Source organism: Panthera tigris, chromosome A3, assembly GCF_018350195.1.
Source record: "Panthera tigris isolate Pti1 chromosome A3, P.tigris_Pti1_mat1.1, whole genome shotgun sequence".
Lineage (NCBI taxonomy): Eukaryota > Metazoa > Chordata > Mammalia > Carnivora > Felidae > Panthera > Panthera tigris.
Genome location: NC_056662.1, coordinates 89,758,102 through 90,039,020, shown reverse-complemented (window position 1 = coordinate 90,039,020; position 280,919 = coordinate 89,758,102). Strand labels below are relative to the sequence as shown.

General features: G+C 45.5%; 12 protein-coding genes, 1 non-coding gene and 1 pseudogene across 49 annotated transcripts in view; 9 read left to right on the top strand and 5 right to left on the bottom strand.

Moving 5' to 3' along the window:
• MOGS (mannosyl-oligosaccharide glucosidase) overlaps positions 1-2,517 on the top strand; it is a 7,076-nt gene extending 4,559 nt beyond the window's left edge. The window contains exons 4-5 of the mRNA XM_007083471.2: positions 28-224; positions 462-2,517. Of these exons, the coding sequence (XP_007083533.2) occupies positions 28-224; positions 462-2,205 (1,941 nt within the window). The 3' untranslated portion in view covers positions 2,206-2,517. The remainder of the gene's footprint in view (positions 1-27; positions 225-461) is intronic.
• Positions 2,518-2,588: 71 nt separating this feature from the next.
• Positions 2,589-5,425, bottom strand: WBP1 (WW domain binding protein 1). Of its 2 annotated transcripts, XM_042981787.1 has the most exons (5): positions 4,790-5,425; positions 4,362-4,463; positions 3,729-3,831; positions 3,428-3,604; positions 2,589-3,254 (listed from the first exon to the last, which is right to left on the bottom strand). In XM_042981787.1, the coding sequence occupies exons 1-5, from the start codon at positions 4,856-4,858 to the stop codon at positions 2,800-2,802; spliced, it is 906 nt and encodes a 301-aa protein (XP_042837721.1). In that variant the 5' UTR covers positions 4,859-5,425; the 3' UTR covers positions 2,589-2,799. The 2 variants fall into 2 exon arrangements, with proteins under 2 accessions (XP_042837721.1, XP_007083534.1); XM_007083472.3 differs by lacking the exon at positions 4,362-4,463.
• A 95-nt stretch (positions 5,426-5,520) lies between these two features.
• Positions 5,521-8,391, bottom strand: INO80B (INO80 complex subunit B). The gene is made up of 5 exons (XM_007083473.3): positions 8,232-8,391; positions 7,808-8,000; positions 7,473-7,591; positions 7,133-7,302; positions 5,521-6,141 (listed from the first exon to the last, which is right to left on the bottom strand). The coding sequence occupies exons 1-5, from the start codon at positions 8,287-8,289 to the stop codon at positions 5,611-5,613; spliced, it is 1,071 nt and encodes a 356-aa protein (XP_007083535.3). The 5' UTR covers positions 8,290-8,391; the 3' UTR covers positions 5,521-5,610.
• Positions 8,392-17,262: 8,871 nt separating this feature from the next.
• RTKN (rhotekin) lies at positions 17,263-32,301 on the top strand. 13 transcript variants are annotated; one of them, XM_042981785.1, is made up of 13 exons: positions 17,657-17,862; positions 21,756-21,824; positions 25,687-25,886; positions 27,630-27,691; positions 27,789-27,842; positions 27,938-28,055; positions 28,276-28,485; positions 29,236-29,330; positions 29,437-29,543; positions 29,777-29,905; positions 30,578-30,746; positions 30,910-31,014; positions 31,599-32,026. In XM_042981785.1, exons 3-13 carry the CDS (start codon positions 25,726-25,728, stop codon positions 31,931-31,933), a joined length of 1,545 nt encoding a protein of 514 aa, XP_042837719.1. In that variant the 5' UTR covers positions 17,657-17,862; positions 21,756-21,824; positions 25,687-25,725; the 3' UTR covers positions 31,934-32,026. The 13 variants fall into 13 exon arrangements, with proteins under 13 accessions (XP_042837713.1, XP_042837719.1, XP_007083526.1 ...); XM_007083464.3 differs by lacking the exon at positions 21,756-21,824 and adding an exon at positions 19,453-19,627; XM_007083463.3 differs by lacking the exon at positions 21,756-21,824 and adding an exon at positions 19,344-19,627.
• Positions 32,302-32,425: 124 nt separating this feature from the next.
• Positions 32,426-36,137, bottom strand: WDR54 (WD repeat domain 54). 4 transcript variants are annotated; one of them, XM_007083459.3, is made up of 10 exons: positions 36,047-36,137; positions 35,446-35,668; positions 35,231-35,293; positions 34,772-34,838; positions 34,628-34,681; positions 34,173-34,300; positions 33,187-33,287; positions 32,950-33,112; positions 32,690-32,764; positions 32,426-32,612 (listed from the first exon to the last, which is right to left on the bottom strand). In XM_007083459.3, the coding sequence occupies exons 1-10, from the start codon at positions 36,088-36,090 to the stop codon at positions 32,481-32,483; spliced, it is 1,050 nt and encodes a 349-aa protein (XP_007083521.1). In that variant the 5' UTR covers positions 36,091-36,137; the 3' UTR covers positions 32,426-32,480. The 4 variants fall into 4 exon arrangements, with proteins under 4 accessions (XP_007083521.1, XP_015393558.1, XP_007083522.1 ...); XM_015538072.2 differs by having other exon boundaries at positions 36,031-36,095; XM_007083460.3 differs by having other exon boundaries at positions 35,998-36,073.
• Positions 36,138-36,221: 84 nt separating this feature from the next.
• CA3H2orf81 (chromosome A3 C2orf81 homolog) lies at positions 36,222-41,176 on the top strand. 2 transcript variants are annotated; one of them, XM_042981776.1, is made up of 4 exons: positions 36,222-36,330; positions 39,068-39,289; positions 39,370-39,591; positions 39,769-41,176. In XM_042981776.1, exons 1-4 carry the CDS (start codon positions 36,313-36,315, stop codon positions 41,113-41,115), a joined length of 1,809 nt encoding a protein of 602 aa, XP_042837710.1. In that variant the 5' UTR covers positions 36,222-36,312; the 3' UTR covers positions 41,116-41,176. The 2 variants fall into 2 exon arrangements, with proteins under 2 accessions (XP_042837710.1, XP_042837711.1); XM_042981777.1 differs by having other exon boundaries at positions 36,326-36,408.
• Positions 41,177-41,261: 85 nt separating this feature from the next.
• Positions 41,262-49,106, top strand: LOC102961397 (retinol dehydrogenase 12). Of its 2 annotated transcripts, XM_007083523.3 has the most exons (6): positions 41,262-42,008; positions 42,148-42,387; positions 42,651-42,740; positions 45,725-45,913; positions 46,382-46,488; positions 46,608-49,106. In XM_007083523.3, exons 1-6 carry the CDS (start codon positions 41,831-41,833, stop codon positions 46,794-46,796), a joined length of 993 nt encoding a protein of 330 aa, XP_007083585.2. In that variant the 5' UTR covers positions 41,262-41,830; the 3' UTR covers positions 46,797-49,106. The 2 variants fall into 2 exon arrangements, with proteins under 2 accessions (XP_007083585.2, XP_042837720.1); XM_042981786.1 differs by lacking the exon at positions 42,651-42,740.
• Positions 49,107-53,074: 3,968 nt separating this feature from the next.
• Positions 53,075-84,041, top strand: DCTN1 (dynactin subunit 1). Of its 7 annotated transcripts, none has more exons than XM_042981770.1 (30): positions 53,075-53,153; positions 67,229-67,474; positions 67,730-67,808; positions 68,009-68,043; positions 72,503-72,523; positions 73,771-73,962; positions 74,311-74,508; positions 74,658-74,862; positions 74,939-75,017; positions 75,139-75,298; positions 75,408-75,512; positions 75,687-75,878; positions 75,967-76,083; positions 76,313-76,465; positions 77,062-77,222; positions 77,326-77,494; positions 77,772-77,840; positions 78,081-78,143; positions 78,259-78,408; positions 78,572-78,733; positions 78,817-78,948; positions 79,169-79,294; positions 79,549-79,691; positions 79,980-80,146; positions 81,549-81,563; positions 81,773-81,906; positions 82,022-82,208; positions 82,466-82,545; positions 83,055-83,144; positions 83,542-84,041. In XM_042981770.1, the coding sequence occupies exons 2-30, from the start codon at positions 67,247-67,249 to the stop codon at positions 83,677-83,679; spliced, it is 3,750 nt and encodes a 1,249-aa protein (XP_042837704.1). In that variant the 5' UTR covers positions 53,075-53,153; positions 67,229-67,246; the 3' UTR covers positions 83,680-84,041. The 7 variants fall into 7 exon arrangements, with proteins under 7 accessions (XP_042837704.1, XP_042837706.1, XP_042837705.1 ...); XM_042981774.1 differs by lacking the exon at positions 53,075-53,153 and adding an exon at positions 53,211-53,285; XM_042981772.1 differs by lacking the exon at positions 72,503-72,523.
• Positions 84,042-91,819: 7,778 nt separating this feature from the next.
• On the top strand, positions 91,820-91,926 carry LOC122237571. The gene has a single exon (XR_006216157.1). It is a non-coding gene; the product is annotated as a U6 spliceosomal RNA (small nuclear RNA).
• Positions 91,927-92,286: 360 nt separating this feature from the next.
• LOC122237113 lies at positions 92,287-98,604 on the bottom strand (annotated as a pseudogene).
• Positions 97,600-214,206, top strand: SLC4A5 (solute carrier family 4 member 5). 12 transcript variants are annotated; one of them, XM_042981763.1, is made up of 28 exons: positions 102,070-102,150; positions 113,165-113,346; positions 114,833-114,899; positions 132,489-132,569; positions 138,956-139,147; positions 152,086-152,215; positions 170,689-170,849; positions 171,582-171,737; positions 173,018-173,113; positions 175,660-175,715; positions 178,943-179,100; positions 179,553-179,640; positions 180,583-180,737; positions 181,104-181,289; positions 182,962-183,136; positions 185,382-185,515; positions 186,200-186,471; positions 190,200-190,258; positions 191,549-191,749; positions 196,415-196,528; positions 197,950-198,111; positions 198,866-199,044; positions 200,295-200,367; positions 204,197-204,265; positions 204,880-205,053; positions 207,274-207,429; positions 210,182-210,249; positions 212,281-214,206. In XM_042981763.1, exons 4-28 carry the CDS (start codon positions 132,491-132,493, stop codon positions 212,444-212,446), a joined length of 3,459 nt encoding a protein of 1,152 aa, XP_042837697.1. In that variant the 5' UTR covers positions 102,070-102,150; positions 113,165-113,346; positions 114,833-114,899; positions 132,489-132,490; the 3' UTR covers positions 212,447-214,206. The 12 variants fall into 12 exon arrangements, with proteins under 12 accessions (XP_042837695.1, XP_042837700.1, XP_042837692.1 ...); XM_042981761.1 differs by lacking the exons at positions 102,070-102,150; positions 114,833-114,899 and adding an exon at positions 97,600-97,762; XM_042981766.1 differs by lacking the exons at positions 113,165-113,346; positions 114,833-114,899 and adding an exon at positions 209,029-209,113 and having other exon boundaries at positions 102,044-102,150; positions 212,299-212,383.
• Positions 214,207-214,377: 171 nt separating this feature from the next.
• Positions 214,378-227,411, bottom strand: MTHFD2 (methylenetetrahydrofolate dehydrogenase (NADP+ dependent) 2, methenyltetrahydrofolate cyclohydrolase). The gene is made up of 8 exons (XM_042981755.1): positions 227,297-227,411; positions 222,461-222,645; positions 220,545-220,667; positions 219,512-219,664; positions 218,930-219,037; positions 217,978-218,070; positions 217,474-217,599; positions 214,378-216,243 (listed from the first exon to the last, which is right to left on the bottom strand). Exons 1-8 carry the CDS (start codon positions 227,395-227,397, stop codon positions 216,080-216,082), a joined length of 1,053 nt encoding a protein of 350 aa, XP_042837689.1. The 5' UTR covers positions 227,398-227,411; the 3' UTR covers positions 214,378-216,079.
• A 13,956-nt stretch (positions 227,412-241,367) lies between these two features.
• MOB1A (MOB kinase activator 1A) lies at positions 241,368-260,248 on the top strand. The gene is made up of 6 exons (XM_007083449.3): positions 241,368-241,591; positions 245,392-245,558; positions 250,726-250,819; positions 252,199-252,332; positions 256,756-256,919; positions 258,514-260,248. The coding sequence occupies exons 1-6, from the start codon at positions 241,578-241,580 to the stop codon at positions 258,589-258,591; spliced, it is 651 nt and encodes a 216-aa protein (XP_007083511.1). The 5' UTR covers positions 241,368-241,577; the 3' UTR covers positions 258,592-260,248.
• A 6,276-nt stretch (positions 260,249-266,524) lies between these two features.
• BOLA3 (bolA family member 3) lies at positions 266,525-274,798 on the top strand. 2 transcript variants are annotated; one of them, XM_042981754.1, is made up of 4 exons: positions 266,525-266,638; positions 268,831-268,954; positions 271,117-271,205; positions 274,553-274,798. In XM_042981754.1, the coding sequence occupies exons 1-4, from the start codon at positions 266,585-266,587 to the stop codon at positions 274,616-274,618; spliced, it is 333 nt and encodes a 110-aa protein (XP_042837688.1). In that variant the 5' UTR covers positions 266,525-266,584; the 3' UTR covers positions 274,619-274,798. The 2 variants fall into 2 exon arrangements, with proteins under 2 accessions (XP_042837688.1, XP_007083510.1); XM_007083448.3 differs by lacking the exon at positions 266,525-266,638 and adding an exon at positions 266,829-266,916.
• The last annotated feature ends 6,121 nt before the right edge of the window (positions 274,799-280,919 follow it).

Below are 280,919 nucleotides of genomic sequence, written 5' to 3'. Positions count from 1 at the left end.
GTTTTTCTGTCCTCCTTGGTCACACAGGCCTCGGATACCTCTGCCCTGCCTTTGGTGTCCCTGTTCTTCTATGTGGTGACAGATGGCAAGGAAGTCCTAGTACCAGAGGTTGGGGCCAAAGGGCAGTTGAAGTTCATCAGTGGACGCTCCGGTGAACTTGGTGACTTCCGCTTTACACTTATGCCACCAACCCATCCAGGGGATACTGCCCCCAAGTATAGCAGGTAACGGGCAAGAGAGTGTGGGGTGATGGTAGGGATGGTATGGTTGCTGACTTAGCCTGATATCTATCTCCCCCATTCTACCTTCTTTCCACCAGTTAGTTCCCTTCTCATCAGACTCCAAGTCCCCTGCATTGCCAAGACCCTCCCATCTTGACTCTCCTGATCACCTCTTATTTCTTTATAATCCCCACCATTTTCTCCTGAGTAATATTTCCAATTTATCTTCTTCCCTTCAAGCTACAATGTCTTCTGGTCCTCCAACCCAGGACTTCCCTTGCTAACAGAGATGGTGAAGAGTCGCCTAAGAAGCTGGTTTCAGTATCGGCCCCCAGGGGCTTCCCCTGAACGCTACCTCGGCTTGCCAGGATCTCTAAAGTGGGAGGACAGAGGCCCAAGTGGGCAAGGACAGGGACAAGGGCAATTCTTGATACAACAGGTGACACTCAAAGTCCCCTTTTCTGTGGAGTTGGTGTTTGAATCGGGCAGTGCCCGGGCAGGAGAAAGACAAGCCCTGGCACAGTTGGCAGGCAGCCTGCTCACCCAGGCCCTGGAGAGCCATGCTGAAGCCTTTAGAGAGCGCTTTGAGAAGACCTTTCAGCTGAAGAAGAAGGGGCTGAGCTCTGAGGAGCAGGTTTTGGGTCAGGCTGCCCTCAGTGGCCTCCTTGGTGGAATTGGCTACTTCTATGGACAGGGTCTGGTGTTGGCAGACATGGGGGTTGAGGGGTCTGAGCAGAAGGTGGACCCAGCTCTCTTTCCACCTGTCCCTCTTTTCACAGCAGTGCCCTCCCGATCATTCTTCCCACGAGGTTTCCTCTGGGATGAGGGCTTTCACCAGCTGGTGATACAGCGGTGGGATCCCCGCCTTACCCGGGAGGCCCTAGGCCACTGGTTGGGGCTGCTCAATGCTGATGGCTGGATTGGACGAGAGCAGGTACTGGGAGATGAAGCCCGAGCCCGGGTGCCCCCAGAATTCCTGGTGCAACGGGCAGCCCATGCCAACCCCCCAACCCTGCTTTTGCCTGTAGCCCACATGCTAGAGGGTGGTGACCCTGCTGACTTTGCCTTCCTCCGCAGGGCCTTCCCCCGTCTGCATGCCTGGTTCTCCTGGCTCTACAAGAGCCAGGCAGGGCCAGTGCCACTATCTTACCGCTGGCGGGGCCGGGACCCTGCTTTGCCAACCCTGTTGAACCCTAAGACACTGCCTTCAGGGCTGGATGACTATCCCCGAGCTTCACACCCCTCAGCCAGTGAGCGGCACCTTGACCTGCGGTGCTGGGTGGCACTGGGTGCCCGTGTGCTGGTGCAGCTGGCAGAACAGCTGGGAGAGGCTGAGGCAGCTGCAGAGCTGGGCCCACTGGCTGCCTCACTGGAGGCAGAGGAGAGCCTGGATGAGCTGCACTGGGCCCCAGAGCTAGGAGTCTTTGCAGACTTTGGGAACCACACAAAAGCAGTGCAGCTGAAGCCTCGGCCCCCCCAGGGGCTGGTGCGGGTAGTGGGCCGGCCCCACCCTCGCTTACAGTATGTGGATGCCTTGGGCTACGTCAGTCTTTTTCCCATGCTGCTGCGGCTGCTGGACCCCAATTCATCCCGCCTTGGGCCCCTGCTGGATGTTCTAGCCGACAGCCGCCATCTCTGGAGCCCCTTTGGTTTGCGCTCCCTCGCAGCCTCCAGCCCCTTTTATGGCCAGCGCAATTCAGAGCATGATCCTCCCTACTGGCGGGGTGCTGTGTGGCTCAATGTTAACTACCTAGCCTTAGGGGCTCTCTACCACTATGGTCATCTGGAGGGTCCCCACCGGGCCCGGGCTGCCAAGCTCCACAGTGAGCTCCGTGCCAATGTGGTAGGCAATGTGTGGCGGCAGTACCAGGCCACAGGTTTCCTTTGGGAGCAGTATAGTGACCGGGATGGGAGGGGTATGGGCTGCCGCCCTTTCCAAGGCTGGACCAGCCTTGTCCTACTGGCCATGGCTGAAGACTACTGAAGGGGGAGGGTGAGAGGGGAGCCAGACCCCCACTCTGGGCTAAAGGGACCAGGTCCCTAGCTTCTGCCCCCAGCCCTCAGATACTAGCGCTTCAAACTTTCCTCAGCTCATCTCAGGTGTCTCCTTACTGTCATCCCACATAGCCCCGGGGTGAATGTGAATTCAGAGTCTATTTTTCTAAATAAATTGGAAAACCATGCCAAACTCCATTGCTTTTGCCAATTTTGCCTCACCAAGAAGTCTTAGCTCAGTCCAGACCTTAGAGCTGCCTGCTTTACTTCAGAGGAGGTTGGGAAATGTGGCTATTACCTGTCCCCTCAAATCCAGTCAGGTCAAGTGTGATGCAGAAGTTCAGCACCAGTCCACCCAAATTCACAAGCAGCTGGTTCACATCTCTTTAATGAGATCAAGGCTTCTGTGTTATGTTTTAGGGGGTAGAGCTAGCACAGTCCCCCAAACACAGCCACTCTCCCCAGGATTCCACCCCTTTCAGGCAGATTCGAGGAGGCAGGGAAAGGCCAAGGAGAACTCAGAGGAATTGGGGCCAGGGCTGTTTCTGGTGGGCAAGTAATCCACCCACCCTCCCCAAACTGATTATGGGATGTCCCCTTCACTGGAAGCTAGTCCCACAGGAGAGACCTGGGGTACAGGATCAAGGGGCAACACACAAGGGTCCTCCAAATCTGGTGGAGTGGCACTAGCCCTAGCTTCCTTGATTGGCTCGCCCTCACTGGAGTCAGGACAAGGGCAGAGCTCAATACCTGAGTCACCAGTCAGGCGGCGATAACGGCAGGATGGGGGCGTGGGGGCGGGGCTCACCCCTGCCCCAGGCTCATCCTCTTGATGAGGGGGGGCACTCTGGTGGGAGGAAACACCTTCCACATTTGTTCCCTCGCAGTGGGTAGGGCAGCTAGAAGCAGAGGAGCAGCAGGTACGTTCACTGGAAGCAGTCAAGGGGCAGCCTGAGGCTGCAGTGTAAGGAGGCGGTGGTGTGCCAGGGCGGTGAACCACATCCTCGTAGGCAGGGGGTTTGAAGGCGCTGAGAAGGCCTGCAGGAAAGAATGGTATGGTCGGTGGGGCAACCAGCAGTGGGGTAGTAGTAGTATCTTTGCTATTAGGTAAAGTGTGCTTTGAAATGTCTGAAAAGGGAATGTGGGGATGATTCAGGGTTCTGGGTTGGGAGGGGCCACTGGTAGTGAGCCCAGAGCCTCAAGCCACTCACGAAGGTCAAGCAGTGAACCGGAAGGGACAGGGCCAGCCCCATGGCATGCCCCATGGTAGGCCAACAAGTTGATCTCACGCTGCCGCTGCTGTTGCTGCAGCCGGAGTTTAGCTCGTCGATGACGGAAGGCGCAACAGCAGCTAAAGAGGATGAGGACAGTCCAGAGCAGCCAGAACCCTGCAAGGGGTGAGGGAGGGTCTTAGATACCTCCCATGCAGAGAAAGGTCCATGAAGACTGGAATTTTGAGGCCCAAGGGCAGGTGGGCAGAAGGACCCGAGAATAGCCCCCTTGGAGACTCACACCAGAGCTCATAGTAGTAGGTGCAGCAACCTGTCTCCCCGCAGCAGTGACCACTCTCACAGAGGTAGGGCTGGTTGTTCACTCCTGGGCACAGCTCTCGAAGCTGGGAGCAAGGAGGCACTTAGAACCAAGGGAGATTCCAGCCCCAGACACTGTCCACCCCCACCCCGCTGCATGCACGGACACAGTCCCACCCTGTGAACCAAGCTGAGCTCAGAGAGACCTATGGGGAGGGGAAGAGTGATGGAGAGAGGAGTGTTCAAACGTCAGAAGGGCTGTCGACGTGAAGGCATTTGGAATAGCAAGTATCTATCTACAGAACTAAATGCACAGTGTGGACATACAAAGAGGCAGATTTCAGTTCTGCATATAGGAGACCTCTCACACTCAGGCTGGCTCCCCAGGGTGTTTTCTGTTAACAGAATGTCTGGGCAGAAGCCAGAGGGCAGTCTGAGCCATCTCAAAGTCTCAGACAATAGGTAAGGGGTTTAAGGTAATTTCCAATGTTAAGATGCTTTCATTATCCTCCCGGGGCCTGCCTCCCCACCCCCAAGCTGGGTCTTTCCACCCTTGGGTCTCAGGCTTCCTAGGGTATAGGAAGGGCCATATGAGACCCAGAGCAATGCTCCCAACCAGATGGGACTGCTGTGGACGATAAACGATGGCATCCAGGGCGTGAGTCTGGGTTCCAGCTCTTCTCCAAATTGGTCCCTCAAGAGAAGACGCTGCCCGACTCTGTTGTGACAACAGGCACACAGAAAAACATCACAAATAACTGTTCCAAGACAGAGGGAGCTTCCCTGGGCCTCACTATGCCTCTGGTCACTGGAGAGCCACTGCAAGCTTCCACTGCAGCCATGGGATGGGGTCTAAGAAGCTGCAGGCAAAGTCAACTGCATCTACGTTACAAAGTTTAGACAAAGAGTAGAAGGGACATATTTAGGAACTTCACAGTACCTTTGGCTACGTGAGTTCCTCCCCAACCCCACAAAAGGAAGGGACAAGGAAAGGGAAAAGAAATAAATGGCTGTCGTGATAGGCTTTTGGAGCAGTTGGGATACCTGCTGTTGCGGCACCCGAAGTGCCCCCCAGGCTTCCTCGCTGCCGTTCCCGCTGCTGGCCTGAGCCATGCCTCCACCTACAGCCCCCTGTAGACCACAGCCTCCTCTATTGCCAGGCGCCCCGCCCCTGCCACCTCTGCCATGGTCCCTGACCGGCCCATCTTCTCTGCCGCCACCATCACTCCGCGGCCGGAGCTTCCATCCGGGGAGAGCGCTGCCAACTAGAACCCAGATTGCTCGGTCCTACCAATCAGCAACGCCCGCCGGCGGGCGAGCCAATAGCAACGGACCAGAGGTTTCTCCCAGTGACCAATCTACAGCAGTGCCTCTGCCACTCTCCCAGACAACAAGAGCTTACACAGACAAAGAGTGGGGTAAGGTTCGACCCACGGCCCTGACTGACAGCGACAATAGCCAATATGGACAACAGAACGGGCTCTGCGTTATCAACCAATGAACGGCCGTCCAGAAAAGCAAAGTTTATGCTGATTGGCTTGAGCGCTATTTTCGGGATGACGCCGAAGGCCCCGACCAAGCCAGGTAACTCTGATGGAAGAGGCGGAGGAGGGGAGGGGGGGGTCCCAAAAGTCCGCCCAAGTTTGGGGGGCCGATCGGTCAGTCTTCTTTAGGCCTAGTGATCGTTTCCCGGGGCTTGATGCAAGCTCCCGTGAGGGCATCGTGTGTGCGGGGAATTGACCTGCCCATACCCCATTCCCCCAATTCTGTACAAGTTGAGGCACCGGATGAAATTTAATAGGGTGGGGAAAATAATGAAAATGGGGGCAGGGGAGAGGGCGCAGAGTCCGGGTTAAGTAAGGACCTTAAGTAGCCAAAAGGGGAGATCCGGGGCCCTCGGGCCCTCCAAGCCGCATCTGCAGGTTGATACGGTAGCACTGAAGGCTGCAGAGCGCCTGGCCCGTGCGGGAGCAGGCGTAACGGCGCGGGTGCGGGCAGCCCGGGACAGAGCATCGAGGAGGAGGGCCAGATGGGGATGGCCGCTGAGACACTGGCGCGGGGGCGGGAACGCCGGGTGGGAAGGAAAGGGTGGAACCCTGTGCCCCGCTGCTGTAGCGCACCATGGGGGCTGGGGCCACGGCCCGCCCGCCCCGCCGCTCGCCCCTCGCTGCCCCTCGGCCTCCCCGTCCGCTGGGCGCCGCAGTCTTAGTGAGGCGCTCAATAGTCTGGTTCTTGTGCTCCTCCGCCCGCCGAGCCGCCTGCAGCCGTCTCTTCCTCGCCCTCTCCTCGCGCTTCAGCAGCATCTCCTCGGTGAGTGCCGGGGCAGGGCAGCCCCCAGCCACGGGCAGTGGCAGCATCGGAGAAGGCTGACTCCGCGCCTTCTGGAGCAGAGCTCGCTGGGGAGAGACAGACCGAGGGGTGTCAGAGAGAGGAGTTCTGAACAAACGAAGGAAGGGGACAGCAGGGTCTTTGAGGAGTGCTGGACTTGAGAGAAGAAGTGGAATGAGCACCTCTCCAGGTGCCTTTTAGTACTGCCTCCTCCCAGATCCCAGACTTTCGTCTTTCGACCCTTGACTCTCAAGAAGAAAAGCATTAGTAGTATTTCCTGCCTGGCCCCAAACTTTATTTACCACCTCTCCAGGGTGTTTTTGTTTTGTTTTGTTTTGTTGCTGTTTTAAATCTTTTCATCGCAGTGGAGAGCATCAATTGGATAACTGCTCAAGCCCAAAACTCAGGGTTACCCTTGACTCCTTTGCTACCCCTTCCCTGACTCCTAACAGGTGTCTATTTCCAAAATAGATCCAGAATCTATCTGATTTTCTCCTTCTCCACAATTTCGCCTTGGTTCAAGCCACCACCCCATCTTTCACCTGATTCCTACAGCTTCCTGGCAGATGTTGCTTCTACTCCTTACCTCCACGAAGAAGCCAAAGTAATCTACCAAAATATAAATCAAATGTATCACTTTCCTGCAAACAATACTTTCATGGCTTAGTCACACTTATTTTTCTCCTTGACCAGTACTAGGCATGTTCCACTCTCAGGGTCTTTGCACCTGCTGGTCTCTGCCTGAAAAGCTCCCCTGGTATTGGAAATGTAATTTCTTCAGAGAGGTCTTCCCTGACTACACTATCTAACATTTCTTTTCCACCACTTTCTATTTCATCACCCTATCTTTGTTATAAACCGTGCTCTTCAAAATTATTTATTTACTTACCCCTCTCCCCCCAACACACACACACACGCACACACACGAATACCACTCCATGAGAACAGAAACCTTTTCTTTTTTTCACCATCGATATCCCCACTGCCTAGTAACATTCTTGGGACATGAGAAATTCTCAATATATGTTTAGCAAGTGAATAAAGAATGAACTGACTTACCTGTCGAGCAGTGAGCAGCCTTTCGTTGATCTCCTTCTTGAGATCTCCATTGTCATCCAGCTCTCCCTTTTCCAGGGCATCCAGCCACCTCTGTTCCTCCTCTTCCTCTTGACCCCCTAAGCCCCCCGACAGGTCCCGAAGTGGGGAGGGGGATAGATTACTGTCTTCATCTGGAAAGCAAAGTTGGAAAGCTAAAAGTAAAATTGTTCAGATGGGGAACCCTAATTTAGCCAAGTTAATACTGGGACACTCAAAATTCTCACCATCCTCAGAACCAACCCTCCTCCTTTAATCAGGTATAATGAGAAACCCAGTTTTCCCACCTCCAGATCCTTCTCACCCAGCCAGGCACGGTACTGCTCAAGGGGGACTCCTTCCATAGGTTCCTCTTCATTGTCCACAACCATAAGGGGAGAGGGTGATCGAGGACCTTCAGGTATCACAGTGAAAGTAGGAACACTGCAGAAAAGCAACCACTGTGTAAGCTGAGCAGTTGTCTCCTCCTGCTTGGTAGCTTTTTCCAGTCCTCCCCTGCACCCTCTTGGGTTCTCGCTACCTTAACCTCAGCCGTGAAATCAGTGTCCATTCTCTTCTATTGGAAAGCCCAGAGAGCTTCTTCTACCTCTGCTTGCTCCTAAAGTTCCTCAAGTAAAACCTTGGCTTTCTTGGCCTCACCTCTTGGTGCCCAGGACCTGCCCACCCAGCTTGATTTTGAGTTTAAGCTGGGGCTTGGCAGGTGACGGCTGCGTCGGCCCAGCCTCCTCTTCCTGATGGTGTTTCTTCTTGTGTTTTTTCTTGTGCTTCTTGTGCTTTTTCTTGTGCACTCCATGGCCGTGGGCACCCGCCAGACTCAATTCCAGTGCTTCCCCTGCGTAAGGAAAGCCTGTCAACAGTGGGCCACAACAGCCGGGCAGGGAAAGCCTTGAAGAACCCAATACCCCCGAAGGGGCCCACTCTGCCGCGGTACACGCTGTTACCATAACAACACCTCCGCCTTTCTCCTTCCCACCTGTGGCTAAGTACCCCGAAGGCTCAGAAGAGCAAAAAAAGGGACTCCTTTTCTGAGAACGCCTAACTTGCTTTACCGACCCGCGCCTACCCGGTTCAGGGGCTTCCATAGCCCCAGAGGTGCTCCCGCGCCGCCACAGCTTGCTCATAGGGTCCTGCAAGGAAAGGGGACTGGAAAAGATAGGAACACATGCTTAATTGCCTTTTCCGCCCCGCGGAAGAACTGACTCCCGCAAAATAACAAGCTACTTCCGGTGCGTAACAACCATGCTTGTGCGGGGCACGCTCGGAGGCTAAAATCCTCCCTGAGAAACAATGAAACGTCTAACGAAAGTTCCGGACCTCTGAGGCTGGGACAGCTTAAAAGGGCACGGCTTTGCCTTCGCTTCGCCTCCTCACACTCGGTTCCAGAACTCAGGGCGGGCGATGCAATTATTATTGTACCTAAACGTGGAAAGCGCGTACGCTGGACCAAATTCGGGGCTTAGGCTATGAGGATACAAAGATGAACATGAACAATTTCCCCTGCTTTTGAGGAGCTCACAGCGCACTGGAGGAATACGTAAGAAACTATACTGCCGGTAAATGGCAGAAGTATTTAATAGGACAGGTACCCTAGGAACAGAGCAAACTGTATTTAAGCCTACATTCTCATCAGTAGAGAAATGATGAATGAATTATGGTGCACCTATACAATCTGGAACACTTTATTGCCAACAAAAGTTAAGAGTGATAAGTAACTGATAACATTGACATGGAATTTAGATCCTAATGGGTAATAGCACTGGAGACGATCTAAGTGTCCCTCTAACGAAACACCAAAGTAATTTGGTGTATGGACTTGGCACATCCATACAATGGACAGCTATGCTGCTATTCAAAGGAATGAGGCCTCCGAATGCTCCCAAGAAACTAGTGACATCAATTCTGATAGGTGACTAAGAGGAACAAGGGTGAAGGGAGACTTATTTTTCAAAATATACACTTTTGTGCCTTTTTAACTTTGTATAAAATATGTGTCTATTTTACCTAATAAAAAAAGAAGAACATGGGGTGCCTGGCTGGCTCAGTCGGTTAAGCGACAGACTTCAGCTAACTAAGGTCATGATTGTATGGTTCATGAGTTTGAGCCTCATATCAGGCTCTCTGCTGTCAGTGCAGAGTCTGCTTCAGATCCTCTGTCTCCCTCTCTCTGCCCCTTCCTCCCCCCTCTCAAAAATAAGTAAACATTAATTTTTTTAAATAAAAAATAGTTTTTAAAAAGAACAACAAAGTAGATCTGTATGTGCTGATATATGAAATAAGAAAGGTGAGTTTCAATATGATGTGATTGCATTTAAAAACTGTAATATGCTTTTATATACATAGAAAAAAAATGAGGAATGCATACTACACCTTAATTGTGGTTATCTTTAGAAGTTGGGGTTGGGGAACTTCTACTACCTAGATCTGTGATGAATTTTCTTACAGCCAGTACATATCATATTTATAAATAGAAAAATGTACCACCTATATACAAATGTTTAAGTATGTACAAGATGTGTGTCTGAACTGGATAGCACCAGGGAACAAAGAAAGAACTGATTCAAGAGACATTTCAGTGACAAAATTAAAAGGAATCAATGAAATTATATATGAGAATTCAGGAAGAAGTCAATGTATAATGATTAAGATTAACAGAATGGACTTTGGAGTCAGACTATCCTATTATAAAAAAAATAGTTCCACTATTTATTAGCTGTATAATCTTGAACTAAAAAGTTATTTAAGCTTTCTGAACCCTAGATTTCAGCTTTGTAAGATGGAATGAAGTAGGATTTACTTTAGAGGGCTCTTTCAAGGAAAAAAAGTGAATCAAGAATGCAAAGTACTTTGTACCTGGAAAATAGTAGATGTTCAATAAGCAAATGACAACAACAATACTTGACTTCTGCATTTCTGGCCCAAGTATTTAGAGGGAGCGTAGTGTTTTAAATAAGAAAGTGAACATAGGAAGAGAAGAAAGTATGAGAATCAGTTAGTGTTGCCCAAGGTGAATTTGAAATGCCTGAGTGAATGCCCAGATAGAGATGGAATACTGACAGGAGAAGCCAGTGCAAAAGGTGTGAGTATGGGTGTCATCAGCATAGAAACAGAGGTGCCCCCAAAAGCATGGGAATAGATGAGACATTCCAGAATGAACAAGCAGATGAAGAGGAAAAGACCAGGAACAGATTTGAGTGATCACCTGTCCTGGATAGGCAGGCAGAGTGGCCAGGCAGAGTTGAGAAGAAGAGGTCAAAAGAGGGCAAGAAAGTCATACTTCAACAGACAAAGGCTGTGATCAGTTATGTGTAGTCCTGCAGAGGGCAGGCTGAGCTCCTAGAAGGAGATGCATTCTAGCAGGTGTGAAGGCAATAGTCCTGTATCACCAGGGGTTAAAGTGAGGGACCACCTACAGTTAGTATTTGTCAAACACAGTATAGTTTATAACCTGCTTTCATATCCCTTCTCTCCCTTGATCTCCATGGCAGCTCTGTAAGAGCTACTATTGTTACCTCATGAAGAAACTGAGGCTCAGAGAGGTTAAATGATTTAGTCAAAGTCACATAGTTAGGGAGTGTTGAGCCAGCCTCCAACAGAGGCTTCCTGACACCAGGCTCAGTGGTGTTTCCTCAACATCCTGATGCCCAGCAGGGAGCAGTGGCAACAGCAAGTAGCTGCTAGCTTCGTTATTTTGTTTTGGTTTGGTTTTGCTTTGTTCAGAAGAGATTTAAGCATGTTTGTAGGCTAAAAGGAAGAACTTTGTTCTTCTGAAAGAGTTCTTGGCCTTATTTTAAAAATATAATTTATTTTGTAATAATCGCAAACATACAGAAAAGTTGCAGGAAGAGTACAAAGGACTCTCTTACTTCCTAAAATCAGATTCTGCAATTGTTAACATTTGTCATTACCCCTCCCCCTCATTATCATTACTTGTTTTCTGATCTCAGACAAAGTTGCAGACATGATGCCATTTCCCCCTTAAATATATCACCAAACAAGTACTCTGTTCTATAACCTTTATGCAACCCTCCCAATCAGGAAATTAACATTGATAGAACGTAACCATCCAATCCACAGAGGGCATTCAAGTTTGACCAGCTGCCCAATGTTTTCTTTTCCTTTCTAGCCCAGAATCCAAATCTGGAATCATGCATTACATTTTCTTATTGTATCTCTTTGATTTACTTTAATCTGGAACATTTCTGCACTCTTTCCATATATTTCATGACCTTGACAATTTTAAAGAGTACAGACCTGGGACACTTGGGTGGCTCAGTCAGGTAAACTTCCGACTTCAGCTCAGGTCATGATCTCATGGTTCGTGGGTTCAAGCCCCACGTGAGGCTCTGTGCTGACAGCTCAGAGCCTGGAGCCTGTTTCAGATTCTGTGTCTCCCTCTCTCTGCCCCTCCCCAGCTTGCACTCTGTCTCTCTCAAAAATAAATAAACATTAAATAAATAAAAAATAGATAAAGAGTACAGACCTTTGGGGGCTCTTGACTGGCTCAGGCTCATTTGGTAGAGCATGCAACTCTTGACCTCAGGGTTGTAAATTTGAGCCCCACATTGAGTGTAGAGATTACTTAAAAACAAAATTTTTAAAAATGCTTATTTATTTATTTACTTTAAGAAAGAGAGAGTAGGAGAGGGGCAGAGAGAGAAAATCCCAAGCATGCTCCGTGCCATTAGCATGGAGACCACCGTGGGGCTCAAACTCATGAACCACAAGATCATGACCTGAGCTAAAATCAAGAGTTAGTTGCTTAACCAACTGAGCCACCAGGTGCCACAAGTGTATTTATTTTTGAGAAAGAGAGAGCACGCATGTGCAAGTGGGGGAAGGTCAGAGAGAGAGGTAGGGGAGGGAAAGAGAGAATCCCAAGAAGGCTCCGGCATTGTCAGTATGGAGACTAACGCAGGGGTTGAACCCACAAACCATGAGATCATGACCTGAGCCAAAACCAAGAGTCAGATGCTTAACCAACTGAGTCACTCGGGCACCCCCAAAATGAAATCTTTAAAAAAGGGGGGAACAGGCCTTTGGTTCCTTAGGATGCCCCTCAACCTGGATGCGTCTGGTGTTTCCTCATGTCTCGATTCATAATTGTTGGCCGGAATACTACACAAAGAAGACTGTGCTGTGTTCTTCTCAGTGTATCACATCAGGAGGCACATGGTATCAGCCTGTCTCACTATTGATGACGCTAACCTTGATCACCTGGTCACAGTGTCTGATCACCTGGTCAGACAGTGGTGTCTGTCAGTGTTCTCCACTGTAAAGTCTCCATTGTTCACTTTTGTAATTAATGAGTTATTTTCTGGGGATATACTTTGAAACTACTCTGATAATCCTGTTCCCCATCAAACCTCCATCTACCAGGCTTAGTATCCATTGACAAATACTCTATGAATCAACAATACTGTAATAATTGCCAACGTAATCTTTCTACTTCCATTATTGCATCTACATGTATTATTAGTGAGCATGCTACTGTGAAGGGGTGCTTTCTTTTCTTACATTCCTTTACATATGAATTATTTATATCATTTTCTGTTTCAGTCAGTGGGTTGTAATCCATTAGTATCATTATTCATTTTTTTTTAAGAGTATCAAGATTTTATTTTTTTATTTATTTTTATTTTTTTAAACAATTTTTTTTAACGTTTATTTATTTTGAGACAGGGAGAGACAGCATGAACGGGGGAGGGTCAGAGAGAGAGGGAGACACAGAATTTGAAACAGGCTCCAGGCTCTGAGCTGTCAGCACAGAGCCCGATGTGGGGCTTGAACTCACAGACTGCGAGATCATGACCTGAGCCGAAGTCGGCCACTTAACCGACTGAGCCACCCAGGCGCCCCTCATTATTCATTTTGATGCTGAAACATGTCCCAGGTTTGGTCAGTGGGCATTTCTTTAAGATGATTTCAGGGTCCTTTTGACATGTCTCCATCGTTCTTTGAGCACTTTTTTACTTCCTAACACTACAAAATGTTTTGGGCTCATCTTGTCCTTTCCTTTGAAAAGGGTGGGAACCAAGAGAGGCCAGGAAGTAGGAACATGTGGCTGAGGTGGCACTGAGCTACACCAATGACACCACTGGAACCTGCTGATGAGGATTTCCCTGTTGGCACAGCCACCTGCTCCCCATGGGCTGCAGGTGCAATGATTATATCATGAACTCTCCCTGGGTCTTGTTTTCACTTGTTCAAGATTCAAAGTCCAGTTGGGAGCATTCCAGTTGGTTGGCTTAGGCCAAGCGCTTATCCCTGAGCTGTGAAGAAGTGTGAGAGAGGATGAATAACCTTCTCCAGATGCCATAATGAGGGTAGAGCCTCAGCCTACCAATATTGTCCACAGTAGGGGACCATGCAGAAATAGGAGGATGATTTGAACACCAGGTGACTGACAACCCCTTCTCCAGATATCTACTTCATAGTTGGAGAGACAGAGACACAGACATAAGTAAAGTAAAAAGTTGGAAAGATTATGCACCCAACCAGTAGTACACTGGTAAATTTTTAACAAAAGCTCCCCGAGAGAAAAGAAAAAAAACCAGCCCTGATTTATGGTGTTCACCTGTTTCTGTTGTGTAACTACTCTCACCATGCCTAATTTCAAATGTGACATGATGGAACACAGGAATTTAGGAAGAGACATAGCATTTCCACTGTGTGTGTGTGTGTGTGTGTGTGTGTGTGTGTATTATTGATACAAATAACCTCAACAGATAATAGAAAAATAGTGAAATGAGGAAGTGATGAATTTTGAGTATTTGTCACCTTTGCTTTAATAGAATTTATTTGTGAGGTTTTAGATTTAATTTTTAATCAAAGCTGTGTTTAACACCTGAAATGCACAATTCTAGGCAATTTAGCAGTTGTCTCTTATGAGCTAGTGTGAGGCCTCAGTACGCCATGGCACTAAATGTCTCAATGTTTTTCTCTGATGCTGAGATGCTTTTATTCATTTATTTTTTACTTTATATTATTTTTATTTTATATTTTATTCTATTGTATTCTATTCTATTTTACTTTATTTTATTTTATTTTTAAGTAGGCCTCACACCCAATGGGGAGCCGAATTCAGGGCTTCAACTCACGGCTATGAGATCAAGACCTGAGCTGAGATCAAGAGTCAGACCCTTAACCAACTGGAACATCCAGGCACCCCATATTTTGTATTATTTTTAAATGTCAAATTAGGAGTACATTAGTTTTTTTTTTCTAACTGTATGTGTGTTTTCAAATAAGAATTTAATTTAAAAAATAAATCAATCCACAAAACTGTTGGCCCTTGTTTCTCCACTCCTATTCACGCACAGTGTCAACTGGCTTCCCTGACCTGTCACAACCTCCTCCAACTGATTTATGAAAGAGGCTGCCGGATTATGATCTCTAAAATACAACTCTAGCTATCCCACTCCTTTTATAAAATCTTCAGTCACATGGAATTCAGATTCTCAGGCAGGATGTGAGCTCCACTTCCTTTCCAGACGTCTTCCATTCCTCCACCTCTTGCAGGGGTTTTCAAACCCTTCCAGAGAGGGAGAGCACAAGCTCCCCGGGGTGGGGTACAGGGCAGCTGAGGGCCTGTGGAGAGGACAGTGCTTGAGGCTCCAGCCCTGCTTCCATCACAGCAGCTGCTTGCTTCTATTTCACATATTCCAGGTAAGATTTCATTCTGTTGCTAAAAAAAAACCAAAAACCAGTGTTTGAAATGAACCCTTTTAGTCCAACAGCATGGCTCATCCCAGTCAGGTACTCTCAAATCTGCATGTTGACTTGAGGCATTTCCTGTATTCATTTACTTCAATGATGGTTGATTGAGTACTTCCTTTGTGCCAGGCACAGGGCATAAAGCAGTTGACAAGACAGATTGTTCCTCCCTGGGGAACTTACAGTTAAGGAGAATGACAATACAGGGGCGCCTGGGTGGCTCAGTCTATTAAGCATCTGACTTCAGCTCAGGTTATGATCTCATTGTTCATGAGTTCAAGCCCCACATTGGGCTCACTGCTGTCAGCGCAGAGCCTGCTTCCGATCCTCTGTCTCCCTCTCTCTCTGTGCCTCCCCTGCCGGCACTCTTCCCCTGTTTCTCAAAAATAAATAAACATTTAAAAATTAAAAAAAAAAAAGAATGACAATAGATATTTGAAGAAATAAACAATTCTGGGGTGCCTGGCTGGTTCAGTCAGTAGAGCATATGATGGTGACTCTTAATCATGAGGTCGTGAGTTTCAGCCCCACATTGGGGGTAGATTTTACTAAAAAAACAAAAATGAAATAACAACACTAGAAAAACAAAACAAAAAACCCAAAGCCTTTCCCCTTCCCTCTCTTCACCCACCCTTTGAGGTTTATCTCAGAAGCCATGGATTTTATAAAATCTTTTGATCGGACTTTCCTACTGACCAGAAGAATTCCCTTCTCCATGTAACTGTATATCAAGGCTGTTTGCTGCTTTCCTCTCCAGCATCCATTCCCTCACCTTCTGGTGGTAGTACTGAAACAGTCTTTGGGAAACCACCTCTCCCTTCCCTCCTTTCCTTGGTCAATAGGTTCCAATTGGTCTCTGGGAGTGGGCAAGTGACCCAGGCCTGGTTGACTGGCGTGTAGAATCCCCCCTTAGCCACAGTGATTGGTTCAGGTCGGTCGACCCCTCTGGCTACAGAGGTTGGACAAATGATCCCAGATGGCCCATAGTGAATCCAAGACACGGGTAGGATGTTCAGGAAATAGATGCTGTCTTTTTCCCTGAATTTAAGCCTGAAAAGTTATAGACCCAGAATTTTTGGAAACAATCTCATGCTGTGGAGGGTGAAGCCAATGTGGAGCAAAGTAGAGGTAGATGATGGGAAGAGGCAGGATCCTTGGGACACTGGATGCCGGGTCAAGCCACATCTAAAGCCTGGCCTCTGGATATTTTAGTTCCTTAAGACAATAAATTTCCCCTTTTGCTGAAGTAATCTTAAGTCAGGTTTTCTAGAAGAACATTTGAGTAATTTGCCATAGCACAGCAATTCTGTCCTCTCTAAAGTTAAAGGCTACTATTTCTCCGACTCCAGCCCATCTGCTATGAAGGAGATTTACTCTCAAGATTTATTCACTTATTTATTTAATTTTATTAATCTATCAAGTTCTCTCCAGTAAGTTCTAGAATCCCCAAAAGGCTAATCAGTGTGGTCAGCAAGCTAATACTCTGCCATTTCTTTCTCTCTCACTAGGCTCTGTGGGGTGAGGAGGGCCCCCTCTTCTGCACAGACTGAGAGTGTTAATCCTGTCTTGCCCATCCAGCAAAGCAGCTGAAAAATAGTCAACATTGAGGTCAATGATCAACTCACCCTCGTAAGGCACTTATGATCTGGGTCCAGAGCGCTGAGGTCACCTGTGCCCCATCCAGGGACACAAGAGTGCTGCACCTGCTCCTTTGTCTTCATAGCTCCACTTTTGGGGCAATTGCTTTATGTCAGACACTATGCTGGGCATCTTACACCCATTCTCATATGGAATCCTCATAGCAACCGGAGGAATGGAGATAATTACTATACCCCCATTGAACAGATGAGAAAACTGAAGCTCAGTTCAAGACTGAGTCAAGGCTCCACAGTTAGTAATTGACAGAACAGGATTCCAAAGCATGCTTAAGCATGGCCCCCGGATTGGGTGGATGGGCAGGTAGCGAATGGAGGACCTAAAGCGGGAGGGGGACGAAGAGACATTGGGACAGTAGGAAGTTGAAACGATCACTTCAGAAGCTGCTTGGTGTGGAATTGGGGACGGTCCCGGGGCCCGGCTAGAACCGCAGTATGCCACGCAGTGACCCCAGGTGGCCACGGGATTTTCCGCGCGCAGGGAGTGGGGCTTGCCAGGTGGGGGAGGCGGGCGGGGCGGGGCTTCCCTGGGTCCGCCCCTTTCCCAGGTGAGGCACCTGAGACCTGGGCGCGACCGGATGACGCGCCCCCGCAGTGTTTGAGCAGTGTAGGGTGCCTGGCTGTGGGGTTGTCGGGCCAGGACTGCTTGGTGCCTCGGGACTGGCTCGGCCGGCCGGGCCTTTGGCGGGGGTGGAGAAGGAGGGTGGGTGCCGCGCCCTGCCCAGCCCAGGTGTCGTCTCCGGGGGCGGAGTTTGGGAACCCGGCTGCGGGAGATTCCCAGCCGGACTGGCGGGCGGACGTCGAGGAACAGAAGCGGACGAGATCGGACACAGCTGGCGGCTCCGGGAACTCACAGAGCAGGTAAAGGCGCGGGGTCGCCAGCATGTTCTCCCGAAACCACCGGAGTCGGGTCACCGTGGCCAGGGGCTCCGCCCTGGAGATGGAGTTCAAACGCGGCCGCTTCCGACTCAGCCTCTTCAGCGACCCGCCCGAGGTGAGACCCGCGTCCCGGCCTCCCCCTTCCCCCGGCTCGGGCAGCCCCGGCTGCCCTCGGCCCCCCGCCCCCGGCCGCGCGCACGCCGAGGGGCGGAGACGCCGCGGTCTGGGTTCTAACCGGTTGTTGTTGACTTCAGAAGTGAGGCGCGCACCGTCTGAAAGTTAATCGAACCCGTGCCACCCCCGACACTCCCTGGCCAGTTGGGATGACTTGTCTCTGCCTGGAAAAACTCCGGGTTGGCTTGAGTTTAAGGGTCCGCAGGCTCGATTCCCAAAGTGTGCCTGGACCCGGCCTATCCTGCGCATCCCGCGGCGAAGGGCGGTGAGCAGGTAGGCGGGCCCCAAACAGCTCGGATTCGTTTGGGCTCTCTCTTCTTCCTCGGCCGCCAGCCCTATCTCACAACCTGTCTCAACCATCTGGGACAACCTTCATCACCAACTCGACTTCTAGGCCAGGTCTGACCACTTAGTCGCTGAAGCCCTCCCCAACTGCTCCTCTGTGCCCCTGAAGGGCTGGGAGTGTGTGTGGTGGGGCGGGGGAGTCCCTTTTAATGATGTAGGCGTTTACCACCAAACTTTGCAGCCCAGTCTCTACTCACAATTTCCTCCCCGGCCCACGGCTCTACCCCATTACCTTCCTAGTCTGAGCCCTACCTGTAACTCCCCATAGAGGCTTGGGAGCGGCTGAACGTTGTGGGCCTGAGTTAGGACCGAGGGCAGTAGCGACAGCAAAGAGGCTGTCCCCAAGGTCACCTCTCCTTCCCTGCAGGACCTGTAAAGGGTTAAGTGAGGGGGCCTTCCTCCCGCCCCCCTCTCCCTCCGGGCCGAGATTCCAGGCCTGGCTTCTGCCCTTTCCCCCCAGCCTGCCCAGAACAAAGGCCCTTTCACATCCACGTCCTGGTATCCCGGGCCTTCTCTGACTCAGAAGCCAGTGGACCTGGGGGAGAGGGGCTTTGTCGGGTTCCTCACGAGCAACCCAGCGTGTGACCAGCGTGGGGGAGGGAGAGGCGAGGCCTGGGGACCAAGAGGAGGGGCCTGTGGGCTGGGGCCGCCCCTGGGATAAGCTGGGCCTAAGGGGCCAGAGCAGAGGAGCCAGAGGAGCCGGGGCGGAGTCGCAGGGCCCGCCGGCCGCTGAGGGGAGTGTGACTCCGTGGGCCGGGTTGGAGGTGGTGGGGCGGGGGGGCAAAGCTGCAGCTGGCTGGGAATCGGGGCTGGTTTCCTGTCTGGAAGGGAAGGGGCCCGCAGAGGGGAGCAGGGGCAGCAGCAGACAGGCACACCCCTGCCTTTCTCCCGCCCTCTCCTCCCTTCTTCTGGAAAAGCGAGGTAATTGTGAGCCCAGGGTGGGGCGGGCTGGATAAGGGCCCCAAGTTGGAAGAGGTGGCCCTGGGGGTTGGGCCCAGTGTACCCCTTTGTCCCGCTCCCTGGGCTCACCAGTCAAGTCCTCACCTCCATCCCTCTTCTTTCTGAGAGTGAGAACCCCTCTCAGAAAGCTCTGACCTCCTGCCAAAACCCACAACTCTGTAAAACCTGCGTGAGCGTCCCCTCCCTGCCCCCTTCCAGCTGTGCCTGCCCCTCACGCCCTACCGGCACACAGACTCTCTGTCCACCAGGCCAGGGATGTGGGCGGGGGCTGGGGAGGGGCCAGAGTCGGAATGAAAGGGCCTTTTTCTTCCACAGCTGGGAGAACAGCTGCCACCAAAGCAAGACTGGACACTCTGTGCCCAGAGCCCCCTCTGCAGCTGGCCTCCCTTCCTGGGACCTTCCTCGTTCTCACCTCGCTTTCCTTTCTTCCCATGCCTGGCTCCCACCAGGACTCTGGAACAGTGGTAGGCAAGGGAAGTTTGTCACAGCTGCCAGAGGGGTGTAACAGGAGTGCAGAGGGACGAGGGCAGCTTCTGCCCTCTGCCCACTTCTTTCAAGACCAGGGAAGCAGCGGGAGGAGGAATTGTGGAGCAGCGTGGTGCCTGTCCAGCACCCCCCCTCTGGAGGGGTCCACAAGGGAAGGGGAAGTGGGGGCACAAAGATGCAGGACAGATTGCACATCCTGGAGGACCTGAATATGCTCTACATTCGACAGATGGCGCTCAGCCTGGAGGTAACGCCCCCACCCCCGGAGTACACCTCCTGTGCATGCACCCCAGCCTCAGTTTGCCCCCACGCATCCCTGCTGGGGCTGAGGAGGGAGGGTGGGACCTGCTCAAAGTGGGGAGAGGGCCAGGTGGTTCTGTATGCCTTGTATTAGATGCTGTGTGTGGACCTACGCTCAGTTCTGTTGAGCAGAGCATTATGTTGGCAGAAGGGTCTTTACACCTGTTTCTGAAAGCTCTGTGAGTGGGTGTGGATGTGTGTTTTGGAGGGGGTCATTTAAGTGTGGAAAGAAGAGAGGACTTTGATGTAAGAGAAGTTTGCAGGAAGGCTGTGGCCTTGCTAGAGAAGGGGAAGGGGGTTCTGAATCAGGATGTAAGAATTCTGTTGGCCCTGGAGATGGCAGGGAGCTGTTTGTTCATTTATTCTTAAACACCTTTATTGAATACCTCTATATGTCAGGCTCCTTTCTAGACCATGGGATACCTCAGTGAACCAGACAGGAAAGGCCCATTCACCTGGGGGAACATATAAACATGCAAACACATAAATCATCTCACACAGTGAAGTGATAGTGAAAATGGGATGTAATACACATCAGGTAGGGAAGGCAGCATTCAGTGTGGAGGTCAGAGAAAGTCTTTGCAATGAGATCATGAACTGAGACCTGAAGGATATGAAGGTATGTAAAGACTGGACAAAGGGCTTTCCTGACAGGGCATAGCAGGGGCAAAGCTCTCAGATGAGGATGTGTTCCAGTTCCAGTGTGGCTATACCTGGGGCTGAGGTCATGGACAGGGTCCAGATTATGCAGGGCCTTGAAGGCCCTAACAAGGCATGTAGATTTTACTCTAGGTATGCTGTTGGCCCATGCAAAGTTTTGTTGGTTTGTTGGTTTGTTTAATTTTTAATATTTATTTATTTTAAGAGAGAGAGAGAGAGACAGAGCATAAGTGGGGGAGGCTCAGAGAGAGAGGGAGACACAGAATCCGCAGCAGGCTCCAGGCTCTGAGCTGTCAGCGCAGAGCCTGATGCGGGGCTTGAACTCCTGAATCACAAGATCATGACCTGAGCCAGAGTCAGCGCTTAACTGACTGGGCCACCCAGGCACCCCTACCCATGCAAGGTTTTTAACCAGGAACAGTACTTGTCTAATGTTTTAAAATAATGACTTCTGTGGACAATAGGCTAGGCAGGGGTTGGGGGTGAGAGAAAGAGTTGGCAAGAGTGGCAGCAGAAGACCACTGGACAGCAAGTTGTTACAGCCTTAGGGGAGTGAACATGGTGGTGTGGAAGAAAGTGCTGGTGGTGGAGACAGAGTAGGGGCTGGATTTCAAATGACAGTGGTAGATCTGACAGGGCTGGTTGATGGATTGGACATGAGGACTGGACACTGATGGATTTGCCTCACAGCAAAGAGCGTTCCAGGTGTGTGGCTAAGCAGCTGAGTGGTGTGGCCATTTACTGAGATGGGGAAGGAGAAGGAAACCACAGAGGTGACCTCCTGGACAAGGCAGGAGATTGCTGTGGGGGAAGGTCGGAGGTGGGATTGTAAAGAGAGCACATCCTTGGCACAAATTGTGCAGGTTGTTTCCTTCACAAGGGTGCCACGCAGAGGCAGGAGTCCTGGCCTGCTTTGGGGCTACAAACCTTTGGAGGGGACACCTTTATCTAACTTGTTTGCCTGGAGAGGGTCACCTATTTCTAAAATGCAGAAAGATGCTCGGGGTGCCTGGGTGGCTCAGTCAGTTGGGTGGCTGACTTCAGCTCAGGTCATGATCTCACAGGTCATGAGTTTGAGCCCTGCATCAGGCTCTGTGCTGACAGCTCAGAGCCTGGAGCCTGCTTCAGATTCTGTGTCTCCCTCTCTCTCTGCCCCTCCTCCACTCACATTCTCTCTCTCTCTCTCTCTCTCTCTCTCTCTCTCTCTCTCTCTCTCAAAAATAAATAAACATTAAAAAAAAAAAGATGCTCAGTGAGCCCATTGGGACTCTGATACCACCTATTGTCCTGTGTTGGCACATGGGATAAAACCTAGTCCTTTGCACTGTCCATGTTACTAGTTACATGTGGCTATTTAAATGTATAATTTAGTTAATTAAAATGAAATAAACAATTTATTTCCTTGGTTGCTCTAGCCACATTTCAAGATGGCTGCTAAACGTGTCCATCATTACAGGAGATACTGTTGAACAGAGCTGGTCTAGGTATTTAAATGTTTAAATTCTGCACCTTCTCCACTGTCTTGTGCTCCCTTCTCCCATGTAATTTTTCTTCATGGTAAGTCTGTTCAAGTTCTGGGGCAGAGGAGGGGGCTTAGATTTCACTTTGGTCATCTCTCCTTCAGCTACAGGCTGAGGGTGCTGTGTTCTTTCTCCACCAAACTCAGCAGTCTCCTCCCCCCAGCCCCCACCCCCAACTCAAGAGAGAGATCCACTGATATTTCAGAGATTGCTAAGACAGGTACTCATGGAAGAATAAATCCAAGAAGACTTTCTGGAGGAAGCAACTTAAGCTGCAAGTAAAGGGGAGGTGGGAGTGAGAGAAAGGCTGTTTTTAAATATGTGCTGGGCCAAGGAAACAATTAGACTTTCCCACTTAATTCTCAAACAATACTATGAAGGAGATAGAACACTCCCCAGTTTATAGTTTCCAGAGGCTAAGTTCTCACAGCTAGTCAAATTCCCAAGCCAGGATTTGGATTTAGCCCCAGTGGAGATTCTGAAGGGAACAGAGGTGATGAGAAGCAGAGCAGTAAGTCAGGGACAGAAGAGAATGGGAGGGAGGGACAGGAAGATGTCCACGGAGAGCTTAATGTGTGCTGGGCTTCTGCCCATGACTCATCCTCCTTCAGCCCCTTGGGCCTTGACCCAGGTCCGGCTGACAACCAATTCTGGGCTCTTTCCCAGGAGAGTCTGGAGAAAATGCCTGCTTGGGGAGAAAGGGGTGTGTGGGTGGGGAGGGGGAGACAAGAAGCTATCCTTGGGGTGGGGAGATGGGGGCTAAACACAGGGATCTAGAAACAGTGCCAGGATTCCTGAGATGCTCTGCCCAAAGGGAGGAAGCAGGATTTCTAGAGTCCTCTCCTCCCTGGAGCTGTGGGAGAGTGGGTTTGGGGTCAGAGTAGGGGGGGATGATAGCAGGCTCATTCATTTAGGCTGAGCCCAGAAACTTTTCTATGGCCCCAGTTATTCCAATTTACACACTATCTTCTTCCCCCATGCTTTTGGGCAAGGGGTCACCTTGGAGGGTAACCGCAAAGCAGGAGGGGCCTCTGGCCTCCTGCAGCTCTAGCCGCACCAAGGCCAAAAAGCCCTTTCCAATGCGACGTGGGAGCTCTGGGAGGCAGCCTTGCGCACGACTGGGTCTCCTGGCTGCGCAGCTAGAGCCCGGAGCCTAACCCTGCCGGGAGCTGGGAGGGACCGCCTGCGCCCAGGAACCCCTCGACTGCTCTCGCGGCAGTTGGGAGCTGATGTCACCATCGCCCCAAGCGCCACGGGAGGGAGCGTGCTTGCGAGTCCCCGGAACCAGCGCGTTGCCTGCGTTGGTGCCACAAGCGCAATGGACAGGGCTAGGGAAGGATCTGTGAGTGCTGGGGCCCGGACAAAGAGACTAGCCAGGAGCGGGCTTGAGGACGCCTCTCTGTGCCCTCCCTTCTCTCATCCGTTTGTGGTGTTTGTGACAGAAGCTGGATGCAGAATGGGATGGGGGTTGGCAAGCAAGAAAGCTTAGCAGAGGTGGGACCCTGGTGCAGACAGACATAGAGGGGCTGAGGGGTGGGGGTGGGGCAGGAGCTGTGTAGTCTGGGAGGGCTTCCTGGTGGAGGGGGCATTGTGAGCTGGTTGGCCTATTTCTGAAGTGTCAGGAAGAGAAACAATGCTGGGAGAGGGGTCATGAGAGTCAGGCCTAGCTCATTGGTGGCCCAGGAAATAAATAGTGGAGGAAGAATGTTTTCAGGGAGGCTGGACAAGGCTTTTGAAAACAGGAATTTAGGGTGTTCAGGTCTTGGAGATGTGGAGGCTGGAGCCACCGGGGACAGAAGAAAGTGCCCAGTGTGATAATTGGTGTGAGGGAGAAGACAGGTTTTGGGTGATCACATTCACCCCCCTCTTCCAGCCTGGTGTCTCCACTTGGCTTCCTCTTAAACTAATCTTGTACTGTAATGGGGTTAGTTTTCTACCTCCTTTCTGAAGACTTCCCCATCACTTCAACCAGAAGCAGACATGGTCTCTGTCCTGTGAGTGTGTTTATACCATGACATGGCACTTATGGTGCAGCCATTAATGTCTGCATCTGTCACCTCCCAGCTGGATTTTAAATGTGGGCCTTGGACAGCACAGGGATGCTCCAGGTTTGTTGGATGAATGCTACTGCTGTCAAAATAGCAGACTTTAAAAAAGCATCCTCACCATTCATGTATACTATGTGCTGGGCATTGTGCTAAGTGCTTTGCATTCCTGGCTTACTGAATTTTCACAAGTCTGGGATGTGGGGACTATTTCCATCCTCATTTTACAGATGGAGAAACCAAGTCTTAGGGAGTTTGAGTAAACTGTCGAGTGTATTTTAAATAAGTTTTTTTCTCAGCTTATCAAGACTGGCAGGAATGTCACAGACCCAGGTTTGTCTCATGTCAGACTGGTGCTCTCACCCTCTGCTCTCTGCCAAGACCTCCAAGGCTCTTTCTGAGTGAATGTTCCTGAGAATCCTGGTGCCTCTCTCATTGCCTACCCACCCCCATCCTTATGCACAGCCTGTTTAGCCCCTCACTCCTGACCCCCTGCCTTGCTTGCCTTCCCATCCCCAATCCTTGCCTCTGTCCTTAACCTCCCAAGCTCAGATCTCCTTAGGCAGGTCCCCTAATTTGGAGTGCATACAGGGTTCTGTGCAGCATGGGTGAACTCTATACATGGTATGTTCCTTCTCCACCGATCCCTTACTAACTAGATGCCCCCATCCCCGAAATCATCACTAGAGTCTTTGGGGTAATCCAGGATGGTCTTTAGCATCTTGTCCATTTTCTTTAGTTGGTGGTTCTCAGCCCTGGCTACACCTCAGAATCACTCGAGGAATTTTCAAAAAAACTCACACACTCCACTCTTAGAGATTCTTGTTCTGCACATCTGAGGCAGAGCATGGTAATGTGTTTTTTGTTTGTTTTTAAATGAGAAGATTAAAAATTTTTAAGAAGGTAACAATTTCCAAAAGTACAGTAGTAAAGAAGGGTGTATATATTTTTAAAGGTAGCATAAATCTGTTTTCCATTCCTGGCACCCAGGCCCACAAACTCATATAGTACACTAATGGTAGAATTGTGTAATACTGTTTTCTTTTCTCACTTAATATATTTTGAAGATTTTTTTCATATCTACGCACAAACATTTACCTCACTCTTTAATGTCTGCAGCCTTCCATATTCCATGATATAGAAATGTTGTGATTTATTTAACCAATGCCTGAGTGAAGGACTTTTAAACTTGGTGCTTTAAAACAATGTTATAATGAGTGGCGTCTGGGTGGCTCAGTCAGTTAAGCGCCCAACTTCAGCTCAGGTCATGATCTCATGGTTTGTGAGTTCGAGCCCCGCATCGGACTCTGAGCTGACAGCTCAGAGCCTGGAGTCTGCTTCGGATTCTGTGTCTCCCTTTCTCTCTGCCCTTGCCCTGCTCATGCTCTCTCTCTCTCTCTCTAAATAAAAACATTTAAATTTTTTTTTAAATGTTGCAATGAATATGGCTTTGCCAATAGGTATAATTGTATTTGTAGGATAAACTCCTAGATATTGAATAGCTTGATCAGAGAATACGTGAATTTCTAGTTTTCATAGATTTTTCCAAACTGTGCTCAACAGAGGCTGAAGGAATTTATGCTCCTACCATCAAATGCATGAGTGCATCTGTATTTTTACAAAGCTTTTCTGGTTATTCTTGGGTAGCTGAGGTTGAGTTGCCTAAAACATAAGTTTCTTATCTGTTTCTCCTGGGCCACAGCCCACTTGGGGACTGGAGGGTGCTTCAGCCTGCCCCCAACTGACATTTCCTTCTCATCCTTTCCTCCAACTCTGGCTAGGACACAGAGTTGCAGAGAAAGCTAGACCATGAGATCCGGATGAGGGAAGGGGCCTGCAAGCTGCTGGCGGCCTGCTCCCAGCGAGAGCAAGCTTTGGAGGCCACCAAGAGCCTGTTGGTGTGCAACAGTCGCATCCTCAGCTACATGGGTGAGCTGCAGCGGCGTAAGGAGGCGCAGGTGCTGGGCAAGACAGGCCGGAGGTGAGCAAGGGGGAGGCAAGGCCGTATGGGGGGTAGTCGTGTACTGTGTGTATGTACGGAGTGTGGATCACCCTGAAGATGACTTCTCCTTGAAGCCTTGTCAGAGGCCTGGGAGATGCCTTGGTGTTTTATCACCACAGTGTGCTGCCCAAGGTGCACTAAGGAGTAGCTAGGGCTAGACTCAGGAAAGCCAGTGTATCTGGTGAAAGGCTGTCAGTCTGAGGGGTTATAATGTAAAAGGGCTAATTTGCTAAGCCCTGCCTGTGATCCGATGAAGCTGGCTGGCTGGCTGGCTGGCTGGCTTCTGGAAAGATAATTTTCTCAAAGTGGGTTCACCAGATGGCCAATTTACCACAAACTGACAATAGTGTACCTAAGGTTCACCATCACAGGCAGTGCTCGAGAAAGGAAATAATAAAAAAACATTTAAGGGAAAGCCTATCTGCTCCCCTAAATTAGATTGTGTATTCTAAAAGGGGTCAGCTTCTGGATGTGAAACACCAGCTTCATGACATTAGATGTTGCTCATCTGACAAATCCACGGTGAATTGGTTGAGGTGATGCTCTGGTACAACTAAAGTGTTTGGAGAAAATACCTGGCAAATGGTGGTTCTGAGCATTGGCCACTTTTGGTAGCCTGGTCATTTGGAAAACTGGCTCTGGCAAAATAAGCCTGTTTGTCCCCACTGCTGAGTAGGGAGAAGGCTCCAGCTGCCCACTGGCAGGGTGCCCATCCCAGCTTGGCCATGAAGGCTGACACAGGAGAGGTTGCCAGGAGCCCTCCACCTGTGAAGCCCCTGGGGGAAGGCAGATAACCAGCTCTGGCTTCCCCATAAAGCTAAAGGGCAAGCAGGCTGGGAGGTGGGGGGCAGTTTCCAATGTGAGCTTGCTATCTTCTGAAAGGCAGCTGTCAACAGGCTCTGCCCTGGCCATAAAACCTAGGCAGTGTGATTTGAAGTACATCCCAAATTGCTGACAGCTAAACACACTGTCATCAGTGCTACATCATTTAGCTTAAGGCCTTACTAAGTTGATAATTAGTGGAGCTATGAATTTGTATGGATAAACTCACTGTCACTTTAGGAGAGACACATGCTTGGTGACTCCTGCTGACGGGTGGGGAGGGGAGTAAGGCCAGGTGTCTGGGGCCCTGCAGTGGGGTACTGGGAAGGCCCAGCCTACCTGGAGATGGTAAAGGAGAAATCAAAGCTGAGGGGGAGGGAAGAGAGGTTTATCGCAAATGGAACACAGATATTCTTTACTTGAGTTCTTGATTTTCCAACCCACCCAGTATCCTCCTATATCAAAGAAGTGATGAATGAGATGGTGGAGAAGAACAGCCTCCCCCATTGTTAAAAAGAAAGCCTGCAAACTCCTCCAAGTTGGGTTTAATGGAGAAGAACTCTTGAAAAGGAGTCTCTGCGGGCACCTGTTCCCTCAAGCCCCACTCATCCCTGGCAGGGGTCTGGGGAGGTGGTCAGAGAGGATGCTTGGAGGGGGAGGAGCCTGGAGCTTATACTGCATGTGAGCTGATATTCCTCCAGTGTCCCCAAGCCCAGTGACTCCCTGGGTTCAACTGACAGCTCTTACAGTCCCTCAGTCCTGCTAGGTCAGGCTGGTGGGGGACCTGGGGTTGGGCCCTGGGCTGGAGGCAACAAAGAACCCTTGGGAACCAGAACCGGGGGGTGGGGGGGTGGGCATAGTGTCTAGAGGCCAGGTGGCGATGTTGTGATTTGCCCACAGGCCTTCTGACAGCGGGCCGCCTGCTGAGCGCTCCCCCTGCCGTGGCCGGGTCTGCATCTCTGGTAAGAAGCACAACTCCCCTAGTCACTGGCACTCTTTGCCCAACCACAAGATCTGCTGCCCTGTCTCAACATCTCTTCCTGCCCCTCTGCCCCTCAGACCTCCGGATTCCACTCATGTGGAAGGACACAGAATATTTCAAGAACAAAGGTGGTGAGTTGCACACATGCTGGGACAAATGGAGGGAGTGACCTGAGGTTGGGTGTTCTTGTGGGCACATCTTTACCAGTTTTGGCCTCTGTCCCCAGACCTGCACCGCTGGGCTGTGTTCCTGCTGCTGCAGCTAGGGGAACACATTCAGGACACAGAGATGATCCTGGTGGACAGGACCCTCACAGACATCTCCTTTCAGAGCAACGTGCTCTTGTGAGCACCTGGTCCCTGTGACGCCCTCCTTTCTCCACTCTGCTCCAATCCCTGGATGCCATAGCTGCAGGGGGAGAGGAGAGGGAGGAAGGGAGATGGGCCTCACCTGGGGAGTTGTCCTGTACTTGCACCACATCTGTCCTTCACCCCTGCCCGCCCCCTCATGCCTCCCTGGACTTCCCCAGGAGCATCCTCCTCTCTTCCTCCCATACTCCTATAGCACTGAGGCAGGGCCAGACTTTGAACTGCGACTGGAGCTGTATGGGGCCAGCGTGGAAGAGGAGGGGGCCCTGGCTGGAGCCCCCAAGAGGCTTGCCACCAAACTCAGCAGCTCCCTAGGCCGCTCCTCAGGGAGGCGTGTCCGGGCATCGCTGGAGAGTGCTGGGGGTTCGGGGAGCAGTCCCATTTTGCTTCCGACCCCAGCTGTGGGGTAAGGCTCTATATTCCTCCACTGCCCTCAGTTGCCTCTGCCCTGGCCACGGGTGACCTCAGAGCTGTGTTGAGTATGCAGAAACTATTTTGTGCTGCTGCCACAGCGTGCAGACCTACATGAAGTAGCAGCAGCCACACAGCTGGGGGGCACTCTGGCCTACACCCCAGAGCAGGCCCATGTCAACTGAGAAGACCAGTAAGAATGCAGGGAGAGCTAAGCTCTGGGGTCTTCAAGTTTTTGCAGCAGCAAATCCATCTTATATGGATAGAACAGAGTGCTCTGGTTGGAGCAAAGTAGCCTGGGTCCTGAGGGGTTGCCTGCTGATGCCTAGAGGCACCCAACAGAAACATGGGGCCTCTGAGAAGCAGTTTGAAAGCTCTAGGGCAGTGAACAGAATGCTGACTTTGGAGACACACATGAGTTCAAATTCCAACTCCACCACCTACCAGCTATAAATTTGGGGCAAATTTCTCAACTTCTCTAAGCCTCAAGCTGTCTCATCTATTAACAGAACAATGCCACCAACCTTCCAAGGCTGTTGTGGGAATACAGTGGAATAACATAATTAAACCACAGGACCCAGCACTCAGCAGGAGCTCAGTAAATGTTCTAAGCCCTGTGGAGGAGGCAAGCTAGTTTTCTGTGGGGCCGCCTGAATGACGGGGCAGATCTGCTTAGCCCTCAGATCTCCTGCTATTTAATACGCCAATCATGGGGCTGAAGCCCACTTCTCTGTCTGTCCTGCAGGGGTCCTCGTTACCACCTCCTGGCTCACACCACGCTCACCCTGGCAGCAGTGCAAGATGGGTTCCGCACACACGACCTCACCCTCACCAGCCATGGTGAGTATGTGCTGTGGGGTGGGGGGGATGCTGGACAGTGAGAAGAGGGGCTGTTGAATGGTCCATTTTCATTCCCTATCCTTACCCTGCACTTCCTGTCCCCCAGAGGAGAACCCCGCCTGGCTTCCCCTTTATGGTAGCGTGTGTTGCCGCCTGGTGGCTCAGCCTCTTTGTATGACTCAGCCTACCGCAAGTGGTACCCTCAGGGTGCAGGTGAGGAGGGCGCCCTGACGTATAGAAGGGAACCTGGAGAAGGAAAGCTGGATCACCTAGGCACCAAAGGACTACTGAAAAATCAAGATCTGGGTGGAGGAAGGAGGGATAGGGCAAGAAGAGAGTTGGATCAGACAAGAGCATGGGCAGAGAGGAGCAGATTCTCACTGGGGGAAAGGGAAGAAGGGTGTTGGTGGTGTGATTCCCCCAGGTAACCTGAGTCATTTACACAGCAAGCTGGGGAGCTGCAGGACTGGGCACGAGTGCATGGAGTCCTGAAAGGCACAAACCTCTTCTGTTACCGGCAACCTGAAGACGCAGACACTGGGGAAGAACCGTTGTTTACTATCGCCATCAACAAGGTGATGGGTCCCTTGGTGAAGCTACCAGGTGCCAGGGCCCAGGAGTGTCTCCTTCAGGTCCCAGGAGGGTGGGTGCAGAGAGATGGAAACTCACCTGCTGCTCCTAACAGCACCACACCTGGCTTCAGGGCCAGGAATGTTCTCCCTCACCAGCATCACTGGAAAACTCTTCTACTCACCAGCTTCAGCCCCTGCCAAGTCTCAGAGGGTCCCATGGCCAGTTTAGGATTTTCATCCTCTTTCTGCCTTTTCCCTCAGATTCCAATCTGCCCCTACTTCACCCTTTCCTGGATTTCTCTCCCAAACCCAAGTCCAATGACTTCTCTTGGTTTCCGAGCCCTTTTGGTGGCTTTCCTGCCAACTTTTATGAAAGTACTGAGGGACATTAGGCCTCAGCATTCCTGCATGCCTCTGTGCCTTCCCTGCCTCACTCAATCCCTCCTTCCCTGTCTCCATCTGCTCCACGTTCCTGACCGAGGACGATCTGTCTCATCTCCAGTCCTTTCCTGCCATTCCCTCCTGCTCTGCTCAATAGGAGGCAAATAAGAGGGCTTGAGGAGAGACCCAACAAGTTCCTCCTTCTAAGGCAGGGATGACCAAACCTGCCTGATGTCACTGCTGACTTCTGTGACCAACGTGAAGGTGGCAGCAGACCCCTTCCTTCTCCTGCAGGAGACTCGAGTCCGGGCAGGGGAGCTGGACCACGCTGCGGGCCGGCCCTTCACCCTGAGCATCAGTAACCGGTATGGGGAGGACGAGGTGACACACACCCTTCAGACAGAGAGTCGAGGAGCCCTGCACAGCTGGATGGAGGCTCTGTGGCAGCTTTTCTTTGACATGAGTAAGAGGAGGAGGCTGGTTTGAATCTTGGGAGGGATTAAGGTTTGATGTTTTTACCCAAGGCCTCTATTTCCAAAAAGTGTGGAAGGGAACGTGGCAGGGGAGAGGATGGCCTGGCCCTCTCAGTCTTCCTCCTCCCACCCCAGTCACTGCCCTCCTTCCAGGCCAATGGAAGCAGTGCTGTGATGAAATCATGAAAATTGAAACCCCTGCTCCCCGGAAACCACCCCAAGTACTGGCCAAGCAGGGGTCCTTGTACCATGAGATGGGTGAGTGAAAGTGCACTCAGGGAACCTGATGGGCAGTGGGGTTGGGGGCTTCAAGGGAGCCTAGATAATGGCAACAGAGAGAAAGCACTAGACTGAGGCAGAGCTCTGGGGACCCAAGGCCCACTCGGTCTTCTTGTATTTGTTTCTCTTCTCCAGCTCTTCTTAGAGCCACCTCCACCAAAGTTCCAAACAAACCCCCAAAGAGCCAGATTCATTTCATGGACTTCTGTCCTAATTTCTTCTTCTCTGTTTCCCTTTCTGCATGTGGATTCCTGTCTCCTCCTCTGACCCTCCACTTGCCTGGCACTGCTTTCATTTTCCTCCTCTTTCCTTGATTTTTTCACCCACTTCTGCCCACCCCCTCGTCTCCATCCCCCCTGCTCCTCATATCCCATAGTTGTATCAGAGCCAGTGGCTCCAGGGGGCCCAGGTGAGGGGCTTCTCCTGCAGGATAACACAGTCTCGGCTGAGATCCGGGCTTTGCTTTCCTCCTATTACAGTGACAGGTGATGGTCAGGGCTGGGTAGGCCTGGGGCCTAAGCTCTGACTAGCCCCCTCCCCTCAACCCCTTCCTGATGCCACAGCTATTGAGCCGCTGGATGACATCGCAGCGGTGACAGACATCCTGGCCCAGCGGGAGGGCACAAGGCTGGAGACACCCCCACCCTGGCTAGCAATGTTTACAGAACAGCCTGCCCTGCCTACCCCCTGCTCACCTGCCTCAGTGGCCCCAGCCCCAGCTCGGACCCACCCCATGCCCTGGGGGCGACCCCGAACATTCTCCCTGGATGCTGTCCCCCCAGACCACTCCCCTGGGGCTTCCCGCTCGGTTGCCCCTCTCCCCCAGCAGCCATCCCCACGGTCCAGAGGCCTCTTCAGCAAAGGCCCGTCCCGCACTTGGCTCCAGTCACCAGTGTGAGAGAGAAAGGTGCTGGCAACAGGATCTGGCCAGAGGAAGAGAAGACCCATGAGCAGTCGGGCTCTGGATGCGGTGCTGTCAGTAGAAGGTTGGCCAGCTTGGCCTCACCTTCCTCTGCTGGACTTGGGGTAGGCTGGGGAGGAGGAGCAGAAGCCCCTCTTAAGCTGTGGTTGCCAAGGTGTTGAGGGGCTCGTTCCTGGGACTGGCTGGTACCCCCGAAACCCTTCCTGGGAGAAAACTGGAACCAACCCTGCCCTACCTCCCTGCACTAACCAGCTTTGAGGATGGCACTGAAGAGCCTTGGGAGGGAGTGCACCTCCCTTGTGACTCTCACATCAACCATTAAAGTTATTTAACGGCGGCCTTCCCCTGGTTCTTGAGGACAGGTTGCCTTGCTCCTTGGTCTGGACCTGCCCCATCCCCTCATCCCTGGAGCTTAGTTGACCAGGAGTTGTGAAGTATAACTGTGATACTGAGTAATCAGACAAGGGCTGGGAGGAGGGGTACTTTATAAACACCACAGGGAGAAAGGAGGACTGCTCTTCTCTCACACGCTGCTGAATCTCAGGATCTCAGCGAGGTCATAGCCAGTCACAGCAAAGGAGCTCCCCGAGGGGTCACAGAATCGGGCACCACACACCTGGGTGTCAGGCACACACTCACCATGACAGTGTTCCACCTGGGGGAGAAGAGGGCTGCTCAGGGCCTGCTGCCTCAGTCTTGGGCCCCCCTCTCCACTCCTGCCACCACACACACCTCAGTGTAGCCACTCTCTGGGCTCCTGCTCAGTTTCCAGATGTGTACAAAGGTGTCTTCGGCTGCAGAGAGAAGCTATAGAAAAGGTGGGGGGCTGAGTGGGCATTGGCACATGCCGACAGGGGACCAGGATAGGCTGGGGTGCCTGGTCCAGATACCCAGGGAGAGGGCTACACTGAGCAGCAGACGAGTCTGTGGACTTTCTCTCAACATCCCCAGCACCAGGAACAGGGTATGGAGGGATGAAGAAGGAGACTGACCTTGCCCACCTCGGGAGCCAGGTCCAGGGCACAGATGGCCCGGGCATGGGCGCTGATCTGGACATGCAGAGTTCCTGTGCCGGCCTCATACAGACGCACCTGCCCATCCCCGTAGCCTGCTGCTACTGTCCCATGCCACAGCTGCACGGAAGGGCATGGGACCCTGCAAAGGTGATAACCCACTTTAATTTCCTTGGACCCCTCAGGAAGGCATCAGTCTCCTTCCACCTCACCTACCCAAATCCTGGAATTCGGGTCAATAATTTGAATTCGGGCCCTGACCGCCAGACACACAGCAAGCCTGAGTCATCTGCCGTCACCATGTCAGCCACACAGTCCTAAGGAGAAAAGCAGGATCAGTCCTTCCCTTTCCCCCTGCTGGGTCCTGTATACAGAGCAGGAGGGGAGGGGACACAGCATTTGCATCTTTGTCTCTCTAGGGAAAGGGCAAGACATGCAGCTCTCCTGGGCTGAATGGAGGGTTCCCCCAGGATGCATAAAAAGCTTTCTTTGCTTTCCTTAGAGCCTCACTCCCCCTGACCCCACAAACCATGTGTTAGAAGAGGGATATAACTGTCTTCACTGGAAGGATAGTAAAACTGAGCCCAGTGTTACAACCTTCTGGAGGTCCTGCAGGGAGCCAGTCACAGTCACTAGAGTCCAAACCCCTTGAGAACCCCCAACTCCAGGCAGCCAACATAGCCCATGGGCCCAGCTGTGGGTCAGGTGCGGTGGAGCATATGAATTAGAAGATACATCCCCTGCTCTCAGGAGGTTTGCAATCCAATTAGGGAGACAAGCGTTGTCTTTGAGAGTAGTGCTGATTCAGGGTTCTGCCAAGGGAGATCAGTGGGAGCGGAAATAGGGGGATGGCTTCCCAGAGAGAGTGGCACTGGGGGTGGGCCTGAATAGGTAGGACTTGCCCAAGTCCAGAAAAGGAAGCTGCACGTGTCAGACTTGGAAAGCATCTTAGAAAACATCTGTCCCAACTCCTCAATCCACACTAGTATTGAAAAGTGTTCATGAACTACTAAATGCCACGTAAATGGAAAGTCGGGCTTCGTCACTGGACTTAAGGTTGCTGAAGCCTAGGAAAGTGCAGCAATTTGCCCAAAGCCATCCAGCTGCTTAGTGACAGAGTCAAGACTTAAACCCGGGTGTCCTGCCTCCCAAAGTGGGAAGGCTCCCAAGCTCCCTGGAATTGGTAGGGGGAATCCACTCACCTGTCCCTGGGCAGGTTCAGTGGCAATGTCTGTGACTGGTGTCTGGTGCCCAGCCAGCTCTTCACTCAGTACAATGTTGGGACCCTTGGCTGGGATGTCAAACACCAGTATCCGGCCCGACCATGTTCCTGCGGAACCAGTGCCCCACTGATGGCTTCCTAATCCTCCCCAGTGTCCAACCACCACACGTAGCACTCCTGTCATCCCATAAACCTTCATAACAACCCCCCGACATGGTGCCCCAACAGCTCTGCTCCTCCAGTGACCACCATTATTCTATCCTACCCTGCCCCTCTGAAGCCCTCCATGCTTTTCTGGAGTCTCTAAGGGCTTCCTTCGATCCCATCCTTCCCTCTAACCCTCAAAAATTCCCTCAAACCTTCAACATCTTCCTGGCCAAAGCCCACACCTCTATACTCCAGCACCCCCCAATTCCCTGCCTTTGGCCCCCTCACCCACACAGATGAAGTGGCCACTGGCAGCAATCCCTCGGGCAAACACAGCCTGTACTGAGTATGAAAGGGGAAAACAATTAGAAATACCACCTCCAGCCCCACCCAACACTCCCTACCCTGACGGCACTCAAGTCCTGCAGGTACCTGGAGATGCATCTCCAGAGTCCAGTGCGTGCCAATAGACCATGACAGAGCCATCTGACTCGTACATCTGCAAGACAAGAAGCAAGGATGGGGGCACAATCCAGCTGACCTTTGCTGAGCTGTGTACTTCACATATTCATGTCAGGCCTTAGCCCATTTAATCCTCAAAACAACTCTGGAAGGCAGGCAGTTTTTATTCCCATTTTACAGAGGAGGACACTGAGGCTCTGATAAGCTAACTAAATTGTCGGAGGTCATACAGCTAGTAAAGGGGCAGGTATTGGAGATGGCACTTGGGAACTGGAAAAGATGGGAGAAAGGAAGATGAGAACTGAGGAAGAATGAGCTAAACATGTGAAAAGTTTGTAAGATTTAGAGACAAGCAGGGAAGGGTCTAGGGGCTTTGGGGAGGAGTTGAGAAAACTCTACTGGGGGAGGGTAGGAAGCGCCTCTTCTTACCTGTATTCCTCGATGTGAGGTGAGTACCAGCAACACTCGGAAGGGGAGGACACACCAATGGACCTAGAGGGAAGTGGCCCAGTCGGAAGAAGTGGTCAGAACAGAGGACAGGAGGACTCAGAAGAGCGTTAAATCAGAGGGTTAGGGAAGGCCTACTCCTTGAGGTTTGGAGAGGAAGGACAGAGCTTAGGACCGGGTTCAGCAACACCACTCACCTGGGTGATAAGCGGAGGGCTCACTCCGGCTCCCTCCTTAGCGTGGAGCTGGCGCTGGGCCAAGGGCACACCTTCAGGGGCAGCGCTGACAAGCTGGGCGCTGGGTCCATGGACTACCCCAAAATGTGTGAGGTTGCGGGAGGGCAACTGCAGCACACTGAGGTTGTTGCACAGTGCAGCGGCCGAACCTCGAAGGGGAATGGAGCGCTCCCGGCGGAACATCCTAGTGGAGAGAGGCTCGAATCACGGGCGCGCTGCGAACAGTAGACAGCGGTGATTACAGCGGGAGGAATGGCGGGTGCTGTCATGAGGCACTAAAGACCACTGGGAGTGGGTAAGGATGTGATGGGGAACCCGAGGATGGCGATAGGAGAGTCCGGAGTGGGGAGGTCTTGGGGAGCGGGAAAAGGGAACCCTAGGGCTGAGTCATGGGGCGATGGGGAAATCCCAGAGGAGGAATGGTGATGGCACAGGACCCGATGGCCCCAACCGCCCGAGCGAAGGCGGGGTGAGGCAGGGTAGCCACCGCACCCCTCTTCCCTCAGCTGGCACCCTGAAGCTCCCGGCGAGGGTCAGAGTTCACACCCGCAGATCCGCTTGCCTGACTGCGGAATCTTGAGGTCCCTGCGAATCCACCGCCACCATAGAGACGACGCACGTACGCACGGCCAATAGGCGGGGCCGAGCAACCCAAACGTACTGAGCGCGGCGCGGTTGCCAGGGCAACTGTGGGCGGGGCGAGTCTGCCTGCGAGGGGTGAGCCTCTCCGTGCTAGGCGCCGTTGCTAGGGCGACGGTTAGGCAAGAGCCGCGGCAGCAAGGCAGGGAAGCTGCTTGAAACCCCGGAGTTGGAGCGACCGCTGCGGCGATGGCTCACGAAGGCTCGGTGAGCTTCAGCTCGTCTGGGGGTGCGCTGGAGCACCGGAATCGGCCTTTAAGTTCGGTGGCAGGAACCATGCATGGGGTAGGCTCCGCGCTAGTCGGCGCCGGCCCACCATGGGAGCGTTCGTGGTGACCAAGGAAGCCACATCAGTCTCGGGCAGAAAAATCTACATCTCCACCACGCACGCTAACACGCTCTGCCACAGTCGGAACCTGAAGGAAAAAGTCAAATGGGTGGTGCAGAGCCCAAGAATAGGGCTTTTTGGAAGCAGCTAATGCATGTAATAAGTCTCTTATACTGAGGTACCCATTCAAATGGATAAACCAGAATTGGTCAGGCATTGGGGAGAGGTGTTGCTAAATAAACTCCCTTTCAAGGATTTTTAAGAGAAAGAAATGGATTAAACAACTCTGAGGCTGCACTTAAAAGTCAAATTGTTTATGGGGCGCCTGGGTGGCTCAGTCAGTTGAGCGTCCGGCTTTGGCTCAGGTCATGATCTCAGGGTTTGTGAGTTTGAGCCCCGCGTTGTGCTCTGTGCTGACAGCTCAGAGCCTGGAGCCTGTTTCAGATTGTGTCTCCCTCCCTCTCTCTGCTCCTTCCCCGCTCATGCTCTGTCTCTCTCTCTCTCAAAAACAAATAAAACATTAAAAAAAATTTTTAAGTCAAATTGTTTAAAAGCCAAGGAAACTTTAAATAAAACAGATTTGAGGAGGTTTTGTGCTATAATATTTCTAGCCCCTCTGGTCAGGCCATGTCTAGGCACGGTCACTATCACCGGTGCCACCCATGAAACACTGGGAGGGTAAATACAAGAAACAGACACTCCTCTCCGGATCCTACGTGCCCTGCTCTGGCCAAGCCTGGTCTGGGCTGTGGGTTATTCCCTGGGTTTGCCACCAGGGCTGTTTTCACCAGCAGAGAAGGGAAATGACAAGGGATTTTGAGGTTCAGTGTAAGGTTTAGGAAACACCAGATTTGGGGGAGAATGAATTTGGGAGGATATCTGGTATGAAGCAATAAGGTTGGGGTGAGGAGGCAAAGATTTGGGAAGATTACATTTAGAGGTAAATTTTGGAAAGAACCAAGTTCAGAGAGACTTGAAGGAAAGTGAGAAGGTTCCCAAGAATCTCCTCATAAATTTCTTATGTCCCTAAAATGAATTTATGGAACCAATCTTTTTCTTTTTACGTGGCGTTTTCTTGATTATAAAAGGATAAAGACTCATTATAGTACAGAGAACTTATAAAATAGAGAAGAGCACAAGAAATAAACATATCCACTGTTACAGTTTTGGTGTTTTCCTTTTCTTTCACACATAATGGTTTATACAACTGAGATGATATTGATATGTCATTTTATATCCTGTTTCTATCATGTATCATTACATCATAAGTATTTTCATGTGCCATTGTAAATTCTTCCTAAAGATTATCTTTAATCATTGCATAATATTCCATAATAAAGAGGGCACACAATTAACCATATATTCTTTTTGTTACACATATGTTTTAAATATGTTTAAATATGTTTTAAATATTATGCTATTGTAAATGACAGCTCAGAGAGTACTGAAGGATATATTGTGATTTTCACTTCAGAATATGCCTTAAAGGAAGGAAGATTGGACACCTTTTCAAATGTTTGTTAGTCATTTGCAGTTCCACTTTTGTGAAATGTTATGTCCTTTGCTTATCCTTTGGGTCTTAGGCTTTTTATTATTTTTATATGAGTTTTTAGTATACTTGGGAATATTTATCCTTTCTTATATTTATTGCAATTTTTTGAAAGCAGGATAAAGTCAGGCTCTAGGGGCAGACAAACCTGCATATGAATTATGACTCCACTACTTCCTTGCTGTGTAATGTGGGCAAATTCTGTAAAATGAGGATAAAAATAGCAAGTAGTCTAAAAATGTAAGACTTGAGTCGATTGTACGTAAATGAAACATTTAAGTGCCAGTAAATGGTAACTACTGTCAGCTTGTACTTAGGAGTGTTTTTAAAATATGTATAGGAAAAAATTTGCATATATATACATATATATGTGTGTGTGTATATATATCTATATCTATATCTATATCTATCTATATCTATATATATATATATATATATATATATATATATATATATAGCTATTTCTTTATTATTTCTTACATAGCTTTTATGCTTCGGTAGGTCTTTCTCGCCCGGAAATTGTATGACAATTTAACCTATTTTTTCCTACATTTAATTTTTTGCTTATATTTTTATTTCATTTGCATGTGTGTATCCTTTAATTCATCTGGAGTTTATTTAGTGTATATTGTGAAATGAGGATCTAAGTTGATTTAGGGGAGGGAGGAGGCTCTAAAGAGCACTAACCATTTATTGACTCCTTAAGTTCTTTGAACTCTCAAGAACTTTGAACCTTTTGAACTAGTGCCAATAGCAGGGACTGTGTCCTTAGAGCTATATATAGTTTGGGTATACTCTGTAATCTCAAGCAAGTGATGGTTAATTTGTGTTGTTTCAGTTTCTTTGTAAAACGGATTTAGTGAGCTGTTAAGAAAATTAAATTAGCTAGGTCAAACATCTAAAAACGCATCTGACACATCGTAGGCTCTTAGTGGACTGACTGTTTCTTTCAAAAGGCTTTTCCTTCCTACTGGACAACTTGAGAAAGCTTCTTCCTAGCCTATAGCTGTGTCTCCATTCCACTTTTCCAGGTTTCCTGCCCTGATTGCCCCGTTCTTTCCTCACAGAGGCAGATCCGGGACCGCGGGGTGACCCGATCCAAGGCGGAAAAGGCGCGACCGCCTACGGTTCAGGTACCACAGGTGGACATCGTGCCTGGGCGGCTCACGGAAGCGGAATGGATGGCGCTCACGGCCCTCGAGGAGGGAGAGGATGTTGTGGGGGACATCTTGGCTGATCTGATGACGCGAGTCATGGACTCTGCTTTCAAAGTCTACCTGACCCAGCAGGTGGGTCTGGATGGGGGTTCTCCAGACCATCTCCACCCCGCCCCCCCAAACTGGGCTAAGACCCTCTCTCGCCTCCGTAGTGCATTCCATTCACCATCAGTCAGGCCCGGGAGGCGATGCTGCAGATCACCGAGTGGCGCTTCCTGGCCAGGGACGAGGGAGAATCTGCGGTGGCCGAGGACCCCACGTGGGGCGAGGACGAGGAACCTTTGGCATGCACGACGGATGCTTGGGCTCAGGGATCAGTGCCCGTGCTACAAGCGCCCGCCTCTGTGGGGCTGGAGGAGATCTTCCAAGGCGAAGTAAGCCCAGCCCCCAGCTCCCTCCGCCCTTCATCCCCCTACTCTGCGCCTCGCCGCCGCCGCTGCGTCTTCGTTCTCCTCACGGCCTCTCTGGACTCCCCCACCCTTAGTTCCTCTCTCCCCTTTCCGATGTGTCACTATCCACCCTCCACCCCTAACCTCGGTGTATATCCCTAGGACCGAGGGAGCGTGGACCAGATCTCTTTAGGAAGATCGTGGACGGCGAAAGGCTCTCAGGAGCAGATGGAATCTTGGGAGCCTTCTCCAGAGCTGCGAGTCACTCCGGGCCCCCCACCTACCCCAGAGCTGTTTCAGGAGACAGGGACCGAGGGCCTTTTAGAGGAACTGGACGTCCAGGCCGGAGACCACCAGTCCTCGGCTGGATCCTTGAACTCGAGCAGCCAGCTGTCGGTGGAGATGGCGCTCGACGGCAGTCCCCCACCTTTTCCGGATCTGTCCCAGGTAGCCAGCACCCAGGCCTCGGCCCAGAGGGTACCGCCCCGCAGCTCCCAGTTCTCGCTGGAGGACCTCTATCATTGCACCGCCCAGCCGCACGCGGCTGGGGACTGGCTGAAGCTCAAGAAGGAGAAAGTGCCCCGCATGGACTCGGGCATGTCGGTGGCCCGCCCCTCCTCCTCATTCGAGCCACAGCAGCCTAGGTGCGCGGACGCGCTGCGGGGCGCGCATCACTACAGGGTGGGACGCATGGCCCGGGCGCGCCTGGACCCCGCGCGGCTGCCGCGCCACTGGGTGCGCCCTCTGGCTGAGGTTCTGGTTCCAGACTTCGAGGCGCGCCCGCTGGAAGCCTACCGCGGGAGCAAGAGGGGCAGGAAGACCGAGGCTCGGGCCAGACCCCTAGCACCGGGTCCCGGTGTCCGCGTCTCCCCGACAGTTTTCTTTTCTCTCTCGCCTAGTGCTCCTTTCCATGTCTTGGGCCCGGGCCCTGCTCTCCAATCCCCCTCTTTGAGCTTAGGCCCACCGCCGCCAGGCTTTGGGTCAAAGTTGGCCTTTCCCAGCCCTGGGCTTCGCTTTCTTGCCACCCACCCAACCCTCCAGGATCTGGCCCGGAACCCCAGCCCTAAACAGTGGCCAGGTGCCAAGTGGCCCAGTGGCTGGGAGGGGGCGGCTGAGTTGCTGGGCGAGATGTGGGTAGGCCGCTGCCACGTACCTCTGCATGGCCTTCATCCCAGGGACCTGGAGGGTCAGGATCCACACAGGTGGCCTCAGACGGCGTCCCGAGTCCTCGAGGCCACCTCCCAGGTGATGTGGAAGCCCATGTTGCTGCCTGAGGCAGTGAAGCTGGCTCCTGGTGTGAGCTTGTGGAACCCAACCACCCAGGTGCTGCTCAGATCTGCAGTACCCCAGCAGGCAGACACAGAAGGCAGCATCTCTCTTCCCATCCAGCAGCACCCCATCCAGACTGGTGCCCCAAAGCCTCAGGTGACCATGAGACAGCTAACGAAGAATTCAACACCCAAAGTGTGGCCACTCCTCTCCAGGGACCTGACCCATTCTGGGTCCTGAAGCTCAGCCAGTACTTTCCTTCTTTCTACTTGCCAGAATAAACACCTCAGTTGCTTTAAGAGTTGGCCTGATGTCTGTCAGTTTCTTCCAAGGGTGCTTACTCAGGAGCAGTTGTCCTGCCGGCCTGGAAGGATATGGAACACTGGGTCCAGGGAATAACCCCATTTCCACCCTTAGGAGACTCTGCATTAGGGCCAAGGTTGCTCCCCAGCAGAGGCATTCTGGAGAACCATCTCCCTCTCTACAAAGGAATAGACATAAGGGCTACAGGTGGGGTCTGCTTCAACTGGACGAACTTAGAGTCTCTTTGCAGCAGGGGACTGAGGGGACAGCCCTGCTTAAGCACACCGTGATTAAAGACAGGAGAAATTTGATATTTTGCTTCTCCAGTTCTGGAGCTCATAAATTCACCTTAGGATGGAAGTCCAAGTTTCACTTGTAGACAACTATGAGCCTACACAGGAGAACACTGACTCTAGGCCAAGGATAGCAGCGAGGCAATCAAGTGACTAAGGCACTCAGCTGAAGGTGGAGTTCACTCTCAGTTTCAAACAGGACGCTTGAACAAATCAGAGAGTGACTGCCTCTTTAAATTTTGTGTCCTGGACAGCACACCAGCCTGACTGCTCAACGCCACTCAGCTTTGACTAGCTCCTCCCCAACTTACCCTCACTTCGGCACAACACTTCTGGTAGCAGGTCAGCAAGTTTTTGCAATGTTGCAGTGGTCTCTACTCAGCACCCTTGTCGGGAGCCCTGGCTCTGTCCTGCTCATTCTGGTCCTCCTGCATAGACTATGTATGTGGCCTTGGCATAAGTCTCATCTTTGGGACCTCCAGCACTGCTCCACAGACTTGACTGGGAAGACAGCGGTGGTGACTGGAGCCAACAGTGGTGAGTGCCCTTCTCATCCTGCCACCTCATTTGGCGTCTCAGTCCAGTCCCCCAGTAGCCCCAGTGAGGCTGGCCAGAGAGCCAGCACGCACTTCAGTCACACCCCAGACTAGCCTATTCTGAAACTGCCCTTCTACAGGTATTGGGAAGGCCGTGTCCCAGGAGCTGGCCCGCCGTGGGGCCCGGGTGATCCTTGCCTGCCGTAACTGGGAGTATGGACAGCAAGCCCTGGCTGAGATCCAAGTAGCCTCGAAGAGCAACTGCCTCCTGCTTGGCCAGGTGGACTTGAGCTCTATGGCCTCCATCCGTAGCTTTTCCCGGTGGCTTCTGCAGGAGTGTCCTGAGATACATCTGCTGGTTAACAATGCTGGAACCTGCGGTACATGCCTTGAACTGCTGCCCCCAGACACATTGCAGGAGCCTCCTTTCCAGTTCAGGGACCCTAAAACAGGCACCCCCAAACCTAACTGGTGCACCCTGCTGAATAACTTTAATTCGCACGTGATCCTAAAAAGCCTACCTTGAGTAATAGCCTCCATCCTTGCACGTACATGTTCCTATGGAGTTTCTACTGAATGCCAATATATGCCCTAGGTCTGTATCCCTCTATCACCCACTACCTATGTTCTCATTTCCTCCCAGGATTTCCCAAGACACTTACCCAAGAGGGCCTTGATCTCACCTTTGCCACCAACTATGTTGGGCCCTTTCTGCTTACAAATCTACTCCGAGGTAAGGAAGGATGGCTGCCTACCTTCTGTGCTGCCCTCACTTCTCATTCCCCTGGCATTTTCGTAGCTTACTGTTTCCAATGGCTACTTCCCTTCCCTTGGCCTCAGCTGCTCACTGAGTGATGACACAGTAAACTTTTTGATGCACACAGCAGGGCAACCCGCCTGACCTAAGTCAGGACTGGGAGGCTGGTACTGAAATCGGTCAGGCCAAAATATAACCAGCAAGGGGATATAAGATCCACCTCTCTTTCCCCCAGCTCTGAGTTCTAGGTAAACCAGTAGAGTCAGTCATCTCGACAAGAGCTTCTTAAGGGTGGCACTAGACCACTAGGAATATAGACACCAGGAATGCCTACTTCCTGCTCTCAAATAGCTCAATATCCCCCAGGAATCTAGACAGAACACATCACTGTCTTGGACCCAAGTCCTTTGACTTTCCGATTTTTTAATCTTTTCTAATTAAGGAGGTTTGGGTTCTTGCTGGGGAAGCTGGGGCAGAGTGAGTGGTGGGCACTTTCTTCCTAACATTTTCTCCTGGATTGCACCCTCTTTAAAATAAAATCAATTTGGGGGGTTAGGTAATATGTGTCCAAAACATAAAACTGAAAGTGTACAAAAGGGATGACATTTCAAAAACTCTCCTCTCGGGCGCCTGGGTGGCTTGGTTGGTTAAGTGTCCGACTTCGGCTCAGGTCATGATCTCATGGTCCGTGAGTTCGAGCCCCGCGTCGGGCTCTGTGCTGACAGCTCAGAGCCTGGAGCCTGTTTCAGATTCTGTGTCTCCCTCTCTCTGACCCTCCCCGTTCATGCTCTGTCTCTCTCTGTCTCAAAAATAAATAAACGTTAAAAAGAAATTAAAAAAAAAAAAACCTCTCCTCTCAGGGGCGCCTGGGTGGCTCAGTCGGTTAAGCAGCCAACTTTGGGCTCAGGTCTTGATCACTCTGTTTGTGAGTTCAAGACTTGCTTTGGGCTCTGTGCTGACAGCTGGGAGTTCAGAGCCTGGACCCTGCTTTGGATTCTGTGTCTCCCTCTCTCTCTGCCCTCCCCCACTCACTCTCTGTCTCTCTCTCTCTCAAAAACTGAATAAACGTTAAAAAAAATTTTAAAAAAAACCCCAAAAAACAAAAAAACCCTCTCCTCTTCTGCTTGAAAATCAGCTACGCGTTTGCCTCTTGGGAGGCAATTTGTGTTGCCAGGATCTCATGGGCTCTTTAGTGGCTGATTAAATTAGCCACAAATGGAAAGTGAACAAGCGCAAGGCAAAACTGCATGGGTTTGCAAGTAGGAATGTTTTGTCTCCTTTGCAAAAATTCTAACACCCTGGCTGCACCTTGCTTAGTAGTAGGTTCTTAAACTGTCTTTTCTCTTCTTCTTCTCTTATCTATTCTTCTTCTTGCCACTTCTAGAAATCACTTTTCACCATATTACTTGCTTAAAATCCTTGGAAGGAAGGTGCTCTATCCTTTACAGGAGAGACTCTAAACCCCTTATCTCCACTTACAGACCCCCTGCAGACTGAGAGCCTCGCCTTTTGCCCCTCCTTAATCCATACTTTTCTCTCTAGCAGACAATCTGTAGCTCTTGGTCCGCACTTTTTTCCCCCCTCCAGCTGTGCTTTTTGCACGTGTAGTTGCCTCTATCTGCACTGTCCTCTCCCACTCTTTTACCCTGACTAACTTTATTTAGTTCATCCACCAAGACTGAGCACAGATACTGCCTGTGCTGTGAATCTTTTCCTTCACCTCCCCCAGCAGCCTCCCATTTATGGGGCTCCCTTAGCCTTTGTACACATCTCTGTTCCTGCATTGACATTGTTCCAGGATGATCGGTCTCCAGTTAGGCTGTGAGCCCCTTTAGTCTTTATGTCACTATGCCTAAAAGTTTGGGGTCTGTTCTCTTTAAGAATAATTCTGTTTCCAGCAAAATTTTGGCTAAATACCACCTGCTCAATTTTTCATTTGTGATTCTTAATTTAAATGTAGGGCTCAAAATAGTTTTAGCATTTTGAACACTGTAAACTCATATGTGACAACTACTATTTTTAGTATTTTATAGAATCCAGACTATATATATATATATATATATATATATACATATATATATATATATATATATATATATAAAATGTTAAGTGCCTTACTATGTGTATATATATATATATATATATATATATATATATAGTAAGGCACTTAACATTTTTTTTAATGTTTATGTATTTATTTTGAAAGGGGGAGGGGCAGAGAGAGAGGGAGAGAGAGAATCCCAAGCAGACTCCGTTCTGTCAGTGCAGAGCCTGATGTGGGGCTCCATCTCATGAACCATGAGATCATGACCTGAGCTGAAATCAAGAGTGGGACACTCAACTGACTGAGCCACTCAGGTGCCCCCCACCCACTTTTTTTTTTTTTTTAAGATTTAACTTGTACTATTTATTGTATTTATTATTATTTTTTTTACTTTGGAAGATAGTGGTTTGTTTTTTTTAACACTTTCCCAAGTGTCTCTATACACATTTCTTTCCCCACTCAACATAGCACCCTTATGTCCTTAGCACCTATCTAGGTGTCTGCCACAATCCAGAGACCTAACGAACATTTGGGTGACAAATATGTGAAAGACAGGTGACATGATGTCTCCAGTCTCTCCTTTGCCCTCTTGGCCACCAATGAGGTAAAACATAAATAAGGATCCATTAAATTAGCTCCAGCTGGCAAGTGGAAGAAAAACAAGGCAAAAGTCCAAACTCTACAATGAAAGAGGAGGAAAAACATTAGGAAAGTAGCTAATGAAAATGAGTCTCAGTTCACATTAAGCTGTCCTGTGCCTAGCCTGGGGAATGTGGGGGGTGGGCAGTGACCCTATCCTGAAAATCCTGGATGGTCCCTGCTCTCTTGGAGTCACCTGGAGAGGTAGGTTGGGGAGTGGGCATGGGAGTTCACTCCAGAACTTGGATCGAATGAGTGTGGTTCTCTTTCTACCCAGGGGCCCTACAGCGGGCAGGGTCAGCCCGGGTGGTGAATGTGTCTTCCTTTCGGCATGCACATGGGTATGTTGATGAGGAACATCTGACAGGGGCTGGTAAACCCTTGATCCTTAACCAGAATTATGACTGCAGCAAACTGCTCTTGACCTCCTTCACTGGGGAGCTTGCCCGGAGACTTCAAGGGACAGGTAATTGCCTATGAAACCCCATTATTCCTCCATTCCCAACACCACCTCCCAACAGTCCACATCTCATCCCAATATGTTCTGGCTAGTGTCCCCCAACCCAGCTGTTAATCTCTGCCATTTTTCATCTATGCAGCCTGTATTTCACTCAAGTCTGTCTTCACATCTCCCTTTCAATCTTTCCAACTCTCTTATCACTCCTAACATCCCTTTCCTCTCAGTATTTTCCAATACCAACACCATCCGTTATGTTCCTCCTAAAGTTCACCCAATGCTTTCAAATACTTATGTCTCCTTACTGGCTTGAACACTACCATTCGTGTAAGTTCCAGAGGACCGACTTCCTGGACACCACCCCAAGCCTCTGGTTACGTCTGCCCACAGACCTGGTAGGATCTTTGCATTATTGCATACTGGAGAACCGCACTTAACTCTTTCTTCCCATGCTCTACTTGTGTCTCATCCTTTCAGGTGTGACTGTGAACTCTGTGGACCCGGGTATAGTGTACACAAATATCATGAAGCATTTTTCTTGGTCATACCGCTTCCTCTTTTGGCTCTTCAGCTTCTTCTGTAAGGTGGGTAGGGGAGGAGCTGGCTAGCCTGAAGAGGGTGGGGCAGGGCTCTGCTTCTGTGCGTCCCCAGTAGGCTAAAGTCAGCTTGGCATGACTCCTTCTCTTCTCCCGTGTCTCTACAGGATGTCAGACAAGGTGCAGTCCCAGTCCTCTACCTGAGCTTGGCAAAGGAGTTGGATGGCATTTCTGGAAAATATTTTAGCAGTTCCTGTAGGATAACTCTTCCCGCGAAAGCTGCTCAGGATCCTCAAGTGGCCCAAAGGCTCTGGAATGCCACGGTCCAGCTAACAAACCTGGACAAGATGGACTGATCCCCCGTGCCCCCAGCCCTAACTTTGCCATCCTCCCTGATTCCCAGCCCCTACTCTGATCATGCCTTTTGTTTGTTGGCTCCAAGCATCAATCGCCTTGTCTAGTATAGCGATCACGTCCTTTTCCTGTTGCCTCAGTGGCATGAGAGCTCAGATTAGCCAGGGGACAGTTTTAGCTTCTACTTTACTGCCAGTTCTCTAATGGAAGTGTTCATTCCTTGGATGCTGGGATGTCCAAATCTACAGAGTCCCACGTTGTGGTGACCGGGGGGTAAAACTCCTTCCAGTGGAGATTAGGGGTGCTGGAAGAAGGGAAACTTCCACCTGTACCTCTTAGTTTCTACCCATGTACTTATTGACTCTGGGTGAGACAGCACCACACAATGCCATCTTGATTAAAGCATATACCACATCCTGTAGGATAGCAGTCTGACTTCACAGAGTGTTGTCTCTCAACTGGTACTGTAACTGAGCCTGCAGATGATCATTCCACATTTCCGTTAAACCAGCTGCTCCTGGGTGATGAGCCAAGCATTCAGATCAGTGAATTCTGGTGGTGGGAGCCAATTGTTTTTTCCCTCAGGTCTTGGTTCATCTGTATAAATTTGGGGATCGGCTCTTCAAATTTCACACACATACATGAATACTTTTTGTGGTTGCATTCCATCTATGATGTGCAGTTTTCCTAACCTTGGACAAGTATACTCCTATCTGTTTAACTCTCTTTAATATCTTTACCAAATTTTCAATAATTTTATCCATAAAGATCTTGCACCAGTTTTACTATATTTAATTCAGGTACCTTGATTTTGACACGATTGTAAATGGGGCTCTTTAACATTTGTGTGCTGATTGTCTATCAAACAACTTGGAAAAGTTGTCTAATTTTAATGAGTTCTCTGTAGGTGCTTTTGGTTTTCCTACATAGAAAATCACCCCATCAAGGAAAAATAAGTTTTACTTCTTCCCTTTCACGTATTCTAATTTTTGTTTCTTTTTCTAGGAGACCCTCATAGATATTCTGGTGTTAAACCAACCCTGTATTTCTGAAGTAAACCCAGAAGCCACCTAGCATTTCTGGTCGCAGTGTTGCATAGACATTGCTAAATTGAACATGCTCATTATTGTTTAGCACTTTGTACTGTGTTCATAAATGAGATTGACCTATACTTTTCTTCTTAAACTTTTATTTAAGCAATCGCTGCACTCAACGTTGGGCTTGAACTCACTGCTCCAAGAGGAAGAGTTGCACGCTCTTCCAGCTCAGCCAGCCAGGTGCCCCTGGCCTGTACTTTTCTTTGCCTATATTGCCATTGTCTGGTTTTGCTGTCATGGATCTATTCATTTTATACAATGAATTGGGGATTTGTGTTAATCCATGGACGTCATCTGAGAAGCAGTTGCCAAGTTAGGATTGAATGTTCAAGAAAGCTATTATGGGAAATGGCTGCAAGAGAAAATGGGGAGGAAGCTGGGAGAAGCTGAGAGGGCCACCAGACTGTGATCTAAGTATGACCCTGAGTGAGGGAGGGAAAGAAGGCTGGTTGGAGCCTCTTAGAGTACAGTGCAATGATTTTTCCATTTGTGGATTCCCTCTCTTGTTTTGAAAGTATGCAATCTATTTATGTCCTTTAGTGGTTAGTCAAAAAATTTCAACCTGCCTATTTGAAATTGGGTGGGCCTGTCCTAATCAGGTGAGCCCTTTAAAAGTGTTTAGGTTTTCCCAGAAGCCAGAAAGACTCTCCTGTTTACCATGAAGAAATAAATCGCCACATTGTGGAGAGGGCCATTCCTCGGGAACTGAATTCTGCCAATACCCAGTGAGTCTGGAAGAGCACCCGGAGCCCAGATGAGATTGCACCCCTGCAGTACATGGTGATTTCCGCCTGGTGAGACCCTGAATAAAGGATCCAGCTAATCTGTACCCAGACTCCACATCCACAGAAACAGACAGCACCCGTGTTCTTTCAAGCCGCTGAGTAGTAATTGGTTATGCAGCAAGAAAAAGCTCATATGGGATCCAAAGAACCGTCTCAGTTTTATTTGCTTGAAAATGTCTTTATTTCACCATTTTTGAGGGATCATTTTGCTGGCTAAGGAATTATAAGCCGACAAGTATTGTCTTTTATCTCGCTGAGCATAATTTCTTTGTCTCCTGGCTTTCATTGCTGCTATGAGAAATCAGATGTTAATCTAACAGTACTTTGTAGGAAATGCCTTTTCTGTGTTGCTCCTTTTATGGTTTTATTATTGTCATTGCTTTTCTACAGTTTCACTACTTTTAATCCAGACGTGTATTTCTTTTTGTTTGTTCTGGTGGGAATCCCTTGGGTTTCCTGAATCTGAGGATATAGATGTCTCCTGTATTTCTATTTATTTATTTATTTGATAAATCTGACACGTTAAATTTTATAAGTTTAACGTGTACAGTGTGTTACTTTGATATATTTATATATGTAATATGACTGCCATTGAAGCAATATTTATCACATCATTACAGTACAATATTATTGTCTATGTCCATCACACCATGCATCAGACTTCTATGACTTGTTTTCTACTCGTTACAAGTTTATATCCTTAAACACCATTGATCTTATCCTTCCTATCCTCCGTCTTGTAGTAACCACCATTTTACTTTGTTTTTTTCACAAGTTTGACTTTTTTAGATTGCCCATATAAATGATATCATACTATATTTGTCTTTCTTCATCTGACTTATCTCACTTAGCATAATGTACTTAAGGTCCATCCGTGTTGCCACAAATGGCAAGAGATCCCTTTTTTCTCATGGCTCAATAATATTTAATTATCTATCTATCTATCTAGATATATACCTACACATATCTGTATATGTATAATACATATATATATACATATATATATATATATATATATACACACATACATACATACGTATAGTAATCCATTCATCCATTGATGGATGTTTGGGTGTTTCCATATTATTTTGGCTATTGTGAGTAATGTTGGGATAAACATGGGTGTACATATATCTTGTTGAAAACCTGTTTTCATTTTCTTTGGGTATATACTCAGAAGTAGAATTGCTGGACCATACAGTAGATCTGTTTTTAATTTTTTAAGGAAACTCCATATTGTTTTCACCGTGGTTAGACTAATTTACATTCCCCCCAACAGGTTTTATAAGGCTTCCATTTTCACCTCATCCTCACCAGCACCTATTGTCTCTTGTCTTCTTAATGATAGCATTTTCTTTAACAGATAAGAAGTGATACCTCATTGTGGTTTTTATTTTTATTTCCCTGGTGATTAGTGATTTGGAACAACTTTTCATGTGCCTGTTGGTCATTTTTATTGCCCTCTCTGGAAAATTTTCTATTTAGTTCTTCTGGAAATTCTTTAATCATATTGTTTTTGTTGTTGTGTTAGTTCTTTGTATATTTTGGATATTAACCCTTTATTCGATATATGGTTTGCAAAACTTTTCTCCCATTCTGTAGGCTGCCATTTCATTTTGTTAATTATTTCTTTTGTTGTGCAGAAGCTTTTGAGTTTGATGTAGTCCTGTTTCTTCATTTTTACTTCTGAGTTTGGATAGTGGTGATGGTTGTGCTGGTTTTCCTTTACACTTCAAAAGTATTCTAGCTGATCTAAGAATTAAATTGACGTGGGACAGATTAATAGGAGAAAATCAAATTCTGAGTCTCCCTCTCTCTCTGCCCCCCCCCATACTCACACTCTGCATCTCTCCCTCAAAATAAATAAACATTAAAAAAAAAAGAGAGAGATAAGGGACATAGAAGAGACTTTGATCAAACAGGCAGTGCCAGGTTCCTCCCTATTTACCACCCCTAGTTAATATTATAATGTAGTTATCTATGGTGAGAGCTCTCTTCCTGAAGAGGGTCCTCTATTTAAGTTCTTTTAAGCAGTTAGATGGGAGGTCAAAGTTTCTTCCTCTTTTGGGCCTTGATTATTTTTAGCTTGAAATAAGCTGCATGCCAAAGTGACACATTTTGGGGTAGACTGCCATTGGCTCCTACAGTTGCAGAATAATGTAAGTGTACTTAGTTCCATTGAACTGTATGCTTAAAAATGGCTAAAATGAGCATCTGACTCTTCATTTCAGCTCAGGTCATGATCTCATGGTTGTGAGATCCAGCTCCTCATCAGGCTCCACGAGGAGCACAGAGTCTGCTTAAGATTCTGTCTCCCTCTGCCCTTCCTCCACTTGCACTCTCTCAAAAAAAAAAAAAAAAAAAGGTTAAAAGGGTTAAATTTATGTATGTGTTACCACAAGAAAAAGTATGTGCATACAGTGCCTTTTAAATTTATTTTCATATGCCATTTCTCTTTAATTGAAGGGAATGGAGGCCATTTCTACTAAAATTACAGATGCACTTACTATTTGATACAGATTTATCCTATCTGTATATACCTACTCACATACGGAGTGTCATGTGTACAAGGTGATTCACTGTAGCCTTGTTTGCAACTGGCAAAAGATTGGAAATAAAGTATCCCCCCCAGAAGAGGCTGGTTCATACATTATGTATATCCAGGCAATAGAGTACTATGCAGCTGAAAAAAATGAATAAGGAAGATCTCTATTTACTGATTTAGAAAGATCTCCAGGATATATTAGGTAAAGAAACCAAGGTACAAGTATATATAGCATGCTACCTTTTGCATAAGAAATGGGAGGAGTAAGACTATGTATTCTAATTTTTTTGTATTTGCATAAAACATTTAATGGATAAGCAAGAAACTATAAAAACAAGGGTTACCTGTAGTGGGCAGGGGGAAGGAGTGGATGGGAACTAAGTTTGAAGGGAGGTTTTTCAGTGCATACTGTTTATATTGATTTGATCTTTACACCCCAATGTGGGGTGTAAACACATGACCCTGAGACCACAAATCAAGTGCTCTACTAAGACAGCCAGGCACCCAGGTTGTTTTCACTCTTAGATTAACTGAGATAAACAAAACAATAGTTATCATTCAGGCTTTTTACATGGATTCATTTAATCTAACAACCTAATAATATAGATACTATTATTAACATTCTCATTTTACAAGTGAGGAAACAGGGACATGGAAGGAATTAAGTAACTCACCTAAGATCTCACACAGCCCACAAATTGCAGTTAGAATTCAAACCCTCCATCTATCAAATCCTGGCTCTCCCAACATCCTTGCACAAGTATCTTTGAACACTTGTCCTATTATTTCATTTCTTTGGCTACACTATTAGAAGCGGTTACATTGGAGGCACCTGGGTGGTTCAGTCGGTTAAGCTTCTGACTTCGCTCAGGTCATGATCTCCCGGTTTGTGGGTTCCATCCCCTCTTAGGGCTCTGTGCTGACAGCTCAGACTCTGCTTCGGATTCTGTGTCTCCCTCTCTATCTGCCCCTCTCCGTCTTGCGCTCTCTCTTTCTCTCAAAAATAAACATTAACAACAACAAATTTTTTTTTTAAGTAATGCTTTAAAAAAAAAAAGTGGCTACATTGGGTCAAGGAGTTTGTCCTTTTAATTTTTTTTTCTTTCTAAATTAAAAGAACCAAAATGCCATTATGTACATTGGCATTATTTTACATTCCCATCATAAGGGCATGAGGGGGGTGCCTGGTTGGCTCAGTTGAGCGTCTGATTCTTCGCTTCGGCTCAGGTCGTGGTCTCGAGGTTCGTTTCATGAACCTGCTTGTTATCTTCTCCCTCTCTCTCTGCCCCTTCCTCAGCTCGAGATTTCTCTCTCTCTCTCTCTCTCTCAGAATAAATGAATAAACTTGTGGGGGAAAAAAACAAGGGCATGAGAATGCCTGTATCCCCATATGGATAACACTGAGTAGCAGCAAAATTTATTTTTTTCCTCAAGCTAACTGATGAGATATGGCTTGCCACTAATGTTTTAATTAGCAGTTTAGCACTCAAAAGCTTAGCGAATGACCCCTGGGGAGCCATTTGCCTAGGGCAACGAGTCCTTCAGTCCCGGTGCGCTGTCTCCCCTCGGCCGGCAGAGGGCACAGGCTTAGAGGCTCCTCTCTCCTGTGGTCCTCGTTGGCTTCCCAGGCACAGTGCGCACGCGCGTATTTCGCTCCAGGTGTCCAGCTTTGTGCCTGACCGAGGTCTCCTCGGCTGCGCTCAGCGCGCAGTTTTTAACCCTGGCTGGTTTTCGGGGAAGAGTAGCGTGTTCCCTGAACCCCGAGCGACTCTGGGCCTCTGGGGCGAGAGGGTGTGGGGCGGGCCTCGAGGGGTCGGGCGGCGCGTCGGGCAGCCCACGCGGGCGGGGCGGGCGGGGCGCGCCCGGCAAGGACTTGGGCGTCGGTCGCCGGTGGTGGGGCCGGAGCCGGGCGCGGAGCCCCTGACAGGACAGGTACGGAGGCGGCCACCCTGCCAACCGTCTCCGCCGCAGTCCCCCGCGTGTTCGCTAGGTTCCCGGCGGTGGACTGGGGGCCGGGTGCTGGACTGGGGCGCGGCATGGAACCCGGTGTGCGGAGCGGGGACGGTAGGGATGGGCCGCGGCGGGGTGGGCGCCTGCCTGAGTCTGGGCCTGTCCGACCCACCTGCACTCTTCAGTCTGGTGGTGTTCTCCCGGGGTCGGAGTGGTGGCGCCTCCTAATTCCTCCGCAACGGCGAGGGCCCCCCTCCTTTCCTGGGAGTGTCTGAGGCACCTCTGAACCCATTCCGAGCTACAGGTTTCCTTGTGGGCACATGGTTGAGAAGTTTGTGTCAAAAGAAAAACAAAAAAACCGTAGAGGACTGAAACGTGGGGGCGTGGATATGGGTTTGTTGTGTCTGTGCCTCCCACTGCTGGGGTCCGCCTTAACTGGCTGCATGACTCTTGAGAAGTCATCTTGCACATTCCTCTTGTCTTTAGGCAGAACTACAGGTAAATCACACACACAGGAACTCCGCCGTTTTTAAAGAGGCAATGATTTAGAAGCTTCCCCTCATCTATTGCAGTGATGAGAACAGCAAGCCCATGTTGACCACTTACTAATCCAGTATGCTTAAGGTACTGAGAGTCAAAGAGCGATGAAGTCAAGATAGACATTCTTTACCCGGTGTACTGCCAAAGCCTCAGCCACTGGGATGTTAAAGGAAATTACTATAACGTTTTTCTTTTAAGGCATTATGTGCTCAAATATGTTTTGAAACTTCATGGTTAAAGTTTCCTCGAATATTTCAGAGCCTTCAGTATGCTAACAAGATCACTGAAAGTATGGTATGGAGACTTTCCCAGATTTGAATGGGAAATGCTGTTTTTTCTTGGGTGCTGACTCTGTTTAACATCTGAGATAGTTTAGGAAGTGCAGTTCCAGAATTAGAAAATCAGGGTTTGGAAGGGACTGTGTAGGTCAGTGCTTTTCAAACTTTAATGGCTCATAGACTTGCAGGTCTTGTTAAAAACAGATTCCGGGGGGCTCTCCATTTCTTTCTTTTCTTTCTATTATTATTATTATTATTATTATTATTATTATTATTAAGCACGCACAAGCAGGGGAGGAACAAGGAGAGAGGGAGAGAGAATCTCGAGCGGGTTCCACACTGTCAGCACAGAGCCTGACTTGGGGCTGGATCTCACAGACTGAACCATGAGATCATGACTTGAGTCATGATTGAAGGTCCCACACTTAACCGACTGAGCCACCCAGGTGCCCCTGTTTCTGCATTTCTAACAAGTTCCCAGGTGATGCTGCTGCTGCTGCTCTATGGACCACACTTTCAATAGCAAGGGTGTTGATCACTGGATTGAAATTTAGAGACCATGTTCTGCTTCCTGCTTTGTAACATAAATTTTGCTGCCTTGAATGAGCCCCTTCACCTGTTCAGGTCTGTAAAATAGGAGGAGGCTGGACTAGAAGAGTACTAAGGTTCCTTTCAGATCTAAAATGCTTGTGATTCAAGTTCAGTAACCCTTGTGATAGTTGAAGTCCATCTAAAATATCCTTCCCAAATGGCCAGTTTGGACTTGAACATTTTCTAATAATGGGGAATTTACTACATTTCATCCTGAGATAGCTTAATAAGGAACTTTTTCAACTTACTGAAATACATCTCTGCAACTTCCATCCTGTTGGTACTAGGTTATTTTTTAGAATTGAACAGAAAAAAAGTGTACAGTCCCCCTTTAAAAAGGTTACTCTTAAAGTATTAGATGATGGTTGTCCTCCCAAATTTTCTCTGCTGAATTATTCTTAATTCTTCCATGTCATTGTTTCAAATCCCTCTTTTAGTATTTTTTTTTAACATTTATTTATTTTTGAGAGACAGAGAGAGACAGCATGAGTAGGGGAGGGGGAGAGAGAGAGAGGGAGACCCAGAATCCAAAGCAGGCTCCAGGCTCTGAGCTGTTTGGTAGCACAGAGCCCGATGCGGGGCTCGAGCTCACGAACTGCGAGATCATGACCTGAGCCGAAGTCGGACGCTCAACCGACTGAGCCACCCAGGTGCCCCTCAAATCCCTCTTTTAAATTTAGTCTTTCTGCATGGAGTCTAGTGGGGTTTTGGCTAGCCTTTGAAGGCTGGGTGGGGCTTGCAAGACTAGGGAAAGCATCCTAAGCAGCTGCCAGTGGTGCAGAGATGACGCTGCATATGTCAGAGCCAGGATTGTTTGGTTAAGTAAGAAATGGTATGTCAGTGAAAGATTTGGGGCAGGTGAGTATATGGACAAAATATTTTAGAGTGCATCATCGTGTTACTGTGATATATAATGTGGTTGGAAATGGAGAAGGAGAGAGGCAGGGAGCCAAATATACTTCACATCCTAGTAGTAGAGGACTTATGTTGATGATAGAGGAATGCCTTATATTTGTGTATAAGATTTTACAGATTACAGAACCTTCCACCGGCATGATCTCATTTTATTTAATAGTCCTGTGAGGTGGGCAGAGCAGCTGTTATCCTGCTTTACAGATGAGGCGCCAAAGGGGGAAAATGCCTTGCCTTAATTCTCAAAGCTATTAAATGGTGACCAAAGCGGTGACAATGGTAATGGAGGAGAAAAGAAGGATGCAGGAGGCAATACTAAGGAAGAATTGGTTAAGTTGGGCCTGACTGACATGAGGATACAAAGGAGAAGAAGTTGTTACAGAGAATTCAAAAGACTCAGGAGACTCATACTACCATTGACAACTGCCACTCTATGTTTTACTCTACCTTCTCTGTCATTGCTAGTGGCTGCCTGGAGTTATGGGTTGAGAGGGATTGTAGTAGAGGATTCCCAGGTTGCTTGGCCTGTCTACAGCTACTGGTGGTACTGTGGGGACTTGGGTGTCTGTCCCATACCAAGGGAAATGAGAACTGGATCCACATCCCTGAGGAGGTAAGTGCTGAGCAGTTGACTGATTGAAATCTACCTTAGGGTCCTTGCCATCCTGGAGACTCTGGATTTGGCTTTATATCATTTTTTTTTTTTTTTTTTTTTGAAGTTCAGGCTAGTACCAGTAGCACTTGGCTGATGGCCAAATTGAGTGTCCATTCTGACCTCTTGAAGCTCCTACATATCCCCTGAGGGTTTCTCTTAAGCAAATACTAGACCTTTGTCACCCGCAGAGCCTCACTCAAGCTGTTTTCCCAGATCTGCACTTGCGCTAGAGCCTAGAGGTCTCTCTGTGGTCCTCCTACTGTGGAAGCATGTGAGATTGAGAATTAGTGTCATTGCCAAATTTCATAGGACCTGGGGCTGTCCCTACATTTTTAGTTTCTTAGGCTCCTATCTGGAGAGGAAAGAGTACATCTGCTGGGGTTCGTGTGTGCATGACTGTTAATTTCCTCCATGGTGGGGGTCTTTTTAGGGTAAGCTACTCTGGGAAAGTTGACAGAGCCAGCTTATATCCCTAGAGCCTGGTGTTGGTACAGGCTTGTATTTAACATTAAATGTCTTCTGTGCTCAGTGCTTAGGATACTGAGATGAATAAAAACTCCCTTCCCTGGAGGAATTCATGATGGGATAAGAGAGACAATATTTTGATAAAAATGTGGTGTTGTGATAGAGATCTGTCCAAAGTGCTGTGTGAGGGCACAGGGGGGAATGGCTAGCTCTACATGGAGACATTGGGAATCTTCAGGAAAGAGATGATAATAGAGCTGAGCCTTAATGATGAGAAAAGAGAATGGCCTTGGTGACATTTGCAGCATTTATAGAGGCAAAGGGGGGAAGGTAAGTAGATCCATGTAGCTGGAATATACAAACTTTGGGATCAAAGGAGAGGTTATTGATGAGACTAGATGTAATGAGGCCAGGTTTTTAATGGTCTATAGTGCTGTGCTCAGAAGATTCAGTTTTGTGGGCAGGGAGATGATGTGATTCTATTTTGGGAAGCTAACTGAGGAAGTAGACCGAAAGGGGAGAATCTGGATCAGGGACATTAGTAGGAGACTCTTGTAATAACATAGGCATGGCTTAAGACTGAAGTAAGGATTAGGTTAGTGGGGATGGTAAGGGGATGGATCTGAGAGAAACGGTGGAGACAGTCAACCTAACATAATGATTAACTGGTTGTTGAGAACAAAAGAGGGAGTTGTTAAGGATGACTTGGTCTTCTGTTTTGGGTGAGTGGTGGTGCCAGTAGTAAAGAGGGAATATAGGGGTGCCTGGGTTAAGCATCTGACTCTTGATTTTGGCTCAAGTCATGATCTCACGATCAAGCCCTGAGTCAAGAGTCCTGTGTTGAGTCCTGCCTCAGGCTCTGCACTGGGCATGGAGCCTGCTTAAGAGTCTGCCTCTGTCCCTGCTCATTCATTCTCTCTCTCTCTCTCTCTCTCTCTCTCTGTCTCTCAAAAAAAAAAAAAAAAAAAAAGAAAGAAAATCCTTTTTTTTTTTTTTAAAAGGGAATATAGAAAAAGAATATTTTTTGAGGGGGAAATTACCAACTGTGGTTTTTTTTTTTTTTCCAACGTTTTTTTATTTATTTTTGGGACAGAGAGAGACAAAGCATGAACGGGGGAGGGGCAGAGAGAGAGGGAGACACAGAATCGGAAACAGGCTCCAGGGAAACAGGCTCCAGGCTCCAGGCTCCAGGCTCCAGGCTCCGAGCCGTCAGCCCAGAGCCTGACGCGGGGCTCGAACTCACGGACCGCGAGATCGTGACCTGGCTGAAGTCGGATGCTTAACCGACTGCGCCACCCAGGCGCCCCACCAACTGTGTTTTAAGTTATGTTGAACTTGGGTCTGTGGCACTTAGCAAACAGGTGGAAGTGTGGGTCTGAGGTTCTGAAGAGAATCTGTGCCTGAGGCAGTAGGTGTAAGTGGGAGTTGATGCTGCGGGAATGGATGAGCCTGGCTATGCTTATAGGAGGCTGAAGGTGACAGAGGAGTCAAGAAGGATTGGTGTGCAAGGTAAGAGAATGTTGTCCAGGGAGCTTGGAGAGGAAAATGTTCCAGGAAGATCAGCAGCTTCAGTTGCTACAGGGAAGTCAAAGTAAGACGAGCTTGGAAAATGTGCCTTGAGACTGGATTGTTGGATCACCAAGGCTCTTCTACTTATGGAGTGTGAGCAGCTTCCGAGAAGTGGTAGGGACAGGAGCCAGGTTGAGCCAGATTGAGGAGTGGATGGGAAGGGAGGACAGGGAGGGTGTACTCACTTTGAGTAGTTTGGCAGGGAAGGAAGGGAGAGAGATGGTGGCATCTCATGGAAGAGGTAGCAGTAACTAGAGACAGTTTTTCCTAGAAGAGTCTTGAGCATAGGTTACCTGATCCTGTATAAGAGCTAGTAGATAGGGTGCAGTTGAAGGTAGGAGAAAAAAATATGATTGCTAAATCAGGTCCTCAGAGGAGGGTGGAAGGGTTGGCTCTGAAAAGAATGGGACATCATTTTCTTTGAAAGAGGAACGACAGAAGAAGGAATGTAGGAAGAAAGAGGCAATGATGGTTGCAGATGTATCTAAATTTGCAAAGGAATTCTTATCTAACAGGTTCAGTTTTCTTTTTCAGCAGAATTATTTGCTGAGGAGAGTGGGTGCTGGTGTGGGCTCAAATAGGAATAGGACTTGAAATTAGTAAGGGAAGCTTGAAATAACTGTGCAGAGGCAGGGAAAGAGAGTAGACCTGATATTCTCTTCAAAAGAATCTGAACTTGAATCTTGCATTGTAGGCCTCTCCTTCCTCTTTCTCATAATAATAATAATAATGGCTGACATTTATTGATGCTCCATACCAGGTGCTCTTCTAAATGCTTTAAAGACATCCTCGTGTAATTTTCACAACTTTGTTAGAAAGGTATTGTTGTTGTCTCTATTTTACACAAGGGGAAATCAAGGCATGGAGGATTACTTAGGCCTAGTAGTGTTTATATTTGATGAGTCTCTTACCTCTGCTGAAATGGCATTCCTTCCTCTTAGGCACCAGAGAAGGCAGAAATTTAATCCCAGCCCCCAGTTTTCTGGACCTAGAGGGGCTAGAGTCTCGGGCTGCTAAGAGCAAGTCTTACCTGGCCAGTGTTTGAGCACGACTGTGGCATGGGTGGGCAGGGAAGTGGGGTCAGTGTTGCCACTGGCCTTTTACAAATAGGTGGGAAACTCTGAAATCCTGGAATGAGAGTAGCATCCTGACTAGAAAGACAAGTAACTGATAGTGATTTGACAGGTATTGCAGGCAGAGATTCTGTCACCTGAGACAGTGAATATGTAAAAGAGAATTGTCTCCATCAACCAGAAAAAGAGACTTTTTTTTCTGCCACATATGGGAGTAGACAGACCTATATAACCTTACATAATAGCATAGATTATTAACACTCGCCTTTTATGTTATCCCCTTTAGTGTGATAGAATTTGCAGGTAAGATGCGCTTGAGTGAAGGGGGAGAATGGTGGGATAGCACGAATGGAAGAGAAACAGGCTTACCTTTTTCTGCTGCAGCCACTGGAGCATCATTTCCGTGTCCTTCCTCTTGTGGTTGCTATGGATACGCCTTTGCGTGGTGACTTGAGGAGATTGATTTCCATTATGATCAAATGATGACGTGGATTTAAAAAGAAAGGACAGAATGCTCTGCTTCTGGGGAGTGGCTGGTGAGCTGCCCAAAAGGCAGAGTCCAAGCACAGCCAAGGTGGCTGTGGCTTTGTTGGCTGCCTTGGCTTTTGCTGAAGTTGTGAAATGGTGCATCTCTCTCTTTAGAGCGCAGGCTCAGGGTTCCCTGTCTGCAGGGTCCTAGTGCCAGAGATTTGCAGTTGATTCATGGGGAGGAACCGGCAGGAACTTCAAACAGGCTGTTAAGTAGGACTCCTGCTAGCACTGGGAAGGTTGTAGTTCTTGAGTATGGGGCTGGGGGCTGCACTCAAGTACCTGTTACCTTCCTGCAAAAGTTCCTTTATTGAGGATAAGTGAGGCATATTGTATAGCTTTCCTCCCTGACTCTTCAGGGTCTGAACCCTCTGGAGGCGGGCCTGGTAGTCTTTGGGTATTCTTGGAGGAAGGGGATACTTTGGGAAGAAGTCAAGCTGCATTCAGATTGGGAGTGGGCTGTAGACATTTCTGGGATAATAAGGAGCTGGAGAGGTAAAGAAAGTCATTTAGGCGGTGCCTGGATGGCTCAGTTGGTTGAGTGTCCAGTGCTTGTTTTCGGCTCAAGTCATAATCTCGTGGTTTGTGAGTTTGAGCTCCACATCGGGCTCTGTGCTGACAGCGTGGAGCCTGCTTGGGATTCTCTTTTTCCCTCTCTCTCTGTCCCTCCTCTGCTCGCTTTCTCCCTCTCCCTGTCCCTCTCTCCCTCCCAAAATAAATAAATAAAAGTTTAAAAAGTCCATTTAGGGTTTAAGTCCTATCTGTATGAGATCTGTAAAGCAGATACGAGTCAGACCGAAGAGCAATGGGCTTTGTGTGTGTCTAATTTCTGGGTTCCTGTGTGTGTCTGGAATCCAGCCTTCCACCCTCCTAGTCCCATCCTTCCATACCCCCTGACACTCAGTGAGCAGACAGCTCTTTTTTTCCTGATTCCTGAGGGACTTACATCAGTACTTATCCCTTCCTTACTAGTGCTTTCAGAGATATACAGTTTTATCCTAGTCTGAAGAAAATCTGAATCTTGTTGGTTACCATTGTGTTAATCTTTGTTGTTTTTTTTTTTAATGTTTTTTATTTATTTTTGAGACAGAGAGCATGAGCAGGGGAGGGGCAGAGAGAGAGGGAGACACAGAATCCAAAGCAGGCTCCAAGCTCTGAGCTGTTAGCACAGAGCCCGACGCGGGGCTCAAACTCATGGACTGTGAGATCATGACCTGAGCCAAAGTCAGACGCTTAACCAACTGAGCCACCCAGGCACCCCAATTTGTGTTTATCTTTGTAACCAAACTTACAAACTGCCCAGTGCCTGATACAATTCAGTTCAGGTGTGTGAACCTTGCTCTCAGACTGCCTGGGACTCAGACCACTTCCTCTATGAGTGGGATGAGGGAAATGAGACAGTTCAGTTAGTTCAAGATCAAGGTTAATTGAGATGAGACAAGAGGAGGTCAAGGGCTCAAAGGATGCTGGGGTGCTAGTAAAAGCGAGGTAGAAATGGTGCAGGCTGGGCGCCAAAAAGGCTTTTCCTTCTTACTTGTTCCTTCTTAATTCTTAACAGTCTACTCATTTTCCTGTCATTTTCTGAAATAATCTCTAAGATCATTGGTTATCTATTTATCAGACATAGATTTTCCCCTCCTCTCTTCCCATTTTCCTAGATATTTTAACAGTATATAATATCACTGGGGAGAAAAATGGATTAGAAATCCAGGGTGTATCTGTCTCATCTCTGGCTGAGGGAACACGTAACTCAGAATTATTCTGTGTGACATGGGATGGAGCCCAGTGGTGCTATGAAAGGATCACCTGTCCGTACAGCTAGTCAAGTGTGCCGCCCTGTCATTTTCTGGCCATGAGACTCAGGAGAGTCCTTTGACTTCTGAGACTCAGTTCCATCACCTGTAGGATATAGAGATACTGGAATCTGTTTTGTTGGCATCACAAGTTCATTTTGGAAGGAGATAGTGAAATAACGTGTCTGCGTGCAGTTACGTTTGTTCCAGAGAAGGCCCTAAGAAAAGACTTATCTTCTCTCCCCTAACATGTTCCATTTCCCTTCCCGGTTCCTCCCAATTCTCTTACTGTTTTCGATTATCATTCTTCTAGTACTCATGCTTGAAAGCTCCTGGGTTCATTCATTTTCATTTTTGTGCATTCATTCATCCATCCATTCATTTATTCATGCAGCATTTAAGTTCTTACTGTGTGTAAGTCATTATTGATGTATCTTCTCACTAATGATGAAGACAACATCTGCATTTTGTTGAGCATCTAATCTGTGCCAGGCACTGTGCTAAATGCTTTACTTCAATCTTTAATCCTCACAACATCTCTGTGAGGTAGGTATCATTTCCCCCTTTTTTCAGATGAGGTAACTGGGGCTCAGAAAGTTCAATATCTTGACCAGAGTCGTACAGATGAGGAAATAGGAGAACCAAAGCTGTGTGCAGGTCTGTCTGTCTCTCGAGCTGTGCAGGCCCTCCGCCTCTTTCCCCATGTGTGATCTATCCCAGGACCTTCTCAGGGCGTCTTTGTACATCCTCTGAATTGGTTTCTGTCCTCTCCTGCTTGAGTTCAGACCCTCCTCACCCATTGCTCATTATGCAGCAACCTCCTTGCTGTTATCCTGTCTTTACCAAGTTGCTCCTGCCTCCACTCCAGCCTGTTCTGCTTCCAGTTTGATCTTTGTAAAATAGTTTTCATTATGCCAGTCTCCTGCTCAGGAAGAAGACACACTTGTTGTTATTAGATCATGGAGATGGAGTTATCTTTCTCTACCTGAATGTTAAGCTCCCTGACTATCCATACTTAACCTACTAGTATATCTCAACATTGATGTGTTTATTTATTCAATAAACATTTGGCTCCATGAGCTAATGGTGATGGGATCACAGAGACAAAAAGTTGTGGGCTATGCTTTTTTTATTATTTTTTTTAAGTTTATTTATTTAGAGAGAGAAAACACCAGCGGGTGAGGGGCAGAGAGAAGGAGAGACAATCCCAAGCAGGCTCCGTGCCATCAGCACAGAGCCCGATGTGAGGCTCGAACTCACAAACTGAGATCATTACCTGAGTCAAGATCAGGATACACTGACTGTGCCATCCAGGGCCCCTGTGGGCTATGCTTTAAAAGGCTTATAGTTTGATAGAGGAACTCATCTAGAATTCTTTACTTCAGCCAAACTAGTCTACTTTAATATTTCCTAGTCAAGCAAAGCTATTCTGTCCCTACTCAAAGTGTGTTTACAACTTACAGTGTTTGTAGGCCTTTCCACATATCCAGAACAAAACAAAACAAGGCATAGTCAGGTACCCCTTTTCTTTTTAATTCACCTATTGTTTGTCTGTAATTCCTATAATTATAACATTGCCTAGATATTTTATTTTTAGATTTATATACTACATTATGTCAGCTGATTTTTTTTGCATTTCTACAGCTTCTGTACTTTTTACAAAGCACTTTTATGTGCTGTCCCTTATTTGAGCCTCATAACATTAATGTAGAGATGGCAGCTGATATTCCCATTTTATAGAAGAAACAGCCTCCAAGAAGTTAGGTGACTATATATACACTTGTATGGTTGGTGAGTTATGAGGTCATTTTTAGATATGAGTTCTCCTGTATTTTGGAAGACAGTATGGTCTAGAGGAGGAGCACGCCCTTGGAAGAAGCCTAGAGATACATGTGGTAAACAGTGAGGCTAGTGGAAAGTGCAGAGGGTTCCAGTTCAGGCTTTGGTTCCAGTTTTGGCTCCATTCCTCACCTTGTGTGTAACTTTAGGGAAGTTACTTAGCTCTCTAAGCCTCAGTTTCCTTGTTAGCACTGTCCCAGGCCTGCCTTTCTGTGGAGTTACTGTGATTTACAAATATGAGGATAACAACATTGTTATTAGCTGACTTTTGTTGAGTACTTACTAAATGCCAGGCAATGCCTTAAATGTTTTACATGGATTATCTTGGCTAATCCTCACAACAGCTCTCTGAGATATGTTCTTTGCTCCCAAATGACAGATAAGGAAATTGAAACACAGAGATGTTAAGTAACTGGACCAAGTTTACGCAGTTCCCAGGGGGTAAAGCCAAGAATTGGACATAAGCAGCTTGAGTCTAGAAAAGTACTCTTAACCATGGTACTAAAACTTGTGTTTTTTACGGTGCTCTGTAGGCTGTAAAGTGCTCTGAACATGCGAAGTCCAGGCTGCAAGGAGCTGCATGGCTCTGCCTACCTGGGTAAATGTGACTAGGGAAGAAGAGGGCAAACATGGAAATTTTGCAGGGGAGGAAAGAAATGGTTTCCTATGGGGGTCTGGCCAGGATTGAAGATGTGAAGAGGTGTTTTGGGGCCATATATCTAACTGTTGACTGTCATTCTACTGTTGGGCTTTTTGGCCTGCCTTAGAAAGAGGGTGGAGTGGAGGAAGATTCTGTTCGGCCTGTGAAGACCAGTGCAGAGAAGACAAGTATCCCTAGGCCCAGGGAATCTAGATCCACTCTGCACATAGTGGAGCTATATAGGGCAGACCCCAGACCAGCCTTGAGTGCTTAGGGGCGGAGACTCTGGTTTGTCGGTTCCTAGGCCATGTTAGATGGGTAAATGAATGAAGTGGTATTATGACATAGCCCTCTGGAGACTTCTCACTGGAATACTTAATCTTGTTAAATTAAACATTTTCAATTATAAAAGTAATACATGCTTATTAAAGAAATTTTGTGAACTATAGAAAATAAACATCTCATTTTTTTCTGTTAAGGAGATGCCTAGAAAGCAAGGCCAAGAGTGTAAGGGGCAGGTAGTTGAGGTAGATTGGGCCTTGTGCTGTAGGGGGCATGTGGAGCTCTCTGCTCTTACTCATCCAGTTGAACCTGATAGTCTTAGAGTTCAAGCGTGTCCCTTTATAATGACCAGAAGGGAGGGAGGGTATGGTAACCTTTTTCAGTGTGGGGAGGACTGAGGTACTTGACTTGCTTTTCTGTGTGTATGAAATTATCTCCATTACTGCCCTTCCTTTGCTGGGTGGTGGGCAGGGCCTGGCTCCTTTGGCCCAGTGTGAGATTGAAATCCAGACTCTATAATTATATGGGTTTGGGTCCTGAGTTCAGAGTTTAGAAAAAGGAGGGAGAGAGAAGAGCTCCAGATAGGGAGTAAGAGACCCTTATTTTGGCTGTGTGGAGGCCTGCTGGTAGCTGATCTTTTTGAAGTGTCACTTGATGCTTGTGGTCCTGCTGAGGCACATTGTAGGGGGAGGTGTTGGGGGGGGGTGTCAGTGATGCTGAGGGGTGAAGACTAGGAGGACCCACCAGGGCTGTGCTCCCAGTTTACTCTAGAGGTGACTGCTGAGGTTCCGTGGTGGGGGCCTAGCCCCTTAGTCCCTGCCCTGCTTGTCTGGGCCAGGTGAAGCAGGGGGGCACTAGGACCCAGATGCAAGCACGGTTCCTGACAAGTCTAGAGCAGCACTAGCGCAGAGTGAGACTCATCAGCTGGCAAGCAGGATTCGGTGTCTCTGGGTTCAGGAATCATCAGGCAGCAGAGAGGACTTGCTCCTCAACCCCCATCTCTGCCCCCACCCCTACCCCGGTAGGCCACCGAGTGAGGTCCATGGACTGGGGAGGGCCGTGCCTGACGGCTTCTGTGTCTGTCCATGAGGGCCTGGAGCCCTGACCCTCCTGTCTAGGTTTCTGCCTTTTCTCTCTGTCTTTGGCCCACTGGGGGAGGGGGTAGAGGCCGGGTGAGCAGCATGGCCCAGAGCAAGAGGCATATGTACAGCCGGGTAAGTGGTCCTTATTGGGATGGCCCTGGGAGGGCTGCTGGAGAAGGCCTGGGTGCCTGTGGACACAGCTGTGGGGGCTGGGGAGACAGGCTGGAGCTAGACTGGGGCCACTCGCAGCAGGGAGTGATGGTGCTAGGCTGGACAGGCCTCCCCTCCCAGAGTTGGGCCCTCAGTGGGGAGTGGCAAGGCCTGACCTTTGACTCTTAATTGGACCTCTAGCCAGAGGTTCCTGAGGGGATTGGACTATCTTGGGGCTCTGAATGGGGTTGGTGGGTTGGAATGGCCTTACAGTGACGCCTTTCTTTAGAACTGCTTTGTTGTTTGTCACTTGCTTTTTCTTTCTTCTGGTTGAGATTGAATCTGTACCCACTATTGTGTCCACCTGGATCTGAGAGGCTTGTTAGGATTGGGAGGTTGGGGGAGTCTCTTGAGTGTGGGGCTAGCCCTGATGTCACTGTCAGTTCTTTTTATCGTCAGATCCATGAGAGCCACTCTGCTGTGCTAGGTGTGATTTGGGGTCCTAAAGCCCCTGGGAACTATATCCTTATCTTCCTAGATGAGCTCTTTGGGGAAGGGATTCAGGGAGTGACAGACTCTGGCAGAGCTCCCTTCTGAAGCCAAGTGGGAGCATCAAGGGGAGCCCTGTGGAATCTTTAGGACCAGGGAGTCACTTTCTCATGCCTCATTCATCTGTTTGCTGCAAGGCCCTTGGTTCATGGAGCTGCTGTTGCTAAAAATGGCTTAGGTGTGATTTTCTTCTAAACCATGGGCCTCTTTGGGACCTAATTTCATGTTGTGTCCTGTCATCACGGGTGTGTCAGAAGCTGAGAACTTCTGAAGGACAATGTTTAGTCTATTCCTTTGCCTTGTCCATCCACGGGATAATAAGCTATCCATTTGGACCACTGGCAGAGTCTGGGAGACAGTGCAGGTCAGATCTAAGATATCTGATTTACCTGGCCTTTGTTTTTCTTTTTGTAGCAACATAGCTGGGGGAAGGATCTCCTGAGCTTGGGGTAGAGTTGATAGGGCATGGCTTGGGCCAGGGAGAAGGGAATTAAAAGGTTGAATGGGCTGTGGTGAAGTATCTAGGAATGTCATGGTGGGTGTGTGGATGGGGTGGGGGCTGGGAGTCAGGGCTGGAGGGAGGCACAGTTGTGTGCCTTTGAGAGTGAGAGACCTAAGAGCTGTTTGACCACAGGGAACACAGACAACAGTGGGGAGTGGAACAGGATTCTGTGTGGGAGTAACCCATGAATCACCTGTCTTCCCAACTTAGGCACCTGAGTCAGGGTATTGGGCTTGGAGAGCCTGGTCTAAACTGAGTTATTCGCTTGAGCTTTACTCTCCTGCTTGGGGGCAGTGCTCCTGAGAAAGAAGCCATGTGGTGACATTCACAGATCTGTCATTGAGTTCTGATTTGTTATAAAATTTAAATATAAACTCCTAAAAATTCTGGCAGATTCCAGAGGAGTTTGGAGAAGCCTTAGAACATATCACTGGTATTTTTCAAAAGGGAATTTGGGGTCCACTTCACCCTGAGAATGGGGTTCAGGAAAGTGACTTCTTGTCCTTTTTCAGTCCAGGATCTTGTCCAGACCTTACTTAGGATGCATTAGGATGATATCCTTGATGTGAGGCCTTTAACTGCATATATTTGCATGTGTCTTTCTTTCAGACGCCCAGTGGCAGCAGAATGAGTGCCGAGGCAAGCGCCCGACCTTTGCGAGTGGGCTCCCGTGTAGAGGTGATTGGAAAAGGCCATCGAGGCACTGTGGCCTATGTTGGAGCCACACTCTTTGCCACTGGCAAATGGGTAGGCGTGATCCTGGACGAAGCAAAGGGCAAGAATGATGGAACTGTCCAAGGCAGGAAGTACTTCACTTGTGATGAAGGGCATGGTATCTTTGTGCGCCAATCCCAGGTACTTACACCCTGCTCTGGGTGTATGCATGTGTACATACTCTGTTGCTTGGGTGGCTTTTGTGTTGGTGCTCCCTTTTTCTGGGCATGAGTGTAAGTCTCTGGTTGAGAGAATGGGAGGTAGTGGGGGAGGGAAAATTAGAGATCCATCCTTATGGAAGTTGCCCTGTACCCCAGGCTCACTTGGGGTCGGGAGAGGGGCCCATATTGCAGCCATCGCTGATCTGGCTATATTGAGTTTGTTCTGTGGCCTCAGATCCAGGTATTTGAAGATGGAGCAGATACTACTTCCCCAGAGACACCTGATTCTTCTGCCTCAAAGGTCCTCAAAAGAGGTAACAGCCACCCAGTTAAATTGCTTTTTCACATCCAGGAGTCCTCAGGACTTCTTCCCAGAATACAGGGCCACAGTGGATCCTGAGATTTCTCCATCCCCACCATACTCCCTTGTTACATCTCTTCTACCCCACCACAATGATCTCTGCCCCTACCCCCATATACAAACACATGCTTTGTTTCTGTTTGCTTCCTACAGAGGGAACTGACTCAGCTGCGAAGACCAGCAAACTGGTGAGTGGTTGGGGGTAGGAGTGGGGAGTAATAGAAAGAGGGGAAGGAGAAAGAGAGGAGGGAGACTAATGCTAGATAGATAGAAATAGTAGGTGAGTAAACGGAGTTAGCCTTCCAGTCTCCAACCTCCCTGGAAGCTTTCTGGGTATGAGCTGCTGCTTTAGGGGTAAAGGTGGTAGCATGGAAAAACTGTTAGGGCCCAGATGTTTAGAGTCAAAAGGGGCCGAGGCTAGGAGTGATAGGGAAGATAGGTCTGACCCTAGTAGTGTTGTTGCCAACTTCCTGTCTTATGGTACCCAAGGCTGCCAGGCTCTAAAAGGACAGAGGGTAGGGGTAAGGTGAGAACTAGAGGAAGAAGGAGTCCTCCTGTTTGCAAACGAATGGTAAGGAGCTGTGCCTACTGCTGCCTATTTTAGGCTGTATGCAGAGGGCCTGTTCTAATTCTCCTGCACTGCTCTGCGCAGGGTATATGAGGGTGGGGATTCAGATTCTCCACTTTCTCTGGGCCAGGGTGTGGACAGCCTGGAATCTGATCCTTGAGGGACCCCTCATCTCACTTACCAGGACTTGGCAGTGACCTGACTTCCCCCTTTACCTGTGTGTACCTGAGTTGGTCTTAACACCTACACCCAGGATGTCTGGCCAGCTAGTCACACTGTGGCGTTTGTTCTCTAACTCTGCCCTTTCCTACTCCTCATGCAGCGGGGACTGAAGCCTAAGAAGGTGGTGTGTTTACTATTTGTGACTGGGTGGGTGAGGGCCATGAGCCTCCTCCCCAGCTGTCCTGCATGTCCTTGGGCTGCTGCATGCATGTGTGTGTGACCTTGGGGCTGGGATGGCCAGAGGAAATGGCAGCCTTGGCTTTCAGAGTTCCTTTGAGGGATGCAGGGACATCAGGCTCAGTACCAGGCTCAGATGGCACTCATTAGAGATGATTTCTGCACCTATTTGCCCCTCTCCCCACTGCCTTAGGACTTCTCATCAGACACTCCAAACATTTGACTGTGAATGTAAAGCAGCAGCATGGAGTACAGCATTTACTGGACTACATTACTGGGTTTTCAGCTCAAGTTTGGGGGCAGTGGGAGGAAACACTGGGAGGCTAGGTGAAAGTACCAGGTGAGATGATTGGGCAAGGAGGCAGGAGGCCAGGGAGAACAGTCCTGAGTTGGAAAGCCTGATAGTCCATGTGCCTCCCTCTGGGTGGGCACTGCCGTGGATGCCCACCCTCACACTGCTCCACTAGTCTTTCCCTGCCTCTTCCTTCCTCTGGTGGTGTGCTTGAGGCCCAGCCCTTGCAGACTTTCATCAGCCATCACTGAATGGGGCTCAACTGTGCCACCCCCAGACTCTTTTGAACTCCTAAGTCGCTGCCATGACCACTTCCTCACACCAGCCCCTGCCTTGGGCTTGTGCCCGGGCTATCTCTGACGTGCTTGTGCCTGTCTGACCTGTATGTACTGTGCTGTATGTATGGTTCTGTGATTTCCTTGTCGCCAATGGTCTCAGGCCCTTATGACCTGCATGGAGAGCTACTGGATCGGGGCAGTGGGTGGGGAGAGGAAAACATCTTTTCAATTCCTGGTTGTTAGTGGGTCCTCATTTTGGAGTCTTGCCACGGAAGAGACCACATACTGGTACTTGCTCTGAGGTCCTGGCTCAGGTGGGAGTGGAGATGTGAGAAGGAAAATCATGCTGTAAAGGATGCTGGACCAGTTACAAGGTCATAGAACAGTGGCTTCTTCCCTTGGTTTTTGTCTCCTGTTGGGGCTCCCATCTTGCTTCAGGCCCCTGAATAGAGAAGAGCATGGACCTGCAGTCTGATATCGTTGGAGGAGTTCTCATCACAGGCTGACCTGACCTGGGCGGGGCCTGAGTCATGTCTGAATGCTGGGGTTTTGGCAGCTGCCTGGGGAAATGTGGCAAAGCCCAGCATAGACTGCCTGTGCTGGGATGCGGGGCCTTCTTTGCTCCTGGTGCGACGTGCCAGTCAAATAGTCAAGTCCGTAGCCAGATCTTCCTCTCCAGTGGTCCTCTCATAGCAGACCACTTAGCCCAGGGCCCTGCTCTCACCCTGTGGGGAATGGAGAGCTAGCACTAGAACCAAAAACAAAGGAACTTTGAAGGGGAGGGCAGAAGAGAACCCAGATGTCTCTAAAAGGTGTCCACTCCCTTCTGGAAGGCCTTTAGAGACAGGCTTTAATCCCCCTTCAACCAGGGGAGGGTTGGGATAGGAGCCAAACTGTCATTAGAGCTACTGCTGAATATTCCCCAGGGTTTCTTAGTGTCATTGTTGCCCCTCAGAGCGGATGCTGTCACAGGAGGGGTGTTCTGGGTAAGGGCGTTGTCTTGTGTGTGTAAAAGACAAGTGGAGTTGATGGGCTGTGGGCAGAGGGAAGTATATGAAAGAGGCTGAGGGAGCAATGAGGCTCCATGTCCCTGCCCAGTCATGCCCTGGCCCCAGAGAGTACCATTTCTGGGATGGCCCCTAGCCCAGTTTCTTGGAGCAGACTCTTGGGGATGGGGTGGGGGAGGGATGGGGAGGGAAGAATCAGAACCTGTTCTTTGGAAGAAGAAGCAGGGCGGGTTCTGCGCAGGACTTTATCCAGTCATGTGGGGGAGGAGGAGCCAGCAGAGCCTGGCGGTTGCTAGGTGACCGTGGAGCAGTGGCTCCACCCCCACGGATCAGAGGAGGGTGGGTGCATGACGTCAGGTGGAGCCGGTGCTGCGGCCACTGAGGCTGCCATCAGCCTTAGCTGGTGAACTGGGCCTGGCGCCTCTCCGGTGCCTGCCGGAGCCAGGCTGACCCACTGCGCACCTGCGGGGGCTTCTGCGTCTGAGCCACAGCCATTTGCAGGCTGGGAAGCAGTCCGGCAGAGAAGCTGAGGCTGCATTGTTGGGATTTGATGCACTAATCTCCTGTCTCCGCCGCCTTTCCCTCTGTTCGGTCTTTTTCCCTCCCTCCCTTCGTCTGTCCTTCCTCTGTGTGTTTGTCCATCCTCCTCTGTCCCTCCTTCTCTTTCCTCTCCTGGCTTTCTTTGGTTTTCTGCAATGATGAGACAGGCACCGACAGCCCGAAAGGTACTCTTGCTTGCTCTGGTCCTGCTGCCGGGTTGCCAGGGCGATGGTGGCAGCAGGCTGCTGGGGTGGGGGTGGGGGCTGATTGACTTCATCTGTCTACCTGGTTGGGGGAGGAGGGTGGGGTTGAAGGTGGGGGGCAGGGAGAGGTGTGTGTCACTGCCATGCCCCACACGCTGGAAATTTGCTCCCTGCTCTGCCTGATTTGGCCTCTGACTGAGTGTGTTCTGGGCCTTGTACCCAGTAGCCTCACAACCGTGGGGTTCAGGCAGCTTTTGCTGCAAACTGCCTCTGGGAGTTTCCTGCGAGAGGATTTGGGAAGCAGGTCCCTATGTCTTCATGTCTTTAGCAGGACTACCTCACCCTTATCCTTTGCTAGGATGCCTCTTGGTTGTACTCCCAGCATCCCTCCCCCACCAGGGTGTGTATTAAGGGGCTTTCCCAGGGTGGGATGGGGACCCTGGAGGTTTTTGACCCTCAGCTATGGAGGCTAAACTCAGGGTAGGAGGGGTGGGCGTTGGCCTCCTTGGACTCAACGTCTCCTAGAAGCAGGGTCTAGGCCAAATCTATCTTTGCTGGAGCTATGAGACTCTGGGTAGCAAGAACATAATTTGGGAGTCAAGATTAATCATGTGTTTTAGTTTAGGGCAGTAGTTTATTTATGCTGCTGCCCACCTCCATGTCCTTTCTTGCAGCTGGGTGGGGTTACTTTGCTGAGCTCTGGGCTTCTGGTTAATGCAGTATTCATGGTTCTGTCACCTGAGCCCTCTGCCCTAGGGATGGAGACTGCTGCAGGATCTGGCCCTGGGGAATGGGGTAGGGTAGAGAGGATGGCTGCCTTAGGGGCCTGATCCCCTCTGCTGGGGTCGTATCCCTCACTTCTGGACTTCTAGCATCACTCTGGTCACACAGTATTTCTAGGGAGTCTTCTGTAGAGTCTAGCACTTAAAGGAAAGGGCTGACCTGGGAAAGTCCTTGGGAGTGGTGGGTGGGTGGGGCCTCTGGCTCTGGGCTGGAGTGCCAGAAGGACTAATCTCTGGGGACCTCTACCAGCTGCTGCCTTTGGTCTCCTGTGGCTTAGCCTAGGAGACGGGGATTTCTGGGATATCCAGGATGTTCAAAGGGGTGAGGTCTGCAAGGGTTGGGCATAAGTGGGACAAGGAGCCAATGGGGGAACAGGAGTTCCGAGTTCTTGGCGTGGGAACAAGGTAATTCACTGGAGGGGAAAAAAGGACGGGGTGGGGATGGGAGTGGGTAAGCAGCTAACTGTAGCCCCATTCCTGGTACTTCTTCTGCTCTCATTGCTGTCCCTTCTGCTGTCTTTCTGCCATTATCCTTTCTTTCCTGACTACTTCTCCTCTGGCTCCTGTTGCCTGTCCAGACCACAACTCGGCGGCCCAAGGTGAGAGAAAAAAAAAAAAGCCTCTGTACAAGCCACTGCTGAGTGTAGACACACATTTCAGGCATGTGCATGTGTGTGGGCATGTGTATGAGCAAGTAGAAGTTGGTCACGGTGCATCCTGGGTTCTCTTTTTCAGAGGAGTGAGGGGACTGAGGGTAGTGACAGGCCTCTCCTGCAAAAATGACTTCTCAGGAGAGTGTATGGGCCAGTAGCCTGAATGCAAAAGAGATATGAGAGTGGTTGTGGTTAATCAGGGCTGGCTTTCTTCAAAAAGGGCATTTTGACCAGTTTTGATGCATGAATGGGGGTAGAAGTTGGAAAAAAGGTAAAGAACTTGGCAGTGTCAACGTCAGGGGATAAAGAGCTGGGGGTGTCTGTGGGTAGCATGTGGTCTCTGAATGTCAGCCCACCAGGAATGCTTCAGGGCTCAGTACTTCAAGGGAGAGCACTGGACAGGCCTGTCTGCTCCAGGGCCTGGGGCTTCAGAGAGCTCCTCTGCCTCAGCCCCACAGGGCCTGGGTAGATACTGCCTGATTAGAGCCCCTCTGTCTTGGGGGGAGGGAGATGACAGAAGGTTGGCTGTACTGACCGTGTTTCAAGGGGGAGCCTAGGAGTACAACTTTCAGTCTGGCCCTTTTACCTGCAGGGTCCCCTAAAGTAGACCAAGGGAGGGAGAATCAGCTCAACTTCCAAAGAGTGGGATACAGAGCTTGGTACCTGCACTCCTAGCCCAGAATTCTCTGGGAACATGGAAGTTAGAGAACAAACTCCAGTTTGTTCTTTTGCTCTGGGAATGACATTGGGGTACTTTTTCTTCCTGGGGGAAGAGGGTACAGGCCCAGAGCAATGATAGGACTGGGAGTATTTGGAAATTGCCAGAATGATCACAACTGGGTCATAGAGGGGAGGTCTGGGGAGTAAGGGATTCTGCTGTAAGTGGGTAGTGCCAGAGCTGGGAGGAATGTGGGGTCAGTGCCAAGGGAGGAGCATTATAATCTTATGTCTTCTTCTATCACTTCCTCCCTCTCCCCTCTGCCTGCCTCCTGTGCCTCCCCCGTCCTTTGTCACCATTTCTGACTTTGTCATTTTTCCTCTCTCCTTCACTTTCCTTCTCTGTTCTCACTGTGCTTTGATATTCTCTCTCACTGTCTTTTTCCTTCTCTGTCTCCTTTCCTTAACATATTCTCATATTGTGTCTCTCACCACCCCTGTTCTTTTTCTGGTCTGCCCCTGCCCTCTCTGAATAGCCCACCCGCCCAGCCAGTACTGGGGTGGCTGGGGCCAGTAGCTCCCTGGGCCCCTCTGGCTCAGCATCAGCAGGTGAGCTGAGCAGCAGTGAGCCCAGCACCCCAGCTCAGACTCCCCTGGCAGCACCCATCATCCCCACACCGGCTCTCACCTCTCCTGGAGCAGCACCCCCATTGCCTTCCCCCTCCAAGGTAAGGACTGGGGTTGGAGTGAACAAAACCAAGATACAGAGGGGGCCTATGACCCTGGGAAGGATCTTGGAAATTTTCCAGGGTTGGGGGAGACCCAGAATTTGGATCAGCAGGGTGGGGACATAGCATATGGTTAGCCTGTCATTGATTTGGCTACCCTTTCTTTCTCTCCTTCTTCCACACTTGCCCCTTATGCATTGGTCTTTTCTCAGATGTTTATATGCCACTTGCTTTTGACCCTGGGGCTCTAGAATGGTGTTTGCATACAGTCTTGTCCCTTTGCTCCAGCTCAACCTTGGTGGGAGGAGGGGGAGGCTGTGCACTCACTGAGGGGTTTCTCCTTTGTAGGAGGAGGAGGGGCTGAGGGCCCAGGTACGGGATCTGGAGGAGAAACTGGAGACCCTGCGGTTGAAACGGGCAGAAGACAAGGCAAAGCTAAAAGAGCTGGAGAAACATAAGATCCAGCTGGAGCAGGTGCAGGAATGGAAGAGCAAAATGCAGGAGCAGCAGGCGGACCTGCAACGACGCCTCAAGGAGGCGCGGAAGGTGGGACTTGGGGTGAAAGGGGCTGGCTGGGGAGCTTGGAACCCAAGCCACTGTACCAGTAACTGGGCCAGAGCCTAGAACATCCAGTGAGAAGGGGCACATGAGGCATCTCTCTGCTTGCACTCCCACCAACCTCCACTCCTCCTTAGGAAGCCAAAGAGGCACTGGAGGCGAAGGAACGTTACATGGAGGAGATGGCTGACACTGCTGATGCCATCGAGATGGCCACTCTGGACAAGGAGATGGCTGAAGAGCGGGCTGAGTCCCTGCAGCAGGAGGTGGAAGCATTGAAAGAACGTGTGGATGAGCTCACCACTGACTTAGAGATCCTCAAGGCTGAGATTGAAGAGAAGGGTAAGGGGCCAGGAGCTGCTGGGGGCCAAATGGTGGGGTTAGAACTATGTCTGAAAGTGTTAATGGTCTTCCCCAGGCTCAGATGGGGCAGCGTCCAGTTATCAGCTCAAGCAGCTCGAGGAGCAGAATGCCCGCCTAAAGGATGCCCTGGTGAGGTAGGATCCCCTCCCTGCTTGGCTCCGGAGCTCACTCTCCTGTCCCCAAACGTATCATAGCGCCCATTGCCAGTGATGTGGACACACACTTTCTCCCTTCTCCCTCCCTGCTTCCCCATAGGATGCGGGATCTTTCTTCCTCGGAGAAGCAGGAGCATGTGAAACTCCAGAAGCTCATGGAAAAGAAGAACCAAGAGCTGGAAGTTGTGAGGCAACAGCGGGAGCGTCTGCAGGAAGAGCTGAGCCAGGCGGAGAGCACCATCGATGAGCTCAAGGAGCAGGTCTGGGGACCCCAGCCTCTGGCCCAGAGGACCCCTCTCCAAGGTTGGTGCCTCTTTTTTCTAGGCACCTTTCAGCAGCCCTTTTCTCTGTTCCCTCCATGTAACACAGGTGGATGCTGCTCTGGGTGCTGAGGAGATGGTGGAGATGCTAACAGACCGGAACTTGAATCTAGAAGAGAAAGTGCGAGAGTTGAGAGAGACCGTGGGGGACTTGGTAAGAGAACAGACCCCAGATTTCCCACCCCGATGGAGGGTGTTTGGAAGACGCTTGCTGAAAGAGGGACTGACACATGACCCCTTTGAGCAGGGTGTGCGGTGAGTGGCCCCACCCTGACCTTCTACTCTGACTCTGCTTTTCCTTTGCCTCTACTGCCTTGGCATCTTCCAGGAAGCGATGAATGAGATGAACGATGAGCTGCAGGAGAATGCGCGCGAGACAGAACTGGAGCTGCGGGAGCAGCTGGACATGGCGGGCGCGAGGGTTCGGGAGGCCCAGAAGCGTGTAGAAGCAGCCCAGGAGACTGTTGCAGACTACCAGCAAACCATCAAGAAGTACCGCCAGCTGACCGCCCACCTTCAGGTGCCTCCGTACCCCCTGCTGTCCACTCATGATTGCCCAGGGCTCCCTCCTGCCCCAGCTGTGCCTCATTGTCTGTCTCTGCCCCCAGGATGTGAATCGGGAACTGACAAACCAGCAAGAAGCATCTGTGGAGAGGCAGCAGCAGCCACCCCCGGAGACTTTTGACTTTAAAATCAAGTTTGCTGAGACTAAGGCTCATGCCAAGGTCAAGAAAATGGATAGACCAGAGAGTGGGGAGTGTTGGGGCATCCAGCCTGGGTGTGGCCGTAGGCTGATCTGGAGTGGGGTTCTGGACTTCAGGTTGCTGGAGGAGGGGGTGCTTTGTGTGGTGGTTTGGAAGACTCCTGAAGCAGGGGACCTGGTGGAGCAAAGCATGGTGGCTCTGAGACTCTTTCCAGCCTGGCTGAGAGCCTGCTTCCCTGTCCACCTCACAGGCAATTGAGATGGAATTGAGGCAGATGGAGGTGGCCCAGGCCAACCGTCACATGTCCCTGCTTACAGCCTTCATGCCAGACAGCTTCCTTCGGCCAGGTGGGGACCATGACTGTGTCCTGGTGCTGCTGCTCATGCCTCGTCTCATTTGCAAGGTATGGCCAATCAATCTAATCACATGTTCAACAGGAATCTGTTGAACTTGCTGTGTGACGGGCATTGAGGATGCTGAGCGAAGATAGCAGCCAGCATCCCTGCTCATAAAGAGTTTATGATGTAGTGGAGGAATATAGTCAACAAAGTCGCAGAGGAATGTGTATTACAGATGGTGGGTTTTGATGAGGAGGTAGCTTCTTTGAGAGAGCATGGTCTGGGCTCTGATTTAGATGGGGTGGTGTCACTGAAGGAGTAACATTTGAGCTGAGACCCAGAAGATGACTAGGAACTAGTGGGGGAATAATTGTCAGGATAGAATTCAGGTAAAAGGGTAGCAGGAGCAGCAGTAGCTTTAAGGCAGGAAAGAGCTTGGGCCCACTGGCTCCACATTCCAAATCCTCATAACCACCGGTAATCACATCATTATCTTTTCCCTGTGTGAGACTCCCTGACTATCTAAGAGCCGTTTCTGCTTTTCTCCTCCACGTGTGTCCATGCTCCCGACGTAGTTGCTCAGTTTTGTGTCCTGTATTCCCGAGTCTGTGTTCTCTATCCTCTTCTCTGAGCCCCAGGTCCCTGGTGCTTCTTCCCACAGGCAGAGCTGATCCGGAAGCAGGCCCAGGAGAAGTTTGAACTAAGCGAAAACTGTTCAGAGAGGCCTGGGCTCCGAGGAGCTGCAGGGGAGCAGCTCAGCTTTGCTGCTGGGCTGGTGTACTCACTGAGTCTATTGCAGGCCACACTCCACCGCTATGAGCAGTAAGTGATCCCTGGCCCCACTCTAGGGCCGCAGGCTGAGATTGGATAGAACCGACATTGCCTGGCAGGCCTTGGCCTCAGAGGACCCTTCTCTGGTCTCTAGCGCCCTCTCTCAGTGCAATGTGGACGTGTATAAGAAGGTTGGCAGCCTCTACCCTGAGATGAGTGCCCACGAGCGCTCCTTGGATTTCCTCATTGAGCTGCTACACAAGGATCAGCTGGATGAGACTGTCAACGTAGAGCCTCTCACTAAGGCCATCAAGTACTACCAGGTCTGGGGCAAGAGTTCAGGCTTGGCATAGGAGGGAGGGAAGGTTTTTCCTGGTAGGGCTGTTGGCAGCATAGCCAAGGTTGTCTGTCCCCAGCTGGCTGCCTATGGCTTGACTTGCTCTTAGAGGAGCTTGCCTGAGGATCCAGTTCCCTGGGGGTTTCAGATTCTCCTGTACCTCTGGAGTCCCATGATGACTGGGGCTCCATTTACAGTTTGGGAAGAATTCTCCGTCCTTCCAAGACCTAAAGATTGCCTGTTGCTCTGTCATTTCCCCTCAGCATCTGTACAGTATCCATCTTGCTGAACAGCCCGAGGACAGTACCATGCAGCTGGCTGACCACATTAAGGTAAAGGTTCTGGGCCAGTGGTTGAGCCCCCTGTAGATATCAGAAATGGAGGACATCAGATCAAGAGATCTGGCCCTCAAGAGGTGTCACATAAGACTGGAACAAGGTCAGATCAGGGAAGCCAGAGAACGAACATCTTTATGGGGGTCAGTGGAGGGTGGGGACTTCTTAGAGATGGATGGTGATGGTGCAGAAGGGCTCCTGTTGGGGGCTGACAACCACATGCATCTATCCTTACAGTTCACCCAGAGTGCCCTTGACTGCATGAGCGTAGAGGTGGGACGGCTGCGTGCCTTCTTGCAGGTGAGAGCACAGTTTGATCTCTTGGACCTCCTCCTCCTCCTTGTTAACCCCTGCCTCCTCACCTCCAGCCCTAATGCTGACTTGGTTCCCCGTCCGTTTCATATTCTCTGAGTAGGGTGGACAGGAGGCTTCAGATATTGCCCTCCTGCTCCGGGACCTGGAAACATCATGTAGTGACATCCGCCAGTTCTGCAAGAAGATCCGAAGGCGAATGCCAGGGACAGATGCTCCTGGGATCCCAGCTGCACTGGCCTTTGGACCACAGGTTTAGGGCAGCGATGGGGGGAAGGAAAGGAAGCTGAGTAGAACCAGGAAGGGCTTAGAGTGTCAAGATCTGGATCTGGTCAGGGAACAAGAATGGTTTTAAGGTAACTGGGAACTGTGGTGCTGGACTCCGGGTGGGCTCCTGACTCTGGGCTGTTGCACAGGTGTCCGACACACTCCTAGACTGCAGGAAACACTTGACGTGGGTGGTGGCTGTGCTGCAGGAGGTGGCAGCTGCTGCCGCCCAGCTCATTGCCCCACTGGCAGAGAACGAGGGACTGCCTGTGGCTGCCCTGGAGGAGCTGGCTTTCAAAGCAAGCGAGCAGGTAGGCCTGGACGGCAGGGCAGACATGGTGGGGGAGTGATATGGCCAGTGTGAGATTTTCACTACTGCCCTCGGCTCCTGTAGATCTACGGTACCCCCTCCAGCAGCCCCTATGAGTGTCTGCGCCAGTCGAGCAACATCCTCATCAGTACCATGAACAAACTGGCCACGGCCATGCAGGAGGGAGAGTATGATGCAGAGCGGCCCCCCAGCAAGGTGGGTGGGGAGCTCTGTGGAGGGGCTTCGGGGGCTCAGGGGAACAGGACTTGGCAGAGCTGCTGCTGGTTGTGGAAGGACTGGGAGGCGGGAGCGGGGAATCCAGAGGGCACCGCCCTGCTTAGAAGGCAAGGTTTTCCCTGTGCCCAGCTCTCTCTGGAAGGAGAATGTTGGTGACCTCCTCTCACTACCCCTGCCTCTGCTCTCGCTTGACCCCTAGCCTCCCCCAGTTGAGCTGCGGGCTGCAGCCCTTCGTGCAGAGATCACTGATGCTGAAGGCCTGGGCTTGAAGCTTGAAGATAGAGAGACAGTTATCAAGGAGTTGAAGAAGTCACTCAAAATCAAGGTGAGGGTGTAGGGTAGGCTCAGGAGCTAGGGGACTGGGAAGTATGCTGAGGTACAGGTCAGCACTGAGTGTTGGGGATCTCCTGGGGCTGAGACCGGTTGAGGGTTGAGGGGAGAAGTGGCGCCTGTATCAGTGTGGGGAACAGCTGTGGGCCTTTAGGAGCTTTCTGGTTCGTGCTCTGTCACAGGTCCCTGGGGGCCCTGGGAGGATGTAAAGGAGGGTGTAAGGGAACTGGACACTCTGACCTTCGCCAGGGGGAGGAACTAAGTGAGGCCAACGTGCGCCTAAGCCTCTTGGAGAAGAAGCTGGACAGTGCTGCCAAGGATGCAGATGAGCGCATCGAGAAAGTCCAGACTCGCCTGGAGGAGACCCAGGCACTGCTGCGGAAGAAGGAGAAGTCAGGCACCTTCCCTGGGCCCTTGCTTATTCCACCCCTCCACTCTGCCAGCCAGTCTCCCTCCTAACTCATCCCCCTATCCAGGCCCTATCAGAGTGAGACTCTCCCCAGGGGAGCGGATGCCATCTCCTTTCCCCACTGCCAACACCATTGTGTCACCCCAGTCATATCATGTGCTGCTCCTGGCTCCTCACCAGCAGGGCTACTCCAAGGACCTGTCTGGACTGAGAAATGGGGACGGGGCTCTGGGGAAAGGGCATTGCCTAAGCCCGGATTTCTTTTTCACAGAGAGTTTGAGGAGACGATGGATGCACTCCAGGCTGACATTGACCAGCTAGAGGCAGAGAAGGCAGAGCTAAAGCAGCGGCTGAACAGCCAGTCGAAGCGCACGATTGAGGGGCTCCGGGGGCCCCCTCCCTCGGGTATTGCTACCCTGGTCTCTGGCATTGCTGGTGGTGAGTGCAGTGGGACAGGCACCATTGGTGCAGAGGAGATTGAATGGCCTCCCTCCTGTCCTTGGCCTCAGTTTGACTTCTACCCGTCTCTTACTGGACGTTCAGCCAGGAATGTGCTCGCCCAGTTTCACTCTGGCAGTTTTTCACCAAGTTTTTACTTCTCCTGAAGATATGTGCAGAGGTTTCCACCCCCCGCCGCTCCCCCAGCCCTGATCAAGGTGGGCCATTACCAACTTGTCAGTGGACCTCAGAATTACCATAACAGTTAGACTGTAGCATATGTCCCTTTTGGACCTGCAGTCTGGCCTTTCTGTCCCAGCCCTATATCCCAGAGGGTCATCAGCCTGCAGCAGATTGGGCTGACTCTGCTGCCGTATCCAGCCATGCCTGGTTCCTGCACTCGATTGCTCCTCTGCTTACACTTTGCATTTCCCCCTACTGAATTCACATGGCTTTACTCCATGGTGTGGTTGTCTGTCCCCTTGCTGACTTCTCCCACTTGGGGCTTGTGTACTGACCTCTGCCTGGTCTCCAGTGTGGTCAGGGCTCCTTACCTGGAGTTTTTCTGGTTATTGGGCCCAGGCTCCCCAGTTTTCCTGGATCATGGAGGTGGCTACTGCCATGTTAGTTCTCATCTGCTCTATAGTTTTTCAGTTTCTTACCTCCAGAAGACAGACTTCTTGCCCTAAAGCCCTCAAGATCTCTAGCGCTCCCCTGCTATGCCTGTCTTGTCACCTGGCCTCACCCAGGGTCTTGTTCTCATCAAAGCCCCCCTCACTGGTGCCTCTTGATCTTGGGAGGTGACCAAGTACCTTGTTGACTTTGGACTCCTGTGGTACAGTGGGCTCTTGTTCTTTGGGGAAGGGGTCTCCAGAAGTTACCAAGTTGTGTTGTTTTGGCACAGGCTTTTTAAACATACCGGTTCAGACTTACAAAATTTCCCACCAAAAAGAGTGTCTTTTGCCTCAGAACAGTGGGGAACCCAAGGAGCAGGAATGTGGCTGCTTCTTCAACTTCAGCTTTGCTGCTGTGGGAAACTAGGGTGCAGACATCTCAGGGTCTTGGGAGCATCCCCTCTGCCCTTCTTGGAGATGGAATATGAGGCAGGGAGGCTGGAACGCCACATGCCCCAAGTGCTTCCTCCACGCACACCCCCACTGCTGTTCTTCCTTATGCTCTGCACCCCGTCTCATGGCCTTATTCCTCTTTCTTATCTTTCCTTCACACGTATTTGCTCATACCCCAGATGCAGAGGGCAGAGGCAGGGTCTTATTAGAGGAGGAGTGATTAGGGTTTCCCTGTAGGTTGTGACCAGCATTCCTCTGGTGTGACCCCTTAGCCCCAAATTGTCTAACTCCTCTCTCCTCTCTTCCTGCTCCCCCATGGGCTATTCCGATCACAGAAGAACAGCAGCGAGGTAGAGACCCGCCCTGGTGGGGGGTTACCGGGGCTGTGGGAACCCACCCTGGTGGGGGTTACCAGCCTGGGGGAGCAGGATAAGGCTCCCCCCTTGGGAGCAAGCAGGACTGGAGGTGGGAGTGGATAAGGAGAGGGGTTGAGTGGAGATGGGGCCCATCTTCAGCCCTCTCCACTTGGAGCTGATGGCATTTGTCTTGGTACACACAGGAGGCACCCCTGGGCAGGCTCCAGGGTCTGTTGCAGGCCCTGGGCTGGTGAAGGATTCACCCCTGCTGCTGCAGCAGATCTCTGCCATGAGGCTACATATCTCCCAGTTACAGCATGAGAATAGCATCCTCAAGGTGAGTTGTTCACAAGGAGGACTGGGGTGCAGGTGGAGCCCCCCCTGCCCCATTGATGATAGATGGCAGGGCCTTCTGTCACCTCTCACTGCCATTCCTCTTCTTTCCTTCACAGGGAGCCCAGATGAAGGCGTCCTTAGCAGCCCTGCGCCCCCTGCATGTGGCAAAGCTCTCACCCCATGAGGGCCCTGATAGTGAGCTAACAGCTGGAGCGCTGTATCGTAAGACCAGCCAGCTGTTGGAGACGTTGAATCAACTGAGCACGCACACCCACGTAGTAGATATCACTCGTACCAGCCCTGGTATGGAGCCACCAACCCCTGAGATTAATAATATACCCCCTCCCTTTGCCCCAGGGCTGTAACCCCTACCCAGGCAGCTGCCATACTGTAGAGGCTCTTCCTGGCATTGCTTTTTGGCCTCAGTGTTCAATTTGCTTGATTCACCCATTACGTACCTGCTCCATGAGAAGGTCTAGTATCTTCACTTTCTGACTCTTAATCCAGTACAGCTGCCTGCTTGGGCCTTGGTGGGCCTCACTAGCCTTCCCTCCCCACAGCTGCCAAGAGCCCGTCGGCCCAGCTCCTGGAGCAGGTGGCTCAGCTCAAGTCCTTAAGTGACACCATCGAGAAACTCAAGGTTAGCTCAGACCCTGCCCTTCCTCAGTCTACAGAGTTTGCTTCATAGTGTTCCCTGGTGGAATCCTTAGCACATTTGTTTCCACAGGCACTCCCATATTTCCTCTGAGCCCAGCCCTGTGATAAGAGGTAGAGGGCAAGGTGGGGTTCCTGCTTTGGAAGCTCACTGTCTCGGTGCAGACAGAAGACAGATTCTCATCAACAAAATGGGTTGAGCTAGGATCATCTTAAGAGTGTGTGGTTTGGGTGCAGCTTCTTCAGTGCTGAGATCACTGTGGGGTAGAATGGTTGCGGATGGCTTCCCAGGGGCTGTAGAATCTGAGTTGGACCTTAAAGGATAAGGATCTGTAAAGTAAGGATATTGGATGGGGTTGGCGGTGAGAGCAAAAGTATGATGACAGAGAGGACCAGGTCCCTGCCCCCTGATATTAGTGTCCCTGTGAAGCCAGGGAGATACTGGGCTAGCCTGTGGGGGTCCCCTCAATGAACCCTTGTTCCACTCCTTGCCAGGATGAGGTCCTTAAGGAGACCGTATCTCAGCGCCCTGGAGCCACAGTCCCCACTGACTTTGCCACTTTCCCTTCATCAGCCTTCCTCAGGGTAAGAGGGAGCATCGGGGGGAGGATGGGCAGTATTGAGGGTTCACGCGGGTCCTTCCCCTCTCCTCCAGAATATGAAGAGGGCTTTGGGGTCTCAGGTCCAACAACTACACAACATGAGTTGCCTGGCCAAGTCTTACTTATAAGGGACTCAAGAGTGCTTGCAGTGCTTCCAGAAATTCAGTATTTTAGCAGTTAAACATCTATGATTTTTGACACCAGGAGAGACTCAAAACTCCCTTGTCAGACTATGTACCTCAATTCTGATTTGAAATATGTGGTCACCATAGTTTAGGATCCTCAAAGCCTATCTCACAGGGACTGCCTTAGTCTCCATGCTCAGAGGCCTTGTGAGTGGCACACAGCTCAGGTGACCTCTTCCCCTTGCCAACTCCCAGGCCAAGGAGGAGCAGCAGGACGACACTGTCTACATGGGCAAAGTGACCTTCTCGTGCGCAGCTGGCCTTGGACAGCGACACCGGCTGGTGCTGACCCAGGAGCAGCTGCACCAGCTTCATGGTCGCCTCATCTCCTAAGTGCTCCTTCTCCTCTCCCACACCCACCCCTTGCCCCATCCACTTCTACCCTCAGCCCTCCTGGTGCCACTCTGCCTGATGCACAGCCACCTCAGTTAGTCCGCATTGTAGAACCGTGTGTGTACAGCTGTTCCTGCCCTACTCAGCTTCACTTCTGCCAGTCAGTGCCCTGCTCCTGCCCCTCGACTTGGGTTCCCCTATTTCCATTCCCTGGCCTCTGCCAGAATTTGCTGTTCAGCTGCTCCCTCCTTCCTGAGGGGCCTCAGGGCATGTGGGGGGTAGGCTGAGACCCCACCACCAAAGGTTCAGTGAGGTCCCCCGATAGAGGACTTCACCCCTTGATTAAAGCAACTTCTGCTTCAGTGCTTTCTGTGTGTTGTTGGGAGTGGGACTTGGGCCTTTCAGCTCAGAGTGGGAGTGGAGAAGAAGGGATGCTGAGGAGGCTTTGGCTGTGCCAAATTTGAGAGGCACAGCCTCTCAAACGATAGAATGTTCACGTGCAATAAGTTACTGTGAACAAGGGGGAAAGGGCTGGACCAAGGGTTTGGCACCTAAGTTCATCTTCAGTTAGGAGAGCTGGGACTTAGGCTCAGCTACCCAACCTCCATGTGTCTCTCAACCAGTTCCTGTTGACGGCAGAGGGACCTTTCCAGATGCAAACTGGGCCATGTTATTCCTTGCTTTAAATCGTGAAATGATTCTTCCAACTAAAATGCAAAATTTAGATAAAACCCTGAAACAGTTTCTCTAAGTACCTAGAGTATAAAATTTGAATTCACTAGAATAGCACACCTACTAGAATAGGCTGTCTGTGATTTGGGTCCTGCCCACCTCTCCATCCTCTTGTGGGGGTACTTGTCCACATGTGCCTTGTGGTCTAGCCTTAGTGAATCCCTACAGTTTCTTTGCCACCCTGTGCTCTCTCAGACTCCTTTCCACTGCTCAGAATGCTAGCCCCCCTCCTGCCCTCTGCTCCACCTCCCTGCCCCCATCCTGCCTCAGCTGACATCCTGTTCATGTATTAAGACCACTCTGACATTGCCACCTTAGGGAATCTCCCAATTCCTGTTGCTTGTTAGGTGCTCCTCTTCTGGACGGAGCAGAGACTATGAACCTTTTTTCCAGGTGTGCTTGGATTTAGTTGTTTTGTTACTTGGCAAGGTTTCTAATCTTTAGTCTGTTTCTGAATCACAGCATGGAAAGAATGATACCTTACAGGGTTGCTGTGAAGGCTAAATGAGATACTGCACATGGGCTTCTAGCACCGTGCCTGGTGCATGGCAGGCTTTCTTCTCTTCCCCAGTACACGCACCTGCAACAGTGCTTTATGCCAGGAAGCCTCTCTTTCCATTGTAATCGTTAGTTAACCCATCTGTCACTCACTTTAGACAAACAGAGTTCCAACAAGATGTCTTTTATTTCTTCATCCCCCCAAACACAGGAGAAGAGTACACATTTGGGGAAGAGAACTGTGAGTTTCATTTCGAAAATGAGTTTGAGGTGCTTGTGAGAATGCCCGAGTGCAGATGGCCATTGGCAGTTGGAGCCAGCTGGGTCTGGAGCTTAGGGAAGTCTAGGTTGGAGATACAGATAGGGGAACGAGCTGTGTCAGTGGTGGTTGGAGATTTGGATGAGGTGTAGTGTCTTAGTTCAGGTTCCTCAGAAAATCGAGGCGGAGGCAAAGCTGAAGTGCTAGTGCTTAAGGCAGCTGCAATCCCCAAGCACTGAGATGGAGGAAGAGGATTGAGGGAAGCTAGGCAGGGAAGAAAAAGAAATGAGGTATGTTTTTAGGAGTTGGCCGCTGCTTCACAAAGACACAGCTAACCCCTTGCCTGTGTGTACCGTCTCTGGATAGACTGTTGAGAAACACTGTGCCCAGCTGGAACATTCCATTGGGATTGATGTAAGGATGGAGAGCAGATTCACCTCCTCTTCCTCCTGTCTTCTTTTGTTGCTCCAAGTTTTCCCTCCCTCACTTGCTGGGATTGCATTACTTGGCCACCAGGAAAGCCGGATACCATGCCCTGCAGCCATCCAAGTCCTGAAGTAGTGAGGTGAGCAGAAAGGCACTGGCCCAAAGGACTTGGTCAAGGCAGAGCAAGCAACTGAAGGCCTGGAAATGAGGTGAGGCCTCAAGTCACCCGAGGAGAGTGTCCAGGGCAGGGGGAGGCAAGAGCCCGGGGCAGTCCTGAGTGTTACAGAGCCTGCAGTGGAGCTCAAGGGAGCATCCATTGGAGAAAGGTCCCCAGAGGAAGTGTCACAAGGCCAAGGAGGAGAGGTAGTCAGCAGGCTCTGATACAGCTCAGAGGTCCTGTGGGCTGCATTCTGGAAAGTAGCACCTGATTCTTAGATGCCTGATGAACTGACCAGAGCAGTCTTGGTGGGATAGAGGGAGCAGAAACTGGGGCATGGTGGCAAGAAAGGGGAGAGAGCAGCATGTGTGCACTGTGTCCCAGTGTTCAATCGTGGAAGCTGATGCAAGCATCACTACAGATGGTAATGGGAGCTCCTCATGGGGCCCAAGAGGTTTCTGGAAACTGGGATGTGATGATGGGATAGAGAAGCCTAGTGAGGCACCCTGTACCAAGGATGGAGCACAGCATGGGAAGAACCTCCTTTGATGCATCCACTCAACTCCCAGTTGTGCCATGAGAACCAGGCAGACTGGCTGGCGATTGGCAGGGGCAGGGTATAAACAGTCTCAATTTTGTCACCTAGGAACCCCTCTCTTTTTGGGGCTCTTGGGCAGATTCCTAGGGTCAACATCAATTTCCCCAACATAGCAGCTTTGTGAAGTAAGAATAAGGCTCATATTCCAGCTCTTCCTCTTATAAGCTGTGTGAATTTGGGCAAGTTGCTTAAGCTCTTGTTTCCAGTTTCTGTATCTGTACTGAGGCTAATAGCACCTTCCTCAGGTGGTGTTCCTTCCACAGGTAATTTCTAGGGGAAGATTAAATGAGATACCATGCTTGACACAGGTACTCAATAAAAAAGGATATTTGGGAGAGGCTGAAACTGAATAAATGAAATACAAGTAGCCATGTTCCTCAGACATACATATGACACAAATAATCATATTTTGGGTCCCAAGGGATAGGCAGTCCTTGGCGCTCAGCTTTTAGCTTGTTTTCATGGTCTGTTACCATCTTACTTTCTGCCGTCCAGGTACTGTTTCCTCCTACTCTTAGCAGGCCAAGACTGAAGGAGAATCAAAGGTTTGTGGCATTCTCCCTCCCCACCCCAATTTGAATTTGCTCGCTTGGTTCCCATTTTCTGTGCTACCCCACAGTGGGGAGCAGGAATGGAGGCAGTACGGAGACTTGAGTCTCTGCTGGCTAATCCTAGGAAACGTGCAAGGCCCCAGAGCTGACTGTGCCCTACCCAGCCTTGGAGCTGAAAGTGAACCAAGAGCACGTGTGCTCCACAGCTCCAGGTGCCCAACTGGGGCAGCTTCAGAGGATGGAATACCTTTACCCCTGTCAAGTAGGCCCAGGGCACCTGGAGAACATGGGACCTGAGGGTGAGGGTTCCTCCTACCTTCCTGTGGGTGTTGTGATCCATGTAGTTCTCTCCAATATGTATGTTGAGAAACATGTCGTTCATCCAGGCTTCTTTCATCTTTACCACATGTGCAAGCTGAGACTGGTACTGCTGCTCCCAGGGACAGATGGCCGTTACTGCTGAGGTGCTCAAAGGGGTGGCCTGGGACATTTGGCTTCCATTCCTCTCCGGAAGCCTGGGGAGTTTGGGAGTGAGACCTGGACTCGTCTTGTTTAAATAACTGGTGTCGGAGTAAATATATGCCTGTCACTCTGTGTTTTGTTTTGTTACTTTTTATTATGGGAAATTTTAACGTTCAGTGAAGAGCGTAGGGTATAATGAATCTCCATTTGCCTGTATTCACCATTTCATGACCATTCTTATTTCCTCGACACTCCTTCACTCTTCTTTCCCCCCAGATTGTTTTGAAGCAAACCCCGGGCATCATCTTACCATTTCATTTCAAAGTATTTTAGTATCCCTAAAAGACAGTTCTTTTAAAAAAAAACTACAATACCATTATTGTGCCCCAAAACTGTACTTCATCAAATATCCAGTGTTCAAATTTCCCTGATTGTATCATAAATGTTTTGTTTTACAGCATGTGTATTTGGGTAAGGTTCAAGGGAAAGACAGCACACTACAAATAGTTGTCTCTTGAGTCCCTTGTTCTAAATTACCATTATTGCACCAATATATGCTTTATATGTATATACTTTAAACTTTATTTTTAATGTGTCAGCAATTTATACACGTATTATCATCTTGAGAACACAAACAACATAACATGGAGGAAGATTGAGAACATAGGTTCCCAGTACTTAGTCACTAATAATTGTGGAGAGTTTCCTTTTAGGGTTTTTTCTCTTTTTTTTCTTTTGAGAGAGTGAGAGAGCGAGCGTGCATGTGTGAGTGGGGGAGGGGCAGGAAGAGAGAGGAAGAGAGGGACAGAATCCCAAGCAGGCTCCGCACTGTTAGCACAGAGCCCAGCATGGGGCTCCATCTCATGAACCGCAAGATCATGACCTGAGACGAAATCAAAAACCGAATGCCCAACTGACTTAGCGAACTAGGTGCCCCTGTTTTCTATTTAAAATGTTAATTTAAAGATGTCCTGCCATGGCTCTGCAAGCATAGAGCTGCCGGAAGGGGAGTACAATGAAAACAAAATGGACCCAAAGTTAGGAAGAGATAAAGAAGCAGAGTCAAGAGAGAATAGACGTTGAAGCTAAATATAAGGATTTCCTCCATTCAGATTGCTAGCCTCAGTCTTCCCCTGGGCTGCTGGAGCAAAATACCATGGATGGGATGGTTTATTGGCAACAAACATTGATCTCTCTCAGTTCTGGAGGCTGGGAGTCTGAGATCAGGGTGCCAGCAGAATGAGGTTCTGGAGAAGGTGCTCTTCTGGTTGCAGGCAGCTGACTTCTCAGACCCTTACATGGCAGAAAGTAAGTAAACTCTGTGGCCTCTTAGGAGGGCACTAGTCCTATTCATGATGCTCCACACTCATGACCTAATCACCTCCCACAGACCCTACCTCCAAATACTGTCACATTAAGGATTAGATATCAGCATGGATTTTGAGGAACACATTTAGTCCATAAGGGCATCCAAGTAAGTGCTAAGAAATTATATCTTCCAACCCCACCCTCACCCTAACAGACAATCTTCAGATTGTCCTTTAATTAACCAAACTGATGGGCCCCATTCATCTGAGAAGGAACAACCTCCTCACAGCACTGTACACGGAAAGGGGCAGAGGGAAGGAAAAGTGGTGGGACGGTAACCGCTTTTGAGGTTCTCTAGGTGTTGGGTAGTAGAGCCTTCGCTTTGGGAAGCCTGTCAATTAGCTGGAGCTATGGCCCTTCAACTTTATAAATGATGCTGTAACATATTTCTACTGAAGAACTGCAAGATTGACCAAAAAATGTTTACAGAAAGGGACCAGATACCCAGGCAGTATGGCAACGTGGGTATTGATCATGAGCTGAGTGCTTTCGAACTCTCTGCTCCACAGGTTAGGTTAGAAACTCCAAACCCATGACTTTTGATTGAACAATGGGGCCAATACCAAGTGAAGCTTTGCTTCACGTGTGACAACAGGATGGAGCTACAAGAAAACAAACACTTCCGTAGAATATAACTGAGAAGCCCCTTGAACTTCCTTCAACCAAGCCATACCTACTGGCCAAAGATGATGTGCTTTTCAACCGACAGAGGATAGTGGAGATGCCATTGATGCCACCTTTTACCATAGGAAGGGACATGTGAATGTACAAGAAGGTGATGGAGCTCCGGTCAGCACTGGATGCAGCGGATGCAGCAGGATAAAGAAGGATACAGAGCAGCGCCAAGAAAGGTTAACTTTCTCCATCCCTATCCCTGCCCAAATTCTGGATTTATAAGCACTCAGGTCATTCTGTCCACTTTCAGAGAATTGGCTTAGGGGAGAAAGAAATGCAGAGATTTTTTGTCTCCTGAAATTGCTAAATAGGACTTCACAAAGAGGTATGTGAGGGTCTGAGATGACTGAAAAAATTTGAATTTAGAAGGTGGAGAATTTTATAGGCATTCGAGTCACTTCTCCCTGGGCTGCTGAGCCGTTCACAGTAAGCCACAGGTATGGTAAGTCCCACTATTCTCGCCTTGTTAGTGAGCAGGAGACAGCAGATACATAGCAAGTAACATAACAAGTATGATACCAAATTACATAAACCAGCTTGCAATGGTAAAGTTAAGAAAAAGACTGTCCACTAGTTTTAGTTCTGGGACAGAGAAGGGTTTCCAATTTAAAGATTTGTGTCCCCAGAGTCATGAGTCCTTTTTTTGTTTGTTTAATTTTTCATATTTTTTCCTAGTATTAATAGGTTAAGAAAGTAGAATTTCCCAATTATTGATTTATACTGTTTATAAACGCACAAAATGCTCAATTTCACAAATAGTGATATTCACTGATCTCTTTAAATGTAATTTCAATCCTTATTTTGAGTGTAATAATAATTTAATACCTAAACACACACAAAATATGTATATCCTGAACTACAGGAAGTTGAGGAAGTGGTTTCCATAAACCATATTTGATTTTAATCGAGTACACATTTTCACAATCAACAAGTGCTAACAAATATGTTAATAAAACACTACCCCAAATGCTTATTCTGGCATCAGCGTTTTAAGCAATTCCATTCCAACTACTGCTAAAAACATGTATTTTAGAAGCTTTAATCTGATCCAGGAAAATGAGTTCTACAACTTGACAAATATTATTGTCTAAGCCCCAGAGCTTTTAAGTCAAAAAAGCCTTCCAACACAAGCATTCACGTGAAATTTAGTTTCTCCCCAAAATCACTTGCTATCTAAAGAAAAGGACATGGAAGGCAATTATCTTTTTTTTTTTTAAGTTTATTTTGAGAGAGAGAGAGAGAGAGAGTGAGCGAGCATGTGTGTGAGTCAGGGAGGGGGAGAGAGAATCCCAAGCAGGCTCCACACCCAGTGCATTAGATGCTCAACCAACTGAGCCACCCAGGTGTCCCTGAAGAAAATTATCTTTTAAGGCAGATAAACAGTAGTACAAAAGACTATATTCCCATATCATCTACTTAAGAGAAACACAAACCAGTTTACTATCTTTTGTTAAATTTTTTATTTAAATCCCAGTTAGATATTAGTTGCAGGTGTACATTATAGTGATTAAACCATTTAGTATCCTTAATAATCTGTTAGATTACTGTTGTCTAGGAACTTGGGTTCAGGTATCACAGGGTAAAGGTGACATTTAGATTTCACATATTAAATAGCTATAGTAGGGGCAGCTGGTTAAATAGTTACATATTTATATATAATATATGATAACATTAAATAGTTATAGTAGGGGCTCAGTCAGTTAAGTGTCTGATTTCAGCTCAGGTCATGATCTCAAGGTTTGTGAGTTTGAGCCCCAAGTGGGGTCTCTGCTGTCAGCACAGAGCCTGCTTCAGATCCTCTGTCCCCCTCATTCTCTGTCCCTCCCCTGCTCGTGCTTCCTCTATCAAAAATAAATCACTTAAAAAATAAAAATAAATAGCTATAGTATAGCTTACAATGGCACAAAGTCATCTAATATAAGTACTACTTCATCATTTAGATAGTCAAAAGTCAGAAGGAACTGTGTGGTTTGCAAGATAATTTAACTTTTGTGTGGTCATTAAAACCCAATGAGTAATTCAAATATGGTATTATCAAAGCAGGCAATTAAAATCTCAAATATCACTCTAAAATTGAAGACACGAAAATTTTGTGTTTCTCCATCTTTCAATTACACGGACCTTACTGTAGAAAATATTCAGTTATTATATATGGTTTCCACACAAGATACTGAAGCTTCATAAATTACAAAAAGTGTCAAGATCCATAGTAGGCTTCGTCAAATTATTTTCCGGCTCGTTTCAAATTTTCATTCACAGTAATCACGAGTAACCTTAGCAAACTTCCCTGGGTCCTTTCATATCAAAAAGATGAATCCTCAACTTGTACTTACCTTGTCTTTCATTTGACATTCCCTTGTGCGTCGTTTCAGAATGAACTCTATGGCAATGTCTTCAAGAATATGCACTGTCTTGTGCTCGCTTCGGCAGCACATATACTAAAATTGGAACGATACAGAGAAGATTAGCATGGCCCCTGCGCAAGGATGACACGCAAATTCGTGAAGCGTTCCATATAAAAAAAAAGAAAAAAGAAAAAAGAAAAAAGAATATGCACTTACTTAGTAAGTATTCCGATCATCCAGGGTACCTGGGTGGCTCAGTTGGTTGAGTGTCTGACTCTTGACTTTGGCTCTGGTCGTGATCTCACAGTTTGTGAGATGGAGCACTGTATGGGTCTTGGCACTGACAGTGTGGAACCTGCTTGAGATTCTCTCTCTCTCAGAAATAAATAAACATTAAAAAAAAGTATTCTGATCATCCACCAAACAAATGCATTATATATTGCAATTCTTTAGAAAAAGTCTTCTCTGTACCTCCGCCATTTTCTTCATCAAACACGGGGTTTTCTATCCTATCTTCTCAAGGTCATTTTTATTCTTCAAGTTTGTTCTTGGTGTTCTGCCAAGGCTATTCCGTCCTGGACTTAGTTGGATGGCTGTGGTGCCAGGTTTGGAACAGAGCTGGAAGCAGTGCCAAAGTCTCCCCAAGTCATTTCTCAGAGACTGGAGCTGGTGTTATGACAAGAATGGGAGAAGCCTAGGATATCTATGTTACTGCCTCCATGGTTAGATTTGGAATGGGTGGTGGGGGCAACATGACTGCTCGTGGCAACCTCTGAGGATGGAGGGGGAAATAGTGACTTTGCCTCCAGGTGGGGCTAGGAGTAAACTTAAACTCCCAGTGCCTAAGTTTAGTAGTCCTGGGCTTAGAAACATATCATCTCTTGGTTGCAATGTTACTATTACTCAACTTGGTGATCTGTCCTTCCTTGAAGCCCAGATCCAATTTGGGATGAATGTCTAGTTCTTGAGATTCTTTGGACATCTTAGATACTTGCTTTACCTACTTGAGGTGATTTTGCAGAAGGATGTTAAAGTCAAAGGCATCACCCTGACCTATGAAGTAAATGTCAATGAAAGCACTATGCCCAGTGTAGTCCCGGAACACAGTAGAAGCTGGAATCTGCCCCTACCTCCTCATCAATGGTAAGATATTGTTTTCTGTTGGTGCCCAAGCAAGGAGCTCCTGTGATATTTTATACTTGAGTTGATAGGCAACCTTTCATTTTGAAGTGATTTGGAGGTGCCCAGTCTAAGCAGGCTGGCCCAAATTCCAGGCTGTACCTGCTGTAGGAGGCCCTGGGCAAAATCTGGTAGATGTTGACATCTAGCTTCATACACAGGTCAAGTCTTGTATTTCCACCTTGCTGCTATATTGGCCCTGCTCTCCATGCCTGTTAAATCTCTTTTAATCTCTAGGTTCTTAATTTCTTTTTTTTTTTTTAAGTTTGTTTATTTATTTTGAGAGAGACAGAGTGTGAGCAGGGGAGGGGCAGAGAGAGAGAGACAGAGAGAGAGAGAGGGAGAGAGGGAGAGAGGGAATCTCAAGCAGGCTCCACACTGTGAGTGCAGAGCCTGACACCGGGCTCCAACCCACAAAACCGTGAGATCATGACCTGAGCTGAAATCAAGAGTCAGATGCTCAACTGACTGAGCCACCCAGGTGCCTCTCTAGGTTCTTTATTACTTGATTTTTCCATATAATTTATTTGTCAAAGGAACTATTTCTCAGAGTCTGAATTTAAAATACATTCTCATGGTGTTAATAGGATCCTCTGCCTTTCACATTTCCTGTAAATTGTTAGCTTTTCCTATAAATCACAGCTGTGATTCTCAAAGTATGATTCTCTGGCCACCAGCACCAGCACCACCTGGAAACTTGTAAGATATGTTAATTCCTACCCCACCAGAGGGGCTGGCCATCAAAGCCAGCATCCCATGGCCTTGGGAGGCTTAGCATCCCATTTTTGAAGTCATCAGTTGAAGAAACAATGTCAAAACAACTGGGGTAGGGAGGGGTAAAATATTGGTGAGGTAGTAGCTGGTCTCTTGATGGGATGCCATGCAGGTATTTCTAGATTTCAATCAATGAAAAATTTAAAAACTTTTTTTTTTGCATCATATCAAAACAAATGAAATGGTAGACTTATGGTTAAACAGTTAGCTTAGTTGATTTAATGTACTGTGAAAACTGTATGACTACTGAGGTTCCAAGTTTCCCTGCCTTTCTTGGAGAAGTGAGAGGACAAGTGTTCACTAGGTTATCAAATCTTGACACTTTCTAGATGACAAGGTAGCTCAGATATGGAAGACCCTCTCCTGGAGTCTTAGGTCACCTAGGTACTTAGCAGCTGAGAACACCTGGTTTAGAAGACCCTTGGCTGGGTCCTTCACCTGCAGCAATGGCTTGTCAAGGTTCTGTAGACAGTTGAAAGCCAGGCCTGTTTTCCCTTCTAATCTTAATGGAAAGAGCTAGCCCAGGACTGGCTGTTCTAGAAGACAGTGAGAACCTATGCAAACAATTGAGCAAGGACCAATAGGTGAAATTCAAGTTTTGTGAACTTGTGGAGTAAATACAGCTTGCCTACCAAATTGTGAAATCAAACTTTGTTTTCCAAAGTCTCAGTGGACAAAATCTAAGATAAATTACTTTAGACCCATATGGACACTCCTTTGTTAAAAAAAAAATGCTGTAAATATTTGTTAACACTCATGGAACTGACTGCCAGAAGAGAATGGATTTTACTGTACATTAACTTTTAAAATGGATTAAAAAAGAAAAAGAGCACTTAGACGCTTAACACAATGATAAAACACAAGTAGTTGACCACAACTTGTTAGAGTTTTCCTATATATTTACACAATGATATAGGAAATTCACTTTTCAGTGGGAAAAAATCCTAACTATTTTATAAAGTAGGTAGTTGGACTCCTGTTTTTTTTTTTTTTTTTTTTATGTAGTTTTGAGAGAACCTGAGTGGGGTAGGGGCAGAGAGAAAGGGGGACAGAGGATTTGAAGCAGGCTGTACGATGACATCAGTGAGCCAGATGCAGGGCTCGAACTCATGAATGTGGGATTATGACCTGAGCCAAAGTTGGACACTCAACTGACTGAGTTACCCAAGTGCCCTTGGGCTCCTGTTTTAAATGAAGACATGTTTTCTGAAAAAGAAACATCCCCCCTGACACTAGGTCAGTGGGGATATAGAATGACGAGGGGTGCAGAGGCTGGAACTTACTTATCCGTTCTACTCTTGATGGACATCTGGGTTGATTCCAAGTTTGAGCACCTATAAACTACGCGATGTAAATATCCTTGTTTACTTGGCCTGGTACACATGTACAAAAGTGAAATTGCTTAGTCATTTTGATGAGGGAGTGTAGGGCAAGCGGAGGGCAAAATACAGGCTAACAGCACCCCCCACCCCAGGAAAATATGTGTGATATTGCTCGGACACTCCTGGCTACCCAAGAACAAAGCAAAGGGGTTTAAGTGCTTGCCATGGTAATGTGGGAAACTAAGGCAAATGAAAAATTGAATTTCTTTACTGCCTACAGCCCACTGACAGGTCCTTGAAACCTGCAGAGTGACCTCCCTCTAGGAGCTCAGCTACCTCAGGATGACACTTTGCTAGGGGCAAAAGAGAATCTTAGCTTTACATTATCCCAACCTCAGGGATCCTGTAAATCTACTTCCTTTATCTCAACTGCCCCAAAATATATGCTGGCAATCATACTCCAAGCTTATAGCCTCCTGATATGCATATGAAGGGCCTCATGACTGAGGTTTTATTAAACAGTAATAAGTGGTGTTTCCCTGGCAACAGCTAGCCCCTCAAGGTCCTGGAAATCTTGTTCTCAAAATACCTTAGAGACTTCATCCCTCACCCCCTCCCAACCTGAGGGTATATAATGAGTTACCCATCACACCCCCAGTGCAGCCCTTTCTGCCCATGGGTCTGTCCCCATGCCTTAATAAAATCACCATTTTTGCACCAAAGACATCTTCAAGAATTCTTTCTTGGCTGTTGGCTACAGACCCCATGAACCCCCCTATCACCCCAAAACTTCATTAATTTGGTATGTGTATTTTCATCCTTATTAACTATCTCCACATTGTTCTTGCAGAGTGGCTGTCCTGGTTTACAATCCCAGATCAGGATGGATCTCCTTGCCTGGATTCAAGTGCTCCCCTGTAGAGAGTGGGGGAAAATAAGTGTTAGGAAGAACAAGGAAGTTTGGCAAGGGAAGGCCTTGGGTGCCAATCCAAGGAGCTCAGACTTCATTTGACTGCCCTGGAAATCCTCTGGTGATTTGGGAACAGAGAACAAAATGCAAAAATGCGGTTTTAGGAAGGTGACCCTTTAAAGCTGACAGTTGGTTTGTGTTGTGGGGAGAGTGGGGATGGTCATGGGGCTGGCTTAGGCCAGCAGCAGGATTCAAGTTCACAAGACAGAGATTTGTGGGGTGAATGTGCAAAGGGGGAACTGAGCAAATGCCATGGGACAAGAGATCTGGACCATACCAGCTCTACCAATGCTTGTCCTTGAATAATCCCATTAGGCCATTGCACACTGCTGGTGGGGGTATGCATACCACATTCCTTCTGGAAAACACTGTGTCATTATTTAGCAAAGATGAAGATGCAGATACCTAATGATCAGAAGTCCCAAAATATACCAAAACAAACAGGCAAACAAAACCACTTCGAAACGAGGGACTTCAGGAAGGAAGGAATTTTCAACAATGTCGAAGGTAACAGAGAGGCCCGTCAAGAAAAGCCTTGAAAAGCATCCACAGACTTGGGCTATTAGGAGTCTGATGATGAGTTTTGCCAGAGAAATGTTTGTGACATGGTAGGAACAAAATGCAGAGCAGAGTGGTTTGAGGGCAGAGCAGATGGTAGCAAAAGGTAACTGCGTGTGTCACGTGCTGTCAGGATGGTTGGCTGAGCACAGACTCAGCACACGGAACATTTGGGATGTGATAAAAGCAGCATTTCAAACTAGTGGATAGAGGATACATAATTTGACAAATGGTGATGTAACACAGGGGAACAATCATAAAGTTAAATCCTTGTCTTACACCATATACTAAATTCAAGTCAGACGGCTTTTAGAACTAGACGGAAGCATAGGTGTACATAAACCTGGTGGTGGTTAAAGTGTTTCTGAGACTGGCAACAAAACTAAAACCTTAAAGGAAAATATGGATAAATTTGACCTCATTAAAACATGCACGCACACACGTGCACTGGACCTCCTGGAAAAGAAGGAAAGGTCATTGACAAAATTGAATAACAAATGACAAATACAGAAAAATATTTACAATAGATGATAAATAATTCTTATGCATAAATAAGAAAAAAGAGAAACACACTGATATAAGCATAACTATGAATAGCAATTCACAAAAACTCCAATTGTTTCATATTAGCTGCAAAAAAGTCAACCTCAGCAGGAATCAAAAACTCTAGTTCGAGATGAACTGAACTCTTACATTTACTTCTCTTCCCTCCCTAAGTTCATCTGAAATTACTTTTTTTTTCAATGAAAGAAAGGAAAGAAAAGGGAAAAAATTCCAAAGCAGTGCTGGAAAACAAGTAGAGTAGTTATCCCTTACCCATGGGGTACATATTCCAAGACCCCCAGTGGAGGCCTGAACTGCAGATAGTACCAGGCCCTGTATATACTGTTTTTTCCTATATATAACATACCTATGATAAAGTTTAATTTATCAGTTAAGCACAGTAGGATATTAATAACAACAATAATAAAATAAGACAACTATAGTAATATACTATAAAGAAAGTCATATGAATGTGGTCTTTCTCTCTCTCAAAATAGCTTATGGTATGGTACTCATGCTTCTTCTTGTCATGCTGTGAGATGATAACAGACCCACGTGATGAGATGAAGTGAAGTGAATGACGTAGGCACTGTGACATACCGTTAGGCTACTTCTGACCTGCTGATAAAGGAGGATCACCTGCTTCTGGACCACGGATGACTGCAGGTAATTGAAACTGCAGAAAGTGAAACCGTGGGTAAGGAGGACTCCTATACAATAGATTCTTTGGGATCTGACACCCAGCACCTGTCCCTTTGGCAGGAAAGTCCTCCAGCCCCACTCTGTTCATGTGGTTCATGAGAGACTGCCATGTTCTTGCAGAGTCAGCTTCCTAGCCGTGGCTGAATGACCCAGGCTTGGGCACAGTTAGGGGAGGGGATGCCTCTCACTCACACCTCCCTTACCTTGCGTTCTATTTTATGGCACAAACACATCATAGTCAATTGGAAGACCAAATATAGCTTTACCAGTTGGTAAAGACTTAGAAACCTTGTGGTACATTCTTGGATAGGCTCTCTTAAGATCCCTTTTGCCCTCCTTTTTATTTATTTAATTTTTTTCTCACGTTTATATTTATTTTGAGAGAGACAGAGAAAGAGAGCAAGCAGGGGAGGGGCAGAGAGAAAGGGAAAGAGAGAATCCCAAGCAGGCCCTGTGCTGTCAGCACAGAGGCTGTCTTGGGGCTCTATCTCACCAACTGTGAGATCATGACCTAAGCCAAAATCAAGTAGGATGTTTAACCGACTGAGCCACTCAGGCGCCCCTCCTTTTCACCCTCCTAATTGCACAGATTGGAAAGCCCCAAACCTTATTTCTCAGTAGCCATTGCTATTAGAGTTCTGGATATAAACTGGGTTCTACCAATTAACTATGCTTGCATCACATTTGCTGAGGAATCTGCCTCCTAACATGGAGAAAAGAGGGAGTCACCTGAGAATTAGGTAGAGTAGGAAACCCTGCAGCTCTGAGACAGTGGGCATCGTGGCAGCCAGTGGCAGTGGGGACATTTTGGGCATGTGCCCCACAGTCCACCCTGCCTGTCCCTTTGTTCACACACAGCAATCGAATGGCTGTTTTTCTACAACAAGGCAGAAAGGCTCTCAAAGTAAATAAGAACTCTTGGAATAACGTTTTTTTGTTTTAAGCCAAAAAAATGTAAATAAGAATGTGCATTGGTTGACAGCGAAGGTGGCATTAGAGCTGGACAGAGGAACAGTCAAGTGCTCCAGGGAACTCTCGGTGGACACTGGATACAAGCAGGACAGCACTCTGCTGCCAGGGCAGTTCCCTCCCCATTTCTTTTATCTGGAAGGATCCTCAGCCTGCAAACCTGTCCCCTTTGTGCATCCTGGAGGGAAAGCTATCTGCCCATACCTTCCTGTCCCCTCACTAACCCAGGGTGAACCTCACCCTCTAATTCCTGCATGAAGTGAAAAACAAAAACTAAAATATCTGAACTAAATATCCAAATGATTTAAACAAAACCTGGGTGGGTGGAAACCAAAGGGTTTCAGTAGAATGCTTGGTGGTAACAGCCCAACGGGCCTTAGCCCCTCTGCTACCATCCACTCTGAGTCCGATCACTCCATTCTTGCACAAAGTCCCATTTCCCATTCCTTTGAGCTCAGACACATTTGCTGATATTTATGTCTCTCCCTAGAATGGCCCAAACCTTTTCCTCCCCAAACTTACTGTGTACGAGGGAAACTGCATTCTTCTACCAGTTAGGTCTTTATTTTTACAGCTTCTTCCCTCTGCCTCATATACACCTTTGTTCTGCTGTTCCAAATCCCACCCCTACCCTTTCCCCTCACTGTCCTTCTGAGGCCATTTTCTCCATGAAGTGTTTCTTTAACACACAGGGCCTAAGCTAGGGCCTGGGCCCTCCGAGACAAGCAACGATCATTTGTGAAATGAGTCAGTCCTCCAAACACATATGATTTTTTTCTTACTGAAACCCTCCTTCCCTTTGTGCTTTTTTTATGGGGCCTTGCACTTTTCTGCTTGTGCTTTTGTCTAATTTCTGATGTGCTAGAGACTCCATGAGGCTGGAGACCGTACCTTCTGGGCCAGGGTATCCTGATGGCCCCAAGATGGAGGGGTCCCCTGGCTTGTTGTCCTTTCAGAGCTAAAACCAGGAAAGTGTCAGACAAAACAAGCTGAATATGTTATCCTAGTCTTGCTAGTCTTTGATTCCATGGATTGTGGAAAGAAACTAGGATGTAGGGTTAATATTATGGCTCAGACATGGTCTCCAAAACATATGCCCATATGTCTGCTACATGTGTGGCTTTTCCATTGGGGGAAACCTCAGTGAGCTGGGAATAGAGGGAGGACTTTATACCAGAAGATAAAATTCCTATCTGAAAGAGAAGGTAAACCCTGAAATACGGGTCTGAAGACCTTCAGTAAATCTACAATAGGGCCTGAGTAAGAAGAGGGGTGGAGTTCATTTTTTAATGGAGCTTCCAACCCCGGCTCTTCCTCCTATATCTATGATTCCATGGGCTACTATTACACTCTCTGAGGCTCAGTTTCCATATCTGCAAGATTTCATCTGGGGATGAAAATCCTTACCTGGCAGGACTATTGAGAGTTAAATAAGGGAAGGGTGTATGTGTCACCAGGCCCAACACTTGGTGTCTAGAGATGCCTAAGCACTGGAGATTTCAGCATGCTCCTCTTCCTCGCCCCTCCTGTGTGCTAACCCTCCAACCCTGTGTGCCCCCACCCAAACCCTGTGTACCCACACCCCCACCCTATGTACCCACACCCAACCCTATGTGCCCACATCCCAACCCTGTGTACTCATACCCCAATCCTGTGTACACACACCCCCAACCCACACCCCCAACACTGTGTGCTCACTGCCCAACCCTGTGTGCCCACACCACAACCCTGTATTCACCCCCCACACTGTGTGCCCATACCCCCCAACCCTGTGTGCTCATACCCCCCAACCCTGGGTGTCTACACCTCAACCCTATGTACATACACCCCCTAATGCTGTGTGCTCACTGCCCAACCCTGTGCCCACACCCTAACCCTGTGTACACACCCCGATACCATATGTTCACCCCCCCCGACCCTGTGTGCCCACACCCCTTGACCCTGTGTGCCCATCCCCAACCCTGTGTGCCCACACCCCCAACCCTGTGTACACGCCCCCAACGCTGTGTGCCCACACTCTAACTCTGTGTACACACCCCAATACCATATGCTCACACCCCCCGACCCTGTGTGCCCACCCCCAACCCTGTGTGCCAGCACCCCAACCCTGTGTATACCCCTAACACTATGTGCCTGCACCCCCAACCTTGTGTACACACCCACCAACCCTGTGTGCCTGCACCCCAACCATGTGTACACAAACCACCAACTCTGTGTGCCTGCACCCCCCCAATACTGTATGCCCACATCCCCATTGCTGTGTGCCCACACCCAACAACCCTGTGTACACACCCCCAAGCCCTGTGTTCACACCCCCAACCCTGGATGCCCACACCCCCAACCTGCTGTGTCTGTATCTGAACCCTGTGTGCCCACACCCCAACCATGTGTACACACCCCCAACCCTGTGTTCACACCCCTCGACCCTGTGTACACCCCCCCAATCCTCTGTGTCCACACTCCCAACCCTGTGTGCCCACCCCCAACCTTGTGTGCACACCCGCCCAACCCTGTGTGTCCACACCCTGAACCCTGTATACACACCCCAACCTTGTGTGCCTGCATCCCCCCAACACTGTGTGCCCACCTCCAACCCTGTGTGCCCACATCCCCCAACACTGTGTCCCCATACCCCCCAACCCTGTGTGTCCACCCCTCAACACCATGTGCCCTCACTCCAACACTGTGTCCCTCTCCCACACCATGTGCATGCCCCCACTACCGCTTCTTTTCCCTCACTTCCCACTCACTGTCTTGTCCTCTTCCCACCGATTGCTCCCTCAGTATATCTTTCCTACTTAAAATGAGGGCAAAAATCAGCACAAAACAGAAAATCACAAAGTACACCTTTTTCTTGTAAGGTTTGATTTGCTCAAATGCCTTCTTCATTTCTCTTGTTCATATCTTTCTCTGAAGAGTCAGGAATTGTGGTTTGCAGAGCTGGAGGGGCTGTGGGATATGGAACGTTCTCCTTAGCTTCAGGCCTCTGAAGAGAAGAGGCAAAAGATCTGCCATTTTCCCAGAGGATTATCTCTTTTAGAGGAGCTGATTCTCTTGGGGTAAATGCCTGAGCAGGCTCATTGTGCTTGGGCAAGCTAAACTGTCAACAATAAACCTCCCTAGGACACGCTGATTAGATAAACCAATAAGAATTACAGAAAACACAGACATTAGATTAAAAAACTTAAAATGAGTGTTACTTTTACAGTGTCTGTGAATAGACAAAGACTTTTGTTCTAAAATAGTTAGCTTGTGAGGCAATAGAGGAGGGACTATGTTAGTAGCAGAGGCAGAAAGAAGGAGAGGTGGGTGGGTTCCAACTGCAAGGCCAACCCTAAAGGATTGGATTCAAGGGCCCCAGAGCAACAGGCCAGTGCACCTGGGTGAGTAGAGTGGATTTTAAATATATGAAGTTACCAGCTTGACTGTAGGTTCTGTTTTTAGGACGTGAATGAATGAACCCAGTAGAATAGGCAGGAATCTCCAAGCCCACAGAAGGTCAAGTGAGAATTTTGCTGCTTTTTGCTAAAGGCCTGTGCAAGATTTAGAGAGCAAAGATAAGGAACAGCCTGATGTTCAAGTTAATTTTTAACTATTTCAACATAGCGAAAGACAAGTCAGATAATGACCAGGTTGTCCTGTGGTAGTGCTGCTATTCTGTGTTCCCCTGTCCCCACCTTTGGAGAGGGGAGTATCCATGCGCGTGTGCATCTGTGTGAGGTCAGACCTGCACTGAGGGGCTGAGATCTAGATCTAGTCATATCCTTTGCATGGAGCTCCAACTACCCTTCTCAAATCCATGCTTTTCAGCCATGGAAGTCACAATGGTTGGTCCTGTGTTTACTTCAAGCTTCTTCCAATTCAATAAGAGTTATTTTCAGCATCTTCTTGGAGGTTCCTAAGAGTCCAGGAAACATGAGACTTGTATAAAAATCCCCACATCAACTAAGCGTTCCCACCCGAAGGAGGCATCCTTTGCCAAGGATCTGCTTCTTGGGCTCTAGGGAATCAGAGGCAGGTGATAAATGAGAAACAAGGGAGCCGGTCCTCATCTGTCTTCCTAGATGTAACAGACTGTGCAGTCTTGCAGGACTCCTGGGGATCCATGTGTATCCAAGAAAGGGTCACCCAGCCCTTGATGAAATCCTAACTTAGAAATCTTGAGCCCTTAGCTTTGTGGGCTTCTGTCCCTGAGAAAGGGTATTTTTATTCTACTGGGATTTGGGACTGAGCTGTGAGTTAATGAGCTGAGGAATGTTCTCAGGAACATCCTAAAACCCCCACCAACTATGCTCTTTCTTCCCCTAAACTCCCTAGCTTATTTTGGGTTGCTCAGTCTGAGGAGAGCCATCTTTCCCCATCCACTGAGGGTGTTCTGTAACTGGCTGTTGCTTGACTGAATGCCTGACCATCCTCCCTTCAGCCAGGTTCATCTCAGGGAGGCAGTAATCAGGCACTTAGACCTCTTAATGGAAATACTCAAATATCTTCTCTTTTACCTCCCTGCTCTGTGACCATTGATGGAGGCCATGCCAACAAAAGAGATAACTCAGGATGAGTGAGGTGGTCACATGAAATGGATGGCAGAGTGTATTCTCCAATGTTACCATCCCCAAACCAGAATCAGCTGGTCTTTGGTTTCCTTTTCATAACCTTCATCTGTAGAAAATTTTGTTTCTTGAGCTACTTGAGATCTACTACTTCCTTATTTAAAGAGTTGGGCTCTGTGCTTCTTCAGCTAATTTATTATCTCAGAAGTACATAACTTGGATCATTTTATATAATCTTGAAGACAGGAGCCCTTTAGGATTCCTTACTCAAAAATGAGTTCAGCTCAGTTCCAGGCCTAATGGGGCACTTGCATTGTTCACTCATGGTATCACAGGGCATGCGCTGGGTCTGATCACACCTTCCTCTTGTGTCTTAGCCTTCTCCTTAATTCAGAACAAGAGCAGCCTGAACAGAGAAACAGAACATGATCATCCACACCGACTTCATCTCTGTGCCTTGTACTCTAAGTCTGGGTAACCCGCAACATCATTTTATATCAGAATTCCTTGAACACAGGCTCTGTCTTTAAGAAGAGTCAGTTCAACTCAGCCAGGACTTGTTATTCACCTGCTCTGTGCCAGGCTTGGTGTAAGTACACTAATGGCCTGGTGTGGACTCACTGGGAATAATCCCTCTTGGTCAGCAGTGCAGTCAACAGCCATTTCAGTGCCTACTGTGTACACACAAGGCACTTTGCTGGGTTGTGGTGGCAATATAAGGATAAATAGCACAGGGGCCCTGCCCTCTGAGAGCTTATGATCTAGTGGCAGATGCAAGATCTATGCATGTTAAGTAACAGTTGAAGATAACATTGTGTAACTGTTCCCTTAAATAAGCATGTCTCATGGGGTAAAATCAGAAAGTAACCTAGTTTTCACCTCTTATTGCTCCTTTAATTTATTCTGGTTGGCTAGATCTTGCTCTGCCCCTGGATGAAATTTAGACAAGTCACATGATTGTTCTGGTCACACTTGGTCTCAGTCTCATTTCAGAAATTATAATGTTGATCCCAATGATAATCCACACTTCAATCTCAATTCAAAACTGAGGCCTCCATTTGCAGCAATGTGGATGGAACTGGAGGGTAATGCTAAGTGAAATAAGTCAGTCAGAGAAAGATACCATATGTTTTCACTCATATGTGGATCTTGAGAAGCTTAACAGAAGACCATGGGGGAGGGGAAGGGAAAAAAAGAATTACAGAGAGGGAGGGAGGGAAACCATAAGAGACTCTTGGATACTGAGAACAAACTGAGGGTTGATGGGGGTGGGGGCGAGGGGAGAGTGGGTGATGGGCATTGAGGAGGGCGCTTGTTGGGATGAGCACTGGGTGTTTTTGGAAACCAATTTGACAATAAATATATTAAAAATAAATACATACATATACACATACATACCGAGGCCTCTTCCCATCCCAACCTGGTGCTGCTGAAGAAGAGAAGCTTATAGTGGTTGGTGGTCTGGATGGAAAGTCCTGGTTTCTACTTTCCTCACTTATTTAACTATGAGGGTCTGCAAATGCTTGAGGGTTGTTTCCCAGGGAGGGAGAAAAGATGAGAGGAGTAAGAAAATTCTCTCTACTCATGTCTGATATCCAGCCTCACCAGGGTCCTCAGCGGGGATGTGGCAATTCTTTTACACATCCCTGGTCTGACCCCTTGAAGGTCAACCTTTCTACTAACCTCAAAATCCACCCACAAGCTACATACTCCTGCCTCTCACCTCCTTCCTCATGGAGAAAGTCTGTGTGGTCAGGTGGGAATTACCTCTTCTTCTGCTCTTGCCCTTCATCTCTTCCCTTCCTGTCTCTTCCCTATCTTGGATGAAGTTGCCCTCTTCCCCTGATCCTACTTCAGCCTTTCACCTCTGCTCTGTATCAGGGATCCCCCAGAAGCCAGTCAGCATGGCAGGTTCACCTGGCATGGTGAAAGACAGGGTTTGGAGACCTGGGTCATTTTCCAGATAGGGCTTATTCTTTGTGGTGGCCCATACAGTACAACGCCTTCTAATCCATTTCTATATCTAACAGAACTCTAATCAAAGTAAAAAAAGGACTATTTAATTTTTTAGTGTTTGTTTATTTTTGAGAGAGAGTGAGAGAGAGCACGAGCCAGGGAAGGGCAGAGAGAGAGGGGGGACAGAAGATGTGAAGCAGGCTCTGTGCTGACAGCAGAGAGCATGATGAGGGGCTCAAACCCATGAACCATGAGATCATGACCTGAGCCAAAGTCAGATGCTTAACCGACTACTGAGCCACCCGGGTACCCCTAAAAAGGGACTATTTTTAAAAAGTGTTTAAGGGGCGCCTGGGTGGCTCGGTCGGTTAAGCGTCCGACTTCCGCTCAGGTCACGATCTCGCGGTCCGTGAGTTCGAGCCCCGCGTCGGGCTCTGGGCTGATGGCTCAGAGCCTGGAGCCTGCTTCTGATTCTGTATCCCTCTCTCTCTGCCCTTCCCCCGTTCATGCTCTGTCTCTCTCTGTCTCAAAAATAAATGTTAAAAAAAAATTAAAAAATGTAAAAAGTGTTTAAAATTATATTTTATTTAAAATTATATTAAAACTATTTAATTTTTTTGTGGTAAAGTATATATAACATAAAATTACCATTTTAACCATTTTTGAGTATACACATTTAATAGCTTAAAGTATATTCACATTATTGTAAAATCACCATCACCACCATCTGAATCAAGAACTTTTTCATTTTCCCTAACTGAAACTCTATACCCATTACACAGTGACTCCCCAATCCCTGTTTCCCCAGCCCCAGATCTACTATTCTGCTTTCTGTCTCTGTGAATTTGGCTGTTCTAGGTACCTCATATAGGTGTAATCATACAGTATTTATCTTTTTGTGTCTGGCTTATTTCACTTAGCAAAATGTTCTCAAGTTTCAGCCATGTTGTAGCATGTGTCAGAATTTCCTTCCTTTTATTTTTAAAAATTTTTTTGAAGATTTTATTTTTACATAATTTCAACACCCAACATGAGGCACGAACTTACAACCCTGAGATCAAGAGTCACATGCTCCACCAACTAAGCCAGCCAGGCACCCCTCCTTCCTTTTAAAGGCTAAATAATATTATATTGTATGGATATGCCACATTTTATTTTTCTATTCATCTATAGATGAACATTTGGGTTGTTTCCACCTTTTGCCTATTGTGAGTAATGAATGTTAGAGTAGAGTACTAGCACCTGTTTGAGTCCCTGCTTTCAACTCTTTATCCAGAAATGGAATTTATTTGTTTTTTAATAGAAAATACATCCCTATGGTGGACAATATAAAAGGTACAAGTGGTTGTACAGTGGCCCCTGAGCACCTGCCTCCCGGTTCTGCTCCCAGGAATCTTCACTGAACCCAGGTTCTTGTGAATTCTTCCCTGGAGAGACTTTTGCAGCCATAGGCATGCCTGCCCCACACAAAAATGGTGGTAAACCATAAGCACCCTTCTAAACCTTGCTTTATTCTCCCCACCTAACAATAATATTTCTAAAAGATCATTTCATAGCAATGTTTAAAGAGTATTCACTGTATTTTTTTAAGAGAGAGAGAGCGCACACAACGAAGGGAGAGGGGCAGAGGGATAGAGAGAGAATCTTAAGCAGGCAGCGCACACAAAGTGGGGCTTGATGCAGGGCTCAACATGGGGCTCAATCTCACAACTGTGAGATCATGACCTGAGTCAAAATCAAGAGTCTGACCCTTAATCAACTGAGCCACCCAGGTGCTCCATTAGTATGCACTCTATTTAAAAGCTTCGTGGTTTTCCATGTACAAAACTTTTTTTTTAAATCAGTCTCCTATTGATGTATATTTAGGTTGTTTCCAGTGCTTTGCTGCCACAAACAATGCTGTAATAATAACAGCCAGAATTTACTGAGCATTTACTATGTACCAGGCCCTCTTTAAAATCCTTTCCATATATTATATCATTTAATCCCCATGGTAATCCTCTGACATAAATGCAGAAAGGTGGGTAACTGCTCCAAAGTACACATATGTCTTTACCCACTGGTGAGACTATATCCGTAAGATAAATTTCTAGACAAAGAGTTGCTGCTACCCAAAGGTATGTACATTTTAAAGTTTTATAAATATTGCCAAAGTGGCTTCAGAGAGCCTGTGCCTAACTGCAGAATCACCAGCCATTGTGTGGAAGAGGGCCCATCTCCTTCCACTATTGCAGTTGTGAAACCTTTTAATATTTGCAGATCCGAAAGGTAAAAAAATGGTATTTCACTGTGACTGCCACTCTAGTTTGCTTCTTTTTTAAAAAATAAGGTTGAGCATCCTTTCAAATGTTTAAAGACCACTTGTTTTACAAATGAGGTTTTAAAAACTTGACAAAATGGAGCCACTTGGGTGGTTCAGTCAGTTAAGCACTGGACTTTGGCTCAGGTCATGATCTCACAGCTAATTCATGAGTTTGAGCCCCACATCAGACTCTGTGCTGTCAGTGCAGAGCCTTCTTGGGATTCTCCCTCTCTTCTCCCTCTCTCTCTCTCTCTCTCTAAGTAAATAGACTTAAAAAAATCTTGACAAGTGATTCCACAGTTTATCTAGAAGAATCTGTGGGCAAGGTAGCCTGGGTTCCTTAAAATTTCCATTTCCCTCTATATTTTTCTGAATAGGTATAATCACAATATTATAATATAATGTAATCACAAGATTATATTATATAATCACAATGATTATTATATAATCACAAGAATATATTATAATCACAATATTATAATATAATATAATCACAAGGTTCAAAATTTAATAGGAGTAAAATGGTATAGAGTAGACAACCCTCCTTACAAGTCTCTTACTAGCTGCCCAGTTCCTATCCCTAAATGCAATCTGGGTTCTATTTCTTGTCTCCTCCTATGGACATAACGTGGGCCATGCTGTTACCCTGAGCTGTTTCGTGTCTGAAATACTAAGTTCCAACATCCACTCCAATCCTACCAGTGTCCTCTTAACTCCACACAGTACCTGACCTACAACCTCACCAAGACTCCTCTTGTGAGGCATCATCTGCCCCTTCCATTCGCATCCAGGCGAGATTCTCTGCCCCTCTGGAGCTTCACTTTATTGCCCACTGGCCTCTAGTCCCCCCAGCCTGGAAGTCTTTTCTGTTTCACATCACCTAGCTGACAGTTGCTCATCCACAGGATTGCTTGAATTTTAAAATCTTAACAGAGTAACCACGTAACTGATTGCCCAAACCGGAATCCTTTTTGAGAATGAAAAGGGGGCACTACTAACAGTGAAGCCAAGATAAGTGGGCAGATGGTGACTGTCCAAGGCAAATTGGGATGCAAGTTTCAACCCTAGTTTTAAGGACAATCACATTTAATTTCAGGGCAGAGATGAATGTGCTGAGTCCAACAAATGAATACATTGCTGGCTTTGTCCACTGCCCAAGATTCTCCTCCAAATTGAAAACATTTTTAATAGCACATTTCTCCAAATCTATCCTTTGTAATATCAGTTTCAGCCCCTAAAATGAAGTGTATTAGACACAGTTTATTTTCTAACATTCTTCGCATATATCTTGAGCCCCCATTTAAAAAAAGGTGCTGACACTTAAATTTCTGTTGGTTCCAGTTTCCCTTTTGGGGTTGGAATGGGGTGGGGTGCTGGACTCTGAGGGAACTACTTAGGCCCCTGCAATTGATGTCATCTGTCCTTGTCCCATCTAGTCCTAAGCCCGTCCCCCAGGCCAGTTTAGCCATTTACCGGCTGTGTAAACTCAGACAAATTACTTTATCCTCTCAGAGCTTAAATTTCCTTATCTGTAAATGAGGGTAACAGTAGTTCATGTTAATTAAATGCTTAGCACTTGACAGGTGCTGTTCCAAATTACCTCATTTGATCCTAAGCCTAAATTCATGAGATACATACTGTTATTCCCATTTTACAGATGAGAAAACCAAATCTCAGGGTTATAACTATCCTGCCCAAAGTCATGTGATCTCCTGCTGTTAACCACTGCCCAACCCTTTCTTTCATAAACAGTAATGATCACATAGGGTTATTGGAGGATTAACTGAGGTAATTTTGTAAAGTTCTCAGCCCAAATCCTGGCACATAGTAAAAGCTTAATAAATTCTAAGCTAATGTTTTAACCATGATTTTTTGGTTGTTTTCATCCAAAATGCCATTGGAATTGTATTTAAAAGATATATAAATTTGGAGCGCCTGGGTGGCTCAGTTGGTTAAGGGTCTGACTTCTGATTTTGGCTCAGGTCATAATTTCACAGTTCGGTTCATGAGATTGAGTCTCACATCAGGCTCTGCACTGACAGCATGGAACCTGCTTAGGATTCTCTCTCTCTCTCTCTCTCTCTCTCTGCCCCTCCCTTGCTTGCATTCACTCACTCTCTCAAAAGAAATAAACATTTTTTTTAAATGTATATAAATTTATGAATATTTAACATGTTTGCTCTATTCGGCTTTCCCATTCTGAAATATGTTACCTTATTTTATGTTTCTTAGCAAAATTTTATCATGCATTCTCCTATAAGACATGCATTTCTAGGCAAGTTTATTTCTAGATGTTTTAGGAGTTTTGTCACTATTGAAAATGAAATCTTTCCATCAGACAGTATGGGTGTGCCCAGATTCTTGTTAATGAATCACCCCCCAGGGGCCCTGAGAGGAGTGGCTTTCCCTCTCATTTTAGGCTGACAACGTGAAGGCCACTTGACCCACATGGTGACACACAGTCCGACAGGGAATGAGGCACAGGCTGAGGAACGGCTTTCCATGGGGGCTTAGGTTGGCTGACAGATCACTGTCCTCTGTCTCCAGAAGTACAGCCCGGGGGAAGGGAGAAGTGGTTTTGCTCTGGGTCTCTCCTGGAGTCTGAGGGATGAATTCCCAGGTACCTGCCTTTCCTCTGTGGCCTCAGTGATTCCTAACTGAGTTTGTCAAATGATGGCTCCCACGGCAGCTTTGTCAAGGGCCAAGCTTGCCACCTTGGGAGTGTGGCTTGCTTAAGAAAAGGGATTGCTCATTTTTCTATGGTGAGTAAGTCATCTGTGGAGTCCCTAACAGTCCTCTTTGGCCAGCCTTCACCCAGAGCCTTCAGAGAGCAGCAGAGAGCAGATGCAGAGGTTCCTGGCCTGCAGAGGGATTTTGGTTCCCAGGGAAGTAACAATGACTGCTCCGTTCCTGCAAATGGCCAGGAATACCACTCCCCACCTCCTCAGAATAGGCATATTGTGAACTTCCTGGGAATGTGCTAATTATTACTGGTTGATACTAAGTGTGTTCTGTGGGCCAGACACTGACCTAAGATTTTATATATATATATATATATATATATATATATATATATATATATATATATATATTCAGTCAGTTCTCATAACAACCACTGGGGTAGATACAATTAATATTTCCATTTTTCAGTTGAGGAAATTGAAGGGAAAAAAAGATAGGCAACTTGCTCAACATCCCATAGTTTGTGGAGCCAGGATTCGAACCAACCATCTATAAGCTATTATGGGTGTCAGGGATGCCTCAGTGAACAAGACAAAGTCCCTGCCATGTTAGAGGATAGACAATAATGAATGAATAAACAAACATCTAATGTGGTTTTGGATAGAAATTCCATATGGACCAATAAGACAGAGTTAAAGAAAGGGGTATTTTAGATAGGCTGGTCAGGAAGGACCTTCCTGGGTAGATGACATTTGACCAGAAAGCTGAATACACGAGAGAGCTGAAGGTTGGGGAAACAGTAAATGCAAAGGTCCTGAGGTGGGAATGAGCTTAGGATGTTAGAGGAACAGCAGGATGTGCAGTGTGTTTGGTGCAGAGTGAGCTGAGGTCTGTGCTGTTGCTGGCCAAGGCCACAGCAGTGATTGGAGGTAGATGGAGATGAAGTAGGGAGAGAACCCATCCATTGTATAACCTGAGCCTGGCTTCCTCAGGCTTCTCAGCTTCCCTGTAAGCTATCTCTCATCTTTTTTTTTTTTTTTTGCCTTCCTGACTACAGTATTGACATCCCACAGTATGTTCCCTCCTCACCCTGGATACAGTTCAAAAGCAGCTAAAGTGGACAAGAATCTGGGGCAGCCAGTCTTGTACCACCCACCAAAGCTTCACACAAACAATCTGAGAGAAAAAATCTCACATACTAGCATGAGGCTTGCCCAGCTTGTGGAAAGCCTCTTGTGGGTCCCCAAATAACTCCTTACTCCCACCAACACAAGGGTAGGAAGCTCGCTTTTCCTTCATGAGACTTCACTCCCTATGCCAGCACCCTATGTCAAACCTGCCTACACCCTACTATATGTGAAACCCAGGTGGGGTTCAGATGGCATATAGCCAGAAGATGGAAGGGAATCTTTCCCTCTAAATTAACCACCCCTGTCTGCTGGGTTTCTAAAGGAAAGGGAGACCCAGAGGTCAAAAGCTGCAAATTACTAAGAATCTTTGCCCCTCCTCCCTCCCTCATAAGCATCCTGGTGATTGAGGTGGGCCCATGTGAAGTGTTCTTTTGGCCTGGGTCACAGGCATCCTGGTTTCTAGAACCAGAGGGGGCTGAACAGTCTAATCCAGGATTTCTCAACCTTGGCACTATTGACAGTTTGGGCCAGCTCATTGTTTGTTGTGGAGGTGTCTTGTACATTGTAGGATGTTAGCAGCATCCCTTGCCTGTACCCACTAGAGGCCAGTAGAGCTCTCATCCCAGTGTTATGTTACAACCAGAAATGTCTCCAGACATTGCCAAATGTTCCCAGGGGTGACGGGACACCTCTGACTAAGAACCCACTGGGTCCAATCTCTTCCCTTTCTCCTAAGCCAATGCATGGGTCTCAGCTGTTACCTCTCTGGTGGTGAGGGAGGACTGAAAACCCTCAAGCATTTGTCTCAATGCATAATGCCAGCTGGGAAAACCAGTCCTCTTGGCAGAGGCCAGAGGTAAGGAAGAGGAGAGAAATGGGATGGGCAGATCTTCTTTCAACATTTTTCACTCACAAAACTGAACCATGGGGAAGGGCAGGGGTCCAGTTGGCTATAGGTACCACTGGACTAGGTCCTCTCTCTCTCTCTCTCTCCATTTGGTCTCCTTAGTGTCTCTCTCTCTCTCTCTCTCTCTGTCTCTCTCTGTCTCTTTCTCTGTCTCTGTCTCTCTCTCTCTCTCTGTCACACACACACACACACACACACACACACACACACACACACACTCTTCTACCACTCTGTGTCTTGGCTCTGTTCTCTCTCCCTGAAGACAGGCTTTCTCCAGAGATAAAAGAGAGCTCAGTGCAGGAGAAGAAGGGTAGCAGGTGGGTTGACAAAGACCAAAAGATTGGCAGGACAGGAACAAGAGATTTTGGGTATCAATGAGGTAAGAGTGAAGTCATTCATCATGGGGTCCAGGTCAGAGTGGGGGTAAATGAAGCCATGCACAGCTGGTGGAAGGGGAGAAGAGGAAGATGTGTGGATACTAGAGGTCTTCATCAGGTTGAAAAGCAGAAAGGAAGAGAGGCGGAGATTGGAGCTGTCCGCTAGAGTCTCAATCTTCCGCCCAGCCTCACAAATATTTGTTCTGCTTCAGAGACAGGCTTGTAGAATCACAGGATGATAGAGCTTGAAGGAAATTTAGGGACCCTTTAGTCCAATCAACTCCATGGAGGCTCTTTCATTAGTTCATCAGCATTGGAATTTGAGAATGATACTTGTTTACAATCTTTCCCTCTATGCTTGGCATCAAATGAGAAATAAGATATAGAAGTCACATAGGTACAAATCAAAATAACTTTGTAACAAGTAAAGCTGATTAGAGAATTTGGTTTAGAATGTACAACCACAGTCACACTTCCCATTTTCCCCCCCCAGAATTAAACCTGTGTACCCAGCACTGGAAGACTCCCTACCTACACAGTGAGAATCTGCACTGGAGGTTTCCTGTGAAGAGAGGAGGAGAGGAGCACAGCCTGGACTTGCTCTGAAGCAGGCAGTTCTCAGAAGGATCTGAGTCATGGCACAAACCCATTCATTCTCCCAATCACCTCCTCTAGGTAAGAGTGAGTAGGAGGCAGAGAGGTAAGTGAAAAGGACCCTTAGCAAAACTTCGGAAAGGACAGAAGCTACTACTTTATAAGGAAGGGTACGGGGCTTAGAGGGAGATGGAGGGGTTCCCCTAACAAGATATCATGTCTTAAGTGCAAACTCAGCTTTGAGAAAACTGGAGCCCAGAGAGATGAGGTGATTATCTTAAGACTACACAGCTTTGGGGACAGAAGGAGGTTCTTCAGACTTCTCATGCCAAGGCCTTACCGTCTCACGCTTGTAATTGCAGCAGGTCCGCTTCATCCAGCGTCCTCCACGTAATAGTCAGTAACAAGAATCTCCTGCTCTATCATTCAGAAGCTTTCTTGCCCCTTTCTCCATCACCACCACTCCCTCCACCACCTCCATCTACCCCTCATCACCTCCATCTACCCCTCTACGACCTCCATGGGCATCTCATCACCTCCATCCTTGCCTCCACCACCTCCATTCATGCCCAACTACCATACTGCCAATTCTACCATTCCACCTACCACTTCTCTCTTTACCATTTCCACCATCATTACTACCATCCCCTTTTTGGTTAGCAGGAAGCCAGCACAGACCACTTGGGTGGAGAGGCAGAGGTGAGCTAGAAGGCTACTCACATGGCTGTGGTCTTGAGATGTCTTCGGGGTCTTTGAGATCGAATATCTCTTCAGCTTTTGATGTCCCCAGTCCCTCCAAAAATATCATCTTGGAGTGTTTTAAGAAGATTGTGATAGAGATACATAAACATAACTGCACACATTTAAACTCTTTGACCACAAGTATAAACTGCCACAGTTTCTTGTCATGCCCTAATCTGATAGCTACAGATTTAGGCACCTGCAATGTGATAAGATTCATTACTGGCATCTCAGTAGTCCTCAAAGCTCTAATGACCTAAAGGCTGAAGATATTCAAGTAAGCTGTAATTTGGTGCCAGCCAGCCGGGGTCCCCCCAGTATATAATACAAAACCAGTATGTAATAAAAACCCAGGCCTCTGCAGGCTCCAGGAAGGGCTGCCACCGATCTGTGCAATGGGTGGCCCTGGGCAGGGGTGGGGGTGGGGTGGGGGTGGCTAGATCACCTGTAAAGTCTCTTCCAGCTCTAACATCCCTCTGAGACAGAATCCAAAAAGGACATGTGTATAGAAATCATGTAGGGAGATAAACAAGTATTTAAAAACCAGCGCTGAAACACAACACTGCCTTAAGAGGATCACTAAGTTAAAATCCAAGAAGAAATTTAGAGCAAAGTTGTCCGCCTATGATTATGGCCAGCTCTGTTTAGACTCTGCACGACCCTGGTATGTCAGCTAAGCAGGCATCAGTCCCTTCCCCTGCAGGAGTGTCCCTTCCCCCACCCTGGTCACATGGCTGACCGCCACTGAGCCCCACAAGTCAATCTCCAATGCCCCAAATACTGTTCAGCCTGGAAATCACAGAGCGTCCCTCTTGCCACCTAACAGCAACAGAGCAAGTGACTCTGGTCTTCCTGAGATTTGGATCCTGGTTTCCAGTGCTAAGATCGTGAAGGTAAGTTTGCAGCTTGGAGTTTCAGAGATAGTAGACAAGACTATGCAGATAAGGGAAAATATGCTTTATAATATGAACATAGAGTATTTGAGAGTGAGCTTCACACACACTGAGACAGAGAATACCATGAAAGCTGAATAAATCATCCAAATGAGCATTGTATATTTGCCTTTTCTTTAAAAAATTATACTGTATTAGTCACCCTGGTGCCTTGATTTCACTCCAAATTAACCAAAATGACATGAAGAGTCACTCTCTCTTCACACCATGGTGACTTAGTTCATTGTTGTTCTCATCTGATGGAACTGGGAATCTTTTTCTTCTAGGCAATGCAAATTTCTGTTGCCTTTGCCAAATTTACAAGGTTGGCTGAAATTTTTATGAAGTAAGCAAAAAGCCTGAGACCCACTTCTTCCCCAGAAAGCTATGGGAAAATAGATTATATCTGTTGATATAACCTCTCAGGATAGAAAGTAAATAATGGCTAGCCTCTTTCATTACACATTTCTGTTGTTTGGTTTGGAAACTGTACCTGGTCTTGTTGCTAGTGGTTAGCTTGGGGATACTTTGCTTATTTTCCCTTCCTCTTCTGGGGCATTCATGGGTGAGGTCTGCAGGGCCCAGAGGCAACGAATAAGCTACCGGTTGGGAGGGTGGCCTTTCTCTAGCTTCTGAGCTTAGTTTTTAAAGCCCAGCATGACCCTGTGTCATTCTTGTCAATTCAGTTCACAAAATAATCTCAGATGAGCCCTCGGGGAGGTCCTTTTTTTTGCAATTCTTTGGACTATCAGAAGAGTTCACTGGATATGGATGTTGGACTGGCCCCTGTTCTTAGATATAATTAGGTCAAATGGTTTAAAAGATGGGATGGTAGGAAAAACTCCCAAAAGACTGACTGGTAAGTGTGACACAGTCCTTTTTCTAATTAGTTCCTCCCACCCCGAGATATGGATGTATAATCTTGAGGATTTATTGCTATATTTTGCCCCTCTTCCCTAAGAAACTATTTTGTTCTGTTTGTTTTCAGTGTCTAGAACAAATACCTGGAACAAAGAGGATTTGTTGAGTTGAATTGATGTGCCTCTGTGGACAGGGTTAGGGGGTTCGGAGAGGTGGCAGTGTTAAATGTCAGGTGATTCAATTACCAGAGTTTTGATAGTCAAAATGTATTGCATACCCATGAGGTTGGCTGTATCACCACCTCCTTGCTGCTCTGGATAAGGCTGCTTGGGGAGGGACTCTGATTTCTGTTTCCTGGTGTTGCACTCTGGTGCTTAGCCTTGCAGGCTTAGGACATTGATTTTGTCAGTAGGGTTTGCATTCTCAGGGATCCAATATGGGATTCCAGGCTGGTGGCAGGGGCAGTAAAGTGGGAAAGAGAATTTGGTCTGATTCCTCACTGTAAAGTCATACTCACCCCAGGCTCTAAAGATGGATGGGAGAATAATGATGAGTGAGTCATGTTACCCAGTGGAGGGGCTGGTGTAGGAAAAACTGCTGCTGCAAGTTCTTTCATTTGCAACATGCCAGGGGCTGGTGTGTAACTAACACAATTCCTTTGGCAACATATTGCAGTGGCCGGTTGTACTCGTTAATATTCTAGGGATGTAAATAACTCAAATGGACTGAAGCTAGCTGAAGAGAAAAGAAGGGTTTATTATAAGGCCTTTGGGAGGTCTTGCAGATGGGAATTCAGCTAGACATCTGGATAGGCCTAGAACTCAGAAGTTGATGGCCTCTTCCAGACTCCCCTATCTCTCATGTCTTGACTTCTTTCTTTCCTCTCCTATCCCCTCTCTCCCTCCATTTTCTCCCTCCCTTTCTCTTTCCCTGCCTTCCTTCCTTCCTTGGGTTGGGGAATCAAAGAGAAGCGAATTTCAATTATAGCTCCACCATGCCTGGCCCTGTGACACAGGAAAAAACTTAACTTAATTCTCTGAATCTCCATTTCTTTATCTGTAAAATGAGGGTGAAAATTATGCACTTCACTGAATTTTAGTCTGGATTAAATGAGATTATGAAAGCATTCAATTAATATGGATTATATAAAATGTGGAGATAGAAATTCTGTTTCAAGGGTTAGGTCACTTTTGGAAATTTTTCTGGTGAGCCATTGCTGCTGCTGATTAGAGTAGTAGTTTATTTAAACACTTTGCAAATGGCCAACATGCTGCTTGATTTGTTTCAAATGAATGGTTTCCTTTGAAGATGATCAGGGGCAGCCTGGATTCTTCTCCTACTTCTGCATACTCCTGGAAGGGAGCTTCTCTCAAGTTGTGAGGAGGTAGGAACCAGCACAGAGGAGGTGGGGAAAGAATGGTCTCAACTAGTGCAGAGCTGGGAGACGTGCATCTACTTGAATATGAACTACATTACATCTCCATGCTTCCATAGTTGTGTAAAGTTTTCACCTGCTCACATCCGTATTGCCATTTTGCATTCACTTTTGTTTGGTTTCCAATCTGAGAATCTATAGTACTTCAAATATGAAAGAATATGTTTTTAAACCATGCTGGAAAAGCCTCTTTCATTTGTATTAGTCAGGCCGGTTCAAAATCCACTGACTCCGGGAGTTACAAGTTATCAGTACTTCTGATACTGTTTCTCCACTTTTCTTGGATGCTTTCCTCCATGTGGCAAGCAAGATAGTAGCACCCAAGCTTGTCAGCTTCACAACACCAGCTCCAGAGCCAGAGCCAGAGCCAGAGCCAGAACAGTTAGTTTTTGGATGGACCAAGTGGAAATGTCCTGGGAAGAATTATGATTGGCCCAGCATTGGGCATGGGATCAGCATGCAACCAATCTCTGTGATGGGGGAAAGGGGATTATTTGATTGGCCAGGCTGGGTCACATGGCCTTTCCTGTTTGTGGTTAGGGAAAGGTGGAATCTTCTCCACCTAAAAGATTTGGAGGCAGGTTCTATTTGTTAAAGAGAGAGGATCTGTTACTCATCTTCTCTACTCCTCATGCTATGAGGGTGGAGGAAGATATAAATTCTCAAAAAATCACCAACCAATCGGAGCTACCAGTGCGTCCATGCTAAGCTTACCAGTACACAATACCCGGCTTGAATGCAAAGATGTAATCTTGTTATGTATGTGAGGCTCATGTGAAGCAAACTCCGTGTACGGTGATTCAGTTTAATAGACACTATAAATGGGAGTTGTTGTCTTTTTAAACAGTGGTTCTCAAAGTGTGGCCCCTGGATCAGCAGCTTCAGCATCAACTTGTTGGAAATGCAAACCTTTAGTCTACACGCCAGATCCACTGAATCAGTAACAGTGGGGTGGAGCCCAGAAATCTAGGTTTTAATCAGCCTTCCAGGTGACCAATACATGCTTAAGTTTGAGAACTACTGTGAACCACTTTCTTAAAGATTCTTTGTTTTATAGTTCTCCTGAATATTTTAAACACGATTCACTTTGAGCCAACGGATTTAACCATGGATTTTCAGGGGGATACAATTATGGCATGAAGGGGGAGTACACATGCCATATTAAGTTATTTGCCTTAAAATATTTAAAATAAAAATAATATATACCCATATTTAAAAAATCAAGTAACACATGTAAGAGATTATAATAAAAAGCAAGAAAAACTCCATTCCAGCTTCCTACACTCTCCACTGTTCCACTTCCCAAAGATGATCACTTGGAATTCTTTTAGCTTTTTCTGTTGACTACACCCGCCAATAATTATACATATGGTTTATATAAATGTATCTCCTGCAATTTTTCAGAGTTGCATAGTAGCCATCCACAGGTGAATATTTAATTATCTTATACCACACCCATCTCTTCTTCATTCTCTCAATGTACATATATCATCATTGTTTTTAGTTAATTAAAAAATCAGTGTTTATACTCCTATGACCATGTACCATAATCACATTTTATTTCTTGCAGTTTTAATTTTTTCCTGGTGTTTCCAGTTGCCTTTCTTGGCATTTTCTGTCTTTGTTGCTGTCTTAAATTGTTCCAGATTCTCAAGGAGTGTATCAAATCTCTGGCATTTCATCTTTTCCTTGAGTGGCTCCTTCTGAAACCTCATTTTTAGCTCTTCTGAGGACTGACTGGGGCTGTGGCGCAGCTGTCATTATTCTTCTGGTTGGACCCCTCTCCTGGATCCCATTGTCTTCCCCTTCTTGGTTCCTGGTGGTAACATACTTAAATAACTTCCCAGGAAGTTATGAGACTGAAGTAAAATGTAAAATGATTTCTTTTTTTTTTTTTTAATTTTTTAAACGTTTTATTTATTTTTGAGACAGAGAGAGAGAGAGAGAGAGAGAGAGAGCATGAACGGGGGAGGGGCAGAGAGAGAGGGAGACACAGAATCTGAAACAGGCTCCAGGCTCTGAGCCATCAGCCCAGAGCCCCACGCGGGGCTCAAACTCACGGACCGCGAGATGGTGACCTGAGCTGAAGTTGGACACTTAACCGACTGAGCCACCCAGGCGCCCCAAAGTAAAATGATTTCTTGCTGAAATCATTGCTGAGTCTGAAAATGTCTTCTACACTCTGTCTTGACTGGCTGAGTAGAGAATGCTAGGTTTGGAAACCATTCTCCTTCAGAATTTTGGATGCGTTGCTCCATCATCTTCAGTTATCCAAGTTGCTGATAAGAAATCTTCTGCTAGTCTGATTTTTATTCATTTATAGGTGACCTGTTCCTGTTTCTTTCACTCTAGAAGTTTTTAGGATTTCTTTTTTCTTCACATTCATCTAGTGTTCTAAAATTTCATAATAACATATCAAGGTGTGATATTCTTTAGTCATTCTTTTTGCAAGGTTCTCAGTTGGCCCATTTTATTTGAGACTGTTATGTCATAGTGTTGGGGATTTCTCTTATTTCTTTTTTTTTTTTTTTTTTTTTTTTATTTTATTTTTTTTTTTTATTTTTATTTTTTTTATTTTTTTTATTTTTTAATATATGAAATTTACTGTCAAATTGGTTTCCATACAACACCCAGTGCTCATCCCAAAAGGTGCCCTCCTCAATACCCATCACCCACCCTGCCCTCCCTCCCACCCTGCCCTCCCTCCCACCCCCCATCAACCCTCAGTTTGTTCTCAGTTTTTAACAGTCTCTAATGCTTTGGCTCTCTCCCACTCTAACCTCTTTTTTTTTTTTTTTTTCCTTCCCCTCCCCCATGGGTTTCTGTTATGTTTCTCAGGATCCACATAAGAGTGAAACCATATGGTATCTGTCTTTCTCTGTATGGCTTATTTCACTTAGCATCACACTCTCCAGTTCCATCCATGTTGCTACAAAAGGCCGTATTTCATTTTTTCTCATTGCCACGTAGTATTCCATTGTGTATATAAACCACAATTTCTTTATCCATTCATCAGTTGATGGACATTTAGGCTCTTTCCATAATTTGGCTATTGTTGAGAGTGCCGCTATAAACATTGGGGTACAGGTGCCCCTATGCATCAGTACTCCTGTATCCCTTGGATAAATTCCTAGCAGTGCTATTGCTGGGTCATAGGGTAGGTCTATTTTTAATTTTCTGAGGAACCTCCATACTGTTTTCCAGAGCGGCTGCACCAATTTGCATTCCCACCAACAGTGCAAGAGGGTTCCTGTTTCTCCACATCCTCTCCAGCATCTATAGTCTCCTGATTTCTTCATTTTGGCCACTCTGACTGGCGTGAGGTGGTATCTGAGTGTGGTTTTGATTTGTATTTCCCTGATAAGGAGCGACGTTGAACATCTTTTCATGTGCCTGTTGGCCATCCGGATGTCTTCTTTAGAGAAGTGTCTATTCATGTCTTCTGCCCATTTCTTCACTGGGTTCTTTGTTTTTCGGGTGTGGAGTTTGATGAGCTCTTTATAGATTTTGGATACTAGCCCTTTGTCCGATGTGTCATTTGCAAATATCTTTTCCCATTCCGTTGGTTGCCTTTTAGTTTTGTTGGTTGTTTCCTTTGCTGTGCAGAAGCTTTTTATCTTCATAAGGTCCCAGTAATTCACTTTTGCTTTTAATTCCCTTGCCTTTGGGGATGTGCCGAGTAAGAGATTGCTACGGCTGAGGTCAGAGAGGTCTTTTCCTGCTTTCTCCTCTAAGGTTTTGATGGTTTCCTGTCTCACATTCAGGTCCTTTATCCATTTTGAGTTTATTTTTGTGAATGGTGTGAGAAAGTGGTCTAGTTTCAACCTTCTGCATGTTGCTGTCCAGTTCTCCCAGCACCATTTGTTAAAGAGACTCTCTTTTTTCCATTGGATGTTCTTTCCTGCTTTGTCAAAGATGAGTTGGCCATACGTTTGTGGGTCTAGTTCTGGGGTTTCTATTCTATTCCATTGGTCTATGTGTCTGTTTTTATGCCAATACCATGCTGTCTTGATGATGACAGCTTTGTAGTAGAGGCTAAAGTCTGGGATTGTGATGCCTCCTGCTTTGGTCTTCTTCTTCAGAAGTACTTTGGCTATTCGGGGCCTTTTGTGGTTCCATATGAATTTTAGGATTGCTTGTTCTAGTTTCGAGAAGAATGCTGGTGCAATTTTGATTGGGATTGCATTGAATGTGTAGATAGCTTTGGGTAGTATTGACATTTTGACAATATTTATTCTTCCAATCCATGAGCAGGGAATGTCTTTCCATTTCTTTATATCTTCTTCAATTACCTGCATAAGCTTTCTATAGTTTTCAGCATACAGATCTTTTACATCTTTGGTTAGATTTATTCCTAGGTATTTTATGCTTCTTGGTGCAATTGTGAATGGGATCAGTTTCTTCATTTGTCTTTCTGTTGCTTCATTGTTAGTGTATAAGAATGCAACTGATTTCTGCACATTGATTTTGTATCCTGCAACTTTGCTGAATTCATGTATCAGTTCTAGCAGACTTTTGGTGGAGTCTATCGGATTTTCCATGTATAATATCATGTCATCTGCAAAAAGCGAAAGCTTGACTTCATCTTTGCCAATTTTGATGCCTTTGATTTCCTTTTGTTGTCTGATTGCTGATGCTAGAACTTCCAGCACTATATTAAACAGCAGCGGTGACAGTGGGCATCCCTGTCGTGTTCCTGATCTCAGGGAAAAAGCTCTCAGTTTTTCCCCGTTGAGGATGATGTTAGCTGTGGGCTTTTCATAAATGGCTTTTATGATCTTTAAGTATGTTCCTTCTATCCCGACTTTCTCAAGGGTTTTTATTAAGAAAGGGTGCTGGATTTTGTCAAAGGCCTTTTCTGCATCGATTGACAGGATCATATGGTTCTTCTCTTTTTTTTTGTTAATGTGATGTATCACGTTGATCGATTTGCGAATGTTGAACCAGCCCTGCATCCCAGGAATGAATCCCACTTGATCATGGTGAATAATTCTTTTTATATGCTGTTGAATTCGATTTGCTAGTATCTTATTAAGAATTTTTGCATCCATATTCATCAGGGATATTGGCCTGTAGTTCTCTTTTTTTACTGGGTCTCTGTCTGGTTTAGGAATCAAAGTAATACTGGCTTCAAAGAATGAGTCTGGAAGTTTTCCTTCCCTTTCTATTTCTTGGAATAGCTTGAGAAGGATAGGTATTATCTCTGCTTTAAATGTCTGGTAGAACTCCCCTGGGAAGCCATCTGGTCCTGGACTCTTATTTGTTGGGAGATTTTTGATAACCGATTCAATTTCTTCGCTGGTTATGGGTCTGTTCAAGCTTTCTATTTCCTCCTGATTGAGTTTTGGAAGAGTGTGGGTGTTTAGAAATTTGTCCATTTCTTCCAGGTTGTCCAATTTGCTGGCATATAATTTTTCATAGTATTCCCTGATAATTGTTTGTATCTCTGAGGGATTGGTTGTAATCATTCCATTTTCATTCATGATTTTATCTATTTGGGTCATCTCCCTTTTCTTTTTGAGAAGCCTGGCTAGAGGTTTGTCAATTTTGTTTATTTTTTCAAAAAACCAACTCTTGGTTTCGTTGATCTGCTCTACAGTTTTTTTAGATTCTATATTGTTTATTTCTGCTCTGATCTTTATTATTTCTCTTCTTCTGCTGGGTTTAGGCTGCCTTTGCTGTTCTGCTTCTATTTCCTTTAGGTGTGCTGTTAGATTTTGTATTTGGGATTTTTCTTGTTTCTTGAGATAGGCCTGGATTGCAATGTATTTTCCTCTCAGGACTGCCTTCGCTGCATCCCAAAGCGTTTGGATTGTTGTATTTTCATTTTCGTTTGTTTCCATATATGTTTTAATTTCTTCTCTAATTGCCTGGTTGACCCACTCATTCGTTAGTAGGGTGTTCTTTAACCTCCATGCTTTTGGAGGTTTTCCAGACTTTTTCCTGTGGTTGATTTCAAGCTTCATAGCATTGTGGTCTGAAAGTATGCATGGTATAATTTCAATTCTTGTAAACTTATGAAGGGCTGTTTTGTGACCCAGTATATGATCTATCTTGGAGAATGTTCCATGTGCACTCGAGAAGAAAGTATATTCTGTTGCTTTGGGATGCAGAGTTCTAAATATATCTGTCAAGTCCATCTGATCCAATGTATCATTCAGGGCCCTGGTTTCTTTATTGACTGTGTGTCTAGATGATCTATCCATTTCTGTAAGTGGGGTGTTAAAGTCCCCTGCAATGACCACATTCTTATCAATAAGGTTGCTTATGTTTATGAGTAATTGTTTTATATATCTGGGGGCTTGGGTATTTGGCGCATAGACATTTATAATAGTTAGCTCTTCCTGGTGGATAGACCCTGTGATTATTATATAATGCCCTTCTTCATCTCTTGTTACAGCCTTTAATTTAAAGTCTAGTTTGTCTGATATAAGTATGGCTACTCCAGCTTTCTTTTGGCTTCCAGGAGCATGATAAATAGTTCTCCATCCCCTCACTCTCAATCTAAAGGTGTCCTCAGATCTAAAATGAGTCTCTTGTAGACAGCAAATAGATGGGTCTTGTTTTTTTATCCATTCTGATACCCTATGTCTTTTAGTTGGCGCATTTAATCCATTTACATTCAGTGTTATTATAGAAAGATATGGGTTTAGAGTCATTGTGATGTCTGTATGTTTTATGCTTGTAGTGATGTCTCTGGTACTTTGTCTCACAGGATCCCCCTTAGGATCTCTTGTAGGGCTGGTTTCGTGGTGACAAATTCCTTCAGTTTTTGTTTGTTTGGGAAGACCTTTATCTCTCCTTCTATTCTAAATGACAGACTTGCTGGATAAAGGATTCTCGGCTGCATATTTTTTCTGTTTAGCACACTGTAGATATCGTGCCAAGCCTTTCTGGCCTGCCAAGTTTCAAAGGAGAGATCAGTCACGAGTCTTATAGGTCTCCCTTTATATGTGAGGGCACGTTTATCCCTTGCTGCTTTCAGAATTTTCTCTTTATCCTTGTATTTTGCCAGTTTCACTATGATATGTCGTGCAGAAGATCGATTCAAGTTACGTCTGAAGGGAGTTCTCTGTGCCTCTTGGATTTCAATGCCTTTTTCCTTCCCCAGTTCAGGGAAGTTCTCAGCTATAATTTGTTCAAGTACCCCTTCAGCACCCTTCCCTCTCTCTTCCTCCTCTGGGATACCAATTATGCGTATATTATTTTTTTTTAGTGTATCACTTAGTTCTCTAATTTTCCCCTCATACTCCTGGATTTTTTTATCTCTCTTTCTTTCAGCTTCCTCTTTCTCCATAACTTTATCTTCTAGTTCACCTATTCTCTCCTCTGCCTCTTCAAGCCGAGCCATCGTGGATTCCATTTTGTTTTGCAATTCGTTTAAAGCGTTTTTCAACTCCTCGTGACTGTTCCTTAGTCCCTCGATCTTTGTGGCAAGAGATTCTCTGCTGTCCTGTATACTGTTTTCAAGCCCAGCGATTAATTTTATGACTATTATTCTAAATTCACTTTCTGTTATATTATTTAAATCCTTTTTGATCAGTTCATTAGCTGTTGTTATTTCCTGGAGATTCTTCTGAGGGGAATTCTTCCGTTTGGTCATTTTGGAGAGTCCCTGGCGTGGTGAGGACCTGCAGGGCACTTCCCCTGTGCTGTGGTGTATAACTGGAGTTAGTGGGCGGGGCCGCAGTCCGACCCGATGTCTGCCCCCAGCCCACTGCTGGGGCCACAGTCAGACTGGTGTGTGCCTTCTCTTCCCCTCTCCTAGGGGCGGGATTCACTGTGGGGTGGCGTGTCCCGTCTGGGCTACTTGCACACTGCCAGGCTTGTGTTGCTGGGGATCTGGCGTATTAGCTGGGGTGGGTAGGCAAGGTGCACGGGGGCTGGAGGGGCAGGCTTAGCTCGCTTCTCCTTAGGTGATCCACTTCAGGAGGGGCCCTGTGGCAGCGGGAGGGAGTCAGATCCGCTGCCGGAGGTTTGGCTCCGCAGAAGCACAGAGTTGGGTGTTTGCGCGGAGCGAGCAAGTTCCCTGGCAGGAACTGGTTCCCTTTGGGATTTTGGCTGGGGGATGGGCGGGGGAGATGGCGCTGGTGCCTTTGTTCCCCGCCAAGCTGAGCTCTGCCGTCCGGGGGCTCAGCAGCTCTCCCTCCCTTTGTCCTCCAGCCTTCCCGCTTTCCGCGCAGAGCTGTTAACTTATGACCTCCCAGACGCTAAGTCGCGCTTGCTGTCGGAACACAGTCTGTCCGGCCCCTCCGCTTTTGCCAGCCCGACTCGGGGGCTCTGCTTGGCCGGCGAGCCGCCCCTCTGCCCCGGCTCCCTCCCGCCAGTCCATGGAGCGCGCACCGCCTCGCCGCCCTTCCTACCCTCTTCCGTGGGCCTCTGGTCTGCGCTTGACTCCGGAGACTCCCTTCTGCTAATCCTCTGGCGGTTTTCTGGGTTCTTTAGGCAGGTGTAGGTGGAATCTAAGTGATCGGCAGGACGCGCTGTGAGCCCCGCGTCCTCCTACGCCGCCATCTTCCCTCTTATTTCTTTAAAAAAACCCTCATTTAATATTTTTAAATAAAATACTTCAAACCTGTAAACATAAGACATTCACATATCACTGTCCAGAATTAACAGATGTTCACATTTTATCATATTTGCCTTATATCTCTCTATAGCTATCCAAAATATCAAAGATACAGCTAAAACATCAATATTAAATCTTACCTCTCCCCAGAAGTAACCGGAAGTTAGTGTGTCTCATTCCTCTGCATGATTTTATGCTTTTACTTACAGTGTAGCAATGAACAGTAAAATGTAAAACAATGTTTTCAAGTTTTATATAAATAATGTCATTTTGTTTATATCTCTTTACAACTTCTTTTTAAAAAAATTCCTTATGTTTTTGAGATTTATGAATGTTAATACACAGGATCTAGTTAATTCATTTGATCTCCCCATAGTATTCCATTATGTATCAGTTAGGAAGTTCTTTAGCTAAAAGTAACATAAAATTTGGCTAGCAATTTAAATATACAAAGTAGATTTTTTTTTTTCATGTAATAGGAAGCCCAGAGATAAGTGGTCTGGAGCTCAGTGACATTATCAGGAAGGAAGATTTGCTCTAGCTTTCTGCTTTGTCCTCAGCCTGATCCGTTGCTCTCATACCCATCACATCATTGGTGCAAGAGGGCTCCTTCATGTAGAAGTCTCATGTCTGAGGTCTATGCAGGAAAATGGGGGAGGTAATTGGCCAAATGTGCATTCCAGAGGTGTTTGTTACTTTTTATTAGGAGAATAAAAGCTTTTCTGCAAGCTCTACCCAGAGGATTTCCATTTAAATCTCACTCACTTGATAGGATTACATGACTACTCCTAAGATCAGTTACTGGTCAAAGGCCATATGATCACCATGAGTAATTTAGATAGATCACAATTCATGCCTGGAGTTGGGGAAGGTGTCTACAGCCATGAAGAGCCCTGTGTGTCTACCTGAAAAAAAAATAGGCAAGACAAGGAGAGGATGGATGTTAGAAAGTGTAGCAGACACTGTTACACAACCACTCAGTGCCCATTCTCTCTGTTTTCCTTACTAATAGAACCCAATCTTATATGCCCAGTAAATACTGTCCCAGAGTCTTTTGTCCTATGACCCAGGTGTGGTTTTGAGAAACAGAAAAGTATAGTATTTAAACAGGAAGTGGTTTAATTGTTTCCCATATCAAGAAGCCCAAGTGTGGGCTGTCCAGTGCTATAGAATGGCTCAGCGAAGACATTAAGGATTCAAGATCCTTCTTCTCCTTGTATCCGTAATTAGCATGTGGCCTTCATTCTCATGATGACAAGATGGCTACTGCACTTCCAGGCATCATGTCTATGCTCCAGGAATAGAGGGAAATGGTTTGCCAGATAAAATAGTTTGCCCAAATATTGCTTGGGACATACTTATATTAAAAATTATTGACTGTGTATACAAAATTCATATTTAACTGGGAAAAACTCTATTTGTTAAATCTGACAACCCTCTCCAGGAAGGAAGAAGAAGGAAAAATGAAGGGGCTTTCTTCTGCAGAGGCTTCATCCAGTAAGGGAATCTTCCTAGGTTCTTTCTCCTAAATCTCTTTAGATAGAGATTGCTGAGGGGCATCTGGGGGAAGTGAGTGTTTTTAGTCAGCTGCACTGCTGCCCTGAATAAAATCAGAGAAGAAAGGGGGATGGACATCAGGCAGAAGGCTAGCAATGTCCTCTATGTCTTACAACCTCTCTTCACCCTGAAATCTCCTCATCTCTTCAAATAGTTACTTCCAATGTAGGTATTAAAAATATTTAACAACTCATATGATGTTGACACTAACCAATCAGAATGGATACATGACTACTAAGAATGAACACCAGCCACAAACAGCAAGCAGTGTAATACTGCACATTGGTGGAATACCTATCATAGTTTTTGCTTAAATTAATATTCGTTTTAAAAAAAAATTTTTTTTAATGTTTATTTTTGAGAGAGAGAGCGAGAGTGCATGAGCAGGGGAGGGACATAGAGGGAGACACAGAATCCGAAGCAGGCTCCAGGCTCTGAGCTGTCAGCACAGAGCCCGATGTGGGGCTCAAACTCACAAACCGTGAGATCGTGACCCCGGCCGAAGTCGGACGCTTAACCGACTGAGCCACCCAGGCGCCCCAATATTCATTTTTTTTATGACTGTATAAATATTCTGACATTTGAGTTACATAGTGTTTAGTGATCATTTTTCCTTTCATAACTCTTTATTCATTTAAAAAAATTTTTTTTCAACGTTTTTAATTTATTTTTGGGACAGAGAGAGACAGAGCATGAACGGGAGAGGGTCAGAGAGAGAGGGAGACACAGAATCGGAAACAGGCTCCAGGCTCCGAGCCATCAGCCCAGAGCCTGACGCGGGGCTCGAACTCACGGACCGCAAGATCGTGACCTGGCTGAAGTCGGACGCTTAACCAACTGCGCCACCCAGGCGCCCCTCTTTATTCATTTTTTAAATGTTTATTTATTTATTTTGAGAGAGAGAGGGAGGGAGGGGCAGAGAGAGAGAGAGGGAGAGAGAGAGAATCTCAAGTAGGCTCCACACTATCAATGTGTAGCCCAAGGCAGGGCTTGAACTCATGAATGGTTCGTGAGATCATGACCTGAGCCAAAATCAAGTCAGATGCTTACATGACTGAGCCACCCAGTCACCCCATTGACTCTTTTTTTCTTTTATTTTAAAGTTTATTTGCTTATTTTGAGAGAGGTGGGGGGCGGAGGGGGAGGGGGTGTGCACATGCATGCAGGGGAGGGGTAGAGAGAGGAGAGTGAGAGTCCTAAGCAGTATTCCAGCTGTCAGTGTGGAGCCTGAGGCAGGCTTGAGTTTACAAACCATGAGATCATGACCTGAGCCGAAATCCAGAGTCCAATGCTTAACTGACTGAGCCACCCAGTTGCCCCTTGACTCTTTATTCTTGATAGAATCTCAGTACCCTCTCAAAACAGTGAAACACACCCAGATGATTGTTCCAGGCTTTTCTTGCACAGCCTGTGCAGAGCCTGGTCTAAGATGAACCCATTGCTCTCTGGACTGCTACACAGCTTCTTCCTGGGGCCTCCTGTGCCCATCTTTTGCGGTGGATCCCATTTTCTATATGCCATACTCCTTCCCTAGGTGCTCCTCCATCTTGCTGGAGTTCTTCCTTCAATTGCTTCCTGAAAAGAAGTGCATAAGAAGTAAAATTTTAAGACATTTCTTGTCTAAACATGCCCTTTTCTACCTTCACATTGGATATTTTGGTTAGGACTGGAATACTACTAACAATTTTTTTCTCACTTTTGGAGGCATAAGTCCATTGTCTAATAGCTTCCACCATGTCTGATGCCAGTTCTCATGTCTAATTCTTTGTAGGTGGCTTATTTTCTTCTTCCAGAAGGTTTTAAAGGTCTTCTTTTTATATGTGATATTCTTACACTTCACAGTGATGTGACTTGGAGTCGATTTTGTTTTAAATTCCTTTTTCTGGGCTCTCAGCAATTTCTTTCAGCCAGGAAATTCAAATCTCATGTCATTTCCTTGATAATTTCCCCTCTATTATTTTTTCTTACCTCTCTTTTGAGAACTTGATGTTAGATACCTGGACTGATCCTCTGATTTCCTTGTCTTTTTCCTATTATTTAAAAAATTATTTGTATTTGTGCTCTATTATCTCACACATTTTTTCAACTTTATGTTCCAACTCTTTTACTGAAAATTTTCTTCTAACGTATCTTTAATTTCGAAGAGTTCTTTCTTATTCTTGAAAAGTTCCAGATTTATAGCATTCTACTTTTCTTTTTGTCATGGACACAGTGTCTTTTCTAGTCTACTTGAAGATGTGAATTGTATGCTTTTTAAATACTTCTTTGGCTGTCTACTTTGCTCCTGTTTCCTTGGACTTCCTCTTTTTCTGTTTGTTTTGGTCTCTGTCATTCTGGTGATTCTTGGCTGGCCATCATTCTGGAGTGGAGCTACGAAGCAGCTGTTTGACAAGCTGGAATTATTGAATGACAAACCCAAGATGGTGAGCCCTCACCATTTGTTAGAGATCCCCAAAATGTCAGGATCTGTAAGTCCTCCAGTCTCCCACCTGGAGGGTGTAAGTTTCATTAGTGTTCTAGGAGCCAACTAGGCAGAGGACTGAGTGGCTAACTGCCTTTGCTTAAATCGTGTCCCCATGCCTCAATGCCCTTAGTTATCCAAAGGCCTTCAGGTTTAACCCTTCCATATTCTGGAACGGGGTAGGGGGTGGTGAGGGGGAGATATCTAGGAAACTCCTAGGAGAGAGAGATCTGAGTGTTTAATTGACTCCTTATGAAGATTTACAACCAACTCTCCTGCTTTTAGTCCTACCTTGTATCCTGGTCTTCAGATGTTTATACTGCCTCTGATTTCCTTTTTTTCTACTTTTGAGAACCATTTTGTATCAGTTAGAGACTATCTAATCCTTGAAGGTTCAGATAAAACATTTTTTAAAAACTATCTGATCCTGGGGCGCCTGGGTGGCGCAGTCGGTTAAGCGTCCGACTTCAGCCAGGTCACGATCTCGCGGTCCGTGAGTTCGAGCCCCGCGTCAGGCTCTGGGCTGATGGCTCGGAGCCTGGAGCCTGTTTCCGATTCTGTGTCTCCCTCTCTCTCTGCCCCTCCCCCGTTCATGCTCTGTCTCTCTCTGTCCCAAAAATAAAAAAAAAAAAAACAAAAAAAAAAAAACCAAAAAACTATCTGATCCTGGTATTTATTTTTCTTTTCACTATAGAGAAAATTTCAGACATAACAAAAATAGAAAAAAATGATGATCCTTTTGTACCTATAATCCAGCTTCAACAATTATTCATGGGATATGGGAAAGGCTGTCTGTAATGCCTTTCCCATAAACATTTCGGTTAATGGTTTTTGGTTAATCAAGGTTTTCTAATTATTTTAAAGTCAATTTTGATCATTTCTATTATTTTTCTAGTAAAATATCCATTTATCAGCCTTGTGGCTAAGAGCTTATTTTTTTAAGTTTATTTATTTTGAGAAAGAGAGAGGGAGCACACACATGAGCAGGGGAGGGGCAGAGAGTGAGAGAGGAAAATCTCAAAAAGGCTCCTTGCTGTCAGCACAGACCTCCATATGCGGCTTGAACTCATGAACTGTGAGTTCATGACTTGAGCCAAAATCAAGATTTGGTCACTTAACCAACTGAGCCGCCTAGGAACCCCATGGCTAAGAGATTTAATTCCAGAAAAAAGATTGTCTGGGTTTGAATAGCTGTTCCTCCGTTTCGGCAGTCAATTAAGCTCTCTGTGCCTCAGTTTTCTCATCTGTAAAATGGGAATAATAATGTTACTTATCTCCGGGGTGCCTGGGTGGCTCAGTTGTTCAAGCGTCTTGATTTCAAGTGACTCTTGATTTCAGCTCAGGTCATGATCTCATGGTTTGTGAGATCTAGCCCCACGTTGGGCTCTGCACTGACAGTGCCCAGCCTGCTTGGGATTCTCTCTCTCTCTCAAAATAAATAAATAAACTTTAAAAAATAATGTTACTTATAAGATTGTTGAGAAGACTCAGTGAAGTCATGCATGCAGTCATAAATGCAAAGCATTTAAAATAGTTCCTGACTGGGGCGCCTGGGTGGCGCAGTCGGTTAAGTGTCCGACTTCAGCTCAGGTCACGATCTCGCCGTCCGTGAGTTCGAGCCCCGCGTCAGGCTCTGGGCTGATGGCTCAGAGCCTGGAGCCTGCTTCCAATTCTGTGTCTCCTTCTCTCTCTGCCCCTCTCCCCTTCATGCTCTGTCTCTCTCTGTCTCAAAAATAAATAAAAACGTCAAAAAAAAATTTAATAAAAAAAAATAGTTCCTGACACACTGAAATGTTAATTATTATTATTATCAAAGTTAAAATGTATCGGCATAAAGTTTTTCGTGACATCCACTTTTAATTTTTAAATTCTGCACTATATTTCTAGTTATATCTCTTTTTCATTCCTAATATTGTTTACTTACGAATTTATCTTCATGATTAGTTTTATATAATTTGCCTATTTTAATAGTCTTTTGAAATAATTGCCTTTGGACTTATTAGCCATCTCTAATATTGTTTTCTATTTCATTATTTTTTTGGTTTTATATTTATATTTTTCTACTTTCTTTGGGTTTTCTCTTTATTTTGCCCTAGGTTCTTTAGTTGAATGCTTATCACATTTCTTTTCCTTGTTTTTTCCTCCCTGCCTCCATCACTCCTTTTTCTTTCTCTTCTCTCCTTCCTTCTTTGTTTCCTCTAAGTATGTTGCACCCCGTAAGTTTTAATATTTAGTAGTTGTAATTGTGAGTTCTAAATATCTAATAATTTCCATTGTGGTTTCCTATTAAACCCATGATTATAAATTACTTTTAGTTTCCAAGCTTAGATGTGTATATATATGTATGTATGTGTGTGTGTGTGTGTATACATATACATATATATATATATATGTATATATATATATGTATATGTATATGTATATATCCTTACTACAGAAGTATGATACAGATTCTTTGAAATTTACTAAGGCTTTTCCTGTGACCTAGCATATGTGCTCTCTTTAAATGTTCCATTTGTACTTGAAAAAGAGGTGTGTTCTCTATTTGTTAGAGATAGATATTTGAGCTTTTTCACTTTGTTTATGAATGGACTTGACCATTTCTCCTTGAAATCCTACCTTTTTGTGTCATACATTTTGAGGCTGTGTTCATCTTTTACTTTATAGTTATGAAGGTGGAAGAAGAGAAGGCTGGGGTAGGGAAGCTGGACCCTACTAACTACAGGAGGAGATGTCAGGATCAGGAAGGTAAGGTCACCTTGAGAACTTGATGCAAATCCTAGGAGGTCTGACAATTTCTTTAATATCCTTATAACACCCCTCCAGCAGGGGAATCTAGAGAGCTGGTCCCTTTCCCTTACCCACCCATGGTGTCTTCTCTGGATCTAATGGGACCAGCCTTCACTGTGTCTTAAAGGGACCATATGGTCAGACTGAACACTGGAGACTGGCACTTTGTTTCTATGGATTAGGGCACAGCACCCCTGACACAGAATTAAACTTACCTAATTTTACAAGATGTACAAACCATACAAGATGCCAGTATTTCATAGATTCTAAAAATGGCAGCTCAGTTAAAACCAGTGCAAGAGGATGTTGAGTGGGGATATCTGTTGTTCTAAAATGCTGACTCAAAGACCCTTACTTCCTACACTCTACAGAAAAGCAACCACAGGGCTTATGAAGAGGCAACTAGACAGGCTACTGCCCCACCATTGTTCCGGCCCCACTTGGAGGGAAACGCTAATCTCACTGTCTAGCTGGATGTTTTGTTGAGCTTCAGAATGTGTAGAGCGATTCTGGGGCTGTAGATAGAGAAGAATGCAGCTGAAGAGTTCCTAGGAGAACTTGGCATTGTCCTGAGCCAAACTGCAAGGTGTTCACAGTCAGTGGAGAGGTTCTCCATTGTGAAGGAGGGAACTTGGGGGAGGGCTAACTATTCTCCACAGTTCACCAGCTACACAGCCACACTCTGACGATTATGATAGGAGCCAGGAAGAAATGGGACAAGTTAGATCCAGGACAGAAAGTAAAATATCTTCCTGACAGCCATCTCCCTGATTTCTTTAATAAGTATATTCTTCATGTGTATAGCCCTAACCATTTTCATAATCATTTTCCCATGTCATCCCATTCTATCTTCTCAAAAACCTTGCCCAGACACTAGAGAAAGGATTTTATTCCCACATTACAGGTGAGGATAATGAGTCCTAGAGAGGCAGATATCTATGGTCATAGAGCAAGTATAGAACAAGCCAGGGAACACCCAGGGAAGCTGACTCTTGGGCAGAGGCCTTTCTGGTATACCAGCTGTTCCTGGTCTCAAGGATGGAGAATAGGAACTCATCTGCTAAGCCCTTAGAGTAAAACTACTTACCTCTAAATTTTGGTGTCTATGGCTTACTCAAATTACAGATTGCTTAAGAAATGTAGAATAGAGCAAGAGAAATCACACCATGCTGGAGGGAGGAGAGAGAAGAAAGGAGGAGCACCATTCATTCTGATACTGATCCACTAGAAAGCAAGGCTATACTTCATAAAAATCTCCACCTCACATTTCTGGGTACAGCCAAGAAAGCTGGAGGTTCAGAAGAGTGAGCAGTGAGGTGAGCTGGGGCAGGAGTCGGGCTCTAAATAGATTTAGACACTGAAATCCAGTTAACCTCATTTTCCTGTGCCTAGCAATGACTCATAGAGTCTTTTCACCAGGGTAGACACTCAACATATCTCTAAAAGGCTTAGATATACTTCTCCAAGATTCAGCTTGATGTGGTTTCTATGTGATAGCTGCAGCCATTGAATACCCAGACCTTAGTATCTGCATTTCAGGAGTTTGAGCCAAGAGACAGGCCTCCCTTCCAAGGAAAATAAAATCAAGTTAATGCAAATCTTGATGTAAGAACACGGATTCTAATTTCCTATTCTGAAGTAGCTTTCAACTCTCAGTTGCCATCCTTGGGCTTCAAAAATATAGTAGTCCCCTTATCTGTGATTTCACTTTCTTCAGTTTCAGTTATCAGTAGTCAACCATGGTCTGGAAGCAGATGATTCTCTTTTTGGCACATCATCAGGTCAGTAGTAGCCCAATGCTATATCACAATGCCTATGTCATTCATCGCACTTCATCTCATCATGTAAGCATTTTATCACCTCACATCATCACAAGAAGAAAGGTGAATATGTACAATAAGATATCTTGAGAGAGAGAGAGAGACCATATTCACAACACTTTAATTATAAAATTTTGTTACAATTATTCTATTCTATAATTTATTTGTTAATTTCTTACTGTGTCTAATTTATAAATTAAACTTTATCATAGGTATGTATGTGTAGGAAAAAACATGGTATATATATATAGAGTTCAGTGCTATCTGCAGTTTCAGGCATCCACTGGGGATCTTAGAACATATCCCCTGTGGATAAGGTGGAACCACTGTAATTATAATAATTTTTTTTTTTTGGCCAGCCTGCTCTTTGGAAAATTGTCACCAGGGAATTCCAGACTCAAACTTGTCCTAAATCAGTGGTTCTCGAACATTTTTGCTGCAGTTCACATAAGAAGAGAAAAAGATCTTCCCACTCATTTACCCCACCCATTCTCATTTCTCTTCAAAAAGAAGAAAAAAGAGAACAAAATGTAAAGGCCCAAAAGAGAAAAGTAGCTTTAGAACTCAGGGAGGGGAGAGATGAATAAGTGAAGTACAGGGAATTTTTAGGATGGTGAAACTATGCTGTATGATACTGTAATGGTAGATGCCCATCATTATGCATTTCTCAAAACTCATAAAACTATATAACACTAAGAGTGAACCTTAATGTAAACTATAGACTATAGTTAATCATAGTGTATTAATATTGGTTTATTAATTGTAACAAATGTACCACACTAATGCAAATTGTTCATAATAGGGGAATCTATTCATAGCAATAAATGCCTACATTAAGAAAAAAGAAAGAGCCCAAGTAAACAACCTAACTTTATACCTTAAGGAACTAGAAAAAGAAAAACAAACTAAGCCCAAAGTTAGTGGAGGGAGGACATAACAAAGATCAGAACAGAAATAGGTAAAATAGAGACTAAAAAGACAATAGAAATGATCAATGAAACTAAGAACTGGTGTTTGAAATGATAAAATAAGCAAATCTTTAGCTAAACTTACTAAGGGAGGAAAAAAAGAGAAAACTCTAATAAATGAAATTAGAAATGAAAGAAAACACATTACAACTGAAAACAGATATAAAAAAATCAGAAGAGACTGCTATGAACAATTATATGCCAATAATTTGGACAACTTAGAAGAAATAGATAAATCCCTAAAGATACAACTTACCAAAACTGAATAATGAAGAAACAGAAAACCTGAATAGACCAATTACTAGCAAGGAGTTTGAATCCGTAATCAAAAACCTCCCAACAAACAAAAATTCAGGAACAGATGGCTTCACTGATGAATTGTGTCAAACATTTAAATAAGAATTAATACTAATCCTTCTCAAACTCTTCCAAAAAATAGAAGAGAGGAGAACACTCTTTTTTTGCAATGTTTGTTTTTGAGAGAGAGAGAGAGAAAGAGAGCGCGTGAGCAGGGAAGGGGCAAAGAGAAAGGGAGACACAGAACCTGAAATAGGCTCCAGGCTCTGAGCTGTCAGCACACAGCCTGATACAGGGCTCGAACCCATGAACCACAAGATCATGACCTGAGCTGATTTTGGATGCTTAACTGACTGAGCCACCCAGGCACCCCCAGAAGGGAACACTTTCAAATTCATTTTATGATGCTAGCATTACCCTAATACCAAAACTACGACACTACAAGAAAAGAAAATTACATGCCAATATCTCTGATGAACATAGGTGCAAAAATCCTCAACAAAATATTGGGAAACCAAATTCAACAATACATTAAAAGGATCCTACACCATGATCAAGTAGGATTTATTTCAGGAATACAAGGATGGTTCAACATCTACAGATCAATCAATGTGATATACCCCACTAACAAAATGAAGGATAAAAATCGTAAGATTATCTCAATAAATGTAGAAAATATATTTAACAAAATCCAACATCCATTCATTATCAAAAATCTCAACAAACTGAGTATAGAGGGAATGTACCTCAACATAACAAAGTCCATATATGACAAGCCTACAGCTATCATACTCAATGATGAAAAGCTGAAAGCTTTTCCTCTAAGATCAGGGACAAGGTCAAGATGCCCACCCTTGCACTTTTATTCAATATTGTACTGGAAGTCTTAGCCAGAGCAATTAGTCAAGAAAAAGAAATAAAAGGCATTCAAATCAGAAAGGAAGAAGTAAAACCATCTCTACTTGCAGATGACATGATATTATATATGGAAAACCCAAAAGACTCCACCAAAAAACTGTTAGAACTAAAAAACAATTTCAGTAAATTTGCAGGATACAAAACCAATATACAAAAATAAATACATATATATTTCTATATATGAATAATGAACTATCAAAAAGAGAAATTAAGAAAACAATTCTATTTACATTTGCAACAAAAAGAATAAAATACATAGGAATAAATAAACTTAAGGGAGGGAAAAGACTTGTACATTGAAAATTTTAATACCTTTGTCAAAGAAATTGAAGAAGACACAAATAAATGGAAAGATATTCCATGCTCATGGATTGTACAAATTAATATTGTTAAAGTGTCTGTGTTACCCAAAGCAGTCTACAGATTCAATGCGATCCCTATCAAAATTCCAATGGTATTTTACACAGAAATAGAATAAATAGTTCTAAAATTTGTATGGAACCATGAAAGACCCTGAATAGCCAACAGTGACCTTGCAAAAGAACAAAGCTGGAGGCATCATGCTTCCTGATTCAAAAGATATTACAAAGCTATAGTAATCAAGACAGTATAGTATTGGCATAAAAGCAGACACATAGATCAATGGAAAAGAATAGAAAACCCAGATATACACACACAGACACTCGTAAGTTCAATTAATTTATGACAAAGGAGCCCAGAATATACAATGGGGAAAGGATAGTGTTTCTGATAAGAAAACGGGACAGCCACATGCATAAGAATAAAACTGGATCTGGGCGCCTGGGTGGCTCAGTTGGTTAAGTGTCCGACTCTTGATTTTGGCTCAGGTCATGATCTCACGGTTCATGAGTTTGAGCCCCACATCAGGCTCTGCGCTGATGGTGTGGAGCCTGCTTCGGATTCTCTCTCTCCCTCTCTCTTTTTCTCTGCCCCTCTCCTGCTCACATGTTCTCTCTCTCTCTCTCTCTCTCAAAATAAATAAAGCTTTAAAAAAAAGAATAAAACTGGATCTCTATTTTACATCACATACATACACACACACCTTAAAATGGATAAAAGACTGATGTAAGACCTGAAACCATAGAACTCCTAGAAGAACACATAGGGGGTTAGCGTTTTGGCATCAGTCTTGGCAGTGACAGAGAAAGACAAATACTATACAATCTCATTCCTATGTGAGAACCAAACTCATAGAAACAGAGAACAGATTAGTGGTTGCCAGAGGCAGGAGTTTGGGAGTGGACAAAATGGGTGAAAGTGGTCAAAGGGACAAACTTCCACCATAGGATAAACAAGTTCTGGAGATGGAATGTACAGCATGGTAACTATAGTTAACAATCTGTTTGTATATTTGGAAGTTGCCAAGAGAGTGATTCTAAAATTTTTCATCATAAGAAAAAGAATGAAACTATATAAGATGATGGATGTTAACTAGACTTATTGTGGTAGTAATTTTGCAATATATACATGTACCAAATCAGTATGTTGTACACTTTACACTTGAACAATGTTATAGGTCAGTTATACCTTCATAAAAAAATAATAGGGGAAACTGTTGTGGAGTGGGGTAGGGCAGAGATAAGATGGAAGTCTAAATACTTATGTATTATCTGCTCAATTATTCTGTAACTATACAACTACATCTATTGATTATTTTAAAAGCTGTTGACCAATTCAACAACACTGATGAAAAAATGATAACAGAATATCCATCCTGAGAGCTGAGAGAATTCCAACTGCTCTTGTGTGAACAGACCTAGTGGGGGCTTTACACAGCAAACAGCCTTCTTAGTGGAATTCCAAATTAAAGTTCTTGGTAATTCTAGTTTTTGAAAATTCTGGTATATAAAACCAGCTTTGAGAAATCCATAATAACTCACTTTTCTGATAAGCAGTTTATGTAGTTTTTGATTATTAGTAATAAATCGTCCTTGATGGAAATATATACAGCTTTCCCAAAGAGGGGATCGGTATTTTGGACTAAATCTGTGGCTCACTGAGGGACTGTCTCCTGGGCCATGTGTCATAAGGCCTATGTGGTTACTGCCATTCTGGACAAGCAAGAACAGAGTGATGGGATTTCTGCTCATTCTAACAGAGTTCCAACTATAGCACCAAGGGTCTTGTTTCCAGCAACTGCTGAGTTGTTCAGAAATGGGATTCTGTCAAACCCAAGACTCAGGGCAGGGGCCCTGTCCAGGAATCCCATGTCTTCCATTTTGCTTTGGTGGCCCTAGCTCTTTGTAACTAGAGGCTGTTAAAGGGAAATGCCCATTTTCAGTAACTCTTGCCTCCCCTGTCTTTTGTGCTTTGCCCACAGACTGCCGTTCCATCCACATTGGGCTTTCGGTCCCCAGTTACCCTCAAAGGAAAAGAGATCAGCAAGGACGTCTTTCAGGACTGCAGAAGGTCTGCTGGGGCCTGCAGCCAGACAAGCCACAGCAGGAACTGACTGGCACGGGGAGCAGGGGAAGCAGCCGGGATGGCAATGTGGATCGTGTCAGTAGGACCCGTGAGTTCTTGAGGGGCGTGTTCAGGGGAGCCATCTGGTGAGTGCAGCAGCTTGGGTGGCGGGATGGATAAAGTCGGAAGATTCTCTGCAGACTAATGATGCCCCAGACTAATGATGCCCCAAGGCTGTTAGCACCTGCTGCCCTGCTGCCACTGCAGACCAACCTCCCTGCTCAGAGACACCTTTAGTCAGGCTGAGCTCCATCTCTCTCTGGTGACTCTGAGACTTCTGCTCTGATCCACCCCAAGTTGGTTTCATGGGTTAATTCTCAGAATTATTTTCCTCAATTCCAAATTCCTGGAGGCCACACAGCTATGGCATGACTAACCTAACCGCAAACATGACTGTTTGGCATGAAGCATTGTGCTCAGTAAACTGAATTACCTCTTCCCTTTCCTCACCTGAGCTTGATGGAATGGTCGAGAATTGTCTAGGCACCTGCACGGTAGCTTGCAAACCCCTGGGAAGCTGTCTCCCAGGTCAGCAAATCCCCTGAGGCCTTCCTCTGCTGCTGCAGAAATCAGCTCTGGACTGATTAAAAATCAGTATTTTGTTCCTCCCCATGGAAAGAAAAATATCAATCTTAAGAGGAGTGAAGAGTCTGGAATCCTTAGAGCACAGCTGTGATGTTTTATTCTTTTGAGACTTTACTGTTTCTAGGGACATGATTTCACCCCAGCGTATCCTAAATCTGCCCAACAAAAAGCATCTCATTGGGCTCTATTATATATTTCCACTGTCTTGAGCAAGGCAAAATGAGTTATTTTACTATCTAAACCTTCAAAGGAATGTCAGAGGCAGTAATAGTGTTTCAGCGTCCCTGTAGGAAAAGATCTGACATTCATGCTCCCAAAGGCCAACTGAGCCACCCCCAACCTTGCAGCTGCCCTGAACAACTGCTCTCATTGCACCAAGTCTACTAAGGCCCATGGCTTTTCCAGATTAAATGTGTCTATGTGGCAGATGGGTTAATGGAAGTCCTTTGGGGCTGTCTAGCATAAGAGATGAGCTCTGATTAAAACATGCATGTGCACACATACACACAATACACATGCACATGCGTGTGCACATGTATCTGCCCAGAGGGTAGGGACATCAGGGACCCAGAGGAGAGCAAGCCTGTTGGGAAGATCTCCCACTCCCCATGTTGGATCTAGATGGGGCATTCTCCTCTAACCCTACCACCTTCCCCACATTTAGGGATGAGGTTCCCCTTTGAAAATCAAATTTTCTGGGTCTCTCCTGAGTTATGGAAGAAATATATAACATGGTAGGTTATTGTGGTGGGTAAGTAAATGTGGTAGGCATTTAATATATATTAGTTTAGTTAATACACATTAACCCAATTTAAGAGCAAGGAACCGAAGTCTTTTTCCTCTACTAGTGGATATTGGTTTGGTTTTGCTGTCCTCACTGGTACCAAGAACTTCTGAAATTCTTCTGGTGGGAGGGGTGTGAAAAGTTATTCTTACACTTGCCTGATACAAGTTCTTATACTTGCCTGATATTAAACAACTTTGGGGCCACTAAAAGATCAAAACCACCCCAGATGATCAGGAAAGGAGAGCTAGGCTGTTTTCCAGTGAGGCATTTGAGCCTTATATTGTTCCAAAGCCTTAGGACCAAGGACATATTTCATTTGGTCTTCTATTCTCATTTCCAGTGAGGAAGGAACAAGGGTTGGGACAGAACACATATTTGTCTCTAAAGCATCTTCTCCATGAACACTTCATGAGACAGCTATTTCCAACATAGGTGCAAAGACAGTTGGGGTTCTTTTAGAGTTTGCAGCTTTAAAATGGGCTAGCGTCCTTGCTTTGGGTACTTACAAATTTGTGTCTTGGAAGGATACATCTTGGAAAGAGGTGGGGGAAAGGAAGAAGGAAAAAGAAAGAAAGATGATCATTCTAACCCTTAAATGCCCCATTTGGGGTGGGGAGCAGGTAGGAAAGCAAGTTAAAATTTATTTCCCTGGGCGCCTGGGTGGCTCAGTCAGTTAAGCGGCCGACTTCGGCTCAGGTCACGATCTCGCGGTCCGTGAGTTCGAGCCCCGCGTCGGGCTCTGTGCTGACAGCTCAGAGCCTGGAGCCTGTTTCAGATTCTGTGTCTCCCTCCCTCTCTCTGACCCTCCCCCGTTCATGCTCTGTCTCTGTCTCAAAAATAAATAAATGTTAAAAAAAAATTAAAAAAAAAAATTTATTTCCCAAAGGAAGTCTGGGGCACCTGGCTGGCTCAGTCAGTATGAGGAATGCTTGATCTTGGGGTTGTGAGTTCAAGCCCCATATTGGGTGGCACAGAGATTACTTTAAAAAAAAAAAAAAAAGGGCACCTGGGTGGCTCAGTCGGTTGAGTATCCAACTTTGGCTCAGGTCATGATCTCACAGCTGTGAGTTCGAGCCCCGCATCAGGCTCTGTGCTGATAGCTCAGAGCCTGGAGCCTGCTCCAAATTCTGGGTCTCCCTCTCTCTCTGCTCCTCCCCCACTCATGCTCGCTCTCTCTCTCTCTCTCACTCTCTCTCTCAAAAATAAATAAACATTAAAAAAAAAAAACTCCTCCCAAAAGAAGCCTATATTTTCTCTCTCTTCTTGTCCTTTGGCACCTTAAAACCTGGATCTCCTAGAATTATCAACATATGCAGCATTCCCTCCCCAGCCATGAGAGCTATTCTAAAAACAAACAAAAAAATCCTATTAGAAGAGAATCCTTAGTTATTGGCATTAGGACGTTGAGGGGAAATTAGGATTGAGCATCCAAGTTTGCAAGTGAACCAGTGAAAGTCTTAATAAATGGAAAGTGTCACCTTTTGGGATGAGCACTGGGTGTTGTATGGAAACCAATTTGACAATAAACTTCATATAGTGAAAAAAAATAAATCCAAGTTAATTAAAAATAAATAAATAAATAAATAAATAAATGGAAAGTGTTCATAAACTATACATTAACCAGATTTACCCTATTCTTTGAGAATTAGCTAAAATGGAATCTAGCCTCCCTGGCCTCATCCAGGGGAATGTCCATGTCTTTCCCCAAATTTCTGTGCCTTCCCAGGGGCTGCCAGTCTCACTGTCTGGTTCCAAGTCCCTCCATAGTGGGCTCATCTCACTATGTTTCACTGCCTGTACCTGTTCTCTGCCTTCACCTCTAGGCCTTCTCAGGCATGGAGTTCAGACCTTCTTTGGTTTTCCCCAAATTGGTTATGCATGGCATATATGTGAGTAGAAGGCTTTGCTGAAGGTTCAGAACCAAGTTTAACATTGCAGAGATACATACTAGATATCTGTGTTCCTCTGGCGACTGGAAGTTTTCCACTGCACATTTTTCTGTGCAGTTCCAGCCTCCTGTCACATATTTTGGGGGCTCCTGCCCACCCTTGTCCCCTCCTGAGTCCCCTCATATGTTCTTGCTTTCAGTGTTGAGCCCCGTCCTCACATACATGCTCAGTCCCCTCCTTTTAGTGACGTCAATTTTTCTTCCTGCCCCTCCTTGGCTCAGGGCCCATTTTTGCACAGCCGAGGCCACATAATGGGTTGAACTAAACACAAAGACCATCTCCTCTAAGTCTAGCCCTTCAACATCCTTGAAAACCTGAAGGAGGCTTTGACATTTCCTTCTCCCCCTACTCCCACCCAGGGTCCTCTGCAGGCCATGTCAAGACTCTGTGTGAATCAGGCCCCCACACCCCTGTTGGCTTAGACAGGAGAAGCAGTAACTGTCTAATTTGATTTTAAATAAGTTTCCTCACTTTACTGCATTTATAGTCACCAAAACAAAACAATAAAAACCATATGCTAATTGAAGACTACTGGGGACATTTCATATACCTTACATTATAAATCATGGATATGGTACAATCAATTGCCTTTTACTATTTTGGCTCCCCTTAAATGTCAGAATCTCTTCCTCTGGGGCTCCAGTGAGGTAAGTGTCATTGTTCTCTTTTCTCTGCAGCATATTGAGGATGACGCCCTTCCTGGAGAAGGTGGAGGGATCTCTTATTTGGAATTGGTTGAATCTCCCCCTTGCCCAACACACCAAGATCTGCCAAACCTTGGTTCCACCCACTAGCATGTAGGGGAGCCAGCAGTGCCCTGGCCAGGCTCTGCCAGTCCTCTGACAGCTCCTCACTTGGCCAGGGCCAGGGCCAAGGTTTCTTTTCCTTGGCCTTCCTTCTTTTCTTGCCTTTGGCCTGCTCTGCCATTGCTTTACTCCCCTCTTTTACTGATTCCTGTTCTCTCTTATTCTAACTATTCTTACTACAGTGACCCAACATTCTTTATAACTCTTACACTTGGAGTTTTTAAGAAGGTACAAAGAAGAAAATCTCCAACCCTAGAATTCCCTATAAGGGGCACTCATGGTTAAGAAGGTAATTTGATCATATGTATTAGAAACCTACTTGAGCTGGCTTGGGCAAGGAGGCAGTGTGTGTGTGTGTGTGTGTGTGTGTGTGTACGTACGCACACGTGTTATTACAAAACCAAAGAAGTTTTTCACAGTCCCAAAGCAGAATAAACAGCCAGGCTCAATGGGTAGACATAGCACCTCTCAGTCCCCTCTCTGGGACTGATGGCCCCTGCCCCTGCTTCTTCTGTGGGTCTGCTCCATTCCCTTCTCTCTGTAGCCCTTTCTGCATCTCTGTGCCCTTTTATCTTAGTTTACATGCTCTCTTTTCCAGAGACCATCAGGAAAGGCCCCAGATATCTTAGAGACCCAATTCAAAATTTCCAGGCTTGGCTTAGATGTCCAATGATTAACTGTAGCCAAGGGGCACAGGTCATACATTCCATAAACACAGCTGCCAGAGGACATCCTTTTGGGTATGGACTGGGCTGACATCCCTAACATTACCATGATAAGAGGAATCCCTATAAACACTAAAGGGGGCAGATTCGCTTCCTCTTCTTAGAGAACACATTTGGAGTTTTAGGACAGCTTCCTAGAAAAAGAATTTTGCTGTCTGTGAAGTTAGGATTGGGGGGCTTTTATATCACCTCTCAAGACCCACCTCACACAATTGCAGGGATGACTTTAGAACCCTAGATCAGTCTCCCAGTCCCCAATATTCAGTTGCCTTGAGCTATCCAAAGTCTCCACCCAGCTCCACCCCTAACAGCATTTCCTTGTCCTTGGCTCCTTTCTTGCCAAGCCTAATCCCAGATGATACGCTCATGAGTGCTAATTAGTGAATTCATTCACCCAGCAAATATTTATTGAGTGCCCATGCTGTGTGAGCCCTGTACTGGGGACCAGCAGCATGATGCAAGCAAGGTAGACTCCGATCTTGCAAAGTTGGCCATCTAGAGATTCATGTGGAACTCAAGACAGAGGGAGAGAATCTCTGAAAGGGCTCATCCAGGGCCCCAGCCCCTGGACGAAATCCTCATCCTGACTTCCTGACTGCCTAATTGCCTTCCGGGTCTTTACTAGTTGTTGAAGACTGGCTTGTTTGTAGTATACTAGATCATTTTGTGCTTTAGTCATCCAATAACTGGACAGTCCCCACCCAGTAAAAACACAATTCTGCTTGCTTCTTTTCGTGTGCTTCCTGAAGCTTGTTCCTGCTGGGTTTTGTTTCTCCCAGCAACTGCTGGGGGAGTCATATCGTGGGCCGTCGCTATGTGACTCTCCCTGTGTGCTATCAACCACAGGGGCTATTACCTGTGGCATTTCTCATTATGTGGATTAACTTCTGATGTGCTGCACGCACGTGGGGCCCACAGTGCATTAGAGCCACCCTGATCCAGGAGCCCAGCGTGTGGTGGGCTAAACCTTCTGTGGGCAGGAGGGAGGGGCAGCGAGAGTGGAAGGCCCTCAGGGCAGAGGGCAGGGAGGCAGCATGGGAGCAGCATGAGCATTTAGAGGCTGAAAAGGATTGAGCCCTTGGAATGTTTAAAAGGGCCAGGCTGATGACTGGTAACAAGGGAGAAATGTGTCAGACCTGCTGGCAACAACAAAATAGCAATATCATTTATTGGGTGACTGGTGTATACCAAGCACTGTGCCAACCACATCACATGTATTATCTTCCTGAATGGCTATCACAATCTAGTGAGGTAGGCTTGATTATTCCCACTTAATAGATGGGGAAACTAAGGCTCAGAGAACTTAAATGCTTTGCCAAAATCCTACTGCTAGTAATCAGCAGAGTCAGGTGTTAAACCCAGGTCTGGGCTCTTAAAGCACCACATGGATAAAGAGAATCTTCTGGCATCCTTGACAATCTCTCTTTGGGTGCTTTGGGGTCACCCAAAGCCCCTGACCCAGTGTGGCATGGAGTAGCTACCTAGTGGTGCTCAAGAGGAGATGGGCCAACATCAGCCACAGTGGCTTGTGAGCTGTAGAGCCTGGGACCCTGGGGAGGGGCCCATCTACTCACTGTCTTGTCCTGCTGAGAAGCCCAGCATTGCAGAAACTTCTGGATGGTGGTGTTTGCTTGGAGCCCAGTACCTAAACAGACACCCTGACCTTCTGCTGCTGTTTCCTCAGCTTTATTTTTTTTAAGTTATTTATTTATTTATTTATGAGAGAGAGAGAGAGAGAGAGAGAGAGAGAGAGAGCAAGAGTAGAGGAGGGGCAGAGTGAGAGGGAGACACAGAACCCGAAGGAGGCTCCAGGCTCTGAGCTGTCAGCACAGAGCCCGATGCAGGGCTTGAACTCACAAACCATGAGATCATGACCTGAGCCAAAGTCGGATGCTTAACCGACTGAGCCACCCAGGCACCCCTGTTTCCTCAGCTTTAAAGTGGGCACCCTCGATCATTGAGCCCCAAGTATGAAAATGTGAGTGGGGCCAGCCATAGGCGGGTGGGCAGTGTAGGGTGGAGGATGTCAGTGGACTTTACTCTCCTCCAGGTTCCCCTAATTTGGGGCCTGATGGGGCCTTTCTGTGGTGTAAACTGGGTCTCAAATTTCTCATCTGTGAAGTGAAGGGCTTAGATTCTTCGACAACAGCTAAGCTCCCTCCTAGCCCTGAGACTTAGAGAATCCAGGGCTCAGTACCCCTTGGAGCAGTAGCCGCCCAGTGACCTCTAATCAACCTTGGCACATTCTAAGTACTCAGTAAGAACTTGTTGAACCGAACCCAGGAGATTAGGAGTTTCTCGGCAGAGCAAAATAATTCCCCGGTGGGGTTCTCCCCACAGCCTCAAGTGACCAGTTCCCACTGTCCATGGGGTCCCAGGAAACATCCACTGAGTGATGGTATTTAGCACTTTGTCCTAGAAGTAGATAAAGAAAGAGCTAGAGGATCAGGAGTCTGGGTTAACAGTTGGGGACAGAGGGGGCTCGTGGGTGGCTCAGTCAGTTAAGCATCTGACTCTTGGTTTTGTATCAGGTCATGATCTCACAGTTCTTGGGATTGAGCCCTGCATTGCACTCTGCACTGACAGCTCAGAGCCTGCTTGGGATTCTCTCTCTCTCTCTCTCTCTCTCTCTCTCTCTGCCCCTCCCCTGCTCATGTGAGCTCATCCTCACCCTCTCTCTCTCTCTGAAAATAAATAAATAAACTTAAAAAAAATAATAGCAAAAAAAAAGTTGGGGACAGAGAAAAACCATCTGCGTGGAACATTACTGACCAAGCATGGTGGCTTTGAAACCCGAGACCCCACAACAACCCTCCCTAACCATCCCACCTCCCCGGGACGCTGCGCAGCTGAGAGAACTCTGTCTTGGCAGCCACTCTCCAGCCGCTCACCTGCAGCCAAGGCTCTTAAGGAGGCCCCGGGGAGTCTGAGGGCAAATCCTACCTCTGCCTTTATAAAGGGGCCTAAAGAGAGGTGCTGGGGCTCTCCTGGAGCCCTCATGGGGGAGGCGGGACAGAGGCAGTTCCTCCAGTGTTCTCACAGACCCGCAGCTGTTCCGCCCTGCCCCTGCCACCGTGAAGACCCAGCTGCCTGTTCCAGCCTCTGCGCTGCTGAGCCCCTCTCTCTCTCCAGTGCACTTGAGGACCCCCACCCCTCACACTGCTCTCTCACATTCTTTCCTCTCATTCTCTCTCTCTCTTACACACACTTCTCTCACACTGTATCTTTAATTCACCCTCAATATAGTCTTTCTCTCACACTACATCTCTTTTCTCTCCCACATATAGCCTTCTCTCTCTTCCACCAGTCTTTCACACATTCCTTCCCTCTGTCTGTCTCTCTCTCTCTCTCCCTCTTCTCTCCCTACACCTCCCCTGGTGCATAACTGGAAACAAAGTGAGTTTGTTGTGACCGGTTGGGAAGAGGACGTTTGGAGGCAGTGGCCAGGGCAGCAGCAGCAGAGACAGGCTGGGGCCAGAAGCCGTGCCGACAGCCGGAGACCTCAGTGCTCAGCTCTTCCAGGGAGCAGGTAATGCCCCAGACAGGGCTGGTTCAGGCGTCCTGCTCTCTGCCCTGTCTCATCTCCCTATTGGTTGTTCCATCTCTTTGTCTTCCTATCTGGCCTTTAAGGGGAAGGGGATTTCAAACTTAGGGAAGAGTAGGCACAAGAATCCAAGGAGTAAGGTGCCCTCCTCGTCAGAGAACTGTGTGTGGTGGTTAGGGTCCAGGATATCTGGGATTGGAGGGGGCGTGCTGGGGTATCTGGGGTCAAGGGTAACTGGGTTCCAGGGCATCTGGCTGAGAAACATGATAGAACCTAAAAAGACAGGTAAGGGCCAGATCACAAGGGATGTTTTGGGCCAGGTCAGTGACCCTAGGCTCTAGGTAATACAGAGCAATTGAAGGCTTTTCACCCGGAGAGTAACCTGATCAAACCTACATTTTAAAAGAGTTGTTCTAGAACTCTGATTGCTGTGTCCTCTCAGAATCATAGGCTTCTCCCAGTGTAAAGAAAAAATAAGGTTATTTGTTCAATTGTTAGTTTTCTATAAAACTTTAACCTTTGATGCCTGCTAGCAAGTGTCAGCAATCCATAACCCAATGAAAAGATGGTGTTTAAAGTAATAGAAAAGTTCAGAAATAAAATTCATTTAAATGAGGCAGATTGAGCTATATACAGATAAATTAATAATTTCTGCTAAGTAAAATTATTTCTAACTCAAATGCAAAATATTTTATGGTGCTGCTCAAAGAGCACCAAGACTCCCAGGAGTGTATCATGTGAATATGTTTGAAATGTTTTAAAGGCAAACTTGGCTGCCACATAGGGAATAGGGTGGATCAGACAACCAGAGGCAGTAGTGGCAGCAGGAGGCTCTTGCAGCAATAGGAACAGGAAATAATGAGAACCTGAGTCAAGATGGTGGCAATGGGTAGGAAAAAAGGGAGACAGCTGAAAAATATTTAGGAAGCAAGGGAAAGAAGTTAGTGTCTGATTGGACATGAACAGTGAGACAGAAAGAGGCTTCAAGAATGAGTCCGGTATTTCTTATCTGAATGGCTGGAGAGTTAGGGGTGCTATTATTCAAAACAGAGAATGGCAGGCATAAAGGAGTTGTTTTGAATATATTAGGTCGACTTGAGGCTGCAGAACTCCCACATGGAATAATCCAGTTGACAGTTGGAAATGTTCAATACAGGCAGGGCCCAGAGTCATGGGTGACCTCATCTACAGGGTGACACCATAACACAAGATGGCCCAGGAAGAGCGTAGAAGGAGAAGAGAGAAGTTTAATGAGAAATCTTGGGGAAGACTAAGATTTAAGTGAGACAGGCAAGAGGGGCCAGGGAAAGATACTAAGGATTCCTTGAAGAGGTAGGAAAAAATATCAAGAAAGTGTTGTTACAAGAGCTAAGAGTAGCGTTTCAGTTCAGGAGAGCAGTCAGCACCACTGATGCCCCAGAGAGATAAGCCAGACCTGTTGGTTTGATTGGTTTTATTACTTTACTCGTTGAGAATAAGATAAGAGCGATCTGAGGGCAGAGTTGTAAACTCAGGTGCATAACATAAATGAGATTAGCAGAGTTGAGTAGGGAGCAGTGGGGACTGTGGCAAACTACGATGCATATGCCCATAACCTTGTGTGTCAACAGTACTCAGATAAAAGAACTTTAAAAAATGCATATGCCCACCTAAAGAAGGCAGCTATCATTCAGCTTTGGTTAATTGTTGCCAAGCAGGAATGTAGGCACAGTTGTCAGAGCATCTGAATTTTCAAGAAAAGTCAGAAATGTGGATTATTATATGAAATCTCACAATTCTTTATGTTAGCAACAATTTCAAAAACTTTTATACTCTGTGAGGGCTGAACTAAACACGTCTTTGAGCTGCCAGTTGAAGTCTCTGCCTTAGTCAATGTCCTTTAGAGTAGTGGGATTGAACCAGTTGGAGCAGGTTGGAAAGTAATTGGGTAAGGAGGAAGTGGAGACAGTAAGTGCTGACCATTCCTTCAAGAAGTTGGGGGGAAAGGCAAGCAAGAGAGCAGGGAAGGCAGGCAAGGTCATGGAAGAGTGTTACAGGGTAGGAAGAACTATTTATAGGCTAGGAGAAAAAGAGTGGAGAGATGAAGACCAAGGTAAGCAAAGGCTTGTTGATAAAATAATGATCCAGCAGAAGGGAATGAGTGGAGCCAGAGATTAAGTTGGAGGAAGGACTCCTTTGTTCAAAAATGGACTACAAAGTGGTAAGGGTACAGAACTAGAAGGGAGAAGGTGATGAATCTCACATCTAGAGGCCTTTATTTCCTTGGTGAAGTGGGTAGGAGATGGATCAAGAGGCTTGAAGAGAGGAGCAAAGGTTAGGAATGGCATCAGGGGACATGGGACATGGTGCTAACAAGGATGAGTGGGAGGTGGCTGCACTTCTGAGACCTGCTGAGAGTGGAAATACTTCACTTTCTTTTTTTGTTTTTAAAATTTTGTAATGTTTATTTATTTTTGAGAGAGCGAGAGAGAGAGAGAGAGAGAGAGAATCCAAAGCAGGCTCCAGTCTCCAAGCTGTCAGCACAGAGCCTGATGCGGAGCCTGAACCTACGAACCATGAGATCATGACCTGAGCCGAGGTTGGATGCTCAACCAACCGTGCCACCCAGGCACCCCGAAAATCTTTTTTTCACCATTGGGCGGGGCTCATGAGCCTGGGTGCTGGGGTTGGTAGTAAAGGGGATCAGCACCTGTTACATTCTAGGCCCCATGTCATGTGTCTTACTCTCCTTATCTGAATCTCCTTGTTCCTCCCAACAACCCTGCTCACTCAAACTGAATTCACTCATGAGCAAGTGGCAACTCTGAGATTCATACCCATGTCTAGCTGGGTTGCAAGCTCACTGTGCACCTTGTCTCCACTATACCACAGTACCACACTGCCTCTCCCTGTCCCCCCATGACACTCCTGCACAGAGGAAGACTGGGCCAATGAATTCTTGTTTGGGTACTGGCTGCCTGGTTTTACTGGGAAGTCAAGGAGTAAGAGTGAGGAGTATGATGAAAACATAGTTGAAATTATTGACCATGGGGAAACCATGGAGAAATTAAGTGAGGGCCTGTAAGGATGATAATTTGAAGGGACAGAGGGGCTTGGAGGAAGGGGAAGACTTGATGAAGCCCAAGGGACAATTAATGAGAGACTGAACCAGGGCAGGGGCAAAGGGATTGGTGAGGGGGGACATATTTTCGAAAACTTTCCATATGAGGGTAGAGGTAAGAGAAAGTGGTAAGGTGTAGGTGACTCCGGAGTGTCTAGCCCATACAGTTGGTGGACAGTTATGCCTTTCTACATGCAAGGCATTCTACATCATGTCATGCTTCTCTCTTGCTCACCATGGTCTAGACACAATGGCCAGCCCATTCTCACGTCAGAGTCTTTGAAACACTCAGAGCACTCTTTTTCCAGAGATGCAAAAGTAATTCATTCTCATCTTCCAAGTCACAACTCAAACACATGCTCTTCAGAGCAGTCTTTCTTAATCAATCTATCTAATGTAGTTCTCTTGTTGTTGTTGTTGTTGTTGTTGTTTTTCCAGGACGTTTATCACTACCTGAAATGATTATTTATGCATTTGTTTACTTGTTTATTGTTTCTGCCACTAGAGCAGACATTCAAGAGAACAAGGATGTATGGGCCTTCTTCACAGCTTTGTTTTCCGACACCTGGAACAATGCCTGGCACATAGTAGACTTTCATGAAATATTGAGAGAAAGGAAAGAAGGAAGGGAGGCAGGAAAAGGGGGAACATGTTTGGGGCAGAGTACATCTTCAGTGTTAGAATGCTGACTTTTGAGGTGCCTGAGAGACACCTAGGAGGTGACATCCAGTGGGCAGTTGGAAGGCAGACCAGGAGTGCAGGAATAGGTTGTCACTTTGCCCATGAAGAAGGTGGGCTCATGTGGCACGCTGGTACAAGCACGTCCTTTTGCAGAGCTGACTGCCCCTTCATGGCCAATACTGGGAGTTGACTGGTCTGGGCCCCAATGAGAAAAGGAGTCCTTCTGGGTTTGTTATGCTGAAGTTGGGTCAGAGTTTTTCTCACTTTTCTGTTTCCTGTCCTTGCTACTTCCCAGCTTTGGCCATTTTCTATCCTTCTTTGTTGTCAGCTACAAGACCCTGGAGTCTGAATGCAGATTAAATCCTTCATCCCTTTTATCTCAAAGAATATCTCACCCACATCCAACTGCAGAGGCATGAGTCTAGCTTTCCCAGAAACTGGACTTAGTTTTACTAAATTCGGAAATACTTTTCTCTTGAACCCGGCTCCCACTCCATTTCTTTTTTTTTTTTTTTTATTTTTTTTAACGTTTATTTATTTTTGAGACACAGAGAGACAGAGCATGAACAGGGGAGGAGCAGAGAGAGAGGGAGACACAGAATCTGAAACAGGCTCCAGGCTCTGAGCTGTCAGCACAGAGCCCGACGCGGGGCTCGAACTCACGGACCGTGAGATCATGACCTGAGCCGAAGTCGGACGCTTAACCCACCAAGCCACCCAGGCGTCCCGCTCCCGCTCCATTTCAATTGGCCCTGCAGCCCTCTGCCTCCCCCAGGCCATTCAGCAGACCCTGCTCCCCTCTTTTTGCAGGGTCTCCAGCTGCTGAGCAGCTCCAGGACATCCTGGGGGAGGAAGATGAGGCTCCCAACCCTACCCTCTTCACAGAGATGGACACTCTGCAGCATGACGGAGACCAGATGGAGTGGAAGGAGTCAGCCAGGTAAGGTGGAGTCCAAGGGAAGGGAGAAGGGAGCTTCCCACTACAGTCTGCCTGGGGCCCAGGCTGAGCTGACCCTCCTGGTGGGAAGGACAATTGACTAGTGGCATCTTGCACTTTAAGTTCTGCTGGGGCACTTCCTGGTCCCTAAAGACCTCCCCTTCTGCCTTCCCTAGTGTCCAGGACTGGGCTGGACACTAAGGAGCAAACAGATACTTATCACTTTGTCTTTATTCTCAAAGAGGTTAAAATCCAAGTGGAAAAGTAGAACAGACATCCATGAGACCATGAGAGAATAATACAAGGATATATATCCTTTCTTGTCAAATGGTTCAAACTAAATGCTGTAGGAGAAGGGAAAGCACCAAGGGGGTAGGGTAGGCAGGGAGGACTTCCTGGAGGAAGGAAAATATATACCATGAAAAATCCAGGTGGGATGGCCAGTGGGCCTCTGAAGAAAAGAGACTCTGCAGAGTTTGGGGTGGGACAGGCAGAGTGGAGCTCTGGAGGCACATATTGGCGGGGGGGGGGGGGGGGGAGAAAAACTGTGCATATAGAGCAGTAGAAGGAAGAGAAGAGTCAGAAACCTGGAGGGAAACCACGTGGCAAAGTCATGCAGCCAAAAGAGGATTGGAGTAAGGAATAGTGCTGGCCATACACAGTGCTTGGGACAGAGTGGGCTTCTAAATGCACTGCACTGGTCAGCAACACCAAATGATGCCACAAGTCCAAGGAAAAGGAAGGAGGCAGCAAAAAGGGCCAGTGAGAGAGGAGGGACCCTGGGAAGAAAGCTGAGAAAGTCCAGAAAATGGACCATACCAACGTTTCTCAGCCTTTTTTTTTTTTTTATTAATGTGCCTCTTGCCCCTAAGAAATTTTAATTTAAATTAACTTTATTAAATTGGAATTTGATTTAATTTATTCTAATGAGAGGAATTAAATACTAAGGGACATGATTCTGTGAGGTTGGCTTAAACTTTGGAGTGCCACAAACCATGGTAATACCTAAAAAAATTTTTTTGCTCCCCCGAGACCTCTTTGGAGCTGATATTGCCCTGGTTGAGAATGCATGGACTAACTTCCACCTGTGCCTAGGACTAGTTCTGCCTGGGAGCCACCAGGATACCCAGATCCTGGCAGCTGTTCCAGCCATGGCCTGGGATCCTTCCTCACCCACCAGCAGTCACTCACCTGGGAAGTAAATTGCTCTATGGAGCGAGGAAGAGGAGGTTTGGATGTCCTAAACCTCCTCCTTCCAATCTCTCCTGGAACAAAGGCCATTGGGTGGATTAACAAATCCCTGCAGGCCTCAGGGAAGGAATTAATTCCTAGCCTCATGTCTGGCCCCAATCCCTGTCTGGAAGCCCCTGAACCTCTATTTATCAGCCATTCAGTGAGCTCTTTTATATGCTAAATAATTTATGGGCTCATTTCCCTCAAGCTGCCCAATGACCCTGAGGAGGTGGGAACTATTATTATCCCCATTTTATAGATGAGGATACTGAGGTTTAGAAGGGCAAATAGCTTACAAGGGTCAGAGTATGCAGGTAGCTGAGTCTGGGTTATAGCCCAGGCCTGTCTGACCCTAACTTGAGGGCTTATGTACTTTGTCATGCTTTCCCCATTTTCTCTGCTACCTCCTTCCATTTCCTCCAACTTCCAGGGACTCTGTTTGTATTTCCATGGGAAGACATAAGTCTGGAGGCAATTCCACTGGGATGGGAAATAAATGGAGATAGCCACAGAGACCAGAGCATCTATTCAGGGCTGAGAAGAAAGGATAGGACATTTCAAATGACCAGAGCTCAGTCTGGGCTACTGTGGCTTAATGCCTCTGAGGAGCTAGTGCTTCCCATCCCTTTCTTGTCCAAGGTGGGCAAGTAAAGAGATGGAACATTGCGAAGGGTCTTCTCAGAGACCCAGTAAGGACCGAGTGCCTTCTTTCCACTGGGCAAGGTCTGCATCCAGGATCACTGGCAACAATTACCAGGACAGACCTTCCATGAGGGCCTATCACACACACCCACAGAGCCCTTGCTAAGAAATCCTCAGGGCCCTCAGAGACCCAATTGTCTGCCACTATAGACAATAATAGTGCTTCTAGTTTCTCTGAGAATGAATCCATAGAGCCTTCTACACTATGGAATCTGTAATGAAACTGATAAACTGTAGGTGATGTTTCTAGAAGGAGGCTCCTCCTGAAATATAAAGGGATCTGATCTGACAGTTACCATCTGTAAGCTGGTGGGTTTCCTCATAAGCTAGGCTTTGAGGATAGCATTTGAGGAGATCCTGGAAGGGTCCTGAATGGACCTCAAACCAATAATGAGAGGACAGTAATGACTAAAAGAAGTCCAAATGGCTTAACCCAATTCCAGATGTGAAAGAGAAGCAGCTTGGGGGCCAGTGTGGGGCAGGAAACAGTGGGGAAAAGAGGAGCTCAGACCTCCCTACCTCCCCTTTCTCTACCTTGCCTCCTTTAATCTTTTCTCCAGCTAACCCCATCAGGTTTCCAGCTCACTGTTGGAGGTATGACCAGCAAGCTTGTAAAAAGATCAGGGGAAAGGCTTGACCATTGGCCAACAAGTCCACCTTGGCCTGGACAGTTGTGCCGGAGACTCCTCCAGGCAAACTGCAACAGTAGAGGTGCTTAGGGCCAGGCCACACCCCCACAAAAGAATGGGAAGCATTTCCCTCAGCTGACAGGCTGTGAGATCTACTCCGGGAAGCCAGAGGTCTTAGAAGTTTCCAGATCCAAGAATCTGCAAATCCCAGTGGGTTCTGGGGCTCCTTGGGGGTAACAGGAGAAAATGATGGTGTTTCAGGGGTTGACAACCCCTCACACAGACACTCAGGCCCTGGGAGGGTTGCAGACCTATACCCACATCAAAGAGAATGGAGGAGGGGACCCTTTAATAAAAGTACTTAATTTGCTGCAGGAGTGTTTGCTTTATTGAGTTAGGAGATTAACAGAGTAAAAATCTCAAATCCGCAAGGAATTTTCCCTGGTGGTGCTTTGTCAGGGGTTATTAGTTTGGGGGATGTTTTGAGCCCTTGGAGAAGGAGTCACCCCTGGATGGATTTAAATGGCTTTTTGAGCTCCACGGAAGCTTTGCTCCTGTGCACATGATGGGGACTGTGTGTGCAGGCGTCATTTCTAATGTGATCAATGCTGGTAGGTCAGGCTGTTAATAAGATAGATTTTTACTAACTCAGTCTCTTTAGCATTCCCAGGAGGAAAATGCAGCTGGCTGTTTGCTGATACTGACCTTGCCTGAAGGGAGGGCTGGGTCAGGTGGGTGGGGGCACACTCCCCACCCCCCTCACTTCTAGCAAACAATTTACCCAGAATTCCATCCTCTCTCAAGAGTCTGCCTGGCTGCAAGGACAGAAAGAGGAGGAGAATGACCTGGGCTGGAACCCACCCAAGTGTGGAGAGTCCTTTGAGGTTACTCAGAAATAGCTGGAGCTTAGACCCTTCCAAGAGTTCTGAAAGCAAATTCCAAATCCAAGCTGCCTCTGATCTCAACTCAGAGAAAACCAAAAGAGTGAACTTTCCAGAGGTTCTTATGAGACACATATGCATTGAGAACATTCCTGCGATGACCAGGAATGGGCAGAAAGAAGGGCAGGAAAAGTGGGTCAGCTTAGTTGGGTAGAACCATATCAGTTTATTTTCAAAAGCATCCTACATGTGGAGATGTTTGCACACTCCCATGTGATGGAGGGGAAAGCCTGAACTTTGCCTCAACTTTGAAACTGCTCCCACTTAAGATCTTGAAGAATGCCCTCCTAGTATCATTTCCCTGATTATCTGGAGTAGAATCCACCCCCAGACCTCTGGTCTTACCACTTACCTGGGATCATGCTTGTGGGGCCATAGCTGCCTACTTGTATGGAGTAAAGCAGAGTAGGAAGCTGAGAGCTCTTAGCACAGAAGTCAGGAAACATCCTTCATTCATTTAACTAATATTTACAAAGTGTTTACTGTCTGTAAACCTGAGCCAGGTGCTGGAGATACAAAAATGAACATGACAGATGCCATCCCTGCTCACTTGGGCTTTCAGTCCAATGGGGCACAAAAGGCATATTATCCAAACAGGCATTTGATGAGGGGGGTTCTGTGAAAGCACAGTGTAGGGACACCTAGCCCAGACAGCAGGGGCTAAGAAGACATCCAGGAGGAAAAGGTGTTCACACTGAGACCTGAAAGTTGGGTCAAAGTTAACCAGGAGAGGGTATGGAAAGGGGAAGAGGAGAGGCCTCTGGAACACAGAGGAAGGGGCAGAAATTCCCTGTGGCTCTGCTAGAGTGAGGGCTAATCGTGGAGGGCCTATGCAGGCCATGTTGTGGAGCTTGAATTTGATGCTGAGAGCTTTGGAGGGCCACTGAGGGGGAGAGGAGCAGAATTGTCTGTTTGAGAGAGTCCCCTCTGGCTTCAGTGTGGAGAATGTATAAAAGGAGGCAAGACTGGGCCTGTTAGGAGGCTGGACTAGGTGAGAGATGAGACCCTGGACCAAGACGTTGGTAGTAGGAACAGAGAAAGGGGGTGGATTTGAGACATATTTTTTTAGCATATAATTTTATATATATATATATATATATATATATATATATACACACACACACACACACACACACACACACACACACACATATTCCTTTTAGATATATTTTTTTAGAAAGTTTTAGATTCACAACAAAATTGAGAAGGTACAGAGTTCCCATATGCCCCCTGCCCCTGAACATGCATAGCCTCCCTTGTGACTGAGAGACATCCTCCATGACAGCGGTACATTTGTCACTACTGATGGGCCTACATTGACACATTATCACCCAAAGCCCATAAGTTATGTTAGGGTTAACTCTTGGTGTTGTACCTACTATGGGTTTGGACAACTGTATAAAGACATGTAGCCACCATTATAGTAACATACCCGGTAGTTTCACTGCCCTAAAGATCTGCTCATTCATCTCTCTCTCCTCCCTAATCCCTGGCAACCCCTGATCTTTTTACAGGATTTGAGACCTATCTTAAAGGGTAGAATTTTGACAGGACTTAATGACAGATGGCATATTGGGAAGCAGGTTAGTCAGGGAGATGCCCAGGTTTCCAGGTTGAGCAGGTGGGGGACTTGTAACAATTTAGGAAACACAGGAGGGGTAGCACGTTTTTCTAGTGTTGAGTGATTTGTTTTGGTGGAGGTTGTTGATGAGTTCCCTCTGGACATGTTCTGTTTGGGGAAACTCCAAGTGGAGACATCCATCAGGTCATTATATAGATATGGAGGTCTGTAGCTCAGTAGGGAAGCATGAATTTGTGAGTGATGAGCATCTGGATAGGAATTAAATCCATAGACAAGGAGACTTTCCAGGGCAGAACCCCACCCCCAGGTCACTCACATTTAAGGGATGGGCAGAGGAAATGGAATCCACAATGGTCACTGAGGAGCAGCCAGAGAGGTTGGAGAGGAGCACGAGAAGTGCTATGTACTAGAAACCAGGGGCAGGGAGACATTCAGGATGGAAGGAGTGGCCAAAAGTGGGGAAAGAACTGAAGAGTATCCAGAGAATGGAGAGATGAGAGCAGTCTCAGGTGGGATGGGGCAGCAGGTGGAGAAGAGAGTCGGAAGGACGAGGGTGGGTACGGTTGAACAGTTCTCGCAAGATGCTTGTCTGTGAAAGGCGGCAGTTAGGTCTCTCAAGGGAGGCTTTTGTTCTTTGTGAGCAGGAGAGATCTGAGTATGCTGACTGCTGACAGAAAGGAGCCAGGTGAAGGAGAGTGGTTTAAAGATGCAAGAGTCAGAAGAGAGCTGTTGGGTGGAGGGTGCGGGGTCCTGGGCCTGCAGTTAGAAAGGCTGCTAGCCATGTGACAGGTCCCAAGGAGCAGAGGGCAGGGTGGCTTCAGTGAGGCTTGGGGGTTCCTAGCAGAAGTGTAGGGGGCTGGTAATTGCCAGACCCATCTCTCGTTGGAGGAGACGGGAGCAGAAGAGCTCCTGCAGGAGCTGTGCGTTGCCAGGTGGTTCAGAGGCAGGTAAGCAGTGCCAGGAGCCTCCTGTTTTATTGCAGTGGAGCCATGCATGGAGATTTGTGGTCAGATGAAAGTTTTTAAGGTTGTTTGACTTTGACTAGATGCTTATTTCCTGGTCTGAATAGTCACACCATTATTATCAAGCCATTTTCACATCTAATATCTAACATGGTCCTTCCCTGTCCCTCCACTAGTCAAACACTGATACCTGACCCTTATGCTGGGCAAGTGGGAAATAGTGATTGTATATGAATAAGAACTTGGATCAAGGCCCAGGTAGAAGTGGGCAAAGTTCCCCCAGGCCTCAGAGGCCCAGGTTGCAACTAGTGCTCTCACCTGTGAGCTGTGTAAACACAGAATAGGGGCTATGCCAGGGTGTCTGTGCCCCAGGGATTTAGTGATCACTTACAGTTAGCACACAGCTCAGTGTGGGGGCTGCATGAGGCCTAACACACCAGAAGGGGCCACCTTCATAGGGCCTGCCATTGGGTGGGAGAAGCACCAGTCTGCACCTGTGTGGACAGCCAGGCAGTGACACAAGGCCACCACCTGGTGGACTCAGGATGCTAAGATAGGATTAGCTGACCAGTGAGTGGGATAGGAAGGCTAGCTATGTGAGGAGAGAGGGCAGGAGTCTTCCCAGATGTGGCTTGACTGGCTGGCAGTTCCTCAGAACCCCTAGAAGCTAGTTGGCAGGAAGGGTCACCTCCCCACAACTGAGGACATCCTCGGGTGGCTCCCACAAATGCAGTTGTCAAGAAGGGAGAAACCCCACCTTCAGACCACTTTGCTTGCCAAGATGCCAGTTGATTAATCCACATATATATTTGTATGTAAATATGTTTTCATCTAAGTCCAAGTATATAATATTTTACTTTTAAATATCTAAATATCTATAACTTTTTATTATGGAAAATTTCAAACACAAAAAGTAGAGAGAACAATATAATGAGCTCCCATGTATCTATTACCCAGCTCCGTCACAGATTAATATCAATTTTTCTCCATCACTTTTTTTTTTTTGCTTTTAGGAATTCCATTTTGTTGTTTGTTTTCACCACAGTGTTTTAAAGAAAATCCCAAGGGTACCTGGGTGGCTCAGTTGGTTGAACATCTGATTCTTGATTTCGACTCTGGTCATGGGTTGTGGGACTGAGCCCCACATCAGGCTCTGTGCTGAGCATGGAGTCTGCTTGGGATTTTCTCTCTCTCTAATAAAAAAAAAAAGAAAATCCCAGACATTAGAAACATCTTAGTACACATCTTTATGAAATTAGACTTCTTTATAAACACAACCACAATGCCGTTATATCTCCTTACAAAGTTGAGAACAATTCCTTAATATGATATTTCATCTACATTCAAATTTCCCTAATTGTCTCAAAACCTCCCTTTACTGTTGGTTTGTACAACTTCAAATCAAAACAAGGTTCACACATTGATTTTAGTGGTTATGTCTCCTGTCTTATTAGGATAAGAACTGTCAGACTCCGAGATGCTGAAGGAATAAACCTTCCTGAAAATGCTTTGTCAGTCAGGAGCTCTTTGTGCTAAAGTCAAGAGCTTTCCCATCTGATATGTCTAGCTTCACAACCATAGTCTAAGCTCAAGTGAGCTGTCAGGGCCTGTGTAGGATGCCCAAGGGAAAGGTAATGCCCCTGTCACTGTTAGGACATTTGAGGCTGCAAGTAACAGACACCCACCCAAGCTAACCTACACAACAGGAGGAGGCATCAGCAGAACACAGGCTGACCTCATGGTACCCAGGGGTCAGATATCTCAAGGCTTGGTCCCAGGAAACCAAGCTGTCCTTTTTCTCTGCTTCTGGCTCTACCTTTCTCTGGGCAGCTTCTTTATTCTCTGCAGCTGGCTTCTCCCATTTGTCCCTATCCTTGGCCATTCCTTAGCTTCCATGTTTACATCTACTCAAGGGACCATTCCACAATGCATAGCCATTTCTCAGTCCCAATTCCTAATTCTTCAAAGAGCATTGGATTTGCCCAACTTTGGTTGTCCCATCACTGTGACCCAAATCAGAGTTATGGGGAGGTATGGGGAAGGCTGGCCATGGTTTGGGGAGCATATCCCCATGTATGGAAGCAGAGCAGACACCCCAAATATGTCTTTTTCACATGTATAGTAGTGAAGATATGTGCTTTATGTACTCTAGTCTTTGGCCATAGTCATGTGTCTAATGCCAACCAGAACTTTAAGAATTCTTCAAGTCACCATGAGAGTATATGTGGTGGAGTATTGCAAACCTGTCCCCCCTCTTAGACAAGCACCTCAGAGATCATATCCTATCTTTGTACGTGGATATCTACTGTCACTACTGCTCTATATCAATTCATAGGGCTGTGGAAAAGTGGAAGCTCTAATCTGTGGGTCTAGGAGAACTTCGGAAAGTTGATCTCATCCACACCTTTCTTCTTTCATTCTAAAAATATGTTAGGGGACGTTGTGTTAGGTCCTGTGGGAGAACTGAAATGAGTCAGGAATGAATCTCTTCTCAAGATGCTTATGATCTATTGCAGGTGTCAACAAAATTCTTATAAGGGACAGATAGTAAGTATTTTAGGCTTTCTGCTCATATATGATCTCTCCTTCCTCTTTTCTCCTTTTCCTCCTTTATTACTACCCTTTGAAAACTGTAAAAACCATTCTTAGCTAGCTGGTCATACAAAAGCAAACTGTGAGGCACTTTTAACTCATAGGACATGGGTTTTTTGACCCCTGATTTAGTGTAAAAGGCAGGCATGTGCTCATATACATAGATAACTAAACCCAAGGGGAGTGCTGTGATGTAGTGAGAACAGACCTCTAGAGTCAAAAGATTTGCCCGTAAACATTGTCTTTTATAAGCTGCATGACCTTGAGCAGGTTCCTTATCCTCTGAGTCTCCAGTCTCCTAACGTGGACAGTGTGAATAGTAACAGACCTTCGTCAAGGGGCTGATTTGAGGATAAAATGAGATAATACATGTAAAATACTTGGTATAATGTCTGGTGCATAGAATGTGCTCTGTAAGCTTTAGCCACCGTTGTTATGGTAAGTGCCATGTGACAAATGACACAAGATGGGATGGGAGGTCAGAGGAAGGAGCAGTCTCTTCAAGCTTTGCCTTGGAAGAAGTGGCCTTTGAACTAGGGCCTGAATAGCACAGGTGAGAGAGAGAGAGCATCCAGGTAGAGAGGAGGGCCTTTCCTGAGAGGCAGTGAGGAGCAGGTGCCAACAGACTCTGAGGGAGACTGACAAGTCTATAAATGACAGTCCTTTGGGAGTAATTACAAAAACCTCCTGGATACACAAACAAGTGGCCTTCAGAGAGATTTGTCTCCAGAAGCCTTTCCCTGAAGGAGCCAGTAAGGAATTTGCTAATAGCTGTGTCTGATGACATTCACTTAGCTCTGGGCTCCCCCTTACCCCTGAATGAAGACATGATGTACAGCAGGATGGACCCTTCACCAGATGCATGATCTTGGGCACAGAGTAACCACCCCCATCCCACTCAACATGGCTCCTGGAATGATGCACCTCTGCCTCATCCCTGCCAGCTGACTACTGGGTACTCTTTCTGAGAAGTGGGTCTCCAGCAGTGCCCAGATCGCACTGGATAACCAAAGGCCCTTAGAGGGGACTCCTATGCTAGCAAAAGGAAAGACTTTCAATCACAGGGAATCAGTCAACCATGAAAGCATGTGGGGTTCATTCCAGAAAAGTCTATGACAGAGGTGCCCACTTGTCTGGTCCCAGACCCAGGCAAATCTCATTTACAGAAATGGAAGGTTCCAGACATTTTATCCTGAGTCTTTAAACATTTGAGTCACTTAGCCTCAATTCTGATTCTATATCTTTCTGATGATAATTTGGCTTTCCCCATGCATCTGCCTGTAAGGAGAGAATGCAAGGGCTGCAAGATGACAGTACCTAACCCCTATAACCGTTGTAAATCTCATTGTAAATTTGGGCTAATACATCAATCCTTGTGAACTTGGTTAACATTAGTCAGTATCCTTGGACCTAATCATCTCTGGGACGATATGAAGACAAATTTCCGAACTTGGTCTTGGATGGAAACAACTTTTTATATTATTTCAGATACATTTTTTAAAAACAGGCTCCACGCCCAATGTGGGGCTTGAGCTCATGGCCCTGAGATCAAGAGTTAGATGCTCTACTGACTGAACCATCCAGGTACCCCACTCCACATACATACTAATGGTTTCTCACACATCTCCAGGAAAATTTTTTATTGGTCCATAGGAGAATTAACACTGGCCTTTGGTTTCTGCTGGAAAAGTCAAGGTGTTAATATGACTCAAAGTTCAGTTAAATAGCTTTGCTGGATGATAGGGGAGAACTCACATTCACATTACTTTTAAGAAATCAATCCATTAAAGTCACAAAATTTATTACCAACTGGCCTTAGCAGCAAGCAAAAACACTATGTCTTGATACTTTGTAACTAAAACGTGGAAGTCAAGTCTTTGGACAATGGGTGATGGAGTAGGGATGAGAGAGTTACAGAATAAGGTCAGTGAGGGAGGCCATGTAGATGGACAATTACCACAATGTGGGCATGTACTTCTCAACTTTTAGGTGAGTAAACATAACTTCATCTAAGCAATGAATTCGTACAAATATAAGTCTTAAACGTTTCGAAGCAACATAACCTTAACATTAAAGTTCACATTCTATAGATTACATTTTTTTAATCTTTGAATTTAGGATTTTCTGAGAGGAATTTTTGTTAAGTTTATTTATTTTGAGAGAATGTGCACAAGCTGGGGAGGGGCAGAGAGAGAGGGAGAGAGAGAATCCTAAGTAGGCTCTGGGGTGTCAGCTCAGAGCCTGATGCAGGGTTTGATCTCTTTTAAGGGGAGTTTTTGCAAACAAATTAACCAGGACACAATTTAAGGTGATTATATGCAAAATAAGCACAGAAAGAAAGGACCTTCACCCCAATCAGAATTTCTCCAGATTTTACTTATATTCTCCAGATATATTCTATATTGTCCAGATTTTACTCTTAGCTAACCACACAAAATGGCCTGTTCACTGTCCTCTTAAGGACCTGGGTCTTCCTTTTAAAAGTCCTAATGTCCGATTCTCAGGCCCTTGAGATTCTGATGTCATTAGTCTGGGGTTCGGCCTCAGATGTTGGAATTTGTAATAAGCTCCCAGATGACACTAATGCAGGGGAGGTGAAGAGCCACAGATGCAGTAGCCAGGGCAGGGTCAGTGGGGGTTAGAATTTAAGTCTCCACCTGAGGATGGAACTAGAATTTAGGTCTCCTAGTTTTTAGCCCTTTCCAGGGCCTACAAGGAGAACCTCCCTCTTCTTCTCACATCCTGAGTTGAGTATTGGAAAGCCTTGGCTGTACTGGTAGCTTGCCCCATGACACTTTTTATCAGTCTTGGTGTAAACTGAACAGCGACTTCTCTAATTCCATCTGTGATTGAGTTTCTAGTCACAGAAAAGGCCTCAATTCCAGACCCTCTTTGCGTGACAGAGAACTGCTTTCTGTGACATGTGACTCTTTAAGGTTCTGTTCAGCTCCATCCCAGACGGGAGAAGGGCATCTGGTGCCCTGCCCTGGCCTGGACAAAATCCTTAGAGTTCTTTTCCAGCCTGGAGATTTTCTTTCCGCTTGACCTGCTTCTCCAACTCTAATTCCCCACCTTTTGAAGCCAACTGTGGTGTAAAGATCACTTTGCAATGAGTTGTTTGGGATTACACATTAACCATTTTATCAGGCTTCTGAGTGTTTTTAAGCCAGGCTTTGGTCAAAGGCTTTCTAAAATGCCCATTCCTTTATTCATTCTGAAAAGTGGTTAAACATTTTACTATGGAAAATTTAAATGTATACAAAAGTAGTATGTAGTAGAATGAATCCCCATGTACCCATCACCCAGCTTCAGTGGTTACCAGATAATTCATGGCCAATCTTGTGTCTCTACCCGCTCCTTGCTGCCCGCCCCTCCACCCACACTGGATCACACTGACACAAATCCCATACACTATATCATTCTATCTGCAAATATTTCAGTGTGTGTTTCTAAAAGATAAGGCCTCTTTCTTCCTTCCCTTCCCATTTTTTTTATTATGATAAAATATGGTACTATCTTAGCTATTTTTTAGGTGTGCAGTTCAGTGATTTTAAATACATTCAGCCATCGCCACTATCCATCCTCATGGTTCTTTTAACTTATAAAACTGAAACCCGGTACCCATTGAACAGTAACTCCCCCTATATTCCCCTACTCCAGCCCCTGGAAACCACCATTTTACTTTCTGTCTTCATGATTTTGACCACTCTAGATGCCTCACAGAAGTGGCATCATACCATATTTGTCTTTTCATGCCTGGTTTATTTCACTTTGCATAATATCCTCAAGGTTCATCCATGTTGAGGGATGTGCCAGGATTTCCTTCCTTTTTAAGTCTCAATAATATTCCATTTATGTATATACCACATTTGGCTTATCCATTCATCCATTAGTGGACACTTGGGTTGCTTCCACATTTTAGCTATCATGAATAATGCTGCTGTGACCATGGGTCCTGATCCGCAGACTGTCTTCAAAACCCTGTTTTCAATTATTTGGGGTAAAGGCCTCTTTCTTTTTAATACAACCATAATACCACTGTCACATATTTTTTCTAAATGACACTAATTCTTTATTTTCACAGAATTATCTAGGCAGTGTCTATATCTCCCAGATTATCTCATATTTTTAAAATATAATTGGTGCACATACTGCATTTGGGAGATCTGTCTCTGAAGCCATTCTCTACAGATTCCTCCTCTTTCCCTTGTGATTGTTGTCATTGCTAAAGAAGCAGCATTTGTCCCATATGCTTTCCACATTCTGGATTTTGTTGTGTCTCTGTGATGGTGCTTAACCTGTTCATCTGCCCCTGTATTTCCTGTGAATAGGTGGTTGGGTCCAGGCTTGTCTGATTCCTGTCTGAGGTGTCTGCTTCTATCAGGAGGCAGCTCCTGCCCCACTGGTCTATGTGTGTGTTTGTGATGTTACTAGACTATGACGATCATTGCTCAGATCATTCTAAGTATTTTTAAGCACACTTAAGCCCTATGATTGTGTCTTTTCCCCAGTCATTTCCTCATAACTGGACTTCACCCAAAGTGATCAGTGAGGCCTCACTGCCCTCAAGCAGGAAGGAGCAAGCATTTAAAGACTATGAGGGAACACCAGTGAGGAAACAATGGTCCCTGTCCTCAAGAAACTTGATGTCTATTTGGGGGAAGCACGTATCTATCAAAATAACCAGGAAACACAATTGACTACAATTAACTGTTTGTTTTAGCCTCTGAGCCCCACAAGTCAGGAACGTTATGTAGGACAGTCTATTGCAGAGTTGCCTGGGTTCCATACAGGTATTCTGATGTAATAGATCAAGATAGATCTAGAAATCAAGATTTCTAGAATAGATCTAGAAATCAAGATTTTAAAAGCATCTGAGGTATTTTTCTGTACACCTAAATTTGAGAATCATCATCCTAAGACAGTGGTTCTTTTTAGAATTTTTTTTGTTTATTCATTTTTTAGAGAGAGACAGAGTGTGAGCTGGGGAAGGGCAGAGAGAGAGGGAGACAGAGAATCCAAAGCAGGCTCCAGGCTGTAAGCTGTTAGCACAGAGCCCAACGTGGGCTTGAACTCACAGACTGCGAGATCATGAACTCGTCAAAGTCAGACGCTTAACCAACTGAGCCACCCAAGTGCCCCCTAAGACAATGTTTCTTAAAGTGCGATCCCTAGATCACAGCATCAGCATTATCTGGAAACTTGTTAGAAATGTCCAAATTCTTGGTGTTCCCTCTCTCTCCAAAATTAATAAATAAACTTAAAGACTGACAATGCCAGGGTTTGAGAGACTTCAGAGAAATGTGAGGTTTCCTGTACGTTGGTGGAAGTGTAAACTGGCAGAAGCTTTCTGGAGAAGAGTTTGGCAATGCATATCTTACACTTAAAAATGTACAGACATAGCAGTTCCATTTCTGAGAGTTTATCCTAAGGAAATTATGGAGCTGGGCCAAGGACATTCAATCCAGACTTGTATATGATAAAGAATAATTAGAAATAACCTAAATGTCCACCAAGTGAGGATTATTCATATCAGTTGTCATCCATTCACACAGCGAAATACTAAAGAGCCTTTAAAATGATATCAGTATTTATAGACATGAAAGAATTAATGTCCAGTAGATACTGTGCCTTTTCAGTGCTGTCATTAATGCAAAATTGTGTATGTGCCCATGTACACATATGCATTTATACACACAGAGATCTATAATGGGAGTCATCAAAATATCAACCACGGTGTTCTCTGGTTGGGAGATCTTTGAATGCCTCTACTTTCTTTTATTGTTTCTAAAATGACAAAAGCAATATTCTTTATTTCTACATTAATAGCTAACACCAACAGAATTAGCATTATATGTCAGGCACTGCTCTGATTGCTACTGTTAATAATTATTAATAATATTAATTAGTTAATGCTGTTATTCCTGTAGAAAACAAAATAAGGTTCATAGCTAGTAAATGATGAAGCTGGGATTCAAAACCTGGTTGTCTGGCTCTATAGGCTGTGCTGTTGCTACATGAATTAACCCAAACAGAGTGAAAGTCTCTTAACCCCTCCCCCACCAGCAAACCCACTCCTCTCCCCAGAAGTAACCATCTTGTTAACCATTTGACAGGTAGCCTTCCAAAGCTTCTGCCAGGCACTTTTAGACACATGTGGCCAAACAAATAGATGTGTGTTTGTTTGTTTGTTTCTTTCTTTCTTTCTGAAATGGCATGGTATTATCTATCTTGTCAGTATGCATAATTCATCCTCACACTTTTGACCTCTGAGGGGTATTCTGTGGCAGGGATGCAGGGAATCAATGTGATGATGGCCCTACTGGAAACTGGCGGTCTCTAGTTCTTCACTTCAATGGACAAAGCTGCAGTTGAGTATTCTTGTAGACATACTACTGTGATATTTCTGCATTAATTTCCTAGAAATGGAACCATTACAGCAAAAGACATGCACACTAAATGTTGAAAGCAGCTGCCCAGTCCCCACACCAAGACCATGCTGCTACACAGCACGGTGTACATTGTGTTTACATACACATGCACTGTGCATGCACATCTACTAAGTTAGTGCCCTGCCTGTATCCCCTTGTGTTTTCACCAACACAGGAAGTTGTCAGCCCTTTTCATTTTTGCCAATAGGAGAAATAAAGAATGTCATTTAATCTCCAATAATGTAAATGTCCTCAATTACCAGTAAAGTTGAAAATCTTCTTGGCCCTCTTCATTTCTTTCCAGAAATGTTTGCTCGCCATTTGGGTAATTTGACTTTTTCTTATTGATGTGAAGGAGTTTTGTTATAGTACAGATACCAGTTTTTTTGATGCCCTGTGTGTTGTAACAGTTTTCCCACTGTGTTGCTTTTCTTTGAACTGTGTCTTATTTTGTAATACGGATATTTTAGTTTAGTTTATTTTTATGTAACAAAATCTGTCCATTTTTCCCCTTGTGGCTTCACATCTTGTCTAGGAATTCTTTCTGTACAACTAAGAATATTAGAAGACTCTTTCATATTCTCTTCTAGTACTTTCGTATTGTTTATACATTTTTAATTATTTATTTGAATTGTGAAATATATAAAACATGAATTTTACCATTTTCACCATTGTTAAGTGTAAGGTTCAGTGGCCTCAGGTATATTCACACTGCTCTGCAGCCATCACCACCATCATCTCCAGAACTTTTTTCATCTTGCAAAACTGAACCTCTCTACTGTCTCAAATTCCCACTCCCCACTCTCCTCAGCCCCTGGTAGCTGCCACTCTGCTTTCTGTCTCTGTGAATTTAACTACCCTGGGTCTCCATGCAAGTGGAAATCATATAATGTTTATCTTTAGGCCTCGCTTATGTCACCTAGCATAAAGTTTTCAAGGTTCATCCATGTTGTAGCATGTGTTAGAGTTTCCTTTCTTTTTACGAGTCAATAATATTCCATCATAGATTTAATTTTATGTTTAGATTTTAACCTACGTAGAATTTAATACTGTGTTTGGTGAGAAGTAGGTTGAGAGGTTATGGGTTTTTTTATTTTTAGGTTGGTCATCTTTTAAACAACTCCTATAAAAACCCACATTCCCATAGGGGGCCCAGGTCTGTTTCTGGACTGTTGTTCATTGATCCTTTTGTCTATATCTAGACTGGAAATAAACTATTTTAAGTACTCCAGCTTTTCGGCAAGTTTATCTGCTAAAAGCATGTCCATCCGTTCTTCTTCCTATTTAGCCTTTCTTCAACCACTTTTAGACAAACTTCAGAATTAGTCAGGGCCCCAAAATACTCTTTTAGGATTTTGACTGGAATAGCTTGAAGCTACCCAGTAAGTTGGGGTTGACATCTTGCAAAATGGAGCCTGCTAACCTTGCTCTCCTGGCAGCTTTCCAGGCTGTGTGGTGCTGCCCTCTGCAGGGGAGATACGGGTCACTGCAGCCACGGCTGCCTCTGTCCAAGGCCATCTCACTCCACTCCTCAACTCAGCCTCTGATGCCAAGTCTTCCAGAAAGAACAAATTCCTACACATCCTTGGTTTAATTTCTTTCCTTCCCCAAATGACATTTGTATTTTAACATGAACTTTCAGAACCAAAACCCAGAGTGGATGTGTAGAATCTTCATGCCCCGCAGTAGAAGCCATGGGGAAATACTTTTTTTGTCAGCAATGCTTTCTCTGCTCCCAGCGAACCACACCACATAAGGCAGACACTGAACACATGTGTGACCAGCCCTGAGTAACCAGGTTCCAGTTGATACTTTAAAAAAAATTTTATTTAGTTAACACACAGTGCAGTATTGGTTTCAGGAGTAGAATTAAGTGATTCATCACTTACATATAATACCCAATGCTCATTACAAGTGCCCTTCTTAATACCTATCACCCATCCAGCCCATCTCCCATCTACCTCCCTCTATCAACCTTCAGTTTGTTCTCTATCGTTAAGAGTCTCTTGTGGTATGTTTCCCTCTCTCCTCTTCCTCCCCACCCCCCACCTCCCATATGTTCATCCAAATTTCACATATTGGTGAAATCATGGCATTTGTCTTTCTTTGACTTATTTCGCTTAGCATAATACATCTAGCTCCATCCATGTTGTTGCAAATAGAAAGATTTCATTCTTTGTTACAGCTGAGTAATATTGCATTGTGTGTGTGTGTGTGTGTGTGTGTGTGTGTGTGTGTGTGTGTGTTTATCGATTCATCAGCCAATGGACATTTGGGCTTTCTCCATTGTTAGTTATTGTTGATAATGCTGCTATAAACATTGGGGGACATGTACCCCTTCAAATCTGTATTTTTGTATCCTTTGGGTAAATACCTAGTAGTGCAATTGCTGGATCATAGGGTAGTTCTATATTCAGTTTTTTTAGGAACCTTCATATTGTTCTCCAGAGTAGCTGCACCAATTTGCATTCCCACCAATAGTGCAAGAGGCTTCCCCTTTCTCCACAACAACACCTGTTATTTTTTGTGTTAATTTTAGCCATTGTGACAGGTATGAGGTGGTATCTTATGGTTTTGATTTGTATTTCCCTGATGATGAGTGATGTTGAGTATCTTTTCACGTGTCTGTTAGCTATCTGTATGTCTTCTTTGGAGAAGAGTCTATTCATATCTTCTGCCCATTTATTCACTGGCTTATTTGCCTTTTGGGTGTTGAGTTTGATAAGTTCTTTATAGGTTTTGGATACTGACTTTTTATCAGATGTGTCATTTGCAAATATCTTCTCCCATCCCATAGGCTGCCTTTTAATTTTGTTGATTGTTTCCTTTGCTGTGCAGATGCTTTTTATCTTGATGAAGTCCTAATGGTTCATGTTTGCTTTTGTTTCCCTTCAGAGATGTGTCTAGTAAGAAGTTGCTCTGGCTAAGCTCAAAGAGGTTGCTGCCTATGTTCTCCTCTAGGATTTTGATGGTTCCCTGTCTCACAATTAGGTCTTTCAGACACTTTTTTTTTTTTTTTTTTTTTTACAAAACAGCTTTATTATTATATTTTAAGGTCAACTTCCCTCATTTTAAATGTACAATTAAATAATTTTTAGTAAATGTACAGTTGTGCAACCATCACCGAATCCAGTTTGGGAACATTTCTGCCACCCCAAAAAGATCCCTCATGCCCATTTATGGTCATTCTCTGGATGTCACTGTGCCCTGAGCATGCCATCATCAGAGGAAATGGGGATGGAGTGAGGGAATTCCCAAGATCCTCTGCCTGTCAGTCTAGCACCAGTGTCCCAACAACATGCAGCAGATGAGTTGCGGGCCAACATCCCTCGCCCTGAGGGGAACTAACAGGTGCTCCTCCAGAGGGTGCTGGCCACACTGAGCCCCATCCTAACCCCTTTCAGGTGGATAAAGTTTGAAGAAAAGGTAGAGGAAGGAGGCGAGCGCTGGAGCAAGCCCCATGTGTCCACACTGTCGCTGCACAGCCTCTTCGAGCTCCGGACCTGCTTGCAGACGGGGACGGTGCTGCTGGATTTGGACAGTGGCTCCTTACCACAGATCATAGGTGAGGCAGGGACCACTGGGGCCCCTGAAAGCCATGGCCGCCTTATGCCCACTCTGGGTCTGTGTGGCACCCACTTCATCCTGCAGAAACCAGGCTTTGGGTCTGACGCTCCCAAAACAGTCTCAGTCCCATGTAGAGCTCCAATGGGGAAAAGACCATCCTATGAATGCCATTCAGCAATGGAGCAAAAAGGAGATGGGCTTTCTAGTGTTCTCAGAGACACCTATTGCCATGGCAACCTGTTGCTTGTTAGAGTAAATGGATCATCATTCATCTTTAGGAAATTAGCTCTTATTTAGTGGAGTGGTGAAGGAGGGGGTGGCTCACCTTATTATCCCTAAAACGTCTTATGAATTTTGTTCAGAAATTTGCCACCAGTATTTTGCCTGAAATACTTTTCTAAAAGGAATTCATGTTAGGACTAAAACCATTGAACACAGTAGTTTTGTGCTTCTCAGGGTATTTCGTTTACTTTTCACAATAGCACTGATAGAGCATAGAATTTTATATACACATACATACACACAGACACACACACATGTACAGACATGCACATACCCAAAGGTTGTGACTTGCCCATGTTTCTGCAGTTTGTGGCAAGCCAGGACTATTTCCACATCTCCTGCTTCCTTTAGTCACTTTTAATCCCACTAATAACAAATGAAACTGAAGACTCCCATACCCCTGGTCATTCTGTCCCACATGGATGAGGCATGTCTGTTCCCCACTTAGATGATGTCATCAAGAAGCAAATTGAGGACGGCCTCCTGCGACCAGAGCTCCGGGAGAGGGTCAGCTATGTCCTCCTGAGGAAACACCGTCACCAAACCAAAAAGCCCATCCATCGCTCTTTGGTTGACATTGGAAAGTCCGTCTCTTCCACCACCAGTGAGTTGGGCCATATGCTAGTGGGCATTGGGCATGTGGGGGCCTGTGTCAGGTCCCAGCCTCCAGGTGAGCTTTCCTCGGTGGCTGCAGGGTCTTAGCAACTTGGAGGCTCCCTGGACTTCATGATCCTGGAAAAATTCTGAGGTCCTGGGGATCCCTCAGCCTCCTTCTCCAGCAGGCCTGCAGAGACTCCAGCCATATCCCAAAATTATCCCCACCACCAGAGCAGAACCATTCCTAGGAAGAGAGTTGGTTCTCAGCCTGTGCTGCACAATGCAATCACGTGGGGCTATGAAACATGTCCCAATGCATAGACCCCACCCTGGGAGTTGGATTCAGTTGGTCTGAGGTATGGCCTGGAAACAGGAAGTTTAGAAAGCTCCCCAGGAGATTCTCATGTGTGGTCAGGCTTGCAAAATGCTGGTGAAGATGGCGTTTATGGAAAGAGTTGAAAAGTTTCCCATTGAACCCCCAAGAAGAGCCAAAAGCCTTGGCAGAAAATTAAGCACATCAAGGTGGTAGAAGGTTCTGGGTTCATCTCAAGTGTGCCAGGGCTTGTAAATCTGGCAGCTGTGTTACTCTGATTAGCAGAGCCTGGGTCATTAGGGAGAATGGATTGTTCCACACACATAGCTCAAACCTGCAACCCTCCACTGTTGATATTGCAGAGTCTAAGTGTCCAGATAGCAGCCTTGCTGAACATACTAGATAAATGCAGTAATCAGAAAAAAGTTCAGAAGGTTGCTAAATGAAGAACCTTGAGCAATTTCTTTAGATGAATTGTTTTAAAATGGAAAGTGTTTAGCATATACTAGCAGGTACATAGCACTTACCATGTTCCAAGCACTGTTCTGAGTGTCCACATGTGTTAACTCACTTAATCTTCACAATAATCCTGTGGCTAGGTACTGGTCTTGTTATCCTCATCCTCATTTTACAGATGAGGAGCCTGAGGCACCAAGAGGTTAAGTTATTTGCCTAAGGTCACACAGCAAGTAAATGGTGGAGTCAGGGATGAACCCAGGCAGTCTACAACACCTGCTGCCTATTTAACAATTGTGTGTCTCACTCTCAAGAGTACAAATATTTTCTGTAATCTTGTTCAGACTATTAACTTCAAAAACAGAACACAAAACAACCAAAATACACTTTCTTCCTGAAAGGGGAAGAGATGCATCTCACAGCCCAGCTTTGTTTAGGTGGAATGACCATGCTAACTGCAGGGGCTGTGCTGTAGATCAAGTCTGCTGAAGCCAAATCCCTTCTGTTCCTCCTCCCAGATCGCAGCCCAGCCCGGAGCCCAGTGGCTGGTCCAAGCCTACACCACTCCACCGAGGACCTGAGGATGCGGCAAAGTGCCAATTACGGAAGGCTGTGTGAGTGTGTTCTTGGCTGCTGCAAGACAGCTTTGTTCTATGTCGGCTTCCATAGACTTTCAGAGTTGGAGGAGATAAAGGTCAGGACCTGTCTAGAATTTTCAGGACAGGCATCAGGAGAAATCTAACCTTCACCTCAAACCTAAGGCTGTCCTCAGGACCTAACTCACTACCCTACGTTTCTATGTAACTACTCTGAATAATGCAACTCTAAATCGAGTGCTGGCATAATCAATAACAATCCTATGTGCTAGGCATTTTTTATCTTAGTCTCTACCTTTGTCTTCACCAAACTGATCATTAGCCGCATTTTTGGTAAGAAGTCTTCCTTGAAACTGAATTAGATACAAGCTAAGAACTTTCCCCCGGGACAGTCAGAGAACACTGCCATCCCTGGGTGAGAGTCTTGTGCACCACAAAGGTGGGATGCTGGCAATCACAGCCCCCTGAGGAAATGGGTGAGGGGGCTTGTAAAGTACAAAGTCATAGACAGGGCTTTTCAGGCAATTCATGGGGGTGTGGGGGGGTGGTAACTGACAGGTAAGCTGTGAAGCAAAGAAAAGAGAGAAGTTGCAAAATGGAAAGAAAAATGAGTGAGAGGAGTATGTTCCTTTAAATACTTTTACTAAAATGCCAAGGTATGTACAGGTTATGCCACCTGTACCCTGACCCGGTTCAAGGAATGATTTGGAGGGCAGTGTGGGCCCTGCCCAAGGCCTCAGGTAGTCTTTTCTGTTTGTTGTTGGTGACCCCAGAACACACTTAGTCTTCCTGGCATTGGTTATTCCATGTAGGGATGCCAGGAGGCAGCAAATGGCTTTGGGGCAAGCCTTCCTCCCAGTTGTTCATTGTGTCTGAGGTCACCCTTGTGCCCAATACTGCAGTGGAGACCCAGATAAAACATTCTGTGTGCACACCACCCCATGCCAAGGGTGGGCCCTGGAAGGCTCAGAGAGGAGACACGTCTGAATCTTGGGGAATAAATAGGGATTTTCTAGAAGCATGCAGTGGGGTGGGGGCGTAGAAGGAGGAGGCTGCTCCAAACAAAGGAAACTAACAGCAGAAGGAAGGCACTGTGAAGTGAGCGTTCACTTTACCAGGAGGGCAGGGCCTGAGGGCAAGAGGGTCAAAGCAAAGAGAGTGTACACACACATGCTGCAGAAGGAGCCTGTCTTTATGGTGAAGGTAATGGGGTCCCCTGAGAAATTTTCAGCAGAGGCACACCATGATCAGATTCTTATTTGAGAAAGAATAAACTAGAGGGGGACAAGATAGAAAGTGAGAGACTGTCAGAGCAAGACTGGAGAGGACAGGGCCAAAGTGGGATGCAAGGACCAGGAGAAACAGGAAATGAGGAGGTGAGGCCAGCACCTAGGTGGGGTGGATAGGAGGGAGGGGCATTGAACAGACTAAGATGTGGAGGGGGAGTCATTTGATGGAAGCCAGTGAGTTCCATTACCTGGTATGTGGAGTTTAAGGTCCCAGGTGGGGCTGCACAACAGAGTCTGGGGATCAGGGGAGAGGTATGGAGTGGAGACCCAATCTGGGCATCCTCAGCCCAGTGTAGACATTAAGTGATGGGGGTGGAGGGGGTGGATGTAACTGACCAAAGATGGAGGTGGTGAAGACTCTGCAAGGGATGAAGCAAAGCAAGGCCCTGAGCCCAGCAGGAGAGGATCCTGAATGCATGTAAGAGGAAGGGAGCCAAGGGAGGACAGAGTTCTAGAAGTTAGGGCTGCCACAGGCCACAGAAAGCCAAGAAATAATAGATCTGAGAGTGCCCGCTGGATTTGGCTGCTGCTGGGAAATGAGAGCTGACTTTCTCCTGCCTCAGCTAGGGAAGGAACAATTGGCCAGTTCAAATAATTTGTCACCACTGTTTTCCCCACGTTCCTTCCTTCTGCCAGAAAATACCTGACCATTTGAAAAAAAAAAATCTCTAACGTTTATTCATTTTTGAGAGACAGAGTATAAGCAGGGTAGGGGCAGAGAGAGAGGGAGATACAGAATCTGAAGCAGGCTCCAGGCTCTGAGCTGTCAGTGCAGAGCCCAACATGGGGCCGTGAGATCATGATCTGAGTTGAAGTCAGACACTCAACCGAGTGAGCCACCCAGGCGCCCCAACACCTGGCCATTTTTAAACACTCATATGGGTCATGGAGGACAGAGGTGAAACTGGTCTTCTTTCTCCAACAAGCCCAAACTCAGTGACACTGGCACCTCACCTGATCATGTGTCTGTGTCCCTCACCTCCTCCAGGGCCCGGCGCAGAGCAGACATCTCGGTCTCTGCCCAAGAAGGTGGGGTGGAGGAATAGAAAGCAGAGTGTAGCAGACTGAGGGGTGAGAATGGAAAGGAGAACCTGCAGTAGAAGGGAAGAAAGGGAAGGAAAAGGAGCAGAGGCTAGCTCCAAGGGGCCGAGCGATGAGGGGACAGGGGGTCTTGCTTTGGTTATGAAGCCGGGAGAAGCATGTGGAGGGACCAAGGGAAAAGGACCTGCAGGAGCCTGACTTCCCCTGATGGACCTTCTTTTCCTTCTCTCCTAGGTCACGCCCAGAGCAGGAGCATGAATGATATTTCTCGCACCCCAAACACAGACCAGGTAGTAAAGGCCTGGTCCTTGGCCACCGTGAAGGCCCAGGGTGGGAAGGTGCCTTTGGTTTCAGGGACAGGGAGCCCCTACGGGCAGAACTCCACTCCCATGAAGGAATAGGAGTCCCCAGGGAGGACCCAGGTGGGGGCTCTGGGCTGCCTTTGTGACTGCCCAGCCCATCAGTCAGGTACTCACTAAGCCCTACATGCTGGCTCTGTGCCAGGTGCTCAGGGAGTGGGGGACAGAGAAGTATGATCAGATGAGGTGCCAGCTGTCCCTGAACTTGGGATTTGTTGGACAGAAGAAGACCAGCACACAGTCTCACCTTCTCCACGACCCCCAAGCATGGAGGTCGTGGATTTAAGGATGGAGTGGGGACTTGGGTTGGCAGAGAAAAGCAGTGGGGCCTGACTGTGGAGACAACACTGCCAGTGGATCGACTGGACTGCCCACTAGTGTGTCTTCTCCTAGGCCAGGGCAGGACATCAGTTCTTGTCTCCCACCAGCTTGGCTGAAACCTCCATGAGGAGATCAGAATCCTACAAACAGGTTGAGTCCAAGTTCTAAGGCCCACAACCAAGGTACCCTGTGACTTTGCCCCTGGGGAACTCTAGTGGCGGCCACCTTCAACTGCAACCCTCATACATCTTGATGGTCCCCTTGCCTGTGCCTCCAGAAATAGGAAGAAAGGTGATGGAGGAAACCTGAAATTTGATGAGAATCCCTCAGGAGCGTGGGTGACCTCCAGGCCTTCAAGGCACCCCCAAGTTTGGTGGAAAGCAAAACAAAAAGAGTCCCTCATGTCAGAGTCCCAAAGTCCCTTTGGTGGCTAAAATAATAACAATAACAGCATCAACCAACATTTCAGGTCCACATGCTGCATGCACTACATTGCACAGAACTTTTTGTTTGCATCACAAAGGTATGCTTATCATCTCCATTCTACTGATGAGGACACTGAGGGCTTAAAGCAGTTAAATAATGTGCCCAAGTTCATGTAGCTGAAAGGTAACACAACTATGATTTAACCCAGGCAATCTGATTCTAGAGTCCTTAGTTTGGGGGTGACTTGGGAAGGAATATTCTGGAATATTATTTAGAGAGGAAACCCACTTTACTATAGTCACGCACACAGACAGTAAAGCCACCATAAGAAAGCATTGCCTAGTAAAAGTCTTTCAGAGACTATTTAAATAAATATCTAAGTGGTAATAAGAATGCTAGCTATCCCTTTCCCCAGGCAAAGCTGTATCAATCTAGGGATTGGAGCCCAGCATACAGCTCCCCCGACTGATTGAGTGATGCTGCTTCTCAGTATTTGCAGCAGCATTGCTTGTTGTGGGGTCAATGGCTCGCAGGCCAGTGGGTGCCCTTTAGGTCCATCTTTCTTTAAAACTCCACACCTGCCCTAGACAGGTCAACAGGTTTCTAGTGAGCAGAGCGTGGATTCACTGTGTGCAGAGACTCAGCAGAGGTGGACCAGAGTTCCCATGGAGTTCAGGAAGTGGGGTCGGCAGGGCCCCGGTTAGACAAACCCATGTCCAGATTGTCGCCAAGCCACGAGGGCCAGAATGCCAGTGTGGCTCATTTCTGGGACACCACCATGGCGACCTCCTTACCAAACATGTCACAATCTGCAAGGGCCCCTTCTCCTCTCCTGGGTTATGGATGTGCTGGTTGGATAACGCCAAAGCATTGTTGTTTTCAAGGTCCAGGGCATTCCTGCCACCCCTCCCCTCCTCCTGTCCTGTCAGGGGGATAGCACCTGCTTGGCACACCCAACCCTCCATCTTGAAGAACCTCCTTATGAATCAGCTGACTATGCCTGAAACAAAGGGACTTTTTGAACCTTTGGGACTCTGGCTTTCTCATTTAACATCTGGCCATACTTATTCTCACTGTTAGGGTCCTTGGTGCTATTAGCTGGGTGGCTGTGAAGAGTTTTGTTTGCTTATTTGTTTAGATTTCAAAGATTATAAGGGTGCAGCCATTGCTCACATGCCTTTTCTTCTGCTGGTAGGCTGCCGAGCCCAGTCTGTATCATGCCCCCCATGAGTGCATCAGAGAGTAGCCCCTGCCTGTGCCCAGGGACATGGAACAGGAAGAGACACAAGGAATCTGTGTCTACACTGTGCTTATGAGAAATAGAGATTCCAGACAAGGAGGGATTGGGGGGCAATGTTGTGGTGTCCACGGGATCTCTCGTTAGCACTTGTCTCCCCCTTCTGGCCCTTTCTTCCTTTGTTGGCCACTTTGGACTTCCACCAGCCCTACCCCCACAAAAGCCTTCCTCGCCATCCTCTCTGTACAAAATTATCTCTCTGTCCCTTGTTCATCCCCTTGTACCCAAGGAGAAGCAATTTGAAAAACTAACATAACCTATGATGTTAAAGACTGAGAAGAGGCTTGTACATGACTGTCCCTGAGGCATTTTCATTATAAAAGAGAACTCAGGAGGAGTCAGTATCTTAACCCTATGAATGAAGTCATACACGGACAGAGTGGGAATAAGTTTGGGATGAGGGCCTGCCTCCTGTGCTTCTTATATTGGACCCCACTCGCTCTGCCTATTTGACCTTCCTGCCCTGAACAGACACTAGCCCCCAGCATCTCAGTGGTCTTAAGTCGGAAAGTCTCAGAAGCTGAGTTTCCTGGGAGTTCCCCTGGGGGTGACTCAGGGGCACAGAAGTCTCTCACAGATTTGGAGGTGGGGTCCAGGGGCTCCTGTCAACCAGGAAGCTGATGGCAAAGGGGAAACAAAGCATGTCTGCCCTGTCATCAGAATGGGCCTCATCCTTTCCACAGTCACCCAAGGTGAGGGCAGAGAGGGAGGGCTGGGCACCTGGTGTGGAAGAGCCAAGACTCCCATCTGCTTGTGCTGCAGGGGGCTGGGAGATAAGGCCTGATGGCCAGCAAGCCTGGGCTCTCTTCTTTGACCCCTTGACTCACACTTCAGTTGAGCAAAGTTTTCCCCCATCAAGGAATATCTTAGGGTTCAGATCATTGCCTGTTCCTTCCCATCTACTAAGGCTTACTTGGTCCTGGGGTTAACCAATTTTGAGTCTCCTCATCTGCAGAATAGGGAAAGTGTTTGGTTACTTCAGTCTCTTGAGAAGTGCATGGAGAATTTTTTTAAAGTTAGGCCTTCACAGCAATCTGAAGGGGGGTGAGGGATTGAGAGCTGAAACCACTGATGTGAGTATCCATGGGTATCTTGTTTTCCCCTCCCTGACCAGCGGAAAAACAAATTCATGAAGAAGATCCCCAAGGACTCAGAAGCCTCCAATGTACTAGTGGGTGAGGTGGACTTCCTGGACCAGCCATTTATTGCCTTTGTGCGTCTCATCCAGTCAGCCATGCTGGGAGGAGTGACTGAGGTCCCTGTCCCCACCAGGTGAGGGCCACTGAAATCTGCCCCCACACCCGCTTGAAGGAAGCCAGCTGTCCAGGCAGTGGTCCCAAAGTGCTATTGGAGACACCCCTAAAATGTGGTAGGAAAATTAGGGAATTGCTGGGGAAGAAAGTCTTCTGACTAGGGCAGTATTTTAGATTTTATTTTAAATAATCATTAAAAAAAGAAGCCAACAGCTGAGACAGACACCATTGGCTGGGCTTGGACAACAAGACAATGGTGAGGATGCTCAAGTGGGAGCTGGAGGGAGTGAAGAGGTGCCTCTGCAAAGCAAGTGTGGGATTCAAAGGAGGGAAGGGACAAGTGTATGGTCAATTCATGAGTTAAGAATGAATCATGCCCAGGGCCAGAGAATCCTTTTCACCTGCTTCTATTTTTCCTTCTCACTTTCCTCCTCCTCTGCCTCCTCCTCCTCCTCCATCATATTTTTGCAGATTTCTGTTCATATTGCTTGGACCTTCTGGGAGATCAAAATCCTACAATGAAATTGGCCGTGCCATTGCAACCCTCATGGTAGACGATGTAAGTGGGAACAAGAAGCACGTACTCCAGAATGTCATGGCTCCTGCAACAAGCACTGTGCCTTTATTCACTCACTTATCCAAAAGGCACATATGAGCACCTACTGTGTGCCAGGCTTGTGCAAGGCACTGAGGGTTATAAGAATCAGGGAACAGTCCCTGCCCTTTAGGAGCACTAATCAAGTGGGAGAGACAGACCTGTAATTCTAAAATGAACCATATGCTAACTGTCCAGGCAGCCAGGTGAGGCTTCACATAGGAGGGGCCTTTAAGCTAAGGATGAGCAGGAGTTACATAGACCTTGCATAAGCCTAAGAGGCAGGCGTTCCAGACAAAGAGAACAAGAGCCAAAGCTTGAAGATGGAGACGCTGGATAAAAGTGGTTTGACTTAGGCTCAGTGTAAGAGCTTCAAGAGCAAGAGGTGAGCTAGAGACTACACAGAGCCTGTAGGCACAGCTTAGTGTTCCCTCTGTGCCTGGGGTGGTGGGGAGCCTAGAGGACTTTAAACACAGGCATGATCTGTAAATCAGAAAGAACACCCTGGAAACAACCTGGAATGATGCAGCCTGACCCTCCAAGGCTGAGGGGCTAGGAAGTTATAATCAGATTTAAAGTATCTGAGCTTCTTGGACTGGACTCTGCATAGGTTTTCTAATGAGCTTGCTGTGTGCAAAACTGACAACAGAAAGGTTGAGTGACTCAACCAAAGTCCTACAGCTAGGGCACAGAGACCTGGCCTTCAGGTCTTCCCCCAAGGCCCTGCTGTTCCCCACTGTATCTAATTTCACCTGAGGGGCTCTGTCCTTACCTCAAAGACAGAGGGTAAGCTGGCAGGAGCAATGGTTCAGAGGAATCTTCTCCAAAACTGTATGTGATGTGTTCCCAGGATGTGGATGAGAAGCAGACAGTCAGCAAGACGTCCCCTTACTCTTTCCTCCCCAGCTCTTCAGTGATGTGGCCTATAAAGCCCGAAATCGGGAAGATCTGATAGCAGGGATTGATGAATTTCTGGATGAGGTCATCGTCCTTCCCCCTGGAGAATGGGACCCAAATATCCGAATTGAGCCCCCCAAGAAAGTGCCCTCTGCTGATAAGAGGTATGTATGTGGATGGAGGGGTGGCAGAAGAGGGCAGGGGTACAAAGGGAGCTCCGAGTCTGTCTGTCTCTGGCTTTTCTGGTCAGCATGAATTAGTTTACACTATTTCTTTTTCTGGTGTCGTTTTATTGCTCTAAAAAAAAAAAAAAAAAAAAAGCAAGCAATATGCTTCATATGAACATCTATAAAGTGTGGGTGACCCGTGCATGGGTATTGCAAGTTCATTTTCGGCATTTTTCTCTGCATTTTAAGATACTTCACGATTTTTGTGGGCGAGGTCAGAGGTGTTCTCCAAACAGTTCTAGAACAGCTAAGCTTGTCCCAGGATTGGGAGCCCTGCTGTCACCTGCCCCTTGCTCCGTACAGGAAATCCGTGTTCTCCCTGACGGAGCTAGGCCAGATGAACGGCTCTGTGGGCGGAGGCGGAGCGGTCGCTGGAGGCGGCGCGGGAGGCGGCGGCAGTGGCGGCGGGGCCGGCGGAGGGAGCAGCGGGGAGGACGGAGAGATGCCAGCCATGCACGAAATCGGGGAAGAGCTTATCTGGACGGGAAGGTGCCCACCCCAGGCTTGACGGCGACGCCAGCCGTCCTTTAGGCTTCTCCCCTCACCCACCTGCGGGAACCTTCTCCACTTCTGCCTGCAGCGCCCCCTCCCGGCCATGGGGTCTGGCCTCTGCACTCTTCCTCCCCACGCCCTCCAAACCTCTCTGGATCCCGCATAAGGGTTGCAGCAGAAGGGAAGTGGGGCCCAGCACAGGAGTGGAGGAACCCAAACTTTTCTCTAGATACTCTGTGTTCCTGTATGAGTTTTCTAGGGTTGTCATAACAAAGTGGCACATTCTCGGTGGCTTATACAATAGAAATTTTCTCTCACGGTTCTGGAGGTAAAAGTTCCAAATCAAGGTGTGGGCAAGACCAGCTCCCAGACTCTGAGTGGGATCCTCCCTTCCCTCTCCCCAGCTTCTTCTGGTGGCTGCCAACCCTTGGTGTCCTTGGCTTGCAGCCACATAGCTCCATCTCAGCCTGTGTCCTCACGTGGTATTCTCTCTGTGTGTGTCTTCCTATGACACTTTCCTCTCTGTATGAGGACACTGGCCATACTGGATTAGGGCCCACCGCAGTGACTTCATCTTAATTTTATTACATCTGCAAGGACCCTATTTCCAAATAAGGTCACAATGATAGGTATAGAGGTTAGGATTTTAATGTGTCTTTTGGAGGTGACACAATTTAATCCATAACAGTACCATCTGAAATTTTTTCTTTTCTCTTTTTCTTTAAAAAGAGAAAGGATGGAGGGAATCTCCTGGCTTGGGTTTTCTTGCTGGTTCTTGGAATAATTTAGGAAAGGACAAGGACATGGCCCTACAAAGCTATATGTAAATTATGACTTTGAGAATGGAGTCCTGTTTTATATACCTTTGGCTCTATGCCAGCCAGTAGTTCCAAATCGGAGGTAACTTTGCCTTCACCCCCATCCTCCCCCAGGGAACATTTGACAATGTCCAGAGACATTTTTGTTTGTCACAGTTAGAGGGGTGATGCTGCTGGCATCTAGGGGATAGAAGCCAGGGATGCTGCTCAACATTCTACATGCATAGGACAGCCCCACAATAAAGGATTACCCAGCCCTACATGTCAATGATCCCAAGGCTAAGAAACCCTGCTCCATGCCAAGCATTGCATTAGGGGCTATGGGGAATAGTATACCCAGTAAACACTATCTCTAAGCCTAAAATTCCCCACTCAGTTGTTCCAGAGAATAAAGAAACTAGTTATAAGATTAAGAACCTACCCTTGATAAATATGGGATGTCTAACTCTCTCCTAAAGTTGGACGCATCTATGTTTACCAAACACAGGGAGGTGTCCTGCAGATGATCAGGGACATCACTGAGGAGGACGGCCAGGATTTCTGTGGACCCCAGGATTTCCATTCCCCATGGAATGTTAGATTTACTCCAGGACATGTTCCCATCAGGCTTTCCCTCTCCCATCCAGGCCGCCTGTGACCACCTTTCCAGTAGGGATGTTGCTGACCACAAACTTTCAGTCCTATGAAAATCCTTCCCTGTCTTTAAATGTTCTGGTGGAAAGATCCCTGTCCCCATCCACCTCTAGTCAAGTTCCCTTCCTTGCCCCAGATTCTGCAGGCTCCTGTAAATAGCCCTGACCCTGCACTGGTGTTTGTGGTGAGAAAGCAGCCCCCGGGCCTGTCTTGAGCAGGTTCTTCGGTGGCCTGCGTCTGGATATCAAGAGGAAGCTGCCCTGGTTCCTAAGTGATTTCTACGATGGCTTCCACATTCAGTCCATCTCTGCCATCCTGTTCATCTACCTCGGCTGTATCACCAACGCAATCACCTTTGGTGGGCTTCTGGGGGATGCCACTGACAATTATCAGGTGTGTGCGGACTGTGAACATGAGTGCAAACCTCCATAAAAGCTGCTGCCACCAGGTGGCAGTAATGAGCTTCATCCCATTATCCCAAAACCAAGCCTTGGGTTTCATCCACCATGGGGTTCAGACCATCACTTTTTGTAATCCTTTGCCATTCAAAAAAAATAATAACCAACATTATTAAAAGATCTAAAGTTAAATCATGTTACTAAAGTCCAATGTAAGAATGACATAAATAGATCAAACTTTTTAGTTTATTTTGTTATATTTATTAAGCAGTGTCAGTTGCCCTCTAGTCTTTTTTGTTAATTTTTATCATTGAAGTATAGTTGACTTGCAATGTTATATTAGTTTTCAGGTATACAACATAGTGATTTAACAATTCTATACGTTATGCGATGCTCAGACTTTTAAGGGGAATTATCTGTTTTGTTATTTGATACTTTCCCCTTTGAGGTGTGAATGAACAATCAGCACAATTAAGTTATTAATTATGGACTTCTCTGCATATTTTTTTAAACACTCTTAAATTCTTAGCTGGAATTAAGACATGTTTAGAAAGATGGTAAGCTCTTACCATGACAATAACAGAGGCCTCCCTGGGGAAAACCTCAGTCAACAGAGATACCAGCCCATATCCCAGGCAAGGGGCTTTTCCCGTGGGACCTTCAGGGTAGAACCATTGGAAAACTCAGACATCAAGATGGAAGACCTATTTTCCCAAATACATTGAGATGAATGCTTCTCTTCAGACCATACCACTCTCCTGAGCTGCAGGTCCAATATCCAACTATCTCCTGGGTATGTCCACATGGCTGCCCCCAGGAATCCCCCAATGCACAGGGCCAGCATCACATCCATTGCCTTCCCTCTAGACCTGCTGCTACCCCCAATATAGCAAGTGACACCATGGTTCACTCAGGTATGCATGTATCATCCATGACTCATAAGTCCCAGCTTCCCCACATGGCCTTCATGAATGACATGGCCCTACTTCTCAAGACTCCTCTCCCAAGGAACCCTTTCGCAGATTCCTGTTCTTACCCATTCTGTTTTCCGTCAATCTTGATCATCTTTCACTTCTTCAAAGGCATCCTCCCTTTCAGCTCCAGCCTTTGTAAATAAGAGTCCCTCTTCCTGGGACAGTCTTTTTTTGTCACCCCGCTTACCCTATTCTGGTCAATTCCGTGCTGATATTTTGGGTCTCAGCTGCTACATATATACCTCTTAGGAAGCCTTTCTGACCACTCCCCTTACTCCTACTGTGTGTTCCTATGACACCTTGAACTTATCCCTGGTTATCACACTCCTTGGCAGTGATTCTCAACAAGGAATGATTTTGACCCCCAAGAGACATTGAACAATATCTAGAGACAGTTTGGATTGTTATAACTGGGAGGGGGTGGTGCTACTGGCATCTTGTGGGTAGAAGCCAGGCATGCTGCTAACTAAACATCTTAAAATGCACAGGACATCCCCCTACAACAAAGAATTATCTAGCCCAAAATGTCAATAGTACTAAGGTTGAGAAAGTGCTGTATGGAAATTGCCTGATTACTTGTTTGTATTTCCCATTAGACTGAAGATGCATTATCTTGTTCACTGATGGGCCCCCAATACCTAACAAAATGGCTGGTACAGAGCAGGCACTTAAAGGATTTTTTTCTTTTTTTCTTTTCTTTATTTTTTTAAATATGAAATTGATTGTCAAATTGGTTTCCATACAACACCCAGTGCTCATCCCAACAGTGCTCAATGTCCATCACCCACTTTCCCCTCCCTCCCACCCCCCCCATCAACCCTTAGTTTATTCTCCATTTTTAAGGGTCTCTTATGGTTTGGCTCCCTCCCTTTCTAACTTATTTAAAGGATTTTGAGCAAATGAGTGGTCTGACCTCTGAAAGCACCTAACAGATGTTTGAATGAATAAATAACTGGATGGACGAATGGACTGTCCTCTGGGAGTAGACTGGGCATGAGGACAATCACATGCATATCCACTGGCAGCCCTATTTTCTAAGCTGTAGGGTGCCAAAAGGAAGTCATGTGGGACCTTTATCCAAATGGAAATTGAGACTAACAGTGGTGATGCAGGGGTTGTAGAATAGGAGATAGGAAGGAGAATTTTTGGAGGAGAGGGCCTGGAATACAGATGAGCACTGTAACCTGGGCCCTTGGCTGGGATCTAACCTATGCTAAGAGGCCCCTTCTCCAGCTTCCGCTGAGACTCATATTCCTCATCTCCCAGGGAGTGATGGAGAGCTTCCTAGGCACTGCCATGGCCGGCTCCTTGTTCTGCCTCTTCTCGGGACAGCCCCTCATCATCCTCAGCAGCACAGGGCCCATCCTCATCTTTGAGAAGCTCCTCTTCGACTTCAGCAAGTAGGTGCCCTTGGTAGTTCCCAGTGCCTGCTCTCACACTTAGGGCAGTACACTAAGGCCAGGAAGGAGAATAGGCCCAAAAGGGAGGCAGGGGGAGGAGGTATCAAAGCTGTCTTTACCTATGGGAAGGACTGCCAGGAGGTCCTTCCTGACTCTCTCCAGCTACCTGCTTCTAAGCCATCTTAGTGCTTTTTAGCATAGCTGATAGGGAGACATGGAGGCAAGACAAGAGGAAACAATTCACACCACTGTGCTTGTAAGCAACTGTGATGGGAAGTCAGTGCAGTCTTGAGCTGGAGGTCCAAAGGCCACATCCTGACCCAGGCAACTCCTGTGATCACCCTGGGCTCAGTTGCCTCATCTACAACATAAGTCTATTTTAAGGCCTCCCCCAGCTCTGTCACTCTGATATTCCCTGTTTTTCATTTACCCTGGGTGTTATCAAAGTTGTGAGAACTGAGATGTCTTAGCCTCTTCCTGCCACCCCTGTGAAATTCTTTCCCAGAATTTACAAAGAGGAGACAACCCAACCCAGGAATTGTCCCTGTCCCTAGTGTTCTCACAGCTCCTAGGAGGGCATCTGTGGCACAGGAGGGACAGATGATCCACTCAGGGTGAGTCTGGAGAACCAAGCATGGTGAAGAGCCCTGGGCTGGAGGTCCCTCCCTTCCCTCTGTCTTCCAGAGGCAATGGCCTGGACTACATGGAGTTCCGCCTCTGGATTGGCCTACACTCAGCCATCCAGTGCCTTATCCTGGTGGCCACAGATGCCAGCTTTATCATCAAGTATATCACCCGCTTCACCGAAGAGGGATTCTCCACCCTCATCAGCTTCATCTTCATCTATGATGCCATCAAGAAGATGATCGGTGCCTTCAAGTACTACCCCATCAACATGGACTTTAAGCCTGACTTCATCACCACCTACAAATGCGAGTGTGTCGCCCCTGACACAGGTGACCGGTAACCCCAGACATGCCCTGCGCCCCCACCTACTCACTCCCCCCACCACAACTCTCTACTCAAATGTAGGAGATATCACCCTGAGAAGTATCAGTCCCCTTGGGTGGTCACAAGATACCTGGACACTCTCTGGATGTCCGTCTACCAAGGGTGTTAAAAGAATCCCTTCACTGGGTGGGAGGTTGACTCAACCAACTGGTCAACCTGATAATACTCAGTGCCATTCCCATGGAGTTCCTTACCATAAAAGTGTCATCTGTAAAGTTAGGGCTTCCTATAGGCTGAAACACTGGCCTCCTTCACAGTCATAATCATGCCCCTAAGAGTCTCTAGTGAAATGTGCCCAGGATGCTACAGAGCAGGGAAGGACACTCATGGATCTATACCTAGATCTATATCTATATATCGAGAGAGAGAGAGAGAGAGAGAGAGAGAGAAGAGAGAGCCATTCATATATCTCTGACACTACCAAGCTGGACTCACAGAGAGCAAACTGAGGTCCAGAGACCACCCAATTCACACTGAACCTCAGTTTCCCTGGCTGTAATAGAAGGATATCAATGCTGTCCCTGCCAGTCTCATAGAACTCTTGTGAGGCTTTCAAATCTATACCCAGATTGGATTGGAGTTTGACATAAGTAGATTTTGTGTGTTCAGCACTGTAACACAACTTATTGATTAAAAGATGATCATAAGTCAATCAAAAATATTATACAATCATTGTGCACCCTGTTTTAGGCTAGGCCTCATGGAGATGAAGATGTCCTGACCTCAGGGAGTACAGTTTTGTACTCTCTCCCTCTGTCACTGCACTGGTTTTGTAAAGCAGTCTAGACTTAATTTTTGTCTATCATTAATTTTGGGTTATTTCATGAAAATCCATAAAGAGGTGAAGCCAGACGTCCTGAGCCAGAGCACGTTGCTTGCTGTGGGAACAAGGAGATCTACCTACATGCCCTTCTCACTCGTGTCCTAGAGTGAATCTCACCTCCGTGGCCAAGGCCCCATCAGGGCACTCCCATTTGCTGCTTGTGCCCACTGAACTGTGGCTTTATTGCACTGACTGAACACAAATGTTCCCACAAATGTGCCTTTTGGAAGTACATGGCCTTGATCTCTTTTAGAAACTGTCCAAATTCTGGGGTCATATGTGGGTGGCACTTCAGCCATTCAGAGAATCTTCTGTCTGCAGGAGAAACCAAACATGGACATGCCCTAAGAACAGGTGATGTAGGAGCAAATAATGTTGGATTTGAGGGCCATAATAAAATCCACTTGCCTCCAAATAGTGTCCCCTCTGGCCTTGCCCAGGTGCCTGACATTGCCTCATTCTTTTGAGTCCCTGTATTGCCGTGGTTCTCAAACTGTGGTCCCCAGAAGCAGCAGCTTCCAGGAAATTAGAAATACAAATTCTTGGGCCTCACCCCACACATGCTAAATCAGAAACTCTGGGGTAGGGCCAGCTGTATATTAACAAGCCTTCCAGGTGATTCTGATGCATATTTAAGTGTGAGAACCATTGCTCTATTGAACTATTAATTAGTAATACGGGACCATTATTAGCCACTAACTCTAGTAAGATTAGATTTTCAGTTTCTCCACCAAGAGTAAAGGAACTGGAATCAGGACAAGTTACTTTTGATTATAATGTGAAAAGGAAAGTCCTAGACATTAGGAGATGGGGTGGGGGGAACTAACTGAGGAAGGCTTCTCCAGTCCATGGGCCAATTGCTTACAAAATGTTCCATATTCCTAGCTTTACTGGAAAGCCCAGTCTGGCTATGGCACCCTATCAGTGTCCATCTCTCTTCATCCTAAGAGCTTGTTGTAGGGGGGTGCTCTCTTTTTAAATTTAATCTTGTTTCCATTGTAACTGATTTGTATTCTATTTATGGATGCTGCACACACTGATTTGGCTGCTTTCAATCCCAAGTGAGTACTACTTTGTAAACACTAGAATTTAAAAATATTTGATACTTGGACCCTTTCTGGAATTTTCCATGTTATATTTCATCCTTCTTCATCTCAAAGTGGCTTTCAGATAAACCCTACCCAATATAAAAGAATGGCTAAGCCTAAGCTGAAGACATCAAAGGAATATCTGGTCTGACAAGCTTGGGCAATGGAAAGGTGCCTGAACTTTCCAGTCTCTAGCATTAGCTGGGAATCCTCTAGCATTTGTGTGGGTAGGCCTAAGTTAGCTTTCCTGCCCACTTTCTATGCTTTGTTGGTAACTGCATCACGTTCTCTTGGTCAGTGGTATGAGGTAAGGCAGCAGATGTCCTGATTTCTGTAAGTGAAGCATTCTTCAGAATAATAACAAAACTCTGGTTTGGAGAACTTTTAGGAATATTCTGCCCTAGGTCAAGACTGAATTCCTTGGCCACTTCCATCCCCAACTGCCCTAGAAGTGGGCTACACAGATGGGTCCTGTGATCACATCCACCCCACAACAGTTTGTTGGAGGTTGAAGGAAGCTTCAAGAATAGCCTCTACTTCACTCTGGGTCCCCAATCAACCATGGATAGCCAGCAGGAGCCAAATGGGACTTGCAGTGTATTTCAGATTTATTGCCAGAAAACTGGCTAGCAGATCTCCTCCCTCCCTCCCTCCCCAAACCTGCTGCATAGGAACTACTTAATCACCTTCCACCTGGAGAAGAAAGGCAAGAAGGACCTAGCCCTTCTCTACGCATGCTGAGCAGGAGCAAGAGAGAAGGCAAACAGCAGCCTCCAAGGCCTGTCTTTTTAATGAATGGCTACATCCCACAGGAAGGGAATTACAGTTCTTCTCAATTCTTCTTGTGGCCTGTGATGGGAAGCTTTGTATGCTCCACTTACAATTAGGGATACTGAGGCTGGGGAAAGGGAGTACCCAAACAAAGGATGTGGTAAATAGCTAAGAGCAGCATCTCTGGGCTTTGATTCTCCTTCAGATCCTGGACTTGGATTTAATTTTTCTCACCTTGCATTCAAGGGGCAGATTAGAAAATTTAATATCAAAGCCAGTGTGTTTCTTACAGTTGACCTAAAAACACATTTGGACAGGTAGAGAAGAGAAGCGTGTGTGTGGGAGGGGGGAGGGTAGGTACAGGCAAGGATATTTGCTGTGTGGGGCTTGAAGGTGTACAGGCTCTGGGCCAACCTGTGTGGGATGGATCATGACTTCTCCAAGTAGTAACTATGTGACCTTGGGCAACGGGCAGGTTACTTAATCTCCCTGGGCCTCAGTTCATCTTTAAAAAGTGGGGAGACTACTTGGGGATTTAGGAACTTAGCAAGATGATGTGTGTAAGGTTTGGCATAGTGCATGGCATAGAGTAAGTCCTCTGAAAATGTCTAAGAGCACAGACGTGGAGCCAGTTGCTGGTAGGGATTCACAAGGCACATTATTCACCAGTTTGTGTCGGCACTTTGTCTTGGCAGCAGATTCCTCACTTTGGTTTTTAAAGCCAGCCCTTCACGGTGAGATAGGAGCTGTCCTAGCCTGGCCCAGTGGGTCTGTCAGAGCTGTGACCCGGACTCCTCCACCACCCCTGTCCTCACTGGGCAAAGTGAGGAGAGTGGAGAGGGGCTGGGTGCGATGAGCTGCCCTCATGAGGGAGGCCGCTCCCGGGCTCTAAGAAATGGCAGGAGATGGGAAAGGTGGAGGCCGGGTGGGGGCTGCAGCCTCCCAGCCCAGCAGCTGCTGATGCGTTCCCATGTCCTGTGCTCATCCACAGCGAATACAACCGTGTTCAATGCTTCAGCCCTGCTGACGCCAAACACCAACACCTCTCTGGTAAGTCTTCTCCACTTATTCAGATATTTGAGGGCTTTTGTTTGTGGGGAAAGAGAGGGAAGTTGGGAAAACAGAACATTTTATGGCAACCCAGACTTGCAGGGGTCAGTCCCAGCTGTGCATCAGGATCACCTGCGGAGCAGTGGAAATGCACATTTTTATCTTAAGTACATACTGCCAACCCCCGCCCCCCTTTAAAACACATCTCATTCTACTAAATCAATGTGCAGAAATATCACACAAGCACATGCACACACATACGAAGGGGAGGTAGGGGTGAGGAATGGTAAACAGGGCCACAAAAGTGGTATAGTCACAGTTTCCTAGCCATCTTTCTATATTCTTTCTTGCCTTTCTACCTAGCACCTCCAATTCCAGCCAACAATGCCACCCCCACCCCCAGCACCAGAAAGGTTATTAATCCCCCCTCGCTGAATCTGATCTGTTTTTTGTGCTCACGAGTCCTGATCAGGTCTGGTCTGCCTCTCCCAGTAATGAAGAGTAGTGGCCCTCAGGAGAGGTATCCAGCCTAAGCGGCTCCAATGGTGGGAAGTCCAAAATCAGGAGAAGGGCAGCCCCTGGCAGGCTTTGGGGGAGATCTTTGGACTTTTTGGATCCCTTGAGGTTGCTCCTTTAGTTACCCCTGCATAAGCAGCTGACTGCTCAGTTGGCAAAATAACCTAAGATTTTTCAAATTCTGGTTTTGAGGGAGGAAGGCTGGAATCAGCCAGTGTCTATGCCTGGATACTTACTATGTGCAAGGAGCTGTGTGCACTCTGAGAGCTAAAAGGACATAGACAGACGTGGCCCCTGCCCTCAAACTTGCTTGTAATATGCGTGTGTAGACAAACATGAAAGGTAATGAAACAGCAAAAGCAGAGCACGCCATGTGTCAAATATAGGCCAAATGTGCCCTTCTAGCCATGGAGACAGGAGGTACCCTGCAAGCTGGAGAGGAAAGCCTCAGAGAGAGAAAGTAGAATGTGATCTGGTCTTGAAGGCTGGGAAAGTTGGTTTCATAGAGAGAAGCACATTCCAGGTCCAGGGACCAACACAGACAGAAGGGGAACAAAGGAAACACAAAACCTGTTCTGAGGACAGAGTGGACCAGCCTGGCTGAGACCAGTGGCATTGAACAGGGAAAGCAGGAGAGTTGAGCTAGGAGAGAGACCAGTGGGGCAGTAGAGGCATGGGAGGGGTGTGTGGGCTGCCTGGGGACTACAGGGGGGAGGATACAGCTGAACCCCCAGGAAGACCCTGACCCTTTCTCTCCTGTGCTTCATCGCCAAGTACAACCCCCTTAACCTCACAGCGCTGGACTGGTCCCTGCTGAGCAAGAAGGAGTGTCTGAACTACGGTGGGCAGCTGCTGGGGAATTCCTGCCAGTTCATCCCAGACCTGGCACTCATGTCCTTCATCCTTTTCTTTGGGACGTACTCCATGACCCTGACCCTGAAGAAGTTCAAATTCAGCCGCTATTTCCCTACCAAGGTAAGCTCACCTTGCAGTTAGGAGGGGACCTACAGTTAGGCAATTTACAAGGAAGCCTCACTGGGTCTCCTTGTGAGGGTTGTGGCCCACTGACAGGATGGACATCGCATCAGCACTGGCTCACCAGGGTTTTTCAAGTTAAGAGCATGGGTTTAGAGTCAGAGAGAACTGAGTTCTCTTATTGTCAAGTCCCCTTGGCAACACTTGGTATTGTTAGAGTTTTATCTTTAGTCTTTCTGTGTAGTAGTATCTCATTGTGTTTTTAAAATGTTCATTTTCCCAATGACTAATGAAGTTGAAAATCTTATGTGTTTGTTGGCTATATAGCCATTTGACTTTCTTCTTCGAAGTGCCTATTTAAATCTCTTGCACATTTTCTATTGGGTGGGCTGTCTTTTTCTTTCTGATTTGAAATTCCTTATACAGAAAAAGGATAGAAACCTTTTTGTGATCATATGTGTTGCAGATATCTTCTATGTTACTGGCCTTTTTACTTTCTTAGTGGTATCTTTTGGTTAATAGAAATTCTTAGTTTTATTATAATCAAATATACCAAAATGTTCCTCAAGGAGACTATTGGACAGAAGATATTCTGTTATCTTCCAAAAGCTTCATTGTTTTTCCTTTCACGTTATATTCACAATCTACCAGAATTACTTTTGACATATAGTGTGAGATAGTGTTTCTACACACACACACACACACACACACACACACACACACACACACAGCAATTTGTTTTTAAAGACCATCCTTTCTCATTGCTCTGCAGTACCTCCTTTGCCATATGTCAAATGTTCACATATGATGGGGTCTGTTTCTGGGTTCTTTATTCTGTTTGACTGGTTTATTTGTATGCCAATATCACAGTCTTCATTTATGTGACTTATACAAAGCCTGTATGCCTTACAGACCAAACTTTCCTTCTTTGTCCTTCTTTTCCAAAAAGCATTGTAAATTTTACTAAAATAAAAACTTGTTGGAATTTTGATAGGATTATATTGACTCTACATGTCAGGGGTGCCTGGGTGTCTCAGTCAGTTAAGCTTCCAACTCTTGATTTTGACTCAGGTCGTGATCTCAAGGTTTGTGGGATTGAGCCCCATGTCTGGCTCTGCACTGACAGCATAGAGCCTGTTTGGGATTCTCTCTCTCCCTCTCTCTCTGTTTCCCATATGTTCTCTCTCTCTCTCTCTCAAACTAAGTAAATATTTTTTAAAAAATGTCAATTTGGGGAGGACTGACACCTTTTAAATTTTGAGTCTCTGACCATGAATATTATATACTTCACCATTTGTTTAGTTCTTTGTTCTCTCCATAATTTTTTTAGGTTTTGGCGTTAAGCTCTTGCACATTTTTAAAAAAGTTTATTTATTTATTTTGAGAGTGAGAGTGTAAGTGGGAGGGGGCAGAGAGAGAGAGGGAGAGAGAATCTCAAGCTGTCCCTGCAGAGCCTGACTCAGGACTCGAACCCACGAACCATGTGATCATGACCCGAGCCAAAACCAAGAGGTGGATGTATAACCAACTGAGCCACCTAGATGCCCCACACTCTTGCACATTTTTTATTAGATTTATTCCTGAGTATTTGACTTTTTATGCCATTGAGATGCTAAGTACTAGTTTTAATTGCATTTTCTCTGGCCAGAATAAAACATTAATTAATCAAAACAGCACTTGCATATGTGAGTAATAACTGTGCCATGGGAAGGGGCACCCAGAAGAATTTTAGCAACACTCTTCCACCATAAATCCCATGAGCACTCTCCTAAAGCCATCTTAAATAAATATTACGGCTACTGCTACAACTACTATAACTAATGATGATGATAATGATGATGATGATAAAACTGATATGAATGATTGGATTTTTCCAATATTTCATAAGGACTAAATAAAAGGCTCTTTAGGGAGCTTTGCAATATACAAGCTGAGTAAACAATAGAGTGCTCGCAACCCAAATGCATCCTCAAGGCAAATTCCTTCCCTTCCACTTCCAACTAGATCGTATCCAAGTCACCTCTTACATAAAAGTTCTAGAGCCATGATTGCATCTGAGAATGTTGATTTCCTGGAGAATGAAATATAATTCATATAATAGGAAATTTTTTTACCCAAACTTTTTCTCCCTCAAATTTCTTACGTATTACTCTGTTGCCTCCTGGGATTTAGTACTGCAGAGAAGGATGAGATTATACCATTGCATATCCATCAGATTGGTAAAAATATGAAGGTCTTGAGGGATAACAAATGTTGGAGATGAAAAGCGGGTGAGAGTGTAAACAGGAACAAGCAATTCAGAGAGCCAGTGGCACTCTCTGATGGAACTGAAGATGAATATGATTTTCCAGTGGGCATTTTCACTCTCAGGAATACACCCCAGAGAAATTGTCACATGTGTGCAAGAATGCTCTTAGAAGCATTGATTTTTAAGAGGAAAACAATGAAAATAATCCAGATTGACCTATCAACAGGAGAATGAAGACAGAAATGGGCAACAGTCATAGGAACATAAAGCAGCAATGCATACACATAGACTACAACCACATGTATCCATAAGGAAAAATAGCTCCAACACAAGGTTGAGCAAAGAAAGCAAACTGCAGGATATTACAAATAATATGAAACCATTTATGTAAAATTTTTAAACGTGCTGGGGGCTCCTCCTGACCGGCTCAGTAGGTAGAGCATGTGACTCTTGATCTTGTGGTCATGAGTTCAAGCCCCACATTGGGCATAGAGCTTACTTAAAAAAAAATTTTTTTAATAAATAAAATGTGCTAAACAATGTCATATTTTGTTTAGGGCTGCATACGTATTTAGTAAAAGTATAAAGACATTCATGGAAATAATTAAATCCAAATTCAGAGCAGTGGATCTGTCTAGAGAGCAGGGACAGGGATGCCACTGGATGACAGAGAGGCATCGACTGAATGGCTATATTTTCATTTTTAAGGTAGAGTTCACAGCTGTTTATTATATACACCTTTATACTAGGTTGGACCTAGTATATGGCCTGCATTGGACTGCTTTACCCTATTAAAAAATGGCAAATTCATTGGTTTAACTTAATAACTTTTTGATCTGGATGTTGGGAGTATTGCAGAAAGAGAGTCGTAAATGTGCATACTGCTTGGTTCTGCCATGACCAATATTTTATCTGCTTGTAGTAATATTAAGCTGTTGTTGATTTTCAACTTTTAGAATCAATTCACAGATAAAACACACAAAAAACATATGTTTATGGAAGACAGTATGATCGTTCTCAGCCTTGACAATGTGAAGACCAACATGGAGGAGTCACGGATGGAAGAGGATGGTGGGTGGGGGCAGCTAGCCTCACATGATGGAGCATGAGAGGGACTGGCAAAGCCAGCGGAAAGAGAGGTTTAATTTCATAACTTGGAAGTACAAAGGAAACCCATAGAAAGAGGTTAAAAATAACTTGCAAAGATTGGGAATGAGGAAAGGGCAGGAAGGATGGTGCAAGTAAGCTAAATCTTTATCAGTAGATGAGGCTTTAAATTAGTAAATCAAAATATAAAAGTATAGCATATTAAGTTTTTTAAATGTTTTTATTATTTTTTTTTTAAGAGAGAGATACACACACAGAGTATGAGCGAGGGAGGGGCAGAGAGAGAAGGAGACACAGAATCCTAAGCAGGCTCCAGGCTCTGAGCTGTCAGCCCAGAGCCCGAAGTGGGGCTTGAACGCATGAACGGTGAGATCATAACCTGAGCCAAAGTTGGACGCTTAACAGACTGAGCCACCCAGGCACCCCAAAAGTATAGCATATTAGATAATGACATGGAGGAAATCACCAGAACAACTAAAATCAAGCAGACATATGGATATATCTGAAATGAGGACAGGTGCGTAGGGGACTTTGCTTTCTACACTCTGTGGGTTTTTAATTAATTGTATATGTTATTTTACTAACAATTTTAAAGAAGAGTAGGGGGTATAGGGAATGCATTCAATGTGTCATCCATCGCCTGCCCCTGCCCTTCCTAACTTCTTTCCCTATTGTTCTCTGGAAACTGCTATCTCTGAAGAGATACAGACAAGGTGGCAGTGTAGACATTGGTCAGGGGGCAGGGGGGTGAGGTCAGGAACCTGGTCTAGGATGGGCATCCTGAGACGGAGCAAGAGGGTAAGGACTTCTCATGGATAGAAGGTCTGAGAGCAGACAGGGGTCCCCAGCAGAACCGAGGAGCTCCCTCCCAGCCCAGGTGGCAGTACAGCAATGTGCCACACATTCTCAGGAGCTAGGATTTCCGTTAGACTTTAGCCTTGCCCTCACCACCCCTTATGAGTTCAGACTGTCATACCAGGAAATATCTTCAGCAATGGCTACCATGCCATGTGGATATAACACTTCCCACTTTCAGTAATGTATGCAAAGCCCTCTGAATGTGTCAGCGCTCACTTATGTCTATGTGGTAGGTGCTGTCATTATCTGCATTTTGCAGATGAGGAAACTGAGAATCCAAGAGACGATATGCTTCCCCAAGGTCACACAGCTGGCAAGGGCACAGCCAGGATTCGAACCTAGGTCTGCTGACTTCAGAGCCCAAGTTCTTAACCGTTCTTGTGCTGCTGGAGGACTCAGTCCTTCAGGAAGCAGGAGGGTGCTTCATTCACTTGTCCATCTCCTTTCTGCAGGTCCGGGCTCTGGTAGCAGACTTTTCCATTATCTTCTCCATCCTGCTGTTCTGTGGAATTGATGCCTGTTTTGGTCTGGCAACCCCCAAGCTGCATGTGCCCAGCGTCATCAAGGTTTGCCCCTGGCCCCTGCTCCAGGCATTAACTTTGCCTGCCCACCAGCTGCAGTTATTTTCCCCTCTGTGCTGATCAAACTTTCATATACTCTTAGCCAAGCGACTTGTGGGTTCTGTGTGTATGCTCCGCCCTTCCTCCCCACAGCCTCGGCGGTGGGGTGGGGATGGGGGGGGGCGGTGGGGGGGGGTCCCTTGAGATGGTAGGCTGGAGACTTATTCACAGTGAAATGTTGCAGTGTAGCCACTGAAAGGAGAGGGTACTGAAACCCATCCACCAGCCTGGCAGAAGCCTCCCTGATTTCCATTTAAGGGTCTACAATCCCATGGCTCAGGCAGTCTATAAGCAGGGCCACCTGGGGTCTATTGAAAATGATCCCTTAGAATTCCGATTCTCAAAGTGTGGTCCCCAGACTAATATCACATTATCACCTGGGAACTTACTAGAAATACATATTCTCAGCCCCACCCCAGACCTGTGGAATCAGAAGGTCTGGGAGTGGGACCCAGAGTTCTGCACTTTAACAAGCCGTCCAGGGCTTTCTGGAACCTGCCAGTTTGAGAATCACTGCTGCACAAAGTCCCAGTCAGTCCTGAGTTGGCATTTGCTCGTGGCTAAACTCAAGCCCTGCTCCCTCACAAGGAGCACCATCCACCTGCACTGGGCTTGGAGGTTCTAGAAATGACCCTCCCTGCCTTTGAGGGCTTGACCTCCTCGGTATTACTTCAGGGCTCCTAAAGTAATTTAAACACAGAAAGTACCTCTTTCTCTTAGATAAAACAAAAGATAAATTTCAGCCCAGCCCCTACACAGATAATCCCTCGTTTCTTTTAAATATGAAATTTATTGTCAAATTGGTTTCCATTCAATACCCAGTGCTCCTCCCAACAGGTGCCCTCCTCAATGCCCATCACCCACCCTCTCCTCCCTCCCACTCCCCATCAACCCTCAGTTTATTCTCAGTTTTAATCCCTCATTCTTAATATGCAAGTCTGAATTAATGTTTGGTGTTTTACAGAGCATCCTATAATGCTCCCCAGACAGGTGACTCAGAGGAGAGGCAGAAGCGTCAGGCTCTGTATTCTTGCCTGTTGGGTCTCATTCTCGCTTCTTGTTATCTTGCAGTTAGTGACTGCAAGCTCTTTCCCAACAGCCTCTGGCTCTGCACCTCCCCATTCCCAACCAATCGCAGGGTGGCTGCCACCAGTGATCTTAGTTCAGCAGACACCATGTCCTTCCCAAGTCTGTCTGCCTCCATGGTCTCTTTAAAGTTGCAGGTGCCTAACATCTTGAAAGGAAAAGATTGCACTCAAAAAGCACCCCAGGTTGGGGGTGGGAGGGCAGGGAGAGTGGGGCCCCAGACAGCAAGTGCACTGGGACAAAGGAGAGAGAAAAGTGCCCTTTCCATTTGTTCCGCTCAGCCTACGCGGCCTGACCGAGGTTGGTTCGTGGCCCCCTTTGGGAAGAACCCGTGGTGGGTGTACCTGGCGAGCATCCTACCTGCCCTGCTGGTGACCATCCTGATCTTCATGGACCAGCAGATCACAGCCGTCATAGTCAACCGGAAGGAGAACAAGCTGAGGGTGAGGCGGGTGCTAGGAGCAGGAACACCACTTCTTTCTTCCCACAAAGTCAGAAGGAAAAAGAAGGAAGATGGTGCTTCTGTCAAAATTTGAGGCCATTTACGAAACAAGATATGAGGTCAGAAGACTGTGGAGCTCTGGTGCATGTGTAGGGAAATGTGACCTCCAGATGTAGGTAAGGCCACCAGAGCCAGGGTGACTTGATCCAAGGATCAGGACCAAGCCCAGGGTGGGCTACTGGGCACAGGCTCCTTGTTTCTCCCAAAGTGACCTTCTGGCTCCATGCTTCCTGACAGGAACTTGGGAGTCTGAGCAGAGCCTAACGGGAAATTTTGACCTAGAACCATGAGGCAGAAGAGAATCCTAAGCCCTCCTGGCCTCTGCAACTCGCTCCCTGCCTCTGGGTTTGAGGAGATTTGGGCTACCCTCTCCCCCATCCCAAGACCTACCCCAGCCAAGGCCTCTTGTTCAAGAACTACAGAGATATTATGGCCACTGGTAGGAAAACTTCTTCCCAAGGACCCAAGCCCAAGGCCTCTCCAAGCCTGAACACCCTTCTCCTCACCTTCCTGTGTCCCTTCCCTGGCTCAGCAAACCCTGGGGTTGGGAGGCCTGAACACTACAGGGTAGCAGCACCCTAAGAGCACCTATTGAATGCTGAGGGGAGCCTTTGAACCGTGTTCCATAAAATGGCTGCTTTGGGGAGATTTCTATCTTCCTCACCCCATACCAACCCTCCTCCTGCCCCATGCAGAAGGCTGCTGGCTACCATCTGGACCTGTTTTGGGTGGGCATCCTCATGGCCCTGTGCTCTTTCATGGGGCTCCCCTGGTATGTGGCAGCCACGGTCATCTCCATCGCCCACATCGACAGCCTCAAGATGGAGACGGAGACCAGTGCCCCTGGGGAGCAGCCCCAGTTTCTGGGGGTCAGGTAGGTGGGGAGCGGTGACTGGGGACCGCCTGGGCAGGGGTATTGATTTTGGGAGAAGGGAAGCAGATGTTGCTTTTTTTTTTTTTTTTTTTTTTTTTTTTTTTTTTACCATCGAGGTATCTGGGCTAAAAGGGCCCTGCTCTCTGACAACCCAGGAACCGCAAGGATGGAAGTAATATTCCTGAGGGAGAGAGGAAGGAAACAAAAATTCAGTTCTAAGTAGTGTTTTTTTGGTAATGGATTGCAAGCAGTATCCCACCACAGTCTGTATGCACACTGACCACTCACCTGCATAGGCTACTCAATGTCTCCACATTCCCCTCTGACCTGTCCTTTTGTCTTCTCTTCTTCAAGACCCCCACTACCACTGTCCCCCAACCCCTCTTGTGGGTACAGGTCCTACCCAATTCCCATTCATCCAGAGAGTCTTCCCAGGACCACTGCCACTCCCTAGACTGTGGCTCATGGCCTATCACTTCCATTCCCTCAATCCTCCTTCTCTCAAGTCCATGTGAATCCCATACCTGTTACAGGCAGGCATGTGCCTCTTAGGGGCTCTGGGGTGAGCCCACACCAGACACTGGCTGTTCAAAAAGTTTCTCCTCACTACTGTAGGATACCTTGGCTACCCAGCTTCCCTGGGGTGAGCCTTCTCTGGTCAGGGCAGGGTCCCCTCCTGGACCCCTGAGCCCTAGAGGACTGGGCCTGAACAATCTGCCCCCCAGGCCTCAGTTCCCACTTGGGTTGTGCCTGGGCCTGGGCCCTCAGGAAAACATATTTGCTCTGCCAGGCCCCCTTCCTCCGATTCCTCTTAGTCATGCCCCACAAATGTAACATCTTATTACAATCAAATGGCAGGGATAATAAGCAATGTATATCCCATTTCATTCTCACAGCAACTCCCAAAGCAGTTGTCATTATCTTTCTTTTGCTGAGGCTGAAGACATTTAGGGCCTTTCCTGATGCCACTTAACTACACACCCAAGTCAGTCTGGCTCAAGTACCTCCACTGTTAGTCACTGCACTGGACAACCTCCCAAATGCCCCTACAAACTGCCTTGGTCAGGGCTCCTCTCCTCCCATGTACCTGTCAGCTGGGCCCAGGCAGCAGGTTTATTCTCTGGAATGGGGAAACAAGACAGAGGCTAGGGCCTTGGACACAACCTTTAGGTGCACACGGAGGGCCAAAGGGCTAGGATGGTGATGGGGCATCTCCCAGTCCACCGTGACTATGTGCCCTTCTCTTCCAGGGAACAAAGAGTGACCGGCACCATTGTCTTCATCCTGACGGGCATCTCTGTCTTCCTGGCTCCTATTCTGAAGGTAAGGCTCTATACCCTATCTCAGAGCCCTAGCCACCTGAGAAGGCACTGACTTGATGCCTGAGTTGGGGAGAGGGTCGCCACATGAACCCTAAAAAAGAAGGACCCAAAGAGATATTTCATCGTCATCCTTGTTTTCTGGAATGTTGCATTGCTTATAATCGGGACCAGGCAAACCTCACTGATCTTTTCCACCTTTCTGGAGGGCATTCTTCCCTCAGAAAGTTTGGCCAAGTTCCATCCTTGCTTGGATCAGAGCTTCCCAAGCAGGTTATGTTTTCCACGTTGTGGTTTATGGCTCACTAGATGCCTCTTTGCTCACCCATTTTCTGAAGTTTAAAACTTACAGAGGGAAGCCTTTTATAGATTATCTTGCGGCCTGTTCTCTGCTCCTCTTCTTACATCTCTTGGGAACATAACTGATTTTTCCCCACACAGTTGGAAGCTCCTTTTGCTCATGTCCCTCCAGACCAACTGGAAGAGATGAAATCAAATGGGAGTATATTCAGAGCCTGGGTCCCCAGAACAGTCTCTTTCTGCTCAGATGTCTCTGTCCAATTCAGCAACTCACCTGTTGTATTCATTTGCTACCATAACACAATTCCACAGACTGGAAAGCATACATAACACTTACTTTCTTACAGTTCTGGAGGCCACAAGTCCATGACCAGAGTGTTGCCAGGTTTGGTTTATTCTAAAGTCAAATATGGGGCAATGTTCATTATTACTCAGACCATCATGGAAAAGTTTCCACGAGTCTACAGAGCTCCAAAAGCTCCGGTATCATCATTGTATTCAATGACAAAATGATCTGAAAAGTCCTACCCAAGTTCTTTTACAGTAAGAGTGGAAAAAATACAATATCATTTTATTCACCACCAATTAATCTATTTGATACATTTTATAGCAGAGAAGACCTATCTAGATTTTTCTTGATCATAAGATTTAGGATTTCTCATTTGATTGTATTAAGGTACATACCTTTTTGTTTTGTTTTATTTTATTTATAGTTTTGTACTTTTTTATGAACATAGGCTTTCAGAGGAAGCCACCAACTTTACACACACTTCTTCAGAGACTGATTCCACCCAAAACGGCTCCTGGGAATGAGAGCTGAAGAGTGTCTTTGAGACAGACCTTCCCCATCACAACCTGACAACTATCTTATTCAAGAGTCTTCCATCTTAACCAAGCAAAAGAAAATCATCTCTAACAACAGCAACAGAAAAAAGAGATAGGCTTTCAAAATAATTGGTTAAGTGATGAAAGCATTATCACTAGCTGACACCAGTACTAAATACTACATTAAATTTAGGTGAAAGAAAAGATATTCTGTATAACCAGTTCAAGAAAACTATGACTTAACCCAGATCTGAGGTCCTAGATTTAATCCCAGCATTTACTTCCAATAAGAAAAATTTTCCATAAAGCTTATTTAACTTTCTGCAACTCTATGTTTGCCCGTGTCTGTCAAATTAGGCATAGCTGAGTACCTATCAGCCTCGGAGAACTTATACCCAAAACATACCTTAGTTGAGATCTTTAATTCTTGTTTATGTAGCCAAAAGAGGAGAGGTCTCCTGGGTGCTGCAAATTTTAAAGGATCCTAGTTATCAGTGTTTCTATTTTTATCAATGTTTCTAAGTTGGTTATTAACTCTACCTTTGTACCAGTTCATCCAGTAGAATTCTGCTCTAAAGGCTTCTCAAATTTTAATGTGTATAAAAATCACCTGGGAATCTTGTTAAAGAAAGATGCTATTATAATACTGTATGTTAACCACACTGGAATTAAAATTGAAACTTTATTTTTAAAAAAGATACTGATTCAGGAGGTCTGGGTGAGACCCAAAACTCTGCATTTTTAACAAGTTCACAGGTCATTCCAATAACATTGGTCCAAAGACTATACTTTGAGCACTAAAGAATGAAATCTCCCCCTTGGTGGATGTATACTAATTTTAGACAGTGATTTTTACTGCTAGAGGACCGGTGTTAATCTTCAGCCCTTTCAACACCAATTTGCAAATCTTTGGTTATCTTGCCACACAAGGGCTCTGGGGGATGAGGAGGCCATGTTATCTGACAGGCAGCATAAATGATTTACTCAGTCCATCCCAAACCCTGAAGGTTTGTCTTGTTTCAGGTTTTGCTTGCACCTTGCCACTACTGTTCCGTACTGTAGATTTCAGAAGTCTGCCTCAGGGGAGCCTAGACCATATCAGTAGCTCCCCCTCTGAGCTCCATGAGTTGTTCTCATGGTCTCAAATTATATGGGAGGGCTGTCTTATGTTTGTGATCATTGTTGACTCCTCCAATAGAGGGTAGAAAGTGGACCTAGAGGCACTTTTTTTTTTTTTTTTTTGCCACTGTACTGTTTCATTAATACTTGAAAAGAGCCTGTCTTTGGGCATCCAAGGAATATTTGTGCTAATATAGAATTTTAGATCACAGCCCATCACTGGCCGGAGTGTGATGTCATGGGCCTTTGGGATTTGCCAAGAAAGCTGTTTGAGCTTACAAGTGACAGGACAGGAGATAATTTACTAGGGTTGATAGGGGACTTTAGGACCAGGCACTGGTAACTGCAAATTATCTAAGAGTTAGCTCAGTTCTCCTGTTTGATGTGGTTTTCACACAGGGAAGTTTTAAGCCATCTAAATTTGTGTTATTACAGACAGTAGCTAAGTCTTTTATTTAAGATTTTATTTCTCTCTCAATTGCTCCCACACTTTGAAAATGATTAGGACAGTGTTGTTCATGGAAAGTTTTGTTTCTTTTTTTTTTTTACTTTGTTTCGTAATTAGGCAAAAATCCCATAAGCCATGTACAAATGGAATGATGCAATGGCCCAGATTTCCCTTCTTTACTTTAAGATCAATGTCTTGAATTAAAGTTTATGCTTTATAGGTCCAAATCATGGTTTGTGTTTAAAAACTGAACCAAGTCTAATTTATTTTAGATATGCCCAATTTATTTTAAAAGAGCGGTTATTTATTCGGTTGGATTTATGGACATCCTAAATGGCATCTAAAAGTTGGGTACAGGACTTGTGTTCTGCCACATGTTCCAATATGACAACCCTGGAATCGAGGCAGAGTCTTGTTCCCAATGGTAAGCCCAAGGGGCAGATAAAGGGAAGGATGAAAGAAGCAGAAACACAGCTTAGAGAGACGGTAGAGAAATACCTCAAAAGCTTCTAAAAAGTCATAATGATATCTGTAGAACAGTGTGAATGATATGTATGATCCCATTTTTTAAAAAGCTAACAAACTACCTGTGAGCATGACTGGAAGGAAAGATGCCATCAAACCATATACACATCTGTTTTGCTTCTTTTTAAAATCCAATTGTGTGTGGTATATGATTTTTGTTAATCAGCAGGTACTCTCTGCTAATGTAGGTCAGCTCACTAAAGGTCCCCAGAGCAATGCAGCTTTTTTGGGGTGGGAGGCAGTCTTCCGCTGGGGCTGGAAGTAGAAGCTGACAAGAATAAACAGGGGGCTTTCTATGGAGCTTTTCCCATGTTCCAGAAGGTGTGTCTTCAGCCAAAGCACATGGCTTCTGCAGGGACCAAAAGAGGGCAGCCAGGCTGGGAGAGCAGCTGCACAGAAAGAAGGGGGCAGGTCAGCCCTTCCCATGACACTGGCTCCAGATCAGTGCTCAGAGGCTCAGTTCCCCAGAACATCCCACTCCTCCATGGCTAGGGGCAAGCTGAGGGAGGCCAGGCTGCCTGTGACTTGGCAGGCACCGTCGTGCAGAAGAGGGCAGCCAACAGCCTGCCCCTGGCAGAAGCCGGGTCCAAAGCTCCGCATCCCTGTCTCATTTCAGTACATCCCCTTGCCCGTGCTGTATGGAGTCTTCCTCTACATGGGCGTGGCCTCCCTGAATGGCATCCAGGTAAGGTTCTCCCCACCCCAACCACCGCCAGGCTGATGGGATGGGAGTCAGCTGCCATGTTGCCCAAACCCCAAGTGCTTGCTTTCCCAGCGCCGTGGAAGAATAATGGTGATAAAGATACTGCCATTTACCGTGTGCCAAGTAAAATAACTATATCGGGCACTTTATAGGTCTTCTATAGTGAAATCTATATAAATAGGTGCTGTGTTACCTATTTTACAGATGAGCAAATAGGCTCAGGATTCAAAACCCTGATGGGTCTGACTCCAATGAGCATTTCACTACATCTCTTCTCTAAGGCAACTCTGGCGGAAGAAAACATTTTGTTTTGTTCTTTATTTACCGTGATGCACCAGATGTCTTGGATAGTTTGTGTTGCAATTAGTTGCATTTTCCTTGAATGTGCATAGTTTTCATTTGTGGCCCGCTCCTCGGGCAGGGCTCAGGCCCCCCTCCCAGACCTCCAGTCCCCTCCGGTACGTCCTTAGTACCGACGAGGGTCTACCTTCTATGAGACCCTGCCGCATCACCCTTTCCCCCAGTCCCAAGCTCCCAGCAAGGCCACCTCACTCAAGGTGTCCCCACCACCTGGCTGAGCCTTGCACTCTCAACAGTTCTGGGAACGCTGCAAGCTCTTCCTGATGCCAGCCAAGCACCAGCCAGACCACGCCTTTCTGCGGCACGTGCCCCTGCGCCGAATCCACCTCTTCACCCTGGTGCAAATACTCTGCCTGGCGGTGCTCTGGATCCTCAAGTCCACGATGGCCGCCATCATCTTTCCGGTCATGGTAAGGTGGGCGTGGGCTCCCCATCCTGCTCAGTGGATTGGCCCTGGGCAGGTGTCCGCGGGAAGGTCCACCGTCGCAGATGGTCTGACTCTCTCAGGGTCACAGAGGCAAGCACGGACAAGATTCGCATCGTGAGTGCAGGCCAGACGGAGCAGCGTGGGGGGGGGGGTGCCAAAGTGGGGGGAGAATGGTCCCCTGCGGGGGGCGGACCCACAGGTCTCCACCCAACTCAGTTTCAGGCACTCAGCAAAACGCAAAAGCCCACCAACCTACCGGCTCTGGGATAGAATGGAGAAGCTGGGCAAAGTCAACAAGGACACAAAGTCCCCACTGTCAAAATTCAAACCAAGTGCAGAGGAACACCTGTACTAAATAAATATAACTCTTTTAACTATTCAAAATAACAATTTGAAAAGATAAGTGGGTGGGGAGGAGAACTAGAGCCAAAGAGTAAGAATTTCATAGTCTAATGTCACGAACGTGAGGTTTGGTGAAGTTGTGGAAAGTGCAGGAGATTCTTTAACTATTCTTGAAATTTTATATAATCTTGAAATTATTCCAGAATTAAAAGTGAAAAGAACAGCCAATAACATGTTGCATCTGGCCCCTAGATAATCCCACCCAGGGGAAATGGCCCCAGGCCCCTGCTGGGGGTAGGGGCTGGGGGTGGGGGGGAGGCGGTTACTGCTGGAGCCTGTGGGTTAGTACTTAGGGAAAGCCCTGGGTGGGCCCCAAAGCCTGGCAGGGCCAGACTAGAGGCCAAAGTGAGGATGCAGAGGTGGGATTTGTAATGTGCTTGCCTGGGATTCTCAACCCTGGGTGACCACTAGAATCACTTGGGAGCTTTTTAAAATTGTGTGCCCAGACCTCATCCCAGCTCAATTAAATCAGTGTCTTTTGGGGAAACCCAGGCATTGGTATTTGTAATATACCAGGTGAGCATAAATATGCAGTCAAGGAAAGGGAAATGGATCCTCCCCAATGGAGCCCTCATGGGGTTCAGTGTTAACAAGGAGAAATGAAATTATAGTCACAATTAGCATGTATGGAGTGCTGTTTCATTTAGTCCACACTAGACCTGAAGTACTATTACTAATCCTACTTTACAGGTGAGAAAGCTGAGGCTCAGAGAGCATGCGTAAGTTACCTAGCTCACACAACAAGGAGGAGCAGAGCCAAGATTCCCCTACCTTCCCTTCATTGATTTTTTTTTTAATTTACACGCAGTAAAATTCACTCTGTGGTTCTGAGTTTTGACAAATGCACAGAGTAGTGGTTCCGCAACCACAGCCATGATAGAAAATAGTTCCATCACCCCTAAAATGCCCTCATGCCATTTCTATGCAGACAGTGCCTCTTCCCACCCCTGTCCCTAGCAATCACTATTTTGTTTTCAGAGCCAGGATTTTCAAAACCCAGGTCTGTCCATTTCCCTAGATCTACTTGCTCTCTAGAAAGGGTCAGTGAGGAGCCAGAGTTAAATTCAACTGAATGGTTTTCTTCCTGATCTCATTTGATGGCCAGTTCTTGGTAGTGAAGGGGCAATATTTATAACTAGTTACTCTGAGCCCATTGAGTCTATTGAAAGGCCAGTATTTAATCTTCCCCAAAGTGCACATGTGTTTTCTCTTTAATTCATTTATCCCAAACAGAACCAAACTTTCTAGACTTTACTGTAAAAACTCTGGATATCCCAGTACACTTTATTCAGTATGCTTTATACTTTGTTAGCAGAGAGATTGGCAGCTCTCAGAAATAGGGACAGTGGGTCTCAAAATGTGATCTTTGATCCAGAAATATCCATATCTCCTGGGAACTTGTTAGAGATTCAGATCCTCAGGCCCCACCCCAGACCTGCTGAATGACAACCTCTGGGGGTGGCACCCAGAAGTGTGTGTATTCACAAGTCCTCCAGGTGTTTCGATGGAAGCTCAAGTTTGAGGACCACTGATTTAAAGAATAACTGTAGTTCTCTAGTCCTTGGTCCTCAGCTGCAACAGGCTCCATCCCCTGGGTCACTGATAGGCTTTGTTAGTCAACTGAGGAAAGACCAGATGAGAGGAACCAAGCTGGGCAGAAAGTGAATGATGTTTTGTGGGAGATCTGAGATGGCTCCAAAGGCACCAGAAAAAGTCCCTGAGTATAGCTGACTGAGAGAGAAAAAACAATGTCTGACTTTGGGGCCTTGAGCCCATGTTTTTCTCTGAACTCTCACCACAGATCCTGGGCCTCATCATCGTTCGAAGGCTTCTGGACCTCATCTTCTCCCAGCATGATTTGGCCTGGATTGACAATATCCTCCCAGAGAAAGAGAAGAAGGAGACGGATAAGAAGAAGAAGAGAAGGAAAGGGGTCCCTGAGGACAGTGATGAGGAGGTGGGGAGGACGTGAGGCCAGGGTCAAGGGAAAAGATCAAGAAACCCTCCCTCCATTTCTGGCAGGGTCAAGGAGGAGGTAGCTTCTCAAGTGGTCAGCTGTGATCACCTGGGCCTAGTCCAGGATGAGCTGAGGCTTCTCCTCATACTGGTGTGGGGTGCTGAGAGCTTGTTTGCTTATGTGAATATTCTCAGGGAGGGCCACAGTGAATGAACCACCCCCCCCCCAATCCAGGGAAAGGCTGGTTGCCACGCTCACTCTTTCCCATTTCTGTGAGTTCCTGGGGCCATTATCAACAGCAGTGCAGGTCCTTGATGGAACGGGGCAGAAGACTCAGCTCCATCATGGAGATTATGAGGACTGATCTCCAAAGAATAGAGCAGACCTCAGGGGAGAAGTCTGATGGGTACCCACATCAGTAGACTAGACTCCTGGACAGTTGTAAGGACTGGGGGACAAGGTTTGCTTGGCCTGCCCTTGGGGTATTAGGGAAGAAGGTGGGGGGAGATGCTATGTCCTCCCTGAAAGGAGAGTGGCTACACTCCTCAGATGCTGGGGACCACCTGGTTGCCCCATCTACCCTTCTTCTCTCATGCTTCCTTCCCATCCCACCCCCAAAATACCCAGGGAGTCAACAGACAGGAAGCCAGTCCAGAGCTTACAGTAAATCACAAAATGTTAAGCAGGAAGATTATCTAGTTCAAGTGCTTATTACAGATGATGAAATGGTCCCCCAAAAGGGAAGTAGTTTACCCAAGATGGACATATGGCTAAATGTCTAAAAGGGAATTAAGAAAACTGTTCCTGACTTTGAATTTGATCATTTCCAATATGCTAAGCTACCCATGCCATCTCCTAACACCATGCCTGTCCTTGCATTCTCCCGGTTTGACCTGAACCCACATCTCTGCATCTATCTTGAACTGTTCTAGTGATTTTGCCTTTTGCAGATCAGAGCTGTTCACAGACAGATCCTTGATTAGTGGCAATCAAACCATCTTCTGATGGTAGTGATAGTCCCAAACTCCCCTTGTCCTTAATTACTTTCCTCTTCAAGAGGCCCATCATTCATTCACATGTTTTTCATTGGTGATTTAGTTGGTTTGCAAAGATAGGCTTGAGAACAGAGAAACGGAGAATCTAAGTGCCTTTTAAAGACAAATACTTATTCTTTCATTGATTCATTCAATAAATATTTGAGTGGCTACCACGTGCCAGGAACTTCTGCAGGGTTGGGGAAAAGCATGAAAAATTCAATGGAAAAATGGGATTCTATTTACATAAATTCATTTTACACGTGTCTTTACAGCAACACCAGCCATTGTGTGAGATTCACTCCCAAGAGATTGGTTACTCTAACAGTTGAAACTGTTCTGATCAATAACATTCCTGGAAGAGTTCTGTCTTGTCTAGGACAGCAGGCTAACTATGATTGCTCCTCACCGGGCCCCAGGGTATTTGTAGCACCTCCTAAGTGTTTAGATGTAAAGAGGATGGTGGTTGGCACACATTGTGGTGCATGTATTTTCCATCTTGGCAAGAAAGCCAAAGCTGTTGTATTGCTGGTGTTTATCAGCTTTTCCCACTGTTTCTCTCCAGCCCCAGTTCCCTCCTCCCTCAGTTATAAAGATTCCCATGGAAAGTGTCCAGTCAGATCCCCAAAATGGTATCCACTGCATTGCCAGTAAGTAAAACACATGGTGTCTCTCCCTTCCTACTTACTACTAATCCTCCAGCTCTTCCTCCAAGGAACTTTCATCTTTAATTCAGGGGGATCTAATAGTCTTAGAAGCTAGAGGACTCCTGTGGTAGGCAGAGTTCAATGAGAACTGGGTCACAAGGATTGAGACTTCAACCAAATAGAAACCCAGAATCAAACCCTGCAGACGCCAGTAATCAATCTTCACTTCCATTTAGGCAAAGTCCTTCATTCCTTCCTTTCCCCTGGTGCTTCCTGATGTCTATGGCACTACCTGGCCCTCTCTTGAATCGTTTCAGACCACATTTACCCAATCCTGAATCCCTGAACCTCCCATGTTTTCCAGTGGTTATTGAAAATGATTGGGAGTTCAAATCCCAGCTGAGTTGTCTCCTTTAGAGAAATAGTATAGCATTGGGATCACAAATTTTTGTCAGAAGGGGAGGTTTTAGTGGTTGGGCTGTGCTTCCATATGAATCACAAGTACCTTCCTCCTGCTGAAATGGAGGCTGTCTGGGAGAGATGGGGCTTTGCCTACGAAGATCCTGGGGGATCTGTGGCTGCCTTTACCCCCTCCCAGCATCAGCGCCCTCCCAGTGGACACTTCTGTCAAGACAACATAGCCTTGTCTGAGAGTAGTCAGAAAGATTCCACTTGAGTCCTGACCCCAGTGCTCCTAATATAGGACTTGCCACTTTTCTAAAGGACCCAGATTAGAATCCTGCCAGGGCCCTTGAAGGGCTTCCCATCACTCTCTGTCAGAGGTATCTTTCCTTTTTTGTTTCTAATTCTCCTTCCTCCTTGCCATTTGTATATTTCCATCACCCTTTCTCACTCTTCCCTGGCCTCACCCATGCCTCACACCCACCTAACCTGGCTAAGAAGCGTCTGGTGAAGTCACCCATCCCTGTGAGGCCCCTGAATTTCTCTTGTGTAGTGTTGGCCATAGGGGTTAGAGAATAGGAAGAAGGGTGAGGGAGGCACTGGAGAAAGGCCTTCTCCAGTATAGTCCTCAAACCTGCTCCACAACTAACATTTTAATTTTCCTGCCAGGAAAAAGATCTTCCAGTTGGAGTTACTCATTCTGATTCTTCCTTCAGTGACTCAGACCTTGACCGAAGGTAATGGCCATGAGGTAGACTCCTTGGGTTTTAGATAAGAGACTAAGCAACGGCCTGGAAGGCTGAGGGCCTAGGATTTCTCAGGCTAGCCAGTGTCTCAGTAAAGGCCTTTGCTGGTCCACCAGAAGTGGACAGACATAGTTATTGGGGTCAAGTAACAAGTATGACATAACATGATTACAATACAAAAGGTACTCAACTTTAGAAAAGGAAATTTTTACAGAATACTACATAGAATAAAACTGAAAATACTGGGGGAAAAGAATATAGAGAAAAACTACACATTACTTAAGTATAGATTATTGAATGCCAGGATAAAAGCAGGTCTAAGAATCAAAACACCAGGTACTCTGATACCAGTGGAATAAAGTAACAGCATGGTTAATTAGCAAAGGGCAGAAAGGCTATCAAAGAAAGCTATCTAAATATCAAAGATCAAGTGGAGGGGTGCCTGCCTGGCCCAGTCAGTGGAGCAAATGACTCTTGATCTTGGGGTTGTGAGTTCAAGCCCCACGTTGGGCGTAGAGCTTACTTAAGAAAAAAGATTAAATGGAGGTAATAGTCAAGAAAGGATTCCAGGCCATTTCCAGGAGCCCCTCTGCCAAATGTGATACCTTGGTGTTCTGAATGAGAAACCATGAAAAAATGGGGCAACCTGATGACTGAAAACACAGAAGTCTCGAAAATGGAAAAGAGAAATCCAGGGGCAAGAAAGTCGGCCTGTTATTACTGGGAAGATGGTAGGGTGCTCCTACATGGTGCTCTAAACTGGACAGGAATCACTGTACTACGTCACCCATGAGCAAAAGCACAGGCTATCCCAAGTCCAGAGGCAGATGAATCTCCACACTCAGATGGCACTCATTCAAGAGATTTTAGAAAACTGAGAAGTCAAAGCTGTTCCCACACTGCTAGGATGAGAAGACAGACCTCACTGTAACAGCCCCCCTAAGCAGCAGACCCAAGGCCCAGGGGTATCACATGTCCCAGTTATATCTCTGCCTGGCTTCTCATTCCACCCCTCAGATTAGGATTCTACACCATTACAAATGCCACGGATTTTTAACATACAAAGGTGTTAAGAGAAAAGCAGTCTATCTGGATCTATTTTCATTTTTAAGTAGCCTACACCAAATTGAATCTCTGTCCCAATTTCAGTCCATGGAGAGAAAATTTGGACCAGGATAGGGGATTTTCAAAAATCTGTTAAATTGTACAAAACCTGGGACAAGATCAGAAATGGAGAAAATTTGATAATTGGTGATGGCACCTCCCAACTATCCTGGTGTTTTACTGTATCTATGGAAGTAGGTGGAAGCAGAGACCACTAAACAGGATTCCATTTCAGTGGCAGAAAAGGCTCAGCAACACGATCTAGTTTAACAAAGATTAAGCATCTGTGATCCACCAGCATGATGCTTAATCCCTGGGGATATACAAAGGCCTATGAACAAAGACATACAGCACCATGTGCCAAGAACAGTGGAGCGCATGGAAGAGAAAGGTCAGTGTCTAAGGGAGGGATTTGCCTTATCTAGAGAGTCTGGGAATGATAAATAGGAGTCTGCCAGTTACACAGGGTAAAGAAGAAAAGAGGCAGAAGAAGGGCATTTCAGGCAATGGGAACATGCCTGAAATACTATTTGAAAATATACACACGGCAAAGACTGCTGGGATAAGCAGGCCATCAAACTAGAAGTAATCAGGAGTGCAAACAATAAAAGGCCCTGTCTGCCACTAAGGAGCTTGGAGCTTGGATTCTAACTTTTGGACAGTAGGAGTCACAGAAAGACCTGTGATCCAGAAAGTTCACCTTAGCAGTAATGTGAAGACCAGGCTGAAATTCATGGCGAGACTAGCTAAGCAACCACAGCTGAAGGCCAAGTGCAGAGGATGCCACTCATTCCCAGGATGTGTTAAGAGTTCATAAGCAAAGACAACTATTTGCACTAGAACCTGCCCTGGGGCATAGCAGTTGAAAACACCCAGTACTAGATAAGTCACTCTTCCCTCCCTCTTTTTCTCATTCAGCATCACTTTGCACTTCAGAATTTCCTGTCCAGCTTCACCTGCTTTCAACTACTCACAGAGCCCAGTGTTCATGGTGCCACAGGTGAAGATAGAAATGGAGTCAGACTGTGACTTCACAGATGTGGACAGATATGGAAAAGAAACTGATGGCGAGACCACCCTCTAGGACGCAGCTTCCCCCAGATGTGGTTTAATCTTCATTGTGAGGTCGGGGCCGAATCCCTGAACTTCCCTGTACCGGTTTCCTTATTTGCCAAACCGAGGGTCACTCCACTGGATAAAAAACTGATCTGTGGGTGAAAAGTACTACTTATGTGCAAAGCTATCTCCTTTTTGTAGTTATGAAAACAACAAAGGAAACATACTTTATTTTAAAATGCAGTCCAGGATAGAAATTATAACATGTCTTGAAATGAAAAAAATGCTTGCCTCCCCAAATTATAGCTAGGATAAAGGGGCAGTAGTAAATTTTTATTAAAACAAATATCAATTAGATTTTTTTTTTAAGTTTAGATTTTAAAGTATCTAGATGGTCTTGAAAGAACTATTAAAATGCTCACACTTCAGTACACCAACGTTGGAAAATTTGTTTTGCAACTTGGCATTGGGAAGAAATATTTCACAGGTCCTATCTTTCCCTATCTCATTCAGTTTTCAAAGGGTCATTTGTCAAGTCTGAACCATCTGCATGCATTGCGGCCTTGTTTCAGCACAGAAGTGTGACTGGAGCTTTCCCAGATTGAAAAGCCAGTTGTGAAAGTCTTTTAATGAAAGAACCAACACATTACAGTGGGTAAATGTTTCTAAAAATTGTTCTTGTTAAAGTGAAACTTCAAACCACATGTTACATCAACAAAATGACCCTTTAAATTAATAGCACTGGTTTTTCACATCCAGAATAAGATTTCTTTACACCTTCAGGTAGGCTCTTCCTACAAGTTTTCAATGCCCTGATTCCCAAAGTCAAACTCCCATCCACATGACTGCTGCATGTTAGGCAGAGCTAATGTAAAATACTAAATTATAACTTTGCAGTATTAGATTACTACTTTAAAGGAATGATTAGAAGCCAAGTTGGATAGATTAATGACGCATTAGTAAAGAAGCATGAAACTTACTATCAGTCTGTCTTCAATCCCCATTTGACAAACATCAACATTGTTTATTTAACACCTACTATGTGCCTGATAGCCGCAACGCATCTGACATTTACTGTCTCCAAAACAACTATGGATTTGAATTTCAAGTAAATCTCTTTGGTTAGTCGCCACATTTACTCAAGATTACAAATGCAGGTGCTTTTTTCTTTATTCTTTTCTATTTTTTAAAGACAAATGACACTAGATCATTAACATTTGGGTACTAGGACAGCTAATTGCCTCTGCGATCTTCAGAGCCTTGTACAGTGCCTGGTCCATGGAAAAACTCTCAGTGTTTATTAAATCTCAGAGCTCCTTTCCAAGGGATACTGCCAAGAGGTAAAGCTCTAAACCTCTCCCACTTGATCACAGCAGAATGACTAAGCTGCTCACTAATCCAGAACCATCCCCTGAATTTAAGTGTAAATTCTGTATCTTCATCTGCACCAATCCTGGAAGAGCTAACAATCTACCCTTAACATTTATTTTAAAACTTGGCTGATTTCCAATGGCACTGTGTCCAAATTAAACTGTAGGAATGTTATGGATTCCGGAGTAAATGTGCTTGATTAATCAAACAAGTTGGAAAAGTATGATGTTAGTTTTTTGTTGTTGTAAATTGATCACTGTAATTTCCACCTTCTATGTCATTTATATTTTGTACACACATGAACATTGTAATTTTGATAGCTTTTAACAGGTTGACATATTGTTACTTCTTGCAGTAGGTCAGAACTATTTTCCCATTTGTAACTATAATTCAATAAAACTTAATCCTGTCTGCTCATCTTGCAAACTATCATCTTCTTACATCTCCAGAAAACTATCAAAAGAATAAAGGCAGGAGCGCTTGGGTGGCTCAGTCGGTTGAGTGTCCGACTTCAGCAGCTCAGGTCATGATCTTGCAGTTTGTGACTTCAAGCCCTGCATCAGGCTCTGCTGTCAGCACAGAGCCCACTTCAGATCCTTTGTCCCCCCAACTCTCTCTCTCAGAAATGAATAAACATTTAAAAAAGAAGAAGGCAGTTGGCAGAAGAACAAGGAGGGAATAAGTCAACTCAAGTAAGTAAGTAAGTAAGTAACTTAAGTTGACTTACTCCCTCCTTGTTCTTTCTCTATCTCAAGCTGCCTGGAACAGGAGCTGCATCATCTGCCTGCTTGGAAGCCAAAATACCCAGTCCTGGTAGAGAAGAGAGGATACACAGGCACCTGTCCCAGACTCAAAATGCGCACAGCAAACACCTTCCAATCTGTCAAATCAAACACACACATCGAAAAAAATAAATGTATACAGAGGAAGGGGGCAGAGTGAAGGGGGGCAATGGCAAGCACATCAAGAAGGGCTGTGTAAATCCAACAATGTGTACATTGAACTGCATGGTTTAGACAGCACCTAGAATAGGCCTAACCACTGACATGAATCTTACAGATTAAGCTCCTGGCTTGGCACAATCTGTTGGGATGTAAGACTAAAAGGACTAGACTTGTTTCTCCACCGTGCTTTGTATCAATTTAAGGCACAGGATTAGGTGTCACCGAATACAAGAATATCTATGTCAGTTACATCCAATGAAAAAGATTAACTGTGATTAGGACACAACTAAAACTGTAGCAGGAAGATACGGTATTTTGGAAACTCATTCCACACCAGTCAGAAGTGTTTTATTAAAAAAAAAAAAAAAAAATGGGGAAACACACACACACACACACAGAAAACCCTTTTAATCAGAAAGTCTGATTAAATTCAATATTAAGTTCTCAAAAACCCATCGGGGAAAGCCAACAGGTTACATCAAAGCAGGCAGCTGCTGACAAGTCTTTGGTGGAAAAGTAAGTTGCATACTTCTATAAGCTGCCCTAATGATTATCAAGCCCGAGTTTTGTTTTTCAAAAATAGTTTCAAGATATATCAAGGAAACATACAGACACCCTCAACAGTACAAAGATGTAACAATGAAGTTTAAGGATATAGGAAAAGCCAAATATGACAATACACACAAATCTATAAAATAAGCCTTTCAATCCTAGAAAAAAATGGGAAACCTCATGAATGTAATGCACATAAAACGAGGACTAACAACACATGGAACCACCCTAAACATTTTCCCAACACTCAGCCATGAAATGACAGCTTAGGACACCATTAACATGTAGTTTTTACATACATTATGTATGTAAATTAGAGTAATTTTTTTCTACTCAATTACCATTTCTTCCTTTTTACCTTTTCCCTAATTTTCTCTAGCAACACTTTTCCTTTGGTTTAACCAGTTGAACTCAAAAGGTTTGGAACCTAAAGTGAGTATCAACTCTTATTGGAATAGCACTTGGGAAATGCAATCCTAGAAAAGGCAAATTTTAACTGAAGTGGCTTGACAAAGTTAAGCATCCGTTCTCACTGTGACAATGTCCTCCATGTTAATCACTAGGTTGATGGCTTCTCTTGGCTGGATCACACGACCCAGCATGATACTGGCGTGCTCCGTGGTGAGGTACTGCAGAGTTCTGTGCACAAACTCCCAACCATTTAAGCTTTCAATAAATACAAAGCATCATTTTAAACCATTTCGGTAAAATAAATAAAAAATATTGCATTTCTATTGGCCTGTTTTGCCTCTTGAACTGGCTTGGACTGTTGTTTGTGACAGAAGACACAACAGTTAATTAGTAGCAACTCCACGCTCCTTAGGCTTCAATACTTCTCGCTCTTCAAGCCTCAGCACCTTTTTTGCAGCAATAATGGTATTCTTCATTAGCATCGCCACTGTCATGGGACCAACACCCCCAGGGACTGGAGTGATGTAACCGGCTTTCTTTCTGACGCCTATAGAAACAGGATAGGCAGACTGCCTTAATTATAGCAAAGGAAATGTATGCATTTTTAACATACCATGGAAGAAGCATTTAAAGAAAAAGCAAGAATATATGTAAGCACCTTCATAAACCTCAAACTCATTAAAAAAAAAATCACATCTACATGACTCAGGGGTAAAGCTTTTTGAACATACTAATAAAATAACATTCACATAATAAGGAGTTGTTCAATGAATATTTATACATTTAAATAACCTATAATTTACTAGTCATACTTTTCCTCCATATTAAATCAATTTCAAAAGAAATACCTGGATGGGTTAACTATATGTGAAGTATAATAATTATTTTTATGTTATTAATATTAATATATTAACAATACCTACCTACAACAGTTTCTTAATTTTATTCTATCTTATTTTTTTACTATTTATTTACTAGATTTCTTTAACTATATACTGTTTACCCAAAGCACCAAAAACAAAGTAATTTTCTGGAAAGTGAGAAGATTTTTTTTTTTAACGCAATCTTAAAGCAAAAATACTTAAGCACTTAGCCTTGTGTCTGATTGCTTATTAGAAATGGAAAGCTAGAAACAGACTTATCAACATAAAATTGAGATAAACATGATACCTTAAAAACTGAAAGGAGAAATCTACTAGTATACTTCAAAAGTCAGGAACGTGACTTTTTCCTGGACCATTTTTAACAGGTTCAGGTTTGCGATCTCCCCTTTCAATGTGAAAATGATAAATCTGTAACACCTTCTAGGAGACTGAATGGTGTCAGAAAGTCACTTCATTAAATTTTCAGACTTGTTAAGTCATGAAGTCGTTTCAACTATGAAGTAACCCTAAAGAAAGAATGAACACCTTCCTGAAAAATATAGCTGGTCCCCATAATCTTATGATATAAACATCCTAAAATGATTCTAGAGTGACTACCATTTCTTAAAAGATTTCTCTTTAATTCATGTGGGATACATTTTAAATTACCAGAGTAACCTAAGTGGTTTTTTTTTTGTTTTGTTTTGTTTTTTAAAGTACTCTCTACCCCTATCATGGGACTCAAACTCAACGACCCCAAGATCAAGACTCGCATGCTCCACTAACTGAGCCAGCCAGGCGCCCCCAGAGTAATGTAAGTTTAAAAGTTAAAGAAAAAGTAAATGATCTGTCCTAAATGTCCATTAAAGGTAGTATTTACTGACTTTATATTTTAAGAAAATTATACTATATACCTTCAAAATCCACATCTCCAACCAACTTGGGTTTAGCAGTGATGGGATCTTGAATTCTATTTATTCCCACATCGATGACTGCTGCTCCCTCCTTGATCATATCTGCTGTGATCAGATTTGGAATGCCTGCAGAGACAGGAATGGCAGGAATGGTCACTAGTACTGAAAGAAAGATTCCACCTGTCACAGTCTTATCTGATTTCAATTTTAAGGGACATGGAAGAACTAAAAAGCTTATTTCGTGAAAACCTGTGAAAATTGTTAACCAAGGAACGAATGAAACTTCACACAGTAAACAGAAATATTTGAGCCCATTTGAAGTAACATTACCCACCAAGTTTATAGTGAAAAGCCAAAAACCAACACCGCGCGTACAGTTCCCACCTCATCTTTGTGGGCAGCTCACAGGGTCATCCCTAAAGGAATGGGAATGGGGTAGCAGAGAGGCAGGCAAATTCTAAGATTCTAAGGGCTGTCCTTCCATCCCCTCCCCGGTGTTCATACCTGCAGCAGAGACCACAATGTCTGCGAGAACTGTATGTTTCTTCAGTTGCTCTTTGGGAGTGTATCGATGAGATATTGTAACAGTGGCATCGCCTAGGAGTTAAAATATAGATGTCCTGATTTCTGAATCAAAGCTGAGATTGGATTAGGTCTTAATTAACCAACCCATTTTAGAAATTCACCATCTCTGAAAAAAATAATTGACTTAATTCATGTACCATATTTTCTGGCCAGCTCAGTAATCATTTACTTTTCAGAAATTAATACCCAATTTCTTATAACTTTCATCCCCTCATCCTATCTCTATCCTTTTGAATCATATATAATTAAATTTATTCCTTATCCCATTTAGCAGCCTTTCAAGAATTTTACTTTTCCTAAGCACAATGTCACTAGAATTACTCAAGGTTTAAAAAAATAAGCGTGCTGAAACATATTTGGAAGTACATAGTTTTGCCATTATTTCTGATGTAATCATGTAAGATCATGATAATCACGTGTGATAACTGATTTATGAGGCTTTTCAGACAAACTCACAGAACTTGACGTAATGACACACTACAGCCTTTTCAAGTCAATCCTTTGCAATGGTCTCAGATTTCTTTTCTATCAAATGACATAGAATGGGATACTAACTTTGAACTGTTTCTTAGCCCCAACTATCCAAGCCATAAAGGAAAATGTGTAATTGCCGTCAACCATGCTTACCCTCAAAACTCAAATTTAATTCTGAGGCATATCCATTTCTGTAGTAGGCCCCTAATAAATGCATTTAAAAGTCTCAGGTGACACGAGTTCAGCTTGTCCTACCAAGATCATTCCCCAAATATGCCAAATATCTGCTAACAAAATCACAATAAATACACACGCAAAGTTTAACAAACATAGGACAGCCTCTGAAGGTTTGCACAAAAGGGAGGAGGGAACACTCCTCAGAACCCCACTGCCTTACCTCCAGGGCGCTCGTGAGCCCCATCTGTGTGTAGTAGCATTGCAATGGGCATTCCAACGTTTTTTGACCTCCCAGCCACAACCACATTCTTCCCCAGGGTTGGAATGCCTATGAAGAAATATATATATTTGCATTAAAAAGAGTGCTAGACTATCTTAGAATGAGCACCAAAGAAAAAGGCAGACAGACAGCCTTGGACATAAACCAGTGATAATGAAGGGAGTTACTAAGCTTGTTGCCTCATCAGTCAATGGGGCCTATCACCTGCTACATAGAGTGAAGGCTAAAAAGAGAGAGAAAGCACCCTGTAAGCTACAAAATGTTATAGGAGTGTGCACTATCAACACAATCAAATCTTAAGTTTCCTTTCTGGGGGCTTCTGGATTAAAGAGCAACAAAGTTAAAATAGGCAAACAGTCAAAATAGGCAACTGCAGAGAGAGGTAAGCTCTGGGGTCAGGACTAGAGGATGTGTGGCCGGAGTATCGGAGCATCCATTCTGCTTACTGTAGGACTTTTTATCATCTGTAAGTACTATTTTTATAATAGTTAACACAGACATACAACTATAGGATAGACCTACCAGTTCGCTTAATTATTTCCCAGACACCCCATGGGGTAGCCGGTAACATGGAATACTGGTCCAAACACATTCGCCCTACATTAATTACATGAAAGCCATCAACATCCTTGTCTGGAGAAACGGCATTGCAGATCTTTCTCTCGTCCATGTGCTCTGAAAAAGAAGTCAGAGCAGTGGCCTTAAGTCACTGTTGTATAGTTACCATGGTCTGACTCCAATTTATCTGGTTTATCATGCAAACCAGTTCCCCTTCCATGACTTGCCTCTGTGATTTACTTGTTTGTCTGCACAGAAGGAATACACGGCAGGCAAAGACAAATGCTAATATCAAAGCCAATATCCTCTTGTACAACTGCTTCCCTCCAATGCCATTTTGTATCAAGATCTCAATAGCAGGGGTGCCTTCGTGGCTCAGTTGGTTAAGTGTCTGACTCTTGATCTTGGCTCAGATAGTGATCTCATGGTTCGTAAGTCCAAGTCCCACATCAGGCTCCACACTGACAGCATGGAGCCTGCTTGGGATTCTCTCTCTCCCTCTCTCTCTGTCCTTCCCCCACCTGCTTTCTCTGTCTCTTTCTCAAAATAAATTTTTAAAAAAAGACCTAAAAATAAATAAATAAATAGGGGTGATGGGGTGGCTCAGTCGGTTAAGCATCCAACTTAAGCTCAGGGCAAGGTCTCAGTTTGTGGGTTCAAGCCCTGCATCAGGCTTTGTGCTGACAGCTCAGAGCCTGGAGCCTGTTTCAGATTCTGTGTCTCCCTCTCTCTCTGCCTCTCCCCTGCTCACACTCTGTCTCTCTCTCAAAAATAAATAAGCATTAAAAAAATTTTTTTTAATCAAATAAATAAATAAATAATCTCAATACCAAATTAAGGAGCAATTAGTATTCTGAGTATTTATTCTAATAAAATATTCACTCTTTTGAATTTAACTTCCTTTAAGTCAAGTCCACATGAGGGGTCAGGTATATAAAGTAACTAAGAATCCTCTACTCCTCAGAAATCATTCTAAGTGGTGGAGCCCAAAACTCACCTGGAAGAGGCAGCTGAACAAGGAGGCCATCTACATTATCATCATTATTTAGTTTATTGATTAAATTCAACAGTTCTTCCTCTGAAATTGAAGCTGGTTTCACAATTGTCTCACTGTTGATTCCTATAAGATTATTTCAAGGTTAAAAAAAACATTGAGGCATTTAATGAGCAATGTTATGTTGCCTGCCATGGTATTCTAACCTAGAATGTTTTCATCACACTCAACCCTGGTAGCTAAAAAGCCTGAATCAGTTCCCAAGGCACCTAAAAAGGTAGCTTCACAAATATACACACTACAGAATGTTGGCTTGACAATTCTATACATTATTCTACGCTATCCTCATTAACTTCAATTTACAGACAGGGAGACTGAGACTCAGCAAAATTGAAACACAAGCCAGTTAGCAGTGAAGGCAATCCTTCCAGTTCCAAAGTCCATGTTCTTTCCACTGCATTGTGCTACCTCCCAGTGTCTTAAAAAGCCACAGCTTGCTATTTTCTAGAGGTTCTAAAGGTTTTTCAAAGAAAAGGGGAGCAAATGTCCACTGACTGATGAATAAAGAAGATGTGGTATAGGGACACCTGGGTGGTTCAGTCAGTTAAGCATCCGACTTTGGCTCAGGTCATGATCTCACGGCTCGTGAGTTCGAGCCCCACACCAGGCTCTGTGCTGAGAGCTCAGCGCCAAGAGCCTGCTTCAGATTCTGTATCTGTCTCTCTCTACCCCTCCCCTACTTGCACACTGTCTCTCTCTCTCTCTAATATAAATATATATTAAAAAAATGTAAAGATGTGGTACATGTATCATGGAATATTACTTGGTCATCAAAAAGAATGAAATCTTGCCATTTGCAATGACATGAATGGAGCTAGAATGTATTATGCTAAGCGAAATAAATCAGAGAAAAACAAATCCCATATGATTTCACTCATATGTGGAATTTAAGAAACAAAAAAGATGAACATATGGGAAGGGGAACAAGGAGAGAGGGAAACAAACCACAAGAGACTCTTAACAAGAACAATCTGAGGGTTGATAGAGGGAGGCGGGTGGGGGATAGGCTAGATGGGTGATGGGTATTAAGGAGGGCACCTGTGACGAGCACTGGGTAAGTATATAAGTGATGAATACTGAATTCTTCTCCTAAAACCAGTATCACACTGTATGTTAACTAAATTTAAATTTAAAAAAAGAAATAAGTAAAACCAACAAAGAAAAGGGCAGGAAGCCTCAATCCTCAGTGGTAATGAACGGAGTGTACTAAAAGCTCATGGTCCACCCACACGTCGTTTCACAGCCTTTCAGAAGGGAAGGGCACCAGGGGCTCACACCACTGACCCACAGAGGAGCAGGGAGAGGCAGAACTGAGACCAGGAAGTCTGTGGTATAACAAGACCTAGAACACAAACCTCCCATCACCCATACCCTCGGCTTCTACATTCAAAACTCTAACCACCTCTAACCTGCATGATTTAATTGGCTTTGGACTCAATTGCTGGAGAAGCTGAAAGCTATTTCCTAGAAGTCAGAGTCACTTCCTTCAAGCCTAGGACGGTGTTCTAGGCCACATCACTGAGGTCTCCTCAACCAAATCAAACTCAAACATCTCAGCCAGACTTGCATTATTGCTCAAGGGAAGCAAATGTAAATTGTGTTTAGTGTCACTTGTCAATGTCACAGAATTTAGCTTACATTCCAGAAGGCACCAAGAATACCAACCATATTCCTTCCATCCTAGTCTATAAACCTCCCCAGCAGATAGGCTGGATTTCTTTATGACAACATTTTGGATACAGTTCAATCACATTAGCCTCCTCTGACTGTGTCTTCTAATCAGACAAAATAATGAATGACAATGAAGTTTGCCCCAGGTAAGCCACAGTTTAGCAGCAGAGTCTGAGAGTGACACATACCCACTTCTGCAGCTGCCCTGGTTTTGTTGAGGACGTAGGAGTGACTCGCAGGATTTTCACCAACCAGAACCACGCTCAGGTGTGGCCGCTTGTTGCCCGATGCCACCCATTCTTCCACCTCCTGCCGCACTTCCTGCTTGATCTGCTGTGCAAGTTTCCTTCCAGAAATGACAACAGCTTCATTTCTGTGGAAGGCAACAACAGTCACAAAACCAGAGAGCTTAAATTTTTGTGAGAAGTGAAGATCAAACTATAAAATAAATAAATAAATAAAAATTATTAAATACCCCAAACTTAAAAAGTAGATTAAAACACATGGTGCCTAATCTGAGGGACAATGGAAATCTGCAGGCCAGGTTCAAAGTGGTAAATCTGCGTCCAGCTACATGTTCAGGAAGATCAAGTTGACGGAAATAGTTATCATTATCACGCTGAAGCTCAGAGAGTGAAGTGACAGTGAGGACTTGGCAAGCTGGCTCTCAAATCCAGATCTGTCTGAATCCAGAGTCCAGGCTCTTCCTGCTACACCATTCTGCCTCCTGATCATTGACAAATTGATGGACCAAAAAAAAGTTTTTCATTGCTTTATTTGACCCATCATCACTATGAAGTCAAACAGGGTTTCCTACGCACTTATATACCATTTGTAGTTTGTGTTTTGCCCATGTTATTTGCATCCAGTCATATGTTTCAAACCATTTCCCAGTTAAGTCAATTGGCTTTTAATTTCTATGATGCTTTCAAATATATAAATTATGTTATGCAATTAAACCAATAAACAACATTCTGGACAGGTCAAACCTCAAAATAACAACTGCTGCCCCCAGCCCCTCCTGGAGAAGACTTTCCCAGTAAGAATAGGGGCTGGGAGGAGACTAGTAGAGGTTCCATCTCATGGGTGGCAGTGTGCTCTACCCCGGAACCCCATGGCCCTTCCACAGCTGACCGACTAGCAGTGAGTATCTGACATCAAGGACGACAATTTCTAGGCAGGCCAGTGGTCCAGTTGGTACAAAAGCTCAGTAAAGTGGGAGCAGTGGTAGTTAACCTAGACTGGTAAGAGCTTCTCCCCAAACCACATTCACACACTAGAACCACAGGGGACCTGTTGGTGGGAGGCCCCGAAGAAAGACAGAAAAAAGCAAAGAGAGAAAACAGCAGTTACACTCATGGTAGACAGAGCAAGAGATGCAGAAACTGCTACTGGGGGTGAGGCAATGAGAAAACTCAGGGTCCAAAAGAACCTCCAGTTCCCCAAATCATGTTCAGATCTCTGAAAGGCCATCTCTTTCCGATAAGAACTGTTTATGCAGCTCTTCCTGGGTTCCAATGTGGAAGATTCCTGGTTTTCTTAGCATCTGCTCCCTAAGCATAAAGGTCTCAGTGTAAACAAGTCGTCCCCTTTAGATTTGTCCTCAGTATCATGAAGAATGCTCCAACCTCAAGGCTGAGATACACAACTATTTGAAATACTGAAACAATTTCCCCTTACAGCACATATTTAATTGTCAGGGATAATAACATCAAGGTACTAGTTATCTTGTAGGTCAGATATGATTCATTCCTTTTTTTCTTTTTAAAGATTTTATTTTTAAGTAATGTCTACACCCAGTGTGGGGCTCAAACTTACAACCTCAAGATCAAGAGTTACTTGCTCTATACGTGCCCCAGAAATGATTAATTCTTAAGACCACTGTTAACTATGGGTGTCTGGCTGGCATGTGACTCTTGTTCTCAGGGTGGTGAGTTACAATACATACATACATACATACATACATACATAAATGCCACTGTTAACTACAATGGAATTTTAAAGCTCCAACAGTCTTTAAGCCATCCATGCTTCCTTTCCATTTGTATTAAGATTAAATACCTGCTTTAAACCAGATGAAAATGTCTTAGATGTACAGCAGTAATTTTACATTTAAACATTATATTAATTTGTACTTGTATCTTGGGAGGTATTAAAAAGATATAATTTTAGAGTAAACGAAATACTTTTACCCACATTTTATGTAATGATACTAGCATAGCACAAAGTATATAATAGTACTTCATTATGCCCATGGTATATTAAGGAATTGAAAACATGTTCACATTTGCAAATCTATTTCAGAATTACATCTGAAGGGGACTTAATTCAAAGGGCTTTGAACACAAACCCTCTGGCAACATTCCTGGGGAATAGCCCCAGTCCAGAAATGCATTTCCCAACCCTGGAGAAATTGGTTAGAGTTACACACACACACACACACACACACACACACACACACACAGATCCTTAATATATAATAGATATATTTATCTACTTATACACTCATAAGGATATGTGTGTAAACGTATATACACATGTATAAATATTCAGAAAGTCTTAAACTACCCTTCCTTAAAAGGTTCCTTTTGAAAGCAATGAACTTAGAGAAAATGATAGCAGCACATTGGGGCTAAGAATGATATACTCAAATTAAGGACACAGGGTTCTGAGAGAACCCAGTGTTCCAAGTCCCAAAGGCAGGTTCTGGATGTTATGCCAATTAGCTTTCTAAAAACTGTCAAAGAGTAACAAGAACCAAAAACAAAGCCACAACACAATGAGTATCTTCTGTAACAGAACCTGTTTTAGCCTTCCTCTGCATATACAGCTCTGCAGAATGTGAAACACAGTCCTGCCAGTGAGTCATTACCTAATTTTCCATCATCTCTTTTGCCAAAGGGCAGATAAAATAACTGCTACCCCAAAAGAAACAGAGGCCCAACTTAGCCCCACAGGGAATCCAAAATGTATTAACTATATTAACTAACACTTATTTAAGAATTAAACGCTTTCACAGATGTGTTTAGAAAACCTTCCATTAAAATTATGAATGAATAAAAATAAAATAAAATAATGAATGAACAGACTAGAAAAAAGTCACAAGGACTGTTCAAATAAAATTCAAAACTAAAAGCCAACTCAGTAGTATTTTTACTTTCCTAATTCAATAGCTTTACAGCACTGTAATTTTCCATAAAAAAATTTTCAGGTGCACTTTATGATTCCTGATCAGGTTATTCTAGAAAGACTTCAGTTATCTACTAATTAATGGAACCAGTAATGAGTAAAGAAATCTACAAAGGGGGATGGAACTAACATCTATTAAATACTAGATATTTTGCTAAGAATTTTGCATACATTACTCTCAGTTACCTTGGGGTTATTATACTAACACTGGTATATAGAAGGGGAAACTGAGGACAGTAGAAACAAGATTCAAACACACTCAAACCTCTGCCTCCAAAGTCCATTTTTCCCTATGCCCCACTGTGTCCTAAACTATAGTACTATCTCTGCAACCATGAGTTTATGCTCCTGAAACTCTCTGCCAACCTCCTCTTCACCAAAAAAGGAATACACACAGACTCATAAAACATATCATTGTTTTACATTTACTAGCCAGCAGTGATCAAAGCAATACCAGGAAACCATAAACACCAAACACAGTATTGCCTTCAGAGATGTGGAGCCTACTTGTTCATTCAGAAAGGCAAGTCAAAGGAGGGCATTTGTTACTGGAGAGTGAACAAACTGGTCCAGTTTTCTAGGTGATGAATTGAGGATCCTTACAAATCTCTTCAGTCATGAAAGCCACAGGCACACATGGCCAGAACTCAGGAAGGGGACAAGAGGGAGGTGAACAGACAGTAATGAGAGATGGGACTGGAAAGGCAGGTCAGGGTAAGACCAAGAGAAGTCTTGAGTGTCCTGGGTCTTCTTTCAAAAACGTATTAATCCGCATTCTGTGTTACAACAGCACCTTGGCAATGCCTCTAATAACATTTTTACACTGACTGGAAATTACACATGTGTTCTGCCCCTTGAATTCCATTAAGGAAAGAAGACTTGATCACCCCTGAATTCACACAGCTTAGCGCAATGCCTGCATGAAAGAAAGAGCTGCTGGTACAAGGCTTAGATCGCCGGCAATGCAAAGGCTCTAAAGGTGGGCGTGAGAGTGCGCAGGTTTAGGGTGACAAATCACAGGCCCCCTGAAGACCCTTCAACCTAGGTTTAAGAATGGGAGTTTGAGGTCCCGAAAGATCAGGAAAAAACCTATTACCTCCCTAAGAAAATGCAAACAGCTCTTTCTCTCCTTTTCTTGGGTATTTAACCCTTCAGTTTACTCAGCCTGGCAGACCAACTCCGGGTGGACTGCATCAAAGCCCTGGTGAACACAGCACATGTATTCTCCTGGGAGGGGAAAGAGGCAGCCAGAAGAGCAGCCCGAGCCACATCCACCTCCCGAAGGAGGAGGGAAGTGCGGGTACCCGGCGAGCAAGCCGGCTCCGGGATTTCATCAGACTGCACCAACCCCCTCCGCCGCTAGGGTCCGGACTCTCACTGAAGGCTGCTCATTCAGAGCCCTACCCGGCGCTCGCCAAAGCGTACCCTCTGCTTTCCGCAAGCGGCTCGGCATCACAGCCAAGGGCGGCCGGCAGGTTCTGGCCAGTGACCTCGGTACAGTCCTGCGTTAATCGGGGCGCCCCAGAGCCCGCCTGCCCCTTAGCTCCGCACCGTGGGCCCCGTCCTGCGGACGGACTGACCCCAAGAGAGGGCGACGCCCCGGGGCTGCGGGAGACCTGCTTCCTCTGAAAGGCCGGTTCCGGGTATCAGCCCATCCCACGGAACGATGGCCCAGATCGCAGCCGGGGGCCGCGCGCGACTGCCACGTCGTCCCGCCACCGCCCGGGACGGAGATGCTCAGCAGAACGTCCCCCAGCGCCCCTCCGGAGCCCGGCCGGCCCCCCGCCCTCGGTTCCCTCAGCTTTCGGCGCTGACCTGGCTCCCGATCCTCTTACCGAGCTACCGAGAGGTGGAAGGGGCGATGACGGAGGCGGCAGTTCTGCGCGGGCCGGAGCAGCCGGATGGCCAACGTGGACACGAGGGAAGGAGCAGCCATCACCCGCGCCGGTGTCCGCGCCAGGAGAGAAGCGCGCGCGCGGGCAGCGCAATTATACCGCGGCCGCGTGGCAGGCCCCGCCTCCCGCCCGCACCCGTTGGTCCCTTCCCGGTAAAGTCCTGCTTACGATTGGAGCAAGAAGAGCTAGGAGCAAGGCCCTGAAAGGCTCGGAAGCTTCGATAGCCTGCAGAGATTGGCTGAGGAAGGCAAACCCCCGCCAAACACAGCTAGTGTCACGGAAGCCCGGCTAACGCGAACAAGAGTTTGTTCATTCATTGCTTGAACAATTATCTGAGCGCCTACTGTGTGCCAGGCACCGTAAAGAGTGGATAGGAAGATAGACAGAATACCAACTAATAAATGCAGAAGAATGATAGAAAGAAACTATTTGACAAAATCATAGTAAAAACAGATCACCGATAGATGTCAAAACAACTGGATGAAACTGGATTAGGAAAGAGGTATGTACTTACTGGGTTGCCAGATCTTGCAAGTAAAAATACAAGACACTCAATTAAATTTGAATTTTAGATAAATAATTTGGGAAGAGGGATATACTTATACTAAGATAGTATTCGATGGCCATCTGCAATTAAAATTAAATTGGGCTTCCTGTATTTTATCTGGCCACCCTTTTTGCATAATCTTAAAGTATCTCTCCCACAAAATACTTATTAATAGCAAAGGGGGAAAATAGTAAATTTACAATATGGAAACCTGACAGTCATGACCTTAATTAAGTGATCAAAGTTAAGACCATCAGTAGTGGGACAAACACACATGGTGCACTGAGGAGAATGCATCACCTCGTAATCTTAAGTCTGAAAATTGAGTGAAATGGTTTTTCTAAGCCATTAAGTCCCCTGAAAACTGTTACAGATTTTTTCATTTACACACCAAGAGGAGAGAACACAGACCTGGAATATTAAAACAAACAGTCCAGGAAAAAGCCACATTCCTAAAATTTTGGAATTTACTAGAGGACATTAATCACAAGGAAATCCCAAATCGAGAGACATTCATGAGAAAAGCAGCCTGTACTCTTTGAAAAATATCAAAGTCATGAAAAACAAAGAATGAGGACCTGTTCTAGATTAGAGAAGTCTAGACATGACAATTAAACATAATGTGTGATTAAGAACAACAAAAAAAATGGTTTTCTTTCTCTTTGTTTCATTTTTCTTTTTTCTTTCTCCTTGCTATAAAGGATATTACAGGGAAACTGGCAAAATATTAATAAACTTTGTAGATCAGCTAATAGCATGGTATCAGTGTAATTTCCTGATTTAACTAATCATATAGTGGTTGCATAAGAGAATGTACTTGCCTTTAGAAATAAAGGGGCATTATGCCTTCAACTTTCAAATGGTTCTATATATATATATATATATATATATATGTATATACATATATACATATACATACATATATATATATATATATATATATATATATACATAAACAGTTTACCTTTGAATAACAGTGGGGTTAGGGGTGCACACTCCACATAGTCGAAAACCCACATATAACTTTTGACTCCACAGAAATTTAACTACTAATAGCCTACTGGTTTTTTAATGTTTGTTTGTTTGTTTGTTTATTATATTTATTTATTTTTCAGAGACAGAGTGAGACAAAGTGAGAATGGGGGAGGAGCAGAGAGAGAGGGAGACACAGGATCCGAAGCAGGCTCCAGGCTCCAAGCTGTCAGCACAGAGCCCAATGCGGGGCTTGAACCCACAAACCATGAGATCATGACCTGAGCCGAAGTCAGATGCTCAAATGACTGAGCCACCGGGGCACCCCTATTTATTTATTTTTAAATTTAATGTTTATTTGTTTTTGAGAGAGAGAGAGGCAGAGCATGAGCAGGGAAGGGATAGAGAGAGAGGGAGACACAGAATCTGAAGCAGACTCCAGGCTCTGTACTGTCAGCACAGAGCCCTACACAGGGCTCAAACTTACAAATTGCAATGTCATGACCTGAGCTAAAGTTGGACGCTTAACTGACTGAGCCACCCAGGCCCCTAATATTTATTTATTTTTGAGAGAGAGAGAGACAGAATGTGCAGGGGGGAGGGGCAGAGAGAGAGAGAGGGAGACTGAGCATCCGAAGCAGGCTCCAGGCTCCAAGCTGTCAGCACAGAGCCTGATGCAGGGCTCGAACTCACGAACCGTGAGGACACGACCTGAGCCGAAGTCGGATGCTCAACCAACTGAGTCACCCAGGTGCCCCTAGGGTTACCTGTTTAAATATTTGTTTGTTAGGGGTGTCATAACAGAATATCACAGACTGGGTAGCTTAAACAACAGAATTTATTTTCTCCCAGTTCTAGAGGCTGGAAGTCCATGATCAAGGTGTTGGCAGGGTTGGTTTGTTTGTTTTCTCTTGAGGCCTCTCTCCTTGACTTGCATATGGCTGCTTCTCGCTGTGGTCACATGGCCTTTTCTCTATGGCAGTACACCTGTGGTATCTCTCTGTGTACACCTTAATCTCCTTTTCTTATAAGAACACCAGTCAGATTGGATTTGGAGTCACCCTAACCACCTCTTTTTAACTTCGTTGTTTTAAAGGCTCTATTTCCAAATACAGTCAGACTCTAAGATACTGGGGATTAGGGTTTTAACATATGAATTTGGGGGAGGGCACAATTCAGTCCCTAACAATGGATATGCATGAAGACAAACTGATAAAGCATGTGGCAATGTAACATATTAACAACTGGGAAATGGGTGAAGAGCATACAAGCATTATCTGAACTTTTCCTGCAACCTTTTTGTGTGTCTAAAATTATTCCAGAATTTTAAAAAAAGAAAAAGACCAGTAAGATTTCTCACTCTCATGGTGCTTGGGGGTAAGGTAGACATACAGTGAACAAGAAAAGAAAGTAAGAAAAAAAAGTATGTGGTACCGAGAACACTCTAGACAGCAGATATGAACTGCCGTATGGGTCAGAGGACTTGCAGAACCTGTGCCCAGTCAGCTGCAGTGAAGAGGCCCTTCCAGTCACCTGGATCTTACAGTGTTGGCTGTGAAGAGGGAAAGCAAACAGACATGCCCTGGACACCTAACCCTCTGAACAGATTTTGAAAATTCTCTTTTCCCCAACTGTGAACTCTCAAGAGTGAAACCATGAGAACATTATTATAATGTTTTTAATGTTTATTTATTTTTGAGAGAGGGAGAGAAAGCACGAGCAGGGAGGGGCAGAGAGAGAGGGAGACAGAGGATCCGAAATGGGCTCTGCCCTGCCAGCACAGAGCCCGATGTGGGGTTGGAACTCACGAAAAGCGAGATCGTGACCTGAGCCAAAGTTGGACACTCAACCGAGTGAGCCACCAGGTGCCCCCATGATATTTTTAATATATTCAACACAAGGATTTACTTCTATGCTCCCCCATATTGAAATATCATTTATTTAACAAAAATACTTTACGCTTTGATTTTTAGTCCAAAGCCTGTGGGGTGCAGGTTCTCAAGCCCTTCTGTAGTCAGGCTCACCTAGCCTTTCTGCTCTCCTCTTCCTTTGCTCTGCCCTCCACTCAGTACTTCACTTCTACCTGGTGTTTGGTTGGCCTCCTCTCTCTGTTCCCAAGAACCACTGCTGTTCATCCCTCAAGGCTGCACCCCCAGTCTGCCTGACTTAAAAGCTTTGCCTGTGTCTTTGTCTTCACTTTTTTTTGAGAGGGAGAGAGAGAGTGAGAGTGTGTGAGCAAGGGAGGGGCAGAAGGAGAGGGATAGAGAGATTTTTCTTTTCTTTCTTTCTTTTTTTTTTTAGAGACAGCACAGGGGCAGAGGGAGAGAGAGGATCCCAAGCTGACTCTGCACTGACTTGGGGCTGGATCTCATGACCCTGGGATCATGACCTAAGCCCAAATCAGATGCTCAACCCATATAGTCACCCTGGCACGTCTGGTCTTCACTTTGAGTGGCCCCAAATGTTTCACCGACACATAAGGAAGAATCGGGACCACACACAGGCAAAATCAAAATTTTTTTAAAGTTTATTTTATTTTGAGAGAGAGAGAGTGGGGGAGGAGCAGAGAGAGAGGGAGAGGAGAGAATCCCAAGCAGGTTCCACACTGTCAGCACAAGAGCCCAGTGCAGGGCTCAAACCCATGAACCATGAGATCATGACCTGAGCTGAAACCAAGAGTCAGAAGCTTAACTGACTGAACCACCCAGGTGCCCCAACAAATCTTTGCTCCAACACAACTTGGACTGGCGGTATGAATTGCCCTCTCCTCTGGACTGTCACAGCATATAGGACTATCTTCTTTCAGCCCTCAGAATGACATCTTGAGATTATTTTGCACCTGTCTATCTCCTCCAATACAGTGTGGCCTTATTTAAAGAGAATTCATATCTCATGACTCATCTCATTCATGCAAGCACAAAGCATAGGAATGACCAAACATCTATTAATAATCATTCTAGTAATAGCTAACCTTTACTGAACACTGACTATGTGTCAGGCACTGTTTTAAGCATTTTGTATATATTATCCTATGTAATTCTCACATTTACCCCATAAAGTAAGTGCTATTACTATCTCCATCTTACAGATAGAGGAAATGAAGCACAGGAGGTTTAAGGAACGTGTCCAAGTTCACACAGCTAGTAAGGGAAGGGGCAGGGGCTGAACAGGCTGGCTCCAGAGCCCCTGCTCTAATATCACTACCACTTATTGAGCATTTGGTCTGTGCCAGGAGAATCCCAACTTCATGGTTCGTGAGTTCAAGTCCCACATGGGGTGAACACGAGCTCCGCTTCAGGTGAACAAGAGCCCCATTTCTCTCTCTCTCTCTCTCTCTCTGCCCCTCACTCACTTGCACCCCCCCAAAAAAAAGAATAGAGGCGAGGGGCGCCTGAGTGGCTCAGTTGGTTAAGCGTCTGACTTGATTTTGGCTCAGGTCATGTTTTCGCAGTTTGTGGGATCAAGCCCCGAGTCTGTGGTGTCGGCTTGAGATTTACTCTCTCCCTCTCTCTCTCTGCTCCTCCCCTTCTCACTCTCTCTCTTTCTCCCTCAAAATAAATAAATAAACATTAAAAAAAAAGAATACAGAGATGACGCTTTACCAAAGTGGTTAAAAATACATGATTCTGAGAGCAGCACCAATCAAGAATTGTTATGTAAAATACTGTTGGTCTCCCAAACATCAGTGCTTAGATGCCAGTCCATCATGTTCTTGCTTATTATTTCCTTATGATTAATTATAAATCAATTACCTCTTGTATTTTATCGTGAACATAATTCAACACATTTTCTATTTGTCCTGATTTTATTCCATTCAAGATTAAAGGTGGTAGTAATATTGAGGGGAGTGATTTGCTGCAGAGAACAACATAACTAACACTGTGTGCCAGGCTTTATGTTCTAAATGCTTTATGCTTAGGGGTGCCTGGGTGGCTCAGTTGGTTAAGCATCCAACTTCAGCTCAGGTCATGATCTCACAGTTTGTGAGTTCGAGCTCCGCATTGGGCTCTATGTTGACAGCTCAGAGCCTGGAGCCTGCTTCAGATTCTGTGTCTCCCTCTCTCTCTGCCCCTCCCCTGCTCACATTCTTTCTGTCTCTTTGTCTCAAAAATAAATATTAAAAAAAAAAATAAACTAAATGCTTTATGCTTAAAAACTCGTTTAATCCTCATAATAACCCTATAAAGTAGTATGCTACAATATTCCCATTTTCTAGTCAAGAAACAGAGGCACAGAGAGGTTAGTAACTTTGCCAAAATCACATGGCTAGTAAATAGCAGACTATTTTTCAAATTCCTTTCCTTTCTTTTTTTAAGACACAAGAAAATTAGTTTTTGAAAATTAAGAGAATAGGAAAGAAGTCAGCAGCCCAAACTTTGGTTTCTGAGACTAATAATAGCAGCATATACTAGGCACAGTTGTGTTTTACACGTATTATCCAATCCTCATACCTATCCTATTATTACCCTTATTTTTCAGATGAGAAAAGTAAGACACAAAGAGGTGAAATAACTTGGTCTAGGTGCACAGCTGGTCAGTGGCAGAGCAAAGTAAAATGCTGAAAAAAAATGTAAGAGAAGAGGCATTATAAACTTTAGGATCACTGGGATCTCTCCATGACAGAAAGCAACTTGACCTGAATTTTGTCACTATTGCTCACTCAAGAAAGAGTATGCTTTCAGAGAAAGCTACTACTCTTCGGTGAGTACTGCAAGCCATGCCTGGGTGACAGAAGTTTTCATCAGTACATCTGGTTCCTGCCCCAGTCCCTTCCCGAACATGTAGGCAGTTACAAGGCCTTTGTCCTGCATCACTGTGGTGGAACCTGAAGACGAGAATCAGATTTCCCCATAGTCGCTGCTTTCATAGACTTTCCCTTTAGTCTTCATCTTACCGGAACCTTCAAGATCACTCAACAGGGTTGACCCCCTCTCTTATTCTTCAACACTCTTCTCTTGCTTTCATAACATCCCCTCCTAGTTGCCCTTCTACTTCTCTGGCTTCTTCCTCTCAAAGTCCTTTGCCAGTTTCTTCTCCTCTATGTGGCCTTTAAATATCAGGTTCTATCCTGGCATTCTCTACTCTCCCCTCGGCTATTTTATTCTCAGCCATGGCTGTGACTATCTCTATGCTGCTAACCCCCAAGTTTATCTCCATCCTGGTCTCTTCTGTGAGCTCCACATCTGTGTCTATCCGTATCATCAACATTTCAGAGTTAATACATTCAAAATACAACTCCTGATCTACCCCCAAAGCTGATTTTCCTCCTAGTCTTTTCCATCTTAGTCATTGGGAAAACCCAGCTACCAGCTAGTTGTTTGTGCCAGAAACACAGGACTCAGCCTTGAGTCACACCCAGCTCTTCACAGACCTGTATATTCTTTCTCCAGAATAGGCCTCAGTTCCATCCACCTCTCTCCATCGCTCCAGTCTGGGTCAACTCCATCTCCTGCCCAGACAACAGCACTAGCCTCTTAACTGATTCAGTATTTCACAGTGTAGCTGGCACCATCCTTCTCCTGAAAACCTCTCGATGGCTTGGCCACCTTACTTCAAATAAGATCCAAGATTCTTGTGGCTGCCTTTAGCCCCCTTCACCTTTCTTCTTGCCTGCCACACTCTCATCACACTGGTTTCTTTCACAGCCTTGATCACAGCAAACTCTTACCTGCTTCAAAGCCTTTGTGAATGCTGCTGGCTCAGAGCAGATCCTCTTCTCTGGCTCTTCAGTTGGCCAACTCATCTTCTGGGGGCTCGGCTTCAATAGCATCTCCCAAGACTCTCCGGTCTCTCTTACATGTCTCTTATTAGACTCTCTGAATGCTCTTGATGCATTCTGTGCTTTTCTTCCTAATAGTAGTTATGTGATTATTTGATCAATATCTATCTTCTCCAACCAAATGTATGCTCCAGGAGGACCAGGACTATGTATTTTATTTATTTATTTTTAAATGTTTATTTATTTTGGGGGGGAGGAGCAGAGGGGGGGGACAGAAGATCCGAAGTGGGTTCCATGAACCCACAAACCACGAGATTATGACCTGAGCAGAAGTCAGATGCTTAACCGACTAAGCCATCTGGGGCCCTGCCCATGTATTTTATTCACCAGTCTATGTGACTGACAGAGGTCTGACCATAGACTTAAGATATTTTCAAAGTGGAAACTTTCACCCAGCTTCTTTGCTGAGTGTTTTCGGTGTCTGCTCAGTTGGGATTTCTCTGTCACAATCTGCCACCTGAGTCCTGTGATAACTGCCAGGGGCAGCTTAGCAACTTGACTGCCTGTCTTTTCCCACTCACTTGTGAGGGGGGGGCTAAAACACAAGCTGCTGCTGACTAGCATCACTGGGAAGGGCAGGAACTTTGCTGTGAGCCATGTAGGAAGAGGCCCCACGTGTGGGTGAGGTTGTCACTGCAAAGTTGGAGTTTTGCAAATGATGAGACAGGACACTTACACAGAATGAAAATGCAAGGTTGCAAATTCTGTTCGAGGGAGCTGGAAAGGGGAACTGCATGATGAATGGGGTTGGGGGGGGTTGGGAGAGGTTCAGAAAAGGCAATACTGGCTACTTTATAATTTACTGCTTATAGCTTCTGCTTTCAGCATCTGTTGTGAACAGATGGTGGGCTAGGATCTCTTTAGCCAACTGAGCCAAGGATGGAGTGAACCTCCCCTTGTCTTTGTAAACTATAGGCTGTGGTTGTCGGCTGGGGGGGGGGGGCGCGATTGCCCTGTAGCAATTGGCAATTAACTCAATATCTCTCTCCCCCAACTCAGAAATCTTATCTCTGATTCCTAAGTGAACTATATTGATATCCTGGTCTCATATTGACCTATGTGTGTTTTTGTTTTTTCCCAAATCCCTGAGACTCCTCGCTTCTCTCATCCCCAAATCTAGTTATCCTGAAAGGTTTTCTAATAAATAGGTAGCTTTTCATATCATCAGGGGTTAGGCCCAACTTAAAGAACAAACCATTAAGAGGGAGAAGAGGGGCGCCTGGGTGGCTCAGTCGGTTAAGCGTCCGACTTCGGCTCAGGTCACGATCTCGCGGTCCGTGAGTTCCAGCCCCGCGTCGGGCTCTGGGCTGATGGCTCAGAGCCTGGAGCCTGCTTCCGATTCTGTGTGTGTCTCTCTCTCTGCCCCTCCCCCGTTCATGCTCTGTCTCTCTCTGTCTCAAAAATAATAAAATAAACATTTAAAAAAATTAAAAAAAAAAAGAGGGGGAAGAACTTTCATGGATTCCTTTCTCCCCATGCTGTTTAGAAATATTTTCAGGGTAATTACATTACTTAATAATATAAAAGTATAAATACAGAAGTATTTTTATGTTTATAGTTTTTACAGCTATCAAATCACACAGTTCTAAATTAAACACCAACAAAACTACTAAAGTTAATAAAATCAAAATACCATCATTACTTAATGTGACAGATTACACTTGGATGAAATGGAATCACCTGCAACATGAGTGTGGTCGTGCCAGGTACAGGGCGCTGGGCGTCCTGCACCACCATTTCCTGAGCTATGACTCTATTCTCCTACAATTTTCCTTTCCCTTGGTTTCTTCATTCCACCATGGCATCAGGGAGCTGTCACTTGGTGCTAATGTGTTGTTTTCATATCATTTGCTCCTGTTAATGTTTCATCAAGTCCTAACAACTTGGCACTTTGGTACCAACAAGAGCAAGCACAAATGGACCCATGGTACTGAAATTGTATTGTTGGGGGATCATACAGATGATCTAGAATTGCACTGTCCCATATGGCAGCCACTAGCCACCTGTGGCTGCTGAGCACTTGAAATGTGGATAGTCTGAATCGCGCTGTGTATAGATGTAAAATAAACTCATATCATATTTTGATGACTTAGAATGAAAAAGAGCAAAATATCTCATTCAAAATTTAAAAATTGATCCCATATCAAAATCACATTATTTGGGGTATATTGGGTTAAGTAAAATATATTGTCAAGATTAATTCCACCTGGGTTTTTTGTTTGCGTTTATTTTTGCTTTTTAAAAGATGTATACTAGAGGGGACCCTGGGTGGCTCAGTCAGTTGAGCATCCAACTCTTGATTTCGGCTCAGGTCACGATCTCACAGTTTCATGAGTTCGAGCCCCAAGTCAGGCTCTGTGCTGATATCGTGGAGACTACTTGAGATTCTCCCTCTTTCTGCCCCTCCCCCACTCACATTCTCTCGGTCTCTCTCAAAATAAATAAACTTTAAAAAAAATACATATATATATATATATATATATATATATATATATATATATATATACACTAGAAAGTTTTAAATTGCACATGTGGCTCACATTGTATTTCTATGAGACTACATGGTCTAGAATAATTGTGTGTGTGTGTGTGTGTGTGTGTGTGTGTCTGAGAGAGAGAGAGAGAACATGTGTACAACTTTCTGAAAATACTGTATAAAAATTCTCATAGAAAACACATGGGTATCCAAAACACATAGACCTAGCAGTTTACCACTGCTCTAGCATTTAAAGGCTACATTCTTTCTCAGAAGCCAAGGATACAGAACCAGCATAAGACTTTCCTTGGCTTTCACTCCAGTATCCTAGTGATATATTTCTGTGGTTTTCCCACACGGTTTCCTTGTAAAAGTATCTGGGGGAAGAATCCAGGCACTTTCATTCCTCCCAGAACATATGTATTGCCATATATGGTCATTTCACAGTCATTTGATCAAAAGTGTTCTCCACTGGGGAAACCCATGGTAGAGAAAGACAAAAAACAAAAACAAAAACCAGTGAGCATGTACTTTCTAGGCCAACTACTTCCCAAGCACACAAAAACTACTGAAATTCAAGGACTGCATCAGTTAAAGAATTGGCCTAAAATGATGTGTAGCCAGATATCCAATTGCATTCATTTCGCAAATATTTTCTGAATATCTACATTGACACAAAGCCCCACGGTAGACACAATTAAAATAAAAAGATAAATAAATCAGGAATTTGCTGTCCAGAGGTGATAATGATACAGTCTGGGAGATTCTGAAAGGAAAACAGCATGAGTCTGGTCTTTGCTTGGGGCCTGGGGTTTTTATTAGCGATTGTGGTCTGGTGCAGTATGAGTATCCTCTTAGGCAACCAAGAACTGGTGAGAACAAGGACAGGATACAAGTGTCCTTCATAAGTCACTCATTTCCTGAAGCCAGGGGTCTTGGCATCAAGGTGTTTGGAGTCAGTGGTCTTGGAGAACATTTACAGGGACCCTGCCTGGTCCCTCCTTAGATGTTATCTGTTGTGATGGAAGACTCCAAACATATCATTATTTCTTTGTCCATTACAAGGCATATGTGGAGTGAGGTAGGGGTGCAGGTCCTAGGAAGAATAGAAGCTGGAAAAGAAGCAAAGGGAAAAAAGCCAGCTTTTTTTTTATGGGGGTCCCTTCATTTTCCTGTCTCAATAAGCCATGTCAAAATTTCTTCCTTTTTAAATAGCGAAAGTTGCAGTGCATGGGTGGCTCAGTCGGTTGAGCATCCAACTTCAGCTGAGGTCATGATCTCATGGTTCATGAGTTCGAGCCCCTCATTGGATTCTCTGCTATCAGGGCAGAGCCTGCTTCGGATCCTCTGTTTCTCGGCTCTCTGCCCTTCTCCCACTTGCAAGCGCATGTGCGTTCTCTCTCTCAAAATGAAATAAACCTTAAATAAGTAACTAACTAAATAAATAGCAAAAGTGAATCCAGTATATGTTCTAAGAATAGTCTAAGTGAGCTCTATATCTGAACTCATTTAATCCTCAGCCATATGAGGTTGTCCCCCATTTTACAGGTGAGAAGATTAAGGCAAAGGATCATGAAAATACTTAAGGTCGTATGATTATTAAGTAGCACTGGCAGGTTTCAAACACAGAAATCACCTGCAAAATCTGAGCTTTTTAGTCACTATTCGATCTTGCTTCACTTTATTATTTTTTTAAGATTTTATTTTTAAGTAATCTCTACCCCCAATGTGGGGCTCACGACCCCAAGATCAAGAGTCACATGCTGTTCCGAATGAGCCTGCCAGGCAGGCCTATCTTGTCTCACTTAAAAAAAAAAATTAAAAAAATAATGTTAGTATTTGCTTATTGGAAAAAAAAACTGAATATACAGAAAAGTAGAAAAGAGCATAAACCCTCAAATTCCTACCCCCAACACGACAGTTGTTTAATATGTAAATACTACTTTTTTTAAAAGTTTATTCATTTCAAGAGAAAGAGAGAGTGGGAAGGGGCAGAGAGAGAGGGAGAGAGAGAATCTTAAGCAAGCTCTGCACTGTCAGCGTAGAGCCCATCGCAGGGCTCGAACTCTCAAGCTGTGAGATCGTGACCTGAGCCAAAATAGAGTTGGATGCTTAACCAACTGAGTCACCCAGTCTCCCTATAAATACTACTTTTAATTTGAACCATAATTATGTATTGTAAGAAGGATATACATAAAGGGCTACAAAAGCTCAGAGGAGGGAAAGAGGACTTCTGGATGGATCTCGAAGAACAGGGTATGATGTAGATGTTGGGGCATTCCAGACAGAAAATTGCAAGAACAGCGGTGAGGATTCAAGTCCAGGAGGTCCAGGGCTTATTGGCGAAACAGCAAGGAATTGTTGGGGAACAGTGTTCATCTTGAACAATGAAGCTAGAAAACAAAATTAAGGACATAAATTAAGTCATAAAAAGTCTAGAATTCCTCCACCTTACATCTTATCAGTACAGGTAATACCGCACTGATTATCATTTATTCCTGTCAATCTCCCCAATGAAAGTAGGAATTCCAGTTTATGTCCCCATTCATTTGATGAGTGCCTAGTTTGTGTGTGCTAGGTACTGTGTTGAGCAATGGGGATGACCAATGACCTACCTATATCTCTGCCCCGAAAAGAATTCACAGTCTAGTAAGAAAGAAAATATAAGACAGGTCAGATAGAAATATGAACAATGTAGGGTTCTGTCACTTGCTAACAAAAAAGTGTGGCTAAAGTAAACTATTACAACATCTCTGGCCATGGTCTCCTCTTTTCTTATAATCTCACCTTATAGAAGCCAGATCACAGGGAGTAATAAAGAGGTTTTTTTGGTTTTATATTTTGTTTTTGTTTTTTTTTTGTTTTTTAAGGAATCACTGTGATCAAATGAGGAGTCTGGTAGAATAGGCCAGATAGAACTAAATGACAAGTAAGATAAGGACTAAAAAATGTTCATGGACTTTAAAAACTAAGACACTGGAGAGCTTGATGAGAAAAATTTCTGCAGTTTCAAGCAGTGTGCAGAATCCAGGTGGGTGGGTGTTGAGGAACAAAGGGATGGTGATGTCCTGGAGAAGGTGAGCTACACTGTTATTGAAATGGAACCCCTTTTGGGTTGTTGTATTGTCCTTTGAGGGGCTGAGATAACTTTAAAGGAAGGTGAAAATAAATTTGTTTCAAATGACCAATAAGCACATGAAAATGTTCTCAACAGTAGCTGGCAGGGAAATGCAAATCAAAATCTACAATGAGATATCACTTCACACCCACTATTATGATGGCTATAATAAAAAAGACAATAGTAAATGTCTAGGAAATAGTAAAGGATATGGAAATATTAGAACCCTTAGACAGGTGCCAGTGTGAATGCAAAATGGTGCTGCCAATTCGGAAAACAGTTTGGGAATTCCTCAAAAAGTTAAACATATATTTAGTTAGCATACTATCCAGCCCCTCCTGGATATAATACCCAAGAGAAATGCACACATTTATCCATACAAGAACCAGTACAGGAATGTTGGTAGTAGCATTACTTATAATAGTCAAAAAGTAGAAACAACTCAAATGTCCATCAGCTGATGAATGGATAAACAAAATAGGTATACTCCTACAATGGAATATTATTCAGCCATAAAAAGGAATTAAGTACTGATATATAGGAATTAAGTACTACAATGTGGATGAACCTTGAAAATATTATGCTAAGTTGAGAGGAGCCAGTCACAAGACCATATTTGTATAATTCCATTTATGTGAAATGTCCAGGTGCAAGACCATATGAAAAAATGTAGACCAGTTGTTGCCAGGGTTTGCCAGAAGGAAGAAAGAGAAATGATGGGTTTCTTTTTGGGAAAAATGTTCTAGAATTAGAGGTGATGGTTGTGCAACTCTAAATAGAGGAAAAATACCACTAGAGTGTATATTTTTAAAGGGTCAATTTCACATTATGTGAATTATATCTCCATTTAAAAATAAAACTAAATTTTTAAAAATTGCAGCGCTTATAGAGACTCCTGCCATAAGGAGAAGATGGGACGGAACCCAACAGCAACAACGCAGACCAAGCACAAGGTGAGCCACTCCTCCAGGTCAAGGAGCGCTACCTGACCACGCCTTCAGGAGAAGGCAGTCCCGGCGTAGAGGCCGCTGATTGGCTGAGCTTTAGGAGTGGGCGGGGCGCAAAGGGGCGCGCCCAGTCCCTCTCGCAGGGGCGGGGCGAGCCGAAGCCTTCGCTCGCGAGATTTTGCTGGTTCCGCATTTCGGGTCGGCAAGGTGGGGGTGGCGAGCGTAGCAGCTAGCACCGGCAAGACCCCCGGCCCGGAGCAGCGGCGCTCGGTGTTTCCGCTGGCGGAGAGCTGAGGGCTATCCGCTTCCTCGTGGTTCCCGCGCGGGTTACGAGTCCAGACCGCGGCGGGGGCCAGCGGCCCCTCCCCTCCGAGGATAGAAGATGAGCTTCCTCTTGTGAGTGTGGCCGAGCCGAGGGCCCCAGGGTTTGAAGGCCGAGGGCAAGGGCGAGGAAGGGGGCAAGGAGGCGCCTGAGGCTAGGGCCGGACGCCGGGGTTGGGGTCGAAGTGACTGACGTTTGCTTTGCCACCCCTCCCCCCACTCCCGCGGGCCACGGGGGAGGCCCGGACGTGGGCCCAGGCAGATGGAGGTGAAGGTCGAGGCAAAGGAAGCGGAGCGAGAGGGTTGCGGAGTAGTGAGGCTCCGAGGCCGGCAGTGCCTCCAAACTTTTCCTCCCGAGCGCCCCTGAGGGCGGCGGGACGACCCAGGGGCGGAACCCCGAACCCTGTCTCTGGGCTTCCTATTCCTTTCAAGTCTGGAGCCGTCTAGTCTAATGACCCATTCTGACTTAGCTTTTTACTCCACCGTTTGTCAAGTTTTATTACCTTTAGTATTAAATTACCCCCGTGGAAAAACACTGCCCCCGGAAAACGGGTAGTGCTGCAGTTTGGGAAGCTTGAAGTTAAGCTGCGGCCTTGCATGCAGACTTCTGTCCAGTGCGAATTCAGCCACATTGTGAATTTGTGTAGATTTTATTTATTCATTTTTAAGTAATCTCTACACCCGGTGTGGGGCTCAGACTTCCAACTCCTAGATCAAGAGTGGCATGCTCTCCTGATTGAGCCAGCCAGGCTGGCCCTGTGACTTTGTGTAATTAACTTTTCCTGGGTAGAATCATATTTTAGAGATAAGGCCTGGGGCCCAAATGAGTCTTAAATGGAAACTTTTGTAAATTATCTGACGATTTTTGAAAAAATGTTTATTTTGAGAGAGAAAGAGAATCCCAAGCGGGCTCCGCACTGTCCCTGCAGAGCCCTGCTCAGCTCCACCTTACCAACTGTGAGATCATGACCTGAGCCAGAATGAGAGTCTGATGCTTAACCAAGTGAGCCACCCAGGCGCTCCTCTGATGATTCTTAAACATTTTTAGGTTTGGGAAGCATTGCTCCAACACATTATTTTCAGGTGGCTCTCTCTACCTGGTACATTACTTGAATGTGTGTTGTGTGATTGAGTAAACATCCATCGTCCACATATTTGATATTTTCATCAAATTTATTATTAAATTGTATAGTATTCTGTAACCAGAGTTTATCCAGTTTCTTACTGTGAGAATGTTTTGCTTTGGGAAGCAAATTACACTCAGAGGCTGAGTTGGTCTTTGCCAGCAATTTATTTAACCTAGGTTTGCTGTAGAAATTTCATAAGCCAAGTGCATACAGGATAAGTTTCTTAATAAACTAGTGAAATATTTCAAATCAGTGATAGATTGTTTACACTGTTGTTCCAGGCAAGGGGACATGAAAGAAATAAAGTCCAAATTTAGTTGAGGTGTATCTTTATACGAGTCAGTACTGAGGAGAGGGGTTGGGCTTACCCAACCCAGAGCTGAGGTCCAGCTGCCAGCACGAAAGTAAAAGTTCCTTGTTGCCAGGGAACCATGGCGCTGGTGTTGACCGGCAGGTGGATTTTCCTTCTGGGGCTGGGCATTTTCGTGGCAGGGGCTAATTGTCCCAAGGTTTACAGAGAACTGTTTAGATCATCAGAGTGTCACCTTGCCCAGACCCAACACTCTTGAGGACTCTTCACAAATTCTTGGTATTTGTAGTCAAAATGTCTCCTTGCCATAGTTACTTCTTAATAAGTTTTCATTGTTAAGCCCCAGCAGGGTCCCTGAGCAGCTGAACTACTGAGTTATGGGTGAGAACAGATGAGAGGATGATGTCTTGACACAATTTACTTTATTCTTATATGAAAACTTTTTTTTGTCTTTGTCATAAACAAGTGAATTAAAACAAACTTAAGTCATAAACAAATGGATTAAAACAAGTCATAAATGGATTTGAAATCTTATCAAACCAATACAGAGCAGAGAAATTTGGATTCTGTCTAGTATTTTGCTGTTATAAAATAGCACTATGGAGAATATCTGTTCAAATTATTTTTTCCTACCTGTCGATTATTTTTTAGGAGTATGGTCTACACAGTATGATTACCATGTCTAAAAGTTTGTATGACTTAGATTATAATTGTAAATTTCCATATTACTGGAACAGTCTCTCCCTTCTCCCCCAAAGTCTTTCTCTTATGAGTTCATGTTAAATTAGTGGTTTGATTGTGGATGCTCAGTTGCTTAGTTACTTTTTGGATCTAAATGTGAGGCCCTTTTTTTCTTTTAAACTTTGTTTTGTTGACAGGCATTTGAGTTTCCACTTTTTGACTTATGAATAATGCAGCCATTATTCATCTGTAACTTTTATATACATCTGTAACTTTTGTGTACAGATTTTTGTATTGGATGTACACGTTCATTTCTCATTCTGTCTGAGTAGAATGAGAAGTTATATAGTAACTGTGTTTAACCTTTTGAGGAACTGCCAAACTTTTTCAAAACACTGCACCATTTTGCATTCCCACCAGCACTTGAGAGTTTCAATTTACCTACATCCTAAGAAGCACTTGTTAATTGTCTTTTTGATTATAGTCATCCTGAATGAATGTGAAATGTTCTCTCATGATTTTAATTTGCATTTTCCTAATGATTAATGATGGTCAGCATATTTTTGTATGCTATTGGCCATTTGTATATCTTCTTTGGAGTAATGTCTGTTTGAATCTTGTGATCATTTTTATTTATTTATTTATTTATTTATTTATTTATTATTTTTAATGTTTGTTTATTTTTGAGAGAGACAGAAACAGAATGCGAGTGGGTTAGGGGCAGAGAGAGAGGGAGATGCAGAAGCAGAAGCAGGCTCCAGGCTCTGAGCTGTCAGCACAGAGACCGACGCGGGGCTCGAACTCATGAGCTGTGAGATCATGACCTGAGCTGATGTCGACGCTCAACCGACTGAGCCACCCAGGCACCCCTCTTGTGATCATTTTTAAATTGGGTTGTTTTTTTGTTTTTAAGTTGGAAGAATTCTTTATCCTGGATACAGGTCCTTTATCACCTCTACGAATCGCAAATACTTTCTCCCGTTTTGTGGATTGTTTACACTGTTTTGATGGTACCATGTGAAGCATAAAGGTATTAATTTAGATGAAGATCATATTGAATCTTGAGATATCATTTCATGTTAGTCTTCTTTTTCTTAAGATTTTATTTTTAAGTAATCTCTACACCCAATGTGGTCCTCAAACTCAACCCTGATATTAAGAGTCGCATGCTCTTCCTCTGGTGCCCCCTTTCTAACGTTCTCTATGCATTTACAGAATGGACTTCCGCTGTACATTTTGTCTTTTAATATGTTAAACTATGTCTTGAGATCTTTCCATGTGAATACATGTAGCTCTATCTTGTTCTTAACTACTGTATAGTATTCCATGTTATGGATGTATTGTGATTTATTTATTCCACTACTAATAAGCTTTAGGATTGTTTCCACATTTTTCACTGTTAAAACCAATCTTGGGAAGCACATCCTGATCCATATCTAGGAGAAATACCTAGAAGTAGAAGGGATGGGTTAAAAGTACTTCCCATGTCTGTAGATCTTGTTATATTGCCTTCCCAAAATATTATACACTTTACCCTTTCACCAAGTGTATTAAAATACTAATTTCTCTTTTACCCTAGCTCACACTTAATGTAATTATTTTAACTTTTGGCACTCAGATTAGGATCATAACACCCTCCTCATCCTGGCACTTTTCAGGGAGCATTTTTTATTTTCAGAACAATTTATATGCCTAAAATTATGCCATGCTGCTTTCAGTCCTAAAAATTGATAATACTTTTACTTTCAACCTAACAGCAGCAGCCGCTCTTCCAAAACGTTCAAACCAAAGAAGAATATCCCTGAGGGCTCTCATCAGTATGAACTCTTAAAACATGCAGAAGCAACTCTGGGAAGTGGGAATCTGAGACAAGCTGTTATGTTACCAGAGGGAGAGGACCTCAATGAATGGATTGCTGTTAACAGTAAGTTTTCAATAGCATTCAGCTTTGCTGATTTATAAGAACATTTTGCCAACATTTTTTTGTTAATGAATTTCCTTTTACAGGTATAACTGTTGTAGTATAATGCTGTACCTGTAAAGAAACTCGGAAGTACAAATACATTAGAAACTGTGTTCTTTTCAGAGTGCTTGGTTGTAGCCAGTGTGGTTGAGTAGATAGACTGGAGGAGAAACGTTGAGTGCTTTGGGTTAATTTCTGAGGATAGAATGGATGAATTGCTGAGTAAGGTCAAATAAAAGATTGGAATGCAAAATTCTATGACTTTGCAGGGAACGCATCCTCACAGTTGCACCCCCACTCCCAGCAGCTCTCACCTGCCTGCGTATACACAACAGTCCGTTGCAGTTCATATGGGCAGTCACTTGATTGTTGTGACTTAGAAGTGGTCAGAAGGAAATTAAGAAATTGGGAGAAAACAGGAGGGACCCATGAGCTGAAAATCACTCTGAGTTCAAGAAAGCTAGCATTACATGGAAGGTTATATGTACTGAAGTTAGAGATTTGAATATTTGAGCCTGTCATTTCTTTTTTTTCTTTTTTCTTTTAATTTTAGAGAGTCTGTGCACGCGAGTCGGGGAGAGGGGTGGTGGGGGAGAGAAAGAGAATCTTAAGCAGGCTTCACCTCAGTGCAGAGCCCAACGCGGAGCTTGATTCCAGGACTCTGGGATTGTGACCTGAGCCCAAATCAAGATTGATGCTCAACCAACTGAGCCACCCAGGTGCCCCAAGCCTGTCATTTCTGAGATCAGTGCTGGGTGATAAGGTTTAAATCTGTTAGGAAATTTAGATGTTACAAGAATTTTTAAACTTCTTAATGGAAAATTTCAAACATACAGAGGTAGAGAAACTAGTATAGTGAATTCCCAGGCACCCATTATCCACTTTCAACAACTGTCAATTCATGGCCAGTTCATGCTTCTGTATCTCACCCTGATTGTTTTTTTTCTTTCTATATTTTCATTCCTCCCTCTCCACCTCCCTCCCCTCCCCACCTCTCCCCACTCCTCTTTGTTCCTCATTTGCAGGCCGACCCACCTCTCCCTGATTGATTTGAAGTGAATCCCAAATATATTTCATTTATAAATATTCCCTATCTCTAAAAGACAAGAACACCCCCTTTTAAAGATAATGACAATACTGTCATTCCTTTGTTAGCAAATATCCAGTCAGTGTTCACACTTTCCCTGATTGTCTTATAAATGTTTCTCTTTTTTTTAATTTTTAAAAATGTTTTATTATTTATTTTTGAGAGAGAGAGAGAGAGAGAGAGACAGAGCATGAGTGAGGGAGGGACAGAGAGAGAGTGAGACACAGAATCTGAAGCAGGCTCCAGGCTCCAAGCTGTCAGCACAGAGCCTGATGTGGGGTTCGAATTCATGAACTGTGAGATCATGATCTGAGCAGAAGTCGGACACTCAACCAACTGAGCCACTCAGGTGCCCCTAAATGTTTCTTTTTAAAAAAATTTATGGTTGTTTTAAATCAGGACTAATAAGGCCTGTGTGTAATGTTTCTTGAATCTCTTAATCCACAGGTTTCCCCTCATTGCAGTCTATTTTTCTTGCTATTTTGTTATTGTTGAAGAAACCAGTTCATTTGTTTACCACAGTATGAATTCTGTTGATTATACCCTCAGGGCATCCATTATGTTCTCTTCTTCCTTTTATTTCCTGTAAATGTTAGATCTACAGCAACACTGTCCAGTATAATTTCCTGCAATGATGCATATGTTCTATATCTGTACTGTGGCCATTTAGCTCTAGAAATGTGGCTAGAGTGACTGGAACTAAATTTTAAATTTACTTTTAATGTAAGTAGCCGTATGTGGCTAGTGGCACCCATGTTTGCACAGATTTGGAGCTTTGTTCAAATTCAAGTTTGATTTTGTTTGTTTGTAAGACTACTTCAGTGGTGGCGTATACTCCCAACCGTGTGTATACTTCCATGGTGTCTAGCTATCTTTTTATGTGGAGTTAATTCAGCTAATGCTAATCACTCCTTTGACCAGCACTGTCTGATAGAAATATAATGTGCACCACAAATGTAATTTAAAACTCTAGTAGCCATATTGAGAAAAAGTTTTGTTTTCCTCAGCACATTAAAAAGCCATTATTCATATTACTAAGAGAAAAAAACAAGGTACAGAACTATGTGATATATTTTGTGTAACACAGGACAAAGGTACTTAGGAGGCAGGAGACAAAAATAAATGAATAATGTAGTGGTTATCTGTAAGAGGAAGTTGGCGTGACTGGGATTAAGATTTATCATTTATAGGGGTGCCTGGGTGGCTCAGTTGGTTAAGTGTCTGACTTTGGCTGAGGTCATGATTTCACAGTTTGTGAGTTTGAGCCCTGTGTCAGGCTCTGTGCTGACATCTGAGAGCCTGGCGACTGCTTTGGATTCTGTTGTCCCCTTCTGTCTGCCCCTCCCCACTCATGCTCTGTTTCTCTCTCTCTCTTTCTCTCTCTCTCTCAAAAATAAAACATTAAAAAAAATCACTATATATTTTTATATATCTTTTTATTTGTGAACCATGTGAAGCATAATATATTCAAAAAAGACCCTCCCCTGTTCTTTTATTTTTAATTTTTTAATGTTTATTTTTAATTAAAAAATTTTTTTTTAATGTTTATTTTTGAGGGGGACGCCTAGGGTGGCTCAGTCGGTTAAGCGTCCGACTTCAGCTCAGATCATGATCTCATGGTTCGTGAGTTCGAGCCCCGCGTCAGGCTCTGTGCTGACAGCTCGGAGCCTGGAGCCTGCTTCCTATTCTGTCTCCCTTTCTCTCTGCTCCTCCCCTGCTCACACGCTGTCTCTCAAAAATAAATAAAGATTAAAAAAATTTAAATGTTTTTTTTTGAGAGAGAGCATGTGAACAGGGGATGGGCAGAAAGAGAGGGAGACACAGAATCCAAAGGAGGCTCCAGACTCTGAGCTGTCAGCACAGAGCCCGACGTGGGGCTCGAACTCAGGAGCTGTGAGATCATGACCTGAGCCAAAGTCGGGCATTTAACCACTCAACCTACTGAGCCACCCAGACACCCCTCTCCGCTGTTCTTTTAAACCTTAACTCAAATTATCATCTGTTATTTTGAAGGCATCTGTTGGCCTTCTTCAGCCTTCAATTTTTGAGACTTTTTCTTTAGGTTAGCTATTCTCAAAACTTTCAGTCTCAAGATCCCTTTATTCTCTAAAAAATTATCAAGAACCCCAAAGAGCTTTTAATTATGTAGGTTATATCTAGTGACACTTACTGTGTTAGAAATTAAAATTGAGACATTTTAAATACTTTTTAATTTTTTTATTAAATTTTTTTTAACATTTATAATAATAAATAATAAATTATATATTATATAATTAATAATAAATTGAGAGACAGAGAGAGACAGAGCATGAGCATGGGAGGGGCAGAGAGAGGAGGAGACACAGAATCCGAAGCAGGCTTCAGGCTCCAAGCTGTCAGCACAGAGCCTGACGCGGGGCTTGAACTCAGAAACCACGAGATCATGACCCGAGCTGAAGTCGGACACTTAACCGACTGAGCCACCCAGGCGCCCCATAAATACTTTTTAATTTTTTAAAAATAACTCACTGCATGTTGACCTAAATATATTTTTATGAAAAATGATTGTTTTCCAAATTGAGTTTTAGTGATGAGTATGGCATTGTTTTACATGTTTGGAAATCTCTTTTCATGTTTGGCTTAATAGGAGACAACCGAGTTGTCCTGTCCACTTCTGCATTCATTCTGTTGTGATGCCTCACATCAGGAGCCTCTGGACAACTCCACTGTGCCTTCTGAGAGGATGAGTGTGAAAAGAGCCATTGAAATGCTCTGACCTCACAGATGCCCCTTGAAACTAGGAGGGATCCCCGGACCACATTTTGAGAACAGCTGCTTTAGACCAATAAGCTAGCACACCATCTGGGCATAGTGTTTGTTTTGAATGAATATTGAATGCCTATTACTTTCTTAGAAACATGACTCATTAAGAGGAAGGTTTATAAGTGAGGGAGTTTTATATAAAAATCCTTTTGACAAGGTAGAACTTTTTTGTCTACTTGATTTTTAAGAAACTTGGAAAAGCCCTAGTTGGTTTTTAGGTACTCCTTTAGACAGGGAACTGAAACATTTTTTCAAACTTTCCAAAGCTTATGTGGGTGTCTTTGCAGAGGAACATTTTACTCAGATAAGTTCATTACTTACCCCCTTCCTCCTCCATTTTCTTCCATACCTAGCTGAAGCTCCTTTAGGAAGTGCTCTCTGACTACCTCAGCCCTTCAAGATGTTGTCTTTTCTCTGAACCCTTAACATGTTGTACTCTTTGTTTCAATTTTGTCCCTTCTCTTAGCTGGAGTCTCGGAGGCAAGGGATATTATCCCACGTCCTTTTTATGTCCTCAGCCTGAGTTAGGCTTCAGGTTGTTTTTTTGTTTGTTTTGTTTTTTTAAATATTTACTTATTTTTGGGAGAGTGCAAGCGGGGGAGGGGTAGAGAAAGGGGGACAGAGGATTGGAAGCAAGCTTTATGCTGACAGGCTGACAGCAGCAAGCCCAGTTTGAGGCTCAAACTCACAAACTGTGAGATCATGATCTGAGCCGAAGTCAGATGCTCAACCGACTGAGCCACCCAGGTGCCCCTAGGCTTCAGGTTTTTTATAAGATTTTTCAAATGCTTATTAATATAGCTGCTACATCTTCTCCTTTGCAGTATATTCCACAACACTTTCTCCTAACACAAATGGTATTGTCTGGTCCAGATTGATAGCAAGTAATAGATTTTTTTTATTCCTTTGGATATAATCAAATTATATATTCTAATGATCCAATAGTCACCATTAAGTTAGAATTGTCGCTAATGTTTTATTTTCCTGCTCTTCTATGCTGGGTAAAAGCTTAGTATATTAAAGTGAATATATATTAAAAGTTAATTTTATTTAAAGTTAAGTAAACAACTTGAGAAGAAGCAACTTAGAAGAGAATTTGTAGTACCTCTGGATTGTTGAATCTCCTGGGGATTTATTCAAGAACTTGAAGGCATTGTCCATTTTTCTTCAACTGAGCGGTCTGATATTTTACTGTGTTGGCACAAACATTTTAACACAATTTTCCTTTTATCTTTCCAGCTGTGGATTTCTTCAACCAGATCAACATGTTATATGGGACTATTACAGAATTCTGCACTGAAGCAAGCTGTTCAGTCATGTCTGCAGGTCCAAGGTACATATACTGCCTATTATATAGGTATTTGAAGTACTAAATAAAGCTAACTGCTAATTGATGCAAATCAAATTATAAAGCTTTTTTGTTTTTCTTATCTGTTTGCTTGTGTAAAAGTAGTTCAGTTTTATGAGTTCTCGAATACTTCCCTATAAGCTTTTTGTTATTAAATATTTTGGTATGTGGTATTTAGTATTTAATTGCATTATAATAAGTAATGTTCAATTTTTTCTTGCGTGTAACTTATGTTAATTACTTGCAAATTGTGCTGCTTTAATTATCTGGCTCAAAGATGCTAGGTTTTAAAAGTCTGACTATAGAGGCACCTGGGTGGCTCAGTTGGTTAAGTGTCCGACTCTTGATCTCAGCTCAGGGTTTGTGAGATCAAGCTCTGCCTTGGGCTGCGTACTGTCAGCTTGGAGTCTGCTTGGGATTCTCTCGCTCCTTCTCTGCCTCTCCCTAGCTTGTGAGTGGGTGTGTGCGTGTGCGCGCGTGCTCGCTCTCTCTCTCTCTCTCTCAAAATAAATAAATAAACTTTAAAAATAAAAAATAGAAAATTTGACTATAATAAATTTCAAGAAATATTAAGAAACATGGAACTCTTTATCACCCATAATGTCAAGTCAAGGTGTGGTGGGATTAATGTTTTAGTGTGTTTCTTTCCAGTCTTTTTGCCAATAATTGGCCATTTTATGTGAGGATAGATGGTATTGAGTGAGATATTTACCCCTTGGGAAAAAACTGTCCTTCCTGAATTTGCTGCAGGTATAAAGGAAAAAAGTCTCCAATGAGTTTATAGTCCTATTTTTAATTACAGTATTTTGGAGGAATGTTTTTATTTTGTGTTAAGTTTTATTAATTAAACTTCTCTATGGCTTAAATGCTTCACACAGTGAAGTTTTGCAGAAGTCTTAATCATTCTAGCTCAGCAAAGGGAGAGAGGAAAAGATGCATGCCTCAGGGTGTTTCTTTACTTACCCTCTCCAAGAAACAGTCTTACTGTCTTGACTCTGATGTTGATACTTTGATGGCCAACTGTTGTAGAATGGGGTGGATGCATCAGTCTCTTACCCTGTCCTCAGCACCCTCTGCCTGGAATGTGTAGTTCCTTTATCTTTCCTAGGGCTGTGTTAAAAAAAAAAAAATCCATTCTGGCACTGTCAGCTGCCACATTATCCTCCTTTTCTCTTTCAATTATAGCTCTCATATTTCAGGATAATTCTATAGGGAACTTTGAGTAATCTTCAGTAGAACTTGAGAGGTAATTTAATAAAGTTGTAGTAACGTCTACTGAGAAATTGTGGGCCTACTTTGATTACAAGTTATAGATTTGTTAATGTTTTTGAAAACTCCTATCAATAAAATCTTTTTCTCCCCAGATATGAATATCATTGGGCAGATGGTACCAATATTAAAAAGCCAATCAAATGTTCTGCTCCAAAATACATTGACTATTTGATGACTTGGGTTCAGGATCAGCTTGATGATGAAACTCTTTTTCCTTCCAAGATTGGTAAGTTATAATGTTGAACTGTTTTTCTTTTTAACTGATAAATGTGTTGTGTTCTTTTTAATATTCTGTTACTTAAAAAAAAAAAAGTAATAAAGACTGCTAAATTCCTCTCCAAAAAGATAGTACATGCAAAATCCCTCCTGTTGTGTTTGTGTCTGCCTGTGTTTTTTCACTATTACTTGTTGGCTACTCAGTTTTTATTCTTTTCAATTTGGGTAAATTTGTCTTAATGTACTTAATGTATTTAAAAAAATATTGATTTGGATTATTGATCATTATTTTCTGTTTCTATCCTTTGTCCATTTCTTTGTGTGGTAAGGATATTAGCTCGTTGTATATGTTATATGTATTTTTTCCCAGGTTGCCTTTTTCTTATTTTGTTCATGAGGTATTCTTGCTGTATGTAACTTTCTTATTTTGTCCTGCTGATCTTTTCCTTTACGATGTATGGATTTTAGTACAATGATTAGAAAGGGTTTCCCTATTTCAAGATTATAAAAATATTTGTCCACTTTTTCATTTAGTACTTTTGTGGTTTTGTTTTTATGTTTAAATCTTTGTTCTTGCCAGAAATTTTTTTCTCAAGGCTCCCTCCATTTTTTTCCAGTTATAAATGCTAATCAGTTTGTCCAACACCATTTATCAAATACATGTGTCGTTTCTCCCCACATTATTTATGTGTATACCAGATTGCCATATAATTTCGAGTCTTTCATTCTCTTTATCTGTTCCTACAGGGATTCCACACTGTTTTAATAACCATGGCCATATATCTTTGAGCATCTTGTAGGGCTAGTCTCTCTTCCTTCCTCTTCTTTTTCAGAATATTCACCGCTATTCTGGGATATTTATTCTTCCAAAGAACTTAGAATCATTTTTGCAAGGTAAAATAAAAATATTCATGAGATTTTGATTATTATTTCATTCAAGTTGCAGATTAACATAGGCAGTCTTATTCTCTTGACAATACTGAGTCTTTCTACCCAAGAACAAGATATATTTCTTCATTTCTTCATGTCTTTTATTTCTTCCTCTTATGCAGTTCTATAGTTTACTTTGTTAATTTTTCAAGTTTCTTAAGTTTATCCCTAGACATTTTGTGTTTTTTTAATTGATACCTGCCTTCCAGATGGTTATTGATTTTCATATAAATTTTTATATAAGTTGACCATCAGATTCTGATTATTTTAGTTGTTTTGGTTGGTTTTCTTGAGTTTTTAAAGTATGCAATCACATTAAGATAATATTAATTTTGCCTCTTCCTTTCTGATATGAGTGTTTCTTGTATAACTCTTATCTAATTGCCCCAGAGCAGTGCTGAGTAATGGTGATGATGGCAGACATCCTTTTGTTTCCTTACTTTGATGCAAGTGCTTCTAATACTTCACCATTAAGCGGGAATCGTGCTTTTGGTTAGAGGTGTGTGAATTTTTAAAACTCAGGTATGGTTGTTGAGTTTTGTGATATTTTCCCAGTATCTGTTGTTGATCACCATAAGGTTTTCTCCAGTATATGTAGATTTTTAATGTTTTACTGGAATCGTATTTTTTATTTGCTAATATTTTGATTAAGATTTTGGCTTCACTATTCATGAGATCATTCCTTGTCATTTTCAGTTTAAGAGTGTCTTATGAGCAACAGGTTGGATTCTGTCTTACTTTTCTGGCTGCTAATAATAAAAATGCCAGAGATCAGATAGCTTATGAATAACAAAAAGTTACTTTTCAGTTCTAAAGGCTGGAAGTCTAAGATCAGGGTGCCAGCATAGTTGGGTCCTTGCGAAGGCCCACTTTTGGGTCTCAGGCTGCTGACTTCTTACCTAGTCTTCACATAGTGGAAGGTGTCAGCAATAGTTCTCTGGGGCCTCTTTTATAAGGGCACGATCCCACTCCTGAGGGCTATGCGCTTGTGACCTAATCACTTCCCAGAGTCCTGCCTCCTAATAACATCATCTGGGTGTTAGGATCTCAACATAGGAGTTTTGAGGAGATACACACATTCAGACCCTGGCAGATTCCTTACTGTAATCTAATCAGTGGCTCTTTCGGGGGGAAAGCATGTATCACATTACACCTGGTCTGTTTGCCGTTGGTCAACTTTTCCATTTTATTATTAAACCTTTTATTTCCTCTCTCGCCGATTCTTTTTTTGTTTTGTTTTTTAATTTTATTTTTTATTTTTAAAAATTTACATCCAAATTAGCATATAGTACAACAATGATTTCAGGAGTAGATTCCTTAGTGCCCCTCCCCATTTAGCCCATCCCCCCTCCCACAACCCCTCCAGCAACCCTCAGTTTGTTCTCCATATTTATGAGTCTCTTCTGTTTTGTCCCCCTCCCTGTTTTTATATTATTTTTGCTTCCCTTTCCTTATGTTCATCTGTTCTGTGTCCCATACGAGTGAGTCCTCATATGAGTGAAGTCATATAATGTTTGTCTTTCTCTGACTAATTTCGCATAGCATAATACCCTCTGGTTCCATCCACGTAGTTGGAAATGGCAAGATTTCATTCTTTTTAATTGCCAAGTAATACTCCATTGTATATATATTACCACATCTTTATCCATTCATCCATCGATGGACATTTGGGCTCTTTCCATACCTGGCTGTTGTTGATAGTGCTGCTATAAACATGGGGGTGCATGTGTCCCTTCGAATCAGCACACCTGTATCCCTTGGATAAATGCCTAGTAGTGCCATTGCTGGGTCGTAGGGTAGGTCTATTTTTAGTTTTTTGAGGAACCTCCATACTGTTTTCCAGAGTGGCTGCACCAGTTTGCATTCCCATCTCACTGATTCTTTATTGTATATTGACTGTGCTTGAATGTTTCTGTTAAATTCAGTTTGGAAAGGGCTTGGTTTGAAACAAATTACTTACAGTTCTTTATTCATTAAAGAATATCTTCCCATTTATGGAAGATAAAGAATAGTTACAACTTTATTCTCTTTTTTCAGCTTTCCATTCTTCAGTAATTCGGCCTAATGTTCTGGAATCTTTCCCCCCCTCGGTTAGGCTGTTATCCACATTTTCTGCCGATTATTTATTCTTATTGGATAGAATTGTTTATTACTCATTTTGAACTAATACATCCAATTGTTAACTATTCCTTTTATTAGCAAGATGCATATTTGTAAATTCTCAGAAAGGAGTTTGACTTAAAAATTCATCTCTTCAATACGGGAGTACAAGACCCAGTCCAGGAAAACATGCCCACAGGCTCCGGGATTATGTTTGAAAATGCAAGTTGTTAGGGGCACCTGGCTGGCTCCATCAGTAGAGTGTGTGACTCTTGATTTCAGGGTTGTGAGTTCAAGCCCCATGTTGGGTGCAGAGCTTACCTTGAAAAAAAATAAATAAAATTTAAAACGAAATGAAAATGCAAGTTGTTAGCTAAGACTGATGTGGGAGAAATGAAAAAAACTAGCTTGAAAGAGTAAAAGACATTAAATTTCAGGCTATTAAATGGACTGGTTGAGAAAATGCATGAAGGGAGAAAGTGTTTTAACCTTTGTTTTCTGAAAGATTGAAGAAAGGAAAATGTTTCTTGAGCGGTGCTGTGGAATAGCTTATTAAGGCTGTCTAATCTAGGTTATTTTGGAAGCTGATGACTTATATGTTTATATACTGTTCTCCATGCCACTGTATTGTCCTTCTGTCCCTGTTTTCTAAGACTTTGATCTTATCAGCTGAATTCTCAGGAATTGAGACACATCCCCACCTACACTGCTTGGAGGGAGATTACCAAACCATCTCTCAGTTCATTTCTAAGGAAGTGTTCATTTTCTTTGCAAAATGGTGAGGTGCCCTTCCTCTCGTTTTCAGGAAGTGTATCTCTGTCTTGTACTATAGGAAAATGAAAATAGCACTTTGAAAAAATAAGATAAACAGTTGGGGACTCCTAATTTAAAGAATAAAACTAGTTTTTCAGAGTAATTCAGAAGATAAAATACTTTATTTGTAGACCATAGATTATAATGCCTTTTTCTTTTGGAATTTTCATTCCTAATTGAGTGCATGTGTGAGTGTAAAAATTTTTTAGAGTTACAAATTACAAAAATAGAAGTTTTTATTTATAGTCAAAATACTTATTCTTGTTGCATTGAATCTTGGGAAGAAACTCTAGTGTTAAATAGCTGAAATTATGTTTATTTTAACTTTGATTCAACGGCACATCATAGGTTGATGTCTGTGCCTATTAGTCTAAGGCAGTCAGAACAAGCATGCTATGTGAGGATACCTCATATATTTGTTTGAGATTTTTTTTCCCTTTGCCCTTTAAAAAATATCTGGAAAATAGGCTTGTATTTGTGAATGTGTGTGTTTGTGTGTTGGAGTTGCATATGGCAGTTTCTAAACTTTCTACTGTTAGATAAAAGACCAATTGATATGTGTATAAATGTATGTATTTATTTGCTTACAGGTGTCCCGTTTCCCAAAAACTTTATGTCTGTGGCAAAGACCATTCTAAAGCGTCTGTTCCGGGTTTATGCCCATATTTATCACCAGCACTTTGATTCTGTGATGCAGCTGCAAGAGGAGGCCCACCTCAACACCTCCTTTAAGCACTTTATCTTCTTTGTTCAGGTAAGTTGAACTGTGTTGACTTCTTTGTCCTTTGTCTTGGACTCATTTGATTGGTAATTTTAATAAAGAGCAATTTACTGAGTTGTCTAATTTATAGACGTAGAGTGAAAGTATAAGCAGAATTCTCTCTTTTCTCCTTTCCGTGTTGTTTACTTCATTGGTGTGCAGAGCGACATAGAAAGCTTCCCCCCCATTTTGGGCCTTCTGCCTCTGGCTGCCCCCACCGGCTCTCTGGTTAGGATGTGACAAAGAGCACCGGAAACCCAGGATAGCTTTCCGTACCCCCCTGTTCCATCGCCACTGCCGAGTGAAGGGATACTATGAGAAAACGTCGGCAGTTGGGTTGTTTCATGAGATGGCTATATCCGAAAGAGAGACTTTTGGAAGAACATGTTAGTCGCTGTCTTGGTTTAACCTTCCAGAAGTACCATTTCAGGCCAAATCTTATGAAGTCATCAGCTAGAAACTTCAAGGACCATCCCCTTCAGAGATGTGGCCTATTATTTATGGGCCCTTAATTGCAAGTGGAATTTTTTAAAAATCAAAAGAGGGGCACCTGGGTGGCTCAGTTGTGTAACCTTCTGACTCTTGATCTAGGCTCAGGTCATGATGTCACAGTCCGTGGGGTTGAGCCCCATATCAGGCACTGTCAGTGGGATTTTCTCTCCCTCCTTCTCTGCCCCTCTCCCACTCACTCTCAAAATATATAAAAAAAGAACATTTAAAAAATAAAAACAATTCATTGTTTGAAAAAGATATTAAAGCAGCTTTAGAGATAGATAATTCTATATGCAAAATGTAACTAAATCTGTCTAGACAGTGTTTTTTGGTAGAAAAGTCAGTAGTTTTATAGTAGATCCTGTGTATTTCAGTTATATGTGCCACACAAAGGAGAATGTACTGTGCTTTTCTCTGTCTTCCTTCTGAGATTGTTGCACAGCATAGTTATAGGTATAGTGTAGGTGCTGATACAGACATATAGGTACAGATAGAGGGTGGGGGTGTAGTATAGCTATAGAATAGACAGACACCAGATAGATGTAGGTATAGATCTATGAAAGCAACAGATCCACTGCCCCTATCAAAAGCTCATGGCCACTATCAAAAAAACTCATTGTATAGTTTTAAGATCATTTCCATGTAAATGCAAAAATATATATATAGTTTTGATTTTAATGTTTTACTCAGTGAAGATCATGCTGATATATACAGTTGTTTTTTTAGTCAGTCCCCCTATATTTCAAAAAAATGAATAAAAATGATCCCATTTTAAAATTTTACAGGGGTGCCTGGGTGGCTCAGTCGGTTGGCTCAGGTCATGATCTCAGGTTCATTGGGATGGAGCCCTGCATCAGGTTCCACGCTGAGTATGGAACCCTGGTTGGGATTCTCTCTTTTTCCCTCTGCCCCTCTTCCCTGCTCAGGTGTGAGTACATTCTCTCTCTCTCTCTCTCTCTAAAAAAAAAAGTTTACAGAGATGATTTCATCATTTTTTGGATTTCAGAAAACTAGGGTTAGGAATCCCTTCTCTGATATTTGCAGAGTTTTAATATTAGATCTGTTTTTAAATTTTACTTTTCTTCTCTTTTTTTAGGAGTTTAATCTGATTGATAGGCGTGAGTTGGCACCTCTTCAGGAATTAATTGAGAAGCTTGGATCGAAAGACAGATAAATGTTTCTTCTAGAACACAGTTACCCTCTTGCTTCATCTGCTAGAACTCTCTCATTGCTCTCTGTTATAGACTAGTGATACAGACTTTAAAAGAACAGGATAAAAAGACACCTGTTGTTTGTGTCTACTGATAAAATTGTCCCAAAGGTAGGTTGGCCTAATCCTTCAGTGAGAAATTCAAGACACAGCTGAATCTGAGGCACTGTGTGACCACTCCTGTTATTGTCAGAGTCCTACTTGGTTGTAATATGTGATGACTAACATAAAGTCTATTAGTTTACTTATGCTTTTACTGAAGAAAATGTGCTTCGGGTAGCAGCATAATGACTATTGAGAATTCCCACCAATAATTTATTAACAGGTTTCCAGAGCAAATTACCTAATAATGCATTCAGATCTGTTTTATTCTGCTTTTATTTACACATAGAAGAGATATTTTTAAGTTTCCTTAAGATTTAGAACATTTGTGTGTTACTTTGGATAACCTTTTAGTTTGAAGTTTGTATGCTAGTGTTTTTATAGATAAGAATATATATATATATATATGTTTATTTTTTCAAAATTCATGATTGCATTTTAAATCCTCATATGACCTGTGTGGTTGGTATGGGAGTAACCAGAGTTATTTCTAAAATGACTTTATTTTTTAATCTTTATTTGGGATTTTATTCACATAAACCTATCTAAATTTTTAGGAGTGTGTATATCACAAATAATTTTCTTAAGGCATGTAAGGGTAGTCTTTTACATTTTTATTTTGAAATGCTTCATTCAGATTAATTTGAATAGGTAGCTTTTGGCTGAGAAATAAGACTGCAAAAAATTATAACAAATTTAGGTCTCAGAACCACTATTTTCATTCATGTTGTTTTTCAGAGGCCTTGAAATTCTGGATAGGAGAATGGAAGAAAGTACTCAGAGTACTTGATTATTTTCTTTTGAGTGTCCTTTAAAAAAAAAAAAAGAATTACTTCTATATGTTTTTGTTGTGACTTGAGACTTAATTAAGAGTAGTGTAGAAATACTTAATCTTTATCCCAATAAGGATAAAACTTAAGACCATAATAAAAAACCTTGAAGGTGTACACATCTTATTTTATAACACAGCTTAGTTTGGTGTGCTGTGTGTGTGTGTGTGTGTGTGTTGAAGGGAAACAAAATGGGAGGAATAAGTAAAAAACCTTGCTTCATTCTGTTAGTAGTCCAAGGATGGATTGAGTCCCCATAGGTTTAATCCTTTTTTAATTGTTTTTGTATCAAAACTTGAAATTCTTCTATTGGGATAAAAAGAATCTTCCCCTTTAGTGAAATAAAAGCCGTTAGGTTTCTAGGATGTAGTAAACTCCAGCTGCCTGTTGAGAATGTACCGGGCACGGGTATACTAAAGACTGCCAGACCGGCGCTGCTTTAAGTTTGTCTGCATTCTGGGTTTAAGAGCCGTGATTTTTGCAGAGTACTCACCAACTCCCGTGATGGTTTTGATAAAACGTTAAGATTTGTTAGGGTTTTTTTTTTTGCTGTTGTTATTTATTTTTATTGTCCTACTAAAGTATGAAGAATTGCGTAGCTACTCCATTTTTATAGTAATTCAACTTCATATCCAGATATCCAGAATTTTAATTTTTTTTTTTTAATGTTTATTCATTATTGAAAGATAGAGACAGAGCATGAGCAAGGGTGGGGGAGACACAGAATCCAAAGCAGGCTCCAGGCTCCGAGCTGTCAGCACAGAGCCCGACGAGGGGCTTGAACTCACAAACTGTGAGATCATGACCTGAGCCAAGGTCAGACGCCCAACGGACTTAGCCACCCAGGTGACCCCATATATCCAGAATTTTAAAGGAAACAAATCATCTTATCTATTTTAGGCTGAAACCATATATCGTTTCAGGAGTTTAAAAGTGGGATGATTAGTCCCTTATGAAAAAAAGGGAAAAGCCGTCTAAAACATTCCACAATCCATGTTTAAAGCTTATCCAAAGGTCCCTGTCAGAAGTTCAGTGTGTTTATGTTGATCATTTATGAACAAGAAAGCAGGTTTCTAGATGCTGCCTAGAACGTTACTGCCTCTCAACTTTGGCTTTGATTAAGTCTTCAAGGAATGAAATTATATTTCTCAGCTGAGGTTGTACTTTGCATCATTTCTAATATTTCATGATTCTTAAACAAAAGAGTTCTCACTTTTCTCCATTTATTTTCAGTGCTAGGAATCCCCCCCCCTCATGACTCACTCCCAAAACAAACCAAAGATGGTCACATGCTAGACATAAATAAAAAATTTGTTGGTAATTTAAGACTCAGAACGTCCTTTTAAAAAAAAAAACAACAAAAACCATTATCAGGTTCCCAGGCTAATCGGGCTTAACCAACAATGCACCTAACCATTAAGTTAACGCTGTTTTGTTTACATCTAAAGCCAGGGAATGGAGGGCAAGAGGACCCGAGAATGGGGAGAGGATGATGCCTTCCTGATTGGGCTAGAGGGCCAGCCTTTGAGAAGAGTTGGAAGAGATCAGTCTGTCTCGGACCCTTCTCTCTTGTGATTTATCTCCCCGTGCCCAGTGTCTGCCTGTTCCACAGCGTACCCCCTGCCCCCCTGAATCAGAGGTCACCTCTTGTCAGTGTCTTCTGCTCCTCACCCCTGGGTACAGTCATGGGGTGGGGAGTGCTTGCTAAATTATGCAGGTAGTTCTATGGCGCTTTAGTTTCTGGGCCTTTAAAAAAACTTTTGGACAATGCTATGCAGGTTTTTGTTTAAATATTGAAACTTCCTCATTACTACAGTTTTTGTTTTGATAGCCAAATGTATCCTTTATGCTCCAGACTGTGAATAGAGTGATTTTTAGAGGGCTACCAGCTAACAAAGTATTTCCTTCATCTTAAGACTTGTAGAGCCCTAGCTTCTGTAGCTGTGTGCTTGAGAAATGCAAATCTGTACTTATTCACCATGACTTTGATAACAAAGCAAAAGCTTTGCTAGTAGTGCAGAGGCATGAGAAGCAGTCTGCTGGTGCTTTTAACTTTTGCAAACATTGTTGAGGTTTTCTGATTATACCGTTGACTTTCTCTGGGGTTATACTAGAAGTGGAGCTTCTAAACATAACATCATTACCTCATCAGCATAAACAAATCAGCCCCGAAGAGTACAAGTCTTAGAAATTTGTTTCTGAGCAGCAGCAGCCTGGGTGCTGGTGTTAGCGCCTGGCTACAGGAGGCTGTCTCCTGGCGGCACGACTCTGGCCTGAGAAATGCTGGCTGAGACCCCAAACACTGAGCACCTTCAAGAGGGACATTGTTTCTTCCTGGAATCAGTTCAGTAAGTGGATTTGGTTTTTACTATCGTAGAATCCTGTGAGAGAGGGAAAGTAGTTGTCCCTCAGTCTTCCTTGTGTGTTTGCATTAGATTTTGGTATTTCAGACTATAAAAGGCTTTTGGGGATGATATTATACGTGATAGCAGTGACTTTATTGAAGGGACTGCATTGAAATTCACTTGGGTTTTCTCTCATTCTCAGATTCTATTCCAAACAAGTGTTCTGTCAATCCAAATGGATTACCAGCATGCTATATAGGTTTTTTATAGAACGTTCTATGTTTGGTCTACTTCAAAAATAGTTTGCATAAGTTAGTCTTGGTTACCATCTAAAATATTTTTGGATGTTCTTTACATGAAAATTTATGTTGTATTTTTAAACCTTTAGGGGCTTTATCTATTTTTCTAAGTCAGTTAATTGTACTTTTAAAGAAAGTATTTTGTATCTACTTTTGTAACTTCATCAGAATAAAATATATTAAAAGAAAGAAATGACTGATTAAAGTATGTCTTAACACACATTTCTACTTAAATGTGAAACTTGAGATTTTTGCTTCTATGGAAGATTGTCTTCTGCGTATCGTTCAGTAGCTAAATTGTTTCCTTAACTCTTAGAGGAAAAGGAAGTCCCTAAATAAATATTCTGTAACACCAGGGCCCCACCCCAAGAAACAAACCAAGCCTACGATTACAGTGGCTGAAACCTATCCCAGACAAAAAATTAGTAGTCTCCTTTCTCCTGAACTAACCCAAGCTTGGGACCTCTTTTGCATATTCCTGGTTGTGAGATTGAGAAAAGGGAAGAGGAGGCAATGGAGTGCTGATTTTCTGACCTTGAACTGAGTGCTCAGCATATCTGTAAGACACTGCCCACTCCAGACAGTCAGTTTTTGTTATTGTAGGAGAACTGTTAGAGTTCTTTTTAGAGGTCCAAATTACAGGTGCCTAATTTTAATTCAAAACAGCACTGCTAGAATTGTTTTGATTTTTTGATTAGAGTTAAAATTTGGAAGTTAATGTGGCTAAATAATATGGGTTAACGCTCCTATTTTGTATGAGATACTGAGAAGCTATCAATCAGTTTTGGATTTTTTTTTTTTTGATAGTTACATTTCAGTAGTAGGATTAAAATCGCTCACAAAAATGGAAGAGTGTCTAATGGCTAAGTTGGAAAGCTGTTTTAAACTTTATAAATGAGTAGTAGAATAACCCAAATAATCTTTGAGAGGGCCAGAGTTGGGCTTCAAAGCTACACAGCCAAGAACAATGTCTATATCATGCCTTGGGCCTCATGGCTAAAGGGCTTGGAATGGACACTATAGCCTACACCATTATTTCTGATCACTAGATGTCAGTCTCTGCCTCAGCACCTCCCAAAAGCTAGATTCAACAGCCCTGACCAAAATAAAGGATTTTACCTAAAACCGTCTTCCTTTCGTGTGTCTTCCTAATAAAAAATGTACATGGGCGACAAAAAAGCCTCAGATTGGCAGATCTTCGGTCACATATATCTGTCCTGGCTGCAAGAGAGGCTAGGGAAGTTTCTGGATTTTACTCGGAGGTTCAGGGCTCATAGTAAAATTGATGCTGGATGTTCCGAAAGCGTGGACTGGCTCCTGCTCTGAACTTTTTGTTCCTGCTCTGTGAAAAGATAAGGGAGTTTTCACTAGAATGTAAGGGTCTGGGCACACTGTTTAGCTCAACTGACATTTTTTGTAGCGTATTTGGTACGTGAAGGAAGTACAATATTGATTCAGAATTATGGCCAAGCTCTTTATCTCGTGGCTGATGAGCATTTTGAGTACCACTTTTTAGGGGAACCTACCTATTTAGGGGACTCCTTCAGCAGGTTATCTTATTTAATCCTTACAGCCACCCGGGAAGGGGGTTGTAACTGAGAGGTATGCTAAGAATTTTTCACTTTTTCATATGGTGGCACAAATGCTCTGACTTCAAATAGCTAGTTCATAATGAGACCAGTCTGTTTCTCTGGGGTGCATCTGTAAAAATTCTATTTGCTCATGAGTGCTAGGAGGCTCTATAAAACAAAGTGACTGCAATTTAAAACCATCTCTATGAGGTAAAAAAGATGTATTCAGAGAGATCCTCCTGAAGGAGTTTTTTACAGTTAGCTCAGATGTAACTAGAAGTATGAAAGCAGGGAGTAACCATGGACCAATATAAGTGAAGATTAGAGAATCTCAAGTTCGGGGCAAAAAAGTAAGACACAGAAAGGATACACCCATTTCCTGTGACTAAAGCTGTTATACTTTATAGTAAAAGTAAGACTGGCCTTTTATTTGCTTCTATCATAAAAAGTTATACTTGAAATGTTAAATTGGAACTAATTTGGAGCCCAAGATTTGTGAGGTTCTGCAAATCCTTTCCTGAAATGGTTCAAGTTCACACTGTGGAGCTAGAATGGCTAAGCCACTGTCAGCTGTGTTCAGTAATCAGCACATGGACTTTTTGTCCCATGCCATGCTGGGTGACAGGTTGACAGGACTAAAGCAAGATCCTGTCATGGAGCTCAGGGATCATTTGGAAAAACAGACACCTACATAAATTGATAGTTCTCAAGGGCCACATGTGCAATAAAAGTTATGTACAAGTTGTGAGCCCTTAAGTGTACTGTGTGGCAATCAGAGGTGGCTCCCTGGAGAAGACAAGGCTTGAACTGGCTTCCAAGGTGGGTAACAGCATAACCAAGCTTACATGTAGCATGGCTTGTACAGAAAGGTACAAGCGGCCCAGTATTACTGCAGGGTGGATTTCAGGTAGTGGTTAAGTCATCTAAAAGACCTTGGGTTTTTTCCAGTAGGCGATAGAGAGTCTGAAGGGATTTGAGTTAAGCAAATAATGGACAGGTTTGCACTTCAGAGGACCCTGACAGCAGGGTGGAAACGCCAAGGGGAGGATACTGGGGCAGTGACAGTCCAAAATATAATGTGAGCAATTGTTAAATTATGAGGAAGAGGAAGGTTGGAGATAAGCAAAAGTACTGACTTTCAATAAAGGAAAGAGGAATTCAAATAGAAATCTGAGTTGAACGTGGTCTCTTACAAGTGACAAAGCCAACTAAAATCACTTCAGCGCTCCTTTCTGGCACTGCTTGTCTCCCTCCAACTCTACTGTCTCTACTTCATTTCCAAAGTGGGCACTGCCCACATGATTACAAAGATGACAGCCAGCTGTTAAACAGTTTAGCAACTCAGTGGTAAATGACCATTTCTTAGTTCCGGACAAGTCTGTACACCAACTCTCACTGGTCTGGCTCAGGTCATGTGACCAACCCAAACAAATCCGTGTCTGATTGGCCAAATCTGGGTCATATGGCTACTCCCAGAGCTGGGGATAGTTCGGCCTCCTTTGAACCTCAAGGTTTGAGGAGCAAAGGCTTGTTCACTACCACACCGCTGGGAAAAATAGTTTTGGTAGTTTTTATTACACTAGCAAATTATCCTTAATCCCACCCACCATGATTTTTAAGGAATCAAGCAAAAAAATGTGAGAAAGGTTATTACAGTAATCCAAAGGAGAAATTATGAGACCCAAAGCATGGAAGACACTCAATACTGAAGTACGTATCTAGGTGATCACTTGAAAGAGCAACTGTAGGTCCGTCCAACTCATCCAAGTGCCACGCTGAACATGATTGATTGCACAGACCAGAAGGCAATAGCAAAAAGAACTAGTAAAGCCTGCAGGATATACCAGACCACATGTTGCAAACAATTACTGCTAGAGAGAGAAAGCTCTTGGTTGAATTTTGACCTTGACATCAGTCTGAATTACTCCAGAGGTGGGGCAGGTTTGCTGGATAGCCTTACCCATCCTCACTGGAGACAGCTTCCACTACATTCTCAGGAGCCCGCGGTCTGTGGTTCCAGCCTACTTCTCTGCAGGGCCGTGTCCTGCAGGTACCTTGAAGTCAGGCAAATTCAAAACTGTGTTTGTCGGCACTCTTCACCCCAAACCTAGCCCTTCTCCACCCACTGCACTTTCCACGCCAGACGCCTCCCTCATCCTCGCCGCCTAATCCAGTCACTCCATTCCCTTCCCTTCCCAAGTGACCATCTCTGCTGCCCCAGCTCCCTTTGAGACCTCAAATCTCACCTGGATCATCGCGGTAGCCTCAGAATTTCTGTCCTCGCCTCCAAAGTCCGCCCCCTACAGCCCCTCCTCTTCGCGGACCCAGAGCGATCTTTCTAAAACGCAAATCTAAAAACGACTCCCCTGCTTAAAGCCCCTCCACGGCCCCCTGTTCTGGAGGGAGAAACCCACACTCCCCAGTTTGGAAGCCAGGTTGCGGTGGGGACACAGGGAGGTGTTCCACCTAGGGCGCGAGGGGCATAGGCGTAAGGGCAGCTCAGAACCGAGGGTCGAGAACACCGGGCGTCTCCAGGCTGGGCAAGAAGGGCCCGCCGGTGGTGGAACGGGCCCGGGAGGCTGGAGCAGCATGGGGCGGACCCGGCTGGGGAGGGGCGTGAGCGCGCCGAACGGCTGGTTCCGGGGAGGTGTCCCCGGGATGCGCACGGGGCCGGACTGGGGCGGCTCGCGGCCTCCGGGCGGCAGGGGGCGGCGTCGCCCGCGGCGGCGACTCCCGGTCCGGGAGTCTTTCAGGGGACGCGCCTTTCAGGGGACGCGGCGACCTCCGGCGGCGGGCCGCGTCGGCCGGGCATGGCGGCGTGGAGCCCGGCCGCGACAGCGTCTCTGCTCCGCGGGATCCGCGGGGTGAGCGCGGGCGGGGCCGGGCTGCTCTTCACGGGTGGGAGCTGCGGAGGGGCCGCAGGGCCGTCCGGGGCCGGAGCTCGAGGACGGGCTCAGGGAGATCGCGGCGCTGGGCCCTGCGGCCTCCCCCCTTCCTTTCTCTCATTCATTCCTAGTTGTTTCGGTCACACAGTGGATCCGGGCGGCTGGCTTTCGGAGAAATGTCAGACCCTGGCGCACGCTGGCGGAGTTTGAGAGCCGGTGGAGGTTGGGGGCGAGGGGAACAAGACACATAAACAATGGTAATCCGGTGGGCACCGAGAGAGCGGTGTTGACGTACTGAGCCAGAGACATAGCAGTCACAGCTATGCCACAGCCGGGAGTCCTGGAGTGGGTGCCGGAGAGTGTGAGGTGTCTGGACTTTGGGCAAGTCCTCCCAGCCTCTGTGACCTTAATCCTCTCCAAAATCCCACTTGCCCGGAGTAGAAGCCCAGCAGAGGGCACTCACTACGCGCTCTATAGTTTTCTCTTTTCTGATTCTTTCCTCACTTCATCCACTTTGCTCTCATATTCCTTCTCTCCTGCTGCCTTTGAACCCGCCTCCACCAAGTATAAAAAGCTGGTGACTTTCAGCGTGGACAGTCAGAATTCTAGGGATTTCGTCAGATTGCTCGTTTAAAGGCCGCTGCCCACAGATTAGCTAAAATGGAGGAAAGACTTATCCCAAAAAATCAGCAATGCTAACCACCCACACCCCTTAGCGATTATTGGTTCTGCCTGCCACCTCTGCCTTTGCACCCCAGGGCTCTGTCCTCAGAAAAGTCTCCTTCTCTCTGTCCCTTCCTCCACCCCAACCTTAGCCTGGCCTGCAACACCAAGTTTCTGTCCCTCCACTCAGTCTCACTCCAGATCTTTCTTCTGACCTGTATTTCAACTGCCTGCTAGAATCAAGACTTCTTTGCAGGTGCGAGTAGGCATGCCCTGAATGGTGTGCTCATTCCACTAATCCATTTGTTCATTCATCTTCCCATCCATACCCAAGTCCTCCTGAGGACCTGCCCTGGCCCAGGTTTGGAAGGCTGCAGTAACAGGACAGACTCAGTCTTGGCCTTTGAAATGAGCTGATGAAAGCCAGTGCACAGGTCATTTTAAGGAAGGTGCTTCCAGATTCTCTAACACAGGACCCTGCTCTGGGCCATCAGGAAAGGCCTGAGGGTGGGCAGGACTGACAGGTGAAGGGATGGCACCTTCAGCACCAGCACTGGATGAACAGCACTCACGTATCCCACCTGCCGTCCCCCTCCAATCCTAGGCCCTAGCACTACTCCCTTTGTAATGCCTCTTATCTGGGCACCTTTACAGACTAGCTTCAAAAGGCACTGTTTTGTGCAGGTTACTTTGGCCGCCATGCTCTATTTTCAGTCTCCCTTTCAGCATGTACTCAACCCAGCCAAGGGGGTGCAGACCTGGCTTTTTGCTCCTTCTCCCCTTAGGGTTGAGACATGTTCCCATCAGGTGCATCAGATGCACTGGCTCCCTATGGTAGCCATCCGGGGGGTAGGGAGAGTGTTGCTGCCAATAGTAAATAATGTAAAACTGTTTTTCCTTCAGATCACTTAATAGAATTCTGCTCCTTCTTTCCAGTAAGAATTAGTATGTGTCACAAAGTGTGGTTGGCTTAACGAGCAAGGCCACATCCCACAGGAGGGTGTGGAATGTTGACCAGGCCTATGGGATAGGTGGCGTTTGGTCTCACCAGTGCATGGTCAGTGGCGTGCTGGCATAATGAGGCACATCTGAGGCCTGCTGCCCGGCCTCTCCAGGCTCTGCATGTCACTAATAGATCCAACCGTGGCACTCTTTCCTTAGTGCCTCAGTTTCCTCACCTCTAAAACTGAAATCATGACAGTGTCTCTCTCACAGCAGTATCATGAAGAGTTTAGTATCTATTGAGTTTGGTCTCTGGAGTCAAAGCGAGTTATTTACAATTCCACTCCCCACCTCCACTTACTCCCCTAGAAGTTGATTCTGTGTTCTGGGGAGCTTATGCGGACATCTGACACCATGCAGCCCCTCTGATGTAGCCCGTGGCCATGCTGGCGGGGGCCCGGGGCCCTGGCTGGCAGGGCAATGGTGGGTGGGGCCTGCATAGTGGCCTGGGCAGGGCTGGGAGTGGCATCATCTTGCTCAGCCATGACTTCTTTGTTGTGTGGCAGCTTCCTCTTCTCCACTGCGCCCAGCGGATGTTTGCCTCGCAGACTGAGGGGGAGCTCAAAGTAACCCAAATTCTCAAAGAAAAGTTTCCTCGAGCTACAGCTATCAAGGTCACCGACATTTCAGGCAAGATTTTCTCTCATCTTTCCCACAGGGTTTGGTAGGATGTTGCCCTCTGGAGGGGTAGAGGGCAGGGGGCTTGGCAGAGTGAACTTGTCATCAGTGGCTTTTCAATATGTGTGGCTATTGGAGAGATGGAATTCTGGCTCTCCCAACTGATGGGGTGGAGGTGGGGCTGTGGAAGCGTCAGAGGGAAACTGTGTGAGGGGATAAGGCCCAGCTGGGAGGACTCCTGGTTGCCAGCCTGGCCTGGCTCAGATGTGGTCCCTCTCCGTCACCCTGGGACTCCCGTCCACAGTCTTTTTTTTTTTTTTTTTTTTTAAGTTTATTTTTATTTATTTTGAGAGAGATAGAGAGCAAGCAGGGGAGGGACAGAGAAAGAAAGAGGCAGAATCCCAAGCAGGCTTGGCACCATCAGGGCAGAGCCCAATGCAGGGCTTGAACTCATGAACAGTGAGATCATGACGTGGGCCGAAATCGAGAGTCAGATGCCCAACCGACTGAGCCACCCAGGCACGCCTCAGGTCCACAGTCTTTAATTTGACTTTGAGAAGGACATTACTTTATTTATTTATTTATTTATTTATTTATTAACATTTTATTTATTTTTGAGACAGGGAGAGACAGAGCATGAACGGGGGAGGGTCAGAGAGAGAGGGAGACACAGACTGAAACAGGCTCCAGGCTCTGAGCTGTCAGCACAGAGCCCAACACGGGGCTCGAACTCACGGACCGTGAGATCATGACCTGAGCCGAAGTTGGACGCTTAACCGACTGAGCCACCCAGGCACCCCAGAAGGACATTACTTTAATTTCTCTGCATTCTTCTGACACCCTATCATGTCAGGTCTGGAGAGGACCCCAGAAGGATTTTATCCTTTTGACAATAACTTCCTCACTTTCCCCACGAGGAGCCGAGCCCGGAAAGGCCAAAGACCCCGCCCAGCCCCTCGCAGGGAGGAGGTGGCAGAGCTGGAACCAGCACCAGGACACGGGTAGACTCTGTCCTGAGCCCGGTTACCAGCCGCAGCCAGGCCCTTTCTCAGATGCCACTGGCACCTGAGAAGTTCAGGCTGGCTGCGTGTTAGGAGGAGGCTGGGGAGGCGACTTGCGCACAAAGGGAAGATGGGGCCTTTCTCCAGACACATGTGGAGTGGCCTAGTGGAGGTAGTAAGGTGGGCGTGGACCTGCGTCTCCCCACACCCAGACATGTCTTTGCCGCCCAGCATTGCTGTGAGCCGCTGGCTTCTCTGAGAACGTAACATCTGCAAGGATTGGGCGAAAGTTTAGAAAGTAGTTTTTAGAAGTTTCTTCTTTGTTGTTTAGTAGTTTTTAGTAGTTTCAGAAGTGTAGAAAAATCAATCAATCCAAAGATCCGTCGGTGAGCTCTCTGCAGTGTCCCAGGGCGGCGCCGAGGCCTTGACGTCACCGGTCCTATACCTGCCCCAGGCCCAGGTCAGGCAGAGCTGGAACCTGACCTTCAGTCTGGCCCTGCCTAGCCCTGAACAGAGTGGGGAAGGCTGGGAAGCTAGGTTAACCAAAGTTTGGACTCCCAGTACACATAAAGCCCGTTGAGTAAATTGCACTTCTCGTAAAACGGCCGGGTGTTAACAACACGGGACGTTTTCCTTCCTGCCCATGTTGTTTCCTGCTCGGGCAGCATGTTGCCATTAGTCCCTGTCTCTCTCATGCTTCCACTCCTTTCTTTTCTTTTGGTTAGTATTACACAGTTTTCAAGCCAAACTTTAGTGTATTTTTTGGATTTTTAAAAATATTTTTTTGCTGGTGCTTAGGAAGGTTGAACACTGAACTTCTGTCTCTCCCATCCTCTTCCCTGGGGATTATTGGCCTATTAAAAAGAAATACAAGGCAAACCTACATTTCCTAGGTTTTCCATGCTTTGTGCCTTATCTTTCGCACCCTACAAGTAATCATCCTGGGCAGTGCAACTGCCTTGAAAAAGGAACAGCACCTTTTGGATCGAGGCAGCCTGTGGGGAGGGTGTGGTCAGGTTAGAAGCCATGATGTTTTCCTAACAGTCTTAGCAACTTTCTGCTGAACAATAACATTTCAGACCTTCTTTGGATTGTACGGTACTCTAAGGACATATGGGACTGTGGCTACCATAAGTTAATAATTGAAACACTTTTGAGTCATGTTTATTTCAGGAGGCTGTGGGGCTATGTATGAAATCCAGATCGAGTCAGAAGAATTTAAGGAGAAGAGAACTGTCCAGCAGCACCAGATGGTAAATCAGGTCAGTACAAGCAACAAGGCTCCTTTGCCGTTGATCTCCAGCATCTTGAGAGGGCCTGACGAGTGGGGATGGTATTTAACTGTTAGTCCTAGGAACAAATACTACAATACCGCACTCATGCAAAGAGCATTCAGGACCTGAGCAAAACATAATCTGGAACTACCTGGAATCGGACTGTGGGCAAATAGGAATTTTACTCAGAATTGAAAACAAGCCTCCCAATAGTTTCCTTGTATATTTCCTTGGATAATGCTACAGGTGTTTACTGTTATTGACACATATTAAATGTATTTTGTAAAAACAGATGTTTTTGTAGATTTGAAGATTTTTTTAGCACTTCTTTGGACTGCTTTAGAGATGGGCAAATTGAGGCATGACATGATTGAGAATTGCTCTAGCTGCCCCAGACCCAGTGACATAATGTTAGGGGTCTGGAACATCAGATTTAACCAGACCCAGGCCCGGTTTATTCATTCTCTATGCTTCTTTTACTTGGAATCTATACCAGCCTTGACCCTGGGCCTATATCTGTAAACTTGCCCCCTCCCCTGCATCAGGTGTGTTTGAATCATTCTGGAAGGTCTTGTACATTGTGAACTGGTTTAATTTCTGTACAGCACAGCTCTGGTCATAAGAATCCCTCGGTGGCTCCTTGTATATCAAGTTCTGGTGTCCCAGACTGCTATTCCAGGCCTTTCCCCACCCTTCTCTGAATGAACCCTCCCCTGGCCCCAGCCTACCGTCTGTCTTTGCATCTGGACCTTTGCCAAGATCAGACCTCCTGCCTGGGCTCCCTTCCTCCCCTCCTGCACCCTGCTCAAATGCTGCCTCCCCTACCTGCGTGGCAGGGAGCGAATGCCCTTGCATCCTCTGACTCCAATATTTTCTGCATTGTGTCCTGGATACTTACATCCCTGCCGTCTGTCCCTTGGCCCTGTCAGCCCTTTGTAGGCTGTTCCCTTTGGGATCCATCTTTGGGTTCCTCACGGAGCCCAGCCTTTCCCTCGGATGTGGGCATCCATGACCATATGGTGTGCTGCTGGTCTGCCTGGGAAGTCTGGGGTGGAACAACTACTTTGCTCCCCCAGAAGTGCTTCTAGTCTCACATGATGTCAGGGGTTGGAGCCAAGACAAGACAGGGAGGACCTCAGTGACCCAAATCATCTCCAACCGGTTAGACTTTGGGTTTTGTCCCCAAAACTACTCAGGCTGCCTAGTGAGCCTGCACTCCTAGGGGCACTGTTCATTTGAGTGCATCCCCCGGTCGGGAGCCACTGTTACAAGTGGTCAAGGATGCAGGTTCTGGAGTCTGTCTGCCCACATTACAAATCTGGGCTCTGCTGCTTTCTAGCTGTGTGACCTTGAGCAACTTACTCAACCTCCCTATGCCTCAGTTTTTTAATCTGTCGCTGGGGAGAGTAGTAGTACCTGCCTCAAAGGACTGTTTTGAAAATTAGTGGTAAAGCACACGTAGAGCACTGAGAATACCGTCTGACACCTTACTAGTAAGCCCTCGGTAAACATCAATGGCCATCACCATTATCATCATTGTTGTCTACAACATTTTCATCTGTGAGCCCAGCACAATAGCAGGTGCTGAGAAATGTGTACCCAAACTACATTTTACAAACTGTGGGGCTTTGGCCAGGTCCCTTCCCTACCAGGGACTCGGTTCCCTCAACTGTGATGTGACCCAGGTGATCTCTAAGGCCCTCTGTAGCTGGGAGATACAGTGACCTACCTAGGTCACAGGTCCTTAGAAGCCTGCAAGAGAGTTGGTGGAAGGCATTCAGAGGGGTAAGTGCACAGGACATGAGGGGTCAGGGCCTTCCATGTGAAAGTGTGGCTGGGCCCTTGCCTAGCCAAGGAGGCTTTACGAATTGTGGCCCAGGTTGCAGCTCAAATATGGTCAGGGACAGCCTTTAAGGGGTACTCTGTGCCTACAGAAAGCAGAGAGCTTGTGACCCAGGGGTCTCTGTTCCCTTCCCCCAGTGATCACAGGAAGCTTTTTCCCCCGGGGACATTTCTGTTGTCTGCAGAGCTGAGGGGGTTGTGTGTGAATACGCAGGTGGTGGGGCAGTTCATTGGCTCCCAGCACAGATGAGCTTCCAGCATCAGGGCTGGCCAGGAGCCCCAGGGAAACCAGGAGTGGCCAGGACATCGGGCTCAGGTCCTAATTCTGTTATTTGCTTGCTGAATTTTGACAGGGGATAGATTCTATTTCTTTTTTATCAGAGAAAGGGATGGGACCAGATTCTCTCTAAGGATCCTTCTGACTATAAACCTGACTGCACATGTTAAGAATTTTTTTTGTGTAAACTAGCAAAAGCAAACAAAGGGAATTAATTGGCCCATGTAATTAATTTATCTGGTTTCTGACATATCTAAATTCAGGGTCTTAAACAAGTTCATCTGCTTGTACTCTCTCTCCTCTGAGCTTTTGGCTTCTGTGTGTTGGCCTCATTTTCTCCTATTGGAGACAGGCTTGCTTGCTTGCTTGCTTTTTTTTTTTAATGTTTATTTATTTTTGAGAGAGAGACAGAGCGCGAGCAGGGGAGGGGCAGAGAGCAAGAGGGAGACACAGAATCCAAAGCAGGCTCCAGGGTCCGAGCTCTCAGCCCATGGCCCGATGTGGGGATCAAACTCATGGACCCTAAGATCATGACCTGAGCTGAAGTCGGATGCCAACTGAGCCACCCAGGTGCCCCAGGCTTTCTCTTCTTGTTGGAGAACATGGCCCCCAGCCATCTCCAATTGACGTTGTTCAAGTAGAGTGACTCAAAAGACTGGCTCCACACTGAAAAATCCCAGCAGAGATTCTGATTGGTTCAGTTCGGGTCACGTGTTGCCCCTGGACCTATCGGGCTGGGCCAGAGGCACATAGCCACCTAAATGCAAATTGGTAGGTCTACCAGCAGTACATAATTAAGACCTCTAGTGGCTAGTGGAGAAGGGGAAGTATAGAACAATGTGTTTGAAATGCTACCATTTGTGCTATTAAAAGGCAGCTGGGTGGATATATATTCCTAGTAGCCTAAACATGCATTTTTCAATCGTTGCAAAGACACACAAGAAATTATTAAGGGTTCTCTATTTGGGGATGGAGGTGGGAATGGGGGGGTGTGTGGAGGACAGGTGTGGGGGAAACTTCACTGTATGCCTTCTATAACTTTTGATTTTTGAGCCTCATTGGATATTCAAAAAAATAAAAAACCTTTTTTTAAAAAGGTAAAAACTGTTTAGACAAAGCCTCCTACAAACAGAGCTATACGCAAATATTCTCACAGAGACTTAATGTATTCAATGTCAAATGCAAAACAAACAGTGATGCTTTTCTACTTACTTAGGCACTAAAAGAAGAAATCAAAGGGATGCATGGATTGCGGATATTTACCTCCGTTCCCAAACACTGACCACATCCTGACTGTGTAGATGCTGCTGCTTAAAACCTTGGATGAACTTGGCTGACACCATTCTTTCCTAGGCATTTGCCAAAAAAATTATCTATTTTGTCCATAGACATTTGCATATTATAATTATAGAAGAATATGTTCTCTATTTAGAGATTAATTAAAGGCAACAGACAACTGAAACTTTTGAAGAGTCATTGGTGATGCGTCTAGTTCCTTTGTTTCAGAGGCAATGTCCTTTTATCCAAAGTGGTCTCGTCCTTGGACAGTTCTGTCCAGCTGCTACAGAGGCGGAATGGAGTGCCAGCTAATTCTCTCGTGTCAAGAAACTTTCTTATTTCTTCTCTATGAAGCTGCTCCTCTAGGACACTGCTGTTAAGGCCTCTTAATCTTACCAAAAAGGAAAGAAAAAAAGGGAAGAAAAAAAATCCTTTGGTTTTGCTATTCCTTCAGTTTAATGCTCTCTTTCCCTTCCCCTCCAAACTTCTTACGAGAATGATCTTAGGCCTTCCATTTCTTACTCCCTGGAGTGGGCTCTGAGGAGTCCGGGATGCCAGGATCAAGGTCTTCTTCCTGTTTGAAGATTCCCCTACCCTTTGCATCCCGGAGGGAGGTGCAGCCCACCTCCCACAACAGCAGCGGAAAACGTTTGGCTTCCTAGCTCCCTTGCAAATGGACACAGGTCGGTGGTCTAGACTCAGCCCATCAGATAGATCTGGACTTTGAATTGGGAGCAAGTGAGCCAAGAAGCAGGGGTAGCGGCACATCCACTCCAGCCGCTGTGGCTGCTGTATCCGTACTCTGGGTACTGGCAGCCACAGAGCGCTACAAGCTGCTGTCTCTCGAGTCCATGGTGGCAGGCACGGTGTCTGGGTCTGCAGCGGGATATGGGCCCTGGTAACGGAGCCTTCCTGTTACTGCCCCTGCCCCTTTTCAAAAGCTGGTTCACCAGCGTTCCCAGAATTTCTGTGATTGTCCCATGTCCTTTCACTAAATTCTTCACTGTTCACATCGGCCTGGTCGTCTGTCTGTCACTTGCAACCGAGAGCCTTACTGTGTTCACCCGCCCTCACAGTGTGGCTCCTGCCTTCCCACCCCCACTTCCCTCCTAGACGGCTTTCCGAGAGACTACGTCCACTGCCTCTCCCAGTCCTCGGCACCCCGGTCACCATGGTGATAGCAAGTTGACCATCTGCTCCTTCCTCAGCCACCTTCTTTATCTTTCAGGGAGCTGCCCACCAGGGAAACCAGTGTTCACTGTCATTTCTGAAGATCCCTAAGAAATGAAAGTATGTAGTTAAAACAACCTTGGGCCTGAGTTTTGGAGCAGCACAAATTTTAAATATTCTGTTCATATACCATGCCCCCATTTCTGGTTTAAAAATATTCTCTTTCTCCACAGTATGGGGGAGGGATTGGTGTCCTGCCAAAGAAGAACCACCTTTTACATGGAATACATGTACTCAGTTGTATAATGGCTGAGAAGCCAGGATGAAACAGAACTGAGGATCAGAGGCACCTCTGAAAGAGGTGTTTTTAGGTAGCGTAATAAGGAAAAGCCTAAGAATGGAGTCCCACAGGGGCGCCTGGGTGTCTCAGTCGGTGAAGCGTCCGACTTCGGCTCAGGTTGTGATCTCACGGTTGATGAGTTCGAGCCCTGCATTGGGCTCTGTGCTGACAGCTCGGAGCCTAGAGCCTGCTTCAGATTCTGGGTCTCCCTCTCTCTCTGCCCCTCCCCTGCTCATGCTCTGTCTCTCTGTCTCTCTCTCAAAAATAAACATGGAAAAAAAAAAAAAAAAAAAGAATGGAGTCCCAGAGACCAGAAGAAGATAGTGCTTCTGTCTCTCTGTCTCTCTCTCTCTCAAAAATAAATAAACATGAAAAAAAAAAAAAAAAAGAATGGAGTCCCAGAGACCAGAAGAAGATAGTGCTCAGGGAGAACTGAGAGATCACAGAATTAGATACATGTTGGTTACTTGTGTGGAGCCTGATTGAGGGTGGGCTGAACAAAGGGATCTGCTTCTAAAGAACAGAATAAAGCAGAAATGACAAGGTGCAGCTTCAGAGACTAGGTCATAAGAGGCACTGTGGCTTCCTCCTTGCTCTCTTCAGTTGCTCACTCTGGGGGAAGGGAACCGCCATGTTGTGACAACACCCAAGCAGCCTGCGGGGAGGTCCACGTGAGGAACCGAGGCCTCTTGCCAACAGCCAATGAAGCGGGCCTGCCAATAGCCAGCAGGGAACCAAACCTGCCAAAACAAGAGCCATTTGGGTAAGCCATCTTGGAAGTGGGTCCTTCCAAGTCACAGTCACAGTTAAGCCTTCAGACAACCGTCACCCCAGCTGACATCTTGACTGCAGCTTGAGCCGGAACCACTCAGCTAAGCTACTCCCAATTCTTGACCAGCAGAAACTATGAGATAATAAATGTCTGAAGTCACCGAGTTTTGGGGTAAGCTACAGGGCGATAGCTAACTGGTACGCTTTTGCACTGCTGGCTGGACACTGGGGCATTTCACATATTGAAGGAGAGGTTGAAGAGCCAGACTGCAGAAAGGATGGGGTCCAGCTAAATGTCAGGAACATACCACACCCCTGGGTCTCCACATCACCTGTTTGCTTCTCCCTGCAGGTCAGCTTTATTACAGATACATATTTTATTTACTTTTTTTCTTTGAAAAAATTTTGAACTCACCGTGAGATCATGACCTGAGTCGAAGTCAGGCATTTAACTGACTGAGCCAGCCAACCGCCCTTGTTTTATTTATTTTTAAGAGAGAGTGTGTGCACGAGTTGGGGAGGAGCAGAGAGAGAGGAAGAGAGTATCTGAGGCAGGTTCTGTGCTGACAGCAGAGAGCCCGATGAGGGACTTGAACTCACGAACCGTGAGATCATGACCTGAGCCAAAGTCGGATGCTTAACCGGCTGAGCCACTCGGGCGCCCCTAGATATGTTTATTGTCGATTGGTGTTCACCATATACTGCCAGTATATGACTCACTGCACTGCCTATAGATAGCTCTTAATTTTTATACTTCACGTCCTAGCCGCAAGAAAGGCAGACTTTCCTTCCAAGTTCCGGTTCAAAGAACGCCAGGGAATGCCTCTGATGGGCCCATCTTGAATCAGGAGCCACCCAGGAGTCATGTGACATGGCAGCCTCTCCCGGGACTCTGGTTTGGGGCAGGGAGAGGAGCAATCGCCGGAATAAGCGGGGTTCTGTTCTCCCAAGAAGAGGCTGAGGACAAACAACAGGTATTCTTGACCAGAGGGAACGGTGATGTGGCCTAACAGGCCTGCTAGAAGGCTGGGGATACCAAGGAAACTTGGACTCTTCCCTGGCTTCACCCCAGGCAACTCTTCAGGCCCAGAGAAATGTGTCAGCCCTGCCTACCACTTCCACATGTCTGCTCCCAAACCTGGCAACAAGAACTTTTTTCAAGTAGCTCCCCTACCCTCCCTGCGGTTGTTCTTTCTCCAAAACTAAAGAGGAAGTTGGGAGGGGCGCCTGGGTGGCTTTAGTCAGTTAAGCCTCCCACTCTTGATTTCCGCTCGGGTCGTGATCTTACGGTTCATGAGTTTGAGCCTTGAGTCGGGCTCTGAGCTGAGTGTGGAGCCTACTTGGGATTCTCTCTCTCTCTCTGCCCCTCCCCTGCTCTCACTCTCTCACTCTCTCTCAAAATAAATAAATAAGCTTAAGAAAAAAGAAAAAAGGAAAGTTGGGAGAGGAATCTTTTTAGTCTCTTTTTAGCTGATTACACAAGGAGAAATTGTTTAATCTGAGTGGCCAGAGTACGACATTGCATCTGATACAGCCAACTCTTTGCTTTTTGATTAAGTGCTACTTGTGGAAATTGCTGAATTGAGATAGTACATTTTCTGAGTCAAGTGTCCTTTTAAAAATAGTGTACATGGGTGCCTGGGTGGCTATGTCAGTTAAACGACCCACTCTTGATCTCAGCTCCGGTCTTGATCTCAGGGTCTGAGTTCAAGCCTCCTGTTGGGCTCCATCCTGGGTGTGGAGCCTACTTAAAAACAAACAAAAAACAAACAAACAAACAAACAACCCCCACCATGTGCAGTTTTCCAGTGGAAAAATCCAAAGCATCCTGAGATAGGTGTTTGCTGACCAAGTAAATCAATCTAAGAGACATTGCCCCTCCCCCAGCCCTCCCCCAGGCCCATTCAGTCCCAAAGGCTCGAGTAGTGCCCCTCTCTCCCCCTATTACACTACCCAACTAGTAGTCCTGGGGTCGAGCTGGCCTGCAGCCTGGGAGGGGACCTGGGGCCACGAAGCCCCACCCATACTCTTGATGGTGGCAAAGAGCGAAGGAATCCAATTCTCTTTCTTGGGAATCCAAATCGGAAAGGGTGAGTAAATACCAAAGAAAAGCTCATGGCTGGTGGAAAGCTCTGGACAAACAAATCTGGGCACTCAAATCAGGATATATGGAGAGAATCAATCTAGGAGAAACGGAAGTTGGAAACATGGCCTGAGAGATGCCACGCGGGGCATTGGCAAATCTGAGTGAAGAGGAAGCCTCCACTAGGGAATAAAGAAAATGGTGATTCTCAATCCTGCTGCGAACGAGAACCACCTGTTTAAAAATACTCACACCTGGAGCGCTCTCAGGTCCATGAGGCAGAGACCAGGCAGTTAAATACAGAAGTGAACCGCCCGGCCCTCCTTAGAGCCGCGTGAATCAGGACCAGCCCCTTAACTCTGCCCCCAAACCTGGGTGAGGCCTGCCCTGCCCTCTCCTTTCAGGTTGCTGCTGCGCCTGTGGCAGTTTGCCAGCTCACCTCCAGCCCCTACCTGGCTGAGGTGGGTGGCTGCCCCGCCCCCTAATTCCAAGGGGTGAACAGTGGGAGAGCACCCATGCTTCCCCTCACACCGCCGGGCTCCCACCTGCCCCAGGAGCAATCCGGTCTTCGGATCAGAGGAAAAAGGAGCCAGGCCTCTGCCACCTAAGACCACCGCGCTCCACGATGCTACCCTGAGCTTCCTCCCGCCCAAAAGGTAAGCCGCCCCCTCACCCCGCACGTGCCATGTGGGAGTCAGAAACCTTTGGCTTGAGTCAGCAAAGTTGGTTTCTTACTTGCAACGCAAAGAGCCTTAAGCCACACCACCCATATCTTACAATTCTCCCCGTGCGGAATGAGCCCGACTTTTGACATCTTTTATACATGGATTTGCTCTAATAATGTTGGTAGGATTAAGTCGATCACTAGGCATCTCCTTTCAGGAAATTGATCTCATTTCTCAGGTCCTAGTAAGATACCCTGACACTGAATTTAAAAGAACATGTCTGCACTTTAATTTTGTTTTGTTTTGTTTTAGAAAAGTGTAATGTTTATTAAAGAGAGGCAGATAAGAGGGTACAACTAAAAGATGCCAGTTTCTTCAATCATGTTGACCTTCATTCAATCACGATTTATTCAGAACCCAAGCGTCTGTAACCTTCTGTTGCCTCAGGGAGCAGGGGCACGTCCCCAGCAGTTATAAAAACACAAAGTTCCTCCTGGGAGCCGAATAACCAGCAAATGGATGAAAGAGTAAAAAGTGAGAACAAGTGAAGTTCAAGTAATAATCTTAGCTTTTTTAAAAATAAACTTTTAAATAAAGTTTTTAGGACAGTTTACATAACTTTTTAGAACTATTTTAGATTTACAGAAAAATTGAGTTTCTATATATCCCACACGTTTCCCCTACTCTTAACAGTTTAATGTGGTGTATTTGTTACAGTTAATGAACCAATATTGATATGGTATTACAAATGAAAACTCATAGTTATTCAATAATTCTGTACATTACCTTCAACTATTTCTTGATTCTCTCCTCTGTCCCACCTCCAGTGTGATAACCATCAGCTTGTTCTTTATAGTTAAGAGTCTGTTTTTTGGTTTGTCTCTTTTTTTTCTTTGTTTTATTTCTTAAATTCCATATATGAGTGAAATCATATGGTATTTGTTTCTCTAATTTCACTAAGCATTATATTCTCTAGATTCACCCACATTGTTGCAAATGGCAAGATTTCATTCTTTTTTACGGCTGAATAATATTCCATTGTGTGTGTGTGTGTATGTGTGTGTATCACCTTTTTTTAATTTTATTTTTTATTTTTTAAAATTTGCATCCAAATTAGTTAGCATATAGTGAAACAGTGATTTCAGCAGTAGATTCCTTAATGCCCCTTACCCAGTTAGCCCATCCCCCCCCCACAACCCCTCCAGTAACCTGTTTGTCCTCCATATTTATGAGTCTCTTCTGCTTTGTCCCCCCTTTGTTTTTATATTATTTTTGT

Coding starts and splice junctions, on each gene's coding strand:
- WBP1 (XM_042981787.1), bottom strand. CDS start 4,858: ATGGCTCAGGCCAGCAGCGGGAACGGCAGCGAGGAAGCCTGGGGGGCA. Junction 4,464..4,789: donor TTCGGGTGCCGCAACAGCAG/GTATCCCAACTG, acceptor TTGTCACAACAG/AGTCGGGCAGCGTCTTCTCT. Junction 3,255..3,427: donor CGGTTCACTGCTTGACCTTC/GTGAGTGGCTTG, acceptor TCTTTCCTGCAG/GCCTTCTCAGCGCCTTCAAA.
- INO80B (XM_007083473.3), bottom strand. CDS start 8,289: ATGAGCAAGCTGTGGCGGCGCGGGAGCACCTCTGGGGCTATGGAAGCC. Junction 8,001..8,231: donor TATGGAAGCCCCTGAACCGG/GTAGGCGCGGGT, acceptor TTCCTTACGCAG/GGGAAGCACTGGAATTGAGT. Junction 6,142..7,132: donor GGCTGCTCACTGCTCGACAG/GTAAGTCAGTTC, acceptor GTCTCTCCCCAG/CGAGCTCTGCTCCAGAAGGC.
- RTKN (XM_042981778.1), top strand. CDS start 23,877: ATGGCACTTATGGTGCAGCCATTAATGTCTGCATCTGTCACCTCCCAG. Junction 23,969..24,204: donor ACAGCACAGGGATGCTCCAG/GTTTGTTGGATG, acceptor TTTTTTTCTCAG/CTTATCAAGACTGGCAGGAA. Junction 31,015..31,598: donor GTCCTTGTACCATGAGATGG/GTGAGTGAAAGT, acceptor CTGATGCCACAG/CTATTGAGCCGCTGGATGAC.
- WDR54 (XM_007083459.3), bottom strand. CDS start 36,090: ATGGTGGCGGTGGATTCGCAGGGACCTCAAGATTCCGCAGTCAG. Junction 33,113..33,186: donor ACCCGAATTCCAGGATTTGG/GTAGGTGAGGTG, acceptor TCACCTTTGCAG/GGTCCCATGCCCTTCCGTGC. Junction 32,765..32,949: donor TGGCTCCCGAGGTGGGCAAG/GTCAGTCTCCTT, acceptor CCTTTTCTATAG/CTTCTCTCTGCAGCCGAAGA.
- CA3H2orf81 (XM_042981776.1), top strand. Junction 39,290..39,369: donor AAGTCTACCTGACCCAGCAG/GTGGGTCTGGAT, acceptor TCGCCTCCGTAG/TGCATTCCATTCACCATCAG. Junction 39,592..39,768: donor AGGAGATCTTCCAAGGCGAA/GTAAGCCCAGCC, acceptor GTATATCCCTAG/GACCGAGGGAGCGTGGACCA.
- LOC102961397 (XM_007083523.3), top strand. CDS start 41,831: ATGTTGCAGTGGTCTCTACTCAGCACCCTTGTCGGGAGCCCTGGCTCT. Junction 42,009..42,147: donor GGTGACTGGAGCCAACAGTG/GTGAGTGCCCTT, acceptor GCCCTTCTACAG/GTATTGGGAAGGCCGTGTCC. Junction 42,741..45,724: donor GCTTACAAATCTACTCCGAG/GTAAGGAAGGAT, acceptor CTTTCTACCCAG/GGGCCCTACAGCGGGCAGGG.
- DCTN1 (XM_042981770.1), top strand. CDS start 67,247: ATGAGTGCCGAGGCAAGCGCCCGACCTTTGCGAGTGGGCTCCCGTGTA. Junction 78,734..78,816: donor CTTTCAAAGCAAGCGAGCAG/GTAGGCCTGGAC, acceptor CGGCTCCTGTAG/ATCTACGGTACCCCCTCCAG. Junction 82,546..83,054: donor ACACCATCGAGAAACTCAAG/GTTAGCTCAGAC, acceptor ACTCCTTGCCAG/GATGAGGTCCTTAAGGAGAC.
- SLC4A5 (XM_042981759.1), top strand. CDS start 115,710: ATGTTGGACTGGCCCCTGTTCTTAGATATAATTAGGTCAAATGGTTTA. Junction 171,738..173,017: donor GTCCGTCTCTTCCACCACCA/GTGAGTTGGGCC, acceptor TCCTCCTCCCAG/ATCGCAGCCCAGCCCGGAGC. Junction 204,266..204,879: donor CCTCCCTGAATGGCATCCAG/GTAAGGTTCTCC, acceptor CACTCTCAACAG/TTCTGGGAACGCTGCAAGCT.
- MTHFD2 (XM_042981755.1), bottom strand. CDS start 227,397: ATGGCTGCTCCTTCCCTCGTGTCCACGTTGGCCATCCGGCTGCTCCGG. Junction 220,668..222,460: donor CAGGGCAGCTGCAGAAGTGG/GTATGTGTCACT, acceptor ATAATCTTATAG/GAATCAACAGTGAGACAATT. Junction 219,038..219,511: donor GGAAATAATTAAGCGAACTG/GTAGGTCTATCC, acceptor ATTTCTTCATAG/GCATTCCAACCCTGGGGAAG.
- MOB1A (XM_007083449.3), top strand. Junction 250,820..252,198: donor GTCATGTCTGCAGGTCCAAG/GTACATATACTG, acceptor TTTTCTCCCCAG/ATATGAATATCATTGGGCAG. Junction 252,333..256,755: donor TCTTTTTCCTTCCAAGATTG/GTAAGTTATAAT, acceptor ATTTGCTTACAG/GTGTCCCGTTTCCCAAAAAC.
- BOLA3 (XM_042981754.1), top strand. CDS start 266,585: ATGGCGGCGTGGAGCCCGGCCGCGACAGCGTCTCTGCTCCGCGGGATC. Junction 266,639..268,830: donor TGCTCCGCGGGATCCGCGGG/GTGAGCGCGGGC, acceptor GTTGTGTGGCAG/CTTCCTCTTCTCCACTGCGC. Junction 268,955..271,116: donor CAAGGTCACCGACATTTCAG/GCAAGATTTTCT, acceptor TGTTTATTTCAG/GAGGCTGTGGGGCTATGTAT.